General features: G+C 43.7%; 1 protein-coding gene and 1 long non-coding RNA gene across 4 annotated transcripts; both read right to left on the reverse strand.

Moving 5' to 3' along the window:
• Window positions 1-3,166: 3,166 nt before the first annotated feature.
• BRINP1 (BMP/retinoic acid inducible neural specific 1) lies at window positions 3,167-171,775 on the reverse strand. Of its 2 annotated transcripts, XM_082696732.1 has the most exons (9): window positions 171,372-171,775; window positions 142,827-142,957; window positions 124,716-124,983; window positions 65,936-66,126; window positions 58,453-58,622; window positions 55,478-55,583; window positions 31,095-31,331; window positions 26,572-26,794; window positions 3,167-4,768 (listed from the first exon to the last, which is right to left on the reverse strand). In XM_082696732.1, exons 3-9 carry the CDS (start codon window positions 124,931-124,933, stop codon window positions 3,628-3,630), a joined length of 2,286 nt encoding a protein of 761 aa, XP_082552858.1. In that variant the 5' UTR covers window positions 124,934-124,983; window positions 142,827-142,957; window positions 171,372-171,775; the 3' UTR covers window positions 3,167-3,627. The 2 variants fall into 2 exon arrangements, with proteins under 2 accessions (XP_082552858.1, XP_082552857.1); XM_082696731.1 differs by lacking the exon at window positions 142,827-142,957.
• A 78,079-nt stretch (window positions 171,776-249,854) lies between these two features.
• Window positions 249,855-265,108, reverse strand: LOC309847172. Of its 2 annotated transcripts, none has more exons than XR_014302355.1 (3): window positions 264,949-265,108; window positions 257,169-257,308; window positions 249,855-250,212 (listed from the first exon to the last, which is right to left on the reverse strand). It is a non-coding gene; the product is annotated as an uncharacterized lncRNA (long non-coding RNA). The 2 variants fall into 2 exon arrangements; XR_014302356.1 differs by lacking the exon at window positions 249,855-250,212 and adding an exon at window positions 251,159-251,281.
• Between the last annotated feature and the right edge of the window lie 23,250 nt (window positions 265,109-288,358).

Below are 288,358 nucleotides of genomic sequence, written 5' to 3' on the forward strand. Positions count from 1 at the left end.
AAAACCTCTTTTCTTTCATTATGTCCATTTGTTTTACTTCCCAATCATTCTTCCACTTTGTGACATGTGTAGAACTACGATTTTAATCATTGAAGGGAGCCTTGCTGTTAGAATGACCTCTTCTTGCCCTCCTCTTTGAAGGGGGCAGATATGCCAGGGTCCAGAATTTTCCAATGATTTTATTTGATAGCTAATTAATGGCTTTCTGCAGTTTCCATGGCAATGCCACGCTTTGCTGCCAGGCCTTATCCAAATGGGCATTCTGTTCACTCTTTTGCCTTAGCATCAGCATATTAATCAGACACCATAGGTCCTTGGTTGCTGCATCAAATTGGTAAGACACTAATTGAATTAAAATCTCAGTTGAAGGCTTCAGGCTTCTCTTCCTCTCAGCTGGAGAGGAACCTTGTTAGCTCAAAGGGCCAGACCCAAGCAGGAGACATTGGAAAATCCACAGAACTTTGTGTCCTTTTATATAGCAGAGTATTTTTCTTTTGCCTTTGAATAAATATTTTGATGTCTGAATCTTTCTCTCTCCTTGAAAATCTCTCTATTTTCCTGACCTTTCCAATCATTGGACATTGCTGTGTTCTCTTTGAAATATGAAGTGATGCAGTCAGTATTTTCAAGGTGAAGGGAAGAGGATTTTTCTGACATACAACTGGTGAAGTCTGGGAATGAACTTAGGTGGAAGGCCCTAACAGAATTGTGATTAAGGATTAAGTAGCATAATGCCTCTAAAGATCACCTAGTGATCTGTTAAGTGCAAGTACAGGGGTTCCTATAGCATGAGTTCTTGAAGTGCTTGGAAGGTAGAGATGAAAGGAAAAAAGGAAGAGAGGCCACTGAGAGGTGGTCAGTCTTAAATCCATTTAGCAGGTCATTATTTCCACTTCTCATACAGACTTAAAATCCTCACTGTCCTTGTTAGGCTTCCCATTTAAAACCACAGTTTTAGGGCGCCTGGGTGGCTCAGTGGGTTAAGCCGCTGCCTTCGGCTCAGGTCATGATCTCGGGGTCCTGGGATCGAGTCCTGCATCGGGCTCTCTGCTCAGCAGGGAGCCTGCTTCCCTCTCTCTCTCTGCCTGCCTCTCCATCTACTTGTGATTTCTTTCTGTCAAATAAATAAATAAAATCTTAAAAAAAAAAAAAAACACCACAGTTTTAAAGCTGTTAACTGACCCTCAAATATACCATGCATATTTATCCTTTGTATAAATATTTTGCATTTTCTCTTCCTTTGGCCCTTCTTCTTGCTATTTGCCCAACTCTGATTCACTTCAACACTCAGAATAAACATGCCCACGTAAAGCTTTGGCCAACCCCATTAAGAGAGAAAATAACTTCTCCAGGGCTTCTCTCCGTGTGCCTGACCCCACGATAGCACTCATCATGGTGTACTGTAATTATTGTTTATTTTTTCAATTTGGTTCATATGTCTGTATTTTTCATTAGTTTGTGAGTGGCACAAAAGTATAGACCTTGTCCTTACAAATTTTTGTTTCTCTGACATACCCCATTCATCTAATAGGCATTGAAGAGATGTTTGATGGTTTGCTGACCTTCTGCAAAATCTTATACTTGATGAGTATCTGCGATGTGATCTCTGGCATGAAAGGATTTCTAGTCTAAATGAACAATGAATCCTCAAAAGCGGAGGTCCAAAAACCTGTGTGCATGTGAAATGGAAGTTATTGTTAAAGTCATTATCAGAATATATGCTAATTCATGCTAAAAACTGGAACATTAAAGTTGGAATTTACCACTACCCCCAAAAAAAGACTTAATCCCCCCAACTCACCGCCAACACACACACACATACATAAACACACACTAAGTAATTCTTTACTTCTAAACTATATTAGGGATGTGGTAATCTTTGAGTCATATTATCACAGACTGTGGTGACCCCTGAGATAGGTCTTTGTATTGTATCCAGAAGAGCATTAACTTGAGACAGAAATTCACATTCCAAAACTGGAACCAGGGAGTGGAAGGTATGCAAAGGCTGGCCAAGGTATGGAAGAACAATCTAATAACTAGATTTGTTTTATAACACAAAATGGAATGAACATTATTGTTCCCTTTCAGCAGAAGAGGAATTCAAGGAACGTGGAAAAGCTAATTAGCTTCCTGTCGCTGGAATGGTCAAGCCGGTAAATGGTGGTGATCTCCCTAAGATGGTGAGAAGGAGATTTGGACTGGGCAGAAGTTTAAACCAGAGGAATTTCATTTCTTTCTTTTGACCCTGAAATTGGTGATCCTATTTCTCTGACAATATAGAAACGAAGATTTGGATGTTCAGAAGCACCTCTAGCAAGTACCGCCTCACCAAAACGATAAACGTAGAGATCTTGAAGGCTAAGAAGTGGTATCCGCCCAAATCCTCTACAGGAGTGCTCTGAAATGACTTCTCTTTCTTGAGTTTCTCCTTTCAATTTAACTACAAAGTCCTAAAACAAGGCCTCTCACCTTCATAGATGCCAAGGAAACGGCAGTGTTATAATTTGTGTGTACATGCTGTGTGTGTGTGTGTGTGTGTGTGTTCATTCTGAGTTTGTCAAAGGATCATTTTTTTCCCATACTTATTTGGGGAAGTCTGCCTGGTAGAGCAGTGCCATGTTAGAACTGACCCCATTTTAGTTTATTGTGGTTATTGATTTTTACTTAAACAAAATTTTAATATGCAAAGGACTTCTAGGAATCTGAGACCATTGCTTTTTAGAGAAAGTAGATGAGAGGGGTTTTTTCAATTGAAAGAAAAAAAGCTATCAAAACAACCTGAGACGGAAAAATTGCTTCATCCCTTGGCAGTGTAGCTGGAGGAGAAACTACAAAATGGCTGTGATTTAGAAGGAGGAGCTCTGCCAAGGGGGTCAAAGGCAGAGTTCAAATCCTTATTCAGGTCGTAGCTATGTGTGGCCATGGGCATGCCATTTTCTCTCCATGCCTATTTCACAAACTAAATCAAGGAGTGTGACAGCAGATAACTGAGGGCCCTTATTGTTTTCACACCCTGTGATGATGTATCTGTTTCTTCCCTGCAAACCCCCTTACTGTCCTGCTTCAACCAGCTTCAGCTGTTGCACATCTTCAGAAGGGTAAGATAGCACGGTCATTGCATCCCCACCCCTGTGCAAGAATGAGTCAAAAAAACCACAAGGAATTAGGCATAGAGAGGGAAGAAATCATAACCCAAGAAATATCTTTATCTATGTCCATTTCCTCCCACAAGGAAAAATGGCAGTGTCGGTTGTACATTACATATATCTCTCTTTCTTTTTAGCGTTTAATCTTAGCACCTGCACAGCAGAGATCTTGGCAATTCATTGCATATGCTCTCCCCTTCTCCCCCGACAATACAGCACCTGAGGCCTAAGAAGCAACCCCTCCAAGCTCCTCCAAAGGCTGAGACCCTTCTTCATGACAGAGTATAGAGATAACAAACATGCCCGACGGTTTTATACAGTTGCTAGAACGTTTTCGTTTCCAACGAATGAAGACTCTTCCTCCTTTTCTTTGAATATTAATTACATTTTACAAACTTGTGTTGTGTTTTGTTCTGCTTTGCTTTGTTCTGTTACGTTTGTACAACAAAAGGGAAAGCCCACGGCAAGGAGTCTCAGGTTAACAGAGCTTGGCTGTCATCTGGTCCGACTGTTTGAGGATCTCGGTGTTGTAGAGGTCCAAGGCGTGGTTCACCCTGATGATCTCGCTGTTGGTCAGTTTCAGCCGGTGCTTCAGCATACAGGAGAACAAGTCCAGCTGGGGCTTCCCCGGGGCCACAGGAGGGGCCAGGCGATTAATTCGGTCCCGAATATCCAACAAGAGGAGCATCACAGACGAAGAGGAATAGAACTGGCCACCCTGCGTGTAGGACTGGTTGACCTGCTGCACGGCGCTGCGAAGGAGGTCGGCGTTGAACCGCAGGCTGTACCCAAACACCTGCACATCCGAGATCTTGATGTAGAACTGCCTCTTGGAGGGGTCAGACAGGTCCACGGGGCCCTGGCCAGTCTCGTTTCGCAGGAGGGTGGGTAGCCGAGTCCGACTACGTAGGTAGATGTGGACCGTCTCGAAAAACGTTTTCCACCGATTGCCCAGCAAGAGAGTCCAGTTGTAGCACTGGCTGTTCTGGAGACGAATCTTCTCCCAGCGCGGGTAGCCGAATTCCCCGAAGGGCATGTTCCAGCCCTCGGAGTGGCTCCCGCTGAAGGGGTTGACATAGACAAAGAACATGGGGTCCAGGCTGCTGTTGCGCATCTGGCAGATACGCATGGACATGCCGATCACCATGTGGATGAAGTCCATGCGGTTCTTGTTGCTCTTGAGCGTGAGGGACATGCGCTTGCGCCACCGCGGATCAAAGAACGTGTCAAGGCGGATCTCGTTGCTGATGAAGGTGGTGTGGACGTAGAGGCGCGAGTCCATCTTCTGCAACAGGTACTTCAGCTCCAGGTCCTGGAAGTCCAGGTCGGTCTCGAAGCTGATGAACTGCTCGCTCCGCTCCGAGTCCACGTTCTGGGGTTCGCAGCGGCCGCGGTAGAGCTTGTAGCCCTTGTTGCAGGAGCCGCAGAGCGAGATGTTGGCCAGGCTGCACATGGCGCAGCTGTTGTTCCCGCCTATGATGCAGGGGATGGGGCGCTGGCACAGCGTGGTGCTGCCGTGGCACACGCAGCTCCTCTGGCTTTCCAGGAAGGTTCCCCAAAACCCGTTCTCGTTGCAGTAGAGAAGCGACTGGACCCTTGCGAGCCACTGCTGAATTGTCCTGGGGGATAGAAGGAAAATGGAGACTGTTAGCCACCAGGGGTGGGCTGGAATAAGTCCCTCCAGCTCCAGGATTCTGCTATACAGTAGCCCCAAAGGAGTTGGATCCAGGAAATTAGATTGTCCGAACTCAAAACACCCCAGCCAGATCAAAACAGACCGCAAAACTCAGCCACGGAGAAGAACTCAGGGGTTTGTGTGTTTGATGGGCATCACGTGTTTCAGCCTCCTTCCCAGATTCTGCCCAGGAGGTAATATGACATCCGACCACTTCGAACAAAAACAAATTATAGTCTATGTTCCTCTAGAGATCACCTGGTGCTTCCACATTGATGATCTTACATGATCCTCACAGGTAAGAAAGACGTCACCGCCTTCTGCCCCCGCGCTCCAAACTCTCGGTTCAGTGGGACTTGCATCACAGCACGGGTGTCTAGGTTCTCCCTTCCTCAGGGCCCCTCTGCTCTTTTACAAATGCTACCCAAGCCTGTCCCCCAGTTCCCGCCACCGAAACATTCCAGTGAAGATAGATACGAGATGAGATAAGCAGCAGCCGCAGAATAGGGAAAAATACGGAAGGCGGTCAGCTTAGTGGCCTCTCATCTTTCCTCATTTCTGTGCGAGTCATCTCTTGGCCATCTTCCATGCTACAAAGAATCCCTTACATGTGTCTGGCACTTTTTACCCTGCACAGGGCACATCCCCTTCCATTCTCTCACTTGAGCCTCACAACAACACCCTGAAAATAGCTTGGGACTTGAGGTCAGTCAGAGATTGCTTCAAGTCCTGGCTTCTCCACTCAGGCGCTGAGGCGGTGCCCGGGGTTTTCGTTCACCTCCCTCATTGTCACTACCATGCAGGGCTGTGGTGAGGAGGACGTGGATTTTTAGGCCAAGCCTTCTCCCCAAACCCATCTAGTCTTAAGGACTTGATAAAAAAGTTAATTCTTATTATTCCTGCAAAGGGACTCTCGGCTCTATTTTACAGACATGGAGAGAGCAGCTCAGAGGTGACGTGAAGGACCCAAAGCCATACAGCGAGGGAGTGGAGAAGTCTCTTGGCTCATTGCTATTCGTTTGTTTTGTTTTGTTTTTAAATCTGTGTCAAGCAAGAGTCCAGAAAGGCTTTCTTCAGGCCACAATGTGCTGTGGTAATGCTGATGACCACAGTGATGGCGGCGATGGCGGTGGGTCCTAATCTCCATTTTAGGAGCCTGGGAAGAGAAGCCCTCCTGCATCGAACTGCCTGGGGCAGGAGAGGTCAGCAAAACCTCAACCGTACTGCCTGCACCCTGGAGCCACGGCCCCCAAGCCTGTGCGCCAAGATGGCGGCAGGAGAGCCTGAGAGTGAAGAGCAGGTGCAATGGCCCAAGCAGAACCGAGTTCAAAGCTCAGGCCTGTAACCAGGGACGAGTCACTTCGTGTCTCTGAGTCTCAGTATGCACATCCGAAATGAGCGTGATGAAGTCCACCTTCGGCAGCTGTGGGGTGGGGGGGAGGGGACTGTGTGAGATGATATTTAAAGCATTCAGCACAGAGCCTGGTATAGTTCAATTATTAAACAGGTAATAATAATAATAATCACTCTTATCCCAGAGAATAAGCTATTCCTTTGAAGGCACTGAGACACTTTCAGGGATTTCACTCTCCCTGGAGTCTGAGGGAAACCATTTTATTCTATGGGACATTTGAAAGTGGATAGCGTTGACACAGCTTCCCAGAACGCTCGGCTTTAAATGAGTTGCTTATCAGCTGAGAGAAAATGGAGGAATAATTAGCGCACTCCTTGAAGCTGCTCTGCCTTTGAAATCCACGGAACCACCCGCCCCTGGCAGTGAAACCTCCCTCCCAGCGTTCTGAGCACGTTCTGCTCTCCCTGTCCGCGTCCCCTCCGGGCTGGAAGGCCTGAGAGGGAGAGACCCGTCCTCCCCCGAGCGGCTCAGCCCCCAGCACGGCTCTCCCACTGTTTGCGGCATGAATGAATGCTTGCTGAATGACTGAACCACAAAAATTAATATTTTCCTTGTATTTGTCATCAAAAAAAAACACACACAAAAAAAACCCCAAAAAACCGACGTCTCTTTTCTCCCCTCTGGGCTGCAGTGTTCGTTCTCGATACCGCCCACCCGCACGGCTCCAGGCGTCCCCAGCCTCTGCTTCACGAGACCAATCCTATTACAGCCTGGAGAACAGCAGCAGGCCCAGCCTTCAGGAAACGGAGCTGGAATAACAATGAGCCCCGTGGCTCCCACCTCCCCAACCAGAGCATTGACTGAATATTGGCTCTGAGTCATCTGATATTTTTGTGAGCCGCAGGGGCCCGCCACACGTCTCTGATTGCACGGTTCCATCTGACGAGAGCGTCATTCCAAAATGCCTCTTTCAAATGGCCCACACTTGCCCCTGTCACTCCCTCTCCAAGTGACAGGACAGTACCCCATTTAGAGCTCCTCTGTTCCCATCTGCGAGGCATTCTATAAACCCGTCGAGCGCCCCCTTTCTCGTGTCTTATCATTGGGACCCTTTGTCAGCCGCGCAGCCCCCAGTCCTTGAATCAATGCCTCATTGTGGCCGAGCCCTCAGAATCCTTGGTTGGGGGAGAGAAAAAGATGAAAGTCCCCGGTGATGATGCCACAAGCGAAGGGGCTAGTGGCGAATTAGGATTCCAGGCCTGTCACACAGGAGGGATTGGGGACAGAGGGCCTCTGAGGCGCATCAGCGAGCTGCATGGCACCTGCATCTCCTGACCTCAGAATAATCATGAGGTTGTGGGCTATATCAAAGAAGGCATTAATGATCCAGCCAGAGGACTTAGAACGAGGCCGCGTGCAGGGGGAGGGGGGCAGGGAGTGTGAGGCTCTGGGGCAGGAGGAAAGGGAACAAGGAGGAGGGAGGTGGAGCACGGGGAAGGGCGGCGAGAGGAGAACCCGCCTGGGCGCTGGAGACTGTGGGGGCGACCGTGGAGCCCGACCTAGATGGGCAGACGGGACAGTGGTAGGAGCAGGTGATTGGAGAAGGAAAAGAAGAGGGAATGAAGTCAGAGTCGGCAGCACAGACATGCAGAAGCCCAGTCGAGCCTTCATTTGTCCTAACTCACAGGCTCAGGGAGCGTGGACACTGGGCGGGCCACCAAAAGGCCACAACTCGGCTTTTGCTGAGAAGCGGGGACTGGGTGTTGGACACAGGGAACAGGGTCACTAGTGAGAGCCCTGATTCCAAAGCTCAGCCAACTGTCTTTGGCTTTTCCATCCTTCCTTTTGTGGAGAAGAGCAAAACCAGAAAAACAAGCTCCTTCCAGTGTTTTGTGGGTTTGTTCTTGACATAAGCAACTTCTGGTAATGAGGAATCTGCTTTACCCAGACCAAGCTCCTACACCTTCTCCATCTCCAGCCAGTGCTCTGGGTAGTGATCATGGATATTCAGAAACAAGGCAATGCTCTCCGGTACAGAGCACCCACAACCAGCCAAGGGACTGGGCGGCTTACAACTGGGGAGCCCTTGCCGTCCCGCAGGTATTGGGCCGGAGGCTGTCGAGCAGCCCGTGGGAGCAGCTGAGTCACAGACGGAGACATTGAGCTCTCGAGGAGCGAGACCCACAGAGTCACGCCATGCTCCATCCCACGCCCTCTAACCCCCGCCCCACCGCGCGTTGTGCTGCGCACCGTAATGGGAAATTACAACGATGCGGCAAGAAGAAGGACACAGGCCACGAGAAGAGAAGTAAACTGAAATCATGGAAAAACACTGAAAGTTGGAGGGTGTGAAGGGCCTATTATCACATTCCTCGCTTCCTCTGGACCTGCCAGGTTCCTTCTCGTCCATTCACAGATAATTGGAGCTCACCGACAAGTGCTCGGGGAGAGGCTGGGGACCAGGGGTAGGAGGGACTGTGATCTATAAATACCATTTCCCAGGCTCGCTGGTGACAGCCTGCCTCAGCCCCGGGAACAGAGGAGCGGCTTAATAGGCCCGCTCCGGAGGGGAGGGTCGCACAAAAGGCTGACACAGCCCCACTGCAAGGCAGCCGGTGCGAGCCAGAGAGGACCAAGTTTTTAAATGTTTTCCTCTGTCCCTGGGGATCCAGAGCCTTTTCCGTTTGCAGCCAAAGATGAGCTCCAATACCTCCAAATCAGCATCTTTCTGTTGGATGTGATTTCGATTCATTCTGATCAGGGGAGGGTGAGGGAGGGGTATCGAGGGCCGGGAGGGGAGGAGGAGGGAGGTGAGGGCAGCAAGCAGCATTTTTATTTCCAAAGCCGGAAAACCTTGAAACCTGATTGGTGGGCTCCCTCCGAGGGCCATGTGCAGCAGGGTGGACCTCAGAAGCAGAAAACCTTCCAGAAGAAGACTGGGAAATGTTTGGCCCCTCCGCCTTTAGACCTGAACACGGAGACTTGGGGGCTTCGGTGAAGAATCACGGTTTCCTGAATACTTCCTACATTGTGGCTGTTTTCCTCCTATCCTCACATCAGCCCCCTGAGATAGGATGACTTTGCGATTTTCATTCTCCCGAGAGGACCCTGAAGGCCAGAGAGGGACTGGGACTTTCCCGTGGTCACACAGCGTGGATGTTCAGATCAGAGCTCGGGATGTCTGGATCCAAAGCCAGTGTTCCCTCCAATCCCCGGTGTACTTTCCTTACCCTCTACAGCCCAGGCTGGAGGAGAGGCTAGGCTCCCAGCCATGCTCCCCCGCAGGCCTCTGTCTCTGCCTCAGCCAGGATTTCCTGGCGACCTGACAGGTCTCCCAGCGACACAGCTGGAGTCGCTCGTCATTTGGAGGACAGAGGCTCTGCCACCCAGGGCTTCCCATCAGAGCCTTCAAAGACACACACCTCCCTTTCAGAACCCCCCGGGTGGGGAGCCCAGGCTGGGATTCCTAATTCAAGCAAACTCCCCGCTGATTTTAATTGGAGGTTTTGCCTAAGACAGGAATGTAGTGCCGGGCCAGTGGCATTTTAGGGAAGATCACACAAACCGAGTGCCAAGGAGAGAGGGGAGAAAGAGATCTAGGCTAAAATAGAAAACTAGAATCCATAACTCCTGTTTGCCTACCAGGAGTGTTTATTTAAAGGGGGGAGAGGAAATGAAAAAAAAAAATGAAATTGGAGTTCTGAATTATTCTTTTATTTATGTCCTGTGCTTCTTCCTTGACATTTCTTTGACACTGTAATGGGTGTCTGAGTAATTCCATAATCCTCCACAGAATCTACACTCTGTAGATGGTAGACTAGACCGGGAAGGCAAACAGTTGCTTCCAGTCTTCTGATGATGCACTGTGTTTTGGTGGTGTTGTGTGGGACTATACGTGTGTGCATGTGTATGCGTGTGCACGTGTGTTAAAAGCAGGGTGCTGATAAAAATGAGTGTGTTAATGATGTCAGAATGTTCAGGGCTCAACTGCAGGAAACCTTCATTTATGGACGTGCTCGAGGGAATTAAGTGGTCATCAGACCCACTCTGTGTTCCTCATTTTCCCCCGATAAATATTAAGCCTTTAAGCATTCCCCTCGTTAAGTTTCCATCATTGCCTTAATAACCTGTTTTCCTTGCTTGTCTGGGTCCTTCCCATGATGTCAGAGCCTCATGGAACGAATGGCTCACAACCGTAAAGAAGGAAAGACCAAGAGAAGAATCTGGTAGTCCTTTTCATGATGAAGATGCCTTCCAGTTTGGAATCATGGAAGAAGGAATAGGTCTGATTTACAGAGGACAGAGGTAGAGGGTAGAAGAAGGAGGAACGGGGAGAACAGCTCGGTGAAAATGCAGTGGAGTCTTTAAAATCAGGTTGTCAGGAGCCTAATGGGGGAGGATTATGAGACAATTTTTGCAATTACACAGTTCTGCGTCTGGAAGGAGGTGACAGGTAACATCGGCTGCATATTCAAATCCAGCATTTTGCTCTGGGGCATGGATGTGTTGGAGGCAAGTGAAGCAAGGACCGGGAAGCCTGTCTGGGGCTGAAAGAAAGGCTCAGAGCCCGGGCAGCTCATAGGGGGAGGGCTGCAAGGTTTATTGGTCCTGGCAGTAGTCAGGCCGAAGAATAAGAGACGCAGGCCCACAGGCTAGAAAGCAAAAAGGGGCTGATCGGGTCTAAAGGACTTAAGTCCAGTCATGAAGCACCATGCTGTTTATCTCCATCAGTGAGTAGGGCAGGGACCCAGAGCCATCACAGGGGTGGGAGTCAGCTCGTTAAATAAAGCCTGGACCCTGCTCTACTGCTGTTTGCTGTTGGATATTTGACCTTGCTGTGTGACCTTGGGTGAGTCACTTGACCTCTTTGATTCTCAGTTTCCTCATCCTTCAAATGGGGAAGGTAACACCCACAGCACGCTTTGTCTTCAGAGCTGGAATCAGTAACACAAAGCTCCCTGGAGGTTTGCAGGGCAAGAGCGTTATGACTGACCCTTAACTGTTATTGTTACTGAGGGCAAAGAACAAGTAACTGCATTGTATAAATGCTCCAGGTAAAAATATTCCTCTTGGTTACTAAAACAGCTCAGTTGATTATAGCTTAATACCCTCGTCGCTCTGGTTACTCACCCTCCATAGTCCTAATGAATGCTGTCACCGTGATGCCTGAAGAAAAGGCAAGACATGGGCTTTGGAGTCAGGCAAGACTGGGTATTGAATCATAGCTCTGCTGCTCATTATTTAAACTTCGGCTAATTGCTTGTCCTTCCAAAGTTTCTCTTTCTCAACTACAGAATGGAGTAATAATACAGTACATTTGAAAACCACGTAAGACGGTAGGTTTTCTCCCGAAAACAAACTATGGTGTTTCTCTGGCTCGCACAGAAAATGGTACCTTTGAAATAAGTTAATTATAGGTGATAAATCCAGGGACAGAGTTCAGTAAGTGTCACTGGGTCAGTTGGTAACTGACATAAAAACAGCAACAAGAACAAAAACCTCTTCCTGACACCTAATCTCTTATGTACCCCCAAATCATAAACAGATGAATTACAGATCTAAGTGGGAAAAGCAGTAAAATAATAATAACTACCAACATCAACCAAACAGCTTCGTTAGAAGAAGACATAGGGGGACATTATGATGGTATTAGAGGAAACAGAGGTTTTTTTTTTTTTTTTTTAAAGCTCACCAAAAAGGAGAAAAAAATGATTAATAGGGATATATTAAGATAAAATATATCCATCAAAAGATACCATTCGAAGAATAAAACGACAACCCTTCATTAGAGAGTAGATTTGCAATAATACCTCTGGCCAATCAAAGACTATATTTATCATATATAAGGAACTCCTACCCTAGTTGGATGCTGGGCGGGTCAGGGGGCTCCTAGGGCTGCTCTTTAAATCAGAGTAGATGCGACTTGAGAATGCACTCGTTAAACTATTTAATATATGTAATTTGTCCCAGAAATAAAGAAAAAAAAAACTACAAAGTGGTAAGAAGATATCTAATAATCAGAAGGGCACATAGGCAAACGAGCTGAACAGGCACTTCATAAAAGAGGATATTCAAAAGACCAATAAGTACATGAAACGCCACTTCATTAGTCCTCAGGACAATGCCAATTAAAACTCCGATGAGACACATGCTTCGGCAGGATAGCTAAAGGAATCGAAAAAAGAGGGGGACTGCTAAGTATGAGCGAAAGGACGTGAAGCAAGGGAGACTCTCTCGTGCTATTGCAGGAGAGAAAATTGGTTCAGCAAATTCGGAAAACTGAAAGTAACTACTTGAGCAGATATCTGGTATAAAAAGAAGAAAAACTGAGCCGCAGTGAGTGGAGCAGTGAACAGTAGCTCCCCCAGAGAGCAGGCTGGGCATGGCCCGAGGAGGACACTGTGGGGGGGCGGGGCTCTGCAGTGCTCATAACGGGGGCTTTTTATTTTTTATCTGGGTGCTGCTGGTGGCATGTGTGAACGCATCTTATGAAAATTCATCTTCTCGTACACTTACCATCTTTTCAGCTTTCTGCAGGTCTAGGATACTTCACTAAAGCACCGATTTTAAAAACCGTCCTTTAAAACAACCAGAATTACACGATGAAAGCAGTAGCCCTTTATATTTTTATGTCACTTTTAAACTTCCTCAAACTCTGCTGTTCGGTGCTCTAACTTGATTTGTACAATTCTCCCGTACCATGGTTTGGGCTGACAGGGGATCCTGCATCTCATTTTATTTTATTTTTTTTTAATTTACTTTTTAAATTAGTCTTTATTTATTTGACAGAGATCAAAAGTAGGCAGAGAGGCAGGCTGAGCTGCTGAGCAGAGAGCCCGATGCGGGGCTTGATCCCAGGACCCTTGGGATCATGACCTGAGCCGAAGGCCGAGGCTTTAACCCACTGAGCCACCCAGGCGCCCTGCATCTCATTTTAACGGTAGGAACAACTCAGCTCAGGGAGGGGACGTGACTTGCCGCAGGTCACCAGTGAGTCATCACATCGCTGGGATTATAACTCGCCCATTGTGAGCTTGCTGGCCAAGTGGGAGGGCGGACATGGGGAGGTGAATTGGAAGTGGCTCTGAAGGGGGGTAGGAAGCAGCTATGCACGGATACTGTAAGAACTTCGTTCTATTTCTGACTCAGTCCTCTGAGCTTCTAGATTCTATTCTGAACAGGAAGCCACTTCTGAGCCCCGGGGTGGGGGGGAGGAAAGAAAAAAACCTAAAAACAACAGAAAGGGTCTGAAGATGCTTATTTTCTTGCCTTACGTCAGCTGAGTGAGTCAACTGCCCTACTTGCTACAACTGCGGAATGACAAACAGGGCTCGGAGCGGAGATCTGCCTCGTAGTGTTGGTTAGAAGGAACCCTGCCCATCCCTCCCGGGGACACCAGCTGGCCGATGCATCTCCCGGCCCGTCACCCAGACCCTACACTTTTGGGTTGCCGCAGGGTTCTGCCTCACAGACTGCCTTCTTTCTACCCTCATAAATAGAAAAGAAATGCCAAAGACATTCTTAGTTAAAAGCTTCATTGCCCCGTGGTTGGGAGGGCACTTGTAGGCTTCTGTGACTGACAGGCAGCTGCTCTCAGCCCGCCTGGGGTTATCTGTGGGCTTGTACCTCTTCTATAACAGGACAGTTTAATACACACTCACAAGAGGTCTTTGTCACCAAATTGCCACCCTCCCCCCACAAACACAAACACACACACACACACACACAGAAATGAGTAGGTCAGGGACTATCAAAGTAGCAATTTACTCCAAGGAGAGCTGTCTGTGGGTTTAGAGTGACAGATTTTCAGAATCCCAGAGCTGAGTGATCTTTTCCCCATTCCCATTACTACCAACCTATGCTACTATACTAGGCAGCATTCTAAATATGTCCCCTCGTTCCCCAAGATTCCAGGCACTAATCTTCAGGACCTGTGAAAATAATAAGATACCTCTCCCGTGATGGTGGTCTGTTATTGGGCACAGTTGACCTAAAAAATATCAATTATCTAAGTGTGCCTAATCTAATCAGGCAGAAAGCTTTCTCTCACTGTCAGCAGAATGAGAGCTCTGAGATCTGAAGCACAGGAGGGATCCATTGGACCTTCGTTCCTTTGAAGACTGGGGGAGTCCACATGCGGAGAGGTAAGAGCAAACCCTGATTAAGAACCAACAAGGAAATGGTGACCTCAGTCCTCCAACCACAATGAAGCTAATTCTGCCCACAACCTGCCCTGAGCTGGGACGTGGGTTCTGGCCCAGATCCTCCCCATCTTTATGGCTGCCTGTGACGTACAAGGCAGAGACCCAGCTATACCATGCCCAAACTCCTGACCCATGGAAACTGTGATGACATAATAAATATCTTCGTTTTAAGTCTCCAAATCTGTGGTTCTTTGTTACACAGCAATACCCAACTAATACAAGCTTCTGGCCAACACACTTCTCCACTTGTTTTTGTTTTACTCTTTACTAAAATGACAGGAAGATATTGGCTGATCATGTAAATTCCCTGCTGATGAGGACATTTTATGATGGAATAATTTTAGGTCATCTACCTTCCTGAGCCTCAGACTCCTAAGGTATAGCACCGCTGGTCTTGCCTACCCTCCACCATTATCCTTCACGTAGTTCCCAGCACCTAGTCAGCACTCATTACGTATTTGTTGAATGAAGGAATGAATGGATGAATAAATAAAGATTCAGCACAAAGATTAACGTAAATATTCTTCGACAAGATCCAAGAACTATGCCAAAGATGGCAACAGAAGTAGTAGTATCGCAAGATGCTGGGCCAGGCATGACTTTCTGGGAGCCTTGGTTTTCTTACCTGTAATTGGGGAGACTAATCCTTGCTGTAGCTTCCCAACAGGTTATTATGTGTATGGAAGGATCAAATCATTGATGGGAAAGCCCACTGCAAAGTAAAATAGCCTGTACATAAAGTATTTGTCTTAGTTCACTTTGAAAGGTTAGGAATGTCCCCAGGCCTAACGGGGTAAATTTATTCTCTAATTACACCAGAAACCCAGTACCTTCCTGCTGTTACGTTGGCTGCTGCTGGCTTGCAGTTGGGCCACCTCCCGGCAGGAGCGTCACCTGCTGGGATGCGAAGCCATTAGCATCTGCTTCAGCAGGTGTTAGAAACTCAAGTCAAAGAAAACAAGCTAAAGGATGAGACTCTGTTGACTGGAGGGATACTTGTGGTATCACACCAAATAATCTGGGTCACTGCCTCTTCATCTGGTGTAAAGCATTCTTTTCCAAGGCTAGGTACTGAGGAACCCAATCTCTTGAGAAACTTCAAGAAAGGGTTCTATGGCCAAATAAGTTTGAGAAACTATATTCATATGACCCCATCTTTATTGAGGTTTTTTTCTTTTTTAAGTCAACATTTCCTAAACTTTTTCTATCAAAGACATCACTTCATCTGCCCTCACCCTATCATAATATCCTATAGGATTCACTTAGGGGAATTCATTTTTGCTTAGTTTCTACTGAGTGAAGGGACACTATATTTATAGCAGTGAGGGGAATATTCTAATCCAAGGTTAGTGTAGCCCCCAGACCAGCAACCTCAGTATCATCTGGGACCTAGGAACCAGCCCACACCTGCTGAATCGGAAACTCAGGGGGTGGGGCCAGCAGTCTATTTTTCAAAAAACCCGCTAGGTAATCAGGATGCCCACTCCTGTTTGAGAGCCACTGCTGAGATCCACAGTTCAGTGGTAAAGAACACAGGGAAGAAACAGTGAATCCTTTTACACCTGGGAGAGAAAGTCCGTTTCAAATGGCTAGCAGAGAACTTTTACTAAACCAGAACATTCCTTCTAATTTTTTTTCTTCCAGTAGCTACTCATCAGCTAAATGATAATATACAAACTCCATAGTTAGGTATTCAATTCCTCCATAGTTCCATCTCAATATATGTGTCTAATCTTAATAACAATGAAGAAAAATTAATAAAAGCTAATGTTTATTGACCACCTACTGTATGCTAAGAACACTGCCTATATATCTTAGGTAATCTTCACAATAACTTGATGGGGAATGCCCTGTTATTATCCTCATTTTACAGATGATGGCACTTAGGACCAGAAAACACTGAGCACACAGCTCACCCCAGGATTTAATGCCAGACTGTCGGGTTCTAAGCCCATGTACTCATGTTCTTTCTTTCTTTATTTTCTTTTCCTGTTTTGTGATTTCCCACTCTGGATAGAATTAATTTTACAGTCAATTCTTGATAGTGTCGTTTTCCGGAATAGAAAACCATTCTCTCCATCCCAAGTGCAAAGTATCATCAACCCTCAAATTCCATCTCAAAAACTCCTTCAGCAAACACTGTATCACGGTGGGCGGGGCCACTTGATCTGTCACTGTGAGCTGGGGGGAAAGGCCGGCTGCTGTCATCATGGAATCTGTGGTCAGGATGGGGCAGTCTGGGATGAAACACAATTGCAAATGTGCCAAGTGTTGGAAAAAACTGCCATGCAGGATGTAGTAAAGACATCCCGTAGGGCTTTGCAAACTGGTCCCATGTGTCTGGGCAGTTATCCCTGAGAAAGGGGTTTGATCTGAAAGTTAGAGGATGAATAGATTAGCGCAGGCAAAGAGGCGAGGGGGATTCTCCAGTCTTCCCCAGTAGGACTGTATTTCTCTCCCTTCTTACCTCTACTGGCTCTCAACCTATTTTTACGATAGGAACCACAATGGAATCTCTTTTATAGGCTTGTTGTAAGGATGCAATGAGTAAATACACATAAGGCACTTAAAAACGTGCCTGTGGGGCACCTGGGTGGCTCAGTGGGTTAAAGCCTCCGCCTTCAGCTCAGGTCCATGATCTCAGGGTCCTGGGATCAAGTCCCGCATCGGGCTCTCTGCTTGGCAGGGAACCTGCTTCTCCCTCTCTCTCTGCCTGCCTCTCTGCCTACTTGTGATCTCTCTCTATCTCTGCCGAATAAATAAATAAAAATCTTTAATAAAATTTAAAAATGTGCCCGATATATATGTGAACTATTATTATCATTATTTTTTTTTTCTCTTACTCTATGACCTTGAGCAAGTTGTTCCACTAACAGTGGCAAGTTAGTAGGAGTAAGAGCTTCTGTCTCAGGACAAATTGGTGTAATTGACCTTCATGCGAGTGACTTGTCACACAGCTGACACTCTCCTTTCCATCAGATAAATGCGTGATGCTCACGGAATACTCACAACTGGTTGGCTATGAGCCGACAAAGCCCGCATGCCTCTGTTCCCTCCAAGTAACAAGCACGCTTGTTCCCACATGTGCTTATGCCAGTTGTATTTGCCGTGATTATACCATGGAAGTCAAAGTCAAATAAATCAATTAAATATGAGCTGTCTTTTCTGTGGAAACTAATTTGAATTCCATGAACAAATTCTAGAAAGACATTTGCTAGGGGGGAAAAATGCCATCGATCGAAATAAAGGGGAAGTACCTGAAAATGATTAGGAGGGGGATGTGAAAATCTGCAAATGGTTAGACTGTTTCCTAAGAATCTTTGAACTGTTGCTCTACTTTGAATAAACAAAAGTTGGAAATGATATACAATGACGGGTGTGGTTTATGCAAGAAAGCCAGTAAAATGTCAAACAGAATATACCAGCATCCTCAAAAAAGATTCTGGCCCTGCTTCAAAAGGCTGGCCAAGGAATATGCATGTATATATTTTAAGTTAAAATAAAATGTGTTTAGATATGTGCGGCATGTATATACATTTTAGGATTCCCTATTTTTAATCTTAACTTTTGCAATTAACTGACAAATTATTGGTCTCTAATTTTGTCTGATAAGGAGCCGTGGGCTTTGACACCTTACTATCTGCTAAAAGTGGCATACATGTTCTTTTACTGATTTTCCAACATTAGGTATTATTTTTATCTCTACCATACCAATTAGAAAAGTGAAGCTCAGATACTTTAATACTGTGCCAAATTTACATTGTTAGCAAATGTACCTTCTTCTTGGCCTATCAGATTCCAGAGTGTGAAGTCTGAGGTATCTTAAATCCCACTGCCTCTCTACCGTATTGTCACATGTGGTCGGGCTCACGATTTGTCTCCTCCAGGGGAAACATCTATTTCTTGAAGGCGGAAATAGTGTCCTCATCAAATATCTAGGGTTGACTACCCCGGTGGTCCTGATTATAATAATACTGTACCTGCACATTTCTTTATAAGTTACCAAGGGTTTTCACATATATCCTATAAATTGACTGGGACGTCAACTCTACGGGGTAGCTATTCTTCTTATCCTGAATGTACAGATGAGGAAACAGAGGACTCGGGTGCGTTTAGAGATTGTGGAGGTCACACATGTCATAAGTAGCAGAGCAGACGCTGTCAGTCTAATAAACTAAACCTGACTTCAGTTCAATAAAATATAAGAAGTCCTATCTCTCTGCCCCCACTGCAGGAGTCTATGGAGATTAAATCCCCAGGCAAGGAACTATAGGGTTCAGAGAGAAGAATCAAAACCAGTGTGGAGACTGAGGGTCATCATAATAAGGCTAACAAGTATCTTGGTCACCAGAATCTTTCCATAGACACCAATTAAACACCATGTGGAGCAGGAAATATGTGAAAAGCTGACATGGGTTCAGAAGCTACGGCCCCAGGATTGGAGCCTGAGGTGGACGCCCCCAAGAGATTTTCATCTCAACAATGCATAATTACATTGTGCTTGGCGAAGGCCCGGACTGCTGGGTCAAGGCCATGTGAAGCTGAAAAGTAAAAATAAACCAAAGACCAAGAGTCATCAGAAAAGGCCAATAATTATACCACCCACCCTCAAGTTAAAGCCATGGATCTGCTTTGCCTTACAACACTCTAACCTCTGCAGAAATCAGGTGACAGCACGCTGCAAAGAAACACCAAATCACACTGACATTAACTACCTACTCCGCGTTAGGGATTTTTCTTCATCTCAGTGAATTTCATAGACTCTGGGACGTGCCTATTTTTGTCTCCCTTTTGTTTCTTTGTTTCTTTTTTCTCTTTTTCTTCAATAGGGTACATTTCACAAAGTCTCATATGAAGCAAGAAATACTGTCAGGATTTGGATCCAGGTCAGCTGAAGACAATCTCCATCTGCAGTTTCCATCTGACCATAGTGCTGGGACTGTCACAGTCTGAGAGCGTCCGTTTTAATCCTGGTGCGTTCACGAATCCCCTGGGTAACCTGAGACAAGTCACGTCCCCCCTTCTGGCCTCAGTTTCCTCATTTATGAATGAGGAAGACAATCCAACCCTACCCAGTATATGTGGAAAAATCCTTAAGTTATTTATATGGAAACGGGACACCATTGTAAAATATTATGTCGCCATACCTTTGGGACCCCATTCCGGGTAGAAAATAATTTGTTTGTCCATTCAGCGAACAATGTTTTTTGAATAGCTACTGTGCGCTGATTCCCATGCCAGGAAATGAGGGTGTTAAAGGGGTCAAGAACGTGGGTTTACACACTTGTCTGGAGCTGACAGTCTCATAAGACAGATAGGTGTTAAATAGATAAGCAAAGGTATTATTTTAAACTGAAGTTTGGGAAGTCAGGATGTTAGGAAAGCATGTCAAACGGGTCCTGACACCCTGTTAGTGCAAGGACCATAGCTACTGCAGTGGAGGAAAAGGAGAGAACATTCCGGATAGAGGGAAGAGCCTCTGTGAAGCCCTACAGAGTGGGAGAAGCACATGCATTGAGGGAAATGAAAGATTAGTGGGGTTATAGCCATGTCAGCTAAGAAGAGGCACGCAACAGAGAGTCAGGAGGTAGACAGGGGTCAGATTGTGACAGACCTGTAGGTCAATTTAAGATTTTGCTCTTCCTCCTAAGAGCAGAGATTAGTTACCAAAGGCTTTAAGCAAGGGTGCCACAAGATGGAATTTGCTTCTTATATAATCATTCTGACATTCAACCATTCAATGACATTCAATCATTCTCGTGGAACATAGACCGGAAAGTGGGTACAATAGATTCTGGGAGACACAGTTAAATGGCCATTGGAGGGGCACCTGGGTAGCTCAGTAGGCTAAGCCTCTGCCTTTGGCTCAGTTCATGACCTCAGTGTCCTGGGTCCGAGCCCCACCTTGGACTCCCTGCTCAGTGAGGAGCCTGCTTTTCCCTCTCCCTCTCCTGTTCCCCCTGCTTGTGCTTTCTCTTGTTCTGACAAATAAATAAGTAAAATCTCAAAAAAAAAAAAAAAAGGCCATTGTAATTTGGGGCAAAAGATCTTAGTTTGAACTATAGGCTACTCATTAAAACTGACTAGGACATAATTACTGAACTTAAATCAACATTTTGGAGTTGAACTGTGGTTCTCTCAATCTCTCTGAGTGATATTTCTCCTCCACTTGGGCAAGACCTCAAGGTAACGGAGTCCAGTTGTTTTCAAACTGTTGAAGTTTCAAATTTTCCCAAGTGAGCTCTAATTCAGACTTCCCATAAAGAACATGGGTAAAGAACAGCCCTAGTGAAAGGTGAGGTGTCACCGTTCACTGCTCAGCCGGCACCTGCCCCTGCAAGGCACACGTTTTAGACCTGGTGTCTTCTGGAGCACCTGCTACAGACCCACTATGGATTTAATGTGCCCCATGCAAGCCCATACAGGGCATACTATGGCCCATACAGGCCCATAAGGGCAGCACCGCGACCTGAACTCAGGTCCCGTGGTTCAAAGCTGTGTCCTTTTCAAAAGCACACCCTGCCGCTAAATAATGTTTTGAGGACAAATGCCCTGTTGCTTGTTTCTTTAAGTGCCTTCCAGTGTCTAGTGTTGGGCTGGGAGGCCAGGTGGTCAGTCAACATTTATGGAATGGCATAGAAGTCTGCTCAATTCGGCACTGGCCAAGCTGATTTTCTGCTGCTTTATTCTTGCCCTTCCCCGTCCTTCCCTCCTTTCCTTCCTACCTTCCTCTCCCTGCACCCCCTTTCTCCCTCTCTCTTGACATCTCTCTGTCCTCCTTCCCTTCTTTGCAAGGACAGTGGGGTGATTTCCAACACCATGAAGTTTGTATGTAGGTGGGGGATCCGAATGTCCTGGACCATCACCTTCGGCAACAGGTCGGAGAGCCCAGAAGTTATGGGAAAGACTGCCAGGGTTTGAATCCTGCCTCTTACGGGCAGTGTGATTTTCAGCAAGTCTGTTAACATCTCTGTGCCTTAACTTCCCTATTCATAAACAGGGATGATGTACTGCTGCCAGATAAAGTGGCCTGGGCCCCAGAATTGATGATTCAGTGTTCCACAGCTGGGGCCATTTCCTAAATCTCAGCACACTACGTTCCAGGCTATGAAATTCTAATCTCAATCCATCCCCATCCCCGTGACCTTAACGAGCTAACCCTGCTTTTGGCATCATCATACACCCAAACCACGCTGCCCTAACCAAACACAGCTGCCTACCTTTGCCGCTTCACACTGCTCAGGACCTGCACATGGCCCTTGACCAGCAGGACAACCAATGAGACAGCAAGACAATCCCAATCTTGCCACTTACCTGCCCTGTGACCTTGTGCAATTAATTATATCTCTGCCTCATCAGTTCTCGCATCTATAAGTCCAATCCAATGACATCAAATTTGTAGAGATAGTATGAGGACTAGATGACATATTTGATATACAATATGTCATCATTACCAACACTTAGACTTACTAAGTATTACCAAGGCTAAGTAAGTTACACGCAAAATAATCAGTAGCTCGTCAAAATAACTAAGGAAAATAGCTGTTACGTATTGTATATTTTCCATGTGCCAGACAGTGTTCTAAGCATTTTATGTGGATTAAAGCATCTAATCTTCAAAACAGCCTTAGGAAGTTGGCACTCTTACCAGCCCCCTTTCACACATGAGAAAACTGAGGCTCAAAGCCGGTGCTAACTTCCCCAGGGTTACAGGTAAGCCGTTGAACAGTGTGGGCTTTGAACCCAGGCAGTCTGACTCTACAATCTTTATACTTAGCCAGCTCTCCTGCTTGTTGTAATAGCTGCTCAGTAAGAGGCTGTTATGGTTTTATAATTAATCTTGTTTGCCCTACATAGAAGATGGTCACCTCTAGCTCTATTTATACTCTATCTCCAAAAAAGATTTCCTCTGCCCCCAAAAGACCCATACCCTCCCAATATTCACTCCCTTGAATCCAGGCCGGATGTTGGCCCATAGAATATGGCGGAAGGGACTCCGTCTGACATCCAGAGCTAAGACATAAGAAGTCGTACAGCTTCCTTTTGGTCTGAAGATGCTGTCGTGCTGCCAGAAGCCTGGGCCACATGGACAGGGCACGTGTAGGCAGTCTGCCCGCAGCCTCAGCTGAACTCCCAGCAGTGTGCCAGCTGTGGGCGTGAGTCATCTTGGATGTCCAGTCCAGTCAAGCCCTCAGAGGAGCCCAGCCCCGGCCGACTTCAGAGACCCCCAGCTGTGCCCCTGTGAACCTACAGAATCCTGAGAGTTGATAACAAAGTGTTGTTTTGAGCCACTAAGTCCTGGGGTGAGTCTGTTGGCAGTAATGGGTCACCAGAATGCCCCTTTTGCTCTCCAGCCCTGTGTGAAGGTTCCAGGATGCCTTAAAACGAAGCCCCAATTATCTAGACTTGACCTACCACTTAATTTTACAGGTAAACACCTTTTTGAAGTAACAATAAAATAATTAACATTTATTGACCTTGTGTATATTATTAACTCTCTGTGCCTCCATTCCTTTACCTGTAAAATAGACCTAGTAAGGTAGCAAAAATACCTACTTCCTAAGGTTGCATCAAGGAGGAAGTGAGCTCATTCATCTCAGGTGCTTTGAACAGTGCCTGGCCTTCAGAAAACATATATCAAGTGATAGCACTCTCTTTCTCTACCCCCGACCCCTCTCTTCATGGAGCAAGGCATTTTATAGGTCTTTAAAAATGGTTCGATCTTCATCCTCATATTGAACCCAAAGGCAAGTGTTATTAACTCTTGTTGTCAGGGAGGTGCTCTCTTCCAGAGAGCCTCATGGTGAATGATGGAGCCATGATGTGGACCCAGTCCGTGTGGGGTTAAAGCCCTATGCCCTGTCCCTCTCCTACCCCCGCCTCAAAACGCCACACTCCGGCGATGCACGCAAGCATCCCGGACCCATGGGAGCGATGGCCTCTGCTTGGTGGACTCCTCTCCCCTGGAGCCGGGCTCACAAACTAATTACAGCAGAGCAGTGGCCTCATTTGCAAACTCCAGCTCGCTCAGCTCAGGTGGCCCAAAGTCCCCTGTGTTAGCACCTTTGTGTGACACCGCTCCGTGGCGGGGAGGTGCCCTGCCTGCTGGTGTGAGAAACACTCATTAAAGGCTCCGAAGCCGCTCACAGCCAGCAAGGAGGTTCAGCTCTCCTGGGAAGGCTTCAGAGGAATCCACGCGGTGCCGAGTTCCCGTCCCTGGCACCCCCCAGTACCCGGCATTCAATAGTTGTTAAATGAACATAATTGACTGACTTGCCCAGGTGGAATTCTAGACATCCTCTCCAGGTGAGTAGAGGAGGGATGCTGTGATTAGGGCAAGTTTTCTCATCTCGGGAGGAGAGACGGCAACACTGTGAGCTGTGTTTGAAGGTGCCGGTGGCGGAGGGACATTTCTGGCCTGACAGCTCGCGCGGGAGGAGATGGGGACATCTGCACTCGGAACAGGGAAGTCATTGGCTGAAGGTCACACAGCTCTCTGATGGGGAGGCAGGATCTCGATCTAGCCCCCTGATTCTGTGGGGTGTTCCTCCCTTTCCTCCGCTTCACTCTTGGCGGAGAGAAAGGAGACTTTGAAGATGTAACTAAGTTAAAATTGGGTCATGGCGGGGAGTCTCAACCCAGTAGGACTGGCGTCCTTCTAAGAAGAGACTGGGACACAGAGATGCACAGAGGGAATGGCACGTGAGGACACAGGGAGAAGGTAGCCATGAACAACCACAGAGAGAGGACTGAGAAGAAACCAGCTCTGCTGACACATCAGTCGCAGACTTCCAGCCTCCAGAACTATGAGAAAATAAATTTCTGGTGTCTAAACCACTCAGTCTGTGGCACTTTTCTACGACAGCCCTGTCAAGCTAATTTTATGTATACCTGGAGCTTTTCGTGATTGATCCCAGAACCCTTCCTCTGAACGACATCCTTCACAGCATGGTTTACTGTGCTTGGCTCCGACCCCCCCACACCCCCCCCCCCCGCCCCATGCCCGAGGCAGGTCACGTGACAGAAGCCTACCTGAAATCTCCTTTAGGCCCTCACTCACCATGGTGATTTGGGTACCAGCTGCAGGTGGCGAGGAAGCCCTTTTGTGACGCGACCCCTTTCCTAGTTCCCGCTCTTGAGGCACTGCAACGCTTGAGCAACAGGCACAGCAAATTCTCTTTGGTTTATAAAGTAAATGATCCCAAACTAGTGCTAAGTGATGGGTTCAGAGTTGGAAGGAATGGGAAAAACAGATGAGCATAGACAAGTGTATAAGGAGATTTCATAGTGGAGAAATAGGGAAGACAGGCAGGGGTTTTTAAAGTACCGTGGACTTGGGGCGCCTGGGTGGCTCAGCGGGTTAAAGCCTCTGCCTTTGGCTCAGGTCATGATCTCAGAGTCCTGGGATGGAGCCCCGTATCCGGTTCTCTGCTCAGTGGGAAGCCTGCTTCCCGCACACCCCCCACCTGCCTCTCTGCCTACTTATGATCTCTGTTCTGTCAAATAAATAAATAAATAAATAAATCTTTAAAAAAAAAAAAAAAAAGGTAACGTGGACTTAAAATAAGGACCCTTCTGTATTGGCTGGTGCAATCTGGAAAGACTCCATGGAGGAGGTGGCATTTGATCGGGGTCTGAACAAATAAGAGGAAAACGAGCAGGAGCACAGAGGTGGCTGGGATGAGTGTAGTGGTCTTTAAGCTCTGAGTGCCTGTAGAGCAGGATAATGAGGAGCACAGAATGTAGAATCAGGGAACCAGGGGATCTGGTCTCTTCCTCTTATGGCAGGGCTGCCATACCTCAGCACCCCGACTTCTGGGAGAAGATAAGTCTTTGTTGCAGAGACTGCCCTTGTGCGGGAGCATGTCCGCATTCCTTCTATTCCTGAACACAAAATTCCTGAAGACAAAAACGTCTTCGGACCCTGAAGATAGAGTCGTCTTCAGCTGGGGACTGCTGATGTGCACTGCAGCTCTGGACCAGCCACTTGACCTCTCTGAGCTTGTTCTTCGATCGGCCCAAGGGGCATTAACAAACCGTATGTATAAACATGTGGTTGACAGTGAACTTGTTAAGGAAATGTGACTTAGCCTTACTCTTTTGTTTATTTTTTTAAAATGTGTATTTATCTGAGAGAAAGAGAGCGAGCAGGGGAAGGGGCAGAGGGAGAGACTCCTGCTGAGGCCAAAGCCCAACCCAGGCCTTTATCTCAGGAGCCGGGAGTCAGGACCTGAGCTGAAACCGGTAGTCAGCCGCTTAACTGACCGAGCCACCCAGGCGCCCCTTAGCCTTACTCTTTTACGGAGCGGACCTCTTCTCTCTGAATAAAGTTGAACCCCAAACCCCCACGTGTGGAATGAAGAAAGGCACAGCTGTGCTGGCTGAGGCGGAGTGCAGGGCCCCCTTGTCTGCCTTCTGCGGGCTCGTGACCCCTTTGTGGGGCTGCGAGAGGAAAGGCCCAGAGATAGCTCATACATGCCCCGTGAAAACGGAGTCTGAAAGGCCTGGGTTTGACCCTCCTTCCTGCTGGGTTCCAGAGACAGTAAGTATACCAGGAGATCTGGGAAGAAAGACCAGGGAGCTTTGGTCCTGTCAGCCCAGAGGGAGGCAAGGGAGGCATCCAGGCATTTAAGGAGCCTCTCACTCTCAGGTGAGAACCTTGCACTCCCATGACCCAGCCAGGGAGTGCCTCCTTAAATGGATCCTGGACTGTGCTTTGATGCTCTGACTCCAGGCCCCCATCGAAGGCCCTCCAAAGGTAGCTGACCCATTAGCTAACCAGTTTCTTCACCATAGAAGATAGGGATGCTCAAATCTGCTTTGTCAAGTAATTTTAAAGTTAAATAGATAATACACTGTGAGCACCCAGAAGAATGTCACCTAGCAGTCAGGGTTCCCGTCGGTTCCCTTCCACAGTCCAAGGGATCAGACCGGAGGCAGAGGCTGGAAGTTTGGGGCACATTTGGGAAACAGTGAGAAATACAAGGACAGTCCGAACAGAGAAGCAGAGAAGAGCCCAAGCAGAGAAGTCAGAGAGGATCCAAGAAACAGCTGGACTGGGCCACACAATGCCTGGCTGGCCAGCTGTAAGGGCACCTCCTGCTGGTATTCCCGGCAAGGGATAGGGAACAGAAGGAAACTAGCCCCGGGTCTGAGCCTGCAGATGGAGCAGGCGGACGCTGCACTTACCTCTCCCGAGGCAGCTGGTGGTTGGGATTATGACGGCAGCGGACGCTGAGGCCGAAGAGCTTGCGGGCTGTGCGCTGGATCTTCTGCCTCTGGGCCTCGGTGGCGCTCTGCAGGAGCTTGTACCGGTTCTGCAGGTCCCAGTCGTTGCCCCAGTGCTGATGGATGCTCCCGATGGTTAGGAAGTGGTTGCTGGGGAGACGCTTCATAAAGGATTTAAACTCATCTAGCAAGAGAAAAAGCCCAAAAGAGAAGTGCTGAGTGCTGGGCAGCCACCCTCTGAAGTTGTCTCCAATGCTTAGTCCCACCTATGAACACAGCAGTCTTGCAAATAAAGCTCCCTCCTCTGGGGCCCAGGAATGCTGCTGCTGCTCCAGCCCTCACTGTTCTGACCACGCCATGCAAGGGCCTCTCCACCTTCATGGAAAGTCCTTTTCCTTTGCTCACAAGGGAGTGGGTCCCCATGGAAAAAAGACTATGGTCATCAGAACGCCAGCTTGATAATGATAGTCACATCTCATTTGTCTTTCGAGTTACTTAATATTTTTTTTCCAAATCAATTAAACCACCTTTTTCTTTTCTTTCTTTTTCTTTTTTTATTTTTTTGCATTGGAAAACCTCCATCACATACTTTCAATAGAATGGGAGCGATAAAGTTGGACTAATTGAACATAATGAAAAAATAAGCTAAAGTTAAAAAGAACAAAGTGGGAAACACAAATTTGATGAAAACCATTTTAACAGATCCTGGGCCGATACTCTTGCCGGTTAAATGCTTGAACCCCTGCATCTGCTCTCGCTGAGACACACAGGAAGGTCATGAGTGGTAGACAGGTGCTAAACTACGTTAGCACCAACTCAAAAGTTCTCTTTGGTGTCATCCGCAGGGCGAGGGAGAACGGAGATGGGTCAAGCTCCCCACTGTGTGATCCAGTCCCGCTGGAGATTGCTTACGTAACCTTTCACGTCACATCCCACTTTGGGGACACCCCAGCTGAACAGATGGGGCAAATCTTTTGTCTCCGAGGTAAGTTTTCTGCCTCAGGGTGTGTGGGGTCTGTGTTTCTGAGTTTCAGTGTTTGCTACAACTTGACATGGCCTCAGAGACTCCCTAGGCTAGCTTTCTGGTTCTGCACAGAGGGAAACTGAGGCCCAGAGTGGGGGAATGATTTTCCGAAGGTAGAACAGCCTGCGAGTGACAAGAAGCAGGACTCAAATCTGAGCTGTTGTTTTTTTAATATAACATTCACCCCTGCCATCCCAACCCCCCACTATTGGGGAAAAAAATTAAGGGGTTGGTCATATTACAGGGAAAAAAAACGCTAAATGCTTAGGGATAGGTCTATCTATCTATCTATCTATCTATCTATCTATCTTTGCAGCTTAGTACTTTCACTTCATGTTGTAAAACCTACAAGGAAATTTCAGATCCATTAGGCATTCATTTTATTTTAAAAAATGCCTACATAGCTTTCAATAAGCACCATGCTCAGTCTGAAACACCTAACCTATATAAATGATTTTACACCTAAACCATATAAGTACTTTTAGTGCCTCCTTTTACAGAAACTAGGACACAGAGAAGTCAGTTAACTTCCCAAGGTCACACAGCCAGTAAATGGTAGAGTTAGAACTCTGGCCAGGCTCTGAATTGAATGGCCTTCCTCAGCACTATTCACTTACTCTCGACACGTAAGGAGGACCAGTGGATTGGGAGAAAAAACAAGTAAATAAAAGGTGCTCAGAACAGGAATCTCAGACTCCCACCAAACTTCTGGCATGTCATTACTGACAGTCGGACATGTCGGAGACCAGACCGCATCTCGTCCCCTCGGCAGCTGTACAACCATCATGCTTTCAATACCTCAGTTTCTCCATCTGTCAAACAGGTATCCCGGCACCCCATGCAAATCTGGAGAGAGTGACATGAGACTGTCTCTGTCTCAACACTTATTGATGTACAGAAAGTGTTCGGAGGTGTGTGGCAGTGTAGGACTAAAAGACAAAAGACGGCTGGGCTGACTGATTTCTTCAAGGAGCTGGCTGGAGGCAGGGGCCTAGCCCGAAGGACTCTGTGCTCTTTGGCTGCCCCTGTGTAAGATATGCCGCCCTCCTGTGGAAGGCTATGTTGACCTCGAAGGATATAACAGCCATTTCAATGAACCTGAATATGGATCAGATAGGGGTATATAATTTAAAAGTTAAAATGATTTGATTTTCTTGACTCAAAGTAGAATGCTTCCCTCCCAGTAAAGGAGGTGTAGACAGACCCCCTTTGGGGTGTGTAAACTAGATTGGTTCTATCTGACCACCAGCACTCTGGCCATGAAGGAATCATTGGCTTTTCCCTTTGGGCTGGTCATTAATCTCTCCAAAGTGCCTGGTTGGCTGGGGCCTTAAGGCCTGAAATGAAAAGGAGGAAAATCCACACGCACAAGCCACATATACATGTGGAGATGGGTGAGCTTGTCTTAATGCATAAAACCATTCCAAATGGATAAGTACAGGATATCTGGAGCGAGTGTGTGCTCTTGTGGAGAGAAAGTGTGCCATGGAAATCATTTCTGTGGCCTATTCAACTACTCTGCGACTTCTCAGCTGTGTCTCCTGTCCGACCCCCCAGCCAACCCCCTGAAAGTGGTTTCTCTTCCTTGGGAATAAAATTAGATACTAAGGACCTTTCCTGCGTTGCACACAGCCAACGCTCTCCTCTGCTTTTTAGCAATTGGCAGAATCTCTGCAAAAACATTTTATCAAATGCTTCTTTTATTCGAGGCCAAATAATGGCCATCATGTTTCTTTCCGGAGCCTCTCTTCTCTGAATCCCTGGGACTTTTTAAATGCATTGATGGCTGCAGGTTTCTAGGGCGGCCCCGGCTCCATGTGAGCTGCAGGAACGCGGGCTCACTCGTGCATCGTGGGTTCCACACGCTGGCTGGGGGCTGAGTTCATGAAAACCAGCGGTTTTCCAACACAGCTCAGTATGGCCCAGCTTTCACCTGGGGTGCACAGCGGCTCCAAGGTATGATTTTGCCCGATCAAAGGCTTTCTCTGTGAAACATTTAAATGAATTCAAATATGAAAACCACAAACATGTCCTCTCAATTATCAGATGAGGGAACTGAGGCCTCGGGGGTAAAGAAGAATTAATAAAGTCCCAGAAGCTCTTACAGGCCCTGGATTTGGAATCAGGGATTCCACCACCAACTCTGTCATTTGCTAACGATGGGGCCCTGGATAAGGCACTGGGTCTTGGCACCCTCCGTTCTCTAGGATGCAGGAATATTACTACTCACTACAATGCAGTTGTTGTGATAAATTTAAGGAATATTAAGTTTAAAAAAAAAAACTATAATGCATATGTCCATTCATTTAGCTAGCAGATACCTGAGCTGGTGTTAAATGCCAAGTATTTACTTGGCATCTCTTCATGGAAGTCTCAAGGCTTCCCAAGCTTTTCATGTCCAATACTGAGCACACAGTACTTTTTCCCAAACCTCCCAAGGTGTTCTAGCTCAGTGAATGGTACCAGCGTCCATCAAATTGTCTAACTAACATACCTAAAAAAAGTTATTGAATCTCAACACCCAACTCTTCAACTCACAGAACCAGCGTAACATCAAACCCTAACTATTTCCGCATCTCTGCACATTCCCCGTTTTCCCCACCTATACCATCCTGCTAACCACGTCACGGTCTTCTCCCTCCTAGGCACCCTGGGATGGCCTCTCACTGGCTGACCTGCACTCACCCACTGATTTCTGCATCTCAGATGCTCTCCCCCAACTCCCCTCTCCTGATCCGCCCAACCGGCTTGGCCACGTCAGCCTCCCCCTGCACGGATTCACTCCTTCTTCACACGCCTGATTAAAATATTGTAACTATTTGTATGGTCATATGATTCATGTCTGGCTTTCACATTCACTAGAAGCTCCACGGAGGCACAGCTCCAACTTTGCCCCTCACCCACTTTATGGCCCCGGGGAAACTGACTTTCTTCCCCTGAAATTCATGACCACGAATTTTCTTACCCTCGAAAAGCTGGAAATAGTACCTGAAAAGTCACTTGAGCTTTGACAAGTTGTGGATTCTTTGGATATCCATATCTGTATCGCTCTTCACCTACATGTGCAGGTATGAAAATCTACATACATATACCTATTTACACACACATGTGTGTTATTTATTTAGACACACACACACACACTCAGGAATCAATACAGATATTTTGACTCTCCATTCTCCAGAAGCTTCTCTGTGTTATGGGGCATTACTCTATCTTCTGGGTACCGTAGAGATAATACATCTTAGGACCACAAACTCAATTACATGATTCATGACTCCATTGAATGGACTGACTGAGTACCTCCTCCATGACAGCTACTACATGGGGCTCCATTCCCTCCCAAGTGAAAGAGTTGGGGGTCACTGACTATTCCCTCACAGTGGGTCCTAATTCCAGTTAGACCATTTTCTTTCCTAGTCTTGGCTCGGGACCATTGACATAGTACTACTAGATTCTCTACCTGAATTCTCCAGGTCCTTATAAGCTTCGGCCCAAGACTTGGCCATGTTGGCCAGCGTGTACTCCATGATCTGGATGTCGGTGATGGGGCAGTTGCATTGTGGGAATTCCTCCGCACACTGACATCTACACTGGCTGTTCTGACACACGTACTCCCCCTCACCATTGCACATGATGTAGCTCAAGGCCGACTGGACAAACTTCTCTTGCAGATACTGAGGGAAGATGATCTGAAGACCTGTTTGAGAATAGCAAGAAAGGCAAAAAAGAAAGGTTAAGGAAGGTGTTTCATTAACAGTTTTGAAAGGTGATGCGTAGGAATCCGAAGCTGCTAGCCTTCTCCCGTGTACTGTATCCAAAACAGTTCTGGGTCTGCCTGGATCCAGACAGGGCCCCACTGGCGAGGCCTCCAGTTGCAATGCTCCTACTTAGACTTCTCCAAGTCATACCTTGGCCACCCCTGAAAGGCATACCTTTTTTTTTTTTTTTTTAATTTTTTAAAGATTTTGTTTATTTATTTGACAGAGAGAAAGAGAGAGAGATCACAAGCAGGTAGAGAGGCAGGCAGAGAGAGAGAGGGAGGGAAGCAGGCTCTCCGCTGAGCAGAGAGCCCAATGTGTGGTTCGATCCCAGGACCCTGAGATCATGACCTGAGCTGAAGGCAAAGGATTAAGCCACTGAGCCACCCAGGGGCCCCTGAAAGGCATACTTTATTCTGCTACACTAGGACTGAGGCCAAAGCTGAATGTGGCCTACGCCTTTTCCATTTGGGGACAAAACCCTTAGTGAAATCGCACGATCATTGTTTATTATTTTTTTTTTCTTATTTCCTTCATTCCTTTTGTGTTCCTTTCTTCAAATATTTATGAACTCTATTTATGAAGCACAGGTCCTGAGCTAGGCACTAGGTCTATAGAGATAAAAAAGACATGATCCTTGCCCTTGGGGAGTTTACAGTGTAATCAGCAGGGATAGTCACGGACACACATCACCCTAACATTGCTTTATAGACCTGCAGCAGAGATGGCCGTAGGAGGCAACCGGAGAGCAGAAGGCTGCAAATAGCCTGGCTCGGATAGCAGGGAAGCCTTTATAGGGGAGATGGCACTGGGGCTGTCTGAAAGGTAAATAAGAGATCCTCATGTAAAAAGAAGAACAGGAAGTGCCTTCTAAGGAAAGGAAGAGCAAGAGTGGAGAGGTGTGTGTCTGGGAGTTGCTGGAATGAATGCGGACGGGGGGGGGGGGTGCCGAGCTGTTGGGGAACAGGTGCCAAAGGGCTCAGGGCTGTATTGTATGCTAAGGAATTTGGACTTCATCCTGTGGATAATGGGGAGACACTGGTAAATTTTAAGCATGAGAGAAATATAAGGAGTAATATAAGAGTATAAGAGTAATAGTAAGAATAAGAGTAACATAAGGACAGTGGTATAATTTAGTAAGACCAGTGCATCATAAAAATAGCATCAGGGAGGACTTTTTTTTTTCTTCTTCTTTGCTCTAAACTCAAAGAGGCCAAGGCCCCCTGGAGTTGACAAGCCCAAGGCTAGACAAGCCCAAGGCTAGAGGACGAACACTCTGAACCATACCCCATACTCTTTTTCTCTACACCTGCCCAATCCAAGTCTTACCCTGACAGCGGAGGACGGAGAAAGGTTTCTCTGGGTGCGTGCACTACTCTCATGCCCCTGTGATGGGAGCAGACCAGACCATGGCCCAGGGCGTGGAGCTAGAAAGACAACTCTGGGCTAAATGAATTCCCAGAAGCACTTTCACCTAAGACATTTCTCTCTGCCTCATCTGGGGCTGCCGGCCGTTTCAGCTGCGAATGCATATGCGGGTAACGGTTTAACAACCCACTGTGTGAAAAGTGACTGTTCTCTGGATTGCATGTTCTTCTCACTCATGCTTCAGGGACACCTCCTCGTCCTACTTGCCAGGGGTTTGCGGAATACGCTCAACATTTCTCTCCTTCTGCTTCACAGTTGTGTTTCTACAACCCCCCCCCCAAATTACTTTTTTAAAAAATGAAGCTGTCTTCATCAGGCTGCTAAAAAAGACTGTGTTCAGAAGAGCACTGTGGGAAAGAAGGTGGTACCTCCAGCACAAGCCTTAAGGCAGGGACCCAGGAGGCAGTTAAAAGCTGGGCACTGCTAGGCAGGCCCCTCTAAGTACTCCCCACTCATCTCGGGCAAATCCCTCAAACCTCTTAAGGCTCTACTTCTTTCTTTTGTAAAAAGGAGACGCTTTTAGTACCTACATCAGAAGGTTGTTGAGAGGGCTAAGTGAAGGAATCCCCGAAGACTGTCCAGAACAGCTCCTGGCACATGGCAAGCAAAGAGTAAATGTTACCATTCGTATCTTTTAAAAGGATCTATTTATATTTGAGAGAAGAGAACAGGGGGAGGGAGAGAGAGAATCCTCAAAAAGAGTGTCCGCTCCACGTGGAGCCCGACACGGGGCTCCATCCCAAGACCCTGAGATCATGACCTGAGCCGAAATTCAGGAGTCAGGCACTTAATGGAATGAGTCACCCAGGTCCCCGAATTCATTCCTATGGGTGATGATGATGATGGTGGTGGTGGTGGTGGTGAAGAGGACAGTGATGATGAAATCCCTCCCGGGACTGACTTTTTTTTTTTTTTAAGGTGCCAACAGAATCTTCAGGTTAGATGAACAATAGCTGTGGGTATTGAATCAGAAGAAGAAAATACTCAGCAGGGCATCTCAAGCTGTTTGCAGGACCTCACAAGACGCAGAGTCTAGAACTCCATGTCCTGTTGAAGATATGGTGGTGGGGGTACGCTATTCAGGAAGACGGATCCGTATCGGTCCCCGTGGAAGGTATTCTACCAGACAGAAGGAGCGCTAGGGCTTGGGTGCTGCGGGCTCCAAGACCGGAGTGAGCTTCACACCAGTAGGCAAGGGGTCCGCGTGAGGCTGAGCGAAGGCTGGGGAGGGCTCAGCGTGCAGGAGGGTGATGCAGACACCACACGATGGGGCCAAGCATATCGAACAGCAGAGTCCCTTCTCAGCTAAGTCTCCGGTTCCTTCAGACTATGCATTATTGAGTCATTTTATCTGTATCGCGGTTTTTGCTTCCAAAGCAAAATTTATTTTTAGCTGATCCCAATCCCCTATAGGCATCTGAGTCTATGGATTGGGGTTAAGTTTCTGTTGGAACTCTATAGACTCTCCTCTCAGTCCTATTTTTCTAGCTTGCTCATCATTTTCTTTCTCCCTTTTGTAGGGGATAAAATATTCTATTCTTGGTCCCAGCCCAAAAGGAATTGGGGAGAGCATTTTTAGAAAATTGCGTCAAATCATTTCTCCGTTTGGCAAGGATACAAAAGGCAGTATTACCTACCCCCATTTAATGCAACTGAACACAGATGAATTTGGGGTTGGGGGGTTTCTGGGAGCAGCAGAAACACAAACCCGATTGCTCTTTAAAAATGGAAACTCAGATCATGCCGAGCTGTCTCTGAGGCAGAATCTCCTGGGCAATTTTGAAAGAGAATAATGAAGACGTAGCAATTAAAAAGCACTTTTCTGCAAAATGTCATTACTGTTTAAAGTTACATAACCATTTCTACGGCAGCGGAGGTTCACAGAGCAGTCACCGCCGGAGCGGTCTCCTGATGACCTGTGTCCAACAAAGAGGTCCATTGCTGACCTCCAAATTGGCGCCCGAGTCCTGCCGGCTTCAATGGGAGTCATAAATAACTTGGAGGGGGACTTGGCCTGTGGAGCCACTGTTTGAAAGATATACAGCTGCCGGCTGGGGTGGAATATTCTGGCCCTACAGTTCCCAAAGACACACAGAGAGTGGGGGGCGGGGGGGGGGGTAGGAGGAAGGGAGAGACAGTGAGAGAGAGAGAGAGAGGCCACCATTATTGCCGAGCATATAAATTTTGCCTCAAAAGACCCGGAAGGCAATAGCTGAGAGTTTCACTTGAACACCAAGTCACTCGTGCTGAACATATGGGATATCTCCCCCTAATCTCATTATATTTAAAAAAAAAAAAAAATCTTGTTATACTTTAAATTGGAATGTTTCACTGTTCTGCGAAGTGAGTGGGCAACGTAGATGTGGGAACAACCACGTCATCTTCGTTCTCTTCTCCTTGCCCAGCTCCCTGAGTCTTCCTCCCACCTCACCTTCAACACAGACATCTCCCAATCTTTTCCTATATTTTACATACAGTCTTTGTGTGCGGAACAGTGATTTCTCCTCTCTGTCGCACGGGCGGATATATCTCTATCCCCTTCTTTCCCTGCCTCCTGCAATCCAGACCCCTTCCCAGATCACCCAAATTAAAATGCTTCTTTTATTTTCGTCATAGGATTCGTTACTGGTGGAAGTGATCTTATTGATTTGTTTTCATATTTTTTTTTTTCATCTCCCTCATTAGCGAGTGGGCTTCAGGGGCACAGGGGCCTTGTCTGTTCCCCTCACACTCTCCCTCAGAGTATACATTAAAGCCAAGCCAGTAGAGGCTCCAGACACTCACTTGTTGGATTTTCACTCAACAGCTATTCTCTTTCTCACTCTGACTGGAAAAAAAGAAAAGGGGAAAAAAAAAAAAAAAGTGGTCCCTAGGCACTTGGAGGATGTTGGAATTGGCCCAAGTCCATCCAAATAATGGACTCAGGCCTCACATCCAGGAATGGTGACTGGATGATGGAACATGTGAGGGGCGAGAAAGAGCAGGACCGGAGACACCTCCTGCCTCAGTGTCCCCATGGTGGCTCCGATGTAGAGCGGCCTCGGCAGATGTCTTACCCTCTCGGAAGTCCAGGCTCCCTGCCTGTGAGGTTCAAACTCCGGGACGGCTGTGAGGCATATACGAGGGGGAGGGGCATAAACAGCATTCAGCAAGAAGCTGGCTGCTATGGCTGAACATTTGTGTCCTATGTCAACGGAAGCCCGAGCCCCCAGAGCGATGGCGTCAAGAGGCAGGACCTCAGCAGGGGAGGAGGTTTACATCAGGTCACAAAGGTGGGCCTCTGCGACAGGATTAATGATCTCTTAAGAAGAGTAAGAGACGGGAAAGTCTCTCTCTCGCCCCCTCCCTCCACGGACACACACGAAGGAGAGGCCACGTGTGCACACAATGAAAACACAGATGTCCGCCAGCCAGGAGTGTGCCTTCACCAGACCCCGAATTTGCTGGCATCATGATCTCAGAGCCTCCCGAACTGAAAAGGAAGGTCTCTCGTTCAAATCACGCAGTCTCTGGTATTTTGCCACGGCAGCCCAAGCAGATGAAGAGAAGAGCGTAAGTAAGTGTTCAATAAACACTAGGCTTCCTCATGTACGCCACATCAGAACATAATCCATTCTCTAAACCGAACTTGAGTCCTTCTTGGAAACATCCCCCCGAGTAGCCCCACTTGGGCCGGTAGGAAACCTGCAGAGGGTGCCTGCCTATGAGTTGTTACAGGTCTCTGTGATTTACCATTCCACTGTTACTACATCAGGGTATCTTCCCCTTCTCTTTTATCTTTCCTTTTCTTCTCTCCTTCTCGGTCCTTCCGTGTGCCCGGCACCATGCTATGGACACCTGGGGGAATGTGGCAGCCAGGCCCAGTGTCTGCCCTCACGGACCTCCGGGCATAGTAAGAAGGTGTGTAAACAGAAACCAATGCTCTACCAGAAGCACGAAGTCGCTCGGAGAGTGCAGAAGAAGAACACCTACCCCAGACTAGAATAGGGACGGTCATAGACGCTCTCCCAGAGGAAGTGGCATTTAGGCTGAGACCTGATGGATTCATGGGAATTAGGTGATGGAGGTCAGCAGGAAGAGCAGTTTAGAAAGTGGGAACGGCACATCCCCAAAATTCAGGCAATAGAACTCTTTCCAGCTAAGGACCAACCTGACCATCACCTTCCTTTCTTGATTAAGGTTCATCTTTTTTTGTTTGTGTGTTTGCTTCCAGGTTCCCTAGAGAAGAGATAAAAGCATTCTGGTGCCTCAGAGAAGACCAAGTCTCCGAAGGGAAGAATGACAGAAGGCAGAGATCTACCTAAGGAACCTGTTCTAAGGAACACCATTGCTTACAGTAGCAGAGGTCGAGGATCCTTCTCCCTTACAAAGGGTATAAGCTGGGATTCAGAAAAAGAAACGAGGACTCACTGCACTGTTGAGTTTCAACCACTGGGGAGCACTAGAGTAACAGAAGAACTTTCTGGGGACCCCTATACTGAATTTCTTGATACCTGTTCAAGGACACGGTGTTGCTGTCGGAACCTGGCACCTGGTCCAGGGGACCGCTCGGTGAGTGAGGGAGAGGGGAAACCGATCAACCAAGCTGAAGGTGCCTCTAAGATTTGGGGGTTGCAGTCCAACCTTCATCTCTGACCCTGATCCTGCTCTTTTGCTGTGAGGAACTCTTAGCTTCTTTCAACAAGTAGTACATGGGGCGTTGTTGGAGGAAATGCTTCACGTTCTAAGGACACAGAGGGGCTACTTGGAGATTCAAAACTAAAGCATAAAATCCAAGTACAAGAGACAAAAGACTGCACTGATGATTAAAACAAAAAGCAGCATTACACCTGGAACCTAGCAGGTGTTTAGTAAATATATTTTAAATATGGAATAGGGGCGGGTGCCTCGGTGGCTGAGTCAGTTAAGTGTCTGACTCTTGGCTTTGACTCAGGTCATGATCTCAGGTTTGTGACATTGAGCCCCACACTCAGTGGAGAGTCTGTTTCTCTCCTCCTTGCTCCCTCTACCCATGTGCCCACTTGCCCTGGCTCTAAAATAAATAAATAAATAAAATCTTAAAAGAATAAATACTGAGGCGTGCCTGGGTGGCTCAGTCGGTAAGCATCTACCTTCAGCTCGGGTCCTGGGATGGAGCCCCATGTCCAGCTTTCTTCTCGGCGAGGAGTTTGCTTCTCCCCCTCCCCCTCCCTCTGTCCCTGCACCCCCCCAACTCGTGCTCACTATCTCAGATGAATAAATAAAATCTTTAAAAAAAAAAATAAATATTGAATCAACCAGTGACATATTACAAAGATGAAAGAAAATAAACCTGAAGACAATAATTATGGAAGACTTCGTGATATGTGTGGGATGTGGGTAGATCTTGAAACAGGAGCATGGTTTATAGTAGATAAAGAAGAGGAGCCACAGTTTCCCCGCCAAGGGCGGACCATGAGCAAAGACGGGTCAGTGTCTGAACACCCTGGATTGGTTAAGGTCTTGTTCAAGGCAAGAACCATGTATCTTTCTGTTCTGTATGTTTGCTTGTTTTTTTGGATGAACTTTATTTTACTCTCTGTCATAATTCCTTAAAATCATAGTAGTTTCGATGGATGTCCTCTTTTCTGACCTATTTCCTTGCCCATTAAATGCCCAATTTCTTTTAGGGCGAAGAGAAAGAGGGGGGAAATACAGATTCTATTTTGGTTGAGTAGAAATATTGTTTTATCCTGTTCTTGCATCAGAATGTGGTCCCCTGCAGATACCTCTGAGCCCCAGAGGAGTCCCAGCTGTTGCCTTGTACCTGCTAAGTTCTGCTTGTCAAATTCTGTCCATTTCTGAAAAGCACAAGGGGGTGGAGAACAACAAGGACTAAACCTTTTGCAGAAAGCCAGCCTGATCCCCTTCCTTGTGAAAGCCCAGGGATCTCAGACTGGCAGATAAAGGACTTTATGGCTCCAACAGCCATTCTGAACTCCAGTGTAATGAAGGCATGCAGGTCAATTACCCATCTGTTTGTGTTTCTATTGCTGTGAATTACAGTATCCATCGCTGACAGCTCATTGGAGTGGAATGAAAATAAGACGATAATTCACCGGGTGAAACCTTGCAGAAAGGGCGAAAAGGCTATGATCTCATTCAGAAGTTCAGCATTTGCACTCGGGGGAAATGAAGAAAGGCAGCTACCTGGGGGGGAAAGTGGGTGGGTTCTGGCGCCCCCTTCTGGGTAGAGTAACCTACTGTGTTCCCAAGGATCCTCCTGTCTTCTCTGGGACCTTAAGCAATAGAGTTGGAACCTTTAGATGAAAGATTCAAGTAAATGAAATTCAGCACAATAAAACAAAAACCTCTTTAATATCAGGGGTTCTGAGGGATGAAACAGGTTGCCTCTGTAGGTAGAAGACTGCTCATCACTGGAAGTGTACAGGCAGAATTTAAAGAACCCAAGGCTCAAAGGGCACGAGGTTATCATTAACTTATCTTCGGCCCCCATCCCGGCAGTGTCCTCCCTTCAAAAAGTATACACCCCTCCAGCCTCTGCACGCAGATGGGTTCACACGACACATTTTGGCCAATGAAATGTGAGCGCAAGGAATGGGTACATCTTCCCCAACAGAGCTAGAAGAACAGACACATGGGTTCAGCCATTCGTCTATCCCTTCACCACAAAAATGGCCGTATCCCATCGGAGGGGAAAAGTCACAGCTGACTTGCCACCATGATGCAGCGTAAGGAAGAAAGGAGCATTCACTTCTGCCAACCACCGAGAGTCTGGGATGGTTCGTTAGCACAGCATAACCTCGCCTATATGGGATTTGGCAAACTCCGGCCCAGGGGCCAAATTGACCTGCAGCTTATTTTTGTAATTAATTTTATTGGAGCACAGCCACACAGATTTGTTTCAGGGCTGTCTATCGCCGCCTTCACATTACAGTGGAAGAGCTGAGTGGTTGCAACAGAGACTGCGTGCAGCCCACAGAGCCTAAAACATTGACCATCTGGCTCTTCACAGAGCAAGTTTGCCAGCTCCTGGACTAGTTGGCCATTAAGATTCGCTCAACCTTGGTTTTCTGTGCGTCTACTCTGTGCTGCTGTTCGTTCCCTGATTAAGCAAAGATGGATTTGGCCTCATCGGTGATGCGCCAGGTTATCTTCTAGACCCTGCAGGAAGGGCAAGGAACTAGAAGCAAAATCCCTGCTTTCCTGAGACTTTCTGCCTAGTTGAGGAGAAGGACAATGAAGGGTCTACATAAACACAGATGAGTGCTGACAAAAGGGTCGGGGGCAGGGAGAATTCTGCATGACAATTTAAACTTCCTTTTTGTTTTTTCTTTCTTTTTAAAAAAGATTTTATTTATTTATTTGACAGAAAGCAAGAGAGCACAAGCAGGGGGAGTGGCAGGCAGAAAGAGAGGGAGAAGTAGGCTCCCAGCTGAGCACAGAGCCTGATGTGGGTCTTGACCCCGGGACCCTAGGATCAAGGCCTGAGCCAAAGGCAGATGCTTAACCGACTGAGCCACTTAGGCACCCACAATTTTAACTTTCAAAAAGAGAGTATGGTCAAAACTATGATACGAAGGCCAACATACTTTTAAAATTCAATTTCTTAAAATTTCAGCATGAAGATACTCTCACAGAGGGTATAAGAAGAAGAGGTTAATTTAATATAATTAAAAGCCTCTTCACAGAAGTCATGATAAAAATCAACTGTGACACCTACAAAACTATGCCACCCGATCCCTCGATCAGCTGATGTCTCCAAACCTTCTCTATTTCCCTCTCCTTGGCATGTCCTGCCACATCACTGCCACTGCCCCACAAAGGTAGAAAGTTCTCTCCTGTTCAAATTTATGCCTCCAGCTCTTATGAACTGTAGGACACTGGGAAGCTAACATCAAGAGGCTTAACGTCTCTGCTTCTGCTTCCTCATTAAAGCTTCCGTGGCCGGGTCCATATAAAAATCAAATAAACTGCTCTGTATCCTGACTCTGGTGGTATCTTCGTCACATGACCAGAAATTCCAAATTCACAGAACTCTTCACTTCCAGAGGTTGAACTTTTCTGTATGGAACTGACCCCTCCATGAGCTAGAAAACAAAGTAGATTAGGTAAAGCATGGGAATAGTTGTTGGGCTAATGTCTTTTCTTGTCCTCACCCTGTCTTCTATCGCTTTCCCCAGAGGACTTTGGTGATCTCAGGCATCCCCTCCACTGGCAACCAAGAGCTCCTTGCACCCAACTCAAATTCTAACAGGACACCCATCACACCATGTTATGTGTGTTTATGCTCACGTCCCTCCTGGTCTGCGATCTCCTTGAACGCCAGAGGCAGTGCCTCGTTCATGTTCCCTTTCCCCGTCAGCGAGCAGAGTAGTGGGTTTCCAGGAAATATGTTTGAATGAAGGCGAATTGAGACAGAATGAGTTTCAGAGAGGACTGTGGTCCTCTGCTCTGTGCCTCGCATGTCCCACCTCTCTACAGCCATCTTTCCTGAGTAGGACTTGTATCATCTTTCCCAACATCATAGCTTGAAATCTAAAACTATTTCAACTTTGACTCAGTAGTGAAAGGAACAGGTGCTCAGAAACATCTGAGAAACAAACAAACAAACAAACAAAACCAAAAAACACCCTAAGAGAATAATGGTACTAAAGATCCTGATTATTAATTTTAGCACACATTCTGTTTTGGATCCACTGCTACACATTATGACTCATTAAGACCTGTAACTGTTTCTTGTATTTTTTCGCCATCTTTGCAAGATATCAAGCACAGAGTTAGCTCATAAGAGGTATGCAAAAATAGAGCTGCACTATCCAGCAATTGTAGTAAAGTCCATTCACTCACCAGTTTTTTTGAAACAGGTGCTGAACTTAATGCCAGAGATAGAGAAACTGAGTAAAACACAGTTTCCTGGTCTCACGGAGTTCCAGTTGAGTGACAGAACAAGATTCATAAATATAAAATTACAAGAAAATAACACACATAAATATACACCAGTTTCAGTAGAAGAAGAAAAAAAACAACTCTGTACTTTCATAAAAGTAAAGGAGTCTGGGGGGTGCCTGGGTGGCTCAGTGGTTAAGCATCTGCCTTCAGCTCAGGTCCTGATCCCAAAGGACTGGGATCGAGCCCCGTGTTGGGCTCCCTACTCAGCGGAAAGCCTTCTTCTCCCTTTCCCACTCTCCCTGCTTGTTATCCCTCTCTCATTGTGTCTCTCTCTATCAAATAAATAAATCAAATCTTTAAAAAAAAAAAAAAAAGAGTAAAGGAGTCTGAAAAAGTTATTTTGGACAGGGTTGAACCCAAATGGTATGAACAGTCCAGCATTTGCCAAATTATGTGCAAATGTAACCAAGATCAAATACATTCAGGAAACTCTGTATTTAATCTACCTCTTGAGACTCGTAATACACAGCATAGTTAAGGCACTGAGAAGTCCTGTAGTAAATAAGAGTGGTTTATGCTGTTTAATCCGATGTTTCAGTATTATTGAGCTTTTGTTAAGTTACTGCATGGTGACAAATAACCTCAGAATCACAGCGGCTTATAATCACAAAGGTTTACTTCTTTCTCATGTTTTATGTTGGCTGAGCTTTGGCTCTATCCCGGATATCTTCTTCGTTTTTGTTTTTGTTTTTGTTTCCTCCCAAATTTTTATTTGAATTCTACTTACTTTACCTATAGTGTAGTACTGGTTACAGGAGTAGAATTTAGTGATTCATCATTTACATACAACACCCAGTGCTCATCACAATAAGTGCCCTCCTTAATGCCCATCACCCGTCTAGCCAACCCCCACCCACCTCCTTCCAACAACCTAGTTTGTTCTCTATAGTTAAGAATCTCCTATGGTCTATTTCTTTCTCTCTCCTTCTCTTTATTCCCCCCTTGCCACATGTTCATCTGTTTTGTTTCCTAAATTCTACATATGAGTAAAATCATGATATCTGTCTTTCTCTAACTGACTTCTTTCATTCAGCACTATACTCTCTAGCTCCATCCATGTTATTCAAAATGGCAAGATTTCATTCCTTTTGATGGCTGAGTAATATTCCATTGTGTATATGGATGATATCTCCTTTATTCATTCATCAGTTGATGGGCACTTGGGCTCTTTCCATAGTTTGGGTATTGTTAATAATGCCGCTATAAACATTGGGATGCATGTATCTTCAAATCTGTAGCTTTGCATCCTCTATAAATAATTACTTAGAGCAATTGCTGGGTCATAGAGTACCTCTATTTTTAACCTTTTGAGGAACCTCCATACTGTTTTCCAGAGTGGCTGCACCAGTTTACATTCCCACCAATAGTGTAAGAGTATTTCCCCCTTCTTTTCATCCTCACCAATATCTGTTGTTTCCTGTGTTAATTTTAGCCCTTCTGACTGGTGTGAGGTGGTATCTCATCATGGTTTTGATATGTGTTTCCTCTAGACTCAAAGGAGCATCTTTGCTAAGGCATATATCATTATCATGATGGAAGGAAAAGAGCAAAAGCCATGCCAGACATTGTCTCTTCATGTGGCTGCTAAGACTGAGCATGAGATATATTCTCCTACGTTCTATTGGCAAAAACAAACCATGTGGCCAAGTCCAATGCCATCTTGCTGAGAGGTATACATCTCCCACAGGAAGATGCCATGTTAGTCACATGGCAGTGCATTTTTATGTATAATCATCTTAGGGGAGAGAACAATGGAATCATGCAAGCTATCACAAGATAAACTTATTTTTGCACCAAACTTTTTTTTTTTTTTAAATTCAATTATCGTATGACTGAGCAATTCTACTCATAAGGTATATAACCAAAAGAGCTTTGGGCAGGTATTCAAACAAAAACGTGTACATAAATGTTCAGAGCAGCACTATTCATGAAAGTCAAACAGTGGAGACCGTCTACATGTCCATCAACCCATGAATGGGCAAACAAAATGTGGTATATCTATGCAATCAAATATTAATTCAGCCATAAAAGAACAAAGTACTGATACATGCTACAATATGGATGAACCTTGAAAACATTTTGCTAAATAAAAAGAAGCCAGGCACCAAAAAAACCACATATTGTGTTACTCTATTTATATGAAATATCCAGGAAAGGCAAATCCATAGAGACAGAAAGCAGACTGGTTGCCTGCCACTAAAAGGAAGGGGGTGAGGAATGATTGCTTAATGGATACAGAATTTTTATTTGCTAAGAAAGTTCTGGAACTAGCCAGTAGTGACCATTGCCCAGTATTGTGAGTCTACTTCGTGCCACTAATAAATGGTGCACTTTAAAATGGTTATGATGTTAAACTTTATTGTAATACATATTACCCCAATAAAAAAACCGAGATTCTAGATAAATTAATTAGACAGTTCAAATTACTTTAAAATCAGTAAATATTTATTGAGTACCTACTATGAGCTAAACACTGAATTAAAGAGAAGTGAATAATGAATGCATAAAAAAGGGTATGGTTTCTGTTCTCAGGGATATGAATTATAAGTTAGTAGTGGTATGTCTGATTGTGTACATAAGACAAGGTAGACTGTATCTGGAAAATAGCAATAATGATAAAAGAGAGGCTAATTCTGAGTAAGATGCATTGCGACAAAAAATGATTTAATAAGCTTAAAAAATAAGCAGATACCTTATCTACGTGGATTCTATGCATTAATTTTCATGGGCGGTTTGTTTACTTTTGGGGCATCATGACGCTTGGTTTTTGCCCTGCCAATGAGACCAACATGGAATTAATAGGACATGGCTATTGACATAGACCGTCTCACCACACTGACTATTTATCAGTCAGCATTTCCCTGCTGTGTCCTCAGCCACGAGTCTATTTGAAAGGTACAGACGCCACATGCTAAGAGATGAGTCCTGATACCTTCTCTCAATACCAGCTTCGATCCCGTCAGAACTTCCACTTCTTTCTGTTCAAGTGTGAGGCTACAGTTACAAAGATTCCAGACATCCCCAGGTCAGAGATTGCATTGGTATATATACTGCAAGGCATCAGTAATCTCTGGTGTGGGGGTATTTGATCTTTCCTGGTTCTGGCTCTTTTTGAGTACATGAGAATAGCTACAGAAATGGCATACCAACAAAGGTATACAAGTTATCAAGTAACGAGGAAAATCATAGACTTTCTAAAGTGAAGAGCAGAGCCTATAAGCACATAGAAAAGGCTGTGGGACTATTTGTTCTAATAGAAATCATGATTCTGATTTATAGGTTTCAGGTTGAGGACAATATCTTTTAAGAGCACTGACATTGAGTGGGTCTGGGCTCAAATCCCTGCTCTGCCACCCACAAGATGGTTACTTAACTTCAGCCAGCCTCAATTTCCAAATCTCGAAAATGGGTCTTCGTTAAGGTTTACATGACATACTGATATGAAGAAATGGAGTTTTTCACCTGGTACATGAGAATTAAGGCGTGCATCGTAAGTGCAATGATTATTTTATATCGGACCAATTGGTATTTAAGTCAGGTGCTTTCTACACATTTCTACAACTACATGTAGAGCAACGGCTCTGCAGCAAATGCGTTTTTATTCCTATTTTGCCGATCAGAAGACCTAGAGAAGCTCAGAGAATTAACAAGTCCAAGGTCTCATCACTACCAAGTCTGCCCTCTGGATTTTCCCCAGTCTATCTGTGTTCCAGTTGAGTCCTTAACTGGTATCTTCAATCCACTTCTTAAGAGGAACTCCGGTTCTCCCCGCAAGGCTGAGAAGAGAGTCCTTCTTGGCGCACGAAGGAAAGCCAGTATTTGGATGCAGCCAACTGGGTGGAAGACGACATTCTCTCGGTCACAGAGACACTGCTCTTCTAGTCAGCAGGCCTTACACATGGAGCCGCGGGAAGGCAGAAACACCCGTGCCCATCAGTGCCGCCCAGGCCCTGCTAATCAGACAAGAAAGGCCCTAATCACAAGCCACCACCTGGGCTAATTCTGCCGAGGACTCACCCCAAAGCTACGGACTAGAGCAGGCACTGGCCATAATCCCTCTGCCTTCCACCCTGGGGTCCCAAGGACACGTGGAGTGATGTGGGACAGGAGGGCGGGCGGAGGGGCTTTTATGAAAAACGGACCTAATCACATCCTGCCCCCTCTCTCCTATTATTGGAGTTGGGCAGGGCTTATTCCCATTCTCCTCACACCTAGGAATGGGTTGTGCTGCCTCCGAGCTCCCTCGAGAAGTAAACAAACCTTGGAGCCCAGGAGACAAGGAACGAAAAGCCAGGAGAACCTTGGGAAAGTGATTTTATCTCTCTGGGTCTTGATTTCTCCATCTGTATAATGGGGAGCGTAATCCCTACTGCTCAGTTGGTGGGAGGGCTGAAATGGCTAATGGGTATGAGCACAATGCTTAAGAGGGAGGAGCAGCTCGAAAACACACCCCACTAAACATGTCTACCCTCTGTTCCTCGTTTCTACGACTTGTCATGGGATGAGTTTGGAAATAACCCTCTTCACTCCTTCATTGCTGCCCAGCTACCGAGGCAAGGGGGGGTTCACGCTTCTCTTCCTCAGCCCCTCCTCCTGCTCACCCTGCCCTACCTCCTTGACTCTCTTCCACTCTTCCTCCTCCTCCCTCAAGTCCCTTTCCCTCTTCCTCTCCTCTGCTCCCCTTCTTCCTCTCTCTCCTCTTCTCTAAGTATCCCCCCTTCTTTCAATCATAAGAAAACACCGAATCATAAGAAAACACCGAACTGATCAAATACGTACAGAGTTCCTACGTCCATCGCACTGCAGAACAGAACAAAAAGCAGAGCTGGCAAGGCAAAAATCCCTTCTCTAGAGAAGCCTATCATCTAATCTAATGGAAGAGATAAAACCCAAACCCAGACGAATATGCTGTAAGGTGAATAAAAACAAATAAGTCATGCCACAGAAGAAGTCTTAAAAGAGGCTCTTCGGAGGAGGTGGCATTTGGAAGATTAAGGGACATAACTCTTGCCTTAAAGATGTAACATCCGCTGGAAAAGGTGCACGCACTTTTGAAGAAATGCTGTCCCGTGCACGTTAGCGCAGCGGCTGGCCTATGGTGGGCCTCAGGAAATGGTCATTAGGCAGAACCGAATCCAGTATGACGTGCAAGAAGTTTACGAAGTCAGAGAGAGCAGAGCTCATTAGAAGCTGATCTGTTCATTTTTCATTCCTTTCTTCAGAAATTCATTTAACAAATGTCCTCCGACTCCTGTTTATGCATCAAGTTCTCTAGAGACAGACTGGGGGTCCCTACCAGCGAAGACCTGGTTCTTGAACTGGGGAGTCGCCATTCGTCATAGGCTGATTATACTCTGGTGTGACAGATCCTAGGGAAGACGATGGGCAGGATGCCTGATAATCCGGACAGAGGGCGTAAGAGAAGCGTTCCGGAAGAGGTACGTGTCCAGGAATTGAGAGAGACAATGTGTACAAGAGCAAAATCATAAAAAAAAAAAAAAAAAGATTAATGAAATATAAAAAATTCTACAGGCCCGGAGTGAAGAGAGCAGTGTGTGTTGAATGGTGAAATAAGACAAAGACAAGAAGATGGGCAAATGTTGCAATACGTTGCTGGAGTACCGGAGTGATAGGAGAGAAAGCCTAGTCTGGGAGGAGCTGAGGTTTCAAGCAGACACACACGAGGAAAGAAGGTGGTAGAAGAGGAGGGGGGAGGAGAAAATGACCTGAGACCAAGTGAAATGTACCATTTGATTGTCGGGGTATGAGGAGAAGACTCTCAAAGCACAACAGGCTCAGGTGGTCCCATCTGGAAGCAGAGACAAGACGATGCCTGGGTATCTTGTTCCTTCTTCCCATAGCCCTCTCTGCCTACCCCCTCGTCTTTTAAAGATCCTCCCTTCCCTCCTGTCCATCTTACTGTTTTGGAAACTGAGACGAGGCTAGTGACCTCGCTCCTGTTTCATTAAGAAAAGCATCACATGCCAGTGAGTCTAAGGTGTCGTTCATTGTAAGACATACCACGGTTTGATGGACATGAAGAAAAAATACCCTGCCAGTTAAACCATGACACACCATCAGTTATAGGAAACATTCTAATTTCAGAGGCATTAAAATGTGAAAAATCATGCAACTGCTATCTGAAAAAAGTAATTAGAAGTACGTGAAAGTGTTCCCCAACATCCTATCTGGGATGCACCCCAAAACTCTCCTTTCCCTCTCTTCCCTGGGGGATAATCTGCCAGGCGCTCTCTTCTGAGGTATATAATCCCAGCCATACACAAGACCCTACTCATTCTTGCCTGCTTTACTATGACCCTAAAAGAATCCCTCCTGCTCAGAGAATCAATGTTTTCCTTTCTGAGGATCCCATCAGCATATAGAAGTTTTGTGGCTTCTATGTTAAAAAAAAAAAAAAAAAAAAGAAGAAAACTCACGGACTCACCATCACCTTCTGCTGTGGTGACATTTGTGGCATTGTTCCTCGGTTGTCCCACATCCCCTTCTCTTCCTCTCTTCCCATTCTCTCCTGAACTCATTCTACTCAGGCTTTCACTACCATAATTCCATTGGAAGATCCCTGCCACGTTCACCAAAACCCCCGAGCTGCTTAATCCATGACTCGGTTCTCAGTCCCCATCTTAATCATCCCACCCAGCAGCACTGGACACATGTGACCACAATCTCCTATTTGAGGAACGTTCTTTACTTGACTTCTAGGATACCAGGCTCTCATCACTCCCCAGCCACCTTCCCAGCCACTTCTTAGCTTCCTTTTATTGTTCCTCATTATCATCCCATTATCCCAACACTTCACTATAAAATTCCCCGTGGCTCAGGAACTGAATTTCCTCTTTTGGTTTTTATTACCCTCTTCTCCAAGGTCCTCTCACCCAATCTCACATCCTTAAATAACATCTCTATGTGAATTTATATTTCTACTTCTCTCCCCAACCCCGACTTTCCAAATGCCCACCCAGCATCCGCATTTGTATCTCTAATAGACGTCTCAAACTTGGTTCACCCTACTCTTCGTGTCTCATCAAAGGTGACCTCTCCCACAGGCTTCACCATATCGGTAGAGGGATTCCATTACTGCAGTTGCTCAGGCCAAACTTTGGGATCATACTTTGCTTCTCTCTTTCTCTCCCAAGGCTTTCTCAGTCCACCACCAAATAATGTCAGCACTACTTAAAAATGTACCTGTGGTGCAATCACTTCTCAAAACCCGCATCACTGTTATCGTGGTCCTGGCCACCATTTTGTCTCACCGTGGTATGATAGCCCCTGAACTGGGTTCATTTTTGTGTTCTTGCCCTCTCTACAGTCTTTTCCACACAGCAGTCATAGTGACTCATTTAAAATGTAAGTCAGGTCAGGTTACTCCACTGCCTGAATTTGCAACGGCTTCTCATTTCATCCAGAGTTAAGTCTAAAGTCTTTTTTCCATGGTCTACAAATTTCTACATGACCTGTTCCTTCACCATCTCTTTGATTGTAAAGAAAATATATTTCTTTGTTTACTTGTTTATCACCCACACACTAAATATAAACTCCAAAAGGATGGAGACTTAGCTTATTCACGGCTATATATCTAGCTCTTAAAACAATATCTGACATGGAATTGATATTCAATAAATATTGCTAAATGAATGAATGTATGAATGAATAAATTTATGGATCATCCTAGATTTCAGCAATATATTCTCTCTGCATCCCTTTCCACATCAAAGAGCTACTAAGGCAGAGCTCTGCTCTCTGTATACCTCACCAGATGGATGCTAGATTAAATTACATGACAATGTCGGCAAAACGCTCAATGGGCTTCTTGGAGAGAGAAGTATAAAAATAAGAAGTTATCATTATGCCATTAGCGTTATTACTACCAGTTTAGCTGTTGCTGTTTTGACTACTAATAGCCTGTGATCATTTCTATGATCCTGTCGTTCTCATTCCTTGTGTCCTCCAATCCTCTTTCCTTCTACCTCTGCCCTGTTTCACGAACAGCGGAGGAAACACCACGAGGCGAATGCCATTAGAGCGCCATTCACATCACCCTCGATCCACCAAAATAAACCTCCCTTCCCAGAGTCCTTCAGAGGAATTAGGAAAGGAAACAGGAAGACAGGACACCAGCATTTTGAGAAGGAGAAGCTCTGGAGGCAGAGTGTAAGGGTTAAATGTCAAGCTCAACCACTCACTGAGTGACCTCTCTCACCCGTGTCCTCACCTACAAAGTAGGGACGTTCATTTACGCCTTCCTCGGAGGAACGGTGCGAGGCTTAAAAAGGTAATAATATGATACAAATAAATATAAGTTAAGATAAATAAAAACAGACAAATGAATACAAATACAATACAAATAAATTCGCACAGTCCCCAGGACCTAAGGCAGCGCTAGATAAATATTATCATTATTATTTCTGACTCCGCTGCCCTCAGTCTGTGCAGCTGTCTTCTAGCTGGGCTGGACCACCTCCTGCTCTTTTATGTCTCTGCCTTATTCATTTCTTCTCCTTGCAGAGGATGTCAAGATGGAGAACATTATTAAATAAATGTTTAATAGGTGCATATTATATACACAGAAATGCATACATATAAATCATGTGTGTACAGCACTATGAATTTTCACAAAGTAAACACATCCATGTGCCGCCATCCAGATCAAGAAACGGAACATTTTATTTTATTTTTATTTTTTTTTTAAAGATTTTATTTATTTATTTGACAGACAGAGATCGTAAGTAGGCAGAGAGGCAGGCAGAGAGAGAGAGGAGGAAGCAGGCTCCCTGCTGAGCAGAGAGCCCGATGCGGGGCTCGATCCCACCACCCTGGGATCGTGACCCGAGCCGAAGGCAGCGGCCCAACCACTGAGCCACCCAGGCGCCCCTAGAAACGGAACATTTTAAAGGCCTCCAGAAATCTCTCCCGTCTCCTGTGAGTTTCTTATTCTTCTTCCCCAAGGGTTAATGCCCTTTGAGTTTCTAAAACAATGCATTTGTTTTTACTGTTTTGACCCACATAGAAATGGAATCATCACAGCATGTAAGCTTTTGTGTCTGGTTTCTTTTACTCAATGTTATGTTCATGAGATACTTCTATGTTGTTGCATAGAAAAAATAGTTTGTTTTTTCCCATTTCTGTGTTGTAGCTTATCATATCAACGTACAACAATTGATTCATCCATTTTCTTGTTGATGGACAACTGGGGCTCTTTCCATTTGGAAGCTATTTTGAATAAAGCTGCTATGAACATTCACCCCTTTTGGTGAACAGAGGTCCCATTTCTGTTGGGCACATTCCCAAGAACTGTAATTTCTGGGTCAAAAGACAAGGACATATTGAGGCAAAAAGAGTTTTCCAAAGTGATCGTACTTAATCTCCCACGAGCAATGCATGTTAAATTTCCACCTTTCCACAATATCACTTCTTGATATTGTCATTGTTTTTCATTTGAAGCAGACTGATAGCTGTGTCAAAATACTGAATTGTAGCTTTAATTTACATTTTCCAAGGACTAGAAAAGTTAATCCACCTTTTCAAATGTTTATCTACCATTTTAAGAGTCTTGTTTGTGAAATGCCTGTTCATGTCTTTTACCCATTTTCGTGTCTTACTGGATTGTCTGCCTCTTTCCTGTTGGTTTTAGGAGTTATTTATATATTTTGCACAAGAGTTCTTTGTCAGATGCTTATATCACAAATATTTCCTTCTACTCTGCAGTTTGCAATTTTATTCTATGAATAGCAGCCTCTGATAAACAGAAATTCTTAATTTTAATGTGGTTCAATGCATCAATCATTTTCTTGGTACTTAGTGTTTTTTGTATCCTAGTGAATAAATACGAGCCGATCAAAAAGTCATGAGATAGTTTTCTGTCTTATATTTAAGAAGGTTTTGTTTTGTTTTCTCTTCCACCAAGAGAATATTATTCTTCCTCAGGCTTTTTTTTTTCTTTTCTTTTCTTTTTTCTATGACTCCTCTCCCTAGCCAGTCTGAGTGAATTATTCCGTTTCCTGAATCTCCATAAAGGTATGCATTATTTTTATTATCTCTATTATATTCCATATTACCTTGAATCTTATGTATTTCCCTGCCCTTCCTCTCTGTCTCATCCCCACACTCCATTCACCAGATTATCCAAATTCTTCATGGTCTTCTCACTAAATTCTGGTCATGATGCCTGCTAAGTAACTCTAAAATTGGTCCATTTCTCTCAACCCCAGCTGTTACCTTCATGGTCCGAATCTGTGACATTTCATCTTGATTGCTGCAATAGTCCCATCTCACTGGTCACCCGCCACCAGTCTACTCCTGTCTAAGTAATTGACCACACGACCGCCACCGTGATCTTCCAAAAATATCAACCTTTTCATGCTACCTCCTTTTCAAAAATCCTTCCATGGTGCCCATTACCATCAAATGAGTGTTCAAGTCATTAATGTGATGCAGATGCTTCCAGAATCTGAAGGATTGTTTGGTCTCTCCCACCACTAGTGTCTCTGCTTTAACTCTTGAAACATTTTCATTTCCTCCTGTGCTCCTTTGTGAAGACCCTGTCTGCCTCCATATCCACACCCCTGCCTCTTCTTCATCCTCCAGTTTTCATCCTATGCATCTTCTCTGACTCCCTAGTCATTTCAGTCTCTATACTGTCTGGTACAAGGAAGCCCCAGGATTTTTCCCCACTATAGTTCCTTATGCCCATTATTATTTGTTTAAGCCCATCTTCTATGATAGAGTGAATACTTCCTTGGGACACAAACTGTGCCTGTCTTGTTCAGCACTATATCCTTATGCCTAATTCAATGCCAACATGGAGTCTTAAAAAAATATGTCTATCTATATAGATATCCTTGAAGGTATCTCTATATATGTACATACTTGATGAATTGAGTTGAACTGATTGGGGCACATGCACAGGATTTAGCATTGGATTTGGTATGTGGTCAGGCTCTATAAAGGTTGGGTGATTCACTGTCTTTATAAAACCCTAGAATCAGTAATGAAAAGGAATTTAAGACCATCTACTTCAATTACCCAACCCAATGGAATGACAATTAAACAATCTCCGTAACAGGGACACCCGGGTGGCTCAGTGGGTTAAGCATCCGCCTTCAGCTCAGGTCTTGAGCTGAAGGGTACTGAGATCAGGCCCAGCATCAGGCTCCCTGCTTAGGGAGCCTGCTTCTCCCTCTGCCTGTCACTCCTCCTGCTTGTGCTCTCTCTCTCTAAAAAATAAATAAATAAGATCTTTAAAAAAAAAAGTATCTGTACCATTTCTACCAAATGTCATTTACTTACAACTCTCTGTTAACAGAGAGTCACCCCCTACATCAGCAGAGCATTGCAGGTTTGGGCATGAATGTGCACTGAAAGATCTCTTTTATACAGAGCTTAAATTGAGATCTATCTCATCCCTGTTGAAAGCTGGGATCCTTATCATTTCCTGTAAGCATATCAGGTTTGGCTCATTTTATCCACATTAATGAATTTGACTATCTTTCCTGCAAGACAGCCCTTGGGGTATCTGCAGACAAATCCTACTGCCCCAAGTCAACTCTCTTGAGCTGTTCATTATACAACAGCCTTCTTCAGGAACACTGCAACTTCTTAGTCCCCTTCTTGCATTTAGATGCCCAGACTTGGACCCAATTCTCCAGGTGGCCTTGGAACAATCTAGAAGAGGAAAAGGATATCACCCCCTTTTGGGTGGACGACATACCTCTAATAATGTAACCAATGGTGGACCTGGGTTTTGGAAGACTGAGGCTTCTACCGTAATTGCTTATTGAGACAAGGAACTCAAATTAAATTGTGGAAGTAAATATTTAGAATGAAAAAAGTTGGGGACACAGAAGGTGGGGAAGCCCTGAACCTTGAGCTTCATTAGTTTCATGGCTAATCAGCCTCCAGAAGTCCCTAAGATCTTAATAACCTCCTGGGAACATCGTGTTAATCCCTTCTAAATTTACTCCGATTGTAATTCACAGGTCTCTCCACTGCCAACATGCACAGTGGGGTTGTCAAGTGCAAGCGGAAGCCAAACTTGCGGACTCAAAGGCTGCTCTCACTTCACAAGGTCGCCGCAGGTAGCACAAGGAACTGGTAAGTTGAAAATCTTGGCACGCCCAAGGCAGATTGATCTTTCTTATCTATTTTCTTATCAGGCAATTACCAAACCCACTGTCCACTCTTTTCTCCACTAAAGGGGACAGGGTTATTTCTTGTGTGTTTGAGGTTTTTGGTTGTGTTGTGTTTTCTTTGAACACTAAGCCTCTTTCTTGGCCTGAAATACCTGGAGGAGTTTTCGTTCAGTGCTCCCAAGTGACACTACCAAGCCCTTCCTGCACCAGTTTCCGACCATCTCCTGTAACAGGAGCATGAATCAAAGGGTTGCCAAGGAACTAGAATATAAAAGTCATATTAGGCTCTGCTTAGCTCCACCTGCCAATCTCAACTGCACTTTCCTCCCACTGACATTCAGAATCACCTTTATCAGATACCTTTCTAGAAGGTCACGTTTTTAGTCTGCTCAAAGTTAAAGCATGCCATTTTTTTCCTAACTATAAAGTTAATAAATGATCATTGTAGAAAAGTTAGAAAAAGAACTGGAAGCCCAAAATAGATCATCTACGACCCCACCATCCAAAGGTAACCTCTTTTAACATCTCCGCATCTTCCCTTGCAATATTATTTTCCCTTATCCTTTCGCATTGTTAAGATCCTGCCATATATTCGGTCAGAAACTACCCATTTTTAAATGAACACCAGATAAAAACGCTTTCATATATTCTTGGAAATTCTTATACGTAACATTTTCATACCTGCCTAATATGATACTGTGTGGAAGTTACCTCATTGGCTTAGTCCCCTCATGTGGGAAATTCAGATCTTTACATTTTTGCTGCTATGATAAATTATGCTTTTCAAAATAACACTTTCTGTACTCAAAGCCTTGTCTTTTTTCTCCTATTATCTCCTCACTTCTTCATCATGAATTAAGAGGGGTAAAATGACTATTTTAAAGAGTTGATTTTCCTTCAGGTCATGAGTACATAGGAAGATATTAAAAAAAAAAATACATGTTTATATATATCACCCAGGTAATCCCATAATTTTTGCATTCCTGCTAGCAGTGCCCAAGTGTCTGTCTCTGTACACCCAGCCAGCACTGAGTGTTCCCATTTGTAAACTCTAAACACACACACACACACACACACACACACACATATGTGTGTATAAATATATTAAAGACCACAGATGATTACCAAATAAGGAGAAAGAAGATTCCACAGAACCAACAATGCTATAAAATGCTCCATAGTTCTTAGAATTCAAATAACACCTGCCAAAATACATTGAAAATCAAACACAATAATATAGGAAATTCTGACGGTAAGATATGAAACTTTAATATATATTAGGTCTGGAGCATCTATAAATAACACTGTTTAGACATTTTCATCAAAATAATCAGATAAAGCTCACATTTTCATACTTTATATCTGAAAACTAATTAATAACCATGAATTTAATGTCCTGTATATGTTAAAATTTTAAAAAGGCATCATATCCTGTCTTCATTTCCATATTCTTCGTTTTTATCGGTTTCTCTGTCTTTCTTCTTCTTCTCCATTCTCCCTCCACATCGTGCCTCCTCAGAATCCCCAGTGTCTCCTTCCCCTCTACGCTCTCTGGTCCCCAGTTTCCACAGGCATCCTACCTTGAAGGTGCAGTTTGCTCTCCGTGCTTTGCAGAAGGACGGAACTCACAGAGTCCAGATTGTCATAGCTGTTACAGCCCAGAGGCCCGGTGCGTGTCTCTGTGACCTGCAGTGGACAATGAGGGTGACAGGTGTGAGACAGGTGCCCTTGTCAGACAGAGCCCAGCAGAGTCAGCCCTCAGTGGAGCAGAGCTGGCAGAGAAAGTGTCGTGGTCTGAGCCGATGGCACCTTGCCATAGCCAAGGCCACGCCTGGGCTATCACCAAATGGACGTCAGGGAAGCAGAGCAATCAAGTTCATAGACTGGAGCCATCCCCTGGCTCTCATGTCACAAGGTCACTCTAAGTATGATACGAATTAATACACTGAAGCACTACAGCATATTTCAAAAAGCACGTGCCTTGAAATTGGGAGAATCCGTGTTAAATGCTAAGAGGGCTGTGAACTTGCTGTGCGACCTCAGGAAGTCACTCAACTTCTCTAAGCTTCTGTGACCCGAGGTTAGTAAATCCTTTCCAGGAAAGTTGGGCAACGAGGCATGATGGCCGGATGTGCCTGACACGTGGCTTATGTTCAACCACGGGCACTGTATTACCCCAAACCTCTAGAACGGGTCATGGATACATACGCATAATTAGGTAAGAACAATGACGTTATCACCATTTTCTACAAGACGTTTCATAACCTTGAAGTAAGCATGGTTTAGGATGAAAAGAGGTTTCTCATCCCTTTCACCTTGACTTTCCATGACTTAACACGATCATTCATCAGGTACTTTCGAGGTCTGCTTCCCACTGGGAAGGCACAGCATCGGTTCTTGCGTGGCCTGTAAGGACGGCCACAGGACTCCGCACTCTCCCAATGCCAGTTGTGCCCTCCTCCGGCTGGGAAACCTTGCGACATTGCGTCAGTAACTTTCCCCTCCTCAGCCTCAACTTCACCTCTACAGAATCCTCTTACCCACCTCAATAGGTAAAGAGATCCTATTTGGGGAGTGGTCAGCACTTCAGAAACAGTATATAGAAGGAGGACTATTAGGTGTTGGTTTTTAAGCAATATATCCTTTTTTGGCCTATAATCTTAACATAGTTGTTATTGAGCGAGACTCAAAACTACAATTCATTTCGCTAAGGAGATCCTGGGAAAGAAAGCTACTGGCAGAACTTCCTCACTCCGGTCAGCTGCTAGTCTTAAACACAGCTGGCAGTGGGACAATTCTGGCCAGCTGGGTCTTGACGTAGTGTCAAGAAATGGCAAGAAAAATCCAAGTCCCAGACTGAGGATGGAAGACAGTGGTGATCTAAAAATGGCTTCTTGAGTGGTCTCTGTGCTATTTCTCTGAGAAATTCCTTGTAAGGAGGCAGGCTGCACTTCCAGGGTGCACAAAAGAAGATTATCTTCTGACAGAGCTTCAATATCTCAATTCCACATCCCATCCGGGGTAGGGGGTGGGAGGGTAGAGAACCATTTGGTGATAATGAAAACCAGGCCTTTGCTTCACTCCGACACTGATGGCTTCATAAAGATCTGTCTCTCTGTGGCGAGTTCCCTAACAACATAATCCCCCCCAATAGAGGCGATTCTTCTTGGATAAGCTGGCTCTTTGTTTGTCGATCTGATTTATTTCTCTCTTTCCTACTTCCCTCCTCAGTAACTCACTCCCTTCTCTTGGTCAATTTCTAACACCTCTGCCTGTGTCTCCTTCAATCACCCGCCTTACCCACTCCCCCAACCCCGGCCACACACACCTTTTTCCCTAGAGATATTTTTGAAAGTCTTAATATAAGGGTAGGTCTGTACTTAATTCAGAAGAAATTAGATCGAAGATTGAGGAGTAGAATGCAGGTATAATCGGGTTTCAGAAAATGTGAGATGCAAAAAATCTGCACTGAAACCCCGAGAAAAACTAATTCTTTTTATCAAAAATTCCTCCCTCGTTCTCTTTAGAAAGGTAATCCCTGAATTTATTGCATTTAAAATAGAACCATTTTTTTTTTAAGTGTCTCTGCTCTGAGGCACTGAATCAAAAGTCTAGAGCTGCTCGACTCAATGTGTCTGTTTAAATGAAAATTAAGATGAAATAAACTTAAAAACTTGGGTCCTCAGTAGCCACATATCAAGGGCTCCCTAACCCCGTGTGACTAATGGCCACTGTCTTGGCCACGAATATGGGGCACGTCCACAGTCTTGGAAGGGTATACTGGATACTATTGGTGCAGAGGAGTATGGGTCAGCCCGTGAGAGCCCTCATTTGTAAATAATAATTGGCACACAGTCATACTCGCTTGTTTGCACACTGTTCATGGCTGATTTTTGCCTTACAGCTGCAGAGTTGAGTTGTGGCAACCTTGACCTTATGACCTACAAAGCCTGAAATTCTATTACAGAAATAGCTGATGCCTAGTCCAGCGAGTAGAATTCTGGTCCCTGTTCGGGTACTCTAGCTGTCTAGGCCTGAACAGGGGCAATAAAAAAAAGTTTTTAGCTCTTGGACCTCAGTTTCCCCATCTGTAAAATGGGGGGTGATGAGAAATGGGATGGAAAACACAAGGGTTTAACAAATTACTCATCTAAGCATCAGTAATCTGCCTCTTGCTAGATCTAGATCCTTGCAAAAATCATTTACCCACCATAGCCTCAGGGTTTTTTTGTTTGTTTGTTGTTTTTTTGTTTTGTTTTTGTTTTTGTTTTTTTACCTAGAAAGGGAGCCTAAAAATCAATGAGAGGATTGTTGACAATTATGCCATGACCATAGCCAGGGCTACTGCAGCAATACATGTGGTCACCCTGATGGCAGTGTTCATGATCTTACAGGGCCTCTGACCACCTCAGTCAGAGCGGCTGGCAGGGGGCGCGGTTCGTGTCAGCTTCATGGGTGTGAAGACAGGGACCACATCGACCCCTCGGGTCTCAGAATACCCATGTGCAGTATCGCTGTCTTAAGAACCTTCCACCCAGTCCACCCTCAAGCCTACCTTGATCGCTCCAGTTGATATCTGGATCTCATGGAGCCTCCTCATGGTGCCATCACGGTCGACAAAGTAGGATGATGCAAGCTGGTGCAGAGCTTCAACACTTTGGGTGGCATTCCCTGACTTCCTATCGAGGCGACTTTTGTCCATGTACATGGTCAAGGCCTCCTCCCCTGCATGGAAAAGGAAAGGAGTTCAGGGAGCCTATTGAACTGTGGGGTGGGAGGAAAGGTTCCAGGGTCTGGCTGCTGACAATAGACTTGACCATCCCACTGATCTTGCCCAAATTCCCTTCTATTTCTGAAAATCAAGAGCACGGTGAAAGAGAAACCGTCTAGAAGCGGCTGTAAGCACTAAGCCCTAGGAGGACAAAGGGCATGGAAAGACTCTCAGTTGTCAAGTTCAACCTCTATCAACCCACCACGTGGTTCTCACCAACATCATCTACAACATAACCCACCTTTTCTCCCTAAGACTTAGCGTCTCCTTCTGTAAAATGATGGTTTTGCCCTGGATACTCCTTTCCTCCTCCTGCTTTCTCCTCCGCATCCAGTTCCTCCCCTTTCCTACTCTTTCCTTCTTTCCTCTTCCCCTGTCTCTCTTTCTCCTGCTGCATCCCTTCCCAGACAGACAGATGCATGGATAGATGAATGGATGGATGGCTGAAGAGGCAGATCGATGAGAAAGGGAAAGAGAAGACATTCTTTAAAGACACATATGGATAGACAGAGGGAAAACTGGGTGCCTCAAAGAGAACAAAAACTCAACTGTCAGATGAGTGAGGTCGGGCACCATCTACACTGACCAGTGCCCTATTCTGTGCACGAAGCCCAGTGCCTGGATATAGTAGATAGTAAATAGTTAATACATCAGTGTTTTTTTAGTTCAATCAATAAATCTTCTCATTACCTACAGGAGCCAGGCACTGTGGTTCTGCAAGCACAATGCACAGACAGGAAGCTGCATCTGGCAGGGACAGAACGTGGCAAGAAGGTCAGGTATAGGAAGGGAGATTAGAGAGGAAGAAGGAGAAGGTGGGGGTGGAGAAACAGAACGAGAGGTGAATGCACAGACTCATCTATTTTATTCCATTACGTTTTCCTTTGCAATAAGTGCACAGATTACTAACAGCACTGCCTTCTGGTCCCTTTTCATTTGAAATAAGATGTTTCATCAGAACTTCAGAAAGGGGGATCTGGAAATACCTAATAAACAGATATGACCATGATGTGTCTGGTTTCACCTTCTATTCCCTGTGAACTTGAGATGTTTCTTAACCTCCCTGTTCCTCAGTTTATTTGTTAACAAAATTAGGGGAAGAATGGCACCTACTCCACAGAGCGATTCAGAAGAATAAATTAATGGGTACTGGTCGAGTTCCTACAACAGGGTCCGGTTCACTGTCATCATGAAACTCATTTCGAATCGTAGTAAAAAGCAGTCTCTGGAGCAGGACTGCCTGGTCTGCACCATCTGTATGAACCATCACGCACCCTCCCCACCCTTCCCCTTCTCCAGGTGAAAACTAGGGGAGGGGGGCAGGGCTGTCATAGGATTACATTAGCCAACTACAGAAAGTACCTGAACCCCGCCTGCCACACACACGGGAACGTCAATGACCATTACTTGATTAATGTAAAATATCACTTATATGAGAGTTATCCTCCTGTCTACTCAACCCAAGAAAATAGGATAATCAGAGAACAACGCTGTCAATACTTTCTGAGGACAAAAGTCTGATCTCTAAGATCACTGAAATTTCTTTAGAATGCTGATTACTTTTTGAGTTGAAGAGGAAAAAAAAAAAAAAAAATTCCTTTCTGGTGCAGTGATTATCCGAGGCAGGGCGCACAGCCCCGACCCACAGACTAATTCCTGTGCCTCCGGTCCCTCCATGACTGCTTCTAGAATTCTGTTCCATTGCTGTTCAGTTTAACACACGCAACCTCCAGTCTGTCTGTTCACTGCCATCTCCCTCCATGAGTTTCACCGAAACCATTCCTTCTGTCTCCATGATGTATTCTTGCTTATTTTCCTCCCCTGGGCAAGCCTCAAATGCTTTTCTCTGCTTAGAGTGCCATTCTGTCCCTCTCCTATCTGACCGTTGAATTCCTATCCAACTTTTCTCACTTTCTCTTAACCTTCCTCCTCTGTGCTTGACCTGGCATACTCCTATACACTCTTCAGAACCCAGGGAGCCACCATCTTTCTGGTGAGCTTACCCAACCATGCCCTCACCCCAAGAGAGATTCAATCAACTTCCTCTCATGACTCTCTATCTTGTCCATTCAATTTAGCTCAGCATGCATCCATTGAGTAGTTTGGCACTGGGGTGACAGTTGAGTAACATACTGTCCCTGTTTTAGAGTCGCTGAGTGACTACAAGTATGCTGTCCTATATGAGAGCCACCCATCAAGTGTAGCTCTCGTGCCCTCGATATATGGCTATCCAAATGGAGACACGCCATAGGTGTAAACTACACGGTAGATTTCCAACATCTGAAAACACAAAAAAATTATATAAAATCCTTCATTAAGTATATTCTATTGATTACAAGTGGAAATGCCCATGTTGGGGATATATCATGTTAAATAAAATTCTTCCCTTTCTTTTTCTATTTTTCTTTTTTTATTTTTCTATTCTTCCCTTTCTTTTTGCTTTTAAAGATGTGGTTGTGAGAAAATCTAAAATGTCATATGTGGCTCACGCTTATACTTCTAGAGGACAATGCTGGCGCAGGGAGACAGGGATGCGAGAGCACCATTTCCATATACCAGACAGAGAGCAAAGGGGAAAGGATACAGACAGTGGAATGTAGCCTGGAAGAAGGGTGCCTGCCTTCCTGCTGTGAATGTGGACTCCAAGGTCCTGATGCTCTGGTCCCTCCAGCTGCATCCCTCACCACTCTCTCCAGCTAAGCTCAATACCGCACAAGTGTGTCCTGTTTTCTCATGGTGGGGATTCTTCTTTTCTTTCTTTCTCCCCCTCCCCACTTCCTGGCTAACTTTTACTCCTCCCTCAGATGTCACCTAAGACAGCACCTCCTCCGGGAAGCCTTCCCGAAATCCCCCACTCTTTACTTAAACTAGATCAAGGGCTCTAACCACATGGTCCCTGCCTTTCATTTCTCTCCAATGCCTCACCCCCCACATTTCCTGGTGATTGCTTAATAGCCCGGCTCCCTGGCTAGAGGAAAATCACCGTGAGGTCTGGGAGGAGGTAAATGGCCTTCCTTATTCCACTGCCATGTAATTTGCAGATGATCAGATGAATACATATGGAAGTCAACTGAATCTACAGTGTTCATAGAGTGACACATCTGCTTGAAGCACTAACTGAAATCTCCTCATGAGAAGCTTCATCATCCTCAAAATTAACCTTTGGTTCCCACATGCCTAGACCTGAGTTCAGAGTAAGACACTGATGTTTGCACTTCCCCGTGAAGTCTCACTGGTAATGTGGGAGGACGTGATCTTCCGTCCTTCAGAATCCACAGTGACCTGAATAGATTTAACTTAGAAAGGACTCTGTGTGTACCTAGACAATGAATTCCAGGAGGGTGGGTGGTGGCCCGGTAGAATACGGACTCTATGGATTCGTTTGTAATGCTCCTGATGTCTCACCTAGGTCAGAAGAAGAGATGTTCAGTTATCGGGGCATGGATGAATGGATGGATGGATGGATCGACAACTGAATGGCTAGCGGAGGGGCAAATGATTCGATATGTGAATATACTAGAAGTAAGAGCCAGGAGGCAGAGGAAATAAATATTCCAAGTGTCAGCGCTGGCTCTCCGTGGGACCCACAGAAGAAAAGGTGGAACAGGCACAGCTCCCTTTGGACTAAAAACTGGCAGAAGCAAGCTTTAGATCAAGAGGGGTTAATGGGCTTCTTGCTGCATTATTAAGACTTAATTTCTTGTTTATTAAGAGAATGTTCTGTTTAGAGTTGCTTTTCCTTTTGGGCATTCCTGCAAATTGCCTCTTCACCCCACATAGGCCTTTCTTCCATCTCTCTGTCCTCCAGGGGATTTGCTTCTCTCTCTCTGCACCACCTCTTTCAGAGGGGGACAAAGTGGGACTCAGACGCACAGGGGATGGGGATGAGATGGCAGCCAAGCACTGCACCTTGTGAGTGTAGAGGGGATACTTATCCTGTGTGGAGGAGGGGAATGTCCGGATTTGGGGTTCCCAGGGGCATCCTTCCCGACTCCCTTCTGAGTTTCTGTGACTTTGTTCCTTTCCCTTAGCCCAGGGGAGTTTTCCCAAAATGCAGGGTGGGGAATAATGAGTAGACACACAAAAGTACACATAAGCACAAAAACATAAGCTTTCGTGCATAAAAAGACATTCATGTAACTCACACGCATTCATATATGTGCAACCTCACAGGTGCACATATACTGGGCATCTTTTCTATATGCAGGAGTCCCTTGTATATGCACATGTGGACTGTGGGTGTATGTATGTCTGCACACAGATGAACTCACATCCAGGTCTATCTAGGGAGGCGTCTGTGCACATCTGTCTGCTGGGCAAGGCGTCCAGTCCCACGCATGCCAACTCGACCATACGTATCACACAAACACCTGGCTACAAGGTGTTTCCTTCTAAGGGATGGAGGGAAATGGCTATCCTCGTATTCCTAAGTCATTCTAGACCCCCGATTCTTCCCCTTACCACCGCCTGTGAGAAAAATCATGCATAGCAAGTCCATTATGAGTTCAATCCATTTCACCAAAAACCCCATAGTTTTTGAGGACCCCATGGTGTGGGCAGGGGTCGGCCCTCCTGCTGCCTTTCCTTCCTCTTACCTCTCCCTCAGGAGCCAAATAAAGGCATGTACTTGTCCTCCATGGGACAGCTTAAGATCATCTTTTGTTGTTTCATCATGCCCTTAGGAACTCACCTGACACCTCAAACAGCTTATCAGAGCATTTCTTCTAAATGAACATGGTGTTCGTTTTAGGAAAAATTACACAGAACAACATGTTCTGCACCTTCTTGCATTTAGGCAGGAAAACGGATATCCAGGTGAAAAGTGAATTTCTCAATGTCTCCTATTCACGAGTAAGTGGTAGGAATGAATCCCAAATCCACCTGTTCCTTACTCCCATGAAATTACAAATACTTATAGTAAGAATAATAAAACACCACCAACCATAGCAACAATTTGTTTGGTGCCCAACACTGTGCTCAGCACACTTAATACCTCTTTTATTTAATTTCATAATATGCAGGTCTATTTATACAAGAGGAAACCAAGGCTTAAAGTAGGTGTCCCCAAACTGGCGTGGACCAGGAGACAGGACTGGAACCAAGGCAGGTGAACTCCAGAGCCTGCCCTTCTATTCACTGTAACTGACCCCATTCCCCCGCTCCCTTTGCAAGAGGAGGCCCTCAAAAACCATTGTTCCATGAATGAGTGAGTGAAAACAGGATGTCAGAAGGACCACATACAGGGTGTGTCTGGCACTTTTGTGTTCAATCAACAGTGCATCTCTTCCCCTTCCTGCTCCCCACTCCTCCAGGCTGAGGACTGAGGAAGCATTTAGGGCCTGCTGTCCAACCCTGGAACTCAGTCCAAAGTTCTGCATATTTTAAAATGTTGTGCTATAAAAACAGAAGAGGAACAAGGCTCTGTGAATAATTCACCACTCCGCCTTGGAGAAATTAAAAATATATTTCACAGCCGAAGAAAGGGCTTTGTTAGTTGGGATTTCCAGGGACTCGGACAGAATGCAGCTTCTAACTGAAGGACTGAATTGGTTGCAATATATTTTTCTTTCCTTTTCTTCCTTTCTTTCTTTCTTTCTTTCTTTCTTTCTTTCTTTCTTTCTTTCTTTCTTCTTTCTTTTTTTTTTTTAATTCAAGTGAAATGGGATGTGGAGAAGTTCAAAGAGAAAGGGGCACATGTGAATGAAACACTCAATGACGAGGTGATTTCGTCTTCACTTTACAATAGAAGAGAATGTATACTACACATTCTAACATTCAAAGTCCTACTAAACTTAGTATTTGACTAGCAACAGGTGACAAATACACACTGGTGGGTTGATTTTGGAATGGGTGGGGTGAGGGGGTTGGTGAATGAGCTGGTTAAAGAGATAACGGATGTTGAGTCAAAAAAAAAAAAAAAGAAAGAAAGAAAGAAAAGAAAAGAAAGATGCAGACTTTGTGGACAGAGAACCCAAAGTTAAAAACTTAGGATAAACTGTGCTTTGCTTGTTTTTAGTTTAAATAAATAAAACAAGAAACAGAAATAAGAGAAACCCTTAGCTTTGTCACTTGCTAGCCATTCCTTTCTCCTAGCTCCCCGCTTCCTCAGCTAGACAATGGAAATATCCGGAAGACACTTGCCGATTTTAAGGACTACCGGCAACAGGGGAGCCCTACTGCTGGCAAATAATAAGCACTGGCTTTTCTTATTGTGCAGATGGATGAGTTTGCCCAACCAGCTTCTCCCCCGACATTCCCGACGTCATCAAATTCCTAATCTGGGCTTCTTCCAAGTGTACACTGTGTGCTCAGCCTCGAAAGCGCAGCCACCTTCCTGGTGCCTGGCCGACTCCTGCCGAACTAAAATGTTGCTTCCCCCATGACACTCAGCCCTCCTCTGAAGGAGAAGATAGAATGAGATGATCACGCCTCCGTCCACCTGCCTTGCCTCTGCCAAGACATCAGTCTTGTTTAACTGGCAAGGGCCAAATCTACATGCAACCTAGCAGCTCTCTGAGTGCGAGATGCTGAGCTCCACCAGCAAAAAGCCTGTCTCAAAATTCAGTGGCCCTGGTCCCTGTGGCAGAAACTGATGTCCAAGGGATTGTAGCTCATAATGTAAAATGTTGCATGTAGGCAAGAACCAGAAGCATATGCTAGCTTGTACTATATCCCCCCTTTCAAAAAATGTATATTTTCCCTATTAGCCTCTCCTGCTCTCCTTACTCCCTTAGAGATTGGTTGGACGTGATGGGGAGAGATGGGTAAGGCTAAGCAGGATGGAACAATTAGCCTGCTTTCCTATTAACCTCCTCCAAGCCCATAGAAGATACAAATAATATCCTCCTTGTAAAATGATAACCTCAAATTATCAGTCCCTCAAGCAGACTTAAATAAACAAAGGCAATCCTCTAAACCATATCTGAAGCTTCATCATTTCCCCAGATTAGACTGCATTCCAAAGGAACTAATCCAATAATCCGAGGAGGCACCCCTGACGAACTGAGCTAATTCCAAGGTGAAGGTCCAGAAGTTAGTACTTCCGCAGAAGTTCGCCAACTCATGTTGGACGGTCCCCAGAGAAGGGAATCAAGGGCTCTGATGTGAACACAGCCACCAAGACAAGGCAGCTTCTCTGGCGATAGCTGCTTTTGAGTGACGTCCCGTGGAAGAAATGTTAGTCTGGCTTTGATCCTAGGAGACCCCACCCTTCCCTCCGACTCGGGCCCAGGGGCACAAGGCTCTGGCCCAGCGGCTGCCAACCTACCTCCCAAGGTGGCCGAGATGAGGAGGTGGGTGCCGTACTTTTTGATGATGGTGTCGATGAACTGCTGCGTGGTAGGTCTCCGACCAAGCAGGCGGATGCTCCTCTGAAACTCTGGCATGAGGGGCACCGGGTGGCGGACCAGGTCTCTCCTCTCGATGGCTGTGTTCCTCACCTTCCAACGGGCAAACTCCCTGGGTAGGAGAGAGGAGCAAGATGCCTCGATTTACCACTTCTACCCCCAAGGCAGAGTCTACACAGTTACCCCACCCAGGCCTCGCTCCTGAAGATGAGAGAGTGACAACGGTTATTTTTAATATTTGTCAGGTGATACTGAGATCTGGGGCCCTCCATTCTCTTCAGCCGACAGAAATGTACCACGCAGGTCGCACCCCCAGGACGCTGTGGAGAGCCAGACAGACACAGTCACATTCTCACGCTGCTGACAGAGCATCAGGATGCAAAAGTCACCGTTGCCTGGCTGCTTTTCCCTCTCTCTCACCAGACTGTGAAGGAGACCACAGGGACGGAGCCTGTCACATGGTAGGACTCCAAACAATGCCACCCAAAGGAGTCAACAAACGAGTGGACGGAAGGATGGATGGAAGGGAGGGAGGAAGAGAGGGGACAGGGGAAGGCTATTCACAGCGGGGAAGACCTAGGGCAGGAAGCAAGTTGAGACACGCTCTAGGACAATTCCCAAATCAGATAATTAGCCTGGAGGTGGTTTTATTTACCATTTTAACATGCACTCCGTGAGCATTTGCCATTTGGAATTTATAATAAAGCTATGTCGTGGGTGACACGCGGGAGAACTTCCATTCTTTCCTTCGCGAATGATGAAAGGGATCGAGACTCAACACCTTCAACCGGGGAGTCCAATCTCACGCTGCCTCTCGCCAGCTCTGCGGGGCCATCCCGGGCAAAGCTTGTCACTTCTCTGGACTTCTATCTCCTTATCTATAAAATCCAATTAATATTATCTCCTTCTTCCTGCTGGGGCAGAGATTACATGTAACCATGGCTGTGAGAACACCTGTGGAAACTGCCAGGTACTAATCCAGTGTGAAAGAGAGTTTTATAACTTCATATCCTCACAAATTCCCAGACAGGAAAATCATTAAAGGTCCATGGGCAATGAGCAAGGAGCATACAAACCGAATACGAGTAGAAATTCGAAGGGCGGTGGTTCAGGCTGCTTTTGCTTTCATAATGACCTCTGTTCCTATCAACGATGAACCTCCTCCTGGAGCAACCCAGCGCTCTGGTCTGCCTGAATTACAAGCCCCAAGACCCTTGAGGAAAACAGACTAGCCAAGAGGACGGGAGGTCAGCCTAGATAAATGATGGGAACCAGAGTTTAATGAAAAGGTCTCCCTCTCCTGCCGCAAGATGGAAGAGACGAATGAAGGCGGGGGCACGGAGCAAGGAGAAGCAGAACAGGGAGATCACCCCAGAATGCGCCCCTGTAATTCAGCGGTGGGGTCTGACCCCCGATGCAGAGGAACGTGGCTCTGAAAATACGCTTTCAGACTGGTACATTTCCAAGGCCTCAGAGCTTATCGTCTGTGTCTGCTTGTGGAATTTCTGTTCATAATTCTTAACACGGTTGAAATTCTAAATAAAGTCAGCTCGGTACCCTGCACATCGTCCGTTCTTAAGAAGTCAATCGGCTGCCCTCCAAGACCCTCACAGGCAGCACCAAGAAAGTGCAAAGTCTGAGGTCTATGGGATGGGGGGTGGACACATCCCAGGCCCGCGTCCTGAGGAAGCTCACAGTCCGGCAGGAAAGATAAGATGTTTCCAGTCTGTTGTCAGTCCAGGACTAGAGGACACTGAACAGCCCAGACTTCTCAGGTCTCCAGGGGAAGCTTCAGAGAAGAGGTCATAGCTGAGCTATGGTTCTGAAGTCCACAGAGACTCTAGACAGAAATGTGGTGGAGAACAGCTCTCCCCGTGGAAGAAAGGGCAGGAGCAGAGCAGGTCCGGGGGAGGACTGTGAGATACGGGAAGAGCCGAACAGGTGGCCGGGGGGAGGACAAGAGGGAGCAAGTGGGACAGAGGGAGGGGACTTTCGAACAGATAGAGGCTTGTGGCATGACTCCCATGACCCCCATGCCCCGGGGTTCACACCCCTGTGCAACCAGTCGCCTCTGCTTGAGTGTGGGCAGGAAGGGACTCGCTTCCAATGGATGGAATGTGGAAGTAATGGAATGTACCTTCCAGGATTCAGTTACAAAAGATTTCAACTTCCGTTTTGCCTGTCCTGTGTGTGTGTGTGTGTGTGTCTCTCTCTCTCTCTCGGACATGGTGTGAGATGCTCTGTGGAGAGATCCACGTGGCCAGGAACCAAGAGAAGCCCCCGGCCTGCAGCTTCCAAAGAAATGGGACCCCAGAAGGCCCTGAGTCCTAACAGTAACGGCACGGTGAGCTGGGAGGCAGACCCTTCCCAGCTGAGCCTCAATCCCATAACCACAGCCTGGAGAGAACCACACCACCCAGGGAAGCCACACTCAGGCACCCAGGCCACAGAAACTGTGAGATAATAAATACTGTTATATCAAGGCACTAAGTTATGGAGGTAATTTGCTACTCAGAAAGAGATGACCTTAAAAGACAATAGGATCATCAGGTATTTCTGAGGAAAAGAGTCTTTTCTTATCAGCTTATCCCCCAAATTTCTAAAATTACATATAAATGTAATTATGAAATTATGTATGTGCATAGAAAATACTCGTACTTCAGTGTAACGGACAAATATATATATAATTACTTTGTTTTATAACTTATGACCTTGGATTACTATTTTTTTTTCCACGTGTCTATGACTACATTCTTCAAAACCAATGTGCATTTACACACAGAGAGGTTAAGTAATATGCCAAAAGTCACACAGCTAGATAGTGGTAGTGCTGGAAGAAGAAAACTGGTATCTGGATTCTTGTATCAGTCTTTTAATATAGATACTGACACATAAAATGTAAAAGCTATAGAACCAGGTCCGACCGGTCCCACCACCAAATTACCAGCTCAAGACTCAATTCTCTCCCTGGCCCCCTCTTCCCTCCTGACTTCCTCCCTCTCTCTTTTTTCCCACAGCCTCTACCATCTTTCTGATGCTGATGCTCACCAACTACCCTGCCATCCGGTTGCTTCCTTGAAGACATTAGGGAGGCAGCTGGTGCTGAGTCCCCAGCTCCTTCTGCACAGGAAAGGTGCAAGGCCTAAGTGGGGGGATGCATAGATGGGCTAAGCACACAGCAGGGGACTTGGGAAGAGCTCAGAAGCTGTGTGTGTGTGTGTGTGTGTGTGTGTGTGTGTGTGTGTGTGAGAGAGAGAGAGAGAGAGAGAGAGAGAGAGATTAGGAAGCACTGACTCTGCCAGGCACCTGCCTTTTTCCTGCATCACAGGGCTCCTGATGCAAAGGAATTCTCTGACCTTTGAGGCAGAAAGTGCATGTTTAGGAAAGCTCTGAAATCATGCTGTGCTATTTGTAATGGTAATTTTAGTCAAAGAAAGGGTCCTGCCCCAATCTGCAAGAGGTCCAGGGGTGGCAGTGGGAGTGGCAAAGAATGCTGTTGTATCAGTTCCATCTTGATGGGAGGGCTGGATTTGGCCCAAGAGAGGGGAAGGGTGTTTCAAGAAGAATGAACTCCCCACGCACGAAGGGAGGATGAGGCAGGTGGAGAGTGGGGGTGTGCGCACATGTGTGTGCATGTGTGAGGGAGATGTAATGATAAGAGGTAAAGGCAGAGAGGCTGCCAGTGACCCCATGATGCAGGGCCTTGGGTGCCTAACCATGTTACTGGGTTTCAATCTCTCAACTCTTCTGGGTGACCAACAATCCAGATTAAAAATGTGAGAAGAACAAATTTATGTGACTTCGTGGCCATCGTAGCGATACTGGAGCAAAGACTAGAAGAGTTACAGGATTCTAAAATGTTATACTGTTTACCAAAGTTCCCTAAGTAAAAGGGCTTCCCAGCACTTAGACCTATTCAGAAAGAGATTTAAACAACACTGGAGCTGAAGCAGTTCAATTTTATTTCCAAATCTGGGCACCTACTGTTTTTCCAGATCTGAGGATACAGCAGCAAAAAGATTAGCTGATATCAAGGAGCTTAAACTTTGGTGAGAGTGCACAGCTCATAAAGAACCAAATCAGTAAGAAGCTGGAGGGGAGAAGTACTGTGATGACAAATAAGGTGGAGGAAGGCAGTCAGGATGCCCCGGGGTAGGGTGAGGGTGTGGTTATAGAGATGGCCTTCTTAACATGATGACAGGAAAGGAGACCTGAAGAAAATGAGGAAGGGAACAGGGGGCCACTGGTGGAAGAGTGTCCAGGAAGAAGGAAGAGCAGGTGCAAATGTCCTGGGGTAGGACTGTTTGCTAGGTTTGGGGAACATCAAGGAGGCAGTCCTAGAGGAGCCTGGGTGGCTCAGTGGGTTAAGCCACTGCCTTCAGCTCAGGTCACAATCCCGGTGTCCTGGGATGGAGCCCTGCACCTGGCTCTCTGCTCAGCAGGGAGCTTGCTTGCCCCTTTCTCTCTACCTGCCTCTCTGCCTCCTTGTGATCTCTCTCTGTCAAATTAAAATCTTAAAAAAAAAGAAAGAAAGAAAGAAAGAAGGCAGTCCTAGATATGCACATAAGTAGAGGAGATGAGATAAAAGGAAGGGTGGGAAGAAAAAAATAACTTTAAAATATAGGATGGAGTGGGCACTGGTCTTGAAAGGCTATGTTGGATTTGGTAAAGATGTCCTATTTTTAAATTCCAAGTAATGTATGCAGTCAAAAGGTTTTCAGCAATGACACAACCTAGGTTCTAAAAGAGGAGCCAGAGTCTGTCACAGCTACTCAGCTGCGTCCTTGCGGTATGAGCAGCCGTAAACAATACATAAACATGTGGGTATAGATGCATTCCAATAAAACTTTATTTATAAAAGCAGGTGGCAGGCCAGATTTAGTCCCTAGGGAATGCGGCTCCTATTCTGAAAGCATCGCTATGACTCCTTTGGTAGAAGTCATCAAATCCAACTCACTCAGTTCACGGATAGGAAAACTAAATTTCAGAGACATCAAGTTACTTGCCCAAGCTCACAGAGCGAATGACCTGCAGAGCTGAAATTAGAGCCCAGGGCTCATGACTCCAAGCGCAGTGCCCTTTCAACTGCAATAAGCGACCTTCAAAAGAGAGGGAGAGAGTGAGGGAGGGTGGGGAGAAAGCCTTTCTTGTCATGTTGTCTAACTGTTCTGCTGGCCCAAGAACAATTTCATGTAAGTTCTCAGTGAATTGAACACAACATTTAAAAAAAAAAAAAAAAAAAAAAGTCTTCTCTTTCCTTCTGAGCCCACAGAGCCAGTGAATTCCCCTCGGAGGAGAAGGCAGAACCACAATGGCACAGGATCCGTGGAATACGCTTATGCCCAATTAAGCATCTCAGCAGGCCGGGCAAACCAATTAGACTGAGATTAAAAAAAGGACCCTGGATGGAAGGCATGGGGCGGCTGCAGCAAGGCCTGTCCCACTGCGGGGGCAGGAGGCGAGAGGGCAGGTCACAGCGCGGGCAGGGATGGATGAAGACTGAGGCCAACAGTACAGGTTCAGACGAGGCTGGAGAAAACCATAAGGCCAAGGCTTTATTCTCAGAAGGAAGCATTGCCTTTCTGGGACTCCTCCCTCGTCCTGCCCCCCTTACTAGCCCTGTGCTCCCCTACCTACACACACACACACACACACACACCACTCGGATGCACACACTGAGGACAAAAGGCTGTGTGTGGAGCCGGCAGGAGACTGCTCTGTGCCCTTGGGAAGGTATTTAGTCTCCTGGGAAATAAGCTGATTGTATTCGATGATTTTCAGCCCTGCATCTCTCGGCCTGGGCTCGCTGGAGGAGGAAATCCCGAATTAAAACCCGACTCTGCCACCAATTAGCTGTGAAATTGTAAACGATTTTGCTTACACTCTATAAAGCATAGATGTCATCCCGGGGAATCATGTCTCCCATGGAGAGTAGGCTGAGCATCAGGGTAAATCCTGAAGCTCAGTACTTAGAAGGAAACCTCCATAAACTTAGTTATTGTCCATATTGTCACTGTTGTTCCGGTTCTGGGGGAGGCTCCAGTGGGAAGCTGGGCGGCAGGGACTGGATGGTGGGGTGGGAGAGGGAAGGAAGCAATCATGCTTTCTTTAAAAAATTACTGGTAGGGAGAACTTCTGAGAGGCGAGATCTCATCCTCATGAATCCATTAGAAGCAGTGAGTCTGAACGCAAGAAAGGAACCAGCAGTTTAGAAGCTGCCGTGAGACAGGCATGCAGTTTCCTTACACCAGCGGTGAAGTCTGAACCCAAGCCATCTCACCCCATCGTGCTGAGACGTCAATGAATCCGTGATCAGAAAACTTCTCGTCAGTCGCAGCAGGGTATGGACAGTTGTAAGCCGCTGCGGGTGTTTTCCTATTATTGTTACTAGCAGAAGGCCATTCCTAATGATGCTTCCATTGCATACAACTTTCCTTTTTGTTTTCCCCTTCTATAAAATGGGATCACAGTTTTCAGTTCTCAGGGGTGTGGGGAGAGCCTAGTCTATGGTTATTGTGAGTTTCCTCTCCAACGTCCTCTGAGTAATCCAGGCTACTGAGGAACTTGGAAGGAATAGGCTGCTTTACTCTTCTTTACAGAATATATTTGGCAGCTTGTGTTTTTTGTTTTTGTTTTTGTTTGTTTGTTTTTGTTTTTGTTTTTGTTTTTAAGCAGATTTCATCCCCAGCTTGAACTCACGACCCTGAGGTCAAGATCTGAGCTGAGATCAAGAGTTGGCAGTTTAGCTTCCAACTAATCCACCCCGGCACCCCTGTTTTTGTTTGGTTGGTTTTTGTGTGTTTTTGTTTTGCTTTGACTTGAATCTGATTTCACAGCTGAAAAAGTTGGAGGAGTTTGTTTCATACAGACTTCCATATATAGAAAGATGGGAAAATAAAGGGAAGAAAATATTTTATTTGCAAGTTTGGGTTAAATTCACCCACAAACGTAAGTCTCTAAGGTCCTGAACACTTTATAGAAGTGGATTGCAGATGTCTCTGACCCTCCCTGCAGCCAGTGGTCAAAGGAAATCACAGCCAAAAGAGCCATAGAGTCAAGAAGATAGGGGCGCCTGGGTGGCTCAGTGGGTTAAGCCGCTGCCTTCGGCTCAGGTCGTGATCTCAGGGTCCTGGGATCGAGTTCCGCATCGGGCTTTCTGCTCAGCGGGGAGCCTGCTTCCTCCTCTCTATCTGCCTGCCTCTCTGCCTACTTGTGATTTCTATCTGCCAAATAAATAAATAAAATCTTAAAAAAAAAAGATAACAGAGCAGTTGTGCAAAGTTGTGAAAGAAACACACATTTCCCAGAGGCCACAATAAGACACAAACATCTCCCATGGTTTCTCATAAAGAGATGGATATAGTCGATGCTGGTTGGTGATACACCAGTGCTTGATACCATTAGCAATAACGAATGCCCAGGTAGCCAAGTGCATTTGCCAGAAACATCATTCAGAAAAGCAGCTCGATGAGAGTCGAGTGTGTTACCGTCCCAATACGTGGCTCTCTAGAGTTCTGACTTAACTCAGGGCTACATTTTTTAATATGCTCTAGACACTGCACCCCCGATCAATGTTTGTGGATAGCATAACTGATCCGGGTGCTTATCCCTGGGTGGCTAATCCCATTGATTGTATTAACTCATCATTTGGAAGCTGAATAAAAACAAGCCTTTTGAGTGTCTGCATGGTGACGGGTAGAGGGATCTGGGACCCCTGTGAGCAGCCAATTGTCCCCAGAGATGAGCAAGGAGAACTGCCAAGGAGGAGAGTGAGGAGAAGAAGTCACTGAACCAGAGAGAGAGAGCGAGCAAGTACGAGCGCATCTCCCTCGCCTGCCATTCCCAGTCTCTCCCCGCAGGATCCCCAGCCACCTCAGGGAAAGGTGAAACCAAGGGCATACGTGAAATGGAAATGATGCATCTTAACAACTAGGATGCCAGAGACAAATCCCCCATTGTCTCCATGCCCCAGGACAGAAGCAAGAGGGGCAGCTGAGGAATCGGGGCATCAAGAGGGTCTCTGTCAAGTGGGTCTCCAGGGCAACTTGGTGCCAGAGGGGTGAGGAGAGGAAGAGAAGGAAAGAACTCCCCCCAAACATGATGGCGAACAGGTTCATTTTAATTATAAGACACTGACTTAACTGTGGAGGATAAAATAATCCTTGCTTACGATGAGTATATAAGCCTTTCTGCGTTCCAAATGTGTTCACCTAAGTAATGGCATTTTAATTTTTATACCAACCCAGCAGCAGTTCTCAAGGCTTTCTGGAATAAAGTTCAGAGAAACCAGGAGAAGCATCTTGGAATGGGGCTCCAGGCTACTCATGGAGTAGAAACTTGAGAAGACTAGAAATACACAAGCACATTGGAATGGCCCAAGTCTTATAGAAACGGAGCATTTCCCAAAATGCAAGTGGGGTTCTTTGTGGAGCCCCATTACTAAGGGCATGAATGCAGTGAGGGTCATGGGAATCCATGGTGGGCAAAAGCAGCTTAGAATGCACTTGCTTTATGGACTCCAAATGGCTCCTCTATTTCCCTGAGATGCCCTCGATCGCCTTAGCCATCTCGTTGCTGAGACATCCAAAACATCAGAATGGAACAGAACGGAGCCTCAACCAAGGGTATTCCTGTCATTTCCCAAATGAGGCTACTAAAGGACAGGAGAGAAAAGGATTTGCCCAAAGCCACACACCACTGGCGGCAGGAGGGACTTGAATCTGGGTCTCTGATCTCAGATTCAGCCTCTTCTGTCCTGACCCACTGCCCCAGCCCATCACCTCCATTATGTGGGGTCTGTAGGTGACTTGGTCCTTTACAAAGCTCTGTCATCATGCCCATTATACTTCCAACAACCTGGAGGATGGGGAATATTTCCATCACCATCACAAATGGGGGAAACTGAGGACCAGGCCGGTGATGGCCACGTGACAAACCCGTGTGAGGGCTGGGACAAAAATGCCAATGGCCTGATTCTCGGCCAGTGGACGCAGGGTCCTCCTTGTTTCTTCCTGCTTCCCCCTCCTCTGCCCACTTGGGTGTCACCATGCCAGTGGAGGACAGGTATACATGCTTACTTCTAAGACACCTTGCTGATGCTCTGCAGAAGAACAGGGTAGAGGACCTTAGGGAAAAGCAAACAGCTCATTCCACTGAGCACCAGCAAAAGGGCCACAGAACAGGTCTGTTTTGAAGATATGATGGCATCTGGAAGGAACACAGACTTTAGGGTCAGAAAGGCCCAGCTCTGAATGAGCATGGAGCCTTTCAACAGCTGAGCAATTCTTTGCAAATTCCTCGGAGTCTCTGATCTTCTATCAGTACAATAGGAATTCTGGTACTTACCTCGCAGCATTGCTAGAAGGATCAAGCATAATGAATGCAATTAATCTGGCAGTAGTAGCTACTCAATAAATGTTAGCTATTTATCCTTTGGCAAGGCATTCTAAAAGGGGAGTTTGTCGCATAACACATAACTTTTAATGGATATTTTAAATGATCTTAATATGCTCATGGGCTCCAGGGATTATGCAAACTGCATATAAATAAAATATTTAAAATTCTGTTTACTCAATTTGTCTCTCTGCTTATTTCCAAAGCATCTATTGTGAAAGCATGACTCATAACTAAATATAGATTAATAAAAGTTTGGAGCGGCAATTATTCTTCAATTATCATAAATCCCATTAAACATTGCAATTATATGAATTTTCTCTTTTAGTCCACCAAATTTGAGAGCTCCAAGGGACCACGGAGAATGTCTTCGTATATGGCCTTCAATCTTTAGATGGAAACACGGAGAGTCTGATGGGGGAGGAAATTTTCCAGGGACACACAGCTGTCAGTGACAGCGCTGGGTTTTCAAATCCAGGTCTCGCCCAGTCAGACCTCTGCCTATTTCCTTCTGCAGTGGTGCATATTTTGGGGAGAAAAAAAAAAAAAAGATGAACAACTTCCCCAGCAAGTAATACTGCATGTAATTGCCAATTGCTTCCTTGTTAAAATATTTTGGTATTAGCGAGCACGATACCATCTCAGAGCCTTCCCCAAATCCACATTCCCAGCAAGGTCCTTCTTTGTTGCCCTATATAGAAAGTTTCCCTGTCCTTATTTTAAACTAGTTAAGAACAAGCTTTTTCCTTAACTCATTCAACACACATTCACCCAGTGTCTGGTTCTATATCAAGAACTAGGGATCTGGGACGCCTGGGTGGGTTTCTGCCTTCAGCTTGGATCGTAGTCCTGGGGTCCTAGGATTGAGTCCTGTGTTGGGCTCCCTGCTCAGTGGGAGCCTGCTTCTCCCTCTCCTTCTGCCTGCTGCTTCCCCTGCTTGCACTCTGTGTCTGTCAAATGAATGGATAAAGTCTTAAAAGAGAGAGAGAGAGAGAGAATTGGGGGTCTAAAGCCTTCCTTGATTCAGCTTAGATATACCAAAGTCCTCAAAAAATATTTAACTCAGACTACAGTAAACAGTGACAGATCAAATCTGTCACTCTGCCTATTTTGTAAATAAAATGTTATTGGGACACAATGATGATCATTTGTTCATGAATTATCTGGGACTGCTTTCAGACAACGTGACAGAGTTTAGTAGCTGCAACAGAGACCCCACAAAGTCTAAAATATTTGCTGTTTATTATCTGGCTTTTATAGAAAGTTTGCTGACCCTGAGCTAACCCATTGACTAGGCCAGTCACATAATGTATTTTAAGGAAATAATCAAGGAGGCCAGAGCAAAGATTTATAGATTGAGCTACTCCAACAGATAGATCAGTAAATTCTGTGTGTGTGTGTGTGTGTGTGTGTGTGTACACATGTGTATGTGTGTGTTTGACAACAAGATTCCCATACCCTAAAAATATTTTTAAACTCCTGGGCTAAAGTAAATTAGAAAACAAGGATGTTTTCTCACACACCCCGCTTGGAGCACCTTTAAACCTAAACAACAAAGTCATTATTTAAATACAAATTAGGCGGAACTGATTTTAAAAAAAAAATGCCCAAATCACACCTGAGTTAAGAAAATAAACATGTTTCAAGTGGAATTTATGACTTGATGATTAAATAAGGTAATTGACTTGATATATTCAATGTTGAAAAAAAAAAAAAACACCCACACTATCTGGGAGGGTTGAAGGCATTCCCAGAGGTACCTGATTGCCCAAACACCACAAGAAGAAGCAGATTCCACCATTTTTCCTAGTTGTTGGAACCCGAGGAGTAGTAATGCCATGAAGGCACGGTTCCGAGGGTTCTAAGTTACCGACCGGGAAGAGGTGACAGCACGATAAAGCCCCACTCAAGGCAGCAAGCTATTTCTGACTGACAGAACTAATCAGAATTGACCAGGTCGCTCTGAGAATTAAGGAGGCTCCTGTTGGTAGCGATCAAAGCAGAACCTGAATAACTGATTGGCGGAGATGCTTACAGGAGGGCTTCAGAACCTGCAAGGTGGCTGAAAAGTGTTGTTGCTGTATTTACCTGACTAGGCGACCCGAGTGCCCAGCTGAACTGGAAATGGTTCAATATGGAACCAGAAATGTTAACCACTGACAGGTATAAGAGTCTCACATAAGCCCCGGGATGATGGGTGATAGATATGGAAGACATTACCTACTCAGTTGTTTTTGCTTTTGTCTGAGCTTTGAGTTAGCTGGATGAAACTTCAAAACTCGCAGACGGGTGCCAACCCCCTGGTCTATCTCACAGCTACCCCTACACTCTAAATTTTAATTCTCTCTGTCCCTCTAAAGCACCTAAAAAATGGTTCTTCTTCATCAAATGATACTTGGGTTCCTTTTTGGTGTCCCCACAAGCAACGAGCAAATGTTATTTTTCCTGGGGAGAAAGGCATTTCAGTGGCCACCTCATGAAAGCATAGTGACCACCCTTCCACGAGTTCACCTGGTACTTTCCAAAAGAGCCCCGCCCCCACCTCGTGTGAGGGTGCTTATCTACCTACATTGATACACTCAGCCACCAGTAGTATCTGTTTTCCAATCCTGGACATGCTAAATTCTTCTGACCCATATGCCTCAGCATAAGTAATTTTGACGACCTCATCTGAGCCAGGTGTTTTGCATTAACAGACACACACCACCTGGGATGTAGCTATGACCATCCCCATCTCACAGATAAAGAACCCCAGGTTCAAAAACCTCCAACCGGTTTCAACATTGTGTGCACACCAGATTTGGTTTACACTTTTCAACTCAAAATTCTGTCTACCGAGCTAACTACCCACTGTGAACCTCCCGTCTGTGAATTTATATAAACGGTTCCTAAACCACCTTGCATTTCTAACCTCCCTCCTGCATTTTCAGCAAGCTGCTGCCAATATTTTGGCTTCCTTCAAGGCTGACAGTGGGTCTACAGGAACAGGCACTGGATATCAAGCAAAGGTGTTGTTAACTCTACTCTCTACCACACTAAGTTGGATCAGCATAGATAATGAATTCTTTTCGGATTTCACTTTCCCCACCTGTAAAATGGACAGCTGGACTGGATTTGTGGCCTCCAAATGTTCACATTTTCATGAAACCCTTGCTTCGTTAACTCAGTCTTTCAAAAAAGTCTTTGTCGCTTTGCTTGTTGGGGAATAGCTACCAAGATTCAGTCTTTATTTTAGGGGCTGGGGCTAGAGCAGTGAACAATACAGGCCAAGAACTTGCATTTTTCTGGGGAAAACACAGAAGACAGTATTCCAGTAAATCTTTTGCCCAACAGAACTTCTCCCGGGTGCGTTTGTGAGTGAGGGCCATACGGTCGAATAGAATTGAGTCAGAGTTTTCAAACTGGGCTCCCTGGTCTGAAGGGTATGGGTACTGAGGGGTGAGACAGGCTTCTACCCACCTCACCCCCAGAGAATTTCTGTTGGGGTGCAACAGAATTTGGTTGCAAGGCATGTTAAGATCCAGAAACAAGGAGTGCCTGGGTGGCTCAGTCCATTAATCATCTAACTCTTGGTTTCGGCTCAGGTCATGGTCTTAGGGCCCTGAGATCCAGCCCCAGGTCAGGCTCCACACTCTGCGGGACATCTGCTTGACCTTCTTTCCCTCTCCTTCTGGCTCCTCCTCTGTCCTTCTCCCTCTGCTCTTCCCTCCACCCATGCAGGGTCTCTCGTTCTCAAATAAATAAATAAATAAATAAATAAAATCTTTAAAAAAATACAGAAGCAGGAGCTTACTTTGCAAACCTTAGCAAATCAGAGTTTTTGTCTTTGCCTTTTTAACAGACTCCCGGGTGACCCGTCTAGAGTAAAACAGAGAACCTCTGGACTGAAGGGCCCTTTGAGGTCTCCTCTACCTTGGACTACTTTATCTTCCTTCCCCTTCCCTCGGCCAGAAGGTGACTTCTAGAGGAAACTCTCTGACTGCCCCAGTTCACTGGGCCCCCCAACCCGTGAACGTGGTGAGCACAGGTGTACTTGTGTGATGATTTTACTGTCACCCCCTCCACTAGAAAGTGCCGAGATGGTTCCTATCTTGTTCGGCTCTAGGACATTCCTGAAACTTATAAAATGCCCAGTACATAATTCTTCAATAAATCAAGGCAGTATGAATGAATGTGTGGGTGAATGGCTCTCTCCTTCCCAGCCCCGAGAAGCTCATGATTATAGGCACCCCCCACGATCAGACCATTTCGCCGCCAACACTCCCCCTCCCACCCCCGGAGCCTGGCAAGTTACCTTAGGCCCTTGTTCCAAACTATCCAAAGCCTTAGTGACTTCCTGTTTCCATTTATTACTGCACCCTGTCCCAGGCGTAGGCAGAGGCGGCAATTAAAGCCTCAGAAAGGGGGAATTTTGGAATTAATCCTTAACACCCGTGTGCTTTCCTGTTTCCACTGTCCCATCAGGAGCATGACTAATAAGTCCAGAGAAAGAACCCTCGAGATGGAATAAAACAAGATTCTTAGCCAAGACACACAGAGGTGAAAATACCACCCACCTTGTGCCCCGGCCTCTGAAATTCCTCCACGCACCACAGCCAGGATTATCTTGCAGAACGGTGGGTTTGGCTCATATCAGCTCCTCTACCTTGTTGGGGACCCGGCAATGAGTCCCCACTGTCTACAAAGTACACAGGAAACGCTCTGGATTCCTATTCAAGACGCCTCATGACCAGAGTTAAACTTCAGATGCCCGGTTCCTTCCTTGGCCACTCTGTCCTTGCTCTACTCGGATGTAACCACTCAGTGGGCCCAACCACAGTTACTGTCGCCCACCTGCACCTTTCCCTTCCATTTTCATGAACACTCAGAGACTAATCACTACGTAAAATGCAGCCCAGTCTTCTTAATTCTGAGCAGAATGCCTTTCACAGTCTCTCCTGCTTACTTGCTTCTTCTTGACTCCTCATCTCCCCCCAGCCCGGTAAGTGGACAGGCTTATTCCTTTTTTATTTTTTATTTTTTTAAGGTTTATTCTTTATGAACCTCCAGCAAATATACAAACCCACTCTGACCTCCAGGCATTCTCACTCATCAATAACACTTTGCCCTTCTCCAATCAAAACACGGATTACCTTGTACTGAAATTGCCCATTTACTTCTGTCTCTGTTACAGGATTCATTCTGCATGAGAAGGAAGAGAAGAAAGGATGCTTGTTCTGGATACTCTTAGCACCTAGCGCCAGGCCTGGTATGTAGTAGGTTCTGAACTTTTTGGAACGAGAATGACTGTATCTCTCTTGTCACCATCGGCGGACTCCCAGACTTCCCGTCTATGCATTTCTTCAGCCAATATTGTATCAAAACTCCTACTATGTTCACGGCAGGCTTCCGAATGCAGGACACAGCAGTGAAAAGGACGGGCAAAGTATTGGTCTTGTCAAGCTCCCGTTCTCACAGGAGAACCAGTCCGTTAAGAAACTGATGTTTATGCAATGAAATGCCAGACAGTGGTGAGTCTCATGGAAAAATAAAATAAGGTAAAGGGACAGTAAGTGACAGAGGTGGAGAGGACCTATTTTCATAGGGAGGCAGTGGAAGTTTTCGTAATGAAACAAAACCCAGAGATGTAGGGAAGATAAAGGAGGCTGAGACCTGTCCCAGGAAAGGTGAAATCAACTACAAAATGCCCGATGCTGTAAGAACGGAGAGTGTTTGACTAATGACAGAAAGACAGGGTGGAGAGGGTCGCAGGGAGAGGCAGGCGAGACCACACGAAGGAGGTCATGGTGGGCCATCGTGGGACTCTGGATTTCGTATTAAATGCAATGAAAAACCACTGGAGGGATCTGAGAAACAAGACAGAAGAGGAGTCAGGTTTCAGAACATCGGTCCGCTGCTTTGTGAACAAGAGTGGAAGGTGGGGCGTGACACCGTCGGAAGCAGGGATGGCACTAGGTGGCCACCGCGGCCGTCGGGATGAATGCTCACGGTGGCCTGGAGGAGGCTCGTGCTGGTCCGGCGGGCAAGAATAGCGGAGACGCGTGTCGTCCGTGAAATCTAGAGCATCTGTGGGTGGAGGGTGTGAAAGGAAGATGAGAATCCTGGAGGCTTTGGGCTTAGGGTACAAATAAGTGGGTCAGATGAAAATGGGACTGTTGGTGGAGGAACACGTTTGAAAGGAGAAACCAAGAATTCAGACTTTGATATGACACATTAAAAGAAGGTGATTAAATAGCCGGGTATAGACATCTGGAGGCTAGGGGAGGGGTCTGGGCTGGGGATATAAAAGCAAATCATCAGGATAGATTCTGTAAAGCCACCAGAGAAAAGAACAGAAGAAATCATCGAAATGTGGGTATGGATACGGAAGAGTCACAAGGACTGAGACCCCTGAAAAGAGAAGGATCCAGCAAAGGCACTGAGAAGGTGAGCCAAGGGAACAAAGAGTGTGAACAAAGAAAGTGTTTTCATTAACGCAAAATCAAAATTCCCGACCAGAGCTTCTATGAACTGACTGCTTCTCTGTCTACCCTTCTTCTCCCATTGACCGCATCCCATGCAGTGCCCTTGTTCTGTCCTCCCACAAACCCAGATGCTTTGACTGTCCATGCCTCTCTGGCCTGCAGGGGGCGCCCTTCCCTCGAATCTCTGCTGTGCAGCCCCCTCATCGTCCAAACAAAGCTCAGGCACCAACCAATCTCTGGCCGCCAAGCTAAACTAGCCCCCATTCCATTGCCTGATTTTCTTTTACTTACGGCAACCATGTCACTGTCTGCAAGTATCTCATCCATTTGTTCACACTCGATTATCTTCCTCCCCATAGTACTCTTCCCGGCCTCAGAACATTTCCCCGCTACCGCATAAACTCCACAACAAGGACACCACTGTGTTCATTGGATGGCTCCCTGAAGGAGCCTATGACCTGTGCCCAACACTTAGTAGAGGCTCCATAAATATTTGTTGAAGACAGGAAGGGATTTACCTGTCAAAATCCCATCCATCAAGACCCAAATAAAATCTGATTTAACTTATGGAGACGTCCCTTACGCTTCCATCTTAAAGCAAAATATGTACATCACGAAAATTTAGGAGAAAGAGGACTGGCCTGGAAATCAATTCAGGGTGGATTCAAATACTGACTCTGCTTCTAATCAGCCATGTGGCTTTGTACCAGTCCCAAAACAATGTCTCCAGGCCTCTTTCCTACACAGGAAAGGTCCCTTCTCCGTGAGTTGCCTTTTAGAGAAAATGTATGTAAAGGGCTGGCCACATAGACCCGCCCACAAGGGCTATTGTCTTTTTGTCACTGTCCTTTTATGCTCTGCCTTCCCAAAGCAGGCACCTGCCCCTCTCATGACTCTGGATGACAGTTTCTTTTCCGGGTGGGTTTTGTTCCCATCAAACACAACAGTGGCTCAACACTGGATGTAGCCACTTGCAATCTCTAGATTCCTTGTAAAAGCTCCTGGGATGATTCACCCTCCCCTTCCTCGAGGGCATGAAGCATTTTTAGCCTGAGTGTCTTCCACTTCATTTTTACCGGTGTCTTATCCCCTCCAGTGCTTGCACTGGGATCTCGGGAGTTTGCTCATGCCATTCCCCGCTGGTCACTCTTACTTTGTGATTTCTATTCTTTTTTTTTTTTTTTTCCCCCTTTTTCTCTCCCTCCTCCTTTTAAACTAACATTTATACAGTGCTTCCAGTTTGCAAAGCACATTTCAAATACCTGAGTTTAATCCTCAAAGCTGCCCTATGTGTAGAGAAGTTTTATTTACTCCATTTTTTTTTTTTTTTTAATGTAGAAATAAGGCTCCATGGGTTATTGGACTTGTACGAGGCCACAGAGGCTACAGAAACCAGGCCAGGAGAGCCAGGAGAGCCAGGAGACTCCAGGTACACGTGAACTTGAACTCTGCTCTCTCCATTTGGTTCCACCATTCATTCCTTCATGCATGCATTCATTCAACCTTCATGCATGCATTCATTCAACGTGCCATTAACCCATTCATGCATACAGCAGCAAAGATTTAGTAAGACTCAGACACGCGTCTAAGCGCTTGAGATAGATCTGTGCACGAGTCATCCATAGATCCTTCCTTCCCTTATGAAACTTCTTTTCTAGCAGGAGACCTGGAAAAAAAAAGTTGAAGCGACGAAAATAAGAAGTGATAAACATCATGGAAACAAGGAGAAAGTGGGACAGGCTAAGGGGGAATGGAGGGCTGGGAGAAGGGGGTCCAATCTCAAACAGGGCAATCAATATAGGTTTCACTGAGAAATGACCAGAAGCAGATGGAGGGTGAGCTCTTGTGTGGTCAACACCAGGCAGAAGACCTTTCCAAGCAGTGGGGACCCTGGAAGAGCTGGTGACAACAGAGCAATGAGGGACAGGCAGGGAGTAGTAGGAGGTAATGTCAGAGAGAAAACAGGGTTCTGACCACACAAGACCTTTCTGACCTCTGGGATGACGTTGGTTTTCATTATGAAATGAATGGGAGCTATTGCCAGGCCCCGGGCTCTGTAAGTGACATGAACAAACTTGGGTTTTCCAAAGCTCACTCCACGTTGAAAGTAGAAGTTGAGCGGTAGAAGCAGCAAGACTAGGCAGGCAGCATCTGCATCATCTGGGACAGAGAGGAGGGAGTAACAGGAGAGGAGAGAAGAGAGGGTCCAATTCTGGATTTATATTTTCAAAGTAGCAAAGGTAAGATTTCTTCCTGGATCAGAGGAGGGGTGAGAGGGAACAAAGGAAGACAAAGGGTTTTCGCTTGAGCAATTGGAAATGTAGAACGTGCATGAACTGAGATGGGGAAGCAATGGGCAGGAGGAATGTGGCTGGTGACTGGGAGGGGCGGTCAGCAGTATGGTTTTGGACATGATATATGGACGTGTCTACCCGACACCCATTGGAGATGTCCAGTGTGCCGCTGGATATACAAATCTGGAGTTGGGGATAGAGATCTGGGTGGGAAATACTACTGATATCGTTCTACTCTCTTTTTGTTAAGATTTGTTTGAGAGAGACAGAGAGAGAGAGCACGCTAATAAAGAGCCAGTGTGGGGCAAGTGATGCGGGAGAGGGGCAAAGCGAAAGGGAGAGAGGGAATCTTAAACAGACGCCACACCCAACTAGGGGCCTGTCAGAGGGATCTCATGACCCTCTGATCATGCCCTGAGCTGAAGTCAAGAGTTGGACCCTCAGCCAACTGAGCCTCCTAGCCACCCATCTACTTACTTTTCAAGAGAAGATGTATTCAACCAACCAATGTATGTCTACGATTCACTAAGAAATGAGCCAGAAACTGGTGTTGATATGGCTGGGAGAAACGGACAAGACCCTTGCCTAGCAGGATTTACAGTCTATCCGGAAGACAGAGAAAGCAACAGAAACAAATAATTACCATCAACTACATTACAGTAGGGTAAGGTCTTTGGTTTGGGAAGTACAGTGGGTAATGGGATTTACATAGCTTTGGCATCTGACCTAATCCAGGAGCTTCCTGAAGGCTTCCTGGAGGAAGTGAAATGTAAACAGATACCTGAAGAAATATTTAGCCAGAAGTACAGGAGGAAAAGGAGTATTTCAGGAAGAGGGAGTAGCCCACAGGTGAGAGAGAACGTGATGTGTCTAAAGGAATAAGAAAAGTTTAGAGACAATCAGGTAGGTGTTGGGTAGAGGACTGGGTGGATATAGTATGAGAAGATTCTAGAAAGACCGGCACTGGGCAGATCACAAAGGGAGTTGAAAACATATATGCTTAGGTTTTACCTTGGGGATAATGAAGAGGCAATGAAAGTCACAAACAGGAGAATCACATAATGAGATAGTCAATTTAGAGAAAGCTTTCTCTGGCAGCAGATTCCCTAGCAAAGCAATGCTAGCAAAAGGATTTTCTTCGTCCCAGTTGGTGGCACAAAGTCTCCTAAAGCTGCAAAAGACTTCATTTACTGGGAGAGAGAGAGGAAACAGATATAGCAGAACATTAATGATTTTCAAATCCAGGTAAAGCATACATCGTTGCTGATTTTCCTTTTCTCTCATTTTTAAAACTTTTCTAATTTTTTTTAACTTTAAAAAAAAGTTTCAAAAAATTGATTTTTTCCAAAATAAAAAGTTGGGGGAAGTTGTTTTTAAAAGTGTGTGTGTGTGTGTGTGTGTGTGTGTGTGTGTGTGTGTATCTTTTTCAAGTGACACCTTGTTGAGGCTGCTGTTCTGGGAAATCAGGTTGAAAAGAGTGTGCGAATAACCCATGCAAAATTCGTGAGAGTGGATAAAACTGTCACACACACACACACACACACACACACGGAGATGGGGGAGGATGCCTTGGGACACCACTGCAAGTCCTAACAGCCCAGCTCCAAGGAGAAGGAAAGCCAGCTACTTAGGCACCATGCAGATGGTGGCACAGCCCCAAGGGGACACAGGCTCTGTAGGTGTGGAACTTGCTACTTGCAAGCATTTTTTTTCCCCCCACACCCGTTCCTGTTCTAGCAACAGACATGAAGGGCCAGCTTCCCTCGTGGCCAATCTGGCCCCAGGGGCCACATCACAGAAGCAGACCCTTCTCTGCACAAGTGTTCCTGCTGCCTTTCCTCGTTCAATAACTCAGGGTAGCCTGAGTTATTTCTATTACTTATATTTATAGTAAAAATAGAATTGATCTGAGCTAAATCTTGCTGTGTAGGCCCTCTGTCCCTGGAGACAGCGTTAGGTCAGAGAGCGTAGACCAGGGAGGAAAGTACGCACGATTTCCTGGTCCCCTGCAAAAGTGGGAGCTGGAATCACACCAGCAGCAGGGGCTTCGGGGCCTGAGCAGGATCCTAGCAGCTGTCAGCACCCACTGCCTGGTGAGCAGAAATTTAATAGTCAGACCCTCCTTAAATTTATAATCTATGTTAAGGGGATACAAAACTTAGAAAACTGGAAAACAAAATGAATGCAGGATCCCACGTCTGGCTCTATCATCTGAGAGTGCTGTCCATGTGGGCATGCTGGATGTTTCTCCTCTCTGGGACTCAGCTTCCCCATCCATAAAATCAAAGGTTTGGATAATATTTCCCTATTGCTCCATGACAGCGTTCCTTGTCAGTACATACTAGGATCCTGTGAAACAGGTGGAGAGAAAATGAGCATGAACTTGGGGGGAGTCGTCATCGAATGCAACATGAGGCCACAGAAATTCTGATGGCCAACGGAAGGACAGGATTTCTCTGGGTGTGGGGGATGGTGAGGATTCGAGTGAGCGAAGAAGGGGTATACAGCAATCCCAGGGGTGGAGTGAGGCATGGAAGCTGAACTGAAAACCATGGGGGAGGGATGGGGTGGGGTAAAAAGGCATGCAGGATTGGAGCACTCGGTCCCGTTCATCGTGCAAGGCCCACAAGGAGCTGCTTCCTCCAGGAACATGCTCAGATCTCCGATATCTTTGCTGCCTCTCCAACTGAACCTGTCTGAGGTTATGTTACTTGTCCAAGGTCGTCGCCCAGCCGGGTCAAACCTCTTTGCAACTCTCTCATCCTATCTGTACACTGCTTACGTTCCTCCCGGATGAAGAGCTTTCCTGGGACAGTCACCTCTACCTCTGTACTCTCAGGGCCTGGCCTGACACAAAGTGGAAACCAACTCTCAAAATGCAAACTGTGATGGGTTGATGTTGGAGGTCTAGGTCTATAGCAGATTGTCGCCGGCTGGCAGGCTAAAAGTGGGGAGTGAATGCGACCAGCAACATCAGGCTACTGAGTCAATCACATTCTGCTTACCCTGAGTCACTTCCCAGATTGCCCAGCGCAGGATACCTCTGCCCTGCCCGCTCCTCCCCTCTGCCGGCTGTGTTCTCTAAGTGGCAGGTGTTTCCCAGCTCACAGAGCTAGAGGATGTGTGTCACAGGGAATGAGGGCAGAGGGAGAAGCCAGCTTCCCTCTTCTGGCCTTGAGTGATCCAGCCCTAGAAAGCAGGGCAATGGGATATGAGGGCACAGGAATGAGAAGCAAACTCTAGGAGCAAATAGAGATAAGTGATTCTACCACGATGACTAAGAGATGGATTTGGTAGACATTACAGAGAAACTTTGCGAGCCCATGTGCTTCCTCCAGTGGATAGAGCTGGATGGGTCTGAATTCATCTCACTGGACTGGACCTCCGCTGGCCCTGATCTGGGAGACCCCATGCGCAGAGCTGAAAGAGCTCACGTTCTTTTCCTGGGCAGCCCTGACAAAGTCCCACCGGTGTGTCCTCCTCTGTGGAATGGGAGGGGTGGTTCCAACCCTGCCTCCCTCCCAGGTCGGCCCCAGGTCCCAAATAAGAAAATGGGCACAGGACCTATTGACTTCTCATTCCAGGAGCTAGGAAACTGGGGCCCAGAAAGGTATGTGAACTTGTCAGAATTGTCAAGCTCCAAAAGGTGGCTCTAAGTCACAGAGAGTAAATTCGGCAATTACTTTGGAAGACCTTCTAAATTACTAATGCATATACACACCATGTACATGCATGTACATGCGTAGCACATGTAAGTATAAAACATATGTGTAAAATACATATATACAAACGTGTAGCATACATACACACAAACATACACTGTACTAAGTTATGTAATTACACTGTCACTATTTACTGTTTATAATAATCCCGTGGGTTAAATCCTGTCTCCATTTATATACAAGAGAATGGAGGCTTACACAGGAAAGTGACTTGCTCAAGGTCACTCATAAGTAAAACCAGAGCTGGGATTTGAACTCAGATCTGTCTGATTCCAGACCTTGCATTATTTCAGTACTTGATCTCTTGATGGTTGGAATTCATAATGCATAGCTAAAAAGAAAACTCTTTTTCTCTTTTAATAAATGATTTGGGCTTATTAAAGTCTAACTTCAAATGAACAGGACCCCTTTCAACTAGGAAGGAAGCTCTGCAGTTTGTTTGCACCGAATCATCTGTTGTTACTCTGTCCCTCCTTGGGTTGTATATATAGTCCTGACTCCCAACAAACTGTGAGCTCGCACCTTTAGGGTTCAAACCTCATTCCATTTATCTCTCTCCCTGTTCATCATAGTGCCCTAAACACAGTAGGTGCTCGTGAATCGCATGCTGAGCTCAGTAAGGCCATGAAGGCACTCTACTCTGATAAAATTAAATGAGTCTAAGAAGCGAGGGGCGAGTTTCATGCACAGTCAATATGATGGGCTCTCCAAGACTAATCCCGAAACAGACATGGTGTTGGGCGGGTCCAATGCAACATCCTGGGGGCTTTGGGACCAGGCCGCCTCACATCATGAGATCTACATCCTCACAAGGATCAAATCCCCAGTCACACCTGCTGCGCTGTATCCGAAGCGCTGGCTGGAGTCTCTAGGCACCTCTTACTGATGAAGCACTCTCTGCCAGATGAGGACGGAGAGATCACGGACTTCACTCACCTTTTTCCCTCTCCTCCAGGGTCTGTTTCCTTTCACTGTTCCTTTACATCTGTCTCCTTCACTTCCTTATAGGTTATCTTGTCTTCCTCACGGGCCATTCCTTTCCTTCCCATGTTTCCCTCTCATGGCAGCCAGACAAAACATCCTTACCGGAGGACTCATTTTCCTGCAATATCTAGGACAGTGATCTTAATTGGGTACTCTCCTGAACACATCCTAAACAAGGTCCATAAGTTTCCATCATAATATTTCGTAATGATGGTTCATTTATGTTTAATTACCCAAGCAATACGTGAATGCAGTTTCTTTGTTTTAAAAAAGGTTTTAATTATAGATAATCGCCATTATCATGCTAAAAGCTTCCTGGTTTTTCTTTCTACGTTTACGTATGTATAAATACACTCTTAAAAAAATGCATCGCTTTATGTGGGCGCATGTGGGTGTGTTTAATACATGTGGGGAACACTGCTCTGTGGAATGTTCTGTAACTGGCTTTTGTCCCAACAGAACCCCTATAGAATTGTTTACATCAACAGAATTGTTGCACTTTATTCTTTTTAATTACAGAGTGTTCTACACTATCAATAAGCACGGTGCATTTACGCCTTCATCTACTAGTGGATATCTAGTATTTTCACCATTCTTTTATAAGCATCTGGCAACAAACACCCTGGGCCATCACTCCCAGTCCACAGGTGCATGTTTTCTCCATGGAAAGATACTGAGAGAGGGCGTTGTTGAATCAGAGGCTACGCCCATTTTAAATGCTATGGACATGCCCCATTGCTCTGCAAACATACATATTCCCCTTCTGCATTTCCTTTATAATTATTTGGATGCACCACTGTTGGTTTATCCATTCACCTGTCGAAGGGCATATGAATTATTTCCTGTCTTTGTTTTTTTCTTCTTCTCATATCTTCTCCTTTTTTGCTCCTTCTTCCAGGACACTGACTTCTGCAAAGGACTAGGTTCCTCCATCAAGGAAGTGGAGAATGCGGTTCTGGGTACCGGGTGGCAGAAGTCAGCTCTTCCTGGTGCGTGAGAGCTGACCGCATGGTTGCCTAGCTCACTTCATGACTAGTGACATCAAGTCAGTAGCCTGAAGGTGGGACTATTTCCATCACGGAAATTGGCAAATATGAATAATCAGAGAGCACTGTAGGGGGAGGGGTGTGTGCATTGTTAAGGGCTATTAAACACAGGGAACAGTGGTTAAATATATATTGGCATGCCTCTGATTCTAAGAGCAAAGCCTACCGTGACAGAACCAGAGAGAAAGCCCAAAGCCATTTACAAGGTCTTAACGGAGTGGTACTGATTAATACAGGTCAACGGCGAGTGTCTGATGGTTAGAATTAGGTGCTTTGCCTCATGAGCTAGGACAAAAAGAATATCACTTTTCAGAAATGGAGGAAGGTTCCAGAAATGTAAGCATAGCAGGAATCTCTCAAGGCAGTAAAGATGGCATCTACGACAAAGGTCTCGGAGAGCCCCATGAGGATAGCCACCCCCACCCCCCACTCCTCATGTACCCCCCAGGTCCCTTGTTTGACATATTTGAAAAGGAGGTCACCAACCGCTGCGTAAGGAACTTTCACAGAAGCAGAGAGTAGAGCGGTGGTTGTCAGGGGCTAGCTGTGGGGGAAATGGGAGAATGTTGGCCAAAGGGCATAAATTTTCTCTTACTCAGGATAAAAAACTTCTGTAGACCTAATGTACAGCCCAGGGCCTCCAGTTACTAACGATGTGTTGTATACTCGAAATCTGCTAAATGAGCAAATATTAATTGTTCTCCACCCCAAAATGGTAATTACATGAGGTGATAGATATGTTCATTAACTTAATTGGGTAAATCATTTCCTAATGTATATGTATATCAAAACATCATGTTGTATGCTTTACATATATACAATTTCTGGTTGTTAATTTTATCTCAGTAAAGGTGGGGGAAAAGAAGTTTCTGGCAGCTGGCAACTCACTGAGGCCGGTCTGTAATGAATGAAGCTGTACCCGAGTCCTTTGCCCACCGTTCCTCAGCCCCGTGCTCCGGGCTGGTGGCCAGATCTTGTTCTTTGTTCCTCTCCTTCTCTGGGAACTTCTCCTGGACCTACCATTCCGGGTTGGTCCTGGATACCACCCCATGCCCCTCGGGGGACTGCTGACCCCCGAGTCTCCACTCTGCCCCTCCCGCTCCCTGCATCCCTCCCACACAGCCCCATGGCACCAGGGGCAGCGGTCTGTATTTAGAGCCTAATTTTCCTGAGCAGTGAACCATTCCCCACACAGTTACAGGCAGCACTGCCTCCCTGACTGATTGTTTGCTGATTTTGTTTGGCATTTTTTTTCCTGGCCTCATAGAGAGCTTATTTAGAAAATCATTTTCACATTCATAGATTAGATTTGCTCCAACTTGCGACTCTGCTCCAACGGGGAGCTTGAAAGAAGAGCCGAGTTAGCCGCTCCTGGAGAGCTAAGGGAGAACTGAGTAAGACAAATCCACTTACCTCGCATCCTTTTGTTGTAATATAAAGTACTTTTCTGTCAATTGACTCTTTTATTCTCACATTAACCCAACTAAGGATTCCCATTTTATGGATGAGAACACTGAGACTCAGAAAGACAGACTGATTGGCTAGGGCTCAAAGGAAATCAACAACAAGAGCCAAGCCTAGAACTCCACTCTCCTTAAGAACTCCCTGAGTTCTTTGCCCAGGAGAGAAACAAACCCAAACAATGCAAACACAAGTTGTTGAGGGAAGATTCAGTCCACATGCATGAAAAGCCTGACTCATTACATAGTTGGAAACAAACAGACATGTCTAATGCATTCGGTAACAGAAATGTACGTCCCCATTTAAAGTCTTTGGTTAGAGGACGCCTGGTTGGCTCAGCCGGTTAAGCATCTACCTTTGGCTCAGGTCATGATCCCAGGGTCCTGGGATGGAGTCCTGCATCAGGCTCATTGACTGGCAGGGAGCTTGCTTCTCCCGGAGCCAGCCACTGCCCCCTGCTTGTACACACTCTCTCTCTCTCTGACAAATAAATAAAATATTTAATTTTTTTAAAATTAAAAATGTAAAGTCTTTGGTTGGCAAATCCCCATTCCTTTGCAAATCAGCTCAACTCTATGATCACCCATGAGACTTCTGCCCTGGCCTGTGGCTGTGAGAGGGACCCCTCTGAGAGGCTGCCAGAGTGCGTGTCCATGCATCGGCCATGTCTCCGACCCACGGCACCGCCAGTTTCCCTTACCAGACTTGAGCTCCTAGAGAGAAAGGACCATGTCTTACTCACCAGTGTCTTCAGCGCCTCAAACAGTAGCCAGCGAGCAACATATGCTCCGTACATGTTTAGCAAATGGAACCCGCAGGGCACCCTTCCCAGGTGGCTGGTGTCTCGATCACATCAATTGGGTAGAAAAAGGTGGAAACGTGTGTCGGTCATTGAAAGCCTGCCCTAATGAACTGGTGAGAATAAGTTATAAGGAAGTTCCTTATGCAAGAAAAAGACATATGCAAAAAATGCTTAAAATGTTTGCTTGAGGGGCGCCTGGGTGGCTCAGTGGGTTAAGCCTCTGCCTTCTGCTCAGGTCATGATCTCAGGGTCCTGGGATCGAGTCCCGCATCGGGCTCTCTGCTCAGCGGGGAGCCTGCTTCCTCCCCTCTCTCTCTCTCTCTCTGCCTCTCTGCCTACTTGTGATCTCTCTCTCTGTGTCAAATAAATAAAATCTTTTTAAAAATAAATAAATAAATAAATAAAATCTTTGCTTGAAATGTTGTCAAGAGCACCTTGGAAACTGTGTTTACATCAGTTTATTATCTAGCAATTTTCCTTTTGAGGAGAGAGTAAAGGAAGCTCACTACCTGCCCAAATCAGCACAAATTCTGAATTAGTGGGGTCAAAACTAATGAGGCCTATAAGAGTGTTCATATGCTTTGCCCTAATCATCCTCCTCCTGGGAATCCATCCTAAGGAAATAATTCAGAAGAAGAAAAATGCTATGTGCACAAAGAGGATCGTAACAGTCTTGGTTATAATTTTGAAAAGACGGCAATAAAATAAAATGTCCGACATAAGGAAAATGGTAGATGATCTCGAGAGAAACTTTTCTGGACCTAAGCAAGTGTATGGAAAATTAATTTTAGAGCATTGGATGTATGGTGACATATAGAAGAAGAGAAAGGATGTCTTAGCTTTAAGTAGGGGAAGTATGAGTAAGATGTTTAGTCATTCTAATTTTGTTGAGTTCAGCCCGATTGGGATTTCACAGTCATTACTGAGTGGATCTAACTGAGCCAGGGATCTCACACCTCAGTGCAATGTCTAATCATTCCCCCCCTCCTCATTCGTCCTTTATTTCACTCACCGAGCATCTACTAGGTATAAGGCACTCAACACACAAGGAAAAACAACACGCTTGCTGTCCTTAAAGGCAACCTGGTGCCAAGAACCAGCCCCAGCTAAGAGCAGCACAAAGCGATATATAACAGCTCCAACAATAGAGCTAGTGAGAGTCGCCGGATACTGCCAGGGCAGGAGGGTGTGAGAGAAGACTTCCAGAAGAGGAAGGACGCAGCCAGGCCTTGAAGTCTGCCTAGAATTTCAGCAAATGAAGAACACGCGTGAGTAAAGCCACAGTGTGTCTAGGCCATGAGGACTAGAGCCACCAGCATGAAGGGACAGGAAAGGAAGATGATGGACAGAGCCGTGGTTCGGGGATGGACGGCGGAGGGACCTCGAGTGCCAAGCGGAGGAGCGGGGCCAGCGCGGCTCTGCACCAGTTCCAAGAGTGTAGAAATGAGACAGGCTACGGATAGGTCAGGAATTACGCACAGTTCTCATTGCTCACTGCCTTTCATGCCTGGCCTGGCAGAGATACTTCTCCTCATATGGGATATTTTATTCTGTTTTTAAGAGCTCTTCATTTGTCATTTGGGACAGAAATTTGGAGCTGGTCGCAATCTGCAATCAATCAGCCTGCCTTTGCGGAAGATCTACCAGGAACCAGTGCTCTTCCTCTGTGGGTCTTTTAGCATTGATGGAAGCATTCAAAAATCACTTACACGGTGTACGAGGAGAAAGAGAAGGAAGGTAGCAGGAAAGAAGGGACAGAGAGACAGAGAGAGTGAGGACGCATGAGGCAGCAAGAGAACAGAATGGAAAGATGAAGGCAGGACCGGATTTTCTAAGGGCAAGTGGGGATAAATCAGCATTTTGCCAGGGAATACAAAGACCAGATGAGAGCAGTTCTGTTTTGAAAAATATTGAAAATCTAGTTTATCATATATCTCTGGACTTTTATTTCTTTTACTGATGTTTATGGAAATCTAGGATCTATATCTATAGACACAAACTTTTTTTTTTTTTTAAGTAACAAAATCAGGTCATGTGTCTATGTGCAACTTTATTTTTCATTTGATGATATATTACGTTTTTTTAAAATTTTTTTTCCTAAGATCAGTACACATGGATTGTCTTCAATCTTTTTAGTGGTTCTGCAGTATTATAAGGATGTACCATAATTTATTCGAACAACATTTTATGGCTAGATATGCAGGCTGTTTCCGTTTTTAACACTTTCTCGGCCAGTCAGAACAAGACTATACCAAGCATCATTGTAAGCGCACCTCTTTGTTCACTCACACTGTGAATATTTCCTCCTATGAACTGACAGAGTCCTAGGGTATAGACACCTTGAAGTTTCAAAACTATGAATTTATGTTTTCATCAGTGAAGGTCTGAGGACGTTGCCTTGTGCACATCCTCTGAGGGTTGGAACAGTTCTGACAAGGCCTTTTGTCACCCTGTCTCCCCCATCCCCATGCGGTCCCTGGGCTGACAATGACTCTGAGTAGAGGAGGTGTCACCGTTGAGAGCAGTGCTGAACTTGAGAAAGGTGTAGAGGTCGAATCATGGGACGGAGGGGCCCTGGGCATGCAGCCCTACAGCGCGGAGACCCTGACTGTGTCTCTTCTACGGAATTCAAGCATAAGGCTTTCTAGACCCTGGTTTCCTACCTGGGAGTCGGGGCAGTTGGCCTGGGCGATTGGGAGTCTCTTTGGGCTCGGACATCCGGGGACTGCGGGAAAGGTGGGATGGAGGAGAGGGAGGGTAGACAGAGGGAAGGAAGAACATAAAGGAACAACAGGGAGGGGAAAGGGAAAAAAAGGAACAAAAAAGACAAACCAGAGAGAGGGAGCCATGAAGAATAAAGCCATTTCCACTCACGGTTACAGAAAACCTTAAACATTTCAACATGCCTCAATATCAGGAGCTCCAGCATTTGGAAGACAGAGAAAGGGCTTTTGAAAGGGGAGCAAGCAACACAAAGGTTGTTCTTTTATTTTCAAAAACCCCAAGTTTGGAGAAGAATAAATGAAACAAGATGGGATTGGGAGGGAGACAAACCATAAGTGACTCTTAATCTCACAAAACAAACTGAGGGTTGCTGGGGGGAGGGGGGTTGGGAGAAGGGGGGTGGGGTTATGGACATTGGGGAGGGTATGTGCTTTGGTGAGTGCTGTGAAATGTGTAAACCTGGTGATTCACAGACCTGTACCCCTGGGGATAAAAATATATGTTTATAAAAAAAAAAAATTAAAAAAAAAAAAAAACCAAGTTTAATGTTATCCAGAAATAATGTTTTTCATGGCAAAGGAAACCAAGAGGAGAGTAAGAGCTGGTGCAGGGGAGAGAAAGGTGGTAGATGACCTTTCACAAATGCTGTGTTTCCATGTGTCCGGCAGACACAGAAGCTCTCTGGCCGGCCCCCACCCCACCCCGGGAGCAGGGCAGGCCCTCTTCGCTTAAATGCTGTATTTATCACAACAGAGCAAGTCACCACCATCAAAGACCACCCCTTCTTAGGCTCCTCTGAGCCTTTCTGCAGCACAGAAATTGGTGCTGGGCTCTGACCCACGATGCTGAGCACGCCAAAGCTCCAGGATCACTGGACCAAAAGACCACACAAGGACCTGCTATTTTCATGGGACACGAGGTGAGCCCTAAAAATAATAAAACAGAGGTGGGCGGTGGAGGCGAAATGAACCCACCCTTCCCCAGGCTCAGATCTGCAGGCCAAGGGATGCGTACTCTCCTACCTCACGCTTCCTCCTTGGGCCTATTCCTAACCACCCTGATGCTTAAAGTGTAGGCTTTGGACCAGCAGCAACCGTGTCCCCTGGGAGGAGGTAGAAATAGAGTGCCAGGTCCCACTTGGGACCTGCTGAGTCCAAATCTGCATTTTTTAAAAAAAGATTTCATTTATTTATTTGACAGACAGATCACAAGTAGGCAGAGGCAGGCGGCGGTGGGGGGCGGGGAGCAGGCTCCCCACTGAGCAGGGATCCTGATGTGGGGCTTGATCCCAGGACCCTGAGATCAACCCCCTGAGCCACCCAGGTGCCCCCAAATCTGCATTTTTATAAGATCCTGAGCTGGTGCAAATGCAAGGGAATGAGGGAGAGGCCTGCCGCCAAATCTCTCCCTTTCTTCTCCTTCCCTCCCCTTTCTTGCTTCTTCTTCTCGCTCATTTTGTACCAGTCTTCTTTTTCTTTTCGTTTTACCCTTGGAAATGCCCAGGCTTACTAGAGGCCCGGCTCAGACCTAGGCTGACCCTCAGGTTTAACAAATTCACTCTACCCCGTGACTTGAATATCAATGACCCAATTCGGAGCCGGCAGCCGGGGAGACTGCACTTCTCTCTTTGCCCTGCGGGAGGCAGTGTGGCCCAGGCAAGAGCCCTGGACTCGGTCCTCCTCAGACCCGAGTTCCAGACCCAGCTCCGCCCCGTTCTCTGTGTCTGACACAAACGTTTCACCTATGGAGGAGCCTGGTTTCTAAAAAGGAGGCAGGCAGTCAGACCTCTCTCTTGGGTTGGCTGTGAGTATCAAGCGAGAGCACGGACATGAGTGTGAAAGCCCCGATTCAAGTGCAAGGAATTACAGGGACTGACTAGAGCAACACTTCCCCTCGCCCCTTCATCTGGCCTTTTCCAGAAGCTGATCTCATCCAAGGAGGCTTGTCCCCTCACCCCATGCTGCTGAAAAGGGGCACCAATTTCCCCATCCCGAGCCTGTCCCTGGGGTTTTTATTAGGCAAGTGAATGCTGGATCGCTCCACTCCCCCCTTCTTGATAAAAGTGTTTATCGCCCTGTAAATTCCAACATTATCAGTAGCTTGTTACGGAGAGAGAAAAGGTCGCCAGCAAAAAGGATGTGTCATTCCACTGGAAATTTGGGTTTAATATGTACAAGGGAGTCCGCACATGGAAATCTCTTTGGAAATGATAAAGTCCTATAATGAAAAATACCACTACAATACGGGGCTCATTTCAGCAGATAAATATTTAATATAGATCAGCCAAGATTAATTGCCTACTGAAACGCGCCCGTCCTCTGGCTGGTGAGGAAAAAGAGCATCTTTACGTTAATTTATGACAGAGTTTTTGAAATAAGCAAAGCTGAGCTTGTCCCGGGTTCATTTTGCCTGCCATTGAGAAATGCATCACAGGGCTCCCAAGGCTTTCTGCTCAGCCCTGGGCTCCTGCTGCAGTGTGGAGTGGACTGGCCACTCCTTCGCATACTAATCAAGTTCTTGCAGGCAGGGGAAAAAAAAAGTTCTAGAGAATCACTGAAATCAGGACATGGAACAAACCAGTGAGAAAGACCGCCTTGGTTCTCGTGGGGTTGGAGCAGAACGTAGCTGCACATTCAAAGTAGAGCAGGGATGGCTGTGGGAGTCACCGCAACAAAGGAAGAGCCTGAGTCAGGCCCTGAGGACTCCAGACTCCCAGCACTTAACCACATCTGACCTTCACCCGTGAAAAAAGAAACAAGAATGTCTCATTTGGGGGGGGGGGCATGAAGCTCTGAGCAGTTTACTGATGCGCCCAAGGTCCTTATGATGAGGGAACAGAAGGCTGGCTGAGGACAAAGCAAATGCTGACACTCTGCAGCCTTCCCCCACCCCCACTCCTGGGTGGGACATACGTGACATTCTTTAGGAATCTCCCTACTCTCTTAATGTTAATACCTTCCTAGAGGGAAAAATGACCTTGACCATGACAAGGCCTCAAGACATCAGGTATCTTGTAGGTCCTCTTTGGGATATGAAATTTCTATGGAAACCTCCCTTTTTCCTTCCCTCCTCCAACCGCATCTACATAACCTGCCACCCCTCACAACCCCCAGGCAGCACCTCTTTCTGCCCAGGGGTCCTGTCCCCGTGCTTTCCACTATTTCTGCATCAAAGATGTCTCAAGAACTCTTTCTTGGTCATGGGCTCCAGACTAAACCCCCACTAAACCTCATCGTATTCTGAAACTTCATCACTTAATAACTAGTCAGTGTTAGAGGCACCATTTAAATGGAGCTATTTCTAGGGCGCCTGGGTGGCTCAGTGGGTTAAAGCCTCTGCCTTTGGCTCAGGTCATGATTTTACGGTCCTGGGATGGAGCCCTGCATCAGACTCTCTGCTCAGTGGGGAGCCTGCTTCCTCCTCTCTCTCTGCCTGCCTCTCTGCCTTCTTGTGATCTCTATTTGTCAAATAAATAAATAAAATCTTTTAAAAACAAATAAATGAAAAAAAAATGGAGCTATTTCTGGCTCCTGATGCAGCCTCCTAAAGCTTAATCTAATTACTCATATGATTGCCAAAGTTTTGCGCTTAGGGATTAATACCACGGAGGGAACTTCAATTTCAAGACTCTTGGCCCCAAGGCTCTTTATGCCTCCCATTCTTTCTTTTATTTTTTCTATTTGTCCATTCTCTCTCTCCCTCCCTCCCTCCCTCCCTCCCTTTTCCTCATCTCCTGACCATCTAACAGACTTTCTTGTCTCCCCAGGGGATTTCTGGTGTTTCAGTAGTGAGATCTGGTATCATTCAGGAAGAAACACACTTCACCAGAGGACCCAGAAGGAACCTTCTCCTGATATTTAGTTGTGGTACACTGCTAACTCATTCTTTTTTCTTCTTTTCTTTCTTTCCTTTTTTTTTTTTTTAAGAAGAACTGGGATCTGGCTTGTACTAAGAAGAACCAAATTGGTTCAAACAGAACCATAAGCCAAAAAGCCGAACAACCTGGAAACAGAGCAGTAACTATTATCCTTCAATTAGCTGCACCTTCAAACAGCATAGCTGCCATCCAGAAGACGTGAACAGACATTTGTCCAAAGACATCCCGATAGCCAGTGGACACATAGAAGATGCTCAATATCACTTATCATCAGGAAAATGCAAACCAAAACTACAATAAGATCACACCTGTGGGAACAGCTAGTATTAAAAAACACAAAAAACAACAAGTGTTGGTGAAGATGTGGGGAAAAAGGGACCCTCTTGCTCTGTTGTTGGAAATGTAAGCTGGTGCAACCACTGTGGAAAACAGTGTGGAGGTTCCTCAAAAAGTTAAAAATAAAATTACCTTATGATCCAGTAATGCCAGTACTAGAGATTTACCCAAAGAATATGAAAACACTAATTGGAAAAAGATACACACACCTCTAGGTTTATTACAGCATTATTGACAATAGTCAAAATATGGAAGCAGCCCAAGTGTCCATCCATACATGAATGAGGAAGGATGTGGGGGTGGGGGGAGGGTGTGTGTGTGTGTATTTTCTTCGGCCACAACAAGGAATGAGATCTTGGTACTTGCAACAACGTGGACGGATCCAGAGGATATAATGCTAAGTGAGATGAGTCAGTCAGAGAAGGACAAATACCATATGATTTCACTCATATGTAGAATTTAAGATACAAAACAAATGAACAAAGAAAAAAGAAAGAAAAATAAAACAGACCCTTAATATTAGAGAGCAAACAGAGAGGAGGTGGTGGGGGAATAGGTGACATAGGTGATAAGCACTGAGCAATGTATAGAACTGTTGAATCGCTACATTGTACCTCTGAAACTAACATAATAATACTGTATGTTAATTATACTGGAATTAAAACAATTCTTTAAAAAAGAATCATAGCTGCCATCATCTTCCTCCTCATTAATATGAACATGGGCATGGCACCCAGTTGGAGACACTAGTACTGTTACCGCCAACAAAATTACCATCACTGATCTTGGTAAGTGCCAACATCACAATCACTGACAACTTTCCCCACCGTAAATCACATATATCCTCTGCACAGCTAAGAGCATCAAGAACGTCATTACCATCATCATGTTTAGCACAGAGTAACAAATTTAATGCATGTTTACTATGTACCAGAAATAAGAAAAACGAAGAGTATAGCCTTTGCATATATAAAACTTTGCCATAGCTGGGTAGACAAAATAAGTGACAATCCAAGATTCTGATTTTAAATGCCAAAAGAGTGTTGCTCGGGATTTTGAAAAACCAGAGACAGACCTGTAAGAGGCCGCACATAAGAGAACCAGGGGAATTCCTAAAGCTGGGAGTTCTAGCCTTGTGTCTGCCATTAGTGCATGCATAATTGGGATGTCTTCTAACCACTCCCAACTCAATTTACACAAGAGAAAAAGGGAAGGAAGTGTGAGATAGACTTTAAACCCTTTCCCAGGGCTTAAAACTCTTTGAACACTTGACTCACACTAACATGTGGTTGGCTGCACTCTTTTTTTCCCCCAAATAGCCAAATAGTCTGGTTGATTTCACCTTGAGGAAATCAAAGGTAAAGAGAAATTTGAGATAGGAGGGGAAAAACATGCACCTTGCGGATCTCAATTGATTTCTGTTTCTTCTCTAGGGATCCATTCTTGGATTATCCCAAATGCTCAGTTTACAGGGTATGGAGCACTTTAGTTTTAAATAATTCACATAGTGCTTTAAGTTCTCCCTTTTGAGAGCGTTTCATCACAAGAGAGACTTGGTTGCAAGGTACAGTTCTTGAATAACATCCTTAATATATCACTGCAAGATGAAATTTCCTCATTACCCCTGCTCAGAGCTGCTTCACATTTTTTACTTTTATTTCGCATACTCTTCAGGCAGCCGACAGCTCTAGATCTGAATCCTAGCTCTTCTCATCATTGTCTGTTACCTGGGACAAAAGTCATTAACTTCTCTGAACCGCAAACACCTCATCAGTAGAAACGGTATAGTCACATCTCTGCGGTGGCTTAGTTATGATAATTCAACTGGTAACATATATCAGATCAAAGAACTGGACATAAAATAAGACAACATCAATGACCTACAGAACCCAAATCTCAAAGGCCACCAGGGCCATAGAAGTAATCCTTAGGCACGTACACACCAACTACACTGTCTCCATGGTAGAGTCTGACCACTGCCCACATCTAAAGGGAGCAGCCTGAACACAGTGCCAGCCCATGGCTGAGCTACATAAATGATGGCAAAGGTTTTCCAGACTTATCAATTTTTCAAGAACAAACAGATATCTAAGTTTTTCTTTGAAATCCTCCTTTATTTTTTTCTTTTAAATTTAAATCAGAAGCCCATGATTCCCTTTAAAAACTCACTATGGGCCAAGCAAAAACATGGTCTTGTCTTTGGGCCAAGCTTTATACATTGCAGTGCAGAATGAGAACAGATGGGTGGGTAGTTGTTAAATGTCTTGTCTATTCGCATGCAAGGACTTTTTCCCACCATCCTTCTTTCCTCTCACCTCACCTGAAGAGATTCACTTAAGGAGGACAAATAACTTCAACCTCCTGAGAGTTTTCTGTAAATAAGTCACTGTGAATGATGTCGTTACTGCGTGTGACTCTTTGAGGCCAAATATAGGTGGTAATGGTTACCACTCAGTACTTTTGTTTGTTTGTTTGTTTTGCCTTTTGTTGTTGTAGATAACTTTCCCATACCTCAGGCATAAATTGGTGCCCTGATGCATGCAAGAGGTAATGGGAAGTGTTTTGGAGAAAGAATGAATGACTAGTATGTTAGCCTTGCCTCCATCAGTTTATAGGCTGGCTCCTCATGATGCGAAGGCATGGAAAAAAGAGTAGCAGAAACACAAGGCAGAGAGCAACCTATCTTTCAGCACGCACTTAATTAAGAAACAACCAATGAGTGCTTACTGTGTGTTCTGTATCAGAGGTCAGACTAAGCCTGGGAATAGTAGGCTTTGGAGGAGAATGGTGGAAAATCTCAAACAGGATCCCTATCCCACTACTGGTTGGTGCTATCTTCAGTAACCAGAGGGAAAAGGCTTCTTGCTCAACCATACAGCCTTTGGGATACAGCTCAGTGCCTGACACATAGCAGGTGTTCAGTAAAAATATTTCAGTCAAATGGAAAGAAGTGAAAGCACCAAGGAGGAGGTATTTAAACCAATTTTTGGAATCAGAATAGAGAGAGGAAGGAGAAAGCAAAAGAACCAGAATGAGAAAAGGCACAAAGGCAGGGCAGTGTGAGTGAAGGTCAAGGAATGTTAAGCAACTGGGTATATCCTTGCCTTTGTAAAGAAATAGGATAGTAAGGAAATAATGGGGAAGATGAAACTATTTGTATCTGTAAGTCCTGGAAGCCTTTGAAGATGACAGAGAAGATGGAAAGTATGATCTGATCTCCATTTTAAGAAGTCAGTGAAGTCTGGCTGTTCTGTACAAGGGGGCCATCTAATTAGTTGACTACTGTGATTGTGGTACTGAGAGAAGCTGATGGCGTGTATTAGGGCGAGGGAATGGGAATGAGAGGATGTAAAGGAGAAATCAGAAACTAGTGTTTGATGACCCATTGGATACGTGAAAAATGAGAAAAGAATAGTGCCTCTATTAATCTGTCTGAGAACTTCCTACCTCATACAGAACGCCAACCAACATAGATACTGTCTGGAAAGCACCACGTGTCCCAGGAGTTCCTCATTCTTTAAGATCTCATTACCTCAGAAACCTAGAAGAACCCATGTATTGGCCAATAACCCACTGACATAAGTCAGAAGACTAGTGTTTTCTATTCTTGACTAACCTCCAGCCTTCTTAGAATTCTTTCATCTTAAGCCCCCTGAAATTTGATAATTTCTCACAAACCATTACAATCATCTAGTACAAGCCATTACTACCTCTTGCCTGCGGCATTCTGATAGTCCCTTCATTGGTCTGAGCTTTACACTCTAGTCTCCCCCACTGGTTGATTCACCCACAGTAATCCCTTAATAACTAAATCAGCAACTCATAAGGCACCAGAGGGAAGCTGTCAACCAAAACCCCCTACAGATAACAGTTATAAGCAGATAAATCTAATAAATAAATAAATAACAGCAACTGCTGAAAGATAATGGAAAACACCCAAAAGCAGACAGAAGCCATAGGAGAATTTATTCTTAAAAAACCACCACTGGAAAAGTCAAGAATTGCAAGTCTCTGGCTTCCTGGCCTGAGATGCTCTCCAGCCCCAAGACAATAAACGGTGGTGGAAATCTGCAACCTCAGGGGCCCAGAGCAGCAGACAGCAGAGGTCAGGAACAGAAGAGCAGAAGGAAATTACAAGGGAGAGTCTTGCAGCAAAAGGAGGGAGAACCAAAATCTGAGTTTAAAAACTGTCCCAACTAGATGCTAATGGCTAAGCTACACAAGTGTAGGAGAGACCCCAGGGGATCCAGTGAAAGAGGAGGCAGAGAACAGAAGGGAATCTACCCTTTAGGCGTCCCTACCTGTTAGTTACAGAAAGGTGCAGGGAAAGATCTCCGTTTGCTGCTTTTTAAAGTCTGAGCCTAAATGTGCACTTCAGGTGGTGAAAGGTGAACTCTTATGGGCTTGAAGTTTCAGAAGATGAAACCAAAGGTGGGCAGAGCAGCTGAAAATCAAAGGAATAGCGGGAATCCTTAGAAACAAACCAAAGAGAGAGAGAGAGAGATTCTCTAAATTTGAGTATAACCTCTCCCCAAATGTTTGGCTGACCACAAAATTGTGGAGGCACACAGAATACCTGCAGAGGACCAAGTTGAAAAAGAAGCAGCTGGAAGTCGTGAAAACAAAGCAGGAATATCAGTGCTGGCATACGATAGCTCAGATAAAATTTTGTGGCAGGAAGTCCAGGCAAGTTAACTGCATACTATAACAACAACAGCAACAGCAGCAAATATTCAGGAAAAATACAATATAATCCAAAGATACTGAGCCATAGTATTTATGATGTTCAGTTTTCAACCAAAACTATATTTGCAAAGGAAATAGAAACTATAGTTCATAAAAAGGGGGTAAAGGGCGGACCATAGAAACTAACTCTAATAAACCTGATGTTGAATTTACCAGACTTCAAAGCAGCTATTATAAATATGTTCAAAATATTTTTTAAAAATACACCTAAGAGATTCAAAGAAATAAGGAAAAAATAAACAACAGATAGGTGGAAACTCTACATAAAAAATGGGAAATTCTAAAGATGAAAAGCATAACAATTGACATTTTAAAGTTCCCAACAAAGGCTCACCATCATAACTGAGATGACAGGGAAAAAGAAAAACAACAGTAAATTTGAAGATAGATCATAAGAAATTATACAGCCAAATGAACAGAGAGAAAAAAGATTGAAGAAGATGAACTGCACCTCAGAGACAACAAGTAGGTAGTCAAAGACATGGTAATTAGTCTCAAATGGAGAGAAGAGAGAGACTAGGGAAGAAAAATATCTAATAAAAATATCTAATAAAAACACCCCCAAATTTGGTTAAAAACATTAACTTACACAAGGCAGATAAAGCTCAAACTGGATAAACACAAAGGCATCAACAATAAAAAACCCTACAGCTATCATCACACTAGTGAAAGAATGCATACATTATTTTCTAAATCAGTAACAAGGGAAGGATTTACATTTGCAGACCTTCTATTCAGCATTTTACCAGAGATTCTGGCCAGTGAAGTCAGGCAGGAGAAAGAAAGAAAAGGCATAGAGACTGGAAAGGAAGATGTGAAACTCTTCACAGATAGTGTGATCGCATATGCAGAAAATCGTAAGGATTCTACAAGAAACTGTCAAAGGTCACTGGTGAAGATAGCAAGGTAGGAGAATATATAAAACTCAATTACATTTCTATATACTAGCAATGAAAATATTTTTAAAAATTAGAAATGTATTTACCATTCAAAGTTAGGAATACTTACGATACGGGAGACAAAGGCAATAGGAAATGTAGATAAAATGAAATGTCCTTATAACCTGCAACCCATTGACAAGTATTTGGGAGAGGCAGAGTATAACATTCCTCCAGGAAACTCCCAACTGTCTTAATGTTAATACTTTGCTAGGGGGAATATTAGCTTGACAACCGCAAGGCCTCCTGTTTCCTGAGGATCTTCTTTAATACATGAAAGTCCTCTTAGAAACCTTCCATTTTCCTTACTTCCCCCAACTCCCAAGTATACAATCAGCCATTCTTCACAAGCCCAGTGCAGCAGCTTTTTCTGCCCAAGGGTCCTGACCGTCCCTGTGCTTTATAATAAAGTCACCTTTTTACATCAAAGACATCTCAAGAATTCTTTCTTGCCCATGCTTGTCCAGTATTCCGGACCCCAACAACACACTCCAAACACTACATGACTTACAAAGTATGTTACAACATGTATGCAGTGGTAAATGCAAAATATTGCTGAAGAAAGTCAAATGTCTAAATAAAGAGAAGCAGTAAGCCAGGTCCATGGATTGGAAGATTTGACATTGGTGAGATGTCTTCTCTCCAAATGTATAGACAGAGTCCCAATCAGATTTCTAATCAGTATCAAGAGGGTGTAGTAATGGTATAAGCAATATAACACAGTGTTCACACATAAGTAGTCAGTTGATATTCAAGAAAAATATCAATGCAATTTAATGGGAAAAGGAATGTCTTTTCAACCAATAGAACTGGAAAAATTGGATATTCACATTGAGAAGGCAAAATAAATATGGACCCTTCCTTGACACCATACACAAAATTTAACTTGAAATGAATCATCCCAGGTTCCACAGGTCCACATGTAATTCTGCCAGAGGCAGTTCTTAGATATATGACCAAAAGGGGTGGGCAGCAATGCCTTGGCTCATCCTTCTGCTTTCATTCAGCTAATTGCAACCTCTTGCAATTTATATGTGCATGATCGAGTGTGATTTGTGAATTCCTTATTTAGTTTTAACTAAGCCAACCCTCCTGAAATGGGCAAACAGCTTTGAGAGTTTCTTGCAAAGAAACTACCTGTTGAAGTATAGACCAATAATACAAGCCAAAAAAAAAAAAAAAAAAAAAAAGCAGAACTAGTGTTTCTCTTCCCCTGGGTTAAGTACTTCAGCAGTCACGGTACAAAACAATCATATCTTCCAATTGGTTTAAATTAACCCCACAGACTTTTGATATAAGAGTTTATAACCCCAACTGCTAAAAAAAATACATGGTAAGCAATGAACTAAAATAATGTTTTAAAAATGGTAACTGTTTTTATCTATTCTTTCATATATTTTGAAATGTCTATGTTTATATAATAATAAACAATAAATACTAGGATATATTTATAATGACTATGGTGGTATGATGTTTTTTTTTTAGTGATAAGGATGGATAATCTTTAGTGGCTGCTGACTTAGAAAATAGGGACAAGGAAATAAGATAGGAAGGAGGAAGTTGGAATAAGGAAAAGTACATGAATTGGAAGCTATATACAGGAGAGAGAATAGTGATGAACTGAATATTTGAGCAGCGATTATCAAGGAGAATAAAGACACAAACTCCACAATCTAGAATCCTTGACCCTTCACCTATTAACTGTGTAATCTTGGCAAGCTATTTACTTTCTTCATTTACAATATGGTACAACAGACATAGGCTGGTGGAAAGATAAAACAATATAACCCACATAACGTGGTTACCATCGAGTCTGAAACATGGTAAACATTCAAGTATTAGCAATTACTATAAACATTATTATTATTACTACATTTTATTGGGTAAGGAAGATGAATTACTTGAGCATACTGTCCAACCTTCTGGCTTGGACCTTTGACCGATGATGGTGCAGTACGTGACTGAGAACATAGGAAGAGAAGAAATTAGTAGAGGGGTAATGTGAGGGTTCTGAATTTTCATGAAAAAGTCCAGTGGAAATACCCAGTTGGTGGCTAGCTGAGAGGACTGTGGATTCTGGAGGAGAGATGGCAGTTTGGGAGTTGCTGGAAATGTCGGTGATAAAGCAAGACGCAGGAGTGAGGGTGATTGGCCAGGGAGAAAAGATGGAAGAGCATCCTTCAACCTATTATCTGGAAGAGGAGAGACCATAGAGAAGGCTTAGATAAAACATCAGAGGGGCGCCTGGGTGGCTCAGTGGATTAAAGCCTCTGCCTTCAGCTCAGGTCATGATCCCAGTGTCCTGGGATCCAACCTGGCATTGTCCTGGGATCCAGCCCTGCATCAGGCTCTCTGCTCAGCAGGGAGCCTGTTTCTCTTCCTCTCTCTCTGCGTGCCTCTCTGCCTACCTGTGATCTGTCAAATAAATAAATCTTAAAAAAAAAAAATCAGAGGGTTACCTGGGTGGCTTAGATGATGAGGCATCTGCCTTCAGCTCAGGTCATGATCTCTGGTTCTGGGATCGAGCCCCACATTGGGCTCCCAGCTCAGTGGGGAGCCTGCTTCTCCCTCTCACTCTCCCTCTGCTTGTGCTCTATTTCTCTCTCAAATGAATAAATAAAATCTTTAAAAAAAAAATCAGAAACACAAAAGGAGTGTCCCCTAAACTGGTCATCAGACACTCAGAGCCTCTACTCATAGAACAGACTCCTTAGAAAAATTAGTAAAGGGAGCTATCTCTAATCAGATAAATGACAGAATATCAATTGTAGGCATGATTATGCAACCTTGGGTTGTCAAGGGTATCCAAGGTCACTGAAGCCAATTTCCCACCTATGCTTACATTCTCTTTTGGTCAGACTACACAAATTAGAAGCACTTTGGTGACAGGAGAGTGACTGTCCCCTCCCATCTTCTAGCAACCGACCATTAAAAACTTCTCACCTTGAAAACTGTTTTCCAGTTTTCTCTCTGGAACTAGCCCAGGAGGAACTCTGATCTCCAGTGCCAGCTCTGTATATGTAACTTTACAAGCTTCCTGCATGTAAGAGGTATGGGTCCAGGACAAGGGGCTACCTTCTCTGGTTCTTTCGGATGGACTGGCTTCCAAGTTACTCCTGAAAATCCAGCACCCACTGACAAGTGCATGAGGATGCTGAGAAATCTGAAGATGTCTTTCACCTGGCCTTGTCTCCCAGAAGTGGGTGGGTGGAACTCAGCGACAGAATAAGATCCAAAAAAAGGAAGAGAATTATACAGTAGACTGAAATAGAACAGCATAATACACACAGCTATGCATCTCTCTCGACCATCCTCCATCCACAAGAGACAGAAGGAGTTCTGCCCTGAGGAGTGGTGAGTTGGTTGTTTTTAATGACACCACATCGATCCTCTAATTTTAAGAGAACAATCTTAGAAGAAATATTTTGTTCCCAGAATCTAGGGATCACACTTGATGAGAGTTAATTTTCTCAGATCTCTGAAAAGCCAAAGGACCTGTGAAAGCAGACCATGTAAGAATGGCACATGCCTCACTGCTCCTTCTTTCAAAAACCACCTCTGGAATCCTTCAGCAGGTACAAGGTCAAGGACTACATGTTTGCAAAGCTCTTCCATTCTCTTTTAAAAAGTACTACAATTAGGGGCACCTGGGTGGCTCAGTGGGTTAAAGCCTCTGCCTTTGGTTCAGGTCATGATCCCAGAGTCCTGGGATCGAGTCCCATATCGGGCTCTCTGCTCAGCGGGGAGCCTGCTTCCCCCTCTCTCTCTATCTGCCTGTCTCTATGCCTACTTGTGATCTCTGTCTGTCAAATAAATAAATAAAATCTTTAAAAATAAAAAATAAATTTAAATAAAAAGTACTGCAATTAGCATGAAGCCTGCACCTAAACGGAGTACCAGAGAAAAGAAGGGGCTCATCAAACAAAAAGGCAACTGTCGGCCAGTTACGATGAGCACTGAAGGATGAGTCAGAAGGCTTGGATACAAGTCAACGTTCCACCTCTTGGCAGACAGATCAAACTGCCCAGATATTTAGCTGCCCAAAACTCTGACGACCTCATCTTCAAAATGGGATGGTGTTACCCACCCTCTATGGGAAAGTATCTTGTGAACTTTAGAGCATTACCTGTAGAAAGCATATGTGAAGGAAGAAGGAAGCAGCAGCGCAGGAAGAAAAGTGCAAAGAGGGAAGGAACAAGTGGGAGGAGAAATGAGAATTGTGGAGGATTAGAAAGGAAAGTTTCCCAGGTCATAAGATGATTCAGCATCGAAGATGGCACAGGACACAAGCTCCTTGGTTCCCAGGGCTGCTCTCCCTTCACCCCTACCCCCCGCATGCCCAGCACCCTTCAGAGCCAGTGGTTACAAGCCCAGAGTCTGGAACCAGACCGCCTGGGTTGGAATCAGTAACTTCCCAACTGTGTAACCTTGGGCAGAATACTTCTGTGAGCTTCGGTCTCCTCATCTGCGTAACGGGGTTAAACGTAGGAGCTGTCACATAGGATTGTTATGAGATCAAATGGCTTAATAGGGCTAGGTTATGTAGTTATTAATATATTCAGTATCACAAGCTGGTTTATTAGTTCCTTTCTGTGTGTGCTTTTATTTTTCAGTGTTGTTCTTGGCTCTGGAACAAATTCCAACTGGATTCTGTTAGGGGATTCCCCCATTATCCTATTCATTTCAGCTCAACTTGCAACATCAAGGGTAAGGAGGTTCTGCCGCCAGAACGTTCTCCTTTTGGAAGCCCTACCCCTTCTTAATGATGATGACGATGATGAAGATGATGACGTAAACCCAGGCTGAGCTGAAGCTGTTACGGAGTGAGGCCTCTGTGTGTCTACAGTAAGTGCAATACGATCTACATTTCCTTCTGCTGACAAGCATCCCAGGCCTGGGTGCCCAAGTGCCTTTTCGTAAATCAAAAGAATATTGAACTCATTATGTTCCAGCACAAGTTATCCTTCATCGGTCAATTTGTCTGGGTCAACTGTTCTTGCACATTTATTCTGGACATCTAAAAGATAGGACATCCAGCGGCCCGTCTCCAATATTACAGCTGCCATTCATTTTGTTATCCTAAAATGATATTCTGAAACCGGGCCATTCAAATGCAATTATTAGGTACCCACACACTATCTTCCATCAGAGCAGTGGAAGGAATCCAAATTCAGTCCCAGGGTGCCAGTAAACAGGAACAATAGGGCCCATATCTACACGGAGGTGCTGGGTGTACCAAGCACATTTACTTTCACTTTCTCTTTAGAGTGTCACACTCTGCTGCTCTGTGGGGGACGTCAAGATTTTAAGTTCCTCTTTAAGGAGAAAAAAATTGAGGATCAGAGAGGATAGATCATTATTCAGAGATCTAATGGAGAAAGAAAAAAGCCCGAATGCAAATCTTCCATCACAGATTGAATTACCTACTTCATCCTCTGCCTTCCTTTCTTCCTTGTGTTCAGGAATGAACTTCAAGCTGTTTTCTCCAGTACCACGAACACTGCAGCACCTGGTTTTCACACTCTGTCTTCACCCCAAGTTCTCCCTTCATTCCCTGTGACTAGCAGCCAATACCCCAATACCCTCAGCCTCTCGGCCCCTTGACCTACTTCATCCCAATGATCTCCCCGCACCCTCCAGTCCCTCCTTCTTCCTATAGTTACTCCAAAAACGTGTCATTTCCCAAAGCCCCTCTAACTCCACCAAATCACATGAAAATATTCCGGTCTTGGACTGGTCTGCCACAACACCTGCTCTCTACCTCTTCAAGACCTCGAGACCCAAGAGGTTCTCCTTTCCCTTTAACCACGATCTACTGGCTTCACTTCTTTCTGGATCAACTTAGATCCAATGATCCATCTCTGTGTTCACTTTTGGCCAATACTTTTAACTCCTTTACCCCATTGTTCTTCCATCTCGTCCCCTTGAGAAACCCCTACTCTGTTTGAACCGACATCCACCATCTTTGCTCTTACCTCGAATATTCAGTTCTTATGAAGAACAACAGCCCAGTTGCCCAGACTATAGTCATTATCAATAGATGGTGAGGAACATTATCAGAGCCCTCGGTGCTTCCCGATGATCCCTTTATATTTCCTTAATAAGATCCATCTACCATTCTGTAGACTAAGGATTTCAAAACACTATAAACTCTTTGGGGCACTCCCCAAGGCCTCCCTGATCAGAGACTGGCTTTACATCCTACTTCACAAAGAGGACAGAGGCCATAGGATGTCTTTTCAAATCTTGAGGGAAATCAATACATTTGCACCCACACCCCCTCTTTCCTTTCTTTCTTCCTAATTAAGCTGAAAGCTACACTTCCTTTTGCCCCCACTGATGCTTTACCTCCCGCCCTACCTCTTCAGGAATTGTTCCATCACATATAACCCCACTCAGACCCTCAGCCTCAGCCTCTCCCTTTCTTAATGGTCTCCTCTCTTAGAAGCCAAGGAACAACACAAAAGCTTTTCTCTTTGTTTCACAACCCTGATCCCTTTCTTGTTGTGCTTCTTAAAAAAAAAAAAAAGTCTACTTCCTTGCTTCTCATTTACTTCTCAACCCACTGCAATCTGGCTCCTGTCCCCAACATTACAGTTAAACATCTCTTGCCAAGGTCAAGATTTTAAATACAAAAGGCTATTTTCAGTTGGTACTTTATGTTCTCCATCAGAACCCATGGCCCCTGATTACCCACACCTTCCTTCTTAAAACATTCATTTATTGGAGCTTCCATAGTACCAGACGTCCCTGGCTTCCCTCCTCTACCACTGGCCAGTCCTCAACTTCTCAAGGCTTTTCTCTGCCCATGCTAAACAAATTCTTCTGAGTGAACACGTCTCTAAGGGCCATCTACAATGACTATCGGTAACCTGGTGGCTCTGAATACTATCGTTTTTGGTTGGTTTGTTTGTTTTTAATCCAAGGGTCAGAACCATTTGTACAACTGCTTACCAACTCTCTATTTGGATGTTATAGCTAGTTTAAATTTAACATTTGCACAGGTGACTCCTCATCTTCAATCATACACAACCCCAAAGTGTCCTTGTTTTGCAGGGCTGTCTATCCTGATGAAAAGTGTCACCACCGACACAACTGACCAGGTCAAAAATGTGCCCCTTCTCTTTTTCCTATTTAACCAAGATCCAGGAACTCAACACTTAAGATATGATCATGTCCCTTGCTTCTTGGGTCTTCCTGCTTTTCAACTTTCAAATTTCAATACTGAGTCTTCTATCTCTTTAGAGATAGAGTCTTCTATCTCTTCTATCTCATTTAGATACATTGTATCTCAATGTACAATTTCATTTTACATGACATTCTTGAAATGATGAAATCATAGAGACAGGAAACAAAGTGGTGGCTGCCGGGGGTTAGGGATGCTAGGGGAGGGGGGAAGTCTTGATGACAAAGGGACAGCACAAGAGATCTTTGTGATGATGGAACTGTTTTGTGTCTTGATGGTGGTGGTGGTTACATGAATCCACACATGTGATGAAATGACTCAGAATGCTACACATGCATTGTTCCAGTATCAAGCTCTAGGTTTTGTTATCATATTATAGTTATAGGAAATGTAACCATTGGGGGAAACTGGATGAAAAGTACATGAGACCCCTCTGTACTCTGTACACAGTTGTACTCTGTACAACCTCATGCTTGTTTCAAAAAAAAATTATAAAATACATAGATCTCTAATCTTCATTGATGCTACTTTTGTCCAAGGCACCCTCTTCTCTTACCTGGGGTATGCTACAGCCTTCTATGTCTCTGATGTACATTTTGTGCCTTCTCTCAACTTTTATCCATCAATCCATTCTCTCCATTTCTTTCTTTCTTTTTTTTGGGGGGGGGGGTTAAGATTTTATTTATTTGTGAGCGAAGGAGAGGGAGAAGCAGACTCCCCACTGAGCAAGGAGCTGGACATGGGGTTCAGTCCTAGGACCTTGAGTTCATGACCTGAGCCAAAAGGCAGATGCTTAACCAAATGAGCCACCCAGGTGCCCCCAGGAGTCACCTTTCTAAGATGACAACATGACATGCTCTGCATCTGGGCAAAATCCTCCTAAGAGCTTTCCATTGTCCTTAGGACCTGGTTCTTAACTTGTGTGCTGTGATGCTACCAGAGTACCAAGGAAAAGTCACAGTGGCACGGGGAATATTATAAATGTTCAAGAGAAATGAGAGATACTTGACATTTATTGGGCATCAAAGAAACTACTAACCTGAAGTAGTTTACAGTTTCAACATTAAAACACATCCACTCCTTTCATACGGCATACCTTCCTTAAGGTGGATTTTTGGCAGAATTACAAAGTACTGGAGAAATATGAATGAGGAATAGGAAATCAGGGCAGCAGTACCCAATTGCAAAGTTTAAGAAGCAGACACTGTGGTTATTTAGAAATAAAAATCAAAATATTGCTTTTTCTTTAGGTTTGCATGCATCGTTTTTCAAATGGCCACTAAACTTTTGAGGACATAAATATTTCATTAAGCTGTTCAGACCTAACTACTCAATAAACAGAGTTAGGATTTCCCTGGCCTCCAGGAACCATAACAAAATCATTGAGAGCATCTTGAAATGAGAAGGTATGGAAGACACCACCTTAGGATAAATAAAGTGCAAAGTCTTGTCTATAACATACACCGAGCTCCATGACCTAATCCCTGACTTACTTTCCTGGCCTGCACGCTAACATTTTCTCTGCCTATCACTCACAGTGAGTGACTGCAGACCCTAGAACAAGTCGGTCCCTTCCTGGATATAACGTCACAACACACACACACACACACACACACACACCCTCTACATTGGTATACCTAACTGCTACTGTCTTGATCTCAACTTTAAAAAAGGAAGAATCCCCTTCTTCTACAAATCCTTCTTTATACTAGCACTCCATGTTATTAATCTCCTTCCCCAGAACTCTCCTAGGAGGGAGCAATTTGACTCCCGTGCGTGTCCAGCTACCTACAATGCTCCTAAAGGCACAGATGCGTGCTGCTTTGTTAACAACAGAGGCTCATGCAGCTCTTGCACAAGGTACAGACTCTACCAAGGTATGTCAACTTCGTGCACAGGGGAGCAACTCCTTCCCAGATCAGACAATCAGACCAACCATTTCATGGTGCCAGATACTTCCAGATCACTTGCGTGCAATTCTTTCTTTCTCACACAAGCCACACCCTCCCTAAATGTGATCTACAATGGATGTCAAGCTACAGACCCACACAGGATGTCATGAGTGCTCAGGAATGGAGGCTGCACCTTGCTGAGCCATACAGTTTGAAAAACAGGAGAGTTACTCTCCCCACACCAATAGACCCCCTTCTGAAATGGGGCTGATAGTTGGAAGGTGCTTGGGTGAAAAGCCATGCCTGGGGAGACGAACATCTCCTGAGCATTACACATCAAAGACAACCTGGCAGGTGCAGTGCGGCGGGAACTGGAAGATGAGATGTCGCAGATGGCTCCCATCACCTGTACTGATTAATAAATTAGACGCTTACAAATCATGGGATGTGTACTCTTTATGTGAATCCATGCATGCTGGTCGCTTAAGGCTACAATTGCCACTATGCAGGTTCTGGATTCCAGCCTTATGTGCCTCAGAGCATCAGAAATCTTTCTGTTTCTTTTTATTTTCCTCCTAACAAGTGTCCTCTTCGTCTAAGAATGGAGCCAGTGCTACCATCCAAGAGCATCTATTCCATAGGGCATCCAGATTGAGTTTGCCTCTTGTTGTTGGAGGTCTCCTGCAAACCCTCTTGGAGTCCCTATTGAGGAACTTCAGGAAACAGTGCTTCAGATATATATATATATTTTAATTACCAATCCTCAGGGACTTTCTCCATGCTAAAATGATCATATGTTATCTTCTTAAATCTTTGCAACAATTACGGGATATATCCCCATTTCACAGATGGGGAATTTGAGGTCAAAAGGTTTAAGTAATACACCCAGGACCTCAAGGGTGGGAAATGGCACAGCCAGGATTCAAACCATTTTCTGCCTGAGTCTTAAGACTTGCTGCCCAACACTCAGGGATAGCGACAGGTTTAGATTCGCAGAAGCTTAGATACGGACTTGGTGCTAGAAGTTTCCATGGAGGTTTGCAGAGGTTTGCAGAGACAAGCCAGGTACAGATAAAGGGTGGGATGCAAAGCTTTCCTCCAAGCCAGTCTGGGAATCCACTGCTAATGAGACTCAGTAATTCTTATGCCCAGAAGGAAGGCCTTGAGAGATAAAGAAATTGCCTGGAGTCAGAAGCCTGGGTATGCTGGTTCCTTTCATAAGGGATACAAAGGTATCCAGCAGCTGTCGGATTGTACATGAAAAAAAAAAAAAATGCTTCCTGCCACAGGGCACCAAGAATGGAACTGGGGCAGGTAGGTCTGGATGCAGCCCAGGAAGGGAGCTGCCTGACGGGTGGGTCCAGGGCAGCTCCGTTGGTGGCACAGAGTCCTACTTGGGAATTAAGGAACTCCATCTTTATTGACTCCGTCGGGACTCCAGCGCTCCCCTCCTTTCCCTTGAATTATTTCTACCACTTCCAAACCCTTCCCTCTCACTGCCTTCCACGCATCCTATCTGCAGCTGCCGCCGCCAGAGCAAGACTTCTAAATGCATTACCAGCCCATGTCCGTCTCTTGTTTCAAACCCTTCAGCATTTTCTTGTTGCCCAAATCAGGGGAAGCTCAGGTTCTAACAGGCTTACCCAGAATCCATGGCAAACTCTGAGAAGCAAACAGCACAGTGGTCCTCGGAGCCCCAACTGACTACGATATGGACCTGAAGTCAGTGTTTTTCAGCCTGGAAGGTCCACTCCACTGGTGGAGGCCGAAACCACTCTAGTTGGTGGGGAGCCACATTTAAAAAAATAAATGAATCAGGGGAGCCGGTGTGGCTCAGTTGGTTGGGCATCTGCCTTGGGCTCAGGTCATGATCTCAGGGTTCTGGGATGGGGCCCCATGTGGGGGAACTCAGCTGCATAGCAGGAACTCAGCTTCTCCCTTTGCCCCTCCCCCTCCTCCCTTTTCCCCTGGCTCGTGGGCTCTTGATCTCTATCTAGTAAACAAATAAACGAATCAGAAAGGGATAGACAATATCAGAATGGAATAGATAATATCAAAATATATGTATAAGGATAAGTATTTTTTCATGAATTTTCATTTTTGTCATGTATCTGTATCTCTTTCTATAGGTTTATTAAATGTCAATGTAAAAATACATTTAAGCATGAGTTAGTGGAAAGAAATGTAAAGACAAGAAAAAGAAAAAAAAACATTGCTCCAAGTAGGGGTTTAGTAATCCTCTGACAACTAGCTAGAGCTTGCTTTTGGTTGCAACCAATCTGCCATTCCAAATTTCTTTCATTGTTGCATCCGAGCTGCTATCCAGCCTTCTGTCCTACTTCACTGCTACTCAACACACACACACACACACACACACACACACACACACACCTATAGATCTAAGGTTTCTCCCATCTCTTGTTTTCACAGGCACTGCTCTGTCCTCCTGGGCTGCTTTTCTCCCCCGCAAATGTCTTCTCACAAATTCCTACTCCTCCCTAAAGACTGAGTTCAATACCCTTTCTCTAGGATGCCTCTTAGACTAGTCTTTTCCTCCCATCCTTCCCCCTTCACAAGCCCAGGGCTAGGGCAAGTTCCCCTCCACCTCCACAAACAGAGCCCCAAGGGCAGGGTTCAGCCAGGGAACTCCGCACAAGCACTGGGCTTATTTGTCTTTGGTCAGTTTTCCCCCAAGATACCATGGGTTCCTTGAGGGGGAGGATCAAAGTTTCCTCTTCCAGTCCCCAAGAGAATGCTACAGAGCCTCAATGGTAGGAGTCTGGAGATCAGTAATCATTTTTCAAATGAGTAAGTAAGCTGTGGGCGCTCCAGATCATGGACCCAGTCCCGGTCTTTGTTGGCCAGGGTTTGGAGCATGGAGTCTGAAGCTGCAAGGCTTGTCTGTCTTCTTCTCCAAATTTCCCCAGTCCTAATGGTGGCCAGGATTGGTGTCACTCATTCCACATGAGGGAGGTGTGCAAGCTTGTCCATTCTCAGACCCTGCTCCCAACTGAAGCTGGACGATTCCTTGGCCACGACGGAAGCAAATTAAGGTTTGCAGCTCACGAATCAGTTCAGAAATGGCGTGGGTGCAGAGAGGGAAAGCGCAGCAAAGGTACCAATTTGGCAGCAATAAAGCTATCGTTCTTGGAAGTGGAAGATCAATTTTAAATAATCAACACAAAACATTATCTTTGAATTGATGCCAAGTGGCCCAGAAGATGTTTGCAGTATATCCTTCCCCATCTCTCTCTATTCCAGGGAGAACTTGAGCAGAAATTTGGATTAAATGAAGGATAATGTAGGAGAAGGGCACAGGGTATTGGTTCTCACCAATGACACCAGCCTCTAAATGACTGAAATTGACAACTATAAACCTGAGACACTGTCCCGTTCTCATCATCTTTCATGCCTAGTGGGCATGCTCTAAAGGGATAAAAAGTGATCTGTTAAACCACTTGGTCCAAACTGCTTGTTAAGGACTCAGGCCATTGGTATTTGAACCTAGCAGTGGAGCCTAAACATCTTACTTCCTAGGGAATTCTGCAGTCAGAGGAGAAACCCACCAGATCTCCCAGATCTCCTGAAGGAATGGGGATCATTTTTTCTCTGCCTTTCTGCAGCAGAAAACCCAAAATGATTCACTATCCTTAAATGCAGTAACTTCTGCTCTGGTCTGAGGTTATGTCTTAAAACATGCAAAGTCCCCTGCCCTTCAGCCCTCCAGCCAGACTCTTTGGGAACCTAGCCAATAATTACATTATTGTAACCGTTCCCATTCAGACTCGCGAAGACCAAAATCTAAGATCTAAGACCAGAATCATTACCCATTTCCCCCTTTGTTACCCCCCAAAATTCTTGCTTTCAAACAACATTTCTCAACCTTTACCCCAGTGATATAATGTGTCAGATAATGCTTTTCTGTACATGGCAGGATGTGGAGCAGTGTCCTGATCTCTGGCCTCCTTCCACTAAATGCCGGTAGCAGCGCCCTCCACAACCAGCTGTGACAACCCAAATCCCTCTGGACATTTCCAAATGTCCTTTTAGGGAACAAAATCACCCCAATAGTCAATCATTGCTATTAGGTCAGCGGCTCTCCTGCCTAACCTAGACCAATGAAATCAAAATATCAGAGAAAGGACCCAGGCAGTGGTATTGTTTAAAAATTCTGCAGGTGACTCTACAGTGCAGGTCCTCCTTTGCAATATTGAATCAAGGTCTTCTCTCATTCCTTGACCATGGCTCTGGCCTGTTGAAGTCCCTATCCCTATACAATCGGCAGGAATGCCAAATTCAAAATAAGAAATGGTAGCACAGAAATTTAGGAAATGCAAAGGGAAAGAGAGGGGGAAAAAAAATAAAGAGAAGGTTTCTACCTGTGACAGGGAAAATGAGGCTGCTGATTTTTTTCTCTTTCCATTGTAAACCAGGATGGGACAGACTTAGACTAAAATGTTCCAAGCAAAAGTCAGATGAGTAGGGGAGCTTCCTCAGCCACGCCCCAGCTTTCCCAGCTAAAGAGGTGTCCCTTGAAGAGGGCTCTGACACAGGCTGTGTCCAAAGGAGAGACACTCAAAGCCAGGTAGGGCCTGCAACTCCTTATACCTGCTCTCCAGAATTCCAATACCTCTGAGAATAAGAGGTTGTGGGGTCAAAGAGATTTGGTCAAGTATTCTTAATATATATTGTATATATATGTGCATTTAAAATTTGGGAGGCATTGGTTAAATACACAGGCCCTGGAATGTCCTTGCCTGTGCTATATGCCACTCTCCCAGAAATGAGCGCTCTTTCCTTGGATAAGGTTTCTAAACAGAGAAAATGTATACAGTGTGTTCACGATACTTGGTAAGCTTTCACGTTAGCAATTCACTTACCATCATTGTTACTATTTACTTGACTATGGGATCTTTTTTGCTGTCATTCCAGAAATGACCATTTAACATCTCACTGAACTGGAGTTCCATGTAATCTACTTGAAGAAATGGCAATCGAGACTGGATTTTCCTGCACTACTAGAAATATAACCCTTGTGCCATGGGATGTTAAGATCTATCTGGAATCCGGAGGCTGGTGGCCTCAAGTTCAGCCACCAGTATCCTGAGAGGTTCAGTGGTAGAGTTCTCCCTTACTGTCATTTGTCTGTAAGCTCCTTGAAGGCAGTCCAAGCTACCTTGTATTTTATTGGTTCCCCAGGGCAGAGCATCTAGAATATCTAGGTACCCAAAATATACTCTTGAATGATTTCTGGATAAGGACTGCATCTCATTCACCTCGGGGAGTCCATCCACCCTGCCCTGGCCCCGTTCATTCAGCCAAGTAGCTTTACCACAAAACCTGCTGTGGATATTTTTGTGAAATACATCAGGGAACCATTAGGATATCAGATTAGAGCTGAGATTCATGCAAGTCTGAAATAAATGTGCGAGACAGTTAGGCAATCAGACTTGGTTTCCCAAGATTTGATTTACACTCAACTTTCAGGTATTTATTTAGGGCTCTGAGGAAGGCACACCATGAGCCACAAACCACTAGCTCAGCAACCTGCAGGGAAAACCACTCAATATGAAACCACCTTTCATGTAACTGCTACATTTTGCAATTACTGATGAGCTCAAAGTCAGGAAAAAATAAACAGAAAATAATACACAAAAAAGGCAGGAAACAACTTTGGATCAAACTGCCTTTTTTTTTATTTTTGTAACAAAATACTAAGGGACAAGACTGATTTCTAAATTATCTCGAGAACGAAAGAAATCATTTCTAGTAATGCCATCAGCCATCTGAGATAAAGGGGTAAATTCTGATTTATATAGGTCCCGCCAAATTCCACGGTCCAAATGTTTGATAGCAAGTTACTTCTCACCACAAGCACAGAAGGCATTTCATTAGGACCTCCATTTTGCAAATGAGAAGCCTGAGCCTCAGAGACGTTCTAACTTGCCCAACAGCAGAGGGAGTTTCTCTGTATCTGATGATAAACAGGGTAACTTAGACAAAGCCTTAAGAGCGAAAGGTAAGGGCTCCCGTTGTGGGATCTCAGAGACTTGCTTCTGGTTCCCAGCTGAGCCACTTCTCAGACACGCGACGTGGACAATTTGCTTAGCCTCTTGGTGCCTACATTTTCTTATTCATAATATAGACAATAATAGCATTTCCCTCCCAGAATGGCCATGAGTATTTAATGACTAATGTATGTATGGGCTTAGCAGAAAGTGAAAATCAATGACTTTAGTCGAATGATGATTTAGAACCTTAATGAAAAATAATTTGCAGATAGAAGAACATCTAAACTGTACAAAGCATTCTCACATGAACTGTAACTCATTGGCAGTTCTCACATGAACTGTAACATCATTATCCCTTCCCACAGAGGAGAAAACTGAGGACCTGAACACTTCCTTATCCATTCCTATCTGTGGAATGATAATGGTGTGCTTACTGATTCTTGTTTTACTTCTAGCTTCCAATGTGAGTTTGAGGGAGGAGGGAGTGGACACTACTGGTGGTGTGTGTGTTCATGTCTGTGTGCAAGCACAATTCATTGTTTTCTTTTGGTCATATCTGTATGACCGAACCATAGCACAGCTCATGGCATAGGACTGATGCTAAATTCTATGAATGAATGATACACAGAATGCACTGGCCCAGGAAGAGAAAGCCAGAAAGTGGGTCCAAAATAAACAAAGTCTGAGTCTCTACATTCCAAGTCCAGTCCTCTCCATTACTCCAGGCAATACCTTCAGAGGACAAGATTTCATGGAATCATGGGATTTCAGAAAAGGCAAAGACCTTGAAGATCACCTTGGCTAACACTCTCATTTTGCAGACCACAAAATAGAAGCTCCAAAATCCCATTATTTGGGCCAAAAGCATGCAAGAAAGAGGCAGAAGAGGTGGGCCAGCGCCCAGGTTCCCTGACTCTGAGATCAACGATGTTGGCAGGTGCCTGCAGAAAATCGCCCAGCCTCCATGCTTCCGCTCAGACTGAGGCATGACAGAGCGTGTGCTTTGTGCACCTAAACCACTGTTTGTATGCATCTTACGGCCTGGCTTGTGAAGCAACCCGAGAAAAGGTTTCTGTTGGGATTTGATGGGAAAAACTCCCTTCCTTGCCTGTGGCACTGACTCCTTGTCCTGAGTCTATGACCTGAAACCAGCCTCTGTGTGCATATGATGAAGAGGAAAGAAGTGGCCTTAACCCACTGAAGTGAGGAGAGGAGATCTCCCCTCAGATTCTTTCTGAAGCTCCCAGATCAGCCTGTGGCCCAGCTTGAGTGCAGGGGGGTGGAAAGCTAGCGGAAGCTGGAGGGCGAGGGCACATCCATAAGGCCGGCCATCTAGCACAAGACAGTGTGGCACATTCCTGGAGAAAGCCTTATTGTCATGATGAAAATGTCGAGTGTTTGATGTGCTAGGTCTACGTGAGCACACAGGGAGGCACAACTGGAAATCGCCGGAAGATGTGTTTTCATGCTTCAACAAAGCAGCATGCGATGCGGACAAAGTGTCACTTGACAACCACCCTGAGGAGCATGTCCTAGTTGGCTTTGGCTCAGGTCTGAATGGGGCCTGGAGAGGCACACGTGGCTGTGGGTACTTATCTGCACGTGTGTCCATGTGCCGATCACGTCAGGAACCCCACCTGGTCTTTGCACGTAGTAGGTTCCAAATCAATGTTGATGGTATTAATGATCTCCCAGTTATATCTACCCTGCACCTTCTTCTCTGTAGCACTTAGTGTACGTGTATGTGCGCATGTGCACACGTGTATGTGTTTAATTAATGTCAGTCTCTCCTAGGACAGCAGGGACCATGTTTGTTTTACTCATCATTGTATCGTCTGCCCCAAACACGGTGCTGGGCCTCTAGCCGATGCTTAATAATTATTTGAGGATTAAATAAAGGAAGGAAGGAATAACTAGATGACCAGGGGCCTGACTTCTGGGTCGAACTCCATCATTTAATTAACCACGTGACCTCGGTTAAATCTTGTACTTAATTTTAGAACTAGAAAGCATCCTAGAAATCAGCCCGTTGGATGGCAGCACACTTTGCTTTAGCAGTGGGATCCCAAAGAAAGCATATGGAACATCAGAACATGAGAGTGAAGGAGTAAGACCGTCTCTGTGTAAATGCTGTGTACGGCTGGGGGGTCCTGCCTGGTCACCCCCAACACAAAGACAATTTACTTGTCATCCTACACTACAATAGCTTTTATGACTTCTTGCATTGATCCTCAAGGTGTTAAAAGAGCATAGGCTGAAAACCGCGGACATTATCAAGGCTACCATCGGATGGGTGAGGAAGGTGGGATCCAAGAGAGGAAGGAATTTGCCTAATGTCACAAGACCGGTGCCCAGAAAGCTGGCGTTAGTATCCAGATGTCCTGACCCCCAACCTCATTAACAACCTTTACCTTCTTCGTTCTCTCTAAAACCAGGCCCCAAATATTTACAAAGTGGTTGTGAGGAAAAATGTTTGCAAGAGCCCCTGCAGAGTTCGGGAACACTCAATGTGTGGACACCATGGTGGCCAGAAGGAGGGCTCTGGGGTCAGGTGGGTCCATATTCAGATCCCAGCTCTGTTCCTTACCACCTGGATGAGCTGAAACCAGGCACTCAGCCTCCCCAAGTCCTGGTTTTCCAATCCGCAAAATGCCAAGGCACTGTTCATCTCACAGAGATTGTTGTAAGGCGTCAATGACATCCTTTGATGGCCCATCGTAAGTGCTCTGTGGTTCTACTCAAGGTATCCACGTGGGTCTAGGGTACTTCAATAGTCATCACAGGCACCAGTTAATCATCCACCATGCACGCTAGCTACCTTCCAAACCCCAAGCACAGCCATCATGTTCAAGCACTACTACGCATCTCCAATCCCCAGGGTCTAGCACAGGGGCAGCCCTATGGCAGTTGTTAAGAAACATTTGTAAATAATGAATGGATGCCTTTCGTTCTATCACAGTCATCAGTGATATGGTTACGGATTTACAGTCAGACTTTGTTTCCAGTCCAGCATCCATCATTTTTCAGCTACAGGACTTTATTCAAGTGAGTCATCTTCTGATCTTTAAAATGTAAATGTGAACCCCAGTCATTCAGCTGTAAGGTGTCCTCAGGAGGCCCACATGGAAGCGAAAGCCAACAGGTCAAACCAAGATGTGATCGTTGTCTGACAAAATACAGACAGGGTAAGATACCTGCATCTCCACCACTTGTTCTGTTCCCTTAAATCCTCCGTCTCAGCCTGCGTCTTTCCTGGTCCCTGTGACATCAGAGAACAGTGTGTTCTGTCGAGTCATTGGGGAGTGCCCACGTTTGGTTTATACGTGTTCACAAAGAACCATGGCTATATTACACCAGAAATTATGCCGAGGATCCAACTTTGAAATAAGGTAGTTAACTCTCATTCTTAGGTGATGTAGGAATAGTTCTCCCAAGGACTGGTCTTCTGAATCAATAAATATAATTTAAAATTCCAATATTCTCTTTTGAAAGAAACTCCCTATTTTTCACCCTTGCACTCCTTCCCCCTTTCCTGCACACCCCATATCCATGCTCCCATGTGTTTCTGCTTTCTCTCGTTCCCAGAGGACCTTCCCCTAGTAACTCTCTGATCACTTAGCACCCTTCAAGGCTCATCTGTGAGCTCTTTCATAGATGGAAACTTGCAAAACTTCAGCCACTATTCAACGTAGGATTTGAATATTCAGCATTAAGTCACATCCCTAGTCTACAATGTCACAAAATGTGCAAGGTAGACATGCCTATTGTCATAACATATACACAGAAGATTTACAATCTAAATGCATACCTTCCCAGATGCAGGTCAGGGTCCTTTCCTCCACCATGCTCCCTGGTTCTCCCATTCTAAACGGCCCAGAAGGGTTAAGGGTATGCCCCTTCTTCCTTGACCTTAAGACAAAGACTACAGCTCTAGAGAGTTTCTTGCACCCCCGAACTCATTTAAGTCCACAACATTGATTGCATGCTTCTGATACACGATAGGACAAAACCATTCAAGAGATCTAGAACTGAATTGCATCTAAGTCCTGCCCTCAATGGGTTTCTAGTTACGTGAGAAAGGAATACAAAGATGCACTCTAACTTCAGACCATTTAAAACTAAAGGGATATATGTATAGAGAGCTGTGAGACTATCAAAGAGAGGGTAAAAGAGTGGAATGGGGAGAATTGAAGATGGTTTCAAAGAGGAAAAAACGTTATGCTAAGTCCTTTTGGGTGAGCGACATTCCAACAGATCAAGAACCAAATCAGAAAAGGCTATTCTTTGATGGTCCCTACTTGTTTCCAGATGCATGAATAGGTTTAGGGAGGAGGTTGGTACATTAATAGCATTTGCCAACAACACTACCTTCATCTGATGTGGTTGATTAAAAGTCCTGTGACTGTGGGTGCAGATAAAACATGGTATGAAGCTGAGGCCTATCACATACCGCCAGTGGGACTTCAGGCAAATCATTCAGCCTCGCTGAAGACCAGTGACGTCGTGCGTAAAATGGAGAGAACAAGTAAATTCTACCCATGACGACTATGACGAAGGCTTAACTGAGATCGTGTATACCAGGCAGTAAGCACCATCCCGCCTAACCCACAGTCAGCACTCAGTAGATGTTAGCTATTCGCTCTTGTCCTTGACATGGTTCACCTCTTGTGCAAAGTACAAAAACAAGGTGAAACTACAAACAGCCTCCTGACCCCTTGGCCCATTGTTCCTCCATACGGCGAGACCCATACCCATGCCTGACCCCAAATAGCACTCTATGAACGAAAGGCACAGGAGATGGGGACAAGCTCAACCCAGGTCTTACCTGTATATTTTATATCTGGTTGTAAATCCTTGACGGTGTCTTTCCACAAAGGATAGGTAGCTCCTGGAGTGGTGGAAAGGCCCCCTGTCTGAAATAAGCCAATCAAATTCCTTGGAGACATGTTGGTCTGTCCCAGCTGGTTCCTGGTGGGAGGGCTGCACGGAGATACGGCCCCATACAAACAGGAAGTAGAGGAGCTCAACAAACCTCCAGTTCATGCTTTTCTGCCGGCCTTTTTCCTCTCATTCTTGCTCCATTCTGTGGAGTCCTGAGGAGAAAGAATTTAAAAAAAAAAAAAAAAAAAAAAAAGGAGAGAGAAAAAAAAAAGGACAAGAAAGAAAGGGAGACAGGAAATAGAGAGAGAGAAAAAAATAAACAAAATAAAAGGAAGAGAAAGACACAGAAAAAAAAAAATGCCGTTAACATACCTTCATAATGTTACATCAGTCAAGTGTGTAAAGGTTTACAAAAACCAGGATGACTTCTGGTGAAGGGCATGGCCTCTCCGGAGATCTGGGCTCACGTTCCTGCTTTGCCGTGAACACGGCGTGTGCCTGAGCACAGACCGAGGCTTAGCCTCGTAAAGACGCAGCCTCCTCAGGTGCAGAAAAGAGAGTGGGCTTCGATGCCTCTACCTTGGCACTTGTCACACCATAGGTGTTTCGGGCAAATGTGTTCGAAGGATGAATGGAAGGAAAGGAGACAGGACCTGGGTCCCCTATGTCCAGGGAGGCATGTGGAGACAGAAGCACAAGAGACCAGAGAATTCACCGCTGAGGGTTCCGAGCCTCATGGTTCCCTGGTGTTCAGACGAGAAACTAAGGGCCAAGGGATCAGGTGGGTCCTTGCCCACCTCCTCTTTTGTGGGGATTGATAGCCTAGCACCTTGGTACCATACTGGAGAAATGTTTAAGACTGAGGGAGAGCTGGGGCAGAGGCTCTTTGTGGCAAGGAGAGAAGAGAGACCACGTGCCATGCTTAGCCTTTGGATACTTACAAATTTGCAAGAGTACACGTTTGTATTCTACCTTCATTTTCTACTTACTAGCTTGGCGCCCTGCTTATTCTAGAAGAGCTTATCTTCCTCAACATTGAAAGGCAGCCTTGAATCCAGGTCCCACCAGTTATCAACAGTAGCATTTCAGGCAAGTCCCTGAACATCCCTGGGTCCCCCTACGTCATCTATAAAACGTGGTGTGAGAATGGACTGACATAATTTATGTACAATGTCCCACCTAGTGTTTGCCTTTTATTAAGTGCCCAATAAACGGCATCAACGATGATGAGGTTAATGACAATGATGAATGCTGACACTGATCCTGTCCACTTGGTCCCTGCTGGGAGAGTCTCTGTGCATGGTCTCCACCGCCCTGACCAAGTTCTATGTATTTTCCAGTAGCCAGCCGAGCTTGGACCCTCAAAAATCATCTCCTGTTTCTCTTTCTCTCAAAAAGTGTTAGTTGGGGGCACCTGGGTGGCTCAGTCAGTTAAGCATCTGTCTTGAGCTCAGGTCATGATCCCAGAGTCCTGGATTCGAGCCCCTTGTCAGGGTCCCTGCTCAGTGGGGAGTCTGCTTCTCCCTCTCCTTCCTTCTCCTCCCCTGCCCTCGCACTCTCCGTGTGCTCGCTTTCTCTCTCAAATAAATAAATAAAATCTTTTAAAAAGAAGTGTTGGTTGTTTCTTTCTCACAGCTCTGGTTCTCATTCTGTGTGCAAGTTGGTCCTCAGTATCTTTTCTGGTGCTTGTTTCTGGGTCTGCTTTCCGCTTTGGCTTTCGCTGGCAAGAACCTTTGAAAGACCGTCTCTACACGTGGCTCTCTGTGTGACTCAGGACAATCCCATCTTTTCTCCAGACCTCAGAGTTTTAGGTCTATCGTTTAAAAATGGCAAGAACACATTTTGTCAAGTGTAAAACCACATATAAACATGAAGACATGGGCTACCCTAGTTGTCTACTCTCCTGGCTGAAAATGGGAAGAAAGCAAAGCTAAGAAAGAGGAAAAAACACAGAAAGACGGAGATGTGAATTTCCTACCCCACGGGCTATTTCCCTCTGTTGCCCAACTGCACCATTTTATTACGAGGAGCTGCAGAAGTCTCCTCGGCGCGGCAAGCCCCCGCTGTCGGGGCACAGGACGGAAGCACGTGAGCCGAGGGGTGGGCTGGCAGAAGCGGTGGCCTGAAGTTTCGCTCAGAGCCTAAAACAAAGCCGTCCGTGCCGAGCGCAGAACTGCAGCAGCGGCAGCTGCCAGCCTTCTGCCGGAGCCCACCTGAGTGGCATGCGGGGGGTGGAGGGGATTGTTCGCAGATCCTGGTGGGGAGCTACCGCACACTGACAGCACAGCATGCCGCCCTTTCAGCCTTCGCCAAGGCTCGGGCTGTGAGTGGGTGCGGGGTGGGAGCACAGGGGGAGTGCTTGGCTACGAGGCCGTGTGCAAGCAACCAAGATGGGGAGCACTGCAGCTTTCAGACGGGGTATGAGCCTATCCATGGAAGAGCAATGCATGCGTGCGGTGTGTGTGTGTGTGTGTGTGTGTGTGTGTGAGAGAGAGAGAGAGAGAGAGAGAGCTCTCAGCCTATAGGCCTAGAATTAGCTAACATTTGAACCATCGAATCCACTGTTTCCCAAGTGGCAGTCTTGTTGCCCCCCCACCCCCCCCCCCACACACAAGGGACAACTTCGAATGTCCCAATGGAGGGTGCTTGACTGGCGTCTCACGGGTAGCAGTCAGGGATTCTGCTCAACATCCCACAATGCCCAGGACGGCCCTACCAGAAAGAACCCTGGGCACAAATGTCAGTCGTGCAAAGTTAAACCCTGGCTAACCCAACTCTTTTTTCTCAAGACCGTGACTAGGCCAGGCACCTGTCTTCCAGGTCCTGGCCATCATTCTGTCTCAGCAGGGCAGCGGGTACATGTGGCTGTGTTTGAGCCTTCTCTGTCGCGGGGGCTTGTGAGATACTCTGCATCCCAGCAAGTGGGTTTCAGTGCTTCATGGAAGAATTGTGTGAACATATCTCTGCTGATTTAGAAAATCACGATAATGCACAGAAAAAAAAATGAAAATGAAAATTTCTAAGGGTGCCTTTTAATAGACATGGATATTTTGCTGGGCAAGAATGTATGCATGTTCCCAAAATGTCTTATCAGGGAGACACAGGGACTCCCATTCTGTGAACAGGCCCATAATAGCACCAACTGTACCAGAGACGCAGGGACCTGTGACGGATATTTATTGAGCATCTACTGTGGAATTGGGTCTTAAAAAAGTCTGTTGTCTTGGTAGTAGCCAAAGCACCCAGTACAGACTAGATGTTAATAATGGTTTCTTCACGAGGTTTCTTCACAGACGGCTACGCACTTAAGAGGTGAGCACTTTGGGGCTTGGAGACACGGAGTGACTTTCCTAAGCTCAAAACTAATCCACGTCTCTCCTTTTATAAAATCTCTAGAGTTTCCACTACATTCCCCTGCCTCCACTGCGCACCTGCTGCAATTAGGTCCCACCCTCCAGAGAGTCAACTTATGGGGAGGGGGAGGTCACTCCCATGCAAAAGGAATTCTAATACGAAATACGCTTTCATGACAATGACCACAACTAAAGAAAAAACGTCCAGTGGAGGAGCAGAGGCCAAGGTTTTATTTTCAACAAAGAGACCAGGAAGGATCCTATAGGAGAGGTGGTATTTGAGCAGGTCCTTAAATAGCACGGAAGGTTTTATTCAGCAGAGACCGAGAAAGGGAAGTCCTAGCAGAGCTGGTGGCGTCCAACAAGTCTAGGGGGTGGGAGAGAGCAGGAGGATAGGGGGTTGCTCATGGAAGCACACAGGATGGCAGGGGCTTTCGTGAGAACAGAGCCCATGAGCTTTACCTCTGTCTGCGTGTCTCTCCCTCTGACCTGCCAAGAGGTTTTGGAGCAGAGACCTGAAGGAAAGGAAGGAGTGAGCGGTGCGGATGCCCGAGAGCAAAGGGAATGTCCGTGGAAGGAAGGAAATGAGGAAGGGTCGGTAGCGGTTTACCTCTGGATGTGGTCTGAGGCCACCTATAGGGGAGGTTCCAGCAGTTGGGTGCTGGCGAGTCCGTTTGAGGAAGGACTCTTGCACTCACTGAGCACTGAGAACGTGCTCAGAACCGCAGAGCGGCTCTGCACGGGTGCCCTTGCAGCAACACGGGAACAAGTTACAGTCCCCGCCTGACACACGTGGGGAGGGGAACCTGAGGTCTGGAAAAGGTAAGTCGGTGGCCCCGCACCACAAAGCTGGCAAACGGCAGAGCTAGAACTGGAGGCCGTGCTGGCCCATGTGGGAACCACTGACCACACGTGGCTTTGAAGCGTTTGCAATCCAGATCGCGGGTCCAAACTGAGATGTGCTGAATGAAATACACACTCACTGGATTTCAAGACTCAGTAGGAATAAAAAAAAAAAACAAAACTAAAATGTCTCCCTAATATTTATATTGATTACATGTTGAAATATTACTGTTTTGGCTGTAGTAGGTTAAATAAGATGTGTTATTAGAATTTTTTTCACCTATCATTGTTTGAATGTGGCCGCTAAAGCTTTAAAATTACACACATGGGCAGTGTTGTCCTTTGATTGGACAGTGTGGAGCTAGGAAGAGCCTTTTCTGCTTTATGACACTGCCCAGGAAGGTCATTCATCAATCCCTACATTTTTATCAACATTGGGAGAATCCAATTCACTGTCCCCTGCAACTGTTGGGTTGAGCCACTGTCCGCTTGCCTTCTCTGCCAGAATCAATAAACAAATAGACAATAAGTAATTATAAATGCAAACTCCCCTGCTCAAGAACCACAGCCCCCAATCCTCTGAGCTAGAGAGTCCTGGACATCTACTACCATGCCTGTGAGGACTGCTGTTTTCCCAATATTCATAAAGGGAACTTCCTGCCACTGGGGTTTAGAGCCTGTGAAAGAGAGGCTGGTTCTATTCCAAGCATTGCCCTTGACCTCCTGTGACCCTGAGTGAGTCACAGGCCTGCTGCTGCTAGATGCCCTGGTGGATGGAGAGCTGCTGATGGGGGCTGTGGCCTGGAGAGCATGTGGGTCCTTGGCTGAACCGTGCTATATATAAGCCTGGAGTGTTATTAAGGGAATCGGGTTCATCCCACACAGAGCACACTGTCTAACCGTTGCCATTGTAAATTATTTACATCAGAGGAACACATGCAGGACAAAGAGACAGAGAAGGGTCTTCCAGCAGCATGATCACCAAGCTCCTCCCCAGGAGCCCTCTGCTTGGATTGCTGGGCCATTGCTCACATTCTGGGCCAGAGGGTGGAAAGGAATCATCCCCTCAGTCTCCCATTCTAGAGGACACTGAGGCTGACTGCCTGATCTGAGGTCACCCACTGTGCTTGCCTCCTAAGGCAGGGACATCCTGATAACCTCATCCAAGCTTCAACATCTACATCTGGATCTCTGGAATACATTTCTCACCAGATAACCATCTACAAAGCTGGGTGACCATAAGCACACAAGAAATCCCCCTGGTGCCTCACTTTCTCCATCTGTGAAATGTGGGCAGTATCAGAAGGTACAATATCAGGGCACCTGGTGGGTTAGTGGGTTAAAACCTCTGCCTTCAGCTCAGGTCATGATCCCAGGGTCCTGGGATCGAGACCCGCATCAGGCTCTCTGCTTGGCAGGGAGCCTGCTTCCCTTCCTCTCTCTCTGCCTGCCTCTCTGTCTACTTGTGATCTCTGTCTGTCAAATAAATAAATAAAATCTTAAAAAAAAAAAAAGGTACAATATCTCTTAGAGATCAGATAAGGATTAAATGGGATTTTTTAAAAATTTTTTAAAGATTTTATTTTTATTTGAGAGAGAGTGAGTGAGTGAGAGAGGCAGAGGGAGAAGGAGAAACAGACTCCCTGTTGAATGGAGCCAGACATGGAGGCTCTATCCCAGGACCCTGAGATGATGACCTGATCCAAGGGCAGACCCTTAACCCACTGGGCCACCCAGGTGTCCTAAATGGAATTTTAAAATGCAACTATTTTGATCTCAGTTCACCCGAAGCTCAAATTAATAGATATGATATTCTAGAGAGAGGTATATGCCCACTCTACAGGACTTAAAAAAAGGTAGCCAAAATGCACCTTTTGAGATTCTTAACCCACACGATGGCATAAAGAGTTGGATGCTGGGATCAGGAGCGGAGCCTGAGTGAGAAGTAGCTTTGTGCTGTGAACGCTCCTGCTCACCCCCCACACAGGGAGCATGAGAGGGTTTGCCCTGCACTTCAGGCTTCAACAAGATCACTCAAAGAACATAATCAATGTTCCCCAGGGGCTTTTGGGGGGGATATGGCTGATCGGTGTCTAACTCATACCAGAGAAATCTGAAAAAATAATTCTAAAGAGGGAAACCTAAGGAGGGACAGGCTGAAACCTGGTGTAGAGTAGAGGCTGCAATTTGAGAAATGACCGCTTAGCTCATTCCTAAAGGAATGTATTCCCCATGGATCCTGCGTGAGTGGCATACAAAAGAAAGCCAGGAGAGGTTGCCCTAGATTCCAACCTGGAGGGAGAGGTGATCCCAGCAAAAGGAAACGAGAATCGCACTGCCATTTACCAAGGGTCCCCTACTGGTCCGTAAGCAGCTGGAAAGAGGTGCATTTTCCTTCATCAAAGAAATCACAAGTAAGGGATCCCAGAGAAAAAGGGAAGCTTCAGATATTTCCCCAAAGTGCTATATGTGAAAAACATTAGCACTAAACCTGCTAAGCCCTGGGAGCACTGATGCTAACTCTTCCAAAAAGTACTAGTTGAGGAAGATAGGCTCTTTCTTTGTCCATCCATGCTTGACCAAATCTTGCATCTTGATCAAGACATGAGCAAGTTTAGCAAGATAAAGGAGACAGACCAAAATCATAAGCCACGGAAAGACAGCAGAGCCTGGGGGAAGAGTGATGTCTCCACCTTAAATAAAATTAAATTTGTTTGTTGTAACATACTGACCTAGACACTGAACCAAAACCATATATGAGGGAAAGAGGTGAACATCACTTGACGGTCATCCAAATGTCAGGGAAGACCTGATTAGAGAGTAAGTTTAAACTGTGGAAGACTAGAATCGAACTCCGTCTGTTCGCGTTTCCGATTTTACGCTATGAATCCTGTTTGATCAAAGTCAAGATTTCATGCATTAAAACACGTCACTCAATGCCCAGCTCCAGGTAAAAGTCCTATGAAGTCCAATTAGAATTCGCTAATCAGGGTGCACCAAGCTAGAAAGAATCCTAGAAGTTCTGGTGTACATGTTTATTACTATTCTCAATACTCAGACCAAACAGAAGACAGTCACAAACCACGAGGTGTACTGGAGTGAAGAGTGGGAGCCTGACAGCATGGAGAAGCTGGGCTCCATCTTTCCTCACTTTCAGTGCGCTGTGATGCCTTGGCGTTTATATGTGCCTGGTGATAGAGAGTTTAAAATTACATGATCCGATTTAACTAAACCAGCTCTCATGAAATGGTCACATGGCTTACAAGGAAATGATGGATTTACCAGAATTATAATTTAAGCCAATGGGAACAAGAAAATGATGGAAGATCAGCCACATTATGTTGCCAAGTCAAAAAACAAAGGATCTAATTAGATCTGTCTGGAATTGGCCAAAATAATTTAAGATGATCAAGAGGACTAATGACACTATGTATTTATATTTACTATTATTAATGCTGACCCTTGCTCTAAGTAAATATCACACAGCAGGGAGTTGTGATATTAACTGACAAAGACAACATGAGTAAGTAATTTATACACATACATTCATAGGGAAGTGTTTAGTCAACCATTTTAACTGGTAGGTGTGTGATTATAAAAAAAAAAAACCTAGAAACCACTGGAATGGTATTCATTATAATTCATGTATTTTATATTATTATTTTCAATCACACAATCAACATCTCTAGGAAATTCTGGATTTCTCAATCCAGGATTCTCAATTCTCAAACTCAAAATATCCCAGACTAAAGCAATCATCAGGCTCTCAAACTTCGCCTTCTCTGGTATTCCCCATTCGAGAGAACCACAGTCTGTGACGTTCCATTCCTGTGAGAGGCCTGAGATCGTTCTGGAAGTCTGCTTCGACTCCCTTCAACCAGATCCACCACCAGCACCACCCATATCCACAGCCTGCTAAGTTGTTCTCCTCTCCAGCCACTTTTTAATTTTTTTTTTTTTTTGATCACTCTGCCCTTCTCTGTGAACCTCAGTGTGATGCTGCACATCTTTTGCTTCTCTCTCTCTCTCCCTTGCACACGTTACCTGAGAAATATCTCTTTATCTTTTTTAAAGATTTTATTTATTTATCTATTTGTTTGGCAGAGAGACAAAGAGAGATCACAAGTAGGCAGAGAGGCAGGCAAAGGGGAAGGGGGAAGCAGGCTCCCCGCTGAGCAGAGATTCCCAATGCGGGGCTCCATCCCAGGATCCTGGGATCATGACCTGAGCCAAAGGCAGAGGCCCAACCCACTGAGCCAACCAGGTACCCCAGAAATCTCTCTTTTTGAAGCCCATTTCATCTTGCTATCTGTCATTCAAAACATGGCTCTCTCTCACTTGGGACTATGACAATCATCTTCCCACTGGTCTTCCTGCTTCGTGTATCTCTGCCGCCTCCAACCTAAGCACCACTGAGGTTGCCAGATGGATTTTTCCAAACACAGATATGACCGTGACACCCCTCCCCCTTCATTGAACAACTCAGTAGTTCCCTGGTGGATCACCTTACCTCTTAGTCTTGCATTTAGCAAAGTTTATGTGCTGCATCTCATATATACTCACCATATCCTACGGCTACTTTTTCACATCCCACCCTCCATTTATCCAGTTCTCTAGAAAACTTCCCCCAACCATATTGACCAAGGGCACTATCAACTTTGATGCCTCACACTGCTCATGCTGTTCCCTCTTCTTGTGCTGTCCAGACTCATTTCCCAATTTTGCAATAGGCTCTTCATGCTTTACATTATATTTTAACTGAATCAGTAAGATGGTGAAAGACCACTGTGCACCTAGGCTATGCTAGATACTATGCCAAACTCTTTCTCATGGCCCATGACATTCCACCCATTGGATGATCCTACGAAATAGATAGCAACATTAGTAGATCATGTTTTGTAGATGACAAAACTGAGACTCTTTTTTAAAAAACTGTTATTTTTCCAATGACACATTATTTTAATGGACAGAAATAAACTTCAACCCAAGCCAATTTTATGTTCTATGACTCAGTGCTTGAACACACCAAAGTAAGAAACTACACCATCCTCAAGTTGTGGTTTCCTTATTTTGACAATCATGAACAACTACAAATTAACTGTGAAGATGTTAATGAAGAGAATGGCTGATAAGTTAAATTGAGGTGTGAAGCTTCTAGAAATGGTAAATCTAGGGAAGGCCATAGTAATCTGAAAGAAAACTGAAATATGCAGACTAATTATTTGTGTGACTTTTGAAAGGATCCAGAAGACTCTTTTTTTTTTGTTGTTTGTAATTAACAATGTAAGTTATGCATAGTATTCTTCCTTCATAAATATTTCATTTGGAGCCACATTTAGGAATATGATCCAAATTCGGGGAAACTGCCTTTTAAGCATTCCCTCAAAATTATCAGCAGTCTCTACCGAAGAGCTTTCAAAAAGGAAAGTGAAATGAACATTTTAGAATGTCTTTTCTGGGCCAGTTTGGTAAAATTCAATAAATATTTGTTGAATGTCCCTACAGTTTTAATTAGCTCTCACAGTCCAGAGTAGGAAACGGACAAAGAAATATATATTGCACATAATGTAACAGGGCAAAGATGGAATATGCCCAATGCTCTGTGGAGGATGGAGCCCGCAGGGAGGGTGTCCAAGAAATGCTCCCTGGAGATGACACCCACGTGAGGACTAAGGAGATAAAGAGGCATTTATGAGGTGACAAATGTGGGCTTGATATTTCAGGCCAAGAGAGAAACATGTGAAAGGAATGAAGAAGTATGGTGTGAATATAAGTTCTAAAACATTTCAAAGATTCCTCAGTGGGAATTTTGAAGCAGGAAGTGGCAGGAAATGAAGCAAAGGAGCTAAATAGGGTCACAGGCTTTATAATCATGGCTTTACACATGACTGGTAGTTTCTTAAAGGCATAGATTCTTCCCCCTCTCCCTATTGTATACCTAGGCTCTGGATCCATAGAGTAGGCAATAAATCAGCATTTATTCAATGAATGAACTCAACAAATCAAGATGTGGGATTAGACCTCTGAGACCACAGGGAGCCACTGCAGTCTTTTAAACAGAGGGGTTCTATGTTAGAATTTCATTTTAGATGGATTACTCCAAATGTAGGGGCAGTGAACGGATTTAAGAAGGGACATGAATAAAATTGAGGAGGCCATCGGAGTAGTGTAGGTCATATAGGGTCTGAAAAAGATATCTTATATTTGACAGAAAGTTTAAAAGAGCGGAGGATAAAATTAGCAAGATTTGGAGACTGGTTGGTTGGGGTGGGAAAGAAAGATGTCTGTGGTGACTCCTAAGTCTGCTTTGATGATCAGACTGATGACAACGTCATGCGTGATAAACAATAATGAAAAAGAATGTCCATTCATGGGACAAGTTCCCTCTTGAACCCGTTGAGTTTGAGGGGTCTGCTGAACATTCAGGTCAGAACTGGACTCTAGAATCTTCATGCCCAAATCAACAGAGAGGCCAGGGCTAGGAGTAGACATTTGTAAATCAGTAGGAACTCATGGTGGTTAGAGCTCTGGAAATGGATGAGAACTCTTGTGTGAGACTCTTGGGTGAGTGTTAGGAAACACGCACAGAGGAATTGGGCAGGATGAGGAAGAAAAGAACCCCATGAGGTAGAAGAAGAAGGTACTGTAAGAGGAGGAGGAGAACAAGAATCATGAGAGAATATTGTCAACGAAGCCAAAGAAGCAGAAATGTTTAAGAGAAGAGCCCAACAAGATAAGGGCTCAAAATGCTTATTGGAATTAAAAATACAGAGGTGGTGACAGTTTTCAATGCTTAGGTGGGAACCGAATATTCATTGAAAGATATTAAGGTGTGAATGGAGCATGAGTACACAGAGGCAGAGGGTGTAGAGCACTTGGCAAAGAAAGGAAGATCAAAAAATCATTAGCCAAGGCTCCTTTTCTCTCCACCAGAGAGGAAAGTGAACAGTCAATGGAGGATTTTGTTTTTTCTTCATAGGATGAGGATATTTATAAACGCTGAGGACAGATATAGAATTAAAGGAAAAAAGAAAAATAGGACCAAGAAAAGAAATTAGTGCTGACTGAAAAGAACAGCATGGGGTTCTGGCATTGGGGTAGAATGCCAGCCTCTGTACCAGCCACTGGGGAATCAAAGAAAAATAAGAAAGTGTCCACGGCTTTAGGGAGCCACAGAGCTGGTAAGGGTGATAAATCTGTATACTCCAAGTCTGAAGTCTGGATTGAGTTTTATCAGAGATCTAAACAGTGTTGTTGGAATAAACAGAAAGTAAGTCAAACAGAGCCTGTTAAAGAGGTCTTCTCAGGGGTGCTGAGATGTTACTAAGGCTCCAATGATTCAAGGAGTGAAGTGGGGGGAAAGGACCAGAAGAGAAGGCACTTCAGGTAGTAGGACCAGTGACAGAATCATGCAAACCCACCTACTGTGTGCAAATCACTAAACCAGATGCTGCCTGGGGAGCAGAGATGAGTGAGAAAAGGTTGCTGGCCCTACAGAAGCATACGGAAGATTCTGGGGTTAGGAAGGAATGCCAAAGATGGGAGCTGGCACTACGCAGATGCTCAAAATATAACTGTTCAATAAATAAACAGTGTTCTGCCGAGTTAATGGCTCTGAATTCTTCCCTATGGCTCATCTATTCTTAATATTCAGTGGAGCAAATAAATAAAAAACACTTAGGTTTCCATCTGAACCTAAATTTCAACATTTACTCATCAAAAGCTCTGACCCTTGGCTTGAAGCGTCCATCAGGTCACTAATGAGAACAGCTGGAAGGATCCTGGTGGATCCATTGGCGTAGAAGCTCCTTGGGCTTTGCTAGTTCTTGTGCAATAGCTTCATTCCTTCCCACAGGGCTTTGTAAACGAAGAACCCAAAGAACCATTACAGTTACAGCTGCTGCTTGTCCAGGACAGTCATGGAATCCCAAGGAAGAAGTCAGGGGACACATATCTGAGTGTTTAAGTAGGTGCTGGCTGGACCATTAGAGATTTTAAAAAGGTGGTTGGCTTGGAGACTCTACGCATGCTCTCCCACTCCTCTCTCTTAAGGCCCTTCTCATCCCACCCCTGCACACCAGCATGATTCTGGCTACAAAGGGTTGGATTCTCACTTATCTCAGAGCAACTTTAATGTACAGAGGGCAGAGATTTATACCTCTCCTTCCAGAGTTGAGAAAATTAACGTTTAGCATGGTAATACCTGTAAATTCCTTTAACAAGGCACAAGATTCCCTCAGCTCTCAAGACAGGCCTCTGAAGAAGATATGGTTACTATTTCTATGTAACAGGGGAGAACAGTCAGAAACATTCAGAAATCTGCCCTTGGGGTGTGTGTGTGTGTGTGTGTGTGTTTTAACCTTAATCCAGCGTAAGTCTGGTTTCTTATTGCTGGCCACACACAAGGCCCTAGCAGAAAACAACAATTTCTCAACACACATGGGCATTTTTAATAAATGTTCCAGGTAAATACCACATAAACTAAAGCGTAAGATCCACTGTCCTGGCAGAAGAGGCTAATGGGCAGGGTCATTTGAGGCCATTGCTTAATTCCAGGAAAGGCCTCACTGTTGTTCAAAAGTCATGCAGCACCATGAGCGATAACCAGGGTTCTTCCCACTGTCCTTCAAATCTCAGTCTCCCAACAGAAAATCCTCGCGCTGTCTGATTCGGAAGGGTTCATCTAGCCCTCTCTGCGTGGTTTCAAGAAAGCTTCCCACCTCTCTGAGCATGGCTTCCCAGCTACATTGCTTGATTTGGGAACTCTGGGTTTAATCGTTCTCGCCACCATTGTTGAGTCCTGACTCTACTAATGATTGTGGTGAAAATTGATGTGGGAAACAGAGGCAGAAGAAAAAATATTAAATTTCCTTACCTACTGACAAGCCCTTAAAACAGGCAGAGTGACTTGATTCTCCTCCAGGGACTCAACTATCCCCACCTTAAGGCTTTGCTAAGGGCAAAGGACAATCCTAGCCTGACCAACCCCCTACCCCCAACCAGGATCCTGTAAATCTACTTTAACAATTCCTTTAGGAAACTTTATCTCTAAACCTCCAAGATAGTGTCCACAATCATTCCAAAGCATATGGCCCACTATATACATCTAAAGAGTCTCACGAGAAGGTGTTATTACTGGTAATAATAAATTACCTTTCTCCCAAACAATAGCTAGCCCCACAAGGTCCCAGAAACCTTGCTTCCAAAATTCCTTAGAGACTTATGCCATCCCTAACCCCCTCCCAACTTACAAGTATATAATAGACCACTCCTCACATCCCTGGGGCAGCATCTATTCCTGCCCATGAGTCCTGTCCCTATGCTTTAATAAGCCACCTTTCTGCACCAACGACGTCTTAAGAATTCTTTGTTAGCCGTCGGCTCTGGACCTCGCCCCACCGAACCTCACCCAGATCCCAGAACTTCATCAAAAACAATTCATGAACATTTACTGGATGAAAGGAGCCATGTCAGGAAATTTACAAACATTATTTCAGACGTGGAAGGGATGGGGTTTCAGTTCTGAGTCTCCAGCTCCAGAGACCACGTGGATTTCTGTTTAACTTCTCGTGCTTCTTCTAGCATCACAAGATGGATGTGCTTGTGTTTCAGGAAAATGAAGAGTGTGTGGAACAGATCAGCCAGCTAGAGCTGACAGCAGAGCCCCAGCTAATCTGCAGGGACAAAACAGCCCAGTCTAGATGAGTGAGACGGGCTTACATCGGCTGGCCCACAGGGGAAGGAGCTCTAATAATAAGTGCCAGTTGCTGAAAGCCAATAGGTTGGCAGGCTGTGTGCTGGGGAGCTGGGGAGCTAACAGACACACTAGATAATGGGGCCATTCCCATTTCATAGATAAGGAACCTGAGGGTCAGGGAAGCTGAGTCACTTATTCAAAGTCACATAGTGGATAGTTAAGAGTCACCCATGATGTTTGATTCTGGGCACATCTGGGTCTTTGCTTCCACCCTGCACCGTCAGCCCCTACGTTGTGGCGACATGGTGCCCAGGATCCTGTGCCACGTGACTTTAAGCTAGTTGGGGGGACTTTTGAGTCCTGAGCCTTCTCTGCTTTTAAAATGCACCTTCACCTCCAAACTTCATCAGCAATTCTGAAAGCAAAATCCCAGAATCTGTGGTCTTAAAAAAGAGTCCTAGCTGACTTTACTGCATTTACATTGATGATCCACCCAGGTGGGGAGGAAGAGAGAAGCGCTGGTCCTGAAAGAGGGGGCTGGAAGTACTTGCTGAGGTCCTCTCCTTCTCATTGGCTGGGGATGCAAGGTGTGACCTAATCCATCTATGCATAAGAAAGGAGGCTCACAGGTTTTAAACCAGAAAGGAACAAAGTGTTTCAAGGGGAGCTTGAGGAAAGAAGGAAAAAAAAAATTGCATCTTTTGGATGAAAGGACCTTAATCTTCAAAACACAAACCATTTTTCCATACACAAAGCTCCTTCAAACCTAGGAAGTCAGCTGAGGCCTCAAGTCAGGCAAACAGCTTGTGTTTTCCAGATTAAGGAGCCTTTGACCCAAAGGATCCATTTTTGTGAAACTCCAAAGGAAGTGCCTGGTCTATTTCTAGCTGCTGCACTCTGGGACAGAGGGATCTTTAAATACAGACAGAGAAGGTGGCTACTTCCCTGCTGGGATTGGGGCCCAGCACAAGAGAGGCAGTCCATGAATGGGAGACTTCCTAAAGGAGGTCTTTTGCCCCAAAATATCATACCAGCTTCCTTGCCAGGATGCCCCAAATATTCACTACAGAATAAACACAACTTTGAAATATTGAGAGCTCCCATTGGAGGGAGAGGGCTAATAATACCAAGTGGCAGGAACAGACCTCCATCTAGCACTCTAGAACCAAGAGGCCTCATGACTTCATCTGATTCCCACCACAACAACCCTGTGTTGTCTGCAGGATGGGGAAACTGAATCCTCACTTCACAGGCAAGGAAATGGACTCCCAGAGGGTTGAAGTAGTGAGCTTAGCATTATTCAAACATGTCTCCTGCTTTTTCCTAGATCTGACCCCAGCTCCAGGGCAATCAGCAAAGATAAAGCCCAAAGTAGTGTTATTTATATGATGTGGGAAACACAGGCAAAAGAGAAAACTGAGATTTCCTTGCTGCTTATGGCCCATTGACAAGTCCTTGACAGGGTCAGAGAGATTTTCCTCTGGGAGCTCAGCTGCCTCAATGTTAATACTTTGCTAAGGGCAAAAGTCAATCTTCCCTTAACATTATCCCAGCCCCCCAGGATCCTGTGAGTCTACTTTAACATTTAAAAATTCCTTTGGAAACTTTATCGCTACCCCCGACCCCAAGAAATATGTTAGCAATCATCCTCCAAGAGAATGGTGCACCGATATACATCCATAGGGTCTCACAACCAAGGCTTCATTAGACAGTAATAAATGACCTTTGCCTAACAACAGCTAGCCCCCTCAAGACCCTGGTGATCTTGCTTCCAAAATTCCTTAGAGACTAAGGCTACCCAGACCCCCTCCCAAAACTTGAAAGTATATAATCGGCCACTCCTCATGACCGCAATGCACCTCTTTCTGTCCATGAGTCCTGTACCTGTACTTTAATGACACCACCTTTTTGCACTGACGAAGTCTCAAGAATTCTTTCTTGGCTGTCAGCTCCGAACCCCAACAATTTCCTACATCATATGTAGGATAAATTAGAGGATGCCTTGAGATTTAATGCAAACTGCCCTAAGCTGAGTCAGGATGCCTAAATTCTCACCCCACTCCTGATATTACTGCAGAGGCAAAGACAAGGTAACTGATATCCTAGCTCTTGGGAGCTTGGTCTCTGTGCCTACAGAATCAGGAAGTTTGGCTTACATGTTTTCCTAGATTGCTTTCAAATTTAATATTGTCATTTATTTATCTATTTACTTATTTATTTGACAGAGAGAGAGTAAGAGAGAGCACAGGTAGGCAGAGCAGCAGACAGGGAGAGAGAGAAGCAGGCTCTCTGCTGAGCAGGAACCCAGATGCAGGGCTCGATCCCAGGACACCCTGTGATCATGACCTGAGCTGAAGGCAACCCCTTAACTAACTGCGCCTCCCAGGCACCCCTTGGGCTATGATTCTATACTGGTTGAATAAAGAACAGAGAGAGAGAGGAAGGAAGACGGGGGTTGAAGCAAGAGGAGAGGAAGAAGGAGAAGACAAAGAAGAGGCAACAAACAGAAGACTAAGAATGAAGGAAGGAGGGGAAAAGAGAGGGAGAAAGGGAAGGTAGGAGGCAGGAAGGGAAAGAGAAAGAGAGAAAATACACCAAGCTCAATTTTGGCTTGCCTTAGATGAGAGGAAATTATGCCAGGCAAGAGGGATGGAGTCTAAGAGAGTGAATGGATTTGACTTGTCTAAGCCTTAGGAAAGCAAATATTACTGAAATGTTGGCTGACCGCCACTGACTTCCAAACAGAAAATGGCTTCCAGATATACTGTGGGTACTCAGCAGGGTCTGTTAGAGTGAGTGATGAGGTGGCCATGCACTGCTGGAGAGAGGGGAGAAAATTAGAATGTTCTCCTGACAGAGACCAACAGAAAGAGCCAGCCCAAGAGGAAAGAAGGAGGCCCCAGCTGGGCCTCTCTTAAAAGGCTCAGATAATTTACACCAAACCCAGAAGGGCCCCTGGAAATTGTTATCCTAGGACTGTGTGAGCCAAGTCACAACGTTGAGCGCGAGGAGAGTTGCTCAGCGCACCAAGTCCTGGTTTGGGAGCTGGGAGACCCAGGCTCTAGCCTGTCTGAGGCTCTAATTCACGGTGTGATCTGGGTCTAAGCTCATCCTTTCCGTGGGCCTCAGTCTGTCCATGTAGATAACAGTTGGGAGATTTTAAATGAGCTCTAGGGCCCTTCTGACTCTGCCATACTATGATATACTGTGATCAAATATCCGTGACTTTCACTCATTCAACAGGTACTTATGGGACACCTGGTTCCCACAGGGCAGGAGGTAGTGGACATCTCTAAACCTGCAGTTGGCTTTGTGTGAGGCTATCAACACTCTTCCGTGGTGGGGAGTGACCCCAAGATGGCTGCCATCTGCTCTAGCCTTCTAGCTCCAAGTACAGAATCTTGAAACCTGGACGGTTCGAGGTTCATCTTGTACTTGATGTACGTCGGGGAAGGAAAGAGGTTTTCCTTAAGCACCAGAAAATTTCAGGCAGTCAGGAAGTTCTGCAGGGTCTCACTTGAGCCAAGCCAGCCCTCCTGGGGGCTCATTGTCATGAAGGTGAAACATGTGGGTAAAAGTCTTCTGATTTACATATCAATATGTCTTACTGGCATCAGGAATCTTGTGTAAATTGAAAAGAAAGCCCACCGGAAATGTCCTGATAATACTTGAAATCATTTTAGGTTGAATAAGCCTCAAAGAGAATCAAATGCAAGGCTTCATTTCATGAAAAAGGAAACCGAGGCTTGCCCAAGGTCCCACAGCTAGTTAATGGCAGAAACCAAGAGTAAAGACCCCACCTTCACGCCTCCTCCTGCCTCCTATTTTTACAACTCAGAGCATTCTCTGCTGTTCCTCGTAGAATTGAATTTGTGGGGTAAGGTTTTGTTTTCTTTCATTTTAGCATAAAGACCATTTCCAGTGATGCCAGTTCCCAAATTCAGCTCCTCATTACTGTGAGAGCAATTGTACCGTCATGTGTGTGAGGGATGGAGAGACAGTTGGGCCTTTGGGGAACACACTGGAGGGGTGGGGAGGATGGGCACCAGTGCGGGAGCTCCCACATGCAGGGGAGTGGAGGGAGAGCGAATGAGCGAGGATGCCGCAGTCCGACGCAGGGGTGGAAACAAAGCAGTGGTATTGATTGGAAAAGGCAGCTCACTGAGGTTGCCGCTGCCAGCCTGGCTCTTCCTGGTCCGCTCTCCTCACAGACACCCTCAGAGGCTCAGAACCATCTACTTTCTATGCAGGGGGCGCCTCGCAGAGCATCGGGGCCAGATGGGACGTGTTCACCTGACAAGATGAGAGAGCAGAGAGAAAGGGAGGGAAGAGAGAATTTGAGAATAGATGGGGATGGATGCCCTCTTCTCAGATGAAGACGATAAAATGAACCAGGGGAAAGGGGTTCAAGGGACGGGGGCTGATTCTATGGCAATGGGATGGGGCAGCTTCGTCTTTTAAAAGGAGGACGGAGAATGGAGGGGGAAGGGGCCGACCTCTTCCTCCCCATCACAACGGCTCTCTTTCTAAGCAAATTATCCTCCTCTCATCTCAAACACTGGACCAGCCTCCTAATTCCTTCTCTTCCGAAGCCTTGCTGGAAATAGATGTTCAGTCCATGTCTGATGAGCAAATAAACATCCTCTAACATTGATTTCATCATGTCAGCTGTGATGAAATTGTGTGAATCACTTCTTCCGGGGATGTAAACCCAAAGGTCCAGGCCAGAAGCACGAAGGAATGAAGCGGCCAGGCACAGAGCTTCAGAAGTGATTATGATGGCGAATGATAGTCACACGACACAATCTTGGCCAGCAAACCGTTTCCCCATAGGCATGGTATCTCCAGGCTGCCAGGTCACCTGACCTCTCAGGAAAAAACGGGGGGGGGGGGGACAGATTTTTATGGCATTTCTTCATTTGATTAGGGATCCCCTCCCCCCCACAACAACCTGTGAAGGTCAAATAGGATACATCCGTGTGGCAACAGGTCCGTCTGTGACCCTGGACTTGGAGGAGCAAGTCCAAATACCTTAATTAAACACCCAAGCCTCTCCATTAACTAGTAGTTCCCTAACGTTGCTTTTGCCTTCTATACAACAGGACAGATCCTGTAACTATAACAAGTCCAATCGCCTAACACTTTGGGAAATATACTGCTGTCTTAACAGGGGCAGAACATTTTCCCTGTTTTCTCCCCCGCCTCAGCCTCATTTCCCTTAGGAGACTTTCTGGACCTCATCACCCCCTTCTCAAGTTCTGTAGCTTGGAAGGGAAATAGCTGTTCTTTGTCCTTTAAAACACAGGCCATCATTCCATAGTTACTTGATAGAATCCCACCGTGGAAAGTGTTTGAATGGGAACCTAAGATACCTGGGCTCTAATCCTGACCATCCCACACCTTACTGTATGCTCTTTGGCAAGGTGACTCTCTTTCTAAGACTCAATTTCCACCACATTTTTTTTTTTTAAAGGAGATCTTTTTTTTTTTTTTTTTTAAAGATTTTATTTATTTATTTGACAGAGAGAGATCACAAGTAGGCATAGAGGCAGGCAGAGAGAGAGAGAGGAGGAAGCAGGCTCCCTGCTGAGCAGAGAGCCCGATGCGGGACTCGATCCCAGGACCCTGAGATCATGACCTGAGCCAAAGGCAGTGGCTTAACCCACTGAGCCACCCAGGCGCCCCATCCACCACTTTTGATATAAGGATAGGTGGCCTTGATATAGAGAAGGGTCTTGGGGTGCAGGCCCGGCTATCCAAGCCAATCCTGGCCCTGCCTTGAGCAAACCCCAACTTGAAAAGTTCTGATTAGTTTCTGGCATGCAGATGGCGGGTATATGTTTTTGCCTCTGCAATGAAACTGGCTGTTTGTGAACTCACCTAAGCTTCCCTGGTCATTTATGACATGCCGGGTGCGGTGCTAAATGTTTCCTGTATTTTCCACATCTCATCTCTTCTTAGCTCCTTGCCATGATCTGGGAGACTGAGACCAACTGGGAGTGGCTGTGTCTTCCTGGCCAGGGTCTGCCGTGACTCTCTTATCCTGCAGCTACTTCCAGTGTCTGCAAATCAGTGTTTTCTTCATAAATGGGAAAGACTGGACTAGAAGGAATCTTTCAGCTCAAAATAGGAGGAGAGGGAGGAAGGAAGAGAGGAAAAAGGAGACGGAGGGAAGGAGAGAGGAAAAGAGAACAGAAGGAAGGTGGCAGGGGAGAGACGGAAGAAGGGAAAGGAAAAGAAGGGAAGGAAGAAGAAATTAGGGTGGAAAGAAAAAAATGAGGCACTAAATGAAGGGGGTGGGGAATAAAGAAAACTTAAATTTCTCTTCCTACCTGGACAGCAGATCCTATTAATCTTGTTTTCCTCTAGACCAGGAATAGATAACTTTTCTTTAAAGGGCCAGGTAATAACTATTTTAGGTTTAATGGGTCGTACTGTCCATGTTGCAATCACTCAGTTCTGCCGTTGTAGCATGAAAGCAATCAGCGACGGTAAGGAATGAGCATGGCTGTGTTCCTATAAAACTTGACTGGCAAAACAGGTAGGGGGCCAGGTCTGGCCCCTCCTCAAATGTCCTTGTGCTCCAGAATGGAGTCACTTCTCCAAGCCACCCTCTCGGGAACAGCTTCAGCTCTTCTACCCAGGAGAAGACCCATGAGGTGTTCTCCCTCTCCAGAAATGACACTAAAGGGATTTCATGTATTTATTTAGAATTCATACCCCACTTGCCCCCAGACACAGCTAAAGTGATATTACAAAGTTAAATAAGATATAAATCAGGACAATTAAAAATAAAAATGGAACAAAGAACAGTTAAAACTGAGTGAAGGAAGTGATGCTACCAGGCACCTGGGAAGAGCTAATTGATCTGGATTTAGTTCTGAGGTTCCTGGCAGCTGAAGTAAAGTGAAGTTAATTGGCCCCCAAGGGGCTCAAATCCCTGAGTAGGGTCTCATTAGCATCAACCAGCTACCAGGAACAAAGGAAGGCTGAGCGGAGAGGTGTGAGAGTGTACCCTGTCCCCAGGGTGCAGGGACAGCCAGGAACTGCCCCAGTCCAAGAACCCCCTTCCCCCAAGCCAGGCCAATCTTCAACACATCACAGCTCATCACAAGGACAGAAAGGAAATGCAGGATTTGAGGCAGTGGGACTCATCCCGACGCAAGAGACTTAAGATTGAGTTATCAAGACCCTAGATGGCATTTTCTGACTCCTGAAAGGAAACACTAGCCCTTGTGGACTTCATTGAGCTGTTGGGGGAAGTGAACTTGTATACGCCAAAAGCCCAGTCAAGCTGGGGACAGAGGAGACTCCTATGACTGTTGTTAATTCCTCCTACAGTATTGTTAAATGGCAAATCCTCATTTGATGTAACTTCTGCATTGAAATTGGCCCTTTCCTTTCTGTTCTCCCAAACAAGAGAGAGACGATGTGGTGAGAATCACAGGAGGGGCCCGAGAGAGGAGCCAATAGGCAACAAAGTGAAATGATAAAAGGTCAGAACGGGAAGACATATGTGGTTAGGAAGTAGACTTCCAGCATTGGGTGTTTTATAGGCTCCAATCTCTGCCTCCCCACACCCTTTTTAAAAAATATTTTGGTCTATTTTTTTAAAAAGATTTTATTTATCTGAGAGTGAGAGAGAGAGAGAGAGAGAGAGAGCACAAGCTGAAGAGGGCACAAGCAGGGGAGAGGGAGAAGCAGACTCCCCACAGATCAAGGAGACCTTCATGGGACTCGATCCCAGGACCCTGGGATCATGACCTGAGCTGATGCTTAACCTACTGAACCACCCAGATGCCCCTCCCTGCCTCCCTCCCAAATGTTTCAAGGTAGGGATAGCTGAGCAACTGCTCCCTCTCGGTTTCCTTCTTGTGTACCTCAGCCTGGGTGCCTACCCTCTGCGCCATCACCCAATCAAGCCGGCTTCACTCAAGCCAAATCTCCAAATATGTGAGGGTCTCTTAAAAGATTCTTAGAATTAGATGCTAGAGCTGGGATGATGCAACAGACCCTGGGGTCAAGCATTTCATGAAACCAGGGCTGTGGCCGGAAGAGATGTCGTGGCTGTAAGCGGAGACCCAGTTTTCCGTCCTTAATTCTTACAGTGAGAAAAGGAGTCTCTTTTCAACTCTCTCCCAATCCTGATTAAGTTAAGATGAAAGACTCGTTCGGCTTTACTTTTTTATCTTCTCTCTAACATTTCACAGTATTGCTTTTGACACAGAGTGGGAAGCCCTAAAGATGGAGTGGTAGGCAGGAAAGAATAGAGTTAGAATACAGAGGCCAGACCACTGCACCATTTTTGTTTTCATTGTATGATTCATATGCTTTGCCATCTTATTTAGGGCTAATAAGGCTTTTTGAAAAGGAATTTTGTGGTAGTGCTATGAGATTTCCTTTATCAATGTATGCATTTCTGTAAGAAGTCGGTAAATTTAGGGAACCCCCTGAAGTGGCGTAGGTGGAAGGAAAGGACAACAGAACTTGTGGCAAGGACACCTGAAAGACTGACATTTCAAAACTACTGATCTGAGGCAATCCCTTTGTTTTAGGGACAAAGAAACACAGACAGAGCGAAGGAAAACAGCCTCCACGATGTCTCCTGTTGGAACTAGAACTCTGGAGCCAGATTCATCTCCCTTTGACCCCCAGATCTGCTGACTCCCATACTTACTTGGGGAATATGATCTCTCTTGCCTAAATCTCCATCTGTGTCCACAGAAAGGGAGCCTTACTGGCATCTGCATCCCCACCTGCCACTGGACCCAGAGTTAATATGTTCAGACCCTGAGACACATCTAGACGTGAGACCAATAAGACTCTCCCTATGACACATGACATACGTGATTTGTGAGCAAAATTAACTCCGTGGTATTGGAATGGCCCGATATTGACTTTAACCTCTTCCTAAGACATTGACCCAAATTGCCGTTAGGCTCGTGTTGGAAAAAATCTGTGCACAGCATCAAGCAAGCAGCATTCTGGAACGATGAAACCCGAGGTTCTGGAACTGAGACTTCCTAGGTTTTCCATGAACTACATGACCCTGGCAAGTAGCTTGATATCTCTTTGCCTCAGTTTACGTATGTATAAAAAAAATTTTCGTAGACTAGATCAGGCTGTTGTCTGGATCAAAGCAATTCATGCCCATCAAGCAGCCAGCAGGGTGCCTGGAACACAGAAGCTGTGCACTAAACACTCCCAGGTATTACTGGGGCACTGTGTCAAGACGAGCTTCCCTGAGCTTCCCCCAGGTCATTCGGCACAATGGTGCTTTGGCTGTTGTGCTGTGTCCAAGATGTGATCCCCCACGTGTGACGGGAGAAGGCCCCACCGCTGTATAAAGTGCAGCTGCAAACAGACTGCTCCACACTGCCCCTGGGGAATGAACCACGGAGTCAGTGAAGGGTGAATTTCAGAAGAACATCCGATTAAAAACCCATCAGTAAGAGAAAGCTGGCTCTATGGGTCATGTTCTTCAAGTCATAAACTCTGAACTTCACAACTGCTCATTCCCACCCTGCACAAGGCAGCATCTTTCTTGGCATTTACTGCACCGGTTGCATTTTTATGCACTTTATGGACCTGTTTTTTGTTGTTGTTGTTGTTGTTGTTGTTGTTTTTTTTCAAAACATTTCCTCCTTGCAAGGCACCCTGTCCGAAAGCCATCCCTGCCGCTTAAACCTGTAAACCCATCTTTCTACATCCAATAGAGTCTTCCCAGCTCTGTCTCTGCAGGGGGCTTCCTGATCAGGTCAGTGAATCCTGGCTCTTTTACTTAGTCCCTGAGAAGTAACTGATCCTGGCAGGTACTGAAATGTGAGATGTTGTTCATGGTCCAAGGCTGCGTTGTGCAGAGAGACTGGAATACCTCTCTCATGGGTCTGGATTCCTTGGCTGTTCTTGGCCCATCTACTAGGAGCTAGTGATTTCCCTCAAAGGTCTGTGATGGTTCAGACCTCCACGTGTTCGCACACGTTGGTCCTACACCTAGAAATGCTCTTCCTGGAGATGTCCTCCTGATGAACTCTTACTGGACTCACAGTACCCAGCTGAAACTGTCGCCTCCACCGAATGGCACTTTCCAGAAACATCGGTGATTCTTTCCTTCGGAGCCCCCATAGCTTATGGGGAAGATGGGACAGATGGAGAGAAGTCAACAGGAACGGTGCTGGCATCAGAAGACCTCCGTTTGTTTCCCACTTACCGCCTGCTAGTCTTTTGTTTTCTTGCACGACTTACGAAACATCTCTGAATCTATCTGATTTCTTATTGGTAAAAAGTGGTAACAAGCCTATTCTCGAATTCAGAGGGTGGCAGGGAGAATTATTAGAGACAGTACATATAAATGTAACTGTGCCTTGTACAGAGTAAATGCTCAATAAATATACATTATTATTATTATTATTTGCGCACACACACACACACACACATACACATATTCTGGCACTCTCACTTTATACTCTATTTGCTTAATATTAGCCTTTATCCTGAATGAAAAGTAAAGGCCACACTGTCTTTTCACTTTTACATCACCAACACTTAGCACACAGTAGGTGCTTAAAATATTTATCCACTGATTAGACTCCAGCAGAGCAGGGACATATCCACTTTATCACTTTAACCACAGCCTCTAACATGTAGATGTGCCTTCCCACGCGTGTTTGCTGACTGAATGGAGGAACCCAAGGGTGGATGCATGGATTTTAAGTGCTCTGGTTAAAAGGCTTACCTGGTACCCATGGCTGAGTTTCTGAATCTACCTTCCCCTTCCAGTTTCCAGCATTCCACCTCCAATGCCACAGCCCCCATCCAATCCTGCAAATGCCTTTGTTTTGCTAAAAGCAGCACTTAGCTCCATCAGTTTATCCATTCAGCAACCTCAGCTCACACCTGATTTTTCTTAACTCCCCTGCTGTGCCTTAAGGAGCTCCCCAAACACTAGAAACAGAGCCTCGGACTTTCCTCTCCACCCCGTCTGACCAGCCTCCTCCCCACACTTTAAGGTCCCAGCATTTATTTCTTCTCTGCAAGAAAACAAGCAAAAGGCATTGTTGACAAACTTCTGAAAATCAGCAAGAATCCATGCAACATTGTAGATGCAGGTATTTTCCAGATGGCAACCTAATCTCTGGCAACAAGCAAAACCCAGAGAGCCAGAAGCACCCACAACCTCTGTCTCATTGAATATTCACACAGCACAGGCCTGTGCACACACACTCATTTGATTCAGCTCATTTCATGCAGAAACCCTTTCCAGATTGAGCCCATGGTACATAGACTTACTAATAATTCCAGACCCTGAACAGCGGCATTCTAACTTGTGTTCCCTTAATTCCGTCTTCGACTTCAGCTTTATCTTTTCATCAACTCCCTTATGATAAGGAGCTTCTTCAGGGCAGTGAATTCCTGGGGAGAATGGATATTCTTTTTCTGGGTGTCTCTAGGAAAAACAATGGCCCATCAGTTGGCAATAGCCTCACTACCTCCCACCTTACTCATGATTCAAAGAACTTTCCAGAAAGAGGAAACTAGGTGGCTCCAAATCTTTTCTATAGGCTCTTTCACCTTTCAGCCACCCGCTTGACAGCCTTCTTCATAGCAACACCCTGCTCAGCCTCAAGGCGGCTTTTTCAACCTCCGCATCTTTTTTTTTTTTTTTAATATTTTATTTATTTGACAGACAGAGATCACAAGCAAGCAGAGAGGCAGGCAGAGAGAGAGAGAGGAGGAAGCAGGCTCCCTGCCTAGCAGAGAGCCCGATGCGGGACTTGATCCCAGGACCCTGAGACCATGACCTGAGCTGAAGGCAGAGGCTTAACCCACTGAGCCACCCAGGCAGCCCTCAACCTCCGCATCTTAAGAACATTAGCTTTCTTTAAAGTCTTAGGGACTATTACTCGGTTCTAATTTTGGTTTCATAGAAGGAGGTTAAATGATTCTTCTATGTTTACTGTACTAGTAAGTAGTGCAGCATGGACTTGCACCATGGTCTTCTGACCCAAGTTCACCTGGGCTCCCTGCCTACTCCCTCATTTCTGCTTTGTGAGCCTTAATGATGATGGTTAATATCCGCTGGCCCTTTCCTGTGTATCAGGCTCTGCTCTAAAAACCTCGATAAACCCCTGTAACCTATACAGGTCTATTAGGCTAACGTTACACCCACTTCACAGATAGGGAGATAGGAAAACCTTGTTAAGTAAACTGCATGAGGTTACATAGCTAGTTCCTGGAGAAGCCTGGGCTCACGCCCCAGCCGTCCGGGTCCCAACTTCAGTCCTTAACCACCAAGCTTCCTCAACTCTGAAGGCTGGATTATAAGCCTTGTTATCGAGTGAAGTTTATTTATGCTCTGGTACCAACTTCACTACATAGAGCAGCCCTGAAACACAAAAGGTACTCAATTCATTTTTGATTACCTGAAGATTCGCTTCCTTGTTATGCCTTTAATGATGACCTACTATAGGCAAGACATCACCAGGGTCTTACAGGAGATGATGAAATACACAAAGACATGATCCCCATATTTTGAAGTCAAATGGGGAGTGAGAAAGAGACTTCCTCTGTGAGGGCACGGTGCCAACATCAGCCTCTCAGACTCCACGCCAAGTCAAATTTTTAAAACCAATTTCTTTGACCCACGTAAAGTGTTCTTGTTCTAGGAAAGGGCATTTGACAATACAGAGGCTGCAATTACTATTACCAGCATTTTGTAAGAGAAAGTACATTTTAACCAGAAACATTAAAGGGGGCATAATCTTAAAAGAAGATTGTCCTTCACATTCAGACATCAAATTTTCGACCAGCATTTGAGAGTCATCAATTTAAAAGACTTGGGCAAAAGAGCATGGTATAGAAAGGCACATCTAGGAAAGAAAAACCAACATGAAGGGACTATCACAACAGAATGAGGGGAAATGGAGAGGTGTGGGTATTGGCATTCACAAATTAAGAAAGAGGCTAAACATTCTAGATACATTTCAGACCACAAGGTTCTTGATTCTACAGCTCTTCCTTCAAGGGTTAAAAAAATTGCTATAAAAAATGAAATTACAGAAATACAAAAATAGTTTATGTTATGTTTTGTGGCCTTTTCCCTTTGGGGTTCAATCTCTGGTGGATTGCCAAGGAAGGCGGCCTCCGTGACGTTATCCAGAAATGTCAGGTGTCTCCTAAAAACCCACTAGAGTCCACATGACGGATGTTAAGTAACAGAGGTGAGAGGGGCAGAATTTCCTCCCAAATTCCCATCTTCTCCCCTTGGGGCACCAGGAAATTGCCCACATAGACTCTTTTCCTTGGCCCAAATGTCTCCCTCATTGAAAAGGTTGAAAATTATGCCTAGCATCCCATCACCAGTGACCTCTTTTTTAGAGTTCTAAGGAATTTTCTTGCCCTCAGGGCGCCTGGGTGTCTCAGTGGGTTAATCCTCTGCCTTCGGCTCAGGTCATGAGCTTGCGGTCCTGAGATCGAGTCCTACATCGGGCTCTCTGCTTAGCGGGGAGCCTGCCTCTTCCTCCTCCTCTCTCTCTGCCTACTTGTGATCTCTCTCTCTGTCAAGTAAATAAATAAAATCTTAAAAAAAAAAAAAAAGACTCCAAAACAGACAGATAGAAGAGAGGCACAGACAAGCATGGAGGAAGGTCAGGGAGCTTCCAGAATCCCCATCCTCCTCCCTCTGGGTACACCACTCTCCCCTCCACATGCTCACCAACCCAGAAGCTCTCCTGACCCTCTCCATTTGGATTTTTATGGAGACTTCATTACATAGGATCGACGGATTATATCCTTAGCCATTGGTGACCAACTCAAATTCCAGCCCCTCTTCCCTCCCTGGAGACTGAGGGGTTGAACTAAAAGTTCCAGCCTCTAATCACAAGGCTGGGTCCCCTGGCCACCAGCCCGCATCCTTAGATGCCATCCAAAAGCCACCTTACTGACATAACAAAAGACACTTTTGTTGCTTCTTATCCATTAGGAAATTCCAACAATGAAGACCAAAAATATAATTTCTTATTATAAATCACAATATGATATTGGACTACTTCCTTGATTACATCTATCAATGGCCCTCTCCCATCTATCCACAGGTCACCTATTAGCCATTGTCACTTTACTCCATTGTTCACCATGTTTTACTCTCCATGCCTCTTGCCAGTATCTCTGCCTTTCCTTTCTAGATTTCCTGCAGACATTCCCAGCATGCCCCAGTGCGTTTTACCCATGTTACTTTTTCCCAAGACAATCCTTCTACCAAGAAAGACTTCTTTCATATTTCCACTCCAACCTTTATAAATCCCCTATTCTTTAACGTTCAGTTCAAGGTTTTCCCCTCTTTGAATAATCGCCCCATCCCCTAAGGAAGAGGAAACCATAGCCTGTTCATGACCTTACAGCAACACTTATGCTACTGGGTGTGGGCTTTTGAAGGTTATGTATGGACTTGGCCTAATTTGTCTTAGAATCACCCACACCAAAGCAGGACCTGGTATGTAGCCTTCATCCAGCAAATGTCCCATAAATAAACAAATTTAAGAATGAACAAACAAAAAGAAATAACAAAAGGAAAGGACGAGTGAATATGCATAACATGAGTACAGCATGTCACAATTTCAGAGCATGTGGGTTTTAATGAAACCATGTGATCCTGAAGCTTTCCCAGCAAATCCAGGCTCAAGAGTTGGAGTAACTTGCCAGGTTAAAACACGACAAAGTAAGGACTTGAACTCAAGTCTACCAATGCCAAGTCCAATGCCCCTTCCACACCAAATGTTGTCATTATTAAGAATTAATGATTTTAGGGGCACCTGGGTGGCTCAGTCCTTGGGCATCTGACTTTGGCTCAGGTTCCGGTCCCAGGGTCCTGGGATAGAACCTTGCATCAGGCTCCCTGCTTGGTGGGAAGCCTACTTTTCACTCTGCCACTCCCCCTGCTTGTGTTCCCTCTCTCGCTGTCTCTCTCTCTCTGTCAAATAAGTAAATAAGGTCTTTAAAAAAATTATAATGATTTTAAAAAAGAACTAATGATAGTTTATAAAACAACAAACAAAACAAAACAAAAAAACATGTAGAATCAAGCACAGTCAAAAAGAACAGAATCGATGTTTCCATTGTAAATGAGAGTGGTAAAACCTAAATGTGGAGGGTCCAGCATACTCCTAGATGCAGGCAGGGGAACACAGCAGTGCTGGCCGGGCACTTGGGAGAAGCTGTACTTTGGGAAAATGAAAATCAGAAAGATCCTAGAAACAGACTTTGCCAATCTCTGGATTTCACCGATGGCCAACCCCATTTCCTGCACTGCAATCCTTGCTACAACTGAAGTTTCAGCCCTTGGAGAGAAGCCGAGAGATTTCTGCAAATGTTTTCTCTTCAACAGATGGAGCAGAAACCGAGAAGCGTTACAAGGAAGATGGATCGGTGCGTCACACTTGCAACAATAAAAATACAGCAACGGTTAAAAGCAGTCGCAGTTAAACAGAAGTGGAAACCCAGGGTTAGCCTAAATCTTTTTTTAATTAAAAGTGAAGGAGAATTTCAAAGTTCTATTTCAGCCCCTCGAAGCGTCAGTGCAGTGAATCCGGAATGTTTATGTGGCTTGGCTGGGTGTCGGACGGCTTGAGATTTATGTGGGTTTAGGTCATAGCCTAAAGGAAACCGTGAGGACCGGCATGGAGGAGGGTAATCACACAAGCAGGAAAACCTGGGTTCAAACCCCGGCTCTGCTGCTGTGTGACTGCAAGAAAATCGCGTAGCCCCAAGTGTCAATCATGTCATCTGCAAAACGGGAAAACGGGGCCTGCCTCTGAGACTCCGTGCGGGCTCTGGGTGAAATAATGGGAGTGGAACACAGGAGAAACCGTCTGCAGGTTTTTACTCTCCCTGCACCTGCTGAAGCAACCGCAAAGAAGCTTCCTGTCACCTTAAGTTTCTGTATCACAAGCATCCCTGGCACGGGCCTCCTTTTGCTCCCTCTCTTCTTCTTCTAAAGCCTGCTTTAATATCTAGATGAGCATTTCACAAACTCTGGTCCCGGGATGCCTGACATGGACACATGCGGACGCTTTTCAAAGGATTTTGAAAAAAATGCTTTCAGGGGTTAATAATTTGTGGTGAAGGATCCCTGCAAAGCACAGAGCCACATTAGTACTGTGGATAAATGGATTCCGAGTTGCCCATCCTCTGCCTCTTGGACGTTCTCCCCCCACTGCTCACACAACCCACAGTCCCCTCACCCCCACACCAACTCCTCAGATGTACTTCGCTGGATGATTAGGGCTTTAGCTGGTGCATACATTTTGCTACACATATTCAACTCTTTACACATCCATGCATTTTAAGAAATGCATATGAGGACGAGGAATGCATGCACTCCCACACGTCCATGAACATATGGGTGTGTGCGAATACACACACACACACACACACACACACACAACTTGTACTCACTCACACACCAGTACGTTCAGACCTAAAATGCATAACCAAAGTCTTTAATAAAAAGACTCCATTTCAAATACCAGCCCGGATCACTTCAATTCTAAGAGCCTTAGTTGACACATCTTCAAAATTGAAACTGTAATATCTACCATAACTACTTCATAGTTGTAAAATCAAATATATTACCATCCATGAAAACACTTACTTCATTGTCAGAAACATTGTAGATGCTCAATAAATGTATGTCAAGTGCCACAGATTCATTTACGTATCTTACCTATTCAAAACACGTTCGTTTCCGCACAAGTTTATCCCCACACACGGGCACATAAGAACCCGTGAGTACATTCAAATGCAACCCCATGCTCACGTGAAGAAGATCCAGACTCACAGTTTAGGAAAGCAGCACACGCGCATGCGTGCGTGCACATGAACACAGACACACACACACAGACACACACACACACGCACACACGCACACAGGTACTCCGGGCCCCGCACGCGCATGCGCACGCCGCACAAAAACCTCTCCATACTCTACATTTCCTTAAGCCAGGTTCTTCCTGCACCTGTCAAAATATACCACTGGATCCGAGGTCCTGTGAGAGAATATGGAGGGAACAATTACTACATACAAAATGGATGCCAGGTTTAAAAAAAAAAAAAAAGAAAGAAAGAAAGAAAAAAAAAGAAAAAGCCTTGGCAGCCAAAGCCAATACTTCGGAGAAAACACACGCAAGGTCAGGTTACAATAATAGGTTACCATGTGTATACAAGGGGAAGCTCCGCGAGAAAAAAGATAGTAAGACGGGATGTGTGCAAGACCTAGGATGCGAAAGACTTTTCTAGAAAGCTCATGGGCGTTATAGAGAATCCCCTATCACTCCTACCCTCCCCAAGTTCACTGTCCAAAACAAGAGGGCCGGTAATTAGGGGACCATGTTTCTAAAACGACAGCATGGCTACATTGGCCCACATGAATAATTACAGCAGGGATGGTCAGTGAGCAAAAATATGAATTCCTATTTGTTTTGAGCTTCCTATTAAAGTAAGTGTTCATTTTAGGTGTCAGTAAAGTCAACCAACACTCACCAAAACCTTTGATAATGTTCAGAAACTCCATCTGTGTCCATCATCACTGTCCCTTGGACAATATGTTCACCATTAACATTATTAAGCTTTAGATTTCCTTTAGGGCCACCTTTTTCCTATACAAAGATTCTTAGGAGTGTTTGTATTTTTTAATGCTATATTAGTATTTTCCATGAATTGGAAAGGAGGGTGGACCAGATAACCATAAAATGCCATTCTCTTCTCAAAGACTCTAATTTCATGATTCTGTGATTTTTAAGATGTGGTGGTACTAAGAGTTGATTTTTATATTCCATGAATATTATGTTCTATGACTCTATGAGATTTTGACACTAGCTTTTATTATTCTAAGATTCTCCGATTCCAAGTTTTGATAGATTTTAAAATTCTACAACTGTGATTCTAAGATGCCAATATTATAAGAATCTGACACTTTGAGCTTACAGTTCCAAGCCCCCATTACCTCCAAATGTGACTAGCAGACTCTTGCCCATGAGACAGGCAGAACCTAAGCCAGAGTCAAAGTACAGGGGAGGCAGAGTGGTTGTGAACAGAGAGAAAAATGCCTATTTAAGACAAGAGCTCCTAACTCACCATCTCAAGGCTTTCCAAATAACACCCTTAGCTCAGTCTCTCTTCCTGACTCTATTCTATGGCCTACCTAGAGATGAGAATATTTGCTGCTAGAAGACAGGTGCTGTAGAGGCAAGGCTCAGCTGTTTTTGGCCATCTTATCCCTCAGCATCTAGCACAAGGCCAGAACACAGAGGCTCTCAATAAATGTCATGCACTTTAATGGATTCACTCTAATATCCTTCCTCTTCCTTCTTGTCTAGCCCTCCTCCTCTTCCTCGTCTTCCTCCTGCTTGTGCTTCTCCTTCACCTTTTACCCATATGTTAGAACTTCCACGTACATGAATCACACAATCCCCACAGGAATCCAGTGATGGACAGATTATTATCCCCCTTCTACAGATGACGAGACTAAAGCCAAAAACGACTTACCAAAGGCCACACAATTAAAGTGAAAGAGAAAGGATCAAACTCAAATTGTCTTGCTCCACATTCAGCTCTCCTTCTTCTCCTGCCTTATAAATGAATGTTCTTAACAATAATTTAAAAATAACCACCTCACAAGACCTCCAGAAAACTGCTACCCGGACAGAAAGCTTCTACTTCCCATTACTGACTTTCACTCTGAATTCATTTTCTCAGTCCACGCCAGTTCTCATTTCAGGATTTCCAATAATTGAGGGCCTACCACACCCAACTGTTCCTTTCATTTTTAAGCCTTTTTTTTTTTTTCCTCCTCTTGAGAGTGCTGTACATGGCATGTGTTTATTTTTCAATTAAAGCAAATTAAACTTAATTTTGTTTTGAGACTTTTTTATTATTTTTTTTTTAGAATTTCACAGCCCACGGTGAGATAATTGAGACCCTGCTGTTTCTGGAAACACTATTTAGAGAGCAGGACTAGATCTGGCACAACCTTGGAGGGAGCCATCCGTCACCCCTCCTTGCCCTTTGTCACACATCACAGTAGTTCTGCAGTGTGTCCACTTCCTTGCCACTGCCTCACCCTAGAATGTCACCCATGTGTCATGTGAACCATAAACTGCCAAAGGGCCACCAAACCCCCTCTTCCTTCCTCTTGTCTTAATCCTAGATCTAGTCATGCTAATCCTTTTCTTAAGAGTTACTGGTAATTTTCTAGACACATATTACTTAATATGAGGTTTAAGGCTTTATATATTCCAGTTCGAGGTTATTTTTTCCAGCTTCACCCTGAGCATGTTTTCCAGTCACGCTGAACGACTTCCTCTCCCACTGTCCACTTGGAATGTCCTTTTTCCATCTACCCAACGGGCTATGCAACCTCCATGGCTCAAGCACAAGGACCTCTCCTCCATTTCCTAATACGCTGCCTGTGTTCTAATTTCAGCAGCAGCTACTCTGTATTATCTCAGTTTGCACATCTGTTTCCTCATCAAACTGGCAAGAGCTTTCGATCAGGAAAATGTCCTATTCATCACAGATGGTCCAGAATCTGGAACATAGTAACTCCTCAAAAAGAAATGTATTTTGGGGGGTGGGGGGGAAGAATGGGAAGAAAGCAGGAATAGGCTAAGAGAGATAAAGGAGGAAAAGAAGGAGAGAGAAAAGTAAAGCAAGAAAGTAAGATGATAAGGAAGAAAGGAATGAAGGACCGAAGGAAGGAAAGGCAGACAGAGGAAGAGAGGACGGGTGGAGGGAGTGAGTGAGAGAGGCCGAGACAGGAGGGAATGAGGGAGGAATGTGAAACATTAAATCTGGGAAACTTCCCTATTGTTCTTATAATCATTTTAAAAACATGACCATCATTCCCAAAAAAATACAGACCATCAGCATTGCTTATAAAACATTTTTCCATATACATAATATTCTGATTTTTCAAGGGGATATAGTTGTCTCGTGTCGAGTCTCCTACAGTAAGCTATAAAGAATTATTAGTGAAAAATACAGAAAGTTGACATTTTGTGCTCACATAACTTTGAGAAAGCTTGAATTAGTTTGAAAATCTCCCTTTATCAAAGAACTTTGTTGGAAACTTGAATTTGCTTATATATAACCTGATTTTCAGGAACAGGGTAGACCATGAAGCATCTCCCAAAGGTATCTGACCTTTCCTTGGAGTTTCTGAAGATCTAGTGCACCACAGGAGAGGATAGGAAAATGTTCTGCTGATGGAATGATTGCTGTCTGGGGGTCAGCAATCTGGGGTTCTAGTTGAGCATCCCTACTAATAAAGACTATGGCCTTCGCCATGACACTCTCCCTGTCAGTCTTTGTTTCCTTATCTGCAAAAAGAGGTAGGTGGAACACAATGGATCTTAAGGGCTCTTCTGGCTCAGTTCTAACATTCTATGGTTCTGTGATGAAGAAAAGATATACGCTTGGTGTCATGTCTTTGTGCCTACAATTTGCCCAACCTGGGATGTCCCCTTTTTCACTTCCACAAGTACAGATCCCTCCCTCTAAAGACACCACCCATCCCAAGGCAACATGAATTAGCACACACTCACTCCTAAGCTTTCCTATGGAAATATTTCATTTCTATAAGAGGCTGCCTTGAATATAGCTCATACTTTGTTTAATTCATTTAATCTGTTGATGGCAATGATGTAGGTCATACATTGTGATGACAAAGGTGGCTAAGACAGAGGCTCACATATGCTTTCTTTTCCTTCAAACCCTTGGGGATATGTCAGTCATATGTGGTCTCCTGAAGAGCTTCATACGATGACTTAATCTAGGACAAAATCTGTCATTTTTAAGTCCACCTTAGAGTCCTTTTAACGTTTCAGCCAATAAAGTCAAGTCATTTTTTTAGAGCCTTTGAACTCTTTATTCAACTCTTATACAAAAAATAAATAAATAAATAAAGCAAAGCAGAAAATGTGGCTGCTCTGGTATAGACGGTGAGGTGGCCGTCTCACCGGTCCCCTGCCTCTCTCCTACTCCCACGGTGGCCCTCTTTGCCCAACATTAAAAACAAAAATGGAGTCAAAACGAAAGTCTTCTGATGTCAAGGTGGCAGCCACACCAAATCCATGCTTCCCAAATCACAGCAACAAAGCACACAACCAAACACAAAATGATTCGAGGTGACACAATCTTTCCTTTTAAAGGTGCGATAGTTACTTTAACATGTGTTAGAAAAAAAAAAAAAAAAAAAAACGTGTTAGAAAGTAGAAACCATTGACCAAATCTTTGGTTTTTATGAGTAGCCCTGCTCCAGTCAAGGTCAAGTAAAAAAAGAAAAGGAAAAAACAAACAAACAAACAAACAAAACAAAACAAAATAAATAAAAAGAAACAAACAAACAAAAAAAACAACCCTGAGTCCATTTAAATGTGATTTAGGACAGATGACTCAGAAATTTAGCAAACTTTACATTAAAGGATGTACCTCTGCTCCTCTTCCCACCAATAACTGCTAGCTGGTCCCCCACATCCTACTACCTAAAATATTCATTACCCACGGAATGCACATGCATTAGAGATATTAGGCAATACACGTAAATTATCAAAGACTCACGTTCACTCATAATCTCTCACCTAAAGAGAACCCACATCCAATATCCAGGAGCATCTTATAAAAGAGCAGGCTATGCATAATATAGCCTAACGTATATATTTTTTAACTTAATAGCTCATCAAAAATATGCCCATGTCGATAAATATCATCATGAGTGCCATATATTGAGCCCCCGGGACCTGTCACTAAGTACTTTACTCATGGGATGCTCCATGCGCACAGCCAAACTCGCGGGGAGGTATTGTTGGTAGCCCCTGTTTACGGATCATGTTCCTGGTCTTCATTCAGCTTTCTAAGTGAAAAATGTGCTCCGTATCCTTAGTGATTGTAGAGATCCCATGATACACTTTGTTCTGTTGTTTCTTTTCTTTTTTCTTTTATCCCAAACACTCAATAAAATTTCTTGTTCACCTACCTGTGCACGTATAATTAATTTATTTCTCAGCATGGGGAACTTCTCTGTCTGTGTTGTTTTTCTCCTTAATACCAATATTCCTGTGTGTGTGTGTGTGTGTGTGTCTAAAGAGAGAGAGAGAGAGAGAGAGAGAGAGAGAGATCAGATATATACACATCACTTCTCTTGCAGCATCTGGCTGCAACAATTCTCGCCACCTCCATCCTGCCATTTCCTGAGATGCTTTTTAAAGGTGCTACTGTTTCCAGAGGTGCCTTTAGTGATTCTATTCCAAAGAAAAGTAACATCTTGGTTCTTGGCTCTGGCCCAGAGCTAGAAAGTAGCTTTTCTATGAGGACTGGTCCTGGTCTGAGCAGCATTTAAACTTCCACAACTTAAGGGTACAAATAAACACGCCCAGCTAAGGTTTCCTACTGAGGCATTGTGAAGTTAAATTACTATTTTAAGAGGCTATGAAGTTGGCAGGCAGAAAACCCTGGAAGGGTTGAAGATATTCACGATGCTGACAGATAAAGAAGGAGAGAAAGCAAAATGCAGGTTATTAAGGAGATTTAAGAAGCCTCCCTCCAGTAGACGCCATTTATAACATCTCCTGGAACATGCAAGATAGATGCCTCTCTCATTTAGGAGCCTACAAGACTGGGATTGATAGATGCTTCTTTCATTAAGAAGCCTACAAGACTGGGAGTGAGGGCAGGGCCTGCGCGACAGAATGGCTGAAGATTTGCCACAGTGGACCTGGCCGAAGACAATGGAGACGAAGAGGCAATGATCAACCTTGATTTGGGGAAGCCACCAAGCTGCCAGGGGCCAGACCATGCCTTAGATGGGCAGATAGAATCAGGGAGGACAGTTCAATGAAAGGATGTTAATCCTCAGTGTCTCTGCTGATACAAGTTTGAGACCCATTGCTATTGTTTATTACCTATCTTGGGTTAAATCCTTTCACCTCCAAGCCCCACAGTCCTCATCTGGAAAATGGGAAGAATAGTTACACTGTTAGAGTTAGACTGTGAAGGTTCCGAGAGAATACATGCTAAGACACACAAGCACTTGGTAAAACAAATGATGCTGATAAGGAAGATGGAAACCAAGAGGAGGAGGAAGATGAACATGGTTCACACCAGGAGGAAGATGAACATGGTTCACACCAGGAGGAAGATGAACATGGTTCACACCAGAGCATGGAGCGTGCGGTCAGTCATGCTCTCCCATTGTGCTGTCAGTCATGCTCTCCCATATGCACCTGTGGAACCCCCAGTCTCACTGCCTAGAAAAGCAAACCCAGAAGTGCAAGGATGTGGGCTCCAGGGGTCCAGGTACTAGAACCAACTTAGATACACTTTGATGCTGAAGAGGAAAAAATGTATAAGTAAAAGAGTGAGAGAAAATTCATCTAGACTCTATTGAAGGTGACTTTCAGCTCTGATGGCTATCTATAACTGGTTTCTGACCCACAGATAGAGAATACAAAATCTGCCCCAGTCATTTTGATTTTATATCCTTCCATGCCTTTTCCTGGGCTCTCAATCTTTCCCCTAACTGCTGGTCTCACATTGCCATCTTAGGGGAGGGGGATTGGTAAAAATGATTGAGGAAGCTCATTTTCAAGGTAAGGCCTTGAACCTGGTGGTAATGTATCCTACAGAGCACTTCCAGCCGGAGAGCATACCTACGGGCCTGGGCAATATTTAATCTAATGCAACAGGGTATAGTAATAATAATAAGTAATAATAATGTTTATGTAGCATTGATGGTCTGCCAGTCATTGTTCAAACACTTACCATATCAACTCACTAAACCCCACTATATCTCTATGGTGGTCAGTACGGTCCTCTTCATTCTGTAGAAGAGGAAGCTGACGCAGAAAGATCAGGTAATCTGGCCAAGGTCACAGAGCTAGAGAGTGGTAGAGGGGGCATTCACACTCCAGCATTAAAGCTTTCAACCACAACACTTTCAAGTCAGACAGAAATAGTCCAAATCCTCCACACTATCATGGACTCTGTGGGTGGCCCAAGACAAGTGACATCACTGTGCGGTGCCCCGGCTTCCTCATCGCTAGAACAAGGGTGATACCACCCATGTGTGAGCTCTTTCAGAATATTCAACAAGATACCTATAACAAGTACCCATTATAGCACAGAGGATATAGGATGTGTTCGGCACGGACACTCTCCCACTCCAAGCATGGCTTTGTCATTGTGACATTTCAGCCACCTCTATACTGTAGGTGAAGATCTTTCCAGAATCCCCTCAAATTCCATCCTATGTTCTGCCTAAATGCATAATTCCCAACATCAGGAAGAGGAGAGCGCAGGTAAAGCTGAGTCTGATCTAATATTTTCAGGAATCATTTGTTAGGCTTCGCTGGACTTTCAATGATGCTATCCCGTTGATAAGCATTTAGAATAAAACTCTTTATGACCCTGCTCAGCCCTCCTTTGCCTCAGCCATCTCTGGCAATGGCATTCGATGAGAACCACTTCCTCTCTGACAGTCTTGCCTCCAAAATTTGTGTCAGCGGAAAAACCGTATTACCACCCCCTGCCAGGTAATCGATTTTTCGAGTTTTCCCTTCCATTCCCAAACATACCCAAGCACTGATTTCCTTTTTTTAATGGCCCTTCTGCTCTGTGCAGATGTTTTTTATACCATCAGCGAGGACTCTTGTAGGTCCTCCCCCAACCATACGTCTATAAACTCAGAGCCCACCAGATTCCATAAGAAATTTAGCTTCTCCACTACCACAGACTGAAACGTACTTACTTAAGGCAGACGTCCCTGTCACAGTTCTCAGAACGCTCCTGCAGCTTAATCTTGGGGCTTCCGGAGTGTCTACGAATTCCACAGCCCCCCAGAATTTCATCCACCTTTGTGGACTGCTAATTCTTAGAATGGAGATAGGTGAGCTGACTGCTTGGAAGCAACCGTATGTCTTAAATGTCTGCCTTCTTCCATCTGAATCAGCTTGGCTACTCCATGTTACCCCCAGGATCCATTATTTCTCACTGAGCTTCCCCCTGACTCGTTTGCAGGACCTTTGAAAGGCTGGATGAATTATATTTCAGAAACCCCTCCGGGCCAGTATTGGGTTAACCCTTACAAAGTGTTCTGGCTGTTCAGATGGGCCATTTACTTGGAGCGCCACAGCTTCAACCTTTGCAATTTACACAAAAACGACTGCATCTTGCTTTTGTTAATTGTCTTATGAATTTACCTCCTCACCCATGGAGGGGGATATAGTCTTAGCTGCTCCCAAAGTGGTCCAGACACCGTTGTATGTGGCTCTCTACACCCTGTGAGAAAATCTTCGCACACTGGGAATAGGATTTGTTTCAAATGATCTATTTGGTGTCCATACCAGCTTGCTATTCCCATGCGTGGCCTCCACTGGGTAGCAGACAGGCCCAGTAATTCACCCCTTCGAACTCTCTCACACCCTGTCTTGTCCAATCTATTCTCCTTAAGGTCACCTGCAATCTCCAAAACACATTTCCTTTGAGATACAAAGATCCCCCTCACCCACATATGAAAAAAAGAAATTAATTTCACTTTTCCTCAGCCTCATTATCTTCTTAATTGTCTTCTTGGCCCCCTCAGTAACAAGGACTGTCTATGGATTTCTAGGCAGCCTTTTTAGGCTACGGTGTTCCAGGAGGACAGTGGATTTCATGCTACCACTTAATCGCTCCGATATGAAGAGTTACGATAGTGGCACATCACTCCCACTCAGTCCCCGTGTCTGGAGTCACAGTCTGTCCCCTGAGGTGTGACTTCTGTTCGATTTGCTCATTTTTGAGACAGTATCAAAACATTCTGATGAAGCATGGCCAACACGCGCTGTCTCTCTGTGCCCTTGCAAGAACTTCATCATGCGGCATTTCACTAAGCTGGGGCAAAACCCTTCGGTGAGGCAGGGCACCGTCTGCTCCTTCTTGATTTGCAGAAGGCAAGACCAAATTGGGGCAGATAGGTTCTTAAGGTGGTCCAAAAATACAAGGATAGGAGCTAGGACTAGAATCGGGGGCCCTGAGCCCCTGTGCTCTTACTATGTGACATTTAAAATTAATGGAGATAGACAATGAAAAGGTATGTCCTCTTGATCTCCAGACCTTCTGGTCCCCACCATCTTCTTCCTCATCATCGCCCTCGACACACCACTGGTGTCTTCCTCTCCTCTTTACCTTCCTCATCCTCTCATAGACTTCTGAAATGACACTTGTGCTTCTACCATGAATGATCATTTGCAGACCTCCTCTGTTAGAATGCCAGCACCTGGATGGATTCTTCACCGGCTCCACTAAGATCTTTCCGGGGCTTTATTCATGGTCTTTCCGGGACTAGATACCCAATAAATATTTGCTGATAAGGCAATGCCAACTTTCACTTTATTTTACCAAACTTCATTTCAATACCTTTCTCTTCAAGTATTCATTCTCTTCCTCCTTTTCTATCCATAACCCCCGTCCAGTTCTTCCCCTCCCTTTAGAGCTGGAGGTGTCCAGAGCGTGCAACACCCAGAACAGGACTAGAAATTAAGGTGAAAAGAACTCATTGAAATGACAGATGAAAAATGGACAAGATGAGGGTGGCTCAGTAGGTTGAGCACCTGACTCCTGTTTTCATCTCTGATCATGATCTCAGGGTCCTGAGATGGAGCCTCACGTAGGCTCTGTGCTCAGTGGGGAGTCTGCTGAAGATTCTCTCCCCCTCTGCCCCTCCTGACAACCCCCTTCATGTGAGCATGAATGCTCTCTCTCAAATACATAAATCTTTATTATTATTATTATTATTATTATTATTATTATTTTAATGGACAAGATGGAAACCTGTCAAGGGCACTTGATGCTGAGCTCCTGTCAATCTCTCCTCACTTCTCAGCTAAGCCCTTGGGCTGCCCACTCCCTAAGCAAGGGCATTTTATGGCCGGGGGATGGTGGTGGAATTCTAGACTTTTTATTCCTGCAGCTTTGACAAGGCCTTTTGATCTGGCCCCGCCTACCTTTCTTATTTCCATCTCATGACATTCTTTTTCTCACTTGCGAGCTCTAGCCACAAGATCGCTTGGCTCTCCTAAGCTTGCACATGTTCAGTGACTTTATCTTTGCTGTCTCTGCCATACGGGTAGCTTCTTCTCACCTAAACCAGCTCCAGTGGCATGCCCTCAGAGAAGTCTCCCTTGGCTACCCTAGCTAAAGTCACATCGTCCACATTCCTAATTATTTGCATGGCATTTACTATGATGTGAAGTTATTTTGCTTATCTATTTGTTTGCTCATTTATTACCCATTTCTCCCCACAAGACTCTGAGCTCCACGAAAAGAGGACCCTGTTCATTCTACATCTTCAATGTCCAGATCTGTGCGGCCCAATACGGAAGCTACTCATCACAGATAACTAGTGACATTAAAATTAAAATTGGATTCAATTAAAAGCTTAGTTCATGGGGCACCTGGGTGGCTCAGTCAGTTAAGCATCTGTCTTCAGCTCAGGTCATGATCTTGGGGTGTTGGGACAGAGCCCTGCATCCAGTTCCCTGCTCAATGGGGACTGTTTCTCCCTCTCCCTCTGCCACTCCCCGGCTTATGCTTTCTTTCTCTCTCTCAAATAAATAAATACAATCTTAAAAACTAACTAACAAACAAACAAATAAACAAACTCAGTTCATCAGTAACACTAGCCACATTTCAGGTGCTCAGAGTCACATGTGCTTAGTGAGTACCATATTGCACAATACAGAGAACATATCCATTACCACAGAAAGGTCTACTTTATAGCACTGGTCTAGAGCTATGCTTGAAAAATAGTCATCACCTAATAAACATTTGTTGAATAAATGGATGAATCAATGCCCCTTTTAAACCTTACTCAATTGTAGATAACCATCCCCCTTTTGTGGCTTTTAAACCCTCTAAGCGTGATCAACTAGAGAACGCCCAGAAAATGCCCAGCGATCAACAGCCAGCTTGGTGAGGGACCCAAACAAATGTTACAGGACACAGGACTGTGGCAATAGGGCCTCCAGCAGGAGAATACTAGTGATCATATGATTATGCTTCCACAATATGGGAAGAACTGACAATTAGAAGAGAATTATATTTGTGTTGTATGATTTCAGAGACTTACAGACAAAAGGCAGATATAGAGTCACAGTGAGAAAACATCCACCAAGGTCTCCCTCCACAGCATAGGCGGGATTCTTGGTTCTCAAATAAGGAAAAGGGTCTAGTTAATAAGAAACCTTAAAACACTGAGATTCTTTGATCAAATAGCTCCATGACTCCTTTAGAACATCGATTTCGAAGAGCTAATACTGTGCCCTGAGCTATACTAAAATCCGCTGAACAACCCAGTCCCGTTGGTCATCCACAATGGTTACCATTAACGCAGTGGTTCACCAGAAAGAGCAGAAATGTTGAAGAAAGGGGGAGTTAGGTTCTAAGTCTAGTTGTGCTGGTCACGTGACCTTGGGCAAGGGACCCAGCCAGCATGAGTTTCATTTTCTTCTGCTATGAAAGGACTATATCTGCCCCAATGGGTGGAAAGTAAGATTAAATGAGAAGAAAACTAAACATTGTAGGAACATAGTAGGGCAAAGTTCACTTCCAAGTAGGGCTTAATTTCACCCATCTGTATCATCATGGACATTCCTATATTGATGGTATGTATAGGCAGCATGATTGTATTGTTTTGCATGAACTTGAAACAATTATTGAAAAGAGAAAGAGTGAGAGAAAGAGAGAGAGATGACAGCTGTTATGGAGTCTGGACTCAAAATGCAACAGCAAACATTTATAGAGCAACTACTATGTGTTAGTCCCTGAAGATTTAAAAAAAAAAAAAAATGCTCTTACCAAGACCATTTTGAAGAGGGCAAGCCATGCATATATCCGTGGAGCTATAAAATCGGGCAAACAGAGACCCAAGCTAAAATAAAAGTCTCAGACAAAATTATATGAGAGAACAGGGGAGAAAGAGATTTATTCCAAAATAAGATTTTGAGAAGACTTCTCGGAAGGGTCATTTGGGTTGGATGTTAAAATATCAGTGAGATTTTTAAAAGTAGAAGCCGACGCTGAGAGAGAGAGAGAGAGAGAAAGGAAAAAGGTAGAAGGGGTTAGAATAGAAAACAACAGGGGGATTATTTGGAGAGTGACATTTGAAAATCTGTCCTTTTCACCTGACCCCCATTTTGTCTTTAATATGATTACCGTTAGTTCAGTGACCGATTCGTTAATCTTTGAATTTTAGCAAAGGGAAGAGAAGGGCAGGTTATGTCTAACCTTAGAGGCCTGTTCAGGTGCTATATCCTGGTGATTTCATCTAAGGAACTGGGAGGGAACAAGTTAGAGGATGACAATCAGGATGTCTCCTCACACAACCGAAGGTGCCATGGGCAAAGACCTTCCAGAGAAATTTAAGACTTAGGGGTCAAGAGCATAAACTTTTGCAAGCACCCGGGCATTTTATTTGGACTGGCCAGGGGAGAGGGGTTTTTAAAGTCCCCACCTGCACCATTCCAGATACATTCACCGCAGCCTGAGCTGGGCCATGGAAACTCAACGGGGGGCCCAACAGCTGATTTGGAATCTCTGAGCCTGTTCTCTTTGGTTGAAATGGAGTCACAGCTCCCCCTTCTGGGAGCTAAAGTGCCATCCAGCCTCGGAAAAGCCTGCGTGGAAAGGCTCTATTGCAGATGGGCCTGAAACCCCCATGTTTTTTTCCTCAGTGATCACCGACACCCCGAAATGAGCATCAGGGAGTCTGGGAACACTTTCAAGTGGGCTTGGTTCTGACTTCTCTAGAGCCCATGCCTCACAGGGCTTTCTCTCTCCCCTTCCCTGGAATGATGAGTCCCAGTCTTCCCGTGTGGGTGATGCCTTTATATAGGGGAACACAATTTGGTGCGGAGGTTGAAATTCCCTTTTGGGGAATATGGCAAGTAAGGAGGGTTTCTAAATCTCTGTGTGCACATGTGTGTGAGTGCATGTGTACCTGTGTGCTTGGGCATGCTCCCGTGACCGCGGGATGTATCATCGTACAGGGCAAGACTCTCGTGAATATGAAGAAATTAATTTGCCTGAAGTATTTGCATCGGTAGAGGGGCACACGCTTGGCTCTCTGGAAGGCAAAGTACTCCTTAATAAAGAGCTCGGGTAGAGTCCAGATGTTCTGCTGGGCTCTGTCTCCCAGTCAGAGTCCGTAGGGGGTCTTTGCCTGTGTGTATTCTGTGTGTGTGTGTGTGTATCTGTCTGTCTGTCTAGTGGGGATACTGATTAAAGCATTGAACCCTTTCTCTCCAGGGTCATGTTTCTAGATGGAGCAGCTCTGAAATGAGAAGTCTGATGAGGGACGACAGCGATTGTTTTAGGTGGGAGCAAAGTGGCTGGATGGGAATAGGGAGCAGCACGGTCCCTGGGCAGGGTGGCGGCGTGGAAAGGACACTGATCGGGGTGTCAGGCAGCCCAGGTTCTAGCCTGGGCATACCATGAACTTGCTAGAGAATGTTATGGCATTCTCCTCCCCCTCTCTAGGCCACAGAGTCCTGCCTGTCTGTTCTTCAATAACCAGCTTCAATTGTCTACGAATTGGAAAAGAGATAAAACGAGAGCAGTTCCGATCACAGGGTCTCCTCCTCTGATTTCACCATCCTCCCCCGCCGACCACCAAAAATGAACCAGGGAGCTCTGCTCTGACATGAGTTTCTCAAAGCAGATTCCCTGTGGCCCTGTGAAGGCTGCAGTCTGAGGTATCAGCCTCTGGCCGGAGACTCGTGTGTCTGCGAGTGTCTGCAGGTAACATCATCGCCCACCCGCCAGGGCAGGTCCTTGCAAACACATGTTTGCTTTTATGTCTCTCCAGAAGACACACACACAGACACACGCAGGCGCACACATGCGCATGCACACACGCACACACACAGACACACATACAATTTTAAAAACACAATTATATTTCTACTTTTCTTTTTCCCCCAGAGGTCTTTTCGGTGGCTCTTTGCCAGCCAGGGTGCATGACGGGCTGTCCCAGCGTCTCAGCCCTGACGGCAGAACGGCTGCCTCTTCTTACCTTGGGAAAGTAACAGCTGCCGAGTCTGGAAGCCATGCTAACAGCAGTAAAACTCAGCATTTTTTGCTGAGTAGGGCAAGCCTTTAAGAGGCATCCGGGAATCAAATCAATGGCTGGCCCCAGAGTCCAAACCTAGCTGTACCTAGCCAGGGTAGCCCAGGGACTTACCAGGAGAGCCTCCTAGGAGGTAGAGGAAAGAGGAAAGAGGGACTTGACTCAAACTGTCTTCCTTACTGACATTCTCCACATAGACCCTATGCCCTTGGCAGTATTTTGGAGCCAAGCAAGAGATGTGAGGTACAAATCGACAGCAGTTTAAGTCAATTACCGCCACATTCTGCCATGAGTTCCCCACCCACCACCCTTGTAGATCTCCCTCAGTAATGAAACACGCGCACGCACACACACACACACACACACACACAATCTCTCTGTTCTCCATTTTCCTCCTAACTCTAGTAGAGCCTTGAGGAGGCACAGTTTAAGAACAGATTCTTCTGGGGCTTCCCAAGCTTCTCTGAAATAGGGTAGGGAAGGAGGAATGTCTTAGGGAAGTGCCCCATCCATCTCCTTCCATATTACCCAGAGCTGCCCCTAGTTGAATTTTTCTCTAAGATCCTGTGTAACTATGATGGATGAGCAGGTCCCTGGGGACTCTTCTCCTTTCCCATTAGGGGGATCCATGCAAACTTGCCCAGGTCCTCCCCAAAAGCACCAGTAGCTGGAGGTGCTCTTACGCTCCTACTCCTATGACGGCAAACGGAGAGGTAGGGTAGACTCTATCCCAGACTCGCCCAGCCCACACAAGGAGCCCACCGCTGACTTCTCCCTTTCTCTGTCACCCACTACCCAGTGACTCCACATTCCCATCAGAATCCTGCCCAGTGTGGAATTTAAAGTGACAGTATGTCATTGCCTCGGGGTTTGACCATTTCTCTTTCATATTAAAGGGTGAGTCCAAGTATACCAGGTCTCCGTGGTTTGGAGGAATTTTCCTTCAAGGATACCAATATTGGGCTAAATAAGGTGCCATCCTTATCCCTAGAATGCTCCCCAAACCCCAAGCCCAGAGCGCTGAGAGGAAGTCCACAGCGGGTTTCCCGATGGCTACGTGATCCTATAGTAAGGATCCCATTCCATGTAAGCTGGAGAGACCTAATTAAGAAGACACATAAGCGCACACATACAAACACATACGTACAAGCATGCACACGCACATCGCGCCATAAGTAGGTTATAGGACCTCTCTTTACCCCCTCCCCTGCACACATACACAGCACAAACACACGCATCAAACGCAAACGACGCTGCACACGCAAACACACACTAGCACCACATCAAGTTCCCACCATGGTACACATGTCGGGAGCGCGCGGGGAGCACACACGCCACTTACTAAAACCCGCATTTAACCCTTGGCGCCCCAGAATACAGAGCCCTCCCCCTCCCGGGAACCTGTGAGGACTTGGTGGCGGCGGGGCGACCGACGGAAGAGCCGAAGGGTGCCGGGAGGGGGAGGGGCAGGGCGGGCGGGGGCGCCCCGAATGCGGTCCGGGCGGTCTCCAAGGGCAGCCGGGCTGCCGGGCGCTGTGTCTGGCACCGCCTTACCTGGAGTCAATGTCCGTCTTTGGCGGAGAGCTGCTGGAGGACGCTTTTTATTCGGCTCGGTGGGAACTTGGGAGAACCCGGCGTCCAGCTCGCATACCGGGAACGGCGCGGGGACTGCAGGCGTGGGGGTACCTGGCTCCTAGCAGCCTGGCTCATACTCAGCCTTAAAGTCCCCTTCGCTGGTCCCGAGGACAGGCATGAATCCAAGCTCCGGAAGGCGGTCACTACTCCCTCAGCCTCCCGGCTCTCTCGCTCTCGCTTTGCTCTTTGGCTCGCTCGCTCTCTCCCTCTCTCGCTCGCTCGCTCGCCTGCGCTTTCCTCCTCCCCCCGCGCCAGATCAGTTCGCAGCCGTGGGGACCGGGAGCGAGGCAGCCAGCGAATGGAGAGGGAAGTCCAAGTGCGCCGCGGTCTCCGGGCGGGGAGCAGAGGAGGCCGGGCTACGCGGGGGGAGGGACTTACCCGGCGACGGTCGAAAATGAATGGGGGAGCGGCTGTCGGGGGGCGGGGAGGGAGGAGCAAAGAGCCTGGGTTTATTCTGAGGAGTGTTTTGTACATCTTTAGGCGGAGGAGGAGAAGGAAGAGGAGGAGAGAAGAAGGCCTTCTCCGAGGGAGGGGCGGCCTGGGTGGGCTGAGGCTGAACCTCTGGGGAGTCTCGTGGGTCTGGGGATAGGGTGGCTTGTGTCCGTATATGAGCACCCAAAGGGACTGTGTGCGGTGTGTGTGCGCAAACCCCGATTCCTGGTGTCTTAAGCTTGTCTGTAGCTGTGTGCGTCGCGAGTATCTGAGTGTTGCTAGGTATGCGGGTGCTAGTGATTCTGTGTGTATCTATCCGAGTGTGGTTTTGTCTGGGGAGGTGACTGTGTGGGTCCATTTGTATCCGTGCGCCTCTCTAAGAGTATTTAAGACTGTTTGTTTCTCTGTCTGTGTAGGCGTGAGCCCACGTAACCTCCCGGAATTAAGCAAGTGCTTCTCTACGTGGGCAGGATGTAGGAGCGAGAAGCTAATGGGACGCAAAGTTCTCTCAATACCACCAGAGGCAGAGAAGGGGTGAGGGTATGGGGGCTAAGGCATTAATACAGAGAACCAAAGACTCCAAATTTAACCTGAGGTGCAGGCTCCGGTTGCTGACGCGGGGCCTCTCCCAGAAGCAGCAATGAATCTAAATTCTCACGCAGTGCATATTCTGTACGTTTGCTTACTTTGCTGTTTCTTCTTTCTCCTCCTCCTCCTCCTGTTCTCCTTCCCATTCTCCTTCTTCTTTTCTCCTTCTTCTTCTTCTTCTTCTTCTTCTTCTTCTTCTTCCCCTTCCTCTTCTTCTTCTTCTCCTTCCTCTTCTTCTTCTCCTCCTCTTCCTTCTTCTAATTAAAAAAAAATCAGCAATGAAGATTGCTAGTCTCTGGAAGCTTAGGCAAGGATAGGTAACATCAGTGAAGCTACTGGATGAAGGGGCACGGAGCAGTAAGGAAAAGGTGATGAGAAACTTAAAGGAACACAGATTCAGTAAAAGTGTCAGCTCTAGAGGGTTAGAATCCTGTCTGTGGTCTTGTCCAAATTACTGACCTCTCAAACCTCAATTTCCCATCTGTGTAATAGAATGATATAGCTACCTATCTAGCATGGTTGGTGTAAGATATAAATGAGTTAATTTATGGGAAATCACTTGGAATACTCCCTGACACCTAATGAATGCCCAAAGCATGTTATCTGTAATTGTTATTGTTCTTGTTATTAATGTTACGATTATTCAAGGAGTGTTAGGAAAGAGACATGATACTAGGGGGCCCTAGAAGGATCTAGGGGCTCATGAGCTAATTAGAAGAGAAGTCTTGAAACAAAATGGAAAATAAATTCTTGAGTGAGGAATTGAAAACTTGAGGGGAAAAATTAATTGACAAGGAGGGAAGGAAAAAAAGAGAGAAGGAGGAGAAAGAATGTGTTAATCATAATGAGCCTGGGTCTCAGCACTGCAGGACTAAAAACGGGGCGGTGCGGGGGGAGGCAGAGAAGAGGATAGCTACAGTAGCTTGTCCAAATCTCTTGGAGTCTCCTCCTCTACTTTAATCCTTAGGTCATGCAATCAGCACCATGGACAGCTCTCCAGCCACTGACCACGGCAGACCTTCTCTCTGCCTGGTTGAAACTTCTACTTTTCTACTTGGACAGTTTTTTCCTTCCCTAGGCTTCTTGCCCAGGTTACATCCTGGGCAGTGGTTCCCAAGACTGTTCTGTCTTTTATTTGAACCATAAAGAAAAACATTCACAACACACACTGCATTTCCCATCCTTTACAGTATGAAGCTTCAGGTTGCTGTCTCCTGTACCTTCCTCCTTTCCTTTTTGATTTCCTCCTCCTCCTCCTCCTCCTCCTCCTCCTCCTCCTCCTCCTCCTCCTTCTCTCTCTCTCTCTCCTCTACCCTTTCTTTTATTCTTCCCTCCTTTTCTCTCTGTTCCTCCATCATTCTTTAGCTCAGAGATGCCTCCTTGAGTGAGAGTAGACAACAGCAGACCTGCTGGGAATGCCATTCTGAAATCAGCTGAAACAACCTCATTGGGCAGCTTCAGAGGACAACCAAAGTATGGACTCATTCCTCGTAGCTCTTCACTCTTAATCAATCTCCCAAGATGGGTTGTGGCCTTGATGACTTAGAAAGAGGGGGCATAACACTCTGGAACACTTTCCTATCTTTCTCTCCTCCACTCCACGTAGTCAATATTTCCCTCAGGATGTATAGAACCTCCCATCCCCACCCCAGTTCCAACCACTATTAGACAGTGAGAAAGAGAAGAAGAACTTTTTACTTTCCCCATGCCCCAGACATTTCATTTGGGTCTTCCCTAAAAGATCTCTTATAATTCTCAAAAGGCTGTGAGGTCTGAGCTAGGTAATATGGCCCCATTTTTACATCACAGGGAAATAGATCTTGGAAAATGTAAGCAGCATGCCAAGGTATAGCTAGTTAGTAGGTGATGGAGTCAGGAATTCTACACCCAAATCTAAGTCCAAACTCTTCACTTTGTCCTCTGCAAGTAATGGGGGAAGTCTTGGGGTGACTGGAAGACCTTAGAATTTAATGGGGTCATCACATTTAAGTCTAAATATCAATGTAAGTGGCTGAGACCATTGCCTTCTCTCTACCAATGGAGTATTTATCAATTCTTGTCCTTAGAGGAGGAAGTGAAGGTTTTGCATGGGCAGATTTAAAACTCACCCGAGCCTTATGACTTCTGAGTTTTGAATAAAACTCCAACCTTTCCAGGTCTTAGTTCATTTGCATTTGACTATGTTTAGCTTCCCTGTTTCTATGAAGAAAGGCTAAGAGAGCCATTTTTAAAAGTCTCCAAAGACTCCTGGTCATCAGAAAAGTTCTCAGTGCAAAGCATTCCTAATGACTTATGGAGAAAGCAATCGGAACCATATGGATAACATTTCTACAGAAATACACACGGGTGGGAAAAGGTTTAGAGGCCAAAAATATATTTCTTTTTTTTCTTCTTTGCCAAAGAAAGAACATTTAAGGCAGCTTGAGATATGTGAGAAATGTCTTGTTCTTTCTTTGGGGTGGGTGTTGGTGAGCAGCTGTTTGCTATTTCCACTAAATTTACCAAGGGCTTGCATGGGGAAGAGGTGCCAAAGGATTAGTGTAGACTTAAGAAAGAACTTCCCGATTGTAGATCTTGAGTGATACTAGAATGGAACCTTTTCCCAAGGGCATGTGATGAGACAATGTGATGATTCCTTTCTAGTCTTCCCAACACGATGATTTGGTGAATGTTGGGTCATATTTTTAGAGTTGCAGACCTTTGTTAGAACCTCACAAGTACTATAGACCCTCCCTCTTATGAAACATATACTTACAAAAATTTCCACAAAATTTTGCACTGAATCTCATAAAATCCCTTTTTGCCAGTCTCTTTCATAAGTGTCCACACCTGGACGCCAGCTTTAGAACCTCTAAAGAATATAACTTTTCCGGTCTCTAGCCTGACCTTAGATTTTGTAGGTTACTTCATACAGGTTTGGGCTTAAGAAGTTGGAATAGACAAACCAAGAAGTAAGTAAACCACCTTTTTTCTATAAATAGACAAGAAATATAGATAAATGTTCAGTGATGAAATGGGGTTCCACTTCCCTTTCCTTAAATAAAGATAAGATTTAAACCTACTTGTGCAGGACTCTGAGCCACCTGCCGCTGCCTCAAAAGCTGAAGTTTACTACTTCTGTCAAATCTCAAAGGAGTTAAAATCCCTTAATCTGGGGTGCTTTGGGTTCAGAACCAACTGAACACCTGCAGAAAGAAGCCCATATTTGTTAAGGGCCGACTGAAGGTGAGGTTGTGTAAAAGATTCAGAAATATATCTTTTCTAGTCTCTGTTTTCTAGGAGCCTGAAGTCCATTGCCAAGCCATACTTATCCCTAAATAATCACAATGCACCATAGAATATAGCTGGTTTATGCAGGATCTATAGGACATGCTTCAAGAGCTAAGAGGAGAGAAATTTGCTTCTGTATGAAGTATAATATTTTATACCTATCAAGAGCTATTTTTATTTTGTTTTAAAATCAGTTGCCTTAATAAGAACTAATATTTATTGAGTGATTACTATGTATGAGCAACATTAAAGCCTTCCACGTCTCTCGTCTAGGTTTTTTATGAGTATCTCCTAATTGAATAAAAATGTCATATGTCATTTAGTATTCTCTCTCTCCCTCTCTTTCTCTCTTTCTGTTTCTCTCTCTCTCTCTCTCTCCCTCTCCAGCAACCCTTCACTTCTGCATGACCCAATCTGACCCATTCTTAAATATTTAGTTTACATGCTATATCCCCTACCAATTCAATTAGGATAAAACAAATTTTATCATGAACTGTACAAGGCTGTGCATGATCCTTCTCTCTAATATTATGTCTCAGCCTTCACTCCAACCATACTGACCACCTCCTTCAAATTACTGGAGTTTACAGTTTGTTTGTTTTTAATCCCCTACGACTTTGTGGTAGCTGTTGCCTCTGCCAGAAGCCACTTTCCATTGCTAGTCAAGTTCTGCTTGCTCTTGATTCTTGAAGAATCAGGGTAAATGTCACTTCTCTGACCCTAGACCAAGGTCCCCTGCTACCAGTTCTCTCACAACTCTGAATGCCTCTTTCATAACATGTATCATCATTGTGATTAAAGTTATTGGTGGTATTTGTTTCATATGTTTCCTTAGCTAAAACTAAAAATTATGGGCACAAAAAATATATCTTCATGATGAGATCTCAGTACACTTAAATCTAGTGAACATGTATTAGCCTATCCCTATGTCCCAGAGGCCACTCTGCGTGCTCCACAAACACTGTTTCTTTTCATCCTGTAAACAGTCCTTGATATCAGTACTATTATTGTGACTATTACTCCCATTTTCAGATAAGGACCACTGAGAAGAGTAAACAAATTGCCCAATATCACAGAGTAGAGCCAGGATTCAAACTCAAGCCATCCTGATACAGACTCCAAGCCCATAGTCACTGTGCTACTGAACCCTTTATGGGGGAGGAGACCACCCTAAACATTTATTGAATAAATAGGAATTTAGGAGTTCTACATAATTATATTGATACTCTTTACTTTCTGCCTTTGATGTTTACTTGCATAAGTGAACCTTGATGTTAGTGTCCCCAACTATTGACTACGTTCTTCCAACAAACACACTAATATTCTGGAGCCTTGCCATTACCTACTAATACCTTTCCTGGGAGTCGAACCCTTCCTGGTCCCTCACAGCCTCCCCCAGCCATTAGAAGGCATGCTTCTGGACATGAACACATGCATACTGGTTTTCCTGGTCATCTCTCTCTCTCTCTCTCTCTTTCTCTCTCTCTGTCCTCTCTCTCCCTCTCATGCTGCCAAAGTTCCAGCTTCCTTAGGCCTTAGCTTGTCTAGGTCATTACCCTGGTGGCATATGATTTCTAAGAAGGATTTTAGAAAAGGTGTCCATAAAAATACTACCCTACTGGCTTAGGCTCAAGGACGATCTCTATTGCAATTTCAATCTTCTACTTGAATTAATAATTCAGCATTTGTAAGCCCTTCTGAAATCTCTTATGGTTTCTCCGTTGTTCTACTTTGTTTTTAGTAGACTTACATTTCTGCGATAACTGAAAGATGAGCTAGGCAGGGCTGGAAACCCCACTTTATAGAAAAAGACAATGGGCTCAAGGACAGAGTATGACTTGCAGAAGAGTAATATTTTGCAATCACGGACCCATGACTTTAACCCAGGTATTCAAACTCATAGAATCTGGTTACTTTGTTCTCTTGTTTCTCTATTAAACATGCTTTTGGTGGTTTCATGATCAGTTTATTCCACTCTGTTCTCTTTTGACACCTTATTTCCAATAGGCTTGCCCTACCCCACTCTCACTCTCTGCCACATTCCACTAGGGGGAGCCCTACATAGGCTATTGGTAGCTTTTGGCAACCTTACATCTATTGTCCTCTTCTGCTAACAGCACTTTTATTTTTCTTTGGGAACTCAGCCTTCTAAGTTTCTCAGTACATTTGATTCAAGAGATGCTGTTTCTACCCCCTTGATCAAAGCTGGGTGTTCTATACCAAGAATCACTGTGATCAGTTTAGAGATGGGTATAACTGATTGGTACAATGAGTCAACCCCAGAACATTTACTGGCATCTTGATTAAAAAGTACTCCTAAAAGCAAAATAACAATAACACACATACTTTCAAGCCTGGAGTTCTGGCAATTACCTTTGCCATCACAGTGAGGAGAACCAACTGGGAAGAAAGCAATACGAAGTACTATTATTGTAAGAAGGAACACCTAACTACAGAATAGATCCAGAGATGTCTGAAGTCATAGATAGGTGGTTGACCCTATAAACCAACAATGTTTCTTGCCATTAAAGTCAGTTTGATTAGAGTTTTTGTCACTTGCTACCAAATGTATCCTGACTAATATAGCATTATAAATCAAGATGATTGAGTTTCAAATGGAGAACTTTGAAATATTTAATTTATAGAGACCAAAGTAGAGAGATGAACTTGGAGCCAGATGAATAGCCATTAATCCAGTTCTGTCTCTAGTAAGCCCCACACCCAGACAAACTAAGTCCATTTGTCCTTCAGAGTCTGTGTTCTCAATGTATGTGATAGGCAGAATTCTAGGTTGACCCCCAGTGACCCTTGTTTTTGTATAATCCCTTCTCTTTTCAGTGTGGGTAGAAACCTGTGAATATGATCAGTTATCCCTTTTGTGATGATGTAATACTATATAGTAGAGAACAATGGATGTTCTCTAGGAGATTAAAGAAGTCCCTACCTGACAGCTAGCAAGAAAACAGGAACCTCAGTCCTACAACTATAAGGAAATGGATTCTGTCTACAACTGTGAGCTTGGAAGAGGACACCAGTCACTAGGTAACAATCATAGCCCTGGCTCCTTGGTTGCAATCTCATGATCTCATGAGACCCTGAGTGAAGAATCCAGTTACTCCACACCTGGACGTTTGACCTACAGAAACTGTGAAGCAATAAATATGTGTTTTTTAAGGCACTAAATTTGTGGGAACTTGTTGCACAACATTAGAAAAATAACATAATATATAAGGTAGGTACTTAGATCAAATCATCTCTATAACTTTCCTTTCAGCTCTGATGTTGCTTGATCAGGCAGCAATAGCTCGTGGGGTTAAACATCTGGGCATTCCTCTACTACATCTCAACCCCGATAGCCTACCTCATATCCATTCATAAATACCTCCCAGCCTAGAGAATGAGAAATCCCTCCCACTCAGCTTGTGAAGCTATTTCATTGAGTGACTTCTGTATAAAGTCTTACCCTGTTGATATATAATTTCAAAGTTAATTCCATCTGGATAACTATGATTATTGGGGTTGGGAGATGTGAAAATGAGTTCACATTGGCCCCACAGCTTGCTCTCAATAAGATCGTCCTCTGATCTGGTGACATAATTTTTTCTGAGGTGTGAATAGACATTAATCTTTTTCATGTCAGTGAGCATAGTGGATATGAGAAACAGACTTTGGAGTCAAACAGACTTTGAGCCTAAACCCGGCATCACCACATCTGGGCAAGACACATAGTAAGCCTCATTAAGAAAATTACACACATATAAATTAATCTCTGCAAGCCTCAGTGTCCTCATTTGGCAAATGAAGATCCAATCACTTATCCAGAACTTTTATTGAGCACCTTCTCTGAACCAGACATCCGGTCTATAGCAATGAACAGACCATTCCCCTTGGGAACAGAGAGTCTCATTAGGAAGTAACATGTATCCCAATAAGGTTTGTTGTAATGATTAAATGAGATAAGCATTTATCATGAAGATTGGCATGCTGTAAACATCAATCAATGAGCACCATGCTTACAAATGCTAATACCTCCAAAAAGGAATTATATAATTATTAATAACAGCATTTATTGAGTGCTTACTTTGGGCCAGACGTTTCTCTAACTGCTTTCCAGGTAGTAACCCATATAGTTTTCACAGAAATTCCAGCAGGTAGATGCTATGATTATCATCCTCAATGAGAAAAGAACTAGTAAATATCAAAGTAGTATTTGAATTCCTATAATTGAGCTCACAATTCAATGTACTTAACCATGATTTCCCACTACCTCTAAGTAGATGCCTTCCAAGGCAAAGAGATAATACAAGGGAGAGAAATATTTTTTCTATATTTGTTTTTTAGGGGTTTCTGGGTGGCTCAGTGGGTTAAACCCCTGCCTTCAGCTCAGGTCATGATCTCAGGGTCCTGAGATCAAGCCCTGCATCAAGTTTTCTTCTCAGCAGGGGACCTGCTTCCCCATCTCTGCCTGCTGCTCTGTCTACTTGTGATCCCTCCTTCTGCCAAAAATAAATAAAAATCTTTAATAAATTTTTGTTTTTTAAAGTGGGAAACCTTCCCCAGACCCCAATCACATATGCTTCTCCCACACCATGAAAACTCCATACATAACACGTTCTGAATGAGTTACTTCACTGATTGGGTTAGACGAAATGACACCAGTTGTGCTGGCATTTCTCTTTGTTGCTTTTACTTGTCCCTTGTTTTATACTTATACTGCACCAGAAAGTTTGCTAAGCACTTCAGAAATACTGTTAAATTTAATAAATTAAAGAAATTAAAATACACTTCACCAAAAAGCTGTGACTCAGGCTATCTATGGCAACAGAATCCTGGCTGATAGGTTGCTCTGATCTTTTGTAGATGAAGAAACCCAGGATCCGTGAGGTAGAATGATTTGCTTACAAACATACAGTTGCAAGAGCTGAAGTCTGGCTTGGAAGCCAAGACTTTAAGTCTGCATTCTTAATTGCTGGGCTCTTCTGTGCTCAGTCATGCTATGTTACGTTTTTGCAAAACTGTAACACAGAGACTGGGTCCTCAGCTGCTTGAGTCCAAAGTGATACCAAGCTAGCATATAAATGCCTTACCCCCTCCCCAGTTTCAGGGTTACTGTTTTTAAGAATGTATGGTTGGTTATTTTATGAAAGAAAGGTATCTTTTTGTTACCATTTATAATTTCTTTCTATTTCAATTAGCTTGAGGTTAGCCGATTAATCTGTATTTTGCTTCAAACCACCAGATATTCTTAAATTGTCAATATCTCTTGGTGTCTCCCCCTTGTTACCTCTTGTTCGTCTCTTGCCTGGGGCAGCCATTGCTAACTGATCATGAAACCCTCTCCCACAATACCCCCAAAACACTTTATAGCACAGCCCTCTAGGCAACAACTACCAATCAGTTAGATTTGTCACAGGAGATGAAACCTACGTGTCCGCTCTGCATGTTCCCTTCCTGAGACAGGTGAAGGCCCTCTGTAGATGTTAGAGATAAAAGCATGCCTGTCTGATGGCAAGATCAAATAGAAAGAATTATCTAAATTGTGAATTAAGGGTGCTTTTACCTTTCTACCCTGAAGGTCAAGCACTGCTCAACTTTTATCATTTTTTGTGTTTTATTACAGATGTCTGCACAGAAAATTGTTTACAGAGCCTGGGTCCCTGCTGCTGCTTCTGAGAAATATAATATCTATGGAATCTGGAAATTCAGAGATATCAAAGCCTCTTTCCTTGATATGTAGGCACCAAAGGTTTTTCTAGGGACATGTATCCCAAGAAACAAATTAATGTCTGTTTGATTGAACAAGGAAAGGGTAAACAAAGCCATGGTTAATGAATTTAGTCACTGTTTTTCTCTGCCAGGACATTTGCCTGTGTTAGATCTTGTTGATAATAACACTGTTAAATAATCAGACCATGATACAACCAAGCTATATACTTTTCCATGCTAATCATCTTGCAGGATCACCACACACTCCAGGGGGCTACTTTAACTTCAGATGGGCTTTGAATGGGAGTAGTTAATCAAACTCGCTCTATCAATTAGCACTCTCTTGCTTGTAAATGACAAGAAACTCATATGAAACTGGCTGAAGCAAAGAAAGAAATTTGTTGGTTCGTGGAACTGAAAAGCTCATGGAATTTGCTTTGGGTTTGGCTTCCTGTCATCAGGGCTCACCCTGCTTCTTTCAGTTCTTTCTCCTTCTGAGTTGGCTAAATGCTCGGGTAGACTTTCTCTACATGGAACCAGACGATGAGTGCTAACTCTTCCAAAAGCTGACATCAGGATTCTCAGATTGTGTCCACCTGGCTGGGGTAAGATTGTGCTCTATTGTGGAATCTCCATCTTCGTCCTCTGATGCTTCAGATCCTGGAAATGCCCCATATTATCTCAACCAGATGGATTAAAGGAGAAAAGGATTCTTCCAAAGAACACTGGGATGCTATTACTAGAAATATGGAGAAGACAATAAATGTCCACAAAACCAGCCCAATTGACCCTAGTCATATCTGGACATTAGCCTTTCTTAGGAAAACACACACACACACACACACATACACATGCACACACACACAATTTTAAATTTTAAATAATTTCTAAAACTTTCACCTGGAAAGCACTGGCACACTCAGGATGTTTACCCTGAGTGTGTCTTATTGGTGTCTTACCCCAGCAACTTCTTAGAACTGTATTTTCACCTCCAACATGGAGATAATATTTTCCTTACATTTTTCTCAGGGTTGTTTGAGAATCCCAGAATACTTTATCAGAGAGATTGTTCAATACTGCTGAACCTTACACATTTTATGATTCAATGATCACAGTTAATTTTGAAATATTTTAATGATGTTATTAAACATCACCAAAGATAGTAAAAATTGATTTTTTTTAACTTTACATGCCCAAACTCACAAGCATCACAAAGAATAGGAGAAAGTGTACGTGGTTAAGAAATGGGCACTAGAATATTTTTTTTTTGTCTTCTTCTCTCTCTCCAGTAAACTACACAGCATAATTTGAGTATTTATGTGTTGAAAATATCAATAAAACAGTTGATAATAACCTGCATATCATTTTCCCATGCTATGATCAGTTCCAGTTTCTTTGATATATTGGTTTCTTTGAAGTACATGGATGTCTATGTCTAATCAATATGTTGAAAGATCTATGAAATCAGCATGTAAAAGGAAAGAACCCAAGAATTAAATCCAGAGGCCTAAGTTCTCCTGTGTGTTTTCTACTTATTCAATGGTCTGACCCAGTGATGGTTAATTTTATGTGTCATCTTGACTGGGCCACATTGTGCCCAAATATTTGGTCAAATATTATTCTGGGTATTTCTCTGAGGGTGTTTTTGGGTGAGATTAATATTTAAATTAGTGGACTGGGTAAAGCAGATTGCTCTCTTTAATAAAGGTGGGCCTTATTCTATTCAGTTGAAGAACTGAATAGAACAAAAAGGTTAATTCAGTCTCCTCAATAAAGACAATTTTTCCTGCCTAACTGCTTCCCAATTGGGACACAGCTTTTTTCCTGCCTTCAGACTCCAAGTGAAGCACGAACTCTCCCAGTTCTCAGCTTTCAGATTTGGACTTCAGCACTATCTGATCTCTTGGGTCTCTGGCTTGCCAGATCGCTCTGCAAAATCTTGGGACCGGTCGGCTTCTATCATCACATGAGCCAATTCATATATGTAATAAATTCTGTTACTCCGGAGAACTTTGACTCGCAAGGGTGTTAAAGGCATTATTTAACCTCTGTGGGCCTCAATTTAGAGAAGGTTAAACAAAAGCATCTCAGAGTACCTCTCATATCTGCTAGCCAGTGACTCCACACTCAAATATGGGCTACCTACACCAGCAATGTGGCAGCCTGATGCATCACGTCCAGGAGCTACAGACCCAGAGCCAGGTGCGGCACATACTGGGATGCCTGGGTCCCAGCTCCACGGCAGCCACTTTTCCAATGACCTGGGCCCAAGGATGATAATGATCCATTTCCTAGCCTACAGATCATCTTTAACCTTCTAAAAGCTGGTTTTCATATAAGTCACAAAGCTTCTGAGATCCCATAGAGATTTTTAGGGTTGGCATATGAAATCAGCTATATCATAAACCATCACAGAAGAATAGTCCTGTGGTTGTAAATAATTTCACAGGGTGGCTGGGTGGCTCCGTTAGTTAAGTGTCTGCCTTTGGCTCAGGTCATGATCTCAGGGTTCTGGGATTGAGCCCCACATCTGGCTCCTTGCTCAGCAGGGTGTCTACTTCTCCCTTTCCTTCTGCCACTCCCCACTGCTTGTGCTCTCTCGCTCTCTCTTTATCTGTCTCAAATAAATACATAAAATCTTAAGAAAAAACTAAGAATTTTACATGATGACAAAGAATATAATCATTGGAGCCCAATGAACTGGTTCAAATCCTACCTCTGCCATTAGTTCAGTTGGGCCAGATTGCTTTGTCTCTCTGAGTCTTGCTTTCCTCATATGTGTAGTTGGCCCAACAATATTTAGTTTAGGGAACTGGGTGAAGATTAAAAATATTTCCTCTTGGCATCATTCCTGATATCCTTAATTCTCAATCCAGCAGATGATAAAATCAGATTGTGTGTTACCTCATTGTCAAGGGAATTAAGATTCAGAAAGTGACCTAGACCTCATGGTTTTTAAATGTTGGGTTGAGAATTAAAACCCAAAACCTAGGGTATCATCTGGCACAAAGCATGCATTTAGTAAGTGTCGAGTGAATGAATGAAAAATATCGACACACCTGAATTCATCCAATCTTCTTTTTCCTCTTTTTTTCAGGATACAAAAGTTAGGCAATCCAACACATAAAGAACAACCAGAACCTGTTTTCTGCTTGGTGTATTCATGTGGGTTATGAACTAGTTGAACAGTGGAAAATAGTTGAACAGTGTTACCTTTTTTTCCCCCATATACAGTGAGGAAGGTAAAGAAAATGAGTGAGAGGAGAAATGTTTGTTTATTTGTTTTACAATTCACTCTGTTAAAAAAAAAAAAAAAAAGTTACCTGTAGGGGCTCCTGGGTGGCTTGGTCATTAGGTGACTGCCTTCGGCTCAGGTCATGGTCCTGGGGTCCTGGGATCGAGCCCCATGTCGGGCTCCCTGCTCAGGGGGAAGCCTGCTTCTCCCTCTCCCACTCCTTCTCTCCCTGTGTCTCTCTCTGTCAAATAGATAAATAAAATCTTTAAAAACAAGAAAAACTGCCTGTAAACTGAAATGAACCTGAGTGCTAGAATAAGGCCCAATAAGTGTTCCAGCACCCTGGGATTGAGTCCCACATTGGGTTCCCTGCTCCTTAGGGAGTGTTTCTCCCTCATCCTCTGCCCCTCAGCCCAACACTGCTCATTTGTGCATGTGCACACACTCTTTTTCTCTCAAATAAATAAATGAAATCTTAAAAAAAAAAAAAAAAAAAGTGCTTCAGCAATGGCTGTTCCCCAAAAACCTGACAGGTCACTGAGGATAGGTCAAGATATGTCCTGCCTGCTTTGCAGATCTTCTTTGAAGACAGCCAAAGGGTTCTCTGAGCAAAGGACCCTTCATTTCTCCTTGACATTTTATAGACAAGACCAGCTGCAAGGTCCCTTGATCACTGAGCCAGAAGCAGACTCAGTTCCTTGTTCCTCTTGCTGTTTTCACAAATGTAGCTTGGAAGCTTGGAAGAGACAGGGAGGTGTTTTTCCAACCCATTTTTAGGGCTTGCAGCATGCATTATTTTCAAGTTGGAATAGTTAAAGCCTGTTCTTCGCAAGCTCAAACTGGGTTGCATGTGCTCCTGGAGAGCTATGTTGATATTCCAATGCTCTCCGAGTGTCTAGTGGAATTTGAGCTGCATTTCTCCTCTGTAAACAAACACCCCTCTAAGTTGTGATCCTATTGGACTGTGCCCAGAATTCATGTGCAAACATCTGTCTCCTGGGAAATTGCCATCTACCTTTGATAAGACTGGTGGGGCTTGACTGCCTACTGAATTATCATCGGTCTGAACCTCACCCACAGGTCTCTGCAGAAACATAGGGAAATCCAGACTCCTCCAAGGGGGTTTGATTTTGCAAATACACAGGCACCTTTTCTACACATTAATAGTTATGAAACATCAGGATTAACGGATTCAATGGAGACTGTCCGGTTCTAGATCTTTGGCCTCGTCTAGAGCCCCAAGATAGCATGTTATTTCATTGGCGAGTGGGGGAGTCTCTGTTTTACTTTTGGTTTTGATTTTTGTCATTGTCGATGATATTTCTTAACAACCATCACCCTCTCATCCAATTTAAACTGCATAATCCTCCATGCCTTAGTGAGCCTGCCAGATCTAGGACACGGCCGACTGAGCAAGGGTCTTATACACTCGGACACATCTGCATTCATGCTGCACAAACAGAATCCCTTGGAATCCAGCCGCATTCCAGCTCCCGGACTTCATTGCATCGTGAAAGAAGGGCAGTGGGGTTCCGTGCTGGTCTGGCTCACTGTCTTCCCAGCTTTATTTATCTGAGGGACTGAGGGTGCCTCTAAAACATCCATGGGGCACTGAATCAAGGCTAAAATAACCTTTCAAGGTCAAGTCCTACATTCTACTCCCTCCGGTTTTCAAGCTGCTGTTTGACCCCCAGCTATCAGGAAATAGAGTTACAATGACTAAAACTCCAAAAATGAGCTGTTGCCACTCATGGGTACTGTTTGGAAAGCTCCCAGGTCACGAAGAAGAGGGAAGGTGTCTTCTCTTGCCCTAGTTCTTGAAAGTAGCAGTAGCTGGCCACATGTGGTGGTTGAGAAATGGAGATCTCGAAATATGGCTGGTGTGAAATGATACGTGTTCTTTATGTAACATACACACTGTATATGGAAGATAGAGTATAGGAAAGAGATGCAAAACGTCCATAATAATGCTTATATTAGTCATCTGCTGAAATGACACATTTTCAACAGAATTTAATAAGATATTATCATAATTAATTTCATTCATTTTATTTCACTCTTTCTAATGTGGCTACTAGCGGTTCTAAAGGATTTTGGAAAAGGGGATGGTCACTGTAGATGAAGCTAACACAATGATCAGATTCTGAGAAGAGTGACTTAGCCCTGATCCTGGAGAATGAGTAGAGAGTAAATGGTAAGTGTGAAAACCGAACACTCTCCTGTTTATTGTCCCATTATATCCAGAACAACTCTGCGGTGGCATCACTTGGTGCATTCCCATTTGGAAAGTCAAGGAACTGAGGCAGTAAAGCTAAGTTGATAGGTTAAAAATCTAGACAGGAAGTGAGTGGTATAACCAGGAATATCAACTCAAGTCTTTTCTCTGTGGAAACCCAGGCTCTTTCTCCTACCTCCAAATGCATCCTCCCAAAATGCATTTACTTTACTCTAGCCAGCAGGCTGAAGATTTTCAGTCCCGATTCTTCGCCTTCTCTTCTTATCTCCTTCTACCCATCACTCACAGGACTGCGAACAGGATTTAATATTGTTATTTTATTTACTACAACCATTTCTGGCCCCTGCACTCTGCTTGATGCTGTATAAAAATAGTTTGCCCTTTGGGAATAGAGTGCTGGGTTTGTGCACCTCCATGCCTGTATCCGTGTTTATGAACCAGGCAGGGGACAGGGAGATAGCAAGTTGACTAAGTATGGCTCCAGGGGGAGTGGATTTCTGGCTGAGTTGATAATGGAAAATGGAGAATTTCATCTCCAGGTCAGTGACTGAATTTGGTCCAGTCTTTCACTGTCTGCTGTATATGATTACTTGGTGGATAGAAGCTGGGATTTGGGACTTCCCCCAAAGATTCTTCTATTCTCCAAATGCTCTCCCTCCCTCCTCCTACCCATTTCCATATGCCATTTTCTTAGGCCTACTTTTCCCCCTAACCCTCTCCTCATTAAGTGGGAATGCAAAGTTAATTCCCCCTAACTTCATTTTTCCTCATACCTAAAATGAAAGAGAGAATTAAAAAAGCAGGTGGTATAGAAACACAGGATTAAGTGTCATCTCTGTATATTCTGATACGGTTATAATTGTTATCATTAACCAGCATTCATTTAATAAAATATTTTATGTGATTTATTTTGGTAACTAAGGTTTTAGTTATATTTTGGAGGATTTTTGAGTTAATGGTAGTGATTAGGCTACTTGACAATGTCGCCCATATGTATCGGCAGGAAATACCATTTCCAAAGGATGGGATACAGTGGTACAAAGGAAAATTAATTACAATCAGGATGAGTAGACTTGCATTTATATTGGACTCTTCTGTTTACCTTTTCCTTGATCTTGCCTATCTGAACCGGTTTCCTTATGTATAAGATGTGAATAAGAGCTTTGTGCCTTTCTGAGTTTCCATATGCCAACTCAGTAAGTGTGTTACCTTGTCTGTCCATGTTATATTTTATAGTATTTTCTGAGTATTTTCTATCATGGGTAAATACACATCTTACAGATGCAAAGATAATTCATTTTGAGTTTTTAGAAGAAAATATTAGAATTGTATTTCTATTTTTCTCATCCTTCAGAGTTTCTTTTCTTATGTATGTAAGTAGTGACAAAAATACTGTATACATGTAGCAATGTGAATGACCAAAAATCTAAGAGTTCATATTTATGGTGTTTTATCTGTTGGGATGCACAATCAAAAGTACTATCAACAACCATTGTTTATTTTATTTTTTTTAAAGATTTTATTTATTTATTTGTCAGAGAGAGTGAGCACAGGCAGAGAGAGTAGCAGGCAGAGGCAGAGGGAGAAGCAGGCTCCCCGCTGAGCAAGGAGCCCAATGCAGGACTCAATCCCAGGACGCTGGGATCATGACCTGAGCCCAAGGCAGCCGCTTAACCAACTGAACCACCCAGGTGTCCCACGACCATTGTTTTAAAAGGGCCTTTCATTGGCGCACCTTGGTGGCTCCATCAGTTAAGTGTCTGACTCTTGATTTTGGCTCAGGTCAATGATGTCAGGGTCCTCAGATTGGACTCATGGGTCTCCATGCTTTTTGGGGAGTCTGCCTAAGATTTTTCTTCCTCTCCCTCTGTCTCTGCCCCCCCAAAATAAATAAAGTAAAATAATAAATAATAAATAAAAAATAAAGGGCCCCTCAAAATTTTTCTAACTTATGGAAGTTGAAGATGAAGATGGTGAAGGTAACTGTGCTAAATTAATTATAATGCAAGGTCATGCCTTAACAGATAAATTTTAAAGTTAATAAATCATATAGTTTTTGTGTATCTCCCTTTTTTCATTATAATTCTAAATAATGCTAAAGGACAATTGAATGGAATACTATGCAGCCATCAAAAGAAATGAAATCTTGCCATTTGCAGCAATGTGGATGAAACTAGAGGGTATTATGCTGAGCAAAATAAGTCAATCAGAGAAAGACAATTACTGTATGCTTTCCCTGATATGAGGAATTTGAGAGGAAGGGTAGGGGCTTGTGGAGGGTGGGGAGGGAAATAAATGAAACAAGATGGGACCGGAGAGGGAGACAAAGCATAAGAGACCCTTAATCTCAGGAAACAAACTGAGGGTTGCTGGGGGGAAAGGGGGTATGGAGAGGGTGGTTGGGTTATGGACATTTGGGAGGGTATGTGATGTGGTGAGTACTGTAAAGTGTGTAAACCTGATGCTTCACAGACCTGGACCCCTGGGGCAAATAATATATGTAAATAAAAATAATTATTTAATAGAAAAATAAATAAATGCAATGAAATGGAAAGGGGAGGGAAAAAAACACGTTATCCCTGTTTTGTGGAGTTAGAACTTATATAGGAGGAAAAATATATGAAGTGACAGCATGGCAGCCAGGATGGTAGAAGTGGAAGTGTGTATCTGCAAGGTTTTTATACAATATGTGATCTGATGCAATATCACGTGAAGATAGATTGTTAATAGATTAAAAATGAATAGCCCTATGGAGCGCCTGGGTGGCTAGTAGGTTGAGCCTCTGCTTTCGGCTCAGGTCATGGTCTCAGGGTCCTGGGATCGAGCCCCGCATCTGGCTCTCTGCTCAACAGGGAGCCTGCTTCCCTTCCTCTCTCTCTCCACCTGCCTCTCTGCCTACTTGTGATCTCTGTCTGTCAAATAAATAAATAAATAAAAGTCTTTAAAAAAAAAAAAGAAAGAAAGAATAGCCCTAGAAAAACTAATCACTACATGAAAACAAAAGAGATTAACAAATAGTAAACAAATAACAGAGCCTGAACAGAATCATAGGAAATGCTCAGTTAATGAAAAAAAAAAGTTGGGAAAGTAAACCAAAAAAAGAGAGCAAAGAACAGATGGTATTAAAAGAAAGCGAATAGCATAAAGGAAGCTATAATCCATCTACATCACTAATTAAATATAAAGACTCAAACTCCAAATCAAAGGTATAATGGTCAGACTGTATTAAAAAAAAAAGCAAGATTTAACTGTCCGATGCTTACTACTTCTTAAATATAAAGTAAAAGATAGGGTAAAAGAATGGAAAAGAAGAATACCACACGAATCCTGAGCAAAGGGGATCTGGGGTATCTATATGAATAACCAGATGAAGTTGATTGAAGAGAAGGATTTTAGCACAGGGCACCAGCAGAATTTGTATTCTTTCAAGTAAAAACGTAGTCTATATAACATTACCGACACCCCCAAAATTTAAATAAACATAGAATGATAAAATATTTACAGAGTATAATCTCTGAGCAAAATGAAGTTAAATTAGACATGAGGAAACAGAAATGTTTTGGAAAAATAATTCTCAAATATTTGAAATTAGACAACACACAACTGAATAATCCATGAGTCTGGGAAGAAATCACAGGAATTTAGAGATCATTCTGAATTTGATGAAGATGAAAAACACAACATGAAAAAACTGTGGGATGCAGGTAAACTGGTATTTAAATAGAAATTTATAGTGTTACATATTTATTTTAGGAAAGAATAGAGGTCTCAAAAGAATGCTCTTAGTTTTACATAAAAACAAGAAAAAGAAGAACAAATGAAATCTAATGAAAATAGAAAAAAAGAAACAGTCATGGTAAGAAGGGAGGGCAAAGAAATAGCAAACAAATAATTCAGAAAATCCATAAACAAAATCTGATTTTTGAAAAAGATCAAATTTTGCCATATTTCTAGCCAGATTTAATAGCGATAGAAGACTCAAATGACCGATATCAAGAATAAAAGGGAGATATCATTGTAACCCTATAGACAGTATTCATTATTAAAATGAGTAATAAAAGAATATCACATAACTAACAACTTTGTGACAAAAATTTTAACTAAGATGAAATGTATTAAGTACTTGAAAGTCACTGTCAAGACTTTCTTGAAGAAGAAAGAGATAACTGGAACACTGTATCTATTACAGTTATTAAATTCGTACATGGAAACCTTCCCACGATGGAAACTTTAGGCCAAGGTGACTTCAACCAAATATTTAAGGAAGAAATAACACCAATTCTACAAACACTTCAGATAAATATAAAAAGAAAGAACACTTCCCAATCTGTTTAATAAATACAGCATTACCATGACATCAAAACCATTAAAAGATATTAAAGGAAAAGAAAAATATGGAACGTCTCTCATAAATGTAGATGAAAAAAATCCCTAGTAAAATATTTTAAAAATGAAATCAGTGATATTTTCAAAGGATAAATTTTATGAGTAGGTGGATTTTTTTTTTCAGGGATACAAAGTTTATTTAATATTTGCAATATTGTAGTGCAATTCTGACACTAATTATCCTGAGTTAGTACAGAATTCACAAGTTGAGAGCATAGTCCCCAACAACACTGCTGTGATTTTATACACTTGCCACAAATCGCAGTGCTCCTGGGTCCTCCATATTTTTGACCAACCGGCTGCAAATTCAGAGGTTTTCACTATCCTGTTGGGTTCAATGATTCATTAGAATGACTCACAGAACTCAGTATATGTGCCACCAGAGCAAGCCCATGACTCACAGAACACAGGAAAGTGTTATTCTTATAATTACACTTTTATTATAAAAGTTACAAATCAGGACCAACCGAAAGAAGAGACCCATACAATGAGGTCTGGAAGGGTGTTGAACATGGAGATTTCCTGGTGTCCTCTCTGTGCTTAATCAGGGCATGTCACCCTCCTGGCATATCACTGTGTTAATTAACCAAGAAGTTCAACTGTACTTTGGTGTCTGGAATTTTTATTGGGGTTTCATTCTGTAGGCCTGATTGATCGAATCATTAGAATATAATTGAACTCAATTTCCAATCCCTGTCCTCTCCCCAAAGTCAGATTAATACCATCTGACTCAAAACCCCAAGCCTCTAATTACATGGTTGGTTGTTCCTATAAGACCAACCCCCATCTTAAACTATCCAAAGACTCCTCATGAATCAGTTCATTAGCAAAAACTCAGGTATGTTCCCAGGGACCTATCATGAATAACAAGACACTCTTATCAACTGGGAAATTACAAAGGTTTAGAAGCTCTATCCCAGGAACCAGGGACAAAGATCCAATAATTTATCACGTAACAACATTAAAAAATCTATTGATATTATTATCTACCATATTAATAGACTAAGAATAAAGTCCATATAATTATCTCAATCAATGTAGAATAGGCATTTGAAAAAATTAAATATGTTAGTGATACCAAAACTTGCAGTAAACTAAGAAAATTCTTTTTTTTTTTTTTTTTAAGATTTTATTCATTCATCTTAGAGAGATAGAGACAGAAAGAACATAAGCAGGGGAAGGAGCAGAGGGAGAGGGAAAAGCAGACTCCCCGGTGAGGTGGGAGCCAGACATGGGGCTTGATCCCAGGGCCTGGAGGTCATGACCTGAGCTGAAGGTAGATACCCAACCATCTGAGCCACACAGGTGCCCCAAAGAAAAATTTTTTCTCAAAATGATAAAGAGCATTTAAAAAAATCTTATGACCATCAGCTTATTCAATGGTAAAAGACTGAATGAATATATTTCCCATAAAGCCAAGTATAAGCCTAGAATGTTTATTCATATTACTTCAAATCATTCTTGTGCTGGAGGTCTTGGAGTGTGTAATAAGACAAGATGAAAAAAAGTAAAGATATACAGATTAGAATACAGTAAGTAAAGTTTGGTTTATTTAGAGAAAACATGGTGATGGATGTACAAAATTCCCCCAATTCTATTACAAAGCTACTAGAACTGGTAAGTGATTTCAGTAGGATTGCATAATACCAATAAATGAACAAAGAATAGTTTTCTGTTTACCAGCAATGAACAATTAGAAAGTGAAATTTTAAAAATATATCATTTATAATGGTATATAAATGCATGAGCACTTCGAAACAAATTTAACAAAACACAGTAATATTTGTACATTGAATATTAGAAAATATTGTTGAAAGAAATTTTTCAAAAGATGTGAATAGATGGAGATGTGCTTCATGTTCATGAATCAGAAGATAGTATTTTCAAGTTGTCGATTCTCCCCAATATAAATCTCAATCAATATCCCAATAAGCACATCTTTATAAAAATCAATAAGTTGATTATAAAATGTATATAAAAATGCAAACAACCCAGAATAACAAGAACAATTTTGAAAAAGAACAAAGTTGGAGCATTAGAACTACCTAATTGGAAGGCATTATAAAGCTATAGAATCAAGATGGGTTTGTTACGGCTTAAGGATAACATAAATCAATGGAACAGAATGGAATATTAGAAATGGATTCAAACACAAATGGTTAGTTGATTTTTGACAAAGGAGCCAAGATAATTCAAGGGGGAAAGGTATTATCCTTTTGAACAAACGGTGCTGGTGCTGGCACAATTAAATATGCACATATTTAAAAAATGAACCTCAACCCTTACCTCATACCAGTCACAAAAATGAACTCAAAATGGATTATAAAATTAAATGTAAGAGCTAAAAAATAATTCTAAAACATAATATAGAAGGAAATCCTTGTGACCTTGGGTGAAGGAAAGATTTCATCCACAGAATATGTAAAGGAGAAACCATAAAGAGTTTTCAAATAGGGCTTTATCACATTTAAAGTTTTTTTTTTTTTTCTCCTCAAAAGACACTGGCAAATTACACAGTGAGAGAAAATATGCGATAAGTATGTATCTGATGAAGGACGTGTAATCAGTAGATATAGATAACCTATTCAACTCCATAACAAAAAAATAAACAACTAGATTTTAAAAAAAGAATCTGAACAGACCCTTCACCAAAAAATAATATACAGATGGCAAAATAAGCACAGGAAAAGGTCCCCAACATCTTCAGTCATTAGGGAAACACAAATTAAAACCACAATGAGATAGTTCTACACACCCATTAGGAATGACTAAAATTAAAAATGACAACAGCAAGTTCTGCTCTCACACATTGTTGCTGGGAACGCAAAAAGATACAATCGCTTTGGAAAACGGTCAGCGCTTTCTTATAAAGTGAAAACTTAACTCTGCATTTCCATTCTTCGATATTTACCCAACAAAGAGGAAACCATATGCCCACCCTGAGACTTGTATACAAGAATGGTAAGAGCTTCATTAACAAGAGTCAAAACTAGGAAGCTGAATGTCCATCACCTGGCCTGGTGAATGGATGAACAAACTGTTGCAGAACCATAAAAAAGACTCCGGAACAAGCTAGCAATATGCAACGTCACGGGTGAGTCTCGAAAGCTTCATGAGACCACCAGACTACATGCGGATTCCAGAGCAGTTTGAAACCCGATCAGTGGTTCCCAGGGACCTCAGATTCACGGGGGGAGAAGAAAATGTTCTAATCCTGATTGTGGTACTTGGTCTTGATTGCATGACTGTATACATTTGTCAAAACTTGTTGACTGCATACTTGAAATTGATGACTATTATTGTATGCAAATTATCCTTCAATTAAGCTGATTTTTAAAAATGAATATGTATATGTCTTGTTTGTATAAAGCCTGGATGGTGATACAATTTGTGTTAACAGTGGTTATCTCTGTGGTTCAGAATTAGGTGTGCTTTTTTTTTTTTTTCCTTCTTTGTCTTCTTGCTGGCATTCATTGACTTATTCATATATTCAGAATCTATTTATTAATTAGTCCCAGACAGTCTACAAATCATCAGAGATACAATGGTTGGCAAGAGAGACAGAGTTTCTGTGATCAGGGACTACACACACGAGCCCACTCTCTTCCCTAATCCTTCTATGATGAACATGTTTTATTTTTGTCCTAGCAAGAATAAAAATTCCTCATAACTTCAGGAATTATGTTGTCTTTTGATATTCCCTTTTTCCCGTAAGTTTGCTTCTCTGGTTCTCTACTTTGCTACTATCATGACCATCAACATATGTTCAACGCACAGAATGTATGGTGTATGTCAACAGCTGTCACCACGAAAAATAAGAAGAAAAGAGAATCTAATTGCTTCCCAACCTGTGTTAGAGGAAAACATGTGACATGCTTCAAATTTTATACGAAATGAGTCAACATCGATATTTTAAATAGCTACATTGTTTCTATTAGTAAATGCCCTATGTAGGTAATCTATAGGATTACCAAGGGGGGAAATGCATTGGTATATTAGGATGAAATGCACCATTATTCTATGAGTGTGCATGTTCTACTAATACAGTCATTATAAACTTCCTGTAAAATCACAGACCGTTTCAGCTGGATGAAACCTTATCAATCATCTACTATAATATTTTGGATTTTACAGACTCATAATGACCTTTGAGAAGGAAATGACCTTTTGAAGACCATGCTGCTCATTATGGAAGACATCAGAAATAGAATCCAGGTGTCCTGATGACTCAAAATCCGGAATACACAGATGGCTAGTGCTTTGGAACTTGGAATTTACAAAGGTTTTAAATTATATGGCATGTGTCCTACCTTCTTACCACCCACACTACCATCTCCCTGACAGACATTGTTAATCAATCACCACACTTTCTGGCTAAATTCTGACACAGGCTTAAAATCCTCCCTACCAGTTTTCTCCACAGTTACTACCAATAGATCAGAGTACATACTTGAGTTGAACTCTTCTGAGAAACACACACACACACACACACACACACACACACACACACACTTTTTTTTTCTTTTTCTTTTTCTTTTTTTTAAGTATTTGACACGTTGTAGCCCAACTCCGGGCCTGAACTCATGATCCAGAGATTAAGGCCTGAGCTGAGATTAAGAGTCAGACACTGAACGGACTGAGCCACCCGGGGTGCCTCCTCCCACCCCCCCCCACACATCTTTTATGGTACATACATCAGCATATCAGGCTTCTCAAACGAATCTTTATGTTCCTGTCTGAGTCCCACAGTCTTCTTCATCTGGAAAATGCAGATGATAACCTCTGGTCTATTGGTTTGAAGATTAGGTGAGATACTATATGTGGAAGGACTTTTGGAAGTTCTGCCACTAAACGATGGTACATTTTCTATATTTCCAGACTCCCATCTCCTCTCCTTTCCCAAAGTGTGTGTGTGACTAGGGTGTACTCCCAGCTTGTTTCCTCTGCTGAAATCAGCCTGCATCTTGATTTAGGAATAAGGTACAGTGAAGGAGACTTATGTTGATTCATTCTTATTTTAGCATTCCCGTCCCATTATATACAGTGAAAAGAAATTAACTAGAAAAATGGGAGCTGAATAAGAAGTTTCCAGGGAGAATACCAATGGGGAAAAATAAATGTTGCGTATTTGGAGGTAGAAGTCAGTGATTCAGAATCCTCCTTCCCTAGTCGCTTAGCCATCTGACGAGCTGAACAAAGATTTTCCCCAGCCATGAACTGGAGGAGACTTGCATACCGTTGCTGCTCTTTAAAGTACTTCCCAGCACAGATGGTAGATTCAAAAATGACTTTTGGACCCTAACCACTAAGTCAAGTCAAGTCAGTCGTGACTAACCCCAAACCCTCTTTTGCAGGGGTGGTGTATCTGGGGAGAACACCCTTGTGAGGTTTCCACTACCCATTCAATTTTATTGTGAAAAATGCACGAGGAAGACTAAACACTAACCAAACAAATAATAAGGTTGAAAAGGCATGCAGAGAAGCGTTATAAGAGAGGAAATGATATGAGAAAACATAATGAAAGTTGGCAAATGGGCAGAGCAGACCCACTTGGGAAGAAGCTCTTGAGCCTGGAAATTTGGACCTGAGAAATGTGAAAGGGCCCGCAGAAGTACTGACAGCAGAACATGACAAGGGGCGGGGGGTCTTACAAGGAATCAGGAAGGAGCTGGGTCTGGACAAAAGTGTCAGCATGGCAGAGGGTAGGGCACAGGCAGCTTGCGGGCTAGGTTGAACAGTGTGAGTGAGAGAGGTCTGTAGTCTGGGATAAGGCAGGCTATTTTTTTTTTTAAGATTTTATTTATTTATTTGACAGATAGAGATCACAAGTAGGCAGAGAGGCAGGCAGAGAGAGAGGAGGAAGCAGGCTCCCTGCTGAGCAGAGAGCCCGACGCGGGGCTCGATCCCAGGATTGAGATCATGACCTGAACCGAAGGCATAGGCTTTAACACACTGAGCCACCTGGACATCCCCAAGGCAGGCTATTCTTTATGTAGGGCCTCACACAAGGTGGTAGGGGTTTGGGTTGTGTTCTTCTAAATTGTCAAAGGCAGCCTTTGCACGGTTTGTAAAAGGTACATGGACTCCTCAGTCCTGGAGAGAAGGGCCAGGAGAGAGAGTTTTAGAAAAAATGCCAACACTTGGTTTGTCTGCAAAATTGCAGTGAGAATACAAGCTCCTCTTCCAGCATTGCCGGTTTGAACCCAACAGATCTGCGTAGGCTCTCAATAATCACATGGAAATGTAGACACATAAATAAACATCATTCCCTCTCTCTTAACAAGGTCTGTGCTACCTTTAGCAGAAGGCTTGGCTTAGCGCAGAGACGATTAATTGTAGCTGCTCGGAGGACGGGGCATGTTGTGAGTGAATTAATGTGCTTCAAGGACCCTGTGTGTCTGACTTTTCATGTTGTCTAAATTTGTAACCTGTAAGACTACATTTCCATAAGTTTTGAAATGCAATGTGTTCTGTGGCGCTCAGAACTCGATCAGGATGAAAAGAGCTTTAGAAAGTAAGATGTTATTATTGTATTTGTCTTCACAAGAGAAAATAGTCAAAGGAAGACAAACAGAGGAGAAAAAAAAAAAAGATCCTATATAGATTAGCACTCCCACACACCCTCCAACCTGGGGGAAAAAAGAAAAGAGAAAGAAAACCAGAAAACCCGGTATAAGAATAAACCTTATCAAAGACTGAACACTACAATCGGGCCTCTGTGTGGGGAAAGTTCTACCTTTTTGAACCCCAGAGAAGAAATTACACTCACTAGAAGAAGAAAAAAGAGTTATTAACAAATCAGTTATTTGATGTGTAAATAATGCACCTGCTAGGGTGAACCTTGTAAGTAAACCTACAGTGGAATTAATTAGTTCAGGATTTTGGCAATAACTTTGTCTCCCTTCCCTTTAGCTTTAAAAAAAAAAAAAAAAAAAGGTGGGCTCAAACCATCAACCCATAACCTGAACTATGTGATAAAACAGGTATTTAGAGGAATTAACAATGTGGTCCGGTCTTTAAACCTGACTGCTTTTTAAATAGTATATGAATAGTAGGTGGAATTTTCATTAGGGAGTCTGAGCACAGCCTGGTTCCAAAAGTTGGCAACCCTGAGTTTGAGACCTGGCTCTGCCATTTACTACTTGTGTGGCCCTAGACGGACCCTGTAACCCCTCTGAGCACTACTTCTCTGCAATGGGAATATTATTACCTATCCAGCTTGTCTCAGTGGTGGTTGCCATAAGCAAATAAGCTATTCCAGGAGTCAGTATTTTGAAGATGCTTAAGTCATACACAAACATACACACACACACACGCGGGCACACACACACACACACACACACACACACACACACACACATTCTATTTTACTAAGAAATTAATATAGAAACAAGGTAAGGTGCCATTCTGCTATCTAATATCATAGCCACATGTGGCTACTGAAAACTTAAACTATGTCCAGTGTGATGAGGAACCAGATTTTTTATATACATTTTAAAATAATTTTTTTTATTAACATATAATGTATTATTAGTCCCAGGGGTACAGGTCTGTGAATTGCCAGGTTTACACACTTCACAGCACTCACCATAGCACATACCTTACCCAGTGTTCATAACCCACCACCTTCTCCCTACCCCCCTCCTCCAGGCAACCCTCAGTTTGTTTTGTGAGATTAAGAGTCTCTTGTGGCAACTTTTGTAGCAACATGAACGGAACTGGAAGAGATTATGCTGAGTGAAAAAAAGTCAAGCAGAGAGAGTCAATTATCATATGGTTTCACTTATTTGTGGAGCATAACAAATATCATGGAGGACAAGGGGTGTTAGAGAGGAGAAGGGAGTTGGGGGATATTGGAAGGGGAGGTGAACCATGAGAGGCTATGGACTCCGAAAAACAATCTGAGGGGTTTGAAGTGGCGGGGGGGTGGGAGGTTGGGGTACCAGGTGGTGGGTATTATAGAGGGCATGAAGCACTGGGTGTGGTGAAAAAATAATGAATACTGTTTTTCTGAAAATAAATAAATTGAAAAAATTAAAAAAGAAAAAAGAGTCTCTTACTGGTTTGTCTCCTTCCCAATCTCATCTTCTCTCATTTATTCTTTTCCAACCCCCCCAATCCCCCACTTTGCCTCTCAACTGAGGAACCAGATTTTTAAAATGTTATTTAAGGGCGCCTGGGTGGCTCAGTGGGTTAAGCCGCTGCCTTCGGCTCAGGTCATGATCTCAGGGTCCTAGGATCGAGTCCCGCATCGGGCTGTCTGCTTGGCAGGGAGCCTGCTTCCCTCTCTCTCTCTCTCTCTCTGCCTGCCTCTCCATCTACTTGTGATTTCTGTCAAATAAATAAATAAAATCTTTTAAAAAAATAAAATAAAAAAAATAAAATGTTATTTAATTTTTTTGTAATTTAAACCTAAAATCTGATGTGAATACAACAATGTTAAGTATGTTTGAAAAGCTCAAGTATTTGAATCTACTTTTTCAATTGGGTGAATTTTTTTTTAAAGATTTTATTTTTTTATTTGACAGAGAGAGAACAATCACAAGTAGGCAGAGAGGCAGGCAGAGAGAGAGGGGGGGATGCAGGCTCCCTGCTGCGCAGAGAGTCCGATATGGAGCTGGATCCCAGGACCTGGGATCATGACCTGAGCTGAAGGCAGAGGCTTTGACCCACTGAGACACCCAGGCGCCCCTGGGTGAATTTTTTGAAATCATAATTCAGGTCAGGTTTTCTGATGAAAATTTAGAGTTTGCATTAAGATAGGCTTTAAGTACACAATACACACTGGATTTGGAAAATTTAATATAATAAAAATCAACTATCCCATTAATAATTTTATATTGATTACATGCTGAAATGAGAATATTCTGAATATGATGCGTTGGATAACATATATCCGCATTTCTTTTTACCCCTTTTTGGTGCAGCAATTGAGAAACATAAAAGGACTCAAATGGCTAACTTTTATTTCTATTAGACAGTCCACCCTAGTGAGTGAAGAGGGCTTTTTGTGAGCAGGGTCCAAGTGCAAAGGTTCCACAACCTGAGAGACACATCATCTCGATTCCTGGAAAAGAAATAGACTGGGGGAGATCAAGCCTTTGGCTTAAACTCACGCAGCCACAGACGTGCAGCTGGGATTTGCACCTACGACTTAAAAGCCTGGTTTTCTTATAATGTCAGACAGGGGCCAGGTTCACTGCTGGTTGTTCCAGCGGAAGGATATGCCAATAGAACTGTGCTGTTAGAACCACTGAGTCTGAGTTCCAAGTCCGCGTTGCCCCCCAATTTCTTTAAGATCTGCCAGGGGGACAGAGCCTGCTCCTCCCTGAGACTCGGTTTTCTCTCTGTCTATAATGAAGGTGATGCCCTAGGAAAAAGTGTTTTTTTTTTTTTTTTAAAGATTTTATTTATTTATTTGACAGAGAGAAATCACAAGTAGATGAAGAGGCAGGCAGAGAGAGAGGAAGGGAAGCAGGCTCCCTGCTGAGCAGAGAGCCCGATGCGGGACTCGATCCCAGGACCCTGAGATCATAACCTGAGCCGAAGGCAGCGGCCTAACCCACTGAGCCACCCAGGCGCCCGGAAAAAGTGTTTTAAAAGGGACACGTGTGTCACTGGTAGAGGTAAAGTTGGTTTTAGGAGATGCATAGAGATTATACACCTGGATAGAAATAGTAAATATATTTTGATTATAGTAAAATAGCTATAGATTTGTGTGTGCAGCATGCATGTACTATCCATACTGTGCTCATGTTTTCAAAGATATCGTTTTCCTTCCAAAATAAATTTATTTAACTTCAGCAAGGAAAGAGATTCAAAGAAAATGAATCACTGAGTGCAGAGGAGAGCTTCGACAAAGATCCCGGGGTGATATGCAAATACCCAAAGTTTGGGAAACTGGTTTTGAAGACAAGTACAGTCCCTTTGAGTGCACAAATGTGTCAGATTTCATAGTTATGAGTTACTGGATTCTGAGAGACAATTCCCGCCTTGGCTTGTGGACTCACCATGAGACACGGTGGAAAGCGAGTAGAAGCACAGGGGGCTCGGTCCTGTCAGCAGAGGAGCCCGGGTGCTCCTGGCTGCACGCGGCAGATCCGGGAAGGGGTCCTAGGTGGTACCCCGGACTGGGCCCTGCCTGAACGATGGGAGAATGGAAATATCAAATGACAAAGGACAGGGAATTACAGAGGTATGTTTTCCAGAGCTCAGACACCCTGTTGCTTAAGAGAGAATGTTTGGAGGGGCTCCTGGGTGGCTCAGTGGGTTAAGCCTCTGCCTTTGGCTCAGGTCATGATTGCAGGGTGCTGGGATCGAGCCCTGCGTCTGGGCTCCCTGCTTGGAGGGAAGTCTGCTTCTCCGTCTCCCTCATCTCCTTCCACCCTCTGCTCATGGTCTCTCTCTCGCTCTCAAATAAATAAATAAAACCTTCGCCCCCCCCCCACCATCCCCTCAAAGAGAGAGAGAGACTGTTTGGAGTCCTGTGAGCCCCAGGCACGTCCCAAACCACATGTTTGTTTAAAAGGATCCAGGGTAGCAGGCTCCTGTCTTCCAGCAACTCTCCAGCAGGCAAATTCAGATCCAACACAATGAATTCCAACTGTGCTCGCGGGACACCTACTCACAAAGAAATTTAAACAATAATCAGTGTTTCAGCATCCACACCCCACCGGTCTGTCCTTGACACGAATGTTCTGCACTCTTCCAGGCCCTGAACATAAATCAATTTGCATGACAGCAGGACATAGCGAAAAGAGCCCTGGGCAGGAGGTTGGAGACTCAGGTTCCCGACTCTGTGCTCTTACCAATTAACGCGGTGACCTTTCCCTCAACACGCATTTCCTATACATGTGTCAGGGGTCGTGCTGAGCACCGGGACAACTGTCATCAAGGGTAGGCTGGGCCCCCTCACTGGTTGGATGCTGGACTTATCTTCCAGTCCTAGAGGAAGTGAATTACTCCAGAGTAAGTCACTGCCATTCCCTGGTCTTGTTTCCCCTTCTTTGATACAAGTGGGCTGCATTAGGGGATCTGGGAGGTGGACACTTCCAGTCCATTCATTCAGTCATAAATACATTTTTTCATTCCTACTATGTGTCCAGCACTTTTCTAAGCCCTAGAGCCGAATGGTCCAATATGGTAACCACGAGCGACATGAGGCTTCAGTGCACTGAAATTGATCTGAACGGAATTGTGCTGGTACGTATAAAATATACACTGAATTTCAAAAAGTTCGTATGAAAAAAGGCAATGTAAAATATGTCCTTAATATTATTTTCTATCCATTGCATTTTGAAATGATACCATTTGGTATTTTTGTTCAAATTAAATATATTATGAAAATAATATTCATTTATTTTATTTTATTTTATTTTTATTTATTTACTTTTTAAAAAGATTTTTAAAAATTTATTTATTTGACAGATAGAGATCACAAGGAGGCAGAGAGGCAGGCAGAGAGAGTGGAGGGGGAAGCAGGCTTCCCGCAGAGAAGAGAGCCCGATGTAATGCGATGCGGGGCTCGATCCCAGGACCCTGGGATCATGACCTGAGCCAAAGGCAGAGGCTTTAACCCACTAAACCACCCAGGCTCCCCTCATATATATATATATATATATATATATATTTTTTTTTTTTTTTTTTTTTTTTTTTTTACTTTTTAAAATGTGGCTACTAGACAATTTTCAACTACCAACACAGCTCACATTTGTGGCTCACATTCTATTTCTGTTACACAGAAGTGGTACAGAGATATAGCAGTAAACAAAAAAGTCTAATGTCCTCCAGAGATGAAAGCCCATATACCTGTTCGAGAAAAATAAAAGCACTGGGAACCACAGCCCCGATTGTGCTTACAAATTCACACCAAATTTAAGCCTATTGAGGGCAAGAGTGGTGTTTAGCTCATTTTGGTTTATCTGAGGTCCTCTTTGGCTGGACTGTATAAAACACCATTGCATCTAGGAGCGTGAAGACACCTGGGAGTCTATATATTGGGTTCTCTTTCCTGAGATGCCACCAACTTCCTTTGTAGCCTTTAGTGCCCCTCTTTGAGCCAGTGTCCCCCATATGTACAATAAAAGGAATAAACACGTTAGCTTCTAAAGCCCTTTCCAGGTTTGAACTTCTATGAAACTCACATGAGGAAGGCCAGGTGCAAACTGTCCTACCAAATGTCAGCCATCACTGCCTTCTGATTTATTAGCAGTTATTAGGCAACATTTCTACAAACCCCTTCTCCTGCCCAGAAGAGTGTTTAGGGAAAATTAGAATTAATGAAACATCTTCTAAATATAGTATGTCAAACTTGATAATATGAACCCACAGAGAAGGGGGAAGGGTAGGTCCTTCAAGTGAATGGATGAGTTGCCAGGGTGCCTTCAAAGCTGCCTAGACATCTGGTGAAATTCCTTAGGAGAGTATGATTAGGATAATCCTTCAGGGACCACAGAAAGAAGCAGAGGGGAATTCTGGCTGAGTCCACAAGAGGCCAGCATTGGGGGTGCACCGTAACCAAACTGGGTTTTGGCAAACCAGGTGGCAGCCTGCAAGGTGTGGTGGTGTGGGGTCTCAGGTGGGGGTTCTCCCTGGGGCTGGATGGGCTATTTGACCAACAGCTTCCTGTTTCTGAAGGGTCCCAGGCTTTTGACATACTCAACAAATGAAGTTATGCATAAAGTCATCTGTGTGTGTGTGTATGTAAAGCTTTAACATTGCCGCGGTTGACATGTTCTAAAATAGGCCACCATTTTGTTTTAACATTGACCATTTATTCACTTGGTATCTAGCTCAGCCCCTCACTAGTTCTCAGAGGTGGTGGTCCTAGAAAGAGGTCTTTTCCTGTGCCTCCATGCGTCCCACACAATGTTGTTTCCTCCCAGGAGCCATAGGCAGATATTCAAATGTGACTCCCACTGACAGAGGGACACAATGATGCATCAATGGGACTGGAATGGAGAGGCTGACCAGGGATGAGGATCAAGAACCTTGGGTTGCTGTGTGACCTTAACTAAATATCTGTCTTTGAGTCTTGGTTTAGCTGTTTGCAAAATAAGCATGGAATTGAGTCTAAGTTTCCATTTAGTCTTAATATTTTCATATTCAACCTTGAACACACATCAGAATCTGTTCAAATGAAGTATTTAAATCAGAACCACTTAAGGTTAGGTCACCAATTCCTCTGGTGATTCCAATATTGGGAATTTCTAGAGGGGAAACAACACTTTCTGAGGAACCATTAGGCTAATATGACCAGCTGGAGAGTACTTTTAAGAAGGACGAAGTATGGATATAGTTTTCTCTGTAGGAAGGTGCCCCACATATTAAAGGTACAACAAGTAAATTAACTATGGCAGAAAGACAGTCCAGGCAGTGAAGTCCAATAGAAATTGGATGTAAGCCACATATGTAATTAAAATTTCTTAGCACCCACATTTAGGGGGGAAAAAAAAACAGATAGAAGTCATTTTAATGCTCATTTTATTTAAACCAATATATCCAGAATAGGCAAGCATGTAATCAATATATTTAAGATTTTTTGTAGGACCATTTGGAAAGCAAAAAATTAATAAGCTTTATCTTAATGTCAAGTTTTATTTAACCCAACATATCAAAAATATTATCCTTTCAACATGCAAACAATAAAAATTTACTAAGATGACATTTTTACAGCTGTGGTCACAGATAGCTAGGGGCCACCAAGTCAGGTGAGGTAGGTCCAGGCCTTCTTTCTAACTCAAGTGTGGTCTGTGGACCAGCACCTTGCACATCACCCAAGGGCATGTTAGAAAGGCAGCCGATGAGATGCCATCCCAGACCTACTGATCAGACTCTGCATTCGGCAGGTGATTCATTTGCACATAAGGACTTGAAAAAGTCCTCTCCTTCCCCATAGCCACCACCCATTCCCACCCCTATTAACAGTCCTCCAACCCTTGGAGACCAAGCCGTTGCTTAGATCTCACCTTTGGTAGCCAGCTTACTACCAGTTTCCTTCCCAGCTGCAATGAACTGCTCTCAGTGACACATGTCCGCAAAACCTCTTCTACCTCTGAGCATTTGTTCATGTTTTCTTCTAGGAAACTCTCCATCACCCCCGTTCCCCTTCTCATAGCTGATTCCCAGTGGGATTCCAGCTCTGATGCCATTTTCTTAGGAAGACACCCATAACCCACACACCCTGAATTCTTCTAGCAATTTGTATTATTCCCTTCTTCCATCCTCTGTTACGATTTAGGAATGCCATTCTGTCCTTTCTCCTACATGGGAAGCTTCATGATGATAGGGATGGTATGGGTCTTACCAACCACTCTATCCCGAGGGTCTGGCATGGAACAGACACGCAGTACATAGTGGGGAAGGAGGAGAAGAAGGAAGACAAGATGGCAAGAAGGAAGGAAGGAAAGTAAGTTCCCCCTAATGCGAAACTTAAAGCACATTTTCTGTTTAGAAAATTCTCAATATAATACTGAAAGTCTAGGGCAGAAAAGAGAACCGATGTGGATTCCAGACCACTCTGTCTTTATAGACCACAGGCAGCTGCAGTCAGGCTCTGTAGGGTCTGGACAAGCCACTGCACCTCACCAAGCCTCAGTTCCCTCACTATGAAGTAGGGATGATAATCCCTGCATCGGCTGTGAAAATTCAGTGAGAAGATACATTTGTAAGGCTTCATAAACTGTACAGTGCTTGGAACAAGAAGGTATTACGGTTTGGTTCTCCGACATTACAACCCCTTACCAGCTCCTCTCCAGGCACTGAGTTTCATTTTCCACTTGAGTTTAGAAGTCAAATATTTAGCTGTGCTAATGGGGTATTGGATCTTTTTATTATGGCCCCACTACTCAGTGTGTGCAGCTTTGCCGAGATAATAAAAGATGTTAGACTTGGTCTTGCAACTGCTTAATGCAGAAATGCTATGGGAACACACCTGGGGTGCGGCTTCCAATGGAATCAATGGTGAAGTCAGCCATGTCCCCAGCAGAGATAAAAGCATTAATATCCTATTTCACCTCAGCCCACACGGGCATGACGTTGATTAAAATTATTTTCTGCTGTTTGACTCCTTTTTTTCAAAAGGAAATTTGTAAAGGGGTCTGTGTGTATATGTGTGTGTGTGTGTGTGTGTGAGAGAGAGAGAGAGAGAGAGAGAGAAAGAGAGAAAGAGAGAGAAAGAAAGAGAGAGAAGAGAAAGAAAGAGAGAGAGAGAGGTTTTAATGGCAATTGGATGTGATACCACTGCTTGAAGTCTGGTTTCAGATCTAATTTTAATGGTGCACATTTTACAGTCCCATGGCTTGTATGGGACCGCAGGGAGGTCTTGTTAAATGCACTGGGGCTCACTCACTCTCCCACTTTGCAGCCCCGTCTTCTGGTCTTTTGTACTAATGTGTGTATTCACATGTATGTCTGTGCAGGTCCATTGGTTTAAGCCTATTTTATATGATTTAAAAGAGAAAGACTCTATTGTAGAGTTGGCAGGTCTCACGAGAAAAGGCACATGTGAGAGCAAACACTCCTGGGCTCTGTGCAGGTGCATATCCACGGGTACACATGCGTGGGTGTGGGTGTGGGTGTTGGATCAATGTGTGTCCAGATGGAAGCCGCTAAGAGCTTATTTGGTAAAGAAGAGCTGAGTAATATATTAGGTGGAAGGAGGTGTGTACATATGCAGTGTATCTTTACATCGGAACCACAGTGGAAGGGTATGGAACACTGTCTATGGGAGAACAGGGTTGGCCATTGGAAAGGAGGCAGGCATGAGCATGGGTTTATCTGTAAAGTTGATCCAAGGATGTCGTGTGTGTGTGCGTGTGTGTGCGTATCAGTCCATAGATGTTTCTGAACATCGATTATAAATCAATCGGTGTGCTTGTGGCCCAGTGTAGGATATAAAGTTATGAATATGACACCAAGGTCTCTACCCACATCAAGCCCACGGTCTATGATGGGGTTTCTCAACCATGACACTTCTGACATTTGGGGCCAGATCATTCTTTTTTGGGTGGGCGGCTGTCCTGCACATTATAGAGCAGGTAACAGTATTTCTGGTATCTACCTAGGAATAGCACCTACTCATCATGACAATCCCGTGATGTGTCCCGGTGCTGCCAGATGTCCCTTGGGAGCAAGATCATCATATGTTGACAGCCATTGGTCTATGGGGAAAGACAGATTAAAAAAAAATAGTGCATTGGTTACATGAACAACCACGTGTTGTGAGAGAGAGAGGTGTGGGGAGCTGTGAGATCTTACAAGGTCAAGGTGATGCATTAGAAAAGGCCTCTGGGAGGATGGGGTGGATGAGTGGGTCAGGAAACGTGGGTCTGAATTTTCTGGGTGATGTGGACAAATGTTCCAGAGAGGGGACAGTAAGTGGAGAAAGGTCCAGATAGAAGAAGAAAGGAGAACATCCTTTAAAACAAAAACCAAACAAAAAACCTAGGAGAGAGTCCTATGGGTGCAGACTGAGTAGGACAGGTGGTGTGAGACAGAAGGCCAGCTTTTGGGCTGAGACTCAAGCCTCCCATCCCCCAGAATATGCAATACAAAGTGGGTCAGAAGATGTGGGCATCAGAGCAGCACCGGGAGCTCATTCTCCGAGTGGAGGGATTCTGTGTCTCTGAAGAATCTTGTGATTATAGGGATGCAAGTGTGGATAAGGCTTGTGTACCCTGTTCACACCTGAGGCTTCTGCTTAATGAAGGGAACAGCACAGAATCAGCCACGCTTGTCTATGAAATGTTCTTGTGGGAGCAGGTGGTGTCAGCTTTATGGGGACTGAGAATCCAGCTTTCAGTAGTGTTTCCACTTCCCTGTGAGGTACACTGAGGGTCCTAGTTATTCCTCAAACTTATCGAAAAAGGACAGAAGACCTGCTCCACGCACAAACGCGTGCACGCACACGCACACACACACATACACGACTTTACCTATGTAGAATTAACTAATAAATAATAGGGTTGAGGCAGAAGACAGAGGAATGAGGTAGGGGTGTGTGTGTGTGTGTGTGTGTGTGTGTAGGGGAAGGTGTTCATCAGGTGGTCCACAGAGGCATCTCAGGGTGAGGCTCATTAACATTTGGCTCCTTTGATTTGGCCACGCCCCCTAGATCCCCTCCACCAATTCTGGTTTCCAGCGAGAACAAACCACCGAAGCAAATTCAAACCTGAGACCTTTCTTCAGGGACCCAGGATGGGGAAGTCCAGGGACTGCTGGCTGTCCCAGCTTCAACACGGCGGTAAATGTAGTAATGTGGCCAGCTCAACGTTCTGGATTCTTACGTGCTCCACTACGAACCCAATTAGTCTGTTTCTCCATCTGTTTCCAACTGACAAACTCTTTCTGTCCCTCCAGTGTGAATTCCCAGGGAAGAAATCAGATGAATTCAGCTCACCCTCTCAGGACAAGCTATTTCATGCTCCACTACCAGCCAACATACTAACTCTTCTGATGTCAGGTGACTATACCTGGTCCAATTAGTATCTAGCCAAAAACAGCGGGGTGCTGTAAGTGGGGGCAGTTTTGGCTAGAAGGGAAGGTTGGGCATAGTAGGCATAACCGATATATTCCCTAGAAGCCTGGTTAACCACACCGGGAGAAGGCAGGTTCGGTGGGCTGGAGCCTGGAACAGTCCCAACCACTGGAGAAAGGACCCTCCCTGAAGACCAAACTCATATTTGGAAGGGCCTTTCTTTCTATCTTTATTTCTTTCCCTCCTTTCTTCCTTCTTTCCCTCCTTTTCTTTCCCCTCCATATATTGCAGCATTTTACACATTGTAAGGCCCTCTTATTAGCGAACACAGACCTATCTCAGGATCTCATCCCATCTTGTGCCATGAAATCTGGTGTCTTCACTCTCAGCCTCTTTGAGTTTCTTAGCACTTCTAAAAGGATTCAGATCCACAGATGTTGACCTCAAAGAGGAAGGACAGTCCTTTTGAAGAATAAAACAAGGTTGCCAGATGCTGGGGTAACATACAAAAGAGGCTTTGGGTTCATACTTCAATGATGTTAGGGTTGAGTAAGCATGTGACATTTGGCACCTTTACTGTGAAACTTACAGGGACCTCATGCTCTCTGAGCATCTTGAAAGCCTGGATTGTGTCCAGCCAGTGACCTCCCAGGGCCAAGCATAGTTTCTCACCCAGAACCAGTGAGCAAAGGAGTTTATGAAACTGAACTGAGTGTCTTAACATCTGTTCAGGTCTGCCAGGCCTCTCACTAGCTTGTAAGTTCCTTGAAAGCAGGCCTGCGTCATCCTATTCCGGCATCACTCTATTTGCCTGGCACCAGGCCTGACAACGAGTAAACACTCAATAAACATCTGTTGAATGTCTTTTTAAAAATCACACCATGCGCACATGTTTCTTAGTTATTCCTAATGCACGCAGACGCTTTCTGTAGACACTGAGAATATCAGCTCTGCGGTGAGGACCAAACCCAGGCTCACCACTGACCAGCAAGTGACTCACTGAATCTGAGTCTCCTGTTTAAGTTGAATAATGACACTTGCATGGTGGTGGTTGTTGTTTTAAGAGAGAGACTGCACAGGCCAGGCAGAGGGATAGAGGGAGAGGGAGAGAGAGAGAATTATAAGTAGTCTTCACACCTAACTTGGAATCTGACACTGGGTTCAATCTCACGACCTTAAGATCATGACCCTGAGATCATGACCTACCTGAGCTGAAATCAAGAGATGCTTAACCAACTGAGCCAAACCGGCATCCTGGCTGTTGTGTGTTTTAAACGAGTTAATACATGTGGAGTGTTCAGTACAGTGCCTGACGTGTGACACACACTGAATGATATGATTTTCCCTCACCTGCAAACATACTCAGTGAATGGTTCTGAATACAGGTACACTAACCCAAAAATTATTTTTACTTCCTGCTTTCTTTATCCGAAATGGTTTCAAAACTTTTCTTTGCCCCCCAAAAAAACTCAGGGCGCCTGGGTGGCTCAATGGGTTAAAGCCTCTGCCTTGGGCTCAGGTCATGATCCCAGGGTCCTGGGATGGAACCCTGCATCGGGCTCTCTGTTCAGCAAGGAGACTTCTCTCCACCCCCCACCTCTCTCTGCCTGCCTCTCTGCCTACTTGTGATCTCTGTCAAAACAAAACAAAACAAAAAACACACAAAAAGACACAAAAAACAACCAAAAAAATCTCGATCAAATGATAATTTCCTAAACAGACCCAAAATGGCCTCTCATGATGTTCTCACAAGCTGCCACAGACTCTCTTGCTTGTAAGTATCCATATACGTTAAAAAAAAAAAAGACTTTTTTTTTTTTTTAATTTTTTCACAGCTTCCCCTGGATATTGATTTTCTGTGTCTGCTACACACAGTCTTCCAGAGGTTCCTGCCCCCGTCTGCATTCATATGTGTGGTTTGGATGCTAAACCCCATGGCTAAACTTGCATCTGACATGCCCTGCCACCCTTTCTGACCCCGATGAAACCCCAGATGTTGGCTGCTCCGGGAATAGTGAAAATGAAGGAGAATAATATAACGCTGATGGAGAAGAAGAATATCCCGAGTTCTTCATATGTCCCAGGTCCTGTGCAAATGGCTTCAGAAGGATGAGTAAGACAGGGAGCCTCTCCTGTGTCGTGCTCACGACATGCTTGTGGCATGATGAGGGTTTTGGCGAAAAGATATGTTCCAGGAGAGGACCTTTCTTTCTCCTGCTAGTGTCTCAGGAGATCAGGCACTTGATCCAGACCTTGCAGGGTTGACCCCTGCTGACCATTCGTCCACTCTGTCATCCATTAACTCAGTCAGTGTGTTTAAGTGTCTGCTTTGTGTTGGGCACTTGGCTAAGCAACGGGTACACAGCGATGGCCAAAGCTAATCCATGCCCCCACATGCAGAGTGTACTGGGCGGGGCGGGGCGGGGGCAGGGAATGCGGTGAAGGTTAAGTACCATATTCAATGCAGTGATTGCAGTAATGGATGCATGTTGAAGGTGCGGTTGGATCGTTCATGGAGCGATGGAAACCGCTCCCACATCTGCATGTGAGCGTCAAGGAAGGTTTCCAAGAGGAAGGAGGAGTTGAGTTAAATGAATAATGAAAATAAGCCACTTACCACGTATTCTCCACGCACCGGGCATTGAGCTCCATACTTGACATATGTTAAGCAACTGAATCTCAGTAACGGTCAGGAAACATGGGGAACGTTCTCTCTTTCATCCCGGGCAGGTAACCGGAAACTGATGGAGACGGTGAGTAACTTGTCAAGGTCATGCAGGTAGGATGGAGTGGACGCCAGTATTCAGTGTGTTCGGGTAGCATGGGTTCGATCTTGGCTTTCACCTGTTCCCTCTAAAGCCTGGATATCCCTGAAACATAGGAAAGGTCCAAAGTAGAGGGAACTGTGGGGAGAAGGAACTTGCACCTACAGAGGCAGGGAGACAGCAGACGGTGGGAACCCATCGATCAGTGTTGCTGGTGGTGTGGGCATCAGGTGAGCAGGGAAGGACATGATGCAGAAGTTAGGACCCTGAGAGCGTTTTGCACTGCAATCAGAATTTTGTGTTTTATGCTGGAGTCTTTAAGGAGGCAAAACAGATTTTTTTTTAAAAGATTTATTTATTTATTTATTTGAGAGAGAGGGGGACAGGGGAGAGGTACAGGGAGAAGGAGAGAGAAAATCCCAAGCAGACTCCCTGGCAATTGTGGAGCTTGACCCGGGGCTTGATCTCACCACCCTGAGACCATGACCTGAGCTGAAATCAAGAGTCGGTCATTCAACTGACTAAGCCACCCAGGCGTCCCAGAGGCAAAAATATATTCTGAGCAAGAATGAAATCAGACCAGATCTGCCCATGGAAAGATGGATTAGGGCGGAGGCTAGGGGCTTCGAATGTCACGCTCAGGAGAGCTTGCAGGTATGTGGAAATGTGTCGGCAAGTGTTAAAAGAAACCCTCTTTTGCCTTCCTATCTCTGCCTGTCAATCTAACCCATTGAGATGGAAGGCTGTAAGTTTATTTGATTTCAGGAAATGATATATTCTTTATGATTTTTTTCCCTCTCTCACTATCTTCATTTTCCCCCTGGACTGCGTATCCATTGCATGCAGTGGCCCGCAGGTTCTCAGTTTTCGCCGAGAAATATACTCGTGGGGTTGTTGGGCCTGTAAAACATGAAATTAACCAGTGTCATATCTTTCACGCCCTCCTCCCTGCTCACCCAGGAGCCCAAATTAAATTTCACACGGAACAATCCAAGCAGCTGACACGCTCCACAAGACACCCGGCATGCAGCTTTGATGGCCACAAGGTGGACATCTCTGTCACTAGTTCCATATCAACTCCGCCACCTCCGTCTGGATGGCAAAATTGAGCTGATTTTGGGCTCCGTCTTAAGCGGCTGCAAACTCCCCTGGGACCAACAGGCTCTGTTCCTGAGTACAGGAGTGTTGGTGCCGGAGAGGTTTACAGCTTACAAAAGCAGCGTCCGTGCAAGCCTGCAAGGCAGGGAAGATCCTGTACATCTTGCAGGTTGGGGAGCCAAAGCACTGAGAGGTCACCAAGACCACACAGTGAGCTCAGCACACTCTCCCCCAGGACAGGGGGCTTTTGGCCACACCCCAGTGCCCCGTGATACCTCCAGATGAGAGGCTTTTATGAGTAGCAAGAAAATACTGAGCAAAAGGCAGTCTTTTGTTAATTTCTTGAAAGTAGGAACTGTCAGGTGTTTTTTGTTTGTTTGTTTGTTTGTTTTCTTTTCTTTTTTTTCTTTTTTTCTCTCTCAACCTCCTCCATCTTTGGAGACCCCATCCCCTCTTCCACATCTACAAGGACTGTTACTCTGTTATTCCCACAGCCCTTGAAATAGTTTTCCTTCCCTCACTGTCTTCAGATCCAGCTCGCCATTTTCTTACCCTGGCTCTGCCTGCCTGATGTCTCCCTCCATAGCGCTTTTCCTAGAACCAGATCTGTCCAAACCGTTTCTTTACCCTCAGCTAAAATTCCCCAACCACAAAAATGTCGTTGTTCCTCATCATTATTGATTTGTCTGCATGTCACAATTCTCACGTTACATCTGTTAGAAACTGCTGGGTTCGAAGCTGCTGTGTATTTTCTTTCTTTTCTTTTTTTTTTTTTTTTAACATTTATTTATTTATCTGAGAGAAAGCATGAGCGAGGAGAAGGTCAGAGGGAGAAGCAGACTCCCCATGGAGCTGGGAGCCCGATGCAGGACTCGATCCCGGGACTCAGGATTATGACCTCAGCCAAAGGCAGTCGCTCAACCAACTGAGCCACCCAGGCACCCACTGCTGTGTATTTTTACCGTGCTGCCTGAGGTCAGGAGTTAACACTTAGTTCACATCAGATCTTCAAGCAAAGAGGTGTTTTACATATAGCTGTCATCAATGCACACCTACAAATCCAGAGATCAAAAAGCACCACTGCACTCCATCTTCCAGTACCTTGCTGGGTGAGAGTACCTAAATTGGTTTAAAAGATTACGCTTGTGATAGGCAGCAGTTAATCTTATGAACAAACCTAGAGCATGCATTGGAGGGGTGTTTCTGAGTCATATTTCCTCCAGGATCTGCTTACATTTTACGTTGCTTAGCACAGTCCCTTGACACACAGGGAGGGAGCTGGGAAGGGTCTGGGAGAGAAAAGGATGGAAGGCAAGCCAAAAGCAAAGCAAAGAAGATTCACACAAGTGCTAGGGGAAAGACATTTTTGAGGATATCCTGTCCAAATTTAATGCCTTCTACCTTGTTCTCCTCCAAATAGAGGCTCCTTCAGTTGTCCTGGAGCAGGGTTGCCCTGTCTTCTAGGACAGCCTCTCTCACTATGGAATCTCATTGTGAGGGGAATCCCTTTACCATGCTTAAAATTGCACTTCTTTTGTCCAGGGGCTGGCCCTGCCCTCTCAAATGCCATAGAATGAACCCAGGTGTACCTTCCATGACTCATACCTCCACACAGCTAGAGACAAGCCCTCCGTGCCTTCCTCATTTTATACTTGCTTTGCTCTAACTGTTCTGCAGAAGTTGACAATGAGTTTCAGAGATCAAAAAAAGGACTTGCTCAAGATAATAGAAAGTCAGAGCTGTAGCTGCTCTCCTGGTAATTTCCCCACGGCACCACGAGCATTGCAATGATTGGTTTCAGGCGCCGCCAACTTTGCTAGACTAAGTTAAGGGCTAAACTGGGTGCTAACCTAGTATTCAGTTATTCAGTTAAACAGGAGTGGAGATGTTTCTGGGAAGGTGTATAATAATTTTATAATCGGTTCAAGTCAAAGGAGATTATCTTCCACCATCTGGGTGCACCTCATCCAATCAGCTGAAAAGCTTTCAGAGCAAGACCAAGGTTTTCCTGAGAAAGAAGAAATCCCACCAATGGATGGTAGCTTCTGCCTTAGAATCTCCAGCCTTCTGGTTTGCCCTACAGATAAGCACACCCTCGTGTGTGTGAGAGAGAGAGAGAGAGAGTGCATGTGTCCTACAGATATGCACGCCCTCACGCTTGTGTGTGTGAGAATGCGTGTGAGTGCGTGTGTGTGAGTGTGCCCTACAGATATACACACGCTCACATGTGTGTGTGAGTGCATGTGAGCACACGTGTGTGTGTCCTACAGATATACACACCCTCGTGTGAGTGCATGTGTGTGAGTGTGTGCTCTACAGATATGCATACGCTCGTGTGTGTGCCTGACAGGTATACACACTCGTGTGTGTGAGAGAGTGGGTGTGTGGGAGTGTGAATGTGTGCCCTACAGATATGCACACGCTTGTGTGTGTGTGCCCTACAGATAAACACATGCTCTCATGTGTGTGTGCCATACAGATATACACATGCTCGTGGGTGGGGTGTGTGTGTGTGGGGGTGTGTCCCATTAGCTCTGATTTTCAGATGCTTCTACTTTTACTACTTTGTTTGAGTTCCGATTAATATAAGGAGTTCTACTCCAAGACTTGATCATATGGGGGAGCATTTGAGACCCCAAGACAAGACTGGCAATGGAGGCATTTGTTAAAGGGAGCTTCTGAACTCCTCTCGCTGGCCTGGAAGTTGAAGGCTGGCTATGGCCACGTGGCTGGGCTGATGACTTCCTTAGATCATAACAGAGCCTCGTGCAGTCATGAGGGTGAGTGGGCAGGGGCGGCCAAGCCTTTCTCGGGCCTTGGAGGAGGAGAGCTGACTCTGGCTCCTTCAGGAGCAGGCCTTTGGCTCCTGCTGGGGCGGCACCAGTCTGCATCTGGGAGGAGCAGACCAGACTGTGTGTCTCCCCGAGGCTAAGTAGATAGATCAGATGCAGGTGACACTTGGGTTAAGCAGGCACCTGCTCCTTGAGGCCCGAGGCTTCCTACAAACCTGAGAAGGAATTTGCTGCTACAGCGTGATCTGGAAAGGTTAGCTGAGAATTCTTTGCTGTGGTTAAGACTTGGAATGCTTTTAAAACTGCCCCAGGACACTACTGAGTGCAGAATTAACTGTGGGTGGGGGGTGGCTTGGCTCTGGAATTAACTGTGGGAGAGAGGTGGCTTCGGCTCTGGAATTAGCTTCCTATGGCTGAGAGACCATCGGCCGGAAGGAGAAGAGTGGCCCTTGGGGTCGGGCTGCCTAACACCTAATTTCAGATTTCTCATGATTCTGTAACTTCTCTGAGACTCAATTTCCTCATTTGCAAAACAGGGACAGAAACTGCACTTCCTTGTAGGGTTTCCCTAAGGGTTAGTTAGCACTTGTGACATGTAGAGCATACACCTATTTCCTGGGACAGAAACGCTTAGTTCATGTCTGTGCTTCCTTTTCTTAACACATTCGACTAACGTTTCATTTGTTCTCAGCCATGATTGGAAACTATTGCCCTTAGCAGACTGGCTCGTGATGAAGTATACCAGCCTTATCATTGTGCAAACCAGAGGCGCTCTCTCTTTTTCTCGGTGACTTTGAGCAAGAGATCTGACTGCTGTCTCAGTCAGCTTGTGTGAAATTGGGCATAATAATACCCAGGATGGTGATATAATATAATGGGTATTGGAATGGGCACTATAGTCGGGCTAGGGAGTATGAATCCCAGCCCTGTCTCTTGAGATCAGTGTGGTCTTAGACGAGTTCCTTCATCTCTCTCTTTGCCGCAGTTTCTTCATTTATAAACTGGAGACAACAATAGTACCTATCTTCCAGGGCTCTTATGTGGATTAAATGCATTAATATGTATTGAAGGCTTAGAAGAGTGTCTAGCACTTAGTAAGAACCTGATTCATGGCAACAATTCATGTTGTGTTCTGAGTCAGGATTAAGGGAGATGATGCTTTGCAAATGTCTGGTATCTAGCAGGTGCACAATAAAATAATAGTGATCGCAATAGTTGGTATTGCTTATAGTACTAATAATACTAACATCAGTATGGTCACCTGGGTGGTTCAGTTGGTTAAGCCATCTGCCTTTGGCTTGGGTCATGATCTCAGGGCCATGGGAGAGAGTTGGACTTTCTGCTCAGTGGGAAGCCTGCTTCTCCTCTTCTCCTCTGCCCCTCCCCTGTTCTTGTGCTCTCTTTCAAGTAAATAAACATAATCTTTAAAAAATAATGCTAACATCAAGAATACATCATCATATTATGACTTCTGGGGACCTAATAATACACTTTTGATAAGAAAGATTTGTCTAGAGGCCTTCTCTGTTTCAATCCCTTTTAATTTTCCAGAAGATTAATCTGGTCAAATCTTAGCTCCATGCGACTTTTCTGTGGCAATATCTTCAGTAACTTCCACTTGCAAAATAAAATCCACCCTCTGGATTTCTTTAACCACCATGATCCCAACCTAAAGGAGCTTTTGTCCCTTCAGCACCCCGTGAGTTTATACTTGTGGGTGGACTGGAAACAACGATTAACAGTGGACCGCCCAGTCTGAAATGTGTCAGCTTGGACAATGTAAGGAATGTATAAACCTTGATAGCAAGCAGACATTGGATGCCTGTTCTGTACCAGGTACTGCGCTAAACAATGTGCATATAGTCTTCCCTTTCAATTTAATATTCACAGTGACCTTGTGAGGCAGGGATCGTTAACCCCTTTTTAGAAATGAGGCATCTGAGGTAAAACAACTCGCCCAAAGTGCTATTGGTTGAGTCACTCCTGAGCTTCATTGTCTTACAACCCTCCCTCCTCATTCAGTTGAAAGAACTTTTTGGGTGCATGAGGGTAGCACACACAGAAAAGTAGAAATATTATCCATAGATGGCTTGATGAGTTTTTATAAACTGAATTACATCCAGAGCAAGGATGTAATTTGTGCCCACCCCACAAAAGAGATGAGCAGCGCCCCCTAAAATCCCTCCAATGCTCTCTTCGGGACACTCCTTCCCCGAGGGTAACCACTACTATGATTCAGTGTGTTCAATGACATATGAGTCATGTGTTCAATGAGGAGGTTATTTTGCTATTTTTGTACTTCATAGAAATGGGATCATTTGTTTCTATATTCTTTAGCTCGAGATATATGTGATTCATTCATCCTGTTGCCTACAGGTATAGATCATTCATTTGGATGGCTGTAAGTATTTCGTATCGAATTATCTCCAGATTCATGTTGGATGGGCCTGACCATGTGCAAAGCTTCAACAGAGGCAAGTCTGAAGAAACATCACAGCACTGAACAAGGCGAAAGATGGGATTGGTGCTATGAACGCAAGCAGGAAATCCATGTGTTAAAGAGGAAAAGGGTACAGGGTAAGCTGACAGCCTTCAATACCTGGTTATGTCTTATTTTAGAGACTGACGAGGAGCACACAAATTGATGCACATACTTACGGATTTGGTAATATTTCAGAGAATTTCTTTAGAAAGACATGAACCCCACGTTGAAAATAGAGGAAGTTGTTTCTGTCCAAGAGTCCAAAATCCCCAACCCTGTTCAATTGTTTTGTCTCTCTGACTCTTTGAACTCCTTGCTCTGGAAACTGCCTGTTTTACTCTCTCTGAGCTGATGTCCCTGGACATGATACTGTGACCTGCCTAAACTTGTAGACTCTGCCAGATGTATCCTGCTCAGTGACCCTAACAGCTTAGTTATTCTTTCAACTGTTTGGGGTATTAGTATGATTTTCAGTTTTCTAGACAGTGCTGCCATAAGAATCCTGGTACCCATGGATGAATTTCTGGATTTCCATGGTTCTACATTTCTGTATTAAACTAGACTTGGGTGTCGGAGCTCTTAAGTGACCAAGCCGCATCTGTGTTTTCTTTCTAACAAGCAGAAACATAGGTGTACACATTCTTGCAGATATTACGGGGTTATTATCTCTGACAGGGAGTCGTCTTTGGGAGAGGTTGCATCTGGTGGCTAGTTACTGTCACAGGGCTCTCCTCAGTGTCAATTACACTAAGCAGAAAGAGCCCATTTTGGCAGGCATTCTCCAAAATCTTTAAGAGAGTCATGAATTCTCCCCACTCAACAGGTTAATTTAGATGACTATTTTGGGAACCTTTCACCATCACGTCACTCGGGAGGCCTATCAGGATGTCGTCGCGTTCAACAATAATGGTGACACCTCACATTTGCACAGCATTATGTAATTTAGGAAGCCCTTTTTACATGTGTTTCTGAAGGTCATGTGCACACCCATGTATATTTTTATCAATACCCCGTCTGCTGCCTTTTATAGAAAAGAGGGCAGGCTCAGAGGTAGAGCTGTTACCCAGGTGACACAGCCGACTCAGGCCTCACAGGTGGCTCTGTTGACTTTAAATGTCCTTTTAAAGACATCCTGCCTTTTTTGTTTAAAACAAGATACTTATTTGGGGGCTTACAGAATCCCTTCATAGATAAGGAGATTAATGGTGATTTATACCTTAAAGATAAAAATTTGGGGCTTAAGCAGCTTTTCTTATGTTACACAGTGATGTAGGTCCTCCATCAGCTACTCAATTAATTCTCAACAGCTCATTGGTGTGCCAGAATGGCCCTAGAAATCCCTTTCATAGCAAGTTTAAGGGCAACTCCGACGTACAAATTGAAGTCCATTGAGTTAGGCTGGATGGCCTAACCCTCTAGTCCTGATTCCCCAAACCTACTACTTCTGGTTTTTAGTTTTGAATCTCAGTAGTTGATCCAACTTCACTCATGGTTGTGTGTGTGTCTCCTGTGGACTTTGTCACCTCTCTGGTATACGTCCAGGTTGGAGTCTCCCTATTCTCTACTCTTCTGCCCGTGCAGAGGCTGGAGATGATTTGGGGTTCTTTCATGTGAAGATTATTAGTTCTGTTTATAGATACTCTTCCTGTCTATTGTCTGTGATGATGTGGGCTGTCCTGCTTGGATGATAGCAGAACTCTGATGCTTAAAGTTTTTCAATGGTATCAACCTTTCCATCTGGTTCTGAAACACGAGATTCCTCTTTGACCAACAACTCAATTATCTGTATGAGGAATCAGGAAACATTTTATATAAAGGGCTAGAGAGTGAATATTCCAGGCTTTTGTACCATTGGTGTCTGGCAACTACTCATCACTGCCCTTGTTGCATAAAAGCTACCATATACAATGTGTTCATAAATGAGTGTGGCTGTGTTCCAATAGTACTTAATTTACAAAAACAGGCAGAGGGCCTGATTTGATCTGTGGGGCATGGTTTGCTGACCCCTGATCTACAGGACCAATTCTGGCTAGAAGATCCTACTATTAATTTACTGCAATCTAGAATCTGCCAAAGATTAGTTTTGACATCAGATATTTGACAGCAGAGCCCAATGGCTATGCTAATTTCTCTTCATTTAACTCTCTCTTGGAATGAGGAGCATGCTGGGTTGATAAAGACTTCAAATAATTTTTCTACCAAGATTTTGAAGGAGAGAAATGCATAAGGTCAAGACTGTGTAAGGAGAAAGTTAAGATGTTTTAGGCTGCAATAAAGGATCTAACAATGACTTAACCATTGAAAAACACAGCTTAACCCAAAGGTTATATATTATTCATATAGTTAGACCAGAGTCAGTTCATCTTAGCATTGATTGAGTGGCTCTAAGTTTTTCTTCAACGATATAGACCTTTTGTATTTTTCTACCCTACCACCTTCACCGTGCTGGCTGCTCCTTCTTGTGTTGGTTATCTTATAGCTACAAGATAAGTGTAGTCCTTTCAAACCACATCCTCAAAGGTTGTACCCAAAGTAGGAAGGGAGGGGACTGAGCAAAGAAGCTTCTCCTTATGTAGTTTTATTTTCTGAGAAATGGAAGTGTTTCCCAGGAGTGCCCCACAAAGACTTTGCCTCCCATTAGCTGGAACTAGATCCCATTTTTATCCATAGTGAACCCCCAGCCAAGAAGAATGGAGAATGCCAAAGGGCTTAGATAAATTGGGACTCATTTTCAAGGACTGGGTACATTCCCCAATAAGCTGGGTATTATGTGCAAGGAAACAGGTGCTAGGGAGAGAGCGGGTGGTGGGGCTGGCTGGTGGGCAGATAAGCAAGAGTTCAGATCACAAAGAATGCAAGAAATGTACTAAAATCCTATGTGAAGATGATGACATGCAAGGCCTGCTGGGTAATGTGAGGGTGGTGGGTTACTTTCACTTTAAGCTCTGGGTGAACCAAGGTTTTCAGTCATAGTGGTCCTCAAACATCAATGCTCCCAAGAATCACCAGAAGCCCTTGTTAAAATGCCATGTCCTGGGTCTCTGCCCTAGGGATTCTCATTAGATAGAGCCAGAAGGAGACTGAGAATATGTTTTTGAACAAGTGCCCCAGGAGATTTTGAGGCAGGTAGTCTGCTGCTCACACCGTGAGAAACGATCGCTAAGTGAGTTTGAAGCCTTGATGAGAGTGATCTACACGGTAGAAATGGCCGCCGTTCTACACTTCTGCTTTGTCTTAAAAGCAAAGATGCAGAGGTGTAAATACCGGGGGCATGGAGCTTCCTTTGTTCTGAGAAAGAAATGGAATTTGTGACTTTTTAATGACAAAGTACCTGTATCCTGTATCCTTCCCACTATGTATGGGTGGGACTGCAGGGATGGGCAGGAAATCAGGGAGACTGATGTGAACATGATCTGTAAGCTCTCTGGTGTTTTATATAGACATTCTAGAACAAGGGCTCTGGGTCTGCAGGAACTTGGGTTTGATCCCTAATGTTATATATTTGGACAACAGCCTAACCTTTTTAGCCTCCATGCCCACTTACATGAAATAGAGGAAAAGATTTTCTCTATATTGTATGACAGGGTGATTTAAAGAAGATTATTTAAAAAAATTATCTATATGAAGCATTGATTGTGGTGATAGCACCTCGAAATGCTCATAGACATGGCATCCGTCACCATCTTTGTAGTAGTAGCAATGGTTTTATTTTTATTAATGTATTTTTCAAGTTATTAAAGTTGTCTTACTAATTTCCTCATTTATAGATGTGAAATTGAGTCCCAGCTTTGTGAAATAACTTGCCAAGTTTACCAAATTAGTTGGCTGAGTTGGGTCTTGAACTCAACTTGATTCTTGACTCTCTAATAAAATTCTCTAATAATCCACGTCCTAACTTCACAGTGAACAAATGCGACCCAGTGTCCTGGCACAAGGAATACCCTTCTTCTCTGATTTTATTGCAGTCCCCTTTTCTCTGTCCCCCTGCCCTCTCTTTCTCTCACCAACCTGGCCAATTTCCAGAAGGCCTACTGGAGTAATTAAAACAGGGGAGTCAAGGGGTTCATTGGTGGGACCAGGACACAAGTCAATGTGCCTCATTCTGCTGGGAATTGACTGCAATCAATTTCTTTGAAGGCCCATCCAAGGCTGCAGCTGTAAAGCGCTCAACGCACTGATCAATGGTGGCCTTGAGTGCAACAGAGGGAGAGACAAAGTGGTGGCGGCAGCCGCGGGGCAGTCTGCAGCCAGCAGGCCAACCCAAGTCCAAGGTCAGCCCCTGGATCCTTCCTCCTCTCCCCTTTCTGCACAGCTCTCTGGCAGAAGTGTCAAAACAAGACAGGACGGCTGGAAACACACGAGAGACGTTCCTGGAAGCTCTGTGGGGGGAGGAAAGAAAACTCATTTGCTTAAGATAATAAAAATAATAATAATCTCCAATTCATCATCATAACCGTAATGACAGTGGTGGTCATAATGACAGGGCACCTGGTTTTATCTTCTGCTCTCTGAACGTAAAAGTACATCTCTATACCCAAATGAGAGTCATTTAAGTGACATTGTTTTGTAGCAAATAGAATTCATCACATTTAATAGTGTTAATTGATGTGGAGAAAGGAAGCCCAGTCTTTCTGGTTTTGTACATTTGTTTCTTCATTAGGTAAGTAGCCAAGTGCTACAATGGTATAGCAGGCCTTGCATCGTACACATAGTAGGGGCTGAATTTAATTTTTTTTCCTTTTTTTTTTAATGTTCAAGGCACTGTGTTATATGTTAGGAATAAAAACCTAATGAATAAAATATGCCTCTTGCTTTCAAGGAACTCACATTCTAAAATAGCATGTAAACAGAGTCTCTGTCCATTTGAGCTGCTGTAAGGAAATACCAGAGACTGGGTATCTTCTCAAGAGCAGAAATGTATTTATTCCTTCTAGTTCTGGAGGCTGGAAATCTGACATCAGGGGACCAACAAGGCTGAGTGAGGGCTTCTTCCAGGTCACAGACTTTTTTCTCTTGTGTCCTCACATGGTGGAGGGGGCAAGGGAGCCCTTTTCTACTGTCCCTAATCCACTTCAGAATCTATTTTATAAGAACTCTCTTTTATAAGAACACGAATTCCTTTCCTGAAGTCTCCATCCTCACAACCTGATCATATCCCAAATGTCTCACCTCCTAATACAATCACAGTGTGCGTGAGGATTCCAGCAGGTGAATTTTGGGGGGTGCACATATTCCATAGCCCAGGGGTTGATGGCAATAAAGATATGAACCAAGTGGTTAAGGAACCAGAGGAAGGGTACATTCATTCTGGTAAATTCAGGGAGTGAGAAGGATGGCAGTAATTTGAGCTCTGATTTGAAAATTAGTTTCTTTGGGAAGAGACAACCATTTTTTAAAAATTTTTTCAATTTATTTATTTTCAGCATAACAGTATTCATTATTTTTTCACCACACCCAGTGCTCCATGCAATCCGTGCTCTCTATAATACCCACCACCTGGTACCCCACCCTCCCACACCCCCGCCACCTCAACCATTTGAGGCAGAGAGAAAAACACAGAGGTAAGAGGGTACGACAAGTTTGGCGAATGCAAAGCAGTCCAATGTGGCCTAGAATATCAGATATTAAACAAAGAGTTACTAAAAGAGTTACCAAAAAGTATGGAAAGGAGGGTTGGGACTTGGAGGAGATAGGTCCTTTTTTCATGCAAAGGAATTCACACATTTTGTCTTTCCATCCCTTAGCCAACGGGAACCATATTCTTAACAAGAAAGTGTTCAGTTCTCACCCAGAAAATGGATCCTTATGAATAGAAAAGAAGGCCCAGAAGTGAAAGAACAGAAAAACAGAGGCTCAAAAAGGGAAGTCAGTCACTCAGGTCAGCAAGTAGTAGTTGATTTCACATCCAAGTGTTTTTGTTTATTTGTTTGTTTGTTTTTGTTTTTTTTTTTTTTAGAATTATTTATTTATTTATTTGATAGATAGAGATCACAAATAGGCAGAAAGGCAGGCGGCGGTGGGGGGCAGAGAGCAGGCTCCCCACTGAGCAAGGATCCTGATGTGGAGCTTGATCCCAGGACCCTGAGATGATGACCTGAGCTGAAGGCAGAGGCTTTAACCCCCTGAGCCACTGGAGCCACCCCCACTGAGCCACCCAGTTGCCCCACATCCAAGTGTTTTGACTCCAATTCTGGTGTGTTTTCTAATACTTCATGCCAGGACGGCAGGTAAGGGCACAGGTATTGAAGCAAGATAAATGTGATTGAAATCCTGGCTCTGATACTTTGGGGCTGAGTCGCCTGAAGCAGGTCAGTTGACCTCCTCCAGACTCAGTGTCTTCATCTATAGAATGGGGGCAAAATTCCTGTCCACAGGGATCACAGTGAGAATTGAACACGATAATATCTACAAGGATTTCAGCAGCGTTCTTAGCATATTGTAAGATTTTGATAAATGTGAGATGTCATTATAATTAATACTAACTTCAAATACTCTCCCCATGTTTCCTTTCGGAACCTTTCCTCTACTTCTTTTGACATATCTTTGAATACTTTAGTACCTTGGATTAATTTTAGGGACAATGATGGACTATCAGAAGAGCTATTTTGGTTTGGAGGGACTTTCCCTCACCTTTTTGAACACAGCACCCAGCTGAATATCATATATCATATGAAGAATGGTTAAGGGAGATGAGAAAATCTGGAAGGGCATGCAAACCATCTTCATGTATTTCAAAAGCTGTCAGTTTTAAAAGGGATAAGACTTATTCTTGTTTGACTTCAAAGGTAAAAGTTTGGCCAGTAAGGGGAAAACGCAGGGAAGTTGGTTTTATTCTGATAAGGAGAATTGCAATGGCTGAGGCTGTCTGCCAATCAAATGTGCTGAACTGTACGGTAGCAAGTCCCCCATCCCTGAAGGAATGTGAGATTGATGGCTGCAAAAGATAAGTTAACTGGAGACTGCGTTAAATGAGCTTTAGAGCCCTTTTATTAAAACTATAAAGTTATCTGCTCAATGTAAATAAAGTTATCCATTTACATATGTGTTGAAGTTTCTTAATAAGATGTTTGATGCAGTAGGGTATGCATACTAAAAGCCAGAAGCCAAGTCCATTCTGTTGCTGTGAGTGCGTTTTCCAGGTCATTGTCTTTCTAGTTCACCATAGTCCAGACCAATCCTTCCTGTATGACCCTAGTGAATTACACTCACTTACTTTACTTGACCCTGTGCAGAAAGAGCACGAGACCAAAAATCAGGAGACTCTGTTCTACTTCTGGGTCTTCCAGTGATTGGCTCTGTCACTACTGGTCATCAGTTGCCACAGTCTCAGTATCAGTGTTTTTCTTATATATGTAAAATAAAGGTGTTGGGCTCAATAGCTAAGGGCCTTTCATGCACCTGCACTCTGAGATCTATCATCCTAAGCAGAAAAACTCAAACTATTGATCTTCTCTGGAAAAGCAGTGTCTTTCTCTCAACTCCCTGGAGAGGGGTATTTGTGCATGCTGTTGTAAGCTGCACATTTTTCTAAGAAATGTAATTTATAATCATTAATAAAAACTGATGAATCTGCCATCAGTCTTCTTGGATTTTCCTGGATTCCCCAGTTATTCTAAATAATTAAAATGAGATAAAAATATTTGAATATTGGATTGCCTGGGTGGCTCCGTCGGTTGAGTATCTGACTCTTGGTTTTGGCTCAGGTCATGATCTCATGATCTCATGCATTGGGCTCCGCACTCAGCAGGGAATCTGCTGGAAGATTCTCTCCCTCTGTGCCTCTTCCCCCAAAACACGTGTACTCTCTCTTCTCCAAAATAAATAAATCTTAAAAAATAATAATAAAATATTTGAGGGGTGCCTGGGTGGCTCAGTTGGTTAAGTGTCTGCCTTCAGTTCAGGTCATGTTCCTAGGGTCCTGGGATTGAGCCCTCTGATGAGCTTCCTGCTTACTGGGGATTCTTCTATTCTCTCTCTTGCTATCTCTCTCTGTCAAATAAATAAACAAAATCTTAAAAAAAAATATTTGAATATTGCCAATGTGTTCCCTGTTAAGATAAACGCTTATTAGGGATTGTACTAAAAATAGCTATTCCCATACATTTTTTTAACAGAATGGGTTGGATGGGCCAAAAGTTGATTGGCTGGTTGTTGTTGCCATCACTCCTCTTCAGACGGTCAGTTAAAACAATGAGGGGAATGGCAAGAAAAGGCAAATGGCAAGACATGGCAACAAGAAATCTCAAAGACTGACACACTGCAAAATAAATAATAAAATACAAACGCCATCACTTCCTGGAAAGGTGTAGAATGGCCATGCTGAAGTTTACGTGTGATGCTCGGTCACTCCAGAGAACGACTCAGCTGTATGACTAGAGTCCATTTACTAATTGACATGGGGTGCTCCTTCTGCTCCCATTACAGAAAGTCCCTCTTATCTGTTGAGATCAGGATCTGTAATTGTAGGTTAATGGAAAGTCAGTGGAAGCCGAAGTGTACTGGAGAATTAAAGAGCAGTCTTACCAGCTGAAGGTCTAACTTGCAGAGGGCGCGAGTCGTATCTTTGAAGAAGATGGGAAACATTGGTTAATCCAGAGAACGGATTAGTTCAGAAGTCAAGGCTAATCATACTGAAACAATGGGAATATACAAAAAAGCAAAAAGAAGGATGATTCCTTAAATCCACTCAGAGGCAGCATCTTGATATAAGTGTTTCTAGAACTTTCTTTTCACATATATTCAAAATGTAATTTAAATGTATATGCAAATGTATTTTGTAATATATGTATAAATAATATAATGTGTATGTAAACAGATCCTAGAAGTCAATTGATTTATGACCCATATTTCACTATGTCATGAGTATCCACTAATAGCAAAAAATTTAAAACCATATCATAATTTTACTAGTAATTTTATTTTGCCATTTTAAACTCCTACTTATCCCCAAATATCACCTATGACACGCTTTTGTTTTTCAGATTTTCTACAATGAACATGCATTCATTATTTACTTAGAAGTGTGAAAAACAGTAAAACAAACCAAAAATGCAAATATGCTGCTTAAAAAAGCAACATAATTAGATGTTAACAGTGTGGATTTTGCAAATAAACATACCTGGTTTTCAAATTTCAGATCTGTCCCTACAAATTGTGTGACTTTGGGCAAGTTGTTTAACCTGTCTGAGCCTCAATTACCACATCTAAAAATGGGGGAAATGAAGCAGATCATATTGAGTTGTTAACTGGGATTAAAGAAATCAATGCCTGTGCAGTGCCTTGCATAGATCAGGCACACAATAAAGAACTGTCAAATGAAAACCATCACCATCATCACCACCACCACCACCACTACCACCACCATCATCATCATCATCACTACCAGTGCTTTATCTGATTTTGAAAAGGATTTGTGTCAAAGGAACAAAAAAAAAGGACAAAAAAAATCACCTTGTATTCAGAAGATCCTGATGCTCAAGAATGTTCCTTCATTTTGGATGTCGTATGTAGGGAAGTCTCATTTCATTGAGAGAGTATTCTCCTTCCCAGTCATAAACAGCGATGGCACTTTGAGTCCCAAGTTGATTAAGAACAATTTAGGATCATTTATAACAATAACACAAATTTAAGTAGCTGGTTGCACAATTTTACTAATGGACCTGTAGGGGAAATATCCCTGTTTTATTCTTTCTTATCTTATTTTTATTGTTGCCCTGTATTTTCATAACTTTATTGAAATATTATTCACATACTATACAGTTATCTCAATTTAAGTACAAAATCCAATGGTTTTTAGGATATTCATTAAGTTACACAAGCATCATCACAATTGATTTTAGAACATTATCATTATCCGCCTCCCCTAAGAAACCCCATATCCATTAGCAGTCAGTCTCCATTCAGCTCTGTCCCAGCCTTTTGAGGAACTGCCAGACTGTTTTCCCATGCGGCTGTTGTATGAACAGTAGTGTATGAGGATTCTAATAATCCACATTCTTTTCAAATTTGTTTATTATCTGCCTTTTTTATTATAGTCATACTAGGGTGTGTGAAGAGGTATGATGGTCGGGTTCTGATATGCATTTATTTAAGAGCTAATGATGCTAAGCATCTTTTCTTATGCTTATTGGCCATTTATATATCTTCTCTGGAGAAATGTCAGTGCAGATTCTTTACCCATTTTTAATTGGGTTGTCTTTTTAGTATTGAGTTCTAAGAGTTCTTTATAAGTTGTGGATATAAATCTCTTAGCAAATATATCATTAGCATACATTTTCCCCATTCTATAAACCCATAATTCTATGGGTTTCTTTTCACATTCTCCATGGTGTCCTTTGGAACATGAAAGAATTTGGGTTTTTTGTTTGTTTGTTTGTTTGTTTTTTAAGATTTTATTTATTTATTTGACAGAGATCACAAGTAGGCAGAGAGGCAGGCAGAGAGAGAGAGGATGAAGCAGGCTCCCTGCGGAGCAGAGAGCCCCATGTGGGGCTCGATCCCAGGACTCTGGGATCATGACCTGGGCCGAAGGCAGAGGCTTTAACCCACTGAACCACCCAGGCTCCCCTTTTATTTTTAACTTTGATGAAGTTCAATGTACTTACTTGTTCTTCGATCACTTATACTTTTGATGTCATATCTAAGAAACCATTGCCTAACCCAGGGTCACAGAGATTTGCTCCTTTATTTTCCTCCACAAGTTCTAGTTTTAGCTTACACATTTAGGCCCATGATACATTTGGGTGAGTTTTATTTATGTTATAAGGAAAGGCCCATCTTGATTCTTTTCAATGTGAATATTCAGTTTTCTCAGCACTATTTGTTGAAAAAAAATCATTTTTTCCCCCAGTGAATGAATTGTCTTGGCATCTTTGTTGAAAATGTATTGGCCATAAATGTGAGGGTTCTGAGTTTGTTTTTGTTTTTTTTTGTTTTTTTTTTTTTTTAAGATCTATTTATTCATTTTAAAATTGAGAGGTGGGCCAAAGGCAGAGAGAGTCTCTTAAGCAGACTCTGGACTGAACATGGTGCCCGACCCTGGGCTTCATGCAAGCTCCATCTCACGACCCTGAGATCATGACCCTGAAATCATGATGACCTAAGCTGAAACCAAGAGTCAAAGGCTTAACTGACTGCACCAACCAGGTGCCCTGGTTCTGGACTTTCATGTCTATTCTATAGACCAGGTCTATATTTTTATCCTTCTCCAGTGCCATACTATCCTGATTACTGTTTTTTTTTGTTTTTGTTTTTAAACCAAGAATTGTGAATTCTCCAAAACCCCATGCCCCCTTAAAAATTGTTTTAGCTATGCTGAGTCCCTTGCATTTTTATATGAATATTAAGATCTGTTTGTCAATTTTGCAAAAAAAAAAAAATCCAAATAGATTTTTATAAGGATTGCCTTAAATGCATAAATAAATCTTAGCAATATAAAGTTTTCTGATCCACGAACATGACATGTCTTTTCATCTCTTTGTTTTTTATTTAAATGTTAAATTGATTCATGTTTTATTTTCAATGCTTTCATAACTGGCATTATTTTCTTAATTTCATTTTCAGATTGTTCTTTGCCAGTGTGTAGAAATATAGCTAATTTTTTAAAAAAGATTTTATTTATTTGACAGACAGAGATCACAAGTAGGCAGAGAGGCAGGCAGAGAGAGAGGAGGAAGCAGGCTCCCCCCTGAGCAGAGAGCCCGATGCGGGGCTCGATCCCAGGACCCTGAGACCATGACCTGAGCCAAAGGCAGAGGCTTAACCCACTAAGCCACCCAGGTGTCCCGAAATATAACTAATTTTTGCTTATTGATCTCATGTCCTGAAAACTTAGTGGAGTCCATTATTAGCTCTCATAGTTTTTGTGCATTCCTTAGGACTTTCTGCATACGAAATCATGCCATCTAAACATAGAGATAGTTTCCTTCTTTTTCTCCAATAAGAATTACTTTTATATTGTTTCCTTGCCTAAATGTCCCAGATAGAACTTCCAATACAACACTGAAAAGAAATGCTGCGAACAGACATTTTTGTCCTGTTTCTGATCTTAAAGAGAAAGCTTTCAGTCTTTCAGCATTAAGTGTGCTATTAGTTATGGTTTTTTGGTAGGTGTCCTTTATCATAGTGATGAATAATTTCTACTTTGTTGAGTGCTTTTATCATAAAAGAATGTTGAATTTTTGTCAAATGCTTTTTCTGTGTCTATCAAATTATCATGTGGTTTCTGTCCTTTATTCTATTAATATGATATATTATATTGGTTGATTTTCACGTATTGAATCAATTCTGGGACAAATACCACTTGGTAACGGTGCAAATTTATTTTATATTTTGTTGGACTCAGTTTGCTAGTGATTTTTAAAGGATTTTTACATCCATATTCATAAGAGATAATGTTTATTTTTTTTTCTTGTGACATGTTTGTCTAATTTTGGTGTCAGAATAATATTGGCCTTAAAGAATGTGATGGGAAGTTTTTTCTTTCCTTATATTTTTTGGGAAGATTTTGTAGAGAATGATGTCAATTCTTCTTTAAAATTTTGATAAAATTCAAGAGTAAATCAGGTCCCAGGGTTTTCTTTGTGGAATTTTAAAATTACTATTATTAATTAAACGCTTCACTTGTTATTCAGATTTACCATTTCTTCTCGAGTCAATTTTGGTAGTTTATGTCTTTCTAAACATTTGTTCCTTTATTCTGGATTATCTAATTTGTGACATACAGCTATCCATTGTATTCTCTTATAATCTAGTTTATTTCTATAAGGTCAGTAGTAATGTCCCTTCTTTCATTTCTGATTTTAGTAATTTGAATTTTCTTTCTTTTTTCTTGATCTGTTTTACCAAAGATTTGTCAATTTTATTGATCTTTTCAAAGAATAAAATGTTGGCTTTGTGTGTTCACGCTATTTTCTTTTTTTTTTTAAATGACATTTTTTCCTTCTGTAATCTTTATTACTTCCTGCTTTGTGTTTACACAGGGTTTAGTTTTCTCTTCTTTTTCCAGTGTCCGAATGAGTAAAGTTATTTCTTCTCCCTACAGTTTGGAGGAGTGGTGGCTCAGAGATAAAGACAGTCATAATAACAATCACCCCTACTTATTGCGAGTCTACTGGATTAGACATCTGCATACATTATTTCCAGACTGCATAACATTTCCACAAGTCAGGCATCCTTATTGCCACTTTACAAATAAGAAAACTGGGGTTTGCAGAAGCAAATTAAGTTGCCCAAGACAAGATACAGAGCCAGTGTTATATCCAGTTCTGTATGGCTCAAAATTTATTCTGTCTCTGCCTCACACAGAGAAAGGACAGGGAAAGAGCATGAAATTGGGAGCCATTACACCCAAGTTCATTTACTCTAAGTGCACCAACATGAGTCCTGTTTGAAACTCAGTTTCCCTAATTCTTTGCAGAGTCAGTGCCTTATTATCTTTGGGTTTTAGCTTCTGCATACCTTCTTCTGAGTTCTTTCACCACTCTTAAAAGAAGCTCATCTCATTGCCCTATGTCTCAGAATTCTGCTTGTTTCTTCTTTTCTCATTTAGTATATTTGTCAATGTTTATGTATGAGTCTTGTTTTCCTATCTTGCTTTTGTTCTTTTTTCCCATGAAAATGCAAATTCTATGAGGTCATAAGATATGCCTGTCTTGTTTATGGTTTTTTTTGGTTTTTGTCTTTTTTTCAGCTTCCATTATAGATCCTGGTTCATAAAACTTGTTCAATAAATATTTGTTAATTGAATGAATTGATATGAGGAGAGGTACCTAAAGTCAACTCAGATACAAAGTTACAGAATTCTCTTGCAGTTGTTTTCCAGTAGTAAAAATTCATTAAAAGAAATTGTCAAAAAAAAAAAAAAAAAAGACGGGGGCGGGTCCAGCCATGGAACTCAGCTTCCGGGCCTCATAGGAAATAGAACATAATCAGGTATTTGCTCCCTCAATCTCTCTCCCTTGCTCGGAGCTACCAGGTCTTCTGTTTCTGCTTCTGCCTACCTGTGCGGGCTTCTAGTCTCCTGTCTAAGGACCTGCTTCTTCAGGTTAACTATAGTCCATCATTGCTATTCCAAAATGGTGGTTTTTGTCCTGAAGATAATTGGCACTTACACCCCCAGTGCCCGTAGTTAACAGAGTCCCTTTTTCAGCTAGCGATTTCAAATTCCAGAGAGAAGAAGTCTTACTGGCCCACGGGTCAGTGGTGCTTCTCTAGGTCAATTAAATATGACCAACAGGTTGGGGATATACAGTGTGCACAGGCAGACCTTTTCTCTGCTTTTAGCGTATGAATGGTTGGGCTTAAGATGACTGGTAATCTATTGCAAATGTTAAACTTTAAACACAAAATGTTATATTTTCTGTCAATACCAACTTCACCTGGATAATAAATGAGACCGAAAACAGGTCTTCTTGCTTCCAATATGCAGTTATTTTGCACAGAGATGGCATTCAGGATACTCTGTCCTGGGTCTGCAGAGTGGAATCCTTTTTGTTAAAGTCCCTTTTGTTTCAAGGGCTGGGAATCCGGCTACCATTCATTTATGGGGTGTTCACCCTAAAGGAGGTCTCTTGCCTCCTGCTGCTGAGGAAATTGCAGTATTGGATTTTTAAATAAACCATTGGCCAGAATATCTAAGAGCCTTTCTTGCAGACCTTGACAGGTTTATTTTTTTTTTAATTAAAAATCCTGGCCTGGGGCAAAATGAAAATGTCTTCAGATTTGCAATCAGTGCTTGTGTTTCATATTTGAAATGCATGCTAGAAACTGGAGTTGGTGTGACCTGATCTTGAGACGGCGGTCAGTGGATTGCTGACTTCTGTGAATTTAGGTGTTCTTGATGGAAACTGCCCTTGATCATTACAAGTGGCCAAAAACCACACACAATCGCCCCACTGGATGAAGGTTATTTTCCTTCTTCTTCTTTCCCGGGGTCTGACAGTGAATAATCAGTCAAAATACCCTATGAGATTGGGAAAACAAATGGCACTTGGAAGATCCGTAACAGTATAAGGTCTTCTCGTCACGAACTGATCTGAATCAGAAGAGATTATGAATGTGTACATATACACAGTCTTATCGGTATGAGTAAGAACACCAAGAAATGTCAACACCAAGCAGCACCGTCAGAAAATGCGTGACTTAGGGGTCCAGCTGATATTTTAAAATACAATAAATTATTAGGAAAAGGCTTTTAGTCCCATTAAAATAGCAGGCACATACAATGATGCCATGTTGGGGTTTTTCACAAAAATATTTGGATTTCATACACACACCTCATAAGCTGTGGAGAAGGCAATGCCTAGGGGCTTGAACTAAAAATAATTCTCTTGCACTGTAAGAGGGTAAATAAAACCCAATTCACGTATTTACTATGTTTACTTGCTTATTAATACCCCTCTGGTTCCACAAGGATTAACACAGGATTTTAAACAGTTTTTAAAATTTCACCAATAGAAATTTGGGTTTTTTTTTTTTTTTGGTTGTTGTTGTTTTTTCATCTAGGCTTAAGTCAGGATGCTAAAGCAAGGTGGAGACCTTAGGGGACCCTGTCCACACACACACATGCTCATCCCTAACTACACTATTGTACACACTGGAACAATGAGACTCAGAGTAAAGCAACTGACCCGAATCCTCCCAATTAGTAAAAAACAGCTTAATGTATGAACTCCCATCCTCTGACCCCATCTCTAGTCCTTTTTTCATTATCTATGTTACTTCTGATTCAAATTCACCCCCAGTCAATACAAATCAAGGGTCTGCTCAGGGCCAGGCCCTGGGCTGGAACTGGGCTCAAACAGATAAATGAAAACATGGCTCTGGCTGTCCAGGAGGTCATGGTCTAGTGAAGAAACAAACAGAGAAATACTCATGACCGCACTGGAGCAGTAGCTATGGGAGAAATTGAAAGAGTTATCAAAGAATTACTTCCCAGAAAGCTTCTGATCCCACAGTTTGTTTTTATGGGTATATGGGTTTTTTTTTTTTCCTTTTTAATCCCTAGGTAATTTCTATCAAACTTTCCAGAAACAGATAATTCTCATACTTTAAAAACCGCTCCAAGAGCAGAGAAGAAGTTGAACAACTGTTTCATTCCTGTTCTGATGCCAACAAAACTTGCCAAAAACCAGGATTCACAGTCTTAGGGAAAAGCAGACTTTGGAGTCGTGTTTCTAACATATGACCAAGCTGTAGCCTCGGCAGTGCTGCATGAACCAGGGGTGGACCCCTGAACCCACATTGGCTCACCTATGGACTGGCCAGCAACCAGTGTCTCTTGCTTGAGCTGCTGGACCTAGAGGCAGGGAGAAGAGAGTAGGTTCACATTGGATGTTATCACTGAGAGGACAGGTGTACGTTTAATAGTGTACGCCAGCAGAAAGCGTTTTCTAAAAGAGGAGAGACACCAGGAGACATGCCAGGCTCAACAAGTGAAGAAGTAACAAACTATCGGATGGCTCTTGGGACACAGAGAGAGAGGTTTTGGATGCTAGTAAGCCCCCTAGCTGCAGTTCCCATGCGACCGGGCTCTTCTTTCCGCCCTAGTTTCCATGGCATCTGGTTGTGTCCTTCCCATAAACAGCTCCTTCACCACTCCCACCAGACGCATTCCCCTTCTCCCTGTGCTACATCGCATCGCAGCGGTTTCTATCCTCTGCAATAAAGATAGTTTTGCTAGAATAATAATGGCTTAAAAGGAAGAGACAAAATGATCATTATTTGCAGATGTGTTTCCATACCTAGAACGCTCCAGAGACTCAACAGAAAAACTATTAAAATGAATGCGAAATATCAGGTAAGAGACGGCTTGTCATAGTCCTCTTCTTTACTGGCCCTGACCCGCTGGGCAACAGGATTTTAAAATGTCATATTCACAGTGACCACAGAAGACATAAAATGCCTAGGAATAGTTTTAACAAGAACTGTGTAAGGTGTGTATGAAGAAACCCACAAAACTTTACAATAAGATGCAAAATATACTTGATGGAATCGGAAGATAAACAGCAGTCTGGGACAGAAGGCTCAGTACTGTAAATAGATCTGTTTTTTCTAAGGTAACTTATAGGTTTATCATATTTTCCAATCAAAACCTTGACAGCGTTTTTGGAAACTAAATAAGATGATTCTAAAATTTTATCTGCAATAATAATACGTGAAAGTAGCTCAGTCACTTCTGAAAAATAAGACTTATTAGAAATATTAGCCAGTGAAAATCTTAAAAACATTATGTTTCTGGTATAATAATGGACATGATGATGAACAAAATAGGTACTGGAAATAAGCCTGAATTTCCACACAGAAATTTAATAGAACATCAAAGTAGTGTCCCAAATTTGTGGGGGAAATATTATTTTTAATATTCATGATCCCCTTTCATAAGGGGTTAAAAGTCGTGCAGTCCTGGAAAGCGTTCACCCACACAGTTGAATTCAGTGAATTAGAAATTTACAAAAGAATTACATTAAAGGCTTTTACATTTTAAAACACAAAATGTTAAGTAATCCTGGTAAATGATGAGATTGGGGAATGGGGAAAGAGGAAAGAGGAAAGAGGATACTTAAAAAGAAAGAAAGATTACCTATAAAAAGAAAAATCACATGTTACTATATAAAAATATAAAACAATCTGTGCTTAAACAAAAAAGACAAAATTGAAATACTGGGGGGAGCTGAAAACTGAACTGTTTAACTGAAATTAAACAAATGTAACAGAATAAGTATCATCTTTAAGACACAAAGGAAATTGATATAAAACATTCAGATTCCAACTGATAACTGGCCATAAAATGTTATAAAGAGGCAATTCACCTAAGGAAGGATGAAGATGACAAACCTATGTTTTATGAAGGTAACCTCACTAACAATTAAATAAATGCAAAGTAAAACAATGAGCTCTTATCCTTACCTCTCAAATTAGCAAAACTGGAAGAAAAATTCTCCAAACAGGGGCCTTTGAGATAAGCTCTCTTCTCTACATCTGGGGATATAAATTTGTGTATCTTTCGAGAAAGCAATTTAACTATTGTATCTAGAGCCAAATATGTTCATATTTTAAAAATCTGTATTACCATTTATAAGATCCAAAGAAACTAATTTGCAAAGCAGACAAAAAAATATACATTGCAAAAATTTGTGTGGGCACATTTTAATAACAGCATAATTCGAAGCAAAAATATACTCAAAAAGAACCAAAAATATTAAAATTGTGGTACATCCATATAATGGAAATTAATGTCACTGTAAATGTAGCTTGGGAAGGATTTTTAATTTAAAATTGTCTTTAATCCACTGAGCCACCCAGGTGCCCCTAAAATTGTCTTTATCAAGACCATAGTTTCAAATAAGTTATAATCCCAACCAAGTTAACACACACCAAAAACATTTTGAACGCTGAACGATCGTCAGTGAGTTCATCTGGGAGACAGAATTATGAAGGATCTTCAAAATTCTAAAAACTCATTTTCTCTATTTTTAAAAATATTTGCATAAAAAGAATATATATTGCTTTCATAATCAGGAGCAGGAAATGGAGAGAAAAACAGGAAAAAATCATCTTACTCTAATGAAATAAGTGCTTTGATAAAGGTCACTGCTTTGAGAGAACCAGTCTGTGTAAAGGAGTCAAGAAAGAAACATTTCATCGGGCGCTTACAGAAGTGGACACTGGAGGAAGAGTATGGAAGGGGCTTTCTGGGCAGAGCCAACTCCACTGAGAGGAAAACAGCTTTAGAGTGAGAAAGGCAAAGATGAAAGTTATCCTTTGATTCGGGAAGAAGAACAGGAAAAAAATAAACAGACCATGGTACTTTATGCTAAAGGAGAAAGCAGCGCTTCAGCAGTAAGCTGTGAGCTCTGGAGATAGATTTGGGGCATGGAAGAAACAGCAGAACAGAACTCAAAGAGAACAACATGGAGTCCTCTTCCGGCCTTCCAAGCCATTCACCTGTTTAACCCGATCGAGGTATCGATACTACATTCACCTTGTCTGACTGTTTCTCAAACTCTGCTGTATTTCCCACTCTCCATCAGCCATTTCCAAATAGGGGTAGAAAGAGAACCATGGCCTCCTCAGCTCTGTGAACTCTGGGGCTGTTGTTTTTCTCAGCAGGATCTCCAGGAAGTAAAGTTAGGGTGAGCACCAAATGTTCGGATCTTGCCTTTTCTGGAAACTTCACATCGGAGAAGGGAAGGCGATTCTACATGGAAGGTAACTGAGTACCTTGTTGGCCAAGTAGATGCTGGCCTAATTCGCTAGCGGTCAGGTACTGAGCCTCTTGCCTCTACAAGACATTGTACTCAATTGATGCATGGTATGGGAATGGACAGATACCAAAGAATCCACCTCATTAAATTTATAATCTAAACTATTGGGTCTTATACTCCGCCGCCATTGCAATCACCAGGGAAGCTTAAGAAACCCTGATGTTCAGATCCCAGCTCCAGAGATTCTGATTTCATTGATCCAGGTGGCAGTCCGGGCATCAGGAATTTTAAAAGCTCCCTCAGTGATTCTAACGGGCAGCCACGTTTGGAGACCACCATTTAAGGGGAATAGAAGACAAAATGTCTAACCATTCAACAGTCCTGATCATAGCATCTTCTTTGGTCCAATCCTTACTGGATTCTCTACTGCAAGTGGAAACAAGCTTATACTCTTAGTTGGCATTCAAGGCCTCATGCAATCTAGTATCTATTGAAACTCACTCTCCTGAAGCTCTCCCAAGAAGAGGTCTATTGCCTGAGCATCCTTTTAGTTTGCTGACCCCACTCCAGAAACAGGAAAGAGGCAGACCTCTGCCAAGTCTAACTGATCACTGTCGGCTACCTGGAGAAGCGTGTTTAGAAAGATCCTGAGACCATTACAGCACTCAGCAAGGAAAGGGACCACCATCTACTAGTAATGTCTGCCATGGGCAGGGATGGAAAACAACAGTTCCAACCCCAGACATTGGCCTGGCCATGCTGATGTTATTCCTTTGTGTCTCTTGTGGCTCTTGGTCTGAATGTCCTCCAGACTACCCTCCCTTGAAAAACACAGCTTAGGGGTCTCTCAGCAGCTCTCCTGTCATCCTCCATCTTCTTCCTCCTTTGCTTCATAGAGTTTATCAAGCCTCATTCTGGATGCCCATTGGCACTCTGTTGTCATGTTAGTAGAGAAATCAATATCAGCTTTTGTGTACATGTTTCAAATACTCTAAGACCATGATTTTCAAACTTAAACTTGCATTCAAATCACTTGGGGGTCTTATTAAAACATATCCAGAGTTTCTGATTCAGTGGGTCTCAAGTATGGCTCAAAATTTTGCATATCTAACAAGTTCCATGATGCTGCTGGCTGCTGGCTTGAGGACCACCTACAAGAACGACTGCTCTTTCATATTATAATTACACTATAATTGCCTGGGGGGCCTGTCTTAACTTCATCTTTGTCTGTGCATTCCTCTTCAAAATATCTTCTACATAGTAGCTGCTTATTTTTCTTAGAATCAAACCACAGCCATAGAAGACAGATGATAAGTGAGAAAGGACTGGTGCAGACACACACTGTAAGAAGTCACACTCATTTGGAATGATAACAAAAATCTTAGATGATGGATTATGTTTCAGACAGGAGGGGAGAAACAGCGATGATTCCTTTCTCAGCATCTGGAGCTGAGTTCACAGAGATGAGAAGCATTTTAGAAAGATGCCAGACTAGTAACCTAGAGACACATTTACTTATTGTCCCCATCAGTCTCCAGCAAGCTGGAGGAGGAAGGGAGTCGCAAGTGTATTCAAGGGTGCAAGGAAGCAGTAGTTAACTAAGGGAAGGGGAAGCAATGGTGGGAAGACTCCAGGAGAATTTCCATCTTGTATCTCTGGAAATATGCCTCCATTGGCTTTATTGAAAAGTGCCCCAAGGCTGGTGGGGGAGGCGGGGGAGCTTATAGAAGATGAACGGGATGGCTCACTGAGAAAATTTCCCCAGCTCTTACAGGCTGGGTTTTAAAAGCCATTTCAGCAATTGTTCAGAGCTGTCAAATGTCTCTGTCAGATCAATAGGTTACTGTGGAATTTGCCCAGACTGTTGGCCAATCAAAATGTAAATTCCAGATAAATTTAATACATAAACTAACTTGTCTTCTTCAAGCCATTTTGAAAGTCATGAAAAGTAATTTGACTCTTCTTCATGACTGTCATATAGGAGACACATTTCTGCTGGTGTTAAGTATTTATTTGGCTTCAAAACTCATTGTGGGTCCAGCGGTGGTAAGAGAAGAGCAGGGTGTGTGTGTGTTTATGTTCTCCTCGTGCTTGTGCTTCAGAGGGTGCCGAAGCTTTGCTTATCTGGGTGCTTTTCATGGGAAATGTGCGATTAATATGAATATGTGTGGTGTCTGTGTGCATAGGAGGGTATTAGACATGCTTGTGGAATGTGTGATTAAAAAGTCATGAACTCCCTATTTACGTCTCTCGAGGCGATCTTGTTTATTAGAACATGCACCGTGTGTCTGGATGCATGGTTATGCCTATGCATGCTGCAACTCATCTTTTCCAACAAGAATCACAAATCTTTATGTTGAAAGAAAAGATTTATAGTCAAGGCAGGATGGCTCCAGGCCCCACAGGGAGGTATGCTTTAGAGCCATGCCCTAATTTTTCATATTGAAAAAAGTCATAATGGAAAAATCATGTAAGCAAGGGTTATAAAGCTTTAACCTCAGAAATGTCTAAAGTGGAGATTTTGCACCGAATCATTTTTCCTGTGGTCCTTGCACCACAGATGCTTTGCTCCCATGTTGACCTTAGTGTATAGAACATTCTGGCATCTGTGCTGCCATTCGATTCTTATGACCCATTACAACAGCAAGGATGGCTCTCATTTCACAGGTGAAGAAACCGAGGCCCAGGCAAGAGAGCTGGCATGTAGACCTAAGCCATAAAGTGAGCATAGAGCCAAGACTTGAACCCGGATGTGCAGAATGTTCTGCATTTTGCCCTCAGATACTACCCTTCTCCACTGTACTTTTTTTTTTTTTTTTTGCAAGGTATTAGCTTAGCTTTTGTATTAGTTTTCGATGGCTGCTGTAACAAATTGCCACAAACTTGGTAGCGAAGACAGGAAACATGTATTCTCTTGCAGTTCCGCCGGTCAGATGGGTCTCTCTAGGTTAAAAACGAGGTGTCAGCCGGGCTTTGTTCTCTTGGCGGGTCTAGGAGATAATCCATTTCCTTGGATTTTTCAGCTGCTAGAGGTCATCTAGCATTTTTTGCCTGCCTTCCAAACCTTAAAGTCAGGTGGTGTTCTTTTCCTGCTAACAGCTCTCTAGTTTTCTTCTTGTATTTCCCCCTTCCATGTTTGTTTGTTTTTTTTAAATTAAGGTATTTTTTTAAAGATTTTCTTTACTTATCTGAGAGAGAGAGGAGAGAGAGAACACATGAGTGGTGGGGAGGGGCCCAAGGAGGGGCAGGAGCAGACTCCCCACTGAGCAGGGAGCCCGAGGATGCTGGGCTTGATCCCAGGACCCTGAGATCATGACCTGAGATGGAGGCAGACGCTTAACCAGCTGAGCCACCCAGACCACCCCCTTCTCTTTTCCATTTTTATAGATGCTTCTGATCACATCGGGTCCCTCCAGATAATAAGAAATAATCTCTCTATCTAAAGGTCAGGTGATTAGTAACCTTAATTCCATGCACAGGCTTAAATTTCTTTCACTACCGAGCCTCATATATTCCCAGATCAGGGGATCGGGATGTAGATATCTTTGAAGAATGAGTATGCTGCCTACCACAGCATTCTTGCTCTATGGTTTCTAAGGGTCTAGCCAGTGGAGGACATTAGCCAGAGACCAGAAAGGGAAGGGAGAGAGGTCCGGGTATTTATTCCCTCTGTTCTTTCCTTCTTCGGTGGCATCTCTGCAGAGGATATACCCCTCTGTTAAAGCCCTGTAATGCAGCAGTTTCCTACAGCTGAGACTTTATCCGGGTCCAACCACTCCCTATCCTGGTTCTATCAGGCCCAGGATGGTAACAGTTTCCTTCATTGTTATTCCTACCCTGTTTCATCACCAAGGTTGGTGGTACTCTAAACCCTTCCTGTATCTTTGTCAATAATTTGTTCATTAAACCACCACCCCTTAAGTGTGACATCTGTTGCTTGCCAGGATCCTGGCTGATGGATGAAGGAATAACTTCTAAGACCATCAGTCTCCCCTAAATCCACTGGGAGAGCAACCATAGCTATGAAATAGTAAAAGGCTTGGTTCTATTTCAATGATAATGTCCTTTCTTTTCTTCCGTGTCTAAGGGATAAAATCAAGAACACACAGACAGCACAGCTTACTGATATTCCCACTTTAACGCATGGAAGAGCCCCATTTTGGAAAGCAGGAAGAACATTCCTTATCGTTCAAAGTGACCCAACAAATAATGGGGAAAATGTAGACCTCCTTCCTTAGGATGTGTGAATTGTAATACAAAAAAACCAACCATGCCTTCTGCTCATTCTAGTCCCATTTCTTATTCAACTCTGCAACTTGATGGCTTTGTGGTACAGAATAAATGTCAAATTCCTTAGGTCCCAAATGCCATAGGTCCTACCTCATGGACTTTTGTGGACTTCTCCAAATTCATCTCTTGACGTACCCCCCGCAACTCCCTGCATTCCACCTCAAACACCCTGGCCTCCTCTCCCTTGTTCTCACTGGAGTCTTTTGCCCCTGCTGTCTCTCTTCCTAGAAATCTCTGTACCAATCTCTGGAAATGACGAGTCCTTCTCAATATCGAGGTCTTAGCTCCAATGTCACCTCTTCAGAGAGACCTTCCCTGAGGAAGCTAAACTGTCACTCCATCACTCATCCTGTTTATCTTCATAGTACTCAAAATCATCTGAAATTACCTTTAAATGTTTTCTATCGCTCCCCAGTTGGAACATGTGCTCCAAAACATCAGTGGCCTTGTGTGTCTTACTCATTAAAATATCACTGTATGTGATGGCAACATAGAGCTGTTATTAAATTCTTAAATTTAAGGATATCGACTGACACTTATTCAAAACTTAGATGAGCCAGGCACTGTTCTAACTGTTCTATGTGTATTTATTCATTTTTAATTTCTAGAGGAATGGTCCGAAGTTGGCATTATTGCTATCTCAATTTTAGAGGTGAGACAACCAAGACCTCCAAGAACTGTGAGTTTGATTATCCTCAGTCACAGATTATGGAGTTGATAAGTAACTGAGAAGAGTTTTGAACCCCGGCAGTTACCTGTGGGGCCCGTGCTTTGATTACCATAGTCCATCCTCTGTCCCCACATGGGGGTGGGGGGTTGGGACTTTCTGTGTATGTTTCCTTGATTCTCACTCTTCCTCCTCACTTTTTGAGGCCCAATCGAATGTGACCAACATGCATTTCAATATTTAACCAGACAGGATCCTTCTTTGCTATCCTATCTCCTACTATATGCATTTCAGTTTTTTTTTTAAATATTTTTTTAATTTTTCATAAACATATATTTTTATCCCCAGGGGTACAGGTCTGTGAATCGCCAGGTTTACACACTTCACAGCACTCACCAAAGCACATAGGAAATGACAGATGCTGACGAGGATGCGGAGAAAGGGGAACCCTCCTCCACTGTTGGTGGGAATGCAAGCTGGTGCAGCCACTCTGGAAAACAGCATGGAGGTTCCTCAAAATGTTGAAAATAGAACTGCCCTATGACCCAGCAATTGCACTACTGGGTATTTACCCTAAAGATACTAACGTAGTGATCCAAAGGGGTTTGGAATGTTTATAGCAGCAATGTCCACAATAGCCAAACTATGGAAAGAACCTAGATGTCCATCAACAGATGAATGGATCAAGAAGATGTGGTATATACATACAATGGAATACTATGCAGCCATCAAAAGAAATGAAATCTTGCCATTTGCGACGACATGGATGGAACTAGAGCATTTCAGTTTTGATACGTATCAACTCATGTCAGACACATGGGCTGATTTCCTATTTAATTGCTGAGTCTTTAAGGCAGAAATCCCCACTCCCACCTCCAGGGTCCAGCGGAGTGCTATATGGCACTCGGTAGCGGGTCTCTATTACACATGCTGCATTTCAGACACTCAAAAATTATTGAACAAATAGACTTTGGACTTCCAAGCCATGTATCTTGGTCCAAGGTTTACATTTTGTCCCTAAGTTTCCAGATAGTACTCGAATCCGTGAACTCTACCAGGAAACATTGAGACAGGATGTGGCAGGAGCTCCATCACGAAGCGTGATTCTCACATCTCACACCGGTGTCCACAGAAAACTGGGGGAGATGAGAATACGTCTGGAGAAAGCGGCTGCACTGAGACCATTTGACAGAGAGGAGGCCGAGGACAGAGAAACAGATGAAGGGCTTGGGACACTGCTCTGGACTCTGCAGCTCCTGAGAGCTGAACGGGGAATCCAGCCTGGGGCAGCCACACCCAACACTTCAGTCAGGCCCCTCCTCTCAAGTCTCTCCTGTGGAAGCCCATTTGCCACCTCTCCGAGTTAGTTTCTCCTGGGCCGCCTACTCGGTACACCCTTCCTTCTCCCAGACACCTAACCAAATATAGCCACTGAGCTTAAAAGAGTTTTCAAAAAGAAAATTGAATGTGTTAGGGATTAATTAGGAAACATGAGTTTCATTAAACGGCCTTTGGCTCTGACATGAAGCCTTGAAAGAACAAGGGGGATAAGGAGAAACAGCCCTGAAAAGAAAACAGGGCCAGTTGTTGATGTTGGTGTGTTCTCTGGAGCCCCTTGGAGGGAGAGTTTGTTTTGTTTTTCAAAACAGTGGGTGATAAAAGTGATGAAAATGGGTAAGAATCCTGCAGCAGTCACGGAGCCTGGCTGCTGCTAGGAAGAGAAGAAAAAACATCAAACACAGGATTTTTTTTTTTCTTTCAATACAAGTATAATTAACACATAATGTTATATTTGCTCAGAGATGTTTAGGTCTTATAACCATATAATCAACTGATTTGATAAGAATAATTGTAATCCCAATAACAACCACCAGCTACTCATGCTATTGAAATTCAGGTGAGAAAAATAATTGTTTTTGTAAACACGGGAAAATCTAGTCCTAGGAAGAGGCTCTCCCCAATGCTGGTAAATTAGTTTCTTTGGTGGTGGGAGGGTTCTCAAGAGCCCAGTTGCCCTGCTTTTGCAGATCAGGCCAGTTCTCCTCCTGGATGGGTCAGCTTAAATTCTTCTTCCCACCCTCCTGCTCCAACCTCCACTGCATTCCTATCTCTCTTTGGCTCAGACATTTAAATTAATGGAGGAGCCATCTTTGGCTCAAAAATGTAAATTAATATTTGGATTATTCTCTGAATATCTATCATGCGTTACTTCTCTCCTGTCAAGATTACGGACTCGCAAAGAAGGGGAACTCCCACATGCCTTTAGAGCCCAGTAAGGATAGGGATGGCCACAGACCTGACCTTCTGTGAAGGTTGAGTTGAATTAGAATGAACTTTGCCAAAAGGCTTTGTGGAATGTTGACAGATGTTGTGCAGGTGCGTGAGGCAGGAGGGAAGGGGCTGGCAGGTCTCTCTGGTCAAATCCATTTGGAAACACTGGACTAAACAAAGTTTAACAGGTTTCCTCCCTTCAGGGCTCCCTCAGCCCTTTGATATGCAAATATTGTTATGAGCCCCCAAGAGGGGGCTTTCCTGGGCTATATTTGCAGACCTGGCTGGCCTTAGGAACCTTTAGTTCACAGAGAAACTTAGAAAATCAGTAATCCACTGAAGACACTTGGGAAGAATTGAACTTAATTAAATAAATTATAGATCAAAAGGAGCCTTTCAAGATGAATTTTCCTATGCCCCTTCAGCATAGGGGACCATAATGCCACCTACCTCAAAAGGTTACCACAGAGACTAAATAAATGAATATATTTCAAGTACCTGAAATATCCACAGATGTTAATTATTACAAATTGATAGGTGAAGATTGGAAGTTTCTACAGCATATGACTGAAGGGTTCAGAGTCAAGGTTTTGAATTCAGACCAAGGTTCAGCAAGTCAGGTGGTACAATTTTTCTTCTCTTATCCTCCATTTCCTTGTCTGTGAAATGGGCCTGATGATAGCCACTTTCATGGAGCTGTTATGAGAGGTAGAAGGTGCAACGTGAGGGCTTAGTCCAGATATCGGGTACCCAGGGCGTATCCAGTCAGTGGTAGCTCATAGTTGGAGATGACCTTCACTGAATGTTTCCTAGGTGTGAACGGTTTCTAAAGGAGGATGTGTATTAACACATGACCTTAATAAACTTAAGAGGTAGGTGCCTTTCCAACCCTACTTTACAGAAGGGAAATTGAAGATCAATGAGGTAAAACAACTTGCACAATGTCACATGGCCAAAGAGTGGGACGGTTGGGGGTCAAACCCCATCAGGCTTATGCCAGGGCAAGTTCTCTCAGCGGCTGGGCCATCTTGTCCCACTTGTCCCTGTCCCAGCCAGGTCCTTGTCCACTGCGTGACGAGGTGACGACATGACATCTACCTCAACACCTCATGAATGGCGTTGGCTGAGGCAGGTTCTTGGTTCCTGGCTCATTGTTTCTGGTGTGTTCAAGACGGGATGCATCTGCCCTAAGTCTGCCTTAGACTCAGGGATCCGGTAAAGGATCTTGGTCAAAGCATTCTGCATGTGTGTGTGGGCAGCAAGGCCCTTGCCCCCAGGACTGAGGAAGCTGCAGCCATACCGTGTGGTTTGTAGAGGCCTCGTCTTCATCCCTGTGTCCAGGCCTATCCAGGCAGAGAGAATACAAAGCCAGAGAGTCTAAGGATGCTATGAGGGTAAAGGTCTGGATATAGTGGTCCCCAGTCCCTGCCCAGAGAGGCCCAGGGTCCTGGACACTCACAGAGTCAGCCTAGCTTGGATCCCGTCCTAAGAAAACACATGGGGGAAGAGAATATCATACCTACCATCTCTTCACAAGGAAACTATTTTTTAATAAGGTTTTTTTTTTAAGATTTTATTTATTTATTTTTGCAAGAGAAAGAGAAAGAGAGAGAGCATGAGTTGTGGGGCGGAAGGAGAAGCAGACTCCCCGCTGAGCAGGAAGCCTGATGCAGAACTCCATCCCAGGATCCTGGGTTTATGACCTGAGCCAAAGACAGACGCTTAACCGACTGAGCCACCCAGGCATCCAGGAAGCTTTGACCTACAACAGAGGCAATCATTTTCCCTCTCCAAGCAAACTGAGACTGAGAGGAAGAAAGTGGTTTGTCTTTGGTCACAGAGCCAGCAAGCTGCAAAATAGGGACTTGGACACGAGTGCCTTCACTTCAAACCCTGCTCTATCTGTACTTCTCTGAACATGCCCAGAAAATGTAGAGGGGTCAGAAGGGAGGAACTGTGAGTGAACTCAGGGCAGATCAATCTACAGAGAGCTTTTATCTGCGGATGTGATGCAACTTGGGCTTAACTAACACCAGCGAGTTCAGAGATGCCCAGGATAATAAGCTCTGCCTATGTCCAATTCTCTCTAGAGTTATAAGCTGAGACCAAGACATCCATCTTTCTTCCTTCCAAGGAGTCACCTGATGGGAACTGGGGTCATGTCAGCATTTCCTGGAGGCGTATTTATGTAGTGCTTTTATCAAGCGAAGCCATGGCCACGATCCCACAGCAGGGCTGGGTCAGGCAATTGAAGCATTACATCATCTCACTTGAGCTGCTTTGGAAAGAGGAGCCAGAAGAAAAGGGGAAAGGGTCCAGGATGGTAGGGAGGGAAAAAAAAAAAAAAACAAAACCTCATGTGTCGAGCAGCTAAAATATGCTAGATTTCCAATCAGTTGCCTCACATTATCTGATCCAATCTTACCTGAGTCCCACAGAGTAGGCATGAAAAACAAGTTGCACAGATGAAGAAATTAGTCAGGAGGATGAAGGATGTTCTGCAGTCTGGTATCTGTGATTCAGACCTAGCTTTCTCTCAAATTCTGACACCTGTCCTATTTCTGTTATTTCTCTCGGCCTCTGTGTCTTCAGAGAACTGTACTGATTCTCCCATTTAACTGATTTCACGTGAATTCCTCCACCTTCCTGAACCTCAGTTTTGTTGTCCAAAAACAGTAATAGGTCCCCCCTCCCCTGAAGATAGGTGGGACATCAAGGTCACAATTTTGATCTTATGGATAATATGCAGTATTTTTGTAACTAGGAACAAGGGCTTCAAAAAAAAGGGAAAGCACTGAGTCTATATTTATGCCTCTTTTCCTCTCTCTCTATGTACATGTATGTATGTATATATAAATATGTGCAGATCCATTCACATACACATATAAACACACACTTACAGTGTGCATATATGTATATAATTAAGTATATATACTGTATATAGTAATACACACATTGTATATAGTTAACTATATATGACTATTGTCTCTAATCCCTCCATAAAGTCTTTCATAAACTATTTGGCAATGTGTGCTTCTTTTTCTGATGTGTTGATCTTCTTGTGTTTTCCTTTTGGGGGATAACAATACTGCTTTAAATCATGGAGTACCTTACCTTGAAAGGATTCATTTAACATCCTTCTTAACATTCCAGTCTAATTGTGTCACTTAATGATTTATCTTTGTGGTTTTGTGCAAAGCGAAGAGTACTTTGGGAGTTCTTCCTTCCTGCATCAAAGCTGAGGTTGTCAAGGATCTATTTCCAGAGTGGTGGTGGTAGGAACATGGTCACTGATGCTAGCTCGGGTTCAAATCCTGGCTCTGCCTCTTACCTCCTATGTGAGCTAGTATACATTATGATCCCTTCTAGATGTAAAATTAGAGACGATTAATGACTGCCTCTTAGTGTTTGTAAAATGCTCAGAACAGGGCCTGATATGTAGTAAGCGCTCAATAAACATTACCATAATTATTTTACTCCAGCTCTAGGAACACAGAAGAGATGATAGTAAATTATTTCTGACCATCGTTTGTTTAAACTTGCTCTCAGGTATGACTAACAGGGTCAGTTTAGAAATGCCTTTGACCTGGGATGCCTGGGTGGCTCAGCTGGTTAATCCTCTGCCTTCGACTCAGGCCATGATCCAGGGGTCCTGGGATCGATTCCTGCACTGGGCTCTCTGCTCAGTGGAGCGTCTGCTTCTCCTTCTGCCTGCCACTCCCCTGCGTATGCATGCTCTTTCTCTCTCTGACAAATAAATAAAGAAGTAAAATCTTAAAAAAAAAAAAAAAAAAGTAAAATAAATGCATTTGACCAGATAAGTCATTGCTGAAGTGAGGGATCACGCAACTAAACTCGCAAATAAATGTGATTGCAAACTAGTACTTTGAGGGAATTAGTGCTTTGAGGGAAAATGAGTAAGATACTCTGAGAGAGTAAAACATACATATTATATCTAGGGATTTCAAAAAGGCCTCCTTAAGGAGGAAACATTTCAGGGGAGGCTGGGGGGTGATAGGAGAGGTTGCCCAGGCTAAGGGTTAAGAGCAGGGAGCAGGGCCATAAAGGTCCTGAGCCGTCAAAGAGCCTGGGATCTTTGGGGAGGAGCAGTATGGCTGGATTGTGGTGAATGAGGGAGCGTGAAGGGACAGATGAGGGGAGAGAGAAAGACAGGGAGGGATTGAAGTGGGGCTCCACAGATCATGACGAGTGCATATTTTCGTCTGAGAAATGCGATGCTCCAGGAGGGCTTTGTGCAGACAAACCCTACACTCGACACTCTACACACCGAACACTCTAGCACTTGGTAGAAGCCCAGACTGGTGGCCGCGTATCAGGAGCAGGCGTAAAAACCAGCTGAGGGGCTGTTGCTAGAAGCAGGCAGGAGGCGACGGTGGTTTAGTCTAGGGCGGTGTTGAAAACGCAGATAAGAAGATGGTTTCAAGAGAGGCATGTGGGAGGTGGGCGGTGGGGAGATGGGGGTGCCTCGAGTCCCAGGAAACACGCTTTGAGATTTAATGTATTGAAATAATTTGCAATAAGACAGGGATAGAATCAAATCATTGCATGGGCCTCACTGGAAGGCCCGTCTAGATTAAACATTTAGTAAAGCTATCTCCAAGTGCAATACTCCGTCTAAGGGGATAATAGACTATTTGATTTTGGAAAGGTTCAAAAAGAGTATGGGTCCCCATCTGTAGGAGATTTTATGAAAATGGCTTGGGATTCCCCCTCAAGGACGTATTTCAGGGTTTTGGGAAAGAATATGTGTCAGAATATCCATAGCTGACTTAATTATCAGCCTAGCTAACACTTATGGGGAGCTCCTCGTACACCAGTTTTAAATGCTTAGTGGATTCATTCATTCAGCCCTCGCACCTGGTCTATGAGCTAACACTGATATCATCCGCATTTTACCAGCAAGGCAGCAGAGATACAGAAATATTAAGTGATTTCCCCTGGGTCACACTGTTGGCAGGTGGGTAGAAGCAAGATTCAAACGCACACACTAAAAACTCGACGGTGAGGGATAGGGCAGTGCCTTGTAACACAGTCATTCTGCAGAACATTCTTATGTCATTAAACACAGTGTCAGGAAGACTAGACAGTAAAAATGTAAAAGGGTTAAAAATCACTGGTGCCTAGACCACAATTCCCACTGCATACAAAGCATACACTGACACACAGAAAATGAAATTTAAATAAAAGGGGGGAGAGGGGACAGTAAGGTGAAGGGAATATAGCTGACGTTTTTTCCTGTTTCTTCTTCCAAATTTTCCCCAGCGTGGTGATACTACATTTGTTCAGAAAATATAATTGCAATTCAAACCAGATGATACCCTGTGCCCCGAAAAGAGCTGGAGGAGGCTGGGCTTCTGAGAAATTTCCCGACATGGAAATTCTACAATTCTGGGAGAGCGGGCCTTTTATGGGCCAACGGGGTATGTGGTACGGGTATCTGATGAAGATGAATCAGTCACAAATGAAATGCAAAATCTCAAGTGAAAACTTCTATTTTGATTTAACAGTCAATAATCCAAACTAAACACCAGTCGATTAAGACAAATATGTTTTTGAGGACTCACAGCTCGGTGTGATTAGTCACACATCCCTGACAAAGTTGCTATACTTCCATAAATATGTTTTTAATGATCAGATGGTATTTGTCTAATGCACGCTATCTCTCCCATTAAGTCGAAATTAAATGCACCGTTTACTGTGTCATATGCCTTCGTGGTTCCAACAATCCTCTCTTCCCTTGTCTTTTGAGCTCTGACGACAATTTGCAATGCAGCTGTGTAACATCTGGTCACCGAGAAAATGCTCCTGGAGACGTTTACAGTCTCCGAGTTTGACGGGTCCTGAAACAGAATGCGAAGCCGTTTCTCATCAACTTTTCCCAGATGACGAAGACCATCTAAGGAAAACGTATTTGGGAAATAACCATGTGTCTGCCATTTTTCCCCCACTTGGAGCCTAAGGAATATTCCATAAAAAGGCAAGACATCTCGCTGCAGGGGGAATAAAAGAGAGAGAGAGAACACATCAAGGTGTCACCTACTTTTTTTTTCATTTATTAACAACTACCTGACCCCAGAGTAGTAGATCCAGGACACAGCAGCCCTGTTTCTCAGGAGGGTGTACTCAGTTGTGGTGAGATGCATAATAATACTGCTTTCTTTCCTTTTGAAGACATTCTTTTTGACGACATTTCCGATTATAAGACACACTACTGATTTATTAAGAGCCCCTTGGGAAAAGGAGAGAATCACTACATTAATGTCTATGTCAGTTGTAAGACATCCTAATTTCAGATCTGTTTAAAGTGTGGGGGAGAAAAAGATAGACCTCAAAATTTAGGAAATCCGATATGTGATATATCTAAACTGGCAAAAAGGGGCTGTGTTAAGGTTTCCGTTTTCCTTTGTTCTCAAAATGAACCTGTACATTAGAACTTTTTATCTCTTTTTCACAGATGAGGAAACTGGGTCTCAGAGGTGAAGAGTGTTGATGGCAGAAGTGAGGTTCTTGACAGCTCTTCGCAAGCGTGTCTTCACACGAGGGAGAAATGCTACCTTCCTAGCACCAGAGCCTGGGGGAGGTGGAAGGCACCAAATTTGGAGACTCGACAGGCTGAGCCCCTTCCCAAAATCTGTCCCTTATCAGTGACACAGTTTGTGTTAGAGGCTGGCTTGTGTGGACTCGGTAGTTACCTACAGTGGCTGGTAAAGGTATTTCCAATGTAAGGTTCATGAATCACTCATTTAAAAAAATCCATTGGAATCTCAATGAATACTTGCCAGCTGTTTCGTTCTTTGTCCCTGCTCTAGGAGCATCAGTCACAGCTCTCCACACCACCAAGCCTCTCGTGGTCCCCACGTGTGATGTTCTTACCACTTCTGTACTTAACAGTTTGTATTTGTAGCAGGTCTGTGAGGTAAATAAATTACAGATGGGGAAATAGAGACACCAAGAAAGAAATAACTTGCTCAAGATCTGGAATTCAAATCCGGATATTCTGATTCCAGAGCAGATGAGTTTTAAGTGAGTACGGTAGCCTACTTTCAGGACACAGGGGGAAAAAATATGGGGGGGTGGGTATGTCCTTTTCCCTTGAGGAGTTTGAAAACCAGTAAGTGAGATAAGATTAAAACATCCCAGATAGGGGGGTCTGGGTGGCTCAGTGGTTTAGGCTCTGCCTTTGGCTCAGGTCATGGTCTCAGGGTCCTTGGATCGAGCCCCGCATCGGGCTCTCTGCTCGGTGAGGAGCCTGCTTCCTCCTACTGCTTGTCTCTCTGCCTACTTGTGATCTCTCTCTCTGTCAAATAAATAAATAAAATCTTAAAAAAAAAATAATCCCAGATACCAAGAGGAAAATGCCACCCAGTGGTTATTAACCCATTTTACAGATGAGTAAGTTGAGACTAAAGCTTGTAACAAGTCAGTGAAACAATTCTAACCCAGAGTTTTTAAGCCCTATTTACATTCTCTTTCTACCTCTACAGTTGTATCTGCCTCCTCATTTCATTTTTGAGAGGGGATCCAGGCCCCAGTGATATTCAGTAACTGTCCCAATATGAAAGGTTTATCAAACTTTGATGATGTGACTCCACCCAGTGATTGATGTCTGAAATTCCAGGGGTGGGTTGTGACAGCTGAAAGCTCTGTCTTCTAGATCCCCATATTTTCTCCATGCCCGTCACTTCCTGCCCAGCACTCACTCACCCCTGGTCATAAATATTGCTTGCCACTTTTATGATTATTGGTGGTTAGATATGATGAATTCTGATACTAGTCAACTGTGGAGGAGATATTAAATACATTAGCTAATTTTCCCTTAATGCCTCATCCAATATGAATCAATATTGGTTTAATAATTAACATGTTTAAACATTTTTATGTATATTTCATGATGAGACGATCTATGTTTATTTTATGAAGATGAAATATTTAGCTCCCTGCCACGGACGGCAAAGCCATTCCAACTTGGAGCTTTCTCTTTAGCCTGCTCTGGGGCCATCTTTTCATGTCCTGGGAGAGCTGGCTGGTTCTCACAGACTGTAACCCGGTAGAGGATGCTGACTTCATAATGAGAAATTCAAAGCAACTGGAAAGAGACAAGGGTAATGCTGAGGAGGGAGTCTGAGAGGAGCCTACTGGAAGAATGGTTCCAGCTCCCATCTCTGCCCTAGTTCAGCCACAGACTAAATGCATGGATAGAGGATTGGCGGGCTCTTAATAAGAATCACCTCCCTCACTAAGGGAAAGAGGGTATTGCAGATTTAGAGTGGTGGTTTTCAACCAGGGGTGGCTTTTGCCCACCCTGGGACATTTGGCAATGTCTAGAGCTATTTTTGGTCATCACAACTGGAGGTAAGTTACAGGCATCCATGAGGTAGAGGCTAGGGATCCCGCTAAATATCCTACAGTACTCAGGACAGCTCTCCACAGCAAAGAATCATCTCATCCAAAACGCCAGTGGTACCAGGACTGAGAAACTCCAATTTGCAGTCAAGCTGTGCGAGCCCTGTCTCTTAGTACTGCTAGGAGTAGTTGTGTGAATTTAGAAAGTTCCTGGTCCTTACCTTCCTCATTTTTCAATTGGGGTAATAATCATAAAGCTACCTAATTTATGAAATTAGGTACACTTTTTTTGTTTTGTTTTTTTTTTTTTTTGGAGAGAGAGCACGAGTGAGTGGAAGGGAGGGGAGGGGAAGAAGGAGAGAGAGAATCCTAACCAGGCTCTACACTCAGTGCAGAGCCCGACTCAGGGCTTGATATCATGATCCTGAGATCACGCATGACCTGAGCCGAAATCAAGAGTCAGCTCAGTCGGATGACTGAGCCACCCAGGTGCCCCAAGTTCGGTTTGTAAATTAAGTGAGAGGATAGATATGGAGTCCAAGTGTTTCATATACAGGGAAAAGCGCAGGACGTCCTGCTGAGCCTGGGATTGTGGGAAGGACTGGAAAACTCTCAACAGGAGGGGAATGAGATAGATTACCCCAAATGGCCACAATTCTTAAAGCCTCCATATCCCATCTTTATAATGCGACTTGTTCCTTCGTGTATGAGCCTAGGTGTGAAGAGGTTGTGGGGCTTCCATGTGTTCTCCTGGAAGCTGACCACTAAGTGACATGCTGGCTCACTGAAGAATAGGGGAGCACCTGGGGCAAAGAGGAGTGATTCCAGCAGAGGTCATTTCAAGACTAGACCATGACTAGACCACAGGACACCATCCAGCTAAGTCTGCCCCAAAGTGACAACTGGCAGAATAATGAGCCTAAGAGTTGTTTTAAGCCACTACACTTGGGAATGACTTGTTGCACAGCAAAGGCTAGCTGAGATAGTGACCTTGAGTTTATTCCCCAGGGCTGGGAGGACATAACCTAGAGACAAGGACAGAGGGTGCAAAAGGATCAAAATGGAAGACAGCAGAATTCCTAACAGAACCTGAATGAAAAACTGATTTCCTTTAAGAAGCCCTTTGGGATTTTCTCCTTGGACAATAAATGTTTATTTTTAATTTTTTATTGCTTTTCAGTGTTGCAGAATTCATTGTTTATGCACCACACCCAGTGCTCCATGCAGTACGTGCCCTCCATGATACCCATCACCAGGCTCACCCAACCCCCAAACTCTTCCCCTCCCAAACCCTCAGATTGTTTTTCAGAGTCCATAGTCTCTCATGGTTTTTTTAAAGGTAAAAAAGAAAACTCTTCCTCACCCCTCTTTTCTTCCTTCTCATACCCTTTACCATCAGCAGAGCCTGGTGAACTAGCAACTCTGTCCAGGACCTCATGATTTAGAACTGTGCTGTCTAACATAGTAGCCACTAGCCATATGGGGCTATTTAGATTTGAGTTGATTAATTAATTATAGTAAATGAAACTGAAAATTCTGTTCTGCAGTCACACTGGCCACATTTCAGGTGCTCACATGCCACCTATGCCAACTTGGATGTATAACATTTGTATCATCCAAAAGAAAAAAAAAAAAATCTACCGAGACTGGTGTTTGGAAGGTCACTTCTGGCTCTTCTTTGGGGAAAAGAGGCTTGAGGGCTTTATGGAACCAAAAGAGTATGCTCACTGGGAGTAGACAGCCCAAGTTTCAGACCTTGTGTCAGAAACCCAGTAGCTCAGAATGATCTGTGGGGACAGCTCTTAGTAAGGCCTCGTCCATGGATCTGTCTCCTTGAGGATGAATTCTGAGGCTCATGTCATCCCTCTGTGTCCAACAACTGACTGTAGGGGTAGACCTGTAGGCTGGGGTTTTCTCACATAAGGACACAGGAGCCCTCTTGATGTAAGGAAGAGCTTGGGCAAAAAGAGAAGAAATGTGGACTTCAGACCAAGAACCTAGATCTCTAATCTCACTTTGAACCTCACAAATGTTGCAGGCAGATCTTCTTATCACCTCTACTTTGTGGCCGAATAGTAATTGTATTTGTTTCCATTGTTTTAGCAAATGACCACAAATGTAAGTGGTTGACACAACACAGATTCATTATCTTATACTGCTAGAAGTCAGAAGTTGGAAATAGGTCTCCCGGTGCTAACATCAAGGAGTTGGCAAGGCTGTGTTTCTTTCTAGAGATTCTATGGTAAAGAATCCATTTCCTTGCCCTTTCTAGTTTCTATAGAAACTAAGTCTTTTGGGTTCTTCACCCAGTTGCAATGTGTGTATGGTGGGGAGGAGTTTCCAGAGCACCAAGCTGGGTGTCCTGTAATTCAACTCAATTCTGACACTGTCCACCATAAGATAGCTTCAAATTCCACAGGTTAAGGCCTCTTATCCCACAGGATCACCTGCCACTACATTTCAGACACCAGTCATCAGTCCAGGTTGTTACCTGTGGTTTTGACCAACAAGCTATAAATTAGAGGTTCCAGCTACCCTCTCCAACTTAGGACACCAATTGCAAGCCAAGTTACTACCCAAGCTTCTCACCACAGGCTATAGATCAGAGGTTCCCACAAACCCTTCCTTGTGTTTAATTACTTAGCTAGAGTGGCTCACAGAACTCAGTAAACCTGTTTACTCACCGGATCGGCAGTTTATTATAAAAGGATATAACTCAGGAACAGCCAGAGGGAAGAGATGAATAGGGCAAGGAATGTGGGAAGAGTGAACCACCAGCTCTAAATTTTCATGCATTCACCAACTGCAAAGCTCTCAGGAACCTAACCTTTTGGGGCTTTATGGAGGTTTCATTATATCGGCATGACTGACTACATCGTTGGCCATTGGTGATTGATTCAAACTCCAGCCCCTCTTGTCTCCCTGGAAATCAGGGAGTGGGACTGCAAGTTCCAAACCTCTCCAAATTCATGGTCAGATCCCCTGGCAAACAGCCCCCATTCTAAAGTGCCTCCCAAAGGTCACCTCATTAGCATAAACCCAGTTGTGAAAAGGGGCTCCTTATAGATAACAAGACACCCATTTCACATTTATGGCTTTGAAATGATTTCAGGAACTGAAAACTAAAGACCAAATAAGTAAAAAATGATGCTCCCAATGCTCTTATCTCTCAAGGAATCCCAAGAGTTTGCGGAGCTTTGAGTCAGAAACTGTGGAGAAAGAACAAATGTATATTATAAACGTATTTTGTTTAACTGAATGGCCAAATATATATTTCTTTTAAATTATAATACTGCAATAGGCAAACCACATTATTTGGTGGGTGGTTCTTTCCATCACCTTTGAAGCCAACAATACCAGAAGTTGTGAGAAGTGTTTGCATCTTGGATATATTTCGAAGGATAGTGAGGGAAGTTTGCTGATGAATTGGATGGAGAATGTGAGGAAGAAAGGATGAGCCCAGAGTTATACTTTGAAGAACTGGAAACAAAGAGTTACCATTTACTACAAAAGAGCATGTGTAGGTGGGCCTGGTATCTAGGGAATTTTCTGAACCACGGGAGATATTGTTTCATTTCTTATATTAATTAGTAAGATTTTCCAGAGGAGGGAAATACAATTTTGAGAAACCAGGATGATTTACAGATTATAAGAGCAGTGACTTTGAGCAGAAGTTGGATTAGGGGTAGAAGAAAAGCAGGGGTGGCATCTAGAGGCAGAAGTGTACAGATCCATCTTAGATAAAAATATGAACAATTGATCTATAGTAATAAGAGGGAAAGCCAAGGGTATGGGCACAAACCTAGTAGGCTGGTAGATAGTCTCATGGATTTTCTAGTGAAATAGGTAGCAAAGTCTGAGCAAAGAGTGAGAAGTGCGGGAAGAGGTACCAGAGATGTGAGAGCAACAGATTAAGAAACGAAATAATCCCAAGGAATGGATTAGGAAAATGTGGTAGAATTCAAACCCAGGTCCAGTAGGTTCCGATATCGCAAATTTCTCATAGACTATATAGTTTTAAAATTATACTGCAAGTCAACAGATCTTATTCCAATTTGATTAATGAGCAAGACAAAAATTTCAGAGTTGTGTGGCCCAAGACCACTGGGTTTACGATGCTGCAAAATCAGCTTTCACACTAAACCTTCAGACAGCTGATTCCCAGCCCCATGAACCTATTCACAAATCTTCCTACAGAGGAAGGAAGCGCCGTGGAAGACACCCCGCAAAGAGGAAGTGAGGTACCGCATGCATCCCCCACCGACCCCTGCCTGGAATGATGGCAAATATAAACAAACCAAAACAACAACAAAAACAACAAACAACAATAAACAAAAAACGACAACAACATCAAAAAACCCCAAACAAACCCAAAAATGCATCTGCAAGTTTCTGTGGGTCGTCTCCACTACGTTTTGTTCTACTGTCACTGCCGGGTCCTTTATGTACTTACCCCTTTTGCCTTCAGCTTTTTTATTTCTCAGGTCAAGTTGAAGGGACGGATGTAAGAATAGCTTTGATCTGCCCCTGTGAGTCAGTGACACGTGGCAGGATATCTCTGTGCTGAGGGCTTTGAAAAAGGGCTGTACTTTCCTGGAAAAGATGAACTCAGGATAAAACATCTGCACTTTTTTTTTTTTTTCTTGCCCAGGGTTCTATCCCTTCATTTTTTTTCCCCCCTTTCTTCATCCTGTGCAATATGATTCATAGCTAAATATGCCACTTAATGGAAACTTTGGGTTCCAAGTAACATTTTATGATTTCAAGTCTTAGAGAATCTTTCTTTGGGTTGAAAGAGACTTTGGAGGCTGCCACGCCCTGTCTCCCTTTGCTCGAATGAGACTGGAAGTGTCAGCAAATGCAGGGCCTGAAATCATGGCCCATTCATCCCCATGGAGCGCTGTTGGAAGGTTCCAGAAGGTTGCTTCTTCACATTTCTGCGTGGGCCATGGCAAGCGAAACAGGGTTCACAGTTTCCCAGCTAGACTCCTCAGCCCTACAATGACATTTGCAAATAACATTAGGGAAAACATTTTTTTTCCCCTTGTTTTTGATGTCCAACGCTTAAAGTTTCTTTAAAGGTTGTATTCTAAAAAGGTTGAGTTCATGGTGAGTCAGTGTCTCAGACAGACTGCAGGGCTATTTAAAAACTAGCCCCATGACTTCTAATCCCTCCACCGCAAAAGGCAGTGATAGACCCCAGAGAAAACCGGTTGCCATAAAGAGAAAGTGGGGAAGCAGACAAGGCGGCTTTCGACCTTCAGAGAACATGCGGATCTCAGCAACAAGCCCTTTCCATTCACCGTCTCCCTGTCTTACTTGAAAAAGTAAGGGCATCTGGGCTTGCTGTCTGCCTTCTCTCCTGCTCCAGGATACCCTATCACTGGAGATTTTACCTTGTGCTCCTCATCTGTGACTCTCTCTGCTTCTCTTAGCTGACTTTATTTCATCAGCTGTACCCTCCATTTCCGACATATCCAGCTGTATTTTGTGACCCTCACCTTCCTCTCAATAAAGACATCTCTCCCACGACTGCTGTGCCTGGTGCTGTGTTGTCCCTCTCTCACTCGCTCTTTCTTGAGTCCTTCGAAGATGAATCATGCAAAGACATTCTCTCCCTTGATTGTTGCTGCATTCTGATCTTCCATGAATTCTGCAGCCCAATAAATTCGGTCTCCTCTCCCAAAAGTCCAGTTGTATTTCCCTGCCAAGGGTACCAACTATCTCCTAATTAAAAAACACAGGGTCTACTTTGAGCTTCTTGCCTTGTATGATGTCTATGCCACCGGGTGCTGAGAACTTCCTCCTAGAAACATGGATTTTCTTCCTAGGGATTCTCAGGTTTCTAGGGATTCCTAGGGATTCTCAGGTTCCTGCAAAGTTCCTTCATCCTTTATTGACTTTGTGAAACATTGATGTTTCCTCCATGATCCTCTTTGACCCTCTCTCTTTTCCTTCAACTGACTGACTTACTTTTTTCCCTCTTTCTCCCTTTTCCTCTTTCTTCCTTTCCCTCCATATTTCTTCCCTTCCCCTTCTCTTCCCATTCTATACTCTTCGGGGGAAATATCAGTCAAACTTAGAGCTTAACCTACCACTCATCCTCTAATAATTCTTACCTTGACATTTCTCTCTTATTTTTTTTTTTCTGAGAACCAGACTCGTTTTTATGACTTTCAATTGCCATTTCCAGCTGTGAACTGAGATTTTGATCACCATAAATCTGGTCTCTAAGGTCACTGATGTCACTGTCAACCCCAATCCCTGCACAAATAATTTGTCACCAAGTACAGCTTCTGCCACATCCTAATTGTAGAACAACCTAGTGGAACCATCAGGGAGATGCCCAGCCTGGACATCTGGATTGCAAGGAAGACAACTGAGCTGAAAATCCAGGTTGGGAAAGATCCCAGAGAAAGGAGAGCTAGGATTAAATGAAATTACCTAGGAAAGAGCTCAGAACAAAAATTCAGAGCAGGAATTCAGAGTTCAGAGATGGTCCCCCAAATTCTATCCGAATTCTACCATTTGGGTATACATGTATGTTTTAAATTTCCATTTAAAAAAATTATTTTAAGTAGGCTCTATGCCCAATGTGGGGCTTGAACCCATGACCCTAAGATCAAGAGTAGCACATTCCTCCAACTGAGCCAGCCAGGCACCCCTTTGTATATTTTCAATGATTGTTCATAGCTTTCATCAGATTTTCAGAGAGATCTACTGGTCACAGATTAACCCCTAGTCTAGGGCAAGCAAAACTTCAAAATATCATTGCAAAAAATATAAGGAAGAAATAACCCCATGATAATAAGTAGATTTGGGAACTAGACTTGGCTTTGCCAATAACAGACTGTGTGCCATCAGGAAGAATTACCTGACTCTCTAAGCCCACGTGAAACCTTCCCACACCACACAAAACTCTGACGGCAGCATTTTGCACATTTGGGATGATGATTTGCATTACTGATTTAATGTCTATGTTCTCCACTACTTGGTAAGCTCCAAGAGGGTAAGGTCACGTTATTCCCCACTGTACCATGCCACAGTGCTCGTGGTCGTTGTCCCTGATATCCCTAGGCCTTTAGTTCTCTTCTCTGGGTTTCAGTGTCTCTGTAATGTTAGGGATTCATTTTCACAGTTCATTTTTTCCAGCACTAACAATCCTGCACAATGTTGGTCTTCGCCAATGTTCTATCTCCAGAGCCTACTGAGGCTGAGTGCTAGTTCTTCCGGTGAAGCAGAACAGGCAAGCAAAGAGAGGTGTAATTATAATAAATTGTGATGTGTGTTACAGTAATGGGCTTAGAAACGCTAAGGGAGCAGAGTGCGGGACTGGCCACATCTGGGGATTCGGGCGTAAACCATCTCCAGGTAAGCTCTTGGCCAAGGACATGTTTGGTTCCTCAGAGCAGCGTGTACATCACCCCCTCTAGGTAACCCTGGATACTAATCACCCTGGCCACATGCAGACAAGCCCATTTTACTCCTTCTTAATCATTTCAGATACTGGTTTTCTTTTTTTTTTTTCCCCTCTCAGTTTCAACTCAGGACTCACAATTTATAAAAAAATAAATTACCTGCCACTGTAGTGTGTAATTTTCAAAACTACCTGTTCACCACAGCAAAGCAATAATGCCTGGCTCCCAAAGGAAGCATCATTCTCTCCTCCCCTTCCTTCCAATCTCATTGTGTGCTTAGCCACATCAAGTCCCGGAAGGAACAAGCACACCAGAAATCAGCCCCCCTCCTGGCTCCGCTCTCCACCCAGCACGGATATGCTTTAAATGTCTTTCTTTACAAAGTTCCTTCATTTTTTCCCCTATGGTTTCTCAGCTTTTCTTGCTTGGAATGGTACTTCATTTTTATTATTATTATTATTTTTTTTATTAAAGACAGGTCCTGAAATTACTTATATTTTCAGCCTACACTACTTTTAAAGTAATAACACTCTACTTTCTTATGTGTATTTTGCTTATTAGTCCCATATTAGTGTGATACAGTTAAAAACATTTATGATTTGGACTAAAAAAAAAAAAAAAAAAAAAACCACCCTTGTCTTTAAAACCCAATTCTAATAAACAAACAACAAACAAAACAAAACACCCCAGGTCTATACCACAGCGAATCCATTGTCCTTCCTGAGCTTTAGTTAGATCCTCTGTTAAGTGGGGACCGTAATAGTAATAGCATCTTCTCATCTCACTTTTTTGGTAAGGTTTAGATCCCGAATCATGCGGCTGAGTGCCTTGAACATTCTTCAGTGCTCTTGGTGAGTATATAATTGGTATTAATACTTTCCAACTTCATGGTATATCTCATGTCCTCAACTTTGGCGAACAACCACTCTCCTTTACCCATCTCCCTTCCAATTTTAAAACTGCAGTCAATCCTCTCAAAAATCCATTTCTCCAAGCTAGTGAAAATTTGCTTTTTGAAAAATTAATCATCTAAGTTATTCAAAGAAGCAATTTAGCTAGCTGTTCACTCTTCATCCAACAAATATTTGTCATGCATATAAAATGTCTCAGATGTGGACTTCGACTTTATACAACACTGTTCAACACCTTCTATCACACCCAACACCCTCTTCAACATCCTCTGTGACACCTAACATCCTCTGCAACAGCAGATGGTTTTGATGGTTATCCTGTGTGTGACTGATCGAGGCTGGTGAACAGATAAGGCAGCTAATTGCTTAAGCAAGAAGCTTTAATTTTTAGGAAGTTATTCCGCATGTGGAGCGAATCTGTGTCTTCCTGCAATTTACATCTATTGTAATATTCTAATTTTCAGTATCTTTCTGAGCAAGTGTTCAGATGTTTCTTGATAGCTACCAAGTTACTTCTCCCACAATTTCCTTTCTCCAGACTAAGAATCTGAAGTTCTCTTAAGTATTCGGTGTATCTTAATTTTTTCTTCCTCTCCTTCTTCTGCCCACATTCTGGTTTGTCATCATTGAGTCTAAATTGAAGTTGAACTCAAGATCGCAGATGTGGTTGGACCAAGGTTAAGTAGGGTGGAGTTTTCACTTTTCCTCCACTGAGCATGAAACTACTCTTAGCTCAGCCTGTAATAACATTAGCATATTTTGTTCCAATCAAAGTTCACTACTGACTCATGCTGTGCTTAAATAGAAATACAACCTCACACTTTTAACCTATCTTTTTTTTTTTTTTCCTTAAACCATGTCTTCTCCATCCTGTATTTATAGAGTTGGGGTTTTGGACTCATTTTTGCCCATATTTAATTTTCTTTCTTTAGAACCAACCCAATATTTTCACTTGCCAAGAAGTTGTTGAATCGTGATTATTACTCAACCTATTATTGGCTATTCCTCTGAACTTCATGACATGCAAAGTTTTGATCAATATACCTTCCATGTACTCCTGCTCTTAGTTGACGTATTACAAATTGAGATTAAGAATGAAGTTTTTATATGAAATGATGATAACATGGGTTATTTTTATTACATTTTTTTCACTTCAAAAAGTACTGTAGGGCATAAAGATAAGACACTGTAAGTACATAAGGGATACATCTAGCACGTAATACCTATCTACCACTTATCGGGTAAACAAAACCATGGGACAGGTCTGCCACATCTAATTTTGAAAAAAAAAAATCAAAGAAAGTACATAGAAAAAATAAGGGGATCTACCACACAAAGGTTGAGGAGAGGGAACACAAAGTTGTAAAGATTCCATTCTCAAGGGAAGTCAAAAGCTGGAAAGTGGAGCAGTGTTCAAAATGAAACCAATCACTCTTAGAGGTACATAAAGCATTTTCCCTGGAGTAGGTCCATGCTTTTGGCTACTACCAATGGTCTTCTGAGAATGTTTCGATGAGCATGAAGGAGTTCCAGACAAAAATAAAGCATCCCCTCAACACACAGACATAGTATTAGCTAACTCAGTTCTCACTGAACACCTAATGTGGGCCAGGCATTGTGCTACATCTTAGTAAAGTCTTCCAACAACCCATTGATACTGTTGTTGGTCATCTGCGCTATATAAAACAGAAAACTGAATCTTACGTAGATGACATCGATTGCTCTAGGTCAGGTACACAGTCCAAAGTAGACACAGGACTGAAACCCTGGTATGTTACTGCTACCGGTGTGCACAACTATCTGTAAGTAAACTTAAAGAGGTTTCTCCTACCCTCTTACACATTTTGAAACACTGGCTATAGTTAATTATGATTAAATACAAGGGGAGAGTGGCCAAATGAAGACCCAAAGTACCATTCCTTAAAGACCAATAAAGAAAACCCTGTGGAAGCGAGGGCTAGAGCCTTCAGATTCCTCTCCCAAGAGCCTGGTCTGGATTTTCTATATATTTAGTGGTTCCAGGTCCCTTAATCTTATTTTTTAAAATTTAAATTCAATAGCCAACATATAGGGCATCATTAGTTTTTGGTATAGTGTTCAATGATTCATTAGTTGCATATAATACGCAGTGCTCATCACATCACATTTCCTCCCTAATGCCCACCACCCAGTTACCCTGTCCCCCCACCCACCTGCCCTTCTGCAACCCTCAGTTTGTTTCTGAGAGTCAAGAGGCTCTCGTGGTTTGGCTCCCTCTCTGATGTCTTCCCAGTCTCCCTCTCTGATGTCTTCCCATTCAGTTCTCCCTCCCTTCCCCTATCGTCCTCTGTGCTATTCCTTATGTTCCACGTACGAGTGAAACCATATAATTTTCTTCCTCTGATTGATTTATTCATTTAGCATAATCTCCTCCAGTTCCATCCATGCCAATGCAAATGGTGGGTATTCATCCTTCCTGATGGCTGAGTAATATTCCATTGTATGTATGAACCACAGCTTCTTTATCCATTCATCTTTTGAAGGGTATCTCAGCTCTTTCTAGAATTTGGCTATTGTGGATACTGCTGCTATGAACATTGGGTTGCATATGCCCCTTCTTTTCACTACATCTGCATCTCTGGGTAAATATCTTGCAGTGCAATTGCTGGGTTTTGGGTAGCTCTATTTTTAACATCTTGAAGAATCTCCATACTGTTTTCCAGAGTGGCTTCTCCAGCATGCATTCCCAAAAACAGTGTAAGAAGGTTCCCCTTTCTCCACATCCTCACCCACATTTGTTGTTCTCTGTCTGGTTAATTTTAGCCATTCTAACTGGTGTAAGGTGGTATCTCATTATGGTTTTGATTTGTATTTCCCTGACGACAAGCGGTATGCTCCAGTTCCCCTAATCTTGTTTGTTCTATCCTACCTGCCCATGTTGATATTATTTTATCTGTTGTCTACATCCTTACCAATTTTGGATTGGAAAATCAAGTGAACAACAGCAAGTTCATGGCCTTGGATCCCCCTCCAATTCTATACCCATTCTTCTCATAGTCAACTTAGGGGATCCCCTTATGACCTTCCATCTCACTGCCTTCCCTGCGCCAGCCCCCTCTCCTTTGGCTCTCCTCCTTCAATGTTCAGGCCAGAGCCTGATGTGTGTGTTACAGGAAGGATCCCAGGACTGGGAGAGATCTCGCTGAAAGAAGCAAAGGGCTGGTTGCAAGTGGGGGTATTCCAACCAGAAGCCAAAGCCTCAAGAGAGGAGGACCGAAACAGTCAACTCCCAGACACTTACTTTAGGCACCTTGCCGAGGGGAAAGCAATGCATCTCTGGTGGATGCTCCTGAAAGCCCCATTCATAGTCCATTTCTTCCTCAAGTACTTATGGAGGGCCTGTTCTGGCCTGTTCTGTACAGCAGTGTGCAGGACAGAACGAGGAGTTTGCTGTTTGCAAAGGATGGAACAGAAGCCTAAACATTAAAATCTTAGTACTGGAGGGGGTGCCTGGGGGGCTCAGTTGGTCCAGCAACTGCCTTCAGCTCAGGTTATGATCCCAGGGTCCTGGAATCGAGCCCCGTGTCTGGCTCCTTGCTCAGCGGGGAGCCTGCTTCTTCCTCTCCCTCTGCCTGCTACTCTGCCTGCTTGTGCTCTCTCTTTCTATGTCAAATAAATGGATAAAATTAAAAAAAAAATCTTAGTACTGCCTTTTAAAAAAAGATTTTATTTATTTATTTGACAAAGGGAGACAAAGCAAGAGAGGGAACACAAGCAGGGGGAGAAGCAGGCTTCCCGAGGAACAGGCAACCCAATGCGGGGATTGATCCCAGGAATCTGGGATCATGACCTGAGCCGAAGGCAGACACTTAATGACTGAGCTACCCAGGAGCCCCTCTTAGTACTAGCGTTACTAACAACTCACCTTGAGTGGACTTAGGACCTGTCTGGGTCTCAGTTCCTCACTTGTAGGATGCTCAGGTGGGGACACGCTGGTTGAGGCAACAGCTAAGGTCCTTTTCAAGCCCAATGACCTGGAGTCTGTCTCTTGACATTGAATATCTCACCTCTTGTTGGCGACTTGTCTCATGTTTGTCATGTGGGGGAAGGGATGGGAAGGCTACCTGCTGGAAAGTTCTTTCCCATTGTCATAACAGTTCTCTTCACCCCTCTTCGGGTCTTTAATCTTCATGCATTTATCCCATCAGTTCCGTCTCTAGTGAGCCCTTATCCCAAGATGTTTGTCTATTAAATTAAGAGTTTTGCAGAAGGGGAGAGGCATTTAAAGGCCGTAAATCACCCGACAGGCTCGCAGCCGCGCTCTGCTCCGAGCCCCACTGTGGCACCGTGCAGGCAGGCTGCTGCTGCTTCCCCTCGGGCCCTGGCTCGCAGAGGCAGACGGCTGGAACCCGTACAGACCTGCCTGTCCCAAACCTGCTTCAGTCTCCGGGGCCAGCCTGGCCTGGGGCTGAGGCGATGGGGAATTCACACTCGTCCTTAATTAACCCCCAGGAGCCCCGAAGGCAGCTCAGGTTTTCCTTCACCTCTGCCTTGGTGCTTTTCATGTCCCTGGGCCCTTGCTTGATATGTCAGCTTTGATGACTGTGTCCCTTGATTATCTACAGTTCCCTAACTTGGAATTCTAACCAAGAAGTCAAGAAAATACCACCCTTCTGGAACCTTATTCATTAGGAGCCAGATGCTGTGTGTGTCCTCTGCCATTTATTTTTTCATTATTTCCCTATGAGTTAAAGGACACAGTTATGCCTATATTCCAGATAAAGAGACTGAGGTCCAGACAGGTCATGCATGCAGGGTTTTTGAACCTATGAGTGATGGAGCTGGAATTTTGCATTTGATACTCTTTTATACAAAAGCCTGTGATACACATTTCTTCACAGTGCACTGTGCTGTTGTTAGAGTGATACCCCAAACAGTCAAAATCCCACACTCTCCAAGAGCATGTGTTCTGCCCTGCACTGGCACTCTCTGTCTCCTCTGTTAGGAGGCATCAGTGCAAACTCCTTTCACTTCCCTCTCATCCTGGCATCACAAATTTTATCCCTGGGCCTCTTCGGCCTTCTAACCCTGCCCTGTCCCTTTTTCTGGCTCTTGGGAAATTGCCACGGGCTCCCCTTAGCCATGCTCATAGGCAGCCCTTGGGCAGGTCCATTGTACAGACTTGACAGTGGGTATCTCATTGCTGGAGCCACGATACAGCATGTCTGGCTCATCCCCTCTCATGCTTCTTCTCCTGTGCTTCCACATTCTTGGGAAGATCTCTAGTTCCTGCCCCAGCCTCTGCCTGCTGGTTCCATCCTGCTGTGTTTCACCTTCCTATGCCCACCTGCCTTGCAGGGTTTATCAGATCAAAGCAGTCACATGCAATAGGGAAACAGGGATGAAACCAAAAGGTACGTGTTCTTCATTTATCTCTTTCATTCCTCAAGGACCACTGGGCCTCCCATTGCGCCTAGAGACCCGCTTTCCTGCATTCTATCTATGTTGGCCTTCCTCTAAATGTCCCATGCCCCTCATTGACCCTGCCCTGCTCCCATGACTGCACATGCTCTCCAGCTTCGTGAGAAGCCATCACAGTGACATGAAGAGTTCATCCATGATATGTAGAGTGGGAATCACATGGGGTCAATCATTGCTCTGAGCATGCTGCATGACTCAAGACTCAATCTCATGACTCTGAGATCATGACTTGATCCAATGTTTAACCAACTGAGCCACTCAGGGGCTCCAAGGAAGCACATTTGAACCCTGGATCACATCATGTCTACCAAAATTTCATTGGCCCATGCAAATCCCATGGCTAACTTCAAACTCAATGGGCAGGGAAACACTCATCTTTTGTGGAAGTTGCTGCAAAAGCACATAGGAAAGAGAGTAGCTTCAGACTGAAGAATCGAGGCCACATTTAAAATACAGTGGTTCAAGGGTGCCTGGGTGGCTCAGTTTTTAAGCGTCTGCCTTAAGTTCAGGTCATGATCCCAGGGTTCTGGGATCAAGCCCCATGTCGGGCTCCCTTTTCGGGGAAAGCCTGTTTCTCCCTCTCCCTCTCCCATTCTCCCTGCTTGTGTTCCCTCTCTAGCTATCTTTCTCTGTGTCAAATAAATAAAATACAATCTTAAAACATAAATAAATAAAATATAGTAGTTCAGAAAAGTGTCTAGAAACCGACTTTGGCTGCTTATAGGCTGTGACATACCTAGATACGGCTAGGAATAAACCAAGGTTTCTCTTCCAGTTCTAACTCTGCTACCAAGTAGTTGTGGTTATTGGGAAAAGCAATTCATAATGTTTTGTCTGGAAAATGGGGGTTAATAATGCTTACCCCTGGAGCAAGATCAGCTTGATTGGATCTTTTAATGATTCTATAATTTAGGGAGAAAATATAACTTAACCATCAAAAAGAATGAAATCTTGCCATTTGCAATGACGTGGATGGAACTAGAGGGTATTATGCTAAGCGAAATAAGTCAGTGAAAGAAAGACAAATACCCTATGAATTCACTCATATGCGGAATATAAGAAACAAAACAGATGAACACAGGAGAAGGGAAGGAAAAATAAAATAAGATGAAAACACAGAGGGAGGCAAACCATAAGAGACTCCTAACTCTAGGAGACAAACTGAGGGTTGCTGGAGGAGAGGTGGGCGGAGGGATGGGGTAACTGGGTGGTGGACATTGAGGAGAGCATATGATGTAATAAACACTTATTACATCATGTTTTATGCAACTGATGAATCACTAAACTCTACCTTTGAAACTAAAAAGAAATAAAAGTAAATAGAGGAGAAAAAAGAAAATATGGAATCCACAGTCTTCAAATCTTGGAAATAAAGACAGATTTGTTTTCTCTATTTTATTCAGTCATTAAAAAGTCTTTCATTTAGAAATACATTTCATTAAGGAGAGGGTCATTGGGTTATGGATATTGGGGAGGGTATGTGATATGGTAAGTGCTGTGAAGTGTGTAAACCTGGCGATTCTCAAGCCTGTACCCTGGGGCTAATAATACATTATATGTTAATTTAAAAAATGGGAGAAAAAATACATTTCATAATAATACTTAAGAATACTTACAAGTTATAGATAAAAATGAAAGTGTGCCTTCAAAACCCTCTTCCCAGGCTCCATATTTAATTCTCCTCACAATGCAAATCATTGTTGAAATGTTGCCTATCTTTCCAAGTCTTTTCATGACTACACACACACACACATGCACACGCACCTGATCCCCTTCTTCATGTTGTAGTTTGCTCTTTTACTTTGCTATATCTTGGTCTTTTCATTTTGCTGTATGTCGATCTATTTCAGTCTTTTAAAAAATCTGTCCTATTCCCAAGTGTGAATCTACCAGAATATATTTAACATCTGCTAATTTAATGATCACAGAAATTCTCCTGGATATGCCTTAACAAATGAAATGTTGAAGAGAACATCTTTGCATCTGCCTTTGTGCAATGTGAGAATGTTTTCTGTAGGTGAGACACCTAAGAAAGATCTGAGTTGAAGAATCATCATATTTCTGAAATTTTGATAGATTAAAGCCATACTGCCCTCTAAATAAAGCCACAGAGACAACATATAAACTCACCAACATCACATAGAAGTGGATTTCTCCAAGTTTTTGCCAACACAGAATACCATCAACTTTAAAGTTTTTATTTCCTTTTTAGTGGAATGCTTACATAGTTGTCTCAAAGATCTTTACAAGGAGTAGGTGTCAATAGGCACAAGCAAGAGATAGGAGTTTCTTGAATGCTAAAGAATAAAAACTTAGGTATATTTTTTTAAAGATTTTATTTATTTTGAGAGAGAGAGAGCGCATGAGCAGGGAGGCTGATATGGGACTCGATCCCGGGACCCTGGGATCATGACCTGAGCCAAAGGCAGACACTTAATAGACTGAGCCACCCAGGCACACCTCAATATATTTTTTTTTTGAATATTTTATTTATTTAGTTGAGAAAGAGAAAGAAGGCAAAAGTGAGGGAAGGAGCAAAGGGAGAGGGAGAAACAGACTCCCCAACAAGCAGAGAGCCTGATGTGGGGCTTGATCCCAGGACCCCTTGATCATGACCTGAACCTAAGGCAGGCGCTAAACCGCCTGAGCCAACTCAGGTGTCCCAAGAATACAAACTTAATTGCATGAGGAGGGCTAGACAAAGCAGCAAGGCATGTGTAGTGTTTTCCTCACTGGAGGGGCAAGACTTGTCAGCCTTATAACCCCTACAAAGAAGCATGATCCCATCCAAACAGATTAAGGTCCTACTGAGCCAGCAAGAAGATTCCTTGTGACAAGCAGAATGGTGGTTCCCCAAAGATGTCCATATCTTAATTCTTAGAACCTAAAAATGTGTTAGCCTGTGTGGCAGAAGGGAGATTGCAGATGTGATTATGGCTAAAGAATTGAGATGGGGAGATTATCTTGCATCATCCAGGTGGGCCCAGTTTAATAAAATCAATCCTTAAAAGCAAAGAAATGTTCCCAGCTATGATCAGAGAAGCTATGTACATGAAAGGATGGCCAGCGGTATTCCGTGTTACTGGCTCTGAAGACGGGGAAATGGGCCATGAGACAAGGAACAGACAAGGACATGGATTCTCCCCCATGGCTTTCAGGAACAAGTATAGCCCTGCCAGTGTCTTGGTTTTAGCCCAGTGAGATCGATGTCAGCCTTCTAACCTAAAGAGCTATTAGATAAAAAATTTGTGTTGTTAAAGCCACTAATTTTGTGGCAATTTTTACACTAGTAATAGAAAATTAATATAGTAATCTTCACTGTTTGCGTGCTGGTGCAGGGAACAGTGATGATCTCTTTTGGGTTTCCTCTTAATGAGACATGGGCTACCCTCTTGCCTACCACCATGTACAAGGAACTGACAGTGACCACAGAAAATATATCCCTATTTGCTGTAAATATTAAGACGAAGTCAATTTATACAATTTATTTATTTATTTATTTGACAGACAGAGATTACAAGTAGGCAAAGAGGCAGGCAGAGAGAGAGAAGGAAGCAGGCTCCCTGCTGAGCAGAGTGCCCAATGCGGGGCTCCATCCCAGGACCCTGGGATCATGACCTGAGCCAAAGGCAGAATCTTTAATCCACTGAGCCACCCAGGCGCCCCAATTTATCCAGCTTTCGCAGGTATCATCTGCCTAGCAGATATGGAGGCAGTATGAAGGCCTACTCAACTTAATGAAAAATAATTTAGCTCAATTGTGCTTCAAATATAATTTGCTTAATTGTGAACAGAATATGAGTTGTAAACAGAAATATGAATCACCTATTATTGAGATTAAATCCTTTCTGTATAAACTTATCACAAAGAAACTCTTGGCTCAGAAGAGTTTCTTTGGTGAATTCTAGCAAATATTTAGGAAGGAATTAATACCAGTATGACACAAAGTCTTTCAAATCCCAGAGGAGGAGGAAACATTTCCCAATACATTGTATAAGATCAGTATAACCCTTAGACCAAAACTAATAAAAGCATTATAAGAAAATTATAAACTGTTTTTCTTCATGAGCACGACACAAACATCCTTCACAAAGTATTAGTACATCAAATAAAATGTCTAAAAATGGCAATTTGTCATGAGCATGAGGGCCTTATACCTGGAAAGCAAGGTTTATTTTAATTCACTGAATTGTTCACCCTAAAATTATTAGTTTTATGATGTGTCAGTTTCACCTCCATTAAAAAAAATCAATGCATACAATTAACCATATTAATAGAATAAAGGGAAAAGCCCTATAGTCATGTCAATAGGTGCAGAAAAAGCATTTTTATAAAATTCAGCACCAGTTTATGATAAAGATTCTCAGCTAATGAAGAAGAGGAGAATTCTTCCACTTAATAAACAGAATTTGTAAAACTTACAGATAGCATCATTCTTAATCGTGTCATAATGAACACTAAGATCAGAAACAAGGTAAGAATTCCTGCTCCCACTATTTTTAGTGCTGGAAATCCTAACTACTTAAAATAATATGAAAAGATGCAAAAACCATAAAAATCAGAAAGGAAAAACCAAACTATATGAAATGACATTTTGTTTATAAAGAAAATGTAAGGGATTTGAAAAACTACTATTGCATGGAGCACTGGGTGTGGTTCATAAATAATGAATCTTGGAGCACTGAAAAAATAAAATTAAATTAATAAAAAGGATTAAGTGAATTTATCAAGGTTATAGGATACAAGGTTTTATTTTAAAAAGATCAACAGTATTGTTACACACACAACTCTGTAATTAGAAAATAAAATTCAAAAACAATTTCTCTTATAATAGCAACAAAATGTAACAGACATAGGAAAAAATTTATCAGTACATGTGTAAGACCTGTACCCTGAAAACTAAAAAAATGAAACAAAACAAAATGAACATAAGAAAAAGTTAGAAGACCTAAATTGTCAAACCCTATGGTGCTGGCTTTGGAACTGACAAATAGATTAATACAACAGAGAGTCAGAAATAGACCACACTTACGTGGTCACCTGTTTTTCAATAAAGTCACCAGAGCAAACACAATGTTAAAAGGAGTCTTTTCCATGAGTGGTGCTAAAGTAATTGGATATTCATATGAAAAATACCAAATGAACATTGACCCTACTGAAAATTTACTTGACATGAGTCATAGATTAAAACATAAAAGCTAAACCCATAAAAGTTTTTTTTTTAAGTAAATATGAAAAATTATTTTTATGATCAAGAAAAAACAAATGTTTCTTAAGCAGGTCATAGAAAATGTAACCATAAGAGGAAAGTTGTGATAATTAAGAATTTATTTATTTAAGAATTTAAGAATTCTTCCCTGCAAAAGACACCATTTGGAAAATAGATAGACAAGCCATAGACAAAGAGAAAATATTTCTAAATATAAGAAAAAGCTATTATTCAGGGCACCTGGATGGCTCAGTCATTAAGCAGCTGCCTTTGGCTCAGGTCATGATCCCAGGGTCCTGGCATTGAGACCTGCATCCAACTCCCTGCTCAGCAGGAGGCCTGCTTCTCCCTCTCCCTACCCCCACTGCTTAACACAATGTTAAAAGGAGTCTTTTCCATGAGTGGTGCTAAAGTAATTGGATATTCATATGAAAAATACCAAATGAACATTGACCCTACTGAAAATTTACTTGACATGAGTCATAGATTAAAACATAAAAGCTAAACCCATAAAAGTTTTTTTTTAAGTAAATATGAAAAATTATTTTTATGATCAAGAAAAAACAAATGTTTCTTAAGCAGGTCATAGAAAATGTAACCATAAGAGGAAAGTTGTGATAATTAAGAATTTATTTATTTAAGAATTTAAGAATTCTTCCCTGCAAAAGACACCATTTGGAAAATAGATAGACAAGCCATAGACAAAGAGAAAATATTTCTAAATATAAGAAAAAGCTATTATTCAGGGCACCTGGATGGCTCAGTCATTAAGCAGCTGCCTTTGGCTCAGGTCATGATCCCAGGGTCCTGGCATTGAGACCTGCATCCAACTCCCTGCTCAGCAGGAGGCCTGCTTCTCCCTCTCCCTACCCCCACTGCTTGCGTTCCCTTTCTTTGTGTCTTTCTCTCCGTCAATAAATAAATGAAAAATCTTTTAAAAAAGACTGTTATTCAGGGTTATATAAGTAATCCCTATAATTCAATAATTAAAAGGTAAACAAATCAATAAAAAGTAGTCAAAATATTTGCATACTTTTCAAAAGAAATATACAGATTGACCAAAGAGAGTAAATGATAAAGTGCTCAATACCATTAGACATCATGGAGATGCAAACTAAAACCACAATGAGCTATAGCTACACAGTTACCAAAATGGCTATAATTATATACACTGGGAACATTAGAGGTTGACAGCGATGTGGAGCAACCAGACTCTGTTCTTGGTGGGAGTATAAAATGGTACAATTGCTGTGGGGAAAAGTTCTGACAGATTCTGATAAAGATAAATGTGTATGTACCCTATGATCCAGCAAGTGCAGTACTAAGAAACAAAAGAAGAAGCACACACAGAGACTTGCAGACAAACAGTCAAAGAGGCATTATTCCCAGCAGCCGAGACTGGATGTGAACCAAACGTCCATCAAATAAAATGGTCAATGGAGGAAAAAAAAAACAACAATATATCTCCATAGGGTAGAATACTATGCAGGCATTAAAAGGAATGAATTAGTGATGGCTGAAAACATTAGGCTTAGTAAAACAAGTCTTGCTTTAAAAAAGTGCAGTCTTATGAGTTATTTTATATGAAATTCTAGAACAGGCAAATGTAATCTATAGTGGAAAAGAATCAGAACAGTGGTTGCATCTGAGGAAATGGTGAGTTTAACAATTGGTTATGGGTATGAGGAAATTTCTGGGAAAAAATGGGGATGTTCTCTACCTTGAAAGGGGCTTGGATTGTAGGTAAGTGCATTTGTCAAGTATCAGTGCATATTTCAAGATTTGTGCATTGCCTTGCACATACATTTTATAATAGAAGGAAAAAGTTAAGTAAATATTGAGTCCTGTTAATGACACGAATGCTGAAGTTTTCAGAGTGACTGATGCTTGCAGTTTCCTTTGAAATGCAAAAAAGTAAGAATCGATTAATGGAAGGGAAGATATGTAATAAAACAAGTATAGTAAAATGTTAATGGTACTTTGAAACAGCTTGGCAGTTCTTCAAAAGGTTAAACACAGAGTTACCATATGACCCAACAATTCTACTCCTAGAGTTATACCCAGGAGAAATGCAAACATATGACCACACAAAAACTTGTAGATCAAGATTCAGAGCAGCATTATTCATAATAGCCAAAAAGTGGAAACAATCCTTATGGCCATCACCTGATGAATGGGTAAATAAAATGTGGCATATCCAGACAATGGAATTTTTTTTGGTAATAAAAAGCAATGAAGTTCTTTTTTTTTTTTTTTTAAGATTTTATTTGTTTGTCAGAGAGAGAGCGAGCGAGAGCGAGCACAGGCAGACAGAGTGGAAGGCAGAGTCAGAGGGAGAAGCAGGCTCCCTGCGGAGCAAGGAGCCCGATGTGGGACTCGATCCCAGGACGCTGGGATCATGACCTGAGCCGAAGGCAGCTGCTTAACCAACAGAGCCACGCAGGCGTCCCAACAATGAAGTTCTGATGCACGTTACAACATGGAAAAACGATGAAGACAGTGTACTAAACCAAAGAAGCTAATCACAGAAGGTCACCTATTATAGGTTTCTATTTATAATAATGTCCAGAATAAACAAATCTATAGAGACAGGAAGAAGACTATTGTTTTTCCAGCGCTAGAGGATGATGGAAAGGACATGAGAACTAGGAGTGGGAAGGGGAGCAATCGATGATGAGTATGGTGTTTTCTGGGAAGGAATGGTGAAAACATTTGGAAATCATTTGTGGTGCTGGTTGAACAGTTAAAAGCATCAAATTGTATACTTTTAATACATGAATTGTATGGTATATAGATCATGTCTCAATAAGGTTGTCATACAATTGGTCAGTGATAAAATCTAGGTGGTGGGTATATAGGTGTTTACTTGAGTTATTTTAACTTTGCTATATATGTGAAAACTTTTAAAATAAAACAGCTTTAGTAAGACCTTGATTGCAATTTGTTTTACCTCTCAAGATGAATGTGGACAAAACCACTCTCTGTACGATGCTGGGGTTTTCCATTTAGGGCTGGACCACCTGCTATTTACATCCTTTCTCAGCATCACGAATACATTGTATCATCTCGGACAACCTTTGAAGAACATGTGGCCAGATCTACTCCCCTCACTGCTCAGCTCTGATTGTCAGAAAGATCTTCCTTATATGCCAAGACAGAAATCCCTGTCACTGTTTCATCAGAACTTGTTCTTAACTTCTTGAAACTTCCATATCCTATGGGACGATAACAGTCATTACATTGGTGAGTTCCTAACTTTTCAGGCTTCATGAGCCTCATCCTTTTAGGGGCTTTTCCAATTGCATGCTTCTGAGACCCTTCGCTCTCTGGGGTACCTTTCTCCGAAAATCGTCAGCTTCTCCTCCCCTCCAAGGTATAACAAGAATGGAACAGTGTGGCTCATATAAGCTCTGATTAACCCTGAGGAGAGAGGAATTATTTCCCTCATCTAAAACATTTTACTTCTATTAACACAATCTAGAGTTGCAATAGCTATTCCAGACAACCACAGCTCACTGCTTTTGAACTTAAAACCTTTTAGTCTATTCCTAGGCAGTACCAAATGCACTACATTTTTTTCCCCACCTATTCCTGAAATGACCTTAAAAAAAAAAAAAAAAAGAAGGAAAACAACTCAAGGACTTTCCTCAGCAAGCGTTCTCAGAGTGCTAAGTGTCTGTATGCCTGGTTTAGTGGCCACCTACCTTCGAGAGAGCTGCTTTACTGAATTTGCGTCATTTTCGTGATGAATAAAGCATGGAGAATCACTCAGCTGGTAGCGGTATTCATAGCCTTCCCAGATTGGAAGAGACCTTAAAAGTCCGGCTCCTCCCTCCTCCTGTCAACAAGCATGATGATATCCACATCAATCCTCTTCAGAGAGAGGGCAGCAGCTGTCACCAATCCCCCCCAGATCTCCAAGCTGTCCCTCTGTGACCCAGTCTCAGGTTAGCATATTCCTGTTGATTAAGAGTTTCGAGAGCTTTGGATGAATGCAGTGCTGAAATTAGCAGGAAGTAGTGGAAATAATTCGCCTGCACTCAGCGTCTTGTGCAGACAGCATCTGCCAGAAGTGGGGAACCGCGGGCAGGCAGAGATGCTGTGCACGCCGAGGGTGATGAGGGGGCTTGGATCTCCCTGCACCATGGGCTGATAATTGCATACCCCTGGTCACCTACTTGCAGCACATGCTATGCCTAGCACCACGCCCGCCCCCTCCCCCAGCAAATGCTGCCCAGCCTCTGAAGGGAAAGATTTTCCGAGGAAAATAGGTTGATGCACTTCCTGGGTAGAGGCTTACTTTCCCTATTATCCAGGTCAGTTCCAAGGCCGAGGGTCTCTTACTGGTGGGAGAACAGCATTTACAACGATGGGAGATTTGCCACACTCTTTTATAATGTTCCTGCCAGACTCGTCATATTGCAGACCTAGAGGCAAGATGTGGGTCACGAGATTCCAAATTGGCCCTTGGATTATGAGATTCAAAAAACATTAGCTACTCCAAAGTGACTAGTGGTGTTAACACATGTCCACAAAATTGTTGACACTCTTCTCTCCAGGAAACAGAGCTTCATTCTCCTCTCCTTGGATATGGACTGGACTTAGGGATTTGCTTCTCACAGAGTATGGCAAGGGAATAAGGCTAACGTGGCAATGAGAAACCTGGCAGACACCCCCTTAATCAAATGATTAAAGTTAAGAGCAACAGTAACATTAAAATCACGTAGCCAGGGCTGGCTTCACAGATGTGCAACCTGTGTAGACAAAGGACTCCATGCTCAGAAGGGTCCTGCACTTGATTAATGTTCTGATTTTGGCATATTGAAATTCTTTATAATTTTATCTCTGAACGTGTGTGTTGTCAGTTAAATGCTATGGGAAGTGGAGCAGGTGTGTGGGCAGAAGAGATGTATACTGTATGCATGGCCACAGTTCCTCTCAATCAGCATTTGGATGCCCCGGGAGCACACGGTTCCTGAGGACCCATGATGCGTGCAAGTCCAGCAAGGCTTAAAGCAAGTACAAGGTAAGTGTATTACATCTGTGACTGAGGAGGGAGAGACACTGATTGACCTTAGAAGCTACACTTCCTGTTCAAACCAGAGCTTGCTTGGAACAGAAGACGACAATGAATGGCATAAGAATAAAACACATGTGTGTGCAAGCTTCAAAACACAAATTGTCTAATTCTGATGATTCTGTATACAAATTACGTGCTCATATATTTTTACTTAAAATGCCATTGTACAATATAAAAATAATAAAATTCACGCCAATAACTTACAATACTTTTTCTTTCTTTAGAATTATACAAAGTAACAACAACAACGAAACATGAAAAACAGTATAAGGGTGCCTGGGTGGCTCAGCCCTTAAGCACCTGCCTTCAGCTCAGGTCATGATCCCAGGGTTTTGGGGTCGATCCCCACGTCAGGCTCCCTACTCAGTGGGAATTCTGCCTCTTCCTCTCCATCTGCCATTCCCCCTGTTTGTGCTTTCTCTTTCTGACAAAATAAATAAAATCTTAAAAAAAAAACAAAAACAGTGTAACAAGTTGAGAGAAATTGTGCAGGAAAAAGAAAAGCTTTATATGTTAGTACCTTTAATCTCCCCCCCCTTTTTTTAATGGAACTTCACCTTTTCACTTTATACTGTGCCCAGAAAATTATGTGGCCGACTTTGCATATAACCTGATAAAATACAATCGGCTTTTTGATATTCTTCCTCCAAATAACAAAATGAAGTCTATTCATAAAATTAGAGTCAGACAAGCTCAAATTCAGAGACATTCTCAAAATGCCCCAACAGTGCTCTTAAAGTATGAAAGTCAAGGAAAGACCAGGGGACTATCAGATTGGAGGAGATGAAGGAGCTGTGATGAATTAAAACAACCTGCTGTTCCACCTCAGATCCTGGAACAGAAAATAGGACATTAGTGGGAAAACTGGCAGAACCCAAATAGTCCGTAGTTTAGTAAATAACACTCATATTACTAACACATATTAATTTTTCAGGTTTGATAAATATACCATCAGAATATCAAATGTGGTCAAATGGTTTCACTTATTTGTGGAGCATAACAAATAGCTCCACTATTTGTGGAGGAGAGATGCTATTTGTTAGCAAATAGCAACAAGGGGAGATGGAGAGGAGAAGGGAGTTGAGGGAAATTCGAAAGGGAGGTGAACCATGAGAGACTATGGACTCTGAAAAACAATCTGAGGGTTTTGAAGGGGCGGGGGGTGGAAGATTGGGGGAACCAGGTGGTGGGTATTAGAGAGGGCACGGATTGCATGGGGCACTGGGTGTGGTGCAAAAACAATGAATACTGTTACGCTGAAAAGAAATAAAAACAAAAGAATATCAAATGTTAACAAGAGGAGGAGAAGCAGCATGACAAATATGTGAGAACTCAATGTACTAACTACGTAACCCTTTCGTAAATTTAAATTGTTTCAAAATAACTTTACTTTTTTTTTAAAGCATTAACTCAGGGTCCACTATGTGCAGAGCCCCATAAAAGGTAAGTTCATGTATACATTCTTCTTTAACCCTCATGACAGCGCCATGATATGTGTGTGTGTACATTTTTCTCCTTTTTACAATAAGGAAATTGAATCTCAGATGTCAAAGTAGCCACCAAAGCCACTATCTGAAGTGGTGGGGCTCAGATTAAAACCAAATCCAATGACCACTGTCTTCTCTAAAAGTTATTCTTCCTCATTGTCTCCTAAGTCCAAACTCTTTTTGCCTTATAAACCTAATCCCTGATCTTGCTTTCATTCTAGGCTCTTATTAGTTTTTTTCTATATTACTCCATACATGCAACACCACAGTCAGCTTCCTGATCACTAGCCATAACCTGTATTCTCCCTACTTTAAGTCCAAATTCATGTTGCTTCCCTGCCGAAACTGCCCTTCCCGCCCCACCAAAAAAATCCAGAAACCCTGATTTTAGTTGATATTTATGACCCAGCTCAAATGTTTCTTTCTTCTTGTAATTTCCCCTTATCTTCCTTCTGGAAGTGGTCTCTCTCCCTCTCCTCGAAGTCCAAAGTACTGTGTGAAATTCTATATGCTTAGTAATAGTAATAATAAATAATAATGGCACATTATTAACCATTGACTGGTGCCAGGCAGTATCCCAAGTTTTGCGCATGCATTATCTCATTGAATCCTCATACATGATAGTCCTCTGGGGGTACATATAATTGTTTTATCAGTTTTACAGATGAAAAACTAAGGCTTGTAGAGTTTAAGTAAATCACCTAAGGCCATGGAGCTGCTGATAATAATACCATAAAATTATACAGTTTTTAAATAAAGGATTTCTTAAAAGTCAACTAAGTCCAAAGCCTGGATTTCCTTTAGCACAAGGAACTTGAGGCCCAGAGAGGTAAAAACGACTTGCTACAAAATAGGCCAATAGCACAAATGGATTAGAACCCAATGATCCTAACACAGAGCTAACTAGCTCCATGGGCTGCAGCTTCATACATTTTGCGTTATGAAAATCCTCAGCCTTCAGGAGCTCTGGCAGAACATCGAGGTAGCTCAGGGGTGAAGGAGAGCCTTCCCCCAGTCCTCAGTAGAATGCATGAAATGTCTCTGCTTTGAAGGATTTATGATCTATTGGAGGAGTCCTCAAACCATAGACCCAGACCAGCAGCATCAGCATTACCTGAAATCTTGTTTGGAATGAAAATCATTTGGTCCCACCCAAGACCAGCTAAATTGATAACTCTGGGGTTGGGGTCCAGGACTGTGATTAATGAGATTTCCGGGTAATTATGCTGCTTGCTGAAGTTCGTAGACTACTATTGTAGGGCAAATTCTAAGGAACAGATAGAGACGTATGCTACCAACTGCAGCAGTGCTGTGAGTTTTTTGGGCGACTGTGGTTCTGTTGTTTGTTTCATGAGGCACTTGGTTTTCTTTTTCCTTCATAGACTCACTTGTCCATTAGCATCTGAATCAGGAAGAACAGGTGAGAGGAATGTTTCCAATTGGAGCAAGGTCAGTGTCTTAGCTTTGTCTGCCTCAAATCTATTCTCCTCTCTCTTGGGTGAGAGTTGTCATATGGGTTCTCAATATAAAAAGGTTAATGCAAAAAATGTCAAGGATTCCTTTTATGGACATGAGAGGCTTAAAGCTTTCTTCAGGCTCTTGTTAATGCAGCTGTGCCTTGACTTTCCTACCATGACACAATTCAGGATGGATTGGAGTACATTTTCACATTCTTTACTTCCCATAAAAGGATTGTATACATGTGGTTTGTCTTTGCAGTGCTCTCCTCTGTTTGCGGAATCTACTTCCCTGTTCCATTGATGATTACTTTGGCACCATGACTTGGTTTGGCTAATGTAATATAAGCCAATGTGACATGAACAGAGACTTTAAACTTGTATATATATCATGGTCCTATTGATTATCTTTGACCCATCCTAAGAAGAGCATTCTGCAGGTAGCCAAAAGAATAATGGAGCATGTGGATCATACCTGAACCCAATCCTTAGCCCAAAGCCAAGCCCAGACAATCCCAGCAGAACCATAGCCAACTCAAAAGTTTATGAAGAAGAAAATAAATGTTTATTGCATGCTACCAAGAATTTGATTGTTGTTAACAGCAATAACTAATATATTGATATCATCTCAGATCCTACAAAAAATACCAACTACAGCCAAACCTCACAAGGAAAGAATATAAGCAACCCAGTCACCTCCATAAGGAGGTCCTAGAATATGACCATAATGATAACCAGAGAAAATTCTGCTTTGGTTTGGAATGTGGTATCTCAAGATAGACTGTTGCTCTCCCAACCAAAGCTAACAGGAAATATCATATATCTTTCCAGATCTTAGAGGACAATGGACACTAAGAATTAAATTTCAGAGAGAGCTGAGTCCTTCTAGATGAGCAGAAAAGAGAGGCTGCTTTCCTCCCTGTCAGCATCTGACATTGCTTAGGCCAGAGAAGGTAAAAGTGTATGCCTTCCATAGGCAGATGATCTTGTGTGGGCTAATGATAAGCCAACAAAGCTTTTGTAGTCCTATGGCCTTATATGATGAATTGATATCTGTAGGACTCTACCTTCCAAAACACAGCTTTAATTCTCTCTTTCTATTGATTCTTCCCCATAGGACTTTTGCCAAATGTATGGTAGCATTGCAGAAGGTTGAGGGCTGAGCTGGAGTGATAGCAATCTCTCTTCACTGGTCTTCAGAGCTCACAGTCCTTCTAGAGAGAGGGGCCAGTAATACACACGGGATACATCATGACCTTAGACATTTGAAGTCAGAGGTGAACTGAAACTAAAGAAAGCTTAAACCTGGATATGATCAATTCTAACTCATAACTGAATTTAATTGAAATAGTAAGCCCCTATTCTAGCTTTCTTTGAGTTGACTGTGGTCTCTTTAGAGTAAAATAATATTTACTCTACTCTCTATGGTTGTTTCAATTACAATATGGAGTACATTAAAATGTCAAGGTTTGCAAAGGAACAGGATACCACTATCAATAAAAAAGAGTAAAAATAGCCAATAAAAGCAGATCTATTGATGACCCAAATTTTTGAATTAACAGGTAATGATTTAAAGATGATAACTATGTAGTAATGTAATTTAGGATGAAAAGATAGATAAAAAATGAGAAAATTAATAGAGAAAGAGAATCTCTAAAACTGTTCCAAGTAAACACTAAAACTGAAGAGTACAATATCTGAAAGAGAGAATTAATTGGGTAAGCCTACCAGCAGACCTGACACAGCGGAATAAAGGAACAGTAAATTCAAAAATAAATCAATAGAAATTCTACAACCTGAAGCACACAGAAGGAAGAAAAACAATGAAAAAAGATACATGTAAGACAATAACAAATGATGCAATTGGAGTCCCAGAAGCAGAGAACTGGAAAAGAAGAAATATTAGAAGTGATAATAGCCAAAGATTTTCCAAAATTGATAAAGAATATCCAATCATAGATTCAAGAATAACTCTGAAACTCAACAGGGTTTCCTACTGGGTACCCTAACTTCTTCTTGTACCAGGTTCTGTTCTACTCTCTGCTCAATCCCTTGCACTGAGCTCCTGACTTTATGCCCTGTCCTAGTGGCTCTCTGACTCTCTCATGGTTCCTTCCCTACACTGAAGAAGTCCAGCATAGGAGCTAAGAATGCCTCTATCTCTATCTAGCTCAAACTGCCCACACTACGCCACCAAGGGAAGTGCTGATTGACTTCTTCACATCAAATTTTCACTTGTTTGGTGAGCTGCTGACCAAAGGCAGCCCCATTTGTTAATGGCCCACACTGCCTGATTTATTGTGAACTCGAGTTTCTGCCAGTGGAAACACTCTTAACTAGCTACGCAAACCACCAGGAAAGAAAATTGAAGGGATTGGTTAACCCAGAATAAGAGAAGAACAAAATATTAGGTTTGGAGAATAAAAAGGTAACATGGTAAAGAGACTATAATGAGGTTAGGGGACAAGGACCCTGGAGCACTTTGGATTATTGATTCATTTAATTGGTGCCAGATGCTGAGCTTTCAGGCCTTTAACAAATGCTTTAGACTGTCTCTTGCCCTTGCCACCATAGGCAAAGGTGTGGTCCTGCCAGAACAGCCTGATTGTCTGTTCCCGAATGACCTGAATGTCGCTCTGCCTCAGACCTGACTACCATGCACAGCTCAGTGAGATAACCCTATACCCTGAGGTGCTATACCAACAGGAAAGTGTGTCCTGGACCACTCTCCTCCCTTTAACCAAGACTCTCAGTCCTAATGATTGTGGCCCCTCCCTGACCCAGCTCATTTCACCCTTACCTTATCCACCAATCTCCTAAACTTTTGGGGGTATATGCCTGTCAGGAGCTATTTTAACTCAACAAATATTTTTTTTTAATTTTTTTTTTAATTTTTTTTTAATTTTTTATAAACATACATTTTTATCCCCAGGGGTACAGGTCTGTGAATCATCAGGTTTACACACTTCACAGCACTCACCAAAGCACATACCCTCCCCAATGTCCATAATCCCACCCCCTTCTCCCAAACCCCCTCCCCCCAGCAACCCTCAGTTTGTTTTGTGAGATTAAGAGTCACTTATGGTTTGTCTCCCTCCCAATCCCATCTTGTTTCATTTATTCTTCTCCTACCCACTTAAGCCCACAATGAGATATCACCTCACACCAGTCAGAATGGCTAAAATCAACAAGTCAGGAAATGACAGATGCTGGCGAGGATGTGGAGAAAGGGGAACCCTCCTACACTGTTGGTGGGAATGCAAGCTGGTGCAGCCACTCTGGAAAACAGCATGGAGGTTCCTCAGAATGTTGAAAATAGAACTGCCCTATGACCCAGCAATTGCACTATTGGGTATTTACCCTAAAGATACAAATGTAGTGATCCAAAGGGGCACATGCACCCGAATGTTTATAGCAGCAATGTCCACAATAGCCAAACTATGGAAAGAACCTAGATGTCCATCAACAGATGAATGGATCAAGAAGATGTGGTATATATACACAATGGAATACTAACTCAACAAATATTAATTGAACACCAACATTGTGTGAACCACTATGCTACTTACAATAGACAAAAAAAAAAAAAAAAAGTTTCTTTTGCATCAAAACTCTGGTTACTCAGTAGTAGCAGCTTAAAGGGCTTTGTTATGAAGGGTTCTGAGGCCTTTTCCAAGCACCATAGTATGGAATGCTGTGATTGTTATCAATGTCTGCCAAGAGCAAGGAGTGAGGTAAAGGCAGCAGACTGCATACTTGCCATTCTGGCTAAAAGGGATAGAAATCTGTATTAAGGGTGCTCCTGTCCCCAAAAGTCTCTTAATCTATCAGGAAAGACAAACAAATAATAAATAATTAAATTACATGACACACAAGCCAACTGCGCAATGTTAATACATTCTATGACAACATGGGGGGGGCAGTGTGGCGATTTGTCTTGATAATGGGGGTTGAGAAAGGTGTTGTAGAAGTGGCAACATTTTAGCTGAACATTAGATAGAATTAAATCATCTGTAAATCCAAGTCCAAGTTGTAACAGCAAGTGGCTCTTGGCCATTTAATTTTGTGTCACTTTTTAAATTTATTTTCTTTTTTAATTCCAGCATTTCCTTTTGCACCTAGTGAGTTTTATGCACGGCATTGTTAAAGTTGGGGAAACTAGGGCAAGTGTTATCTCCAGATTCCTTCCCTAATTCCTTTAAGGCCACATTTTGTGGCCATTCAGCCCATGCTGTACATGATCCCACTCCTGACTCATCCTTGGGCCCTTTGAGCAGCTGGGAGCCAGGCCCCGGCTCCAGGAACAAAAGAGGATTTCCATTGGCTCACAATGTACCCATGCCCTACCATCAAGTGTTGACTACCTTCCCAGAAACATGTTATTTTTCTTTTCACAAATGATGTGGAAATAAAGTGGCATTTATAAATGTAATATGTTACCTTTTGCATCAGAGAGTGTCTGCCTGGTGAGATTCAGGTATGGGAGTCAAACAAAGATGTCCCCATCCTGCGCCCTAGAACATGGCATCCTTGAAAGAGAGCTGGACAAAAAGAGAAGAGATCTGGATTCAGATCCTGTCTCTACTTTGTTCTGGGACCTCTAGAAATACAATACTTCATCTGAGTCATAATTTTACCACGTGTCCAAAGAGAAGGTTGGAAAAGATGCACTCTCCATGCTACTTTGACATCAATTTCTGTGATCTCTGTAAAAAAAGGTAACTCTATCAGATAGTGAGGGGTGGGGCTAACAGGTAGACCCTGAAAAGCTGCCTCAAGTCACCTCCTTGTGCCAGCCAGAAATTCTGACTACTCATCCTATTGTGAGCAGGAGGGAGATGGAGCTGGAAGAAAGACATGGCTGGATCTACTGGGGAAGTCAACCTGAATCAGCCACCTACAATGGTCATCACCTAACTGACCATCCACCAAGGAAAGGTGAAAAAGGGTGCCGTCCATGGCATAGAGTTTTCTATTTAGCAATCCTACCCACTAGCAAAAAAAAAGCTGCTGTTAATGTTTTGGGCAGGATTGGGAAAGGAGTGAGCAGATGGGCAAGGAGGTAAAACCAGTTGGTTTTAAAACTTCTCCCTAAACTCGTGAGATCCAGCCAGTAACTGCTTGGGAAGTTGGCATATCAGACCTAAACTCAGCAGTCAACTTCGTTTTGAAAGCACAGAACCACCACCACCACCAAAACAAAGCAGTATATGAATCATTTGAGAAAAATAACTTTGACTAATGATAAATGTATTTGGAATTCAGAGACGCGAGGTCAGTGTGAGCTGGAGAGATGAACAAAGCCCTCTTGGATGAGGTAGGATTCGCACTGATCTTGAAGAGTGGGAAGGGGATCTCAGAGAGGTTGTGCCAAGGTTTAAGAAAGGAGGGGTCAGTGGTGAATCCATAAACACATTTCAACAAACGGCAAATAACAAGAAAATGTATTTCAGGAAAAGTCAGATCGTAAGCCAAGGTGCAGAGCAGACCTCAACAGGAGCTGTCTGGGGATAAGGAAGATAATTTGGGCTTGACTGGTGGGTGGGAAGCATCAGATGTTTGCATGGGCTGCAGTGGACAGGGAGAGTCACAGGAGAGGCTTCAGCTCCATGAGGTTTGGACTAAAGTCAGAGCCGACATTAAGTACTGAGAGGCAGGGGAGCACCGGGCAGTGACAATAGGAGAAGAGGATTTTTGGAAGGTGGTTCTTAGAGGTCATGAAAGGGGAACTGACGTGGGGTGAGGAGAGGGCTGGGAGACTGGTGCCAAAATCAGCCAGAGGTTTGAAGACCCATAGCATCTGGTTAGATGTCCAAATATAACAATTGGTCGAAGCCTGGGTTGGGGTAACGGCTGCAGAAATGGAGATAAAATGTCAACTCAGAGAGACAATTCAAGTGAATAGATGTCAAGTCTTAATGCATATTGGTGACACACAGATGAATAATTTGAAGAACGATCACTCTAGATGTGCGTGTGTAGCTTAAGTGACTGCCTGTATAATTTTCTCGGGGAAAATAATATATGATTCCACTTTGGAATTAGAGTTCACTTCCGGTCTAATTCAAGTGACAGGGATTGCAGGACTGACTCTCTAACACAAGCTCTTGCTCCAGCAGATGGCAGGAGCTCCAGCCAAACTCCTGAGGACGTAGGTTTGGATGGTCCTCTCCCAATTCGTCCGGCTCTGTCATGTCAAAATTTCTCAAGGAATTCACCAAATCTGAATTGTGTGGGAAAGGGTGTGTCCTTGACAGGCATTGTCACACTGAATATCAACACAGTTGATACAATATACACAACTCTTCCCACTTGATGGCAAAGAAACAGTCACTGAAAGGAGGTGAGACCTAGACCAGCTCTCCAGCCTTTCTGTCTGTAAACACGTTTCCCTCTCTACCATGCAGGCACTATGCCTCCAAACCCAGGGGAGGCTTTAATCTCTGATTTAAAGTGACATGCCATAAATAACTATCTCCTTCCACTAGCCCAGGCCCTCAACAGTGTTTATACGTTGTGTATTTTTAAATTTAATTTAATTTAAATTTAAATTTAATTTTAAAATTTAAAAATAAATTTTTAAGAATAAAAAAATCTTATGACCAGGAAGTTCCCTGTAGGGACAAGACTTCTCTCCAGTACGACTGGATCTGAGATAAAATGTCTCCAAAATGCCCACTTTGGTTGCCTGTTTCCACTTCCAAGGACTCCTGGGATGTACTTGCCATGACCTGAAGGGAGAAAGCAGGTCAAGATCAGCCCAGGGAGGTAGGTGGGAGCGAATGGCAGGTGTGCTGGCAGAAGACGGATCCGAATACAAAAGTTCCCCAAGACTTAATGAATGTTGAGTTTCCATCAGAACAGGCGCCTGTCCTAGCGTGCCAGGGAACACACTGGACTGGGGAGCAAAAGTACAGTAGATAATCCCAAAATGTAGCATGGAAAGGAAGACATACACACCTTTGCCGGTAAGTGTGTATGGCCGGGGAGGAGCATGAGAGCAGGCCTTGGGGAAAGATCAGGATTTCCACTCTTCAATAAATATTCGTGGATGCCTTTTAATATACCAGTGAGTGTGCTCATTGGCAGGGACAGAGAAAGCAGATGAATCCATGCTGGAGGCTGACATTCATCATGTGATCACACAGATATATTTTATATTTTTGCATTTTAAACTATCTTTCATGAAGAAAAAAATCTGTGGAAATATGAACATTTATTTTTTTTTAAAAAAGGGGGGTCCTGATGTAGTCCAGGAGGTAGGATTCATTGCAGGCAGGAAGGCAAGACATGTGGGGGTCCCCAGGAAAAAGTAGTCTAGTGTATCCTAAGCCTAGTGTGTAAAATAAGGCCAGCGTGTAGAGTAGCATCATCCAGGCCTGGAGAGATGGGTAACAGTGAACTTGGGCAGAACTCTTTGGTCTATGCTGAGAATTTTGATAATTGATTGAGAGAAATCCTGTTTTGCTTACTGATTTTGGGGCACCATCGATTGGGTTATAGTGGAAAAGTGAAATGGCCTGGTCTGCCATTTAAAAAGTTGACCCTGGCCATTTGTAAATTAATAGCATGTTGGAAGCTTACAAATCAATAACTGCTATCGAGTAAGATCTACGAAAGTTAGGATGTTAACTTGCAGGCAAATGTGGATGGATACTGGGTAGGAGGCAGTTTTTGCTTAGTATCTTTGAGATACCAGGGATTGTGACAAGTGTTTAGTGAATCTCATTTCATTTAATCTCCATAAAATCTTTATGAAGTAGATGGTATTTCTGCCTTTTGACAGATGAGGGAGTATTGACTTGAGAAAAAACCATCCATCCGTCCATCCATTCATCCATCTGTCCATCTATCATTAGCGTACCATTCGCTCATCAGGCAGCATGGAGTACCTATCGTGAACGTAACCTCGCTAAGCACGAGATTACATTGCTGAACGAGACATGGTCTCTGCCCTCAAAGAACTCAGAGTCTAGGGGAAACAGAGATGAGTAAATGGGTAGTTATAGTTAGGGGACAAAGTTCGACGATATGGGTACGCCTGTAGTGCTTGGCAGAGCAAAGGCAAAACCCCCATCCTTATAAAGGCAGGGGGTAAATCTTACCTAAGGTCTCACAACCCAGTATGTGTCAGAGCCAAACCCATGTGTGTATCTCTTCATCTGACATCCACATGCTTTTCATCCCACCATATACGCAAGCACTTACAATAGATTCAGGGTAAACTTCCAGAAAACACAGGCCATATCTTGACTAAATCCCACTGGAGGTCTAACCCTGAAGCACGGGGTGAACAAGAGTGACCAAGGTTGGCAGACCCCAGCTCCCCCTTCTCTCCTCCCCCCAGCTCTCCTGTCTGCACCGGGCTGGAGCCAGGTCACTCTGGAAGCCCTGAGCGCTCGGGCCTCCTTAAGCCCCCCCCCAGGACAGGCCTTGCATTCGATGAGCTCTACCACAGCAAAGGGGCACTTGGCACCTCAGCCGAGGGAAATGGCCCTTCAGGCCAAAGGAAAAATGAAGTGCACAGGCTGCCAGTGTTTGGAGCATGAGAGAAAGAAATCTGGGTTGAGTGAGGAAGAGCAGTTAATTATAATCTCAGCTCCGGCCGAAGAGTGGTGAGA

Source organism: Mustela nivalis (genome assembly GCF_964662115.1).
Source record: "Mustela nivalis genome assembly, chromosome: 13".
Taxonomy (NCBI): domain Eukaryota; kingdom Metazoa; phylum Chordata; class Mammalia; order Carnivora; family Mustelidae; genus Mustela; species Mustela nivalis.

Bases quoted from the DNA above. Each gene is read 5' to 3' on its own strand.
- BRINP1 (XM_082696731.1), bottom strand. From the start codon at position 124,933: ATGAACTGGAGGTTTGTTGAGCTCCTCTACTTCCTGTTTGTATGGGGC. The intron at 66,127-124,715 runs GTAAGACCTGGG...TCTCCTACCCAG, and splicing joins ACCAGATATAAAATATACAG to GGAGTTTGCCCGTTGGAAGG. The intron at 26,795-31,094 runs GTAGAGAATCTA...TTCTCTTGCTAG, and splicing joins TAAGGACCTGGAGAATTCAG to ATGAGTTTAAATCCTTTATG.